Consider the following 288358-nt stretch of genomic DNA (forward strand, 5'->3'; position numbering starts at 1 on the left):
ATCCTTGGTGGACCACATGTTCATCAGGAACATAAGTTATTGACATCCTCATTGGTTAGGAGGAGAAGGTCAAAACCCATCTGTCTTGGGGTGTACCTAGCCCACACTGGCCCAGTGACCAGAGGCACTGCCTGATGGTGTGGATCGGAAGCTTCACAGCCTCTGGGAGGATAGAAGAGGTGGGTAGCAGGGGGCAGAGCACCTGCAGAAAGGTCTTGCCACCAAGCTACAAAGGAGCTGCCCTGAGGCAACAGGCAAGAGGGAACCAATTGCCCAGTAGGCATGAGAATCTGCAGCAATCCAGAGGAAGAGTGGAAGAAGCTCAGGGCACTGTGAATGACCATGACCTGCCTTGAGGGCCTTGTGCTAGAATCAGTGAAATGGGCAGGGTTCCTCTCAACCCCCTGATGGACGTGAAAGTGGAGAAAGGCTTTTCAGACTGCTGGGACCAGAAATAGGAGGACAGTCCTTCTGGGCTGTGTGAGCCCAAGGGCTACACCACATTTGGCTGAGGCAAGGGGTGTGCCCTCACACCAAGGTACTGCCTGTCATCCTCAAGGCAAAGATTCCTTTCCCAGGAAGGGGGTAGTAGACAGTCCTGAGCCAATTCCAACAAATAACCATGGATTCTGTTGATTCTATTCCACCTGGAAAGGCTGCATCTGCCTTCTTTTCCTCTTACACTATCCAAAAAGTTGGTGGGGCTTGCTGCTGCTCTGAGGCTACAATATGTCTCCTGGCTTGTACCAGAGGGATAGGCAGGTGTGATTAGTAGGGGCTAAAGCTGTACAGTTTGAAATCTGATTCTGAAGTTGTATGCTTGTAAAAACTGATATTTTATGATTGTCTGGATGCATGTGGAGCCACCATTACCTACAGGCCCTAAAGCAGGGACACCCAAGACAGAAACATAAGGCGAATTATTGTACTTTAGCTCTCAGAAAGGTTATGCTGAAAAGCCACCTTACATCTTGGAAATCCAGTTCAGCTGACCCCTTCAGGGAGAAGCAGCGGTGACCAGAAATGGCTTAAATAAAGAATCACTCAGGAACAGAGGAATCTGGCTAAGAAAGGAGAGCCTGGGCCAAGAAAAAGCAAGGTCACTGAGCTGGACAAGGGGATCCAGAGAGACCAAGCAGCATGCAGCAGTCTTTTGGAGCAGAGGGGCTCTGTCAGCTTTCCTGAGCACAGAGGGACCCAAGAACTCTGGACAAACAGAGTCAGTCCTCAGCCCAAAGAATGCATTGGAATAGTGAGGAACTGAGGCTGGGACATATGTTTAGTATTTATTGTTGTGTATGAACTGTATTCTCCTGTGTTTAGGTATAAAAGGCCATGAGTTGTGAGACTGTGTAAGGCTAGTGTGTATTAACTGCTTCACAACTAATGTGTGCCCTTCAGAGAATTAAACAGTGAGCCATAATCTTATAGACTAGTAGGACTGGAAAGGATCTCAAGAGGCCATCTAGTCCAGTCCCCTGCACTCATGGTGGGTCTATTATCTTCACACCTATTGTGTGGAGTTGTGGAAGAATGGTGTGTTTCAGTAACTGCAGTATGTCAGGAATCAGTCTTAGTTCTGGGGACTTTGGGTAGGTGGCTTAAGGAACCCCATTTCTGAGAAAGGATTCACAGGGTGAAAGTCTGACCAGACAAGTGCCAGAAAGGCTAAAGGAGGAACCATAAGTACAGCCTGATGAGGCTCCAGAAGCTGAATGCATCCCAACAGACCCAGAGCACAGTAGATTGGATTCCTTTTACAGCAGTCGTCCAGGAGATCAGAGTTTCTCCATAGAATTTGTGACAGTAAAATCCATGGAGGGTCAATAGTGAGAGCAAAAAAATTCAATTATGTGAGTATTATATTCCAGAAGATGCACTCCTGAGACAGTCCCTCCTCATCTCTTTGTCTTGCTGAAAAAAAGGTCAAGGTAACAGTACCAGAATAGAGGTGCTATGTTATGCACTGCTATATTCAGATGACACCTTAGGTCATGATTTGGCTCAAGACATAGTGTATTACAAATGCTTTAAATAAGCAACTAGCACCTATATTGTGGTAGAGTTTATTGCATCTGGAAAAATGAGGATTATACCAGAAAATACATAAAATACATTAGGGTTCTGGGAAGAACTGAGCACTCAAGATATGATTTATATAGAGAATACTAGGCCAGAGAAGCTGTGTAGAAGCTAGCCAGCAGTTGAATGAAGAAGAAAGGGATGGGGCATTAGGGCCCAGATACTGAAAGCTGTTTAGAAGCCTAGCTTCCATTTGGTATGAGTCTATGGGTGGCTCACCAACACCTGCATCCATTATGCACCATTGGCAGGGGTACCATGTCATCAGTCTTAGTACTGTAGCAGAGTAACCTGGTGGTTAGGCTATTTGTGGGGGATATAGACAACCTGGGTTCAAGTCTGTGCTCTAATTAATGCAGAGTAGGGATTTAATTATAGACTTTCTGACTATGTCTACACTTGAAGCATCTGTCTACAGAAGTTACTCATGGAAGAGATGTTCTGACAAAACTGCTGTTGACAGATCATGTCTACACATAAAAGTGGACTTATCTTTTGATCCACTCTGTCAACAAAAGGGCCCCTGGAGCACCTATACAGCTTTTTTGTCGACAGTTTCTATCATTTTGCTTGTAGATACTCCGTGAGTTTTGTTAACAAAACCCTCTAGTGTAGACGTATCCTCTGTGTCTCCAGGTGAGTGTCCTAACCTCTGGAGTTCAGTGACTATGGGACACTCTGAAAAAGCCTACTGGTTTTGCAGGGGCAATGCCTTGTCTGAGGATTGCACTAGTGTTTAGACATGACTGACACTTCTAAGCAGCACATGAACTGTCCAAACAAGCTGCTTTGTATGTGCCCACTGCCAAAAATGTAGGTGCCTGTGGGAACATAGATAGCAGCTGAGTGAGTTGTTTTGTGAATGTCACAGGCATCAAAATCTTTGTAAATCTTTGTAAATCTGCCTTGAGCATTTAAAAATGTAGTACAGAATTGTATATGACTGATAGTCTTCTAAACCTGATTTATGTTGATTCAGTCTAGAATAATACATGTTTTTTTTCTGTTTCCCTTCCCTTCTTAATCAGTGTATAGCTACTACTTCAGATTGCTACACAATGTATCTATTGACCTTAATTACTACAGTATTCCCCTTAAGTCAGCAGGGTTTATTGGAGTTCCTCGCATTGAAAATAAAATCTAATGTGAGAATTCTTTCTATGTAAAATAGATGAACATTTCAGGCTGCAGCATGTTTTGATTATTATGATATGGTCATAGATTATCATCAAAGCACAAAGAGTACTTGGCCAGTGTCATGACTGGTGTACTTTCACTGAAGGCAAGAGAGTTACAGGGATTAATCTAACCCCATGTATTTGTCATGTGTCACATTAAAGGACATTAACCTGTTTAGCTCAGTGAAAACAGGACAACATAACAATAGAGGCATACAATAGACAACTATAATTCTAAGACTAAATGGAAATCCTGTTAAAAAGTATAACAATTGTTACCTTTTGCAGAGAGGTTTATTAATTACTTATGTAAAGAAGACACTTCTTTAACTCTGGAAAATCATTTATTTGAGCTTTCTGATTATACAATGTTTTTGAAATAAAAGTTATTGATTTCAAATACAGAAAGTCCAAAGTAAGGAGAAAAAAATCCTTTCATGAAGAAATGTGGGAACCAGAAACTGTACTCAACTACCTTCTCCCCACACCCCACCAAATTCCTCCCTCTTGTATCTCTGCAGTGATACTGGGGCACATTTTCCCAGATCTGATAGTAACCAGTGCTCAGTTAATCACTCATAATTAATCAAAGTGAAACTTTAACATATCAATTTTAAGGAAAAAACAAAAACCCTAAAGCTACAGACTATTTCAGATTGTAAGGGCCTGATTTAGTGCAGTATTACTATTTATAGCCTAAAGTAATTAGATTGAAATCAGTGGAATACACGTGTAAAATTGCGGGGGATAGCATGAAGAATTCATCCCAAAGATATGCTATGGGACCCACCTTGTTCTCTCTGAAATCATTGGCGAAACTTTCAGCGATAGAGCTGATCAACATTTACCCATTTAAGAAAAGGGCTGTCAGTTAATCACATTTAACTCTCATGATTTTAATCGCAATGTTAAACAATAGAATACCATTTGAAATATACTGAATATTTGTTTTTTCTACATTTTCAAATACATTGATTTTTAATTACAACACAAAGTGCTCACTTTATATTATCATTTTAATTATTAATATTTGCACTGTAAAATAACAAACAAAAATAATTTCATACAAGATCTCTGGTGTATTCTTTATCATGAAAGTACAACTTAGAAATTTAAAATTTATTTTTAGTTAAATAACTGCACTCAGACAAAACCATATAAAACTTATCTGTAAGTTCATTCTACTTCTTGTTCAGCCAATCACTAAGACAAACAAGTGTGTTTACATTTTCAGGAGGTAATGCTTCCCACTTCGTATTTAAAATATCATCTGAAAGTGAGAACAGAAGTTTGCATGGCACCATTGTAGCTGGCATGGCAAGGTATTTACATGCAATATATGCTAAACGTTTGTATGCCCTTTATGCTTTTGCTGCCATTCCAGGGGGCATGCGTCCATGCTGATGATGCTCATTAAAGATTAATGCATAAATTCAATTTGCGACCAAACTCCTTAACAGAGAATTGTATGTCTGCTGCTTAGTTTTTACCTTCGTTCTGCCATATATTTCATATTATAATTGTCTCAGCACATATTGTTCTTTTTTAAGAACACTTTCATTGAAGATTTGACAAAATACAAAGGAAGTACCAATGTGAGATTTCTAAGTACTGTTGATACTAGGCCATTTCCACCTTGCTGAATATACCTTGTCAGCTCTGGCCCTCCCTGTTACTGGGACCCCACTCTTTAAATACCCCTCTGAAACCTCCCCCTCCCCCTTGCATCTGATGAACCGGGTCTTTGCACACGAAAGCTTATGCTCCAAAATATCTGTTAGTCTATAAGGTGCCACAAGACTTCTTGTTGTTCTTAAAGATAGCCATGTCACTTGACCCAAGCTTTAAGACTCCAAAGTCCCTTCCAAAATCTGAGAGGGACAAGATGTGGAGAATGCTTTCAGAAGTTGTAAAAGAACAACACTTTGATGTGGAAAATATGGAACCTGAACCACCAAAAAAGAAAATTAAGCTTTTGCTGCTGGCATCTGTCTCAAATGATGGAAATGAACATGTGTCAGTCTGCACTGCTTTGGATTGTTGTCAAGCATCAAGGACATGTGTCCTTCAGAATGATGGTTGAAGCATGAAGGGCCATATGAAATGTGAATATCTTGTGACACAGCTACAACAGTGCCATGTGTATGCCTGTTCTCACTTTCAGGTGAAACCATAAACAAGAAGTGGGAAACAGTATCTCCTGCAAACATAAACTAACTTTTTTGTCTGAGCAAGTAGCTGAACAAGGTTCAGGACTGAGTTGACTAATGGGCTTTAAAGTTTTATATGGTTTTCTTTTTGAATACAGACAATTTTTGCACAAAATTCTACATTTGTAAGTTCAACTTTAGGCTAGATTGCAGTATAGTACTTCTATTAGGTTATATAAGCTATTTATTTTGTTTTATGCAGCACAAATATTTATAATAAAAATGAATATAAAACGAGCACTCTATACTTTGTATTCTGCGTTGCAATTGAAATCCATACATTTGAAAATGTAGAAAACAGCCCATCAATTTTAAATAAATGGTGTTCTGTTATTGTGCAGCAGCGCTATTAATTAGTTGTGGGTTCTGGGTTGGTTGTTTTTGATTGTTTTTTATTCACAGTTTCTACTGTCTTACTATTTTTCAATCAGCTGTAGAGCTGGACAGATTTTTCTGTTTTATTATTTTGAATTTCAAAATGTCACTTAAGAAAAAAAACAAGATCATTTTTTCAGTTCTAATTTACCCATCCTCCCCTACTTTTAAGCATCTTAGTAAGTGTCATAGTTTGCTAAAGTAGTGGTGTTTATGCACTAATCAATTTCTATTCTCCTTCACTAAAAGTGAGGCATAAGAATGAGACATGAAGTTAAAGAGAGGCAGCAGGGCAGGCTGCTGTTTCATTTAGGATATATTGAATTTTCTTCCTTTCTAGATTGACCCCTAACAATTCTGACTTCAGAGACAGACTTCCAGAAAGCATTTGCCATGAACGAAAAATATTTAGTTCCTGGCAGTCTGCATTTGTAGCATAAACTCAAGCAAAAGTGCATAAATCATTTGCCTAACTGACTTTATTAAATTATTTTCAGTCTGTAAGGATGTAAAATTATCCTGTGCAGTTGAGGGAAGAAGTTCAGTAAATCTCATGTGTTTATTACCAGAGCTGTTTCCACATGGAAAAATGTTTGCTCTATAAGTGATTCACACTGAACAGCGAATATTCCATAACTTCTTATTTCTGCTGAATGAAAATTAATTTGGATTGCTGTACTTGCAGATGATCTAAACATAATGGGTAATGCATGTAAAGAATGCTACTGATCATTTTTAGTGTAATGCTTTGATAATTTTATGAACCGTAGAAAAGCAAAACAGAAGTTTAATGTATATACTTACTGTTAATCTTGTAATTATAACATTATGATCTATCATATCTTTGCCTAACTGCAATTCTGATCTATGGACATCCTTCTGGTTTAAAAACAAGCGTAGAAGAGAAAAGAAAATATGAAATGTTATTTTGCTAAGATTCTGGAATGCACCCATTTATTATCTAAATTGTTCACACCAGAGCTAGTCACTCTGTGCCTGAGATATTTTGAGTACAGCACTGCATAGTAGTCACTTATTGCAAAGTTCTTTTCCATTACATGTGAGGAAAAAAAAACTAAAAGCTTTCCAAGGTATTCCTTTGAAATTTAAATCAAGAAAAAGTAACTATCTAAGGAACTGACTTAAGATTTCTTCTGTAGAAGAAATCTGTTATTCCTTATGCTTTTTCTGCTGCTTTTAGAAGGGATATGTTAAATTAATTAAAATGTAAGAATACATGTGGATTTGATTGGTTGAACAAATGTAGACATAAGCCATGAATTTTTAAACAACAAACTATCTTGGTATGTTTTCACTTTGCTTCTGTTTTCCCCAAGGGGGTCTCAATTTTAAATGTAAAAACAGCCATACTGGGTCAGACCAAAGGTCCATCTAGCTCAGTATCTTGTCTTCTGATAGTGGCCATATATAGTTTCTTCTTTTAGACACATCTTCTATCAATTTTTTTCTTTGCAAATAATGGACTGGAAGGTAATTTGACAAACTGTGTAAAGGCAAAATCAGTTTAGAAAATCCATCATATTTAGAGGTATCTGCATTTTATTTCCTTTAAATATGAATTAGCCATTATTCAATCAAAACCAATGCGGTTTTCATAAAAGTGTCACAATCGGATGCTTTCCCAAATGGCACAGCGTGCGTTTGATGATACAAGGGGGTGTCCACCTTGCACAAGATTTGAGCAGGTTAACAAGGGTAAATTAACTGTACAAGCGGCCCCTAGAGGAGAGTCAGAGTCAGATACAGTCTAACTGATGAGGAAGGCTAGGGAGTCAGAGACGAGGCTTAGCTTATACAAAGCCAGCAAGGTGAGCACAGTAGGGGGCTGCAAGGAGGAGCTCTGTAGTCACTCCTTTAAGAGAAAATGACTTGGCTAAGGATAAGGAGGAGTTCTGGGGGGACGCTAAATCTTTAAATCCCATCCTTGCAGGAAGCTGAGAGGGGTGATGGAGCTAGTGGAGCAAAAGACTGATAAACTCGGGGATAGTGAGACAGGACACAGTCTGAGACTGAGTAGTTCCTCTGTGCACAAGGGCCCAAATTCCAAAGGGCTCTCTGAGTGTCAGCATGCAGGAGTGGGTTGTGCAGAAAATTATTGCTGATGTGGAACCAGCAGGGTAAGTACAGTAATCTCACACTGCACAAGTGTCAATACAGAAATGTAGGTATCCTTGTGCAGAGCTGATATACCAGAACTTTAACAGCCTGGATTGTAACTCGGAGCCTTTTGTCTTCTGCTTCTGCCTGAAAAATAATAAACGGACATGTGGAGCTGCGGTGCCCAAAAGGCAGCATCAGCAGATGCTCTCCCTTAGTTGCAATAGCATTTGCTTTAGGGCATAAATCAATCTCTGTTAGTGAATACAGGATTTTCTGCACCTTCCTCTCCTCTGAAGCATCTGGTACTGGTCATTGCTGAAGACAGGATACAGACTAGATTGACCTGAGGTCTGATCCCCTTGGGCAATTCCTATATTCCTACAAAAGTTCTGATTCTGCTACCTTAAAGCCACCAGTAATTACACTATTTTGATGAGTCTGTTTGCAGGACAAAGTACTGTTCATCGTGATTATGGTCTCTGAATTGAATGTTTTAAGGTGGTTGTTGTTATATTTTATCAAACATTTGTTCAACCCAAGAGCATGTCAGGCATTTTATGAAGTTGTTGATGAGGTCTTGCTCTGAAGAGCTTAGGATCTAACAGTAGACAAGTGTTGACAAATGCTTGGGCTTGCTTTTATAAGAGACTCCAGACTACAACCAGCACCTAAAAACTGGGACCCTCGCCGCACACAAACTGCCTGGCACCTTGTGCAGCATGTCCTTTTATTGGTTCGGGGTCAAGCAATGTGACTGTGTGGTGCCTCCTCGGGGAGGGAAGGGAGGTGATGTGGAGGTCAGGACAAAATGTAAGCAGCTGAAAAGAAGTTTCTCCCTCAAGCATGACCCCCACCCACAGACCCACTGCCACATGACGCAGGTGAGGGAAAGTTCCAGAACGCGTGATGCCTCTTGGAGAAGGAAGAGAGGGTTGCTACAATATTATGATTTCAATATTATGTCGATTTTAGTGCTCCATAAATTGAACTAATGGAATTTACAGTGAGGACAGGCACTTGTAAAAATTGGGCTATTTGACTTAAAATCGATACTATCTCATAGTGTAGACATAGCTAAGGAGGTGAGGGAAAAGAGTCAGAGTATTAGAGCTGGGGCTTGCACACCATGATAGATGCTAGAATACAAGACAATCAGTGGATGGCATAGTACAGACGTAGGCCCTTGTTTTTTGCTGTTGCTGCCAGTGGCTGTATAGCGGGGACCTCCTGAGGCTAGAAAGCTTTAAAAAGAACCACAAAAGCTCCTGCTTTGCCCTCTTCACAGAGCATGAGAATGATACGGGAATGGGAAGCTGGAGCCTGGTGCCATTGAAACTGGTTTCTAGTACGTGGGAAGCAGCAGAGGGGCTTACAGACCCAGCACTCACTCAGGGCCCCCTGGTTCTGCAGCTGGAAATGGCTGAAATTGGCTTTCTGAAGACAAGTGATGCATCAGACACATCAAATGCACAGCACGTCTTTCATGAACCCTTTCCTTGGAATGTCATGCTGCCGTTTCTGAAAGAGTAAAACATGTTAAAAAATACCAACTTCCACTTCAAGGCGATTTAGCACACTAATGAGATCAGCTCTCAGTAGAAATTAATACCACCAGAATCTTGAGGAAATAAATATTAAAACATATCTAACAGTAGTGGAAATTTGTCTTTCATTTTTTGATGAATACCTCCAGCCTGTCTTTTAAGTAATAGATGGATAATTTTCTTCTTCTGAGGGTATAACTAGCAGACAATCTTTTTCTTTAAAGGAGAAGTTACTGGACCTGATCAAGGTTTTTAAAAAGCTGCATTGAGTTTGAGACATTCCTATGGCTTGTCAAACTCTTTTATACTGAACTGTTGTTCAGATCACTTCCTTTGCATTATGAAAGGGGTTTGCTAATAACATGTGTATTGCAGTCTGAGATCTGATCATCCATGTGTTAGATAAAGTCAGGTCACATCCATTGTGACTTGCAGGCATTTCTTTTAATGCAAAATTGAAAAAAAATACTATTTAATTTTGGATATTGACTGTGAATATCCACAGTGTTTTGTTTTGTGTTATAAACCCAAATTCTAGAAAAATGATTGCAAAAAGGATTTTATTTTACAACTAATTAATGTAGGATATGGCTATACAAGTGTTGTTATGAAATAAACAATTCCAGAAGAGTTATTCTGAAATAGCTTATTTCGAAATACAGCTGCTGCATGCAACATTCATTTCAAAACAGCACTTAGTTATTTCAAAATTCAGCATCTATACACAACATAGCCTATTTCAAAATAGAGCATTTGGACACACTGGCTATGTCTACACTAGCACACTACGTTGAAGTAGCCTATTTCGAAGTAAGGACATTGAAATAGGCTACTTCAACGTGTATCGTCTACACGTCCTCCAGGGCTGGTGCCGTCGACATTCCACGTCGAAGTAGCAATGGGGAACATCGAAAAGACCTGCCCTGGAAGGAAACGTGGAGCATCCACACACACAAGCGCTTACCGTCGAAATAAGGGGCCAGCAAAACCCCAAGCCACTCCCTTAAAGGGCCCCTCCCAGACACACTTGCCCTGCATAGCATGAGATCCACAGAGCTGACAACCAGTTGCAGACCCTGTGCACGCAGCATGGACCCCCAGCTGCAGCAGCAGCAGCCAGAAGCCCTGGACTAAGGGCTGCTGCACGCGGTGACCATAGAGCCCCACAGGGGCTGGACAGAGCGTCTCTCAACCTCTCAGCTGATAGCCACCATGGGGGACCCTGCTATCTCAAAGTAGCAGGATGTGGATCATCTACACATGCCCTACTTCGATGTTGAACGTTGAAGTAGGGCACTATTCTCATCTTCGGATGGGAATAGCAATTTCAACATTTCACCGCCTAATGTTGAATAGCACACGGTGCATGTAGACATGATATGTGCTATTTCGACATTGTGCCAGCTACTTTGAAGTAGCTGGCTAGTGTAGATGCACCCACTATAGTTTATTTTGACATAGCCTTTATTCCCTGTCTGCAGAGCCGCTGTTTTGAAATAGAAGCTATGTTTCATAGAAAGATGTCTACCTATTTCGAAATAAGCCAACCGCTATTGGGTAGCTGCTCAGATAGTTATTTTGAAATAACAGCTGTTATTTTGCAATAAATTTGCTGGTCTGTTCTGCAGCTTTCAAGTATAGACAAAATAACTGTAAAAAACCCCATACAAAAACAAAACATGACAAAACAAAAATAGGACAGAAAAGACATTTTGTCTGACAGGTAGAATAACAAGTTTTAACAATAGTGGCACAGACTAAAGTACTTAATTGCATCACTGTAGAACAGGAGAAATTCAGATGAACTAATAGTAAGAAATAAGATCAATGGAGTTCCTCTGCACAGACACCAGCGTAACAAATGACCTCCAATAAGATCCCAATGGGCAGACCCACACATTTTCCGTGAAGTCTTCCTGCATAGAACCCATTGCAGGATGGGGCTCTAAAATTAGAATCTAGCCCAGTTAGCTTTCTAATGAAAGGTGTACTACACAGGATCATGCAGAATGTTGCCACAGTACAATAAATTTTATAACAATCAAAAACTTTTGTTGAGGGAGGATTTAAAAAAAATTAACCTCAGGTAAATATTGTTAATTGGCTGATTATGCACAGTTCCCGGGTTGACTCTACCAAGTTCATCCCTGTTTGCATCTCTGAAGCAGTATAACAAATCACCATACAAGTAAGCAATTTTTGTTAATTCTGTTCTTAGAAACCTGGGAGCCCTTTTTCTGGGTGCCCGCACGTCTGTGTGCATGCGCCTGTGTGTAGAGGGAGGATCTCTCTTTTTTTGCTGCTGCTTCAACATTGAATAATTAATTTCAAAATGAAAAATCCAGAGCACAGGGGAGAAGAGGAAAGTTGTTACCATGGTACCCAAATGCCAGGCTCAGTCTAACACTGCTTACACTTGCCTGCAGTACTAAGAATAATCATGATACAGAAGATGATAGTTAGATGAAGATTTTGGGGACAGCTCTTCAATCAGTTTACATCAGTTGATGACCTGGACCTTTTGTGGCACCTTTTTCTCTCTCCTGGTCTTCTCAGAGAGCACCCCTAAGGCTTTATCTACACTACAATTATCTGTTGACAGATGTTACTGTCGGAAGATATCTGCCGACAACACTTCTGTCAACAGATCATGGCCACACATGAAGCAGATAACTCTGTCGATCCTCTCTCTCAACAGAATGGCCAACCAGAAGCACAGCAGACAGGGATATCTGGTGACTGGAAGCCCTGTCTGTCAACAGAGGGCTCCCTTCCCCACCGCCGGGAGCATCTGCATGGCTTTTTTGTTGACGGATTCCTTTGAGAAAGACATTCTGCCTCACGGGGGAGAGGCAGAAGGCTGTCGACAAAAGTGCGTATTTTTATTGTGGATGCTCAGTGAGTTCTGTCGACAAAAATCTCTAGTGTAGACATAGCCAGAGTATTTTAGGCTCCCTAGACATCAACTCTCTTGCTGTGGAAACTTCACCTCTATCTACATTCAGACTTTAGGCTTACTTTTCCTTTTCACCTTGCTGCACGTTTCCAAGGGGTCTGACCAAGGTCCATAACCTGCAGTTAACTCTTTCTTCAGGGGTGGCAACAGTGTACAGCTGTTGCCAACCAGCCTTTATAAAGTAAACTGCATTTATTGTTAGACCAAAAGCATTACAGGGAAAAAAAACCCCATAAAATAACTAGTACGCATGCTGAAAGCTGACTAGGGGTCACTCCATTTCCACTTTAGGGCTCTGGTAGATGTCCGTCTTTTAAACTTCACAACTGGGCTTGCCACCTGGGTTGCAAATTCATGTGAGTTTTTAAATCTGGAGCCAAACCCCAACAGGATAATTCAGCTGATTCTTTATACAACCCGAGCCTCTGTTTTCCAGTCTCTGGAAATGGGTAATCACCAGTCAGTGGCTCTGTTCTCAAGGCACAGCTTCAGAATGATGGGTTTTTATATAAGAGAGGGTTGTATAAATTGTGTTAATCACTCTTCAAAGATCCCTCAGGAAGCTGACTTAACACTTATTGCTCCCAGCCAAAACCCATGCCTGTCCAATCACATTTCTATATAAGTCGTTTAAACTCCTTACACTTCCCAGGTCTCATGCCTAGTTGTGTTTTTCCTGCTAAATTAAAGAGCTCTCTGCTCTCAGAAATCTCTTCCCTGGGTCTTATGGACTGTGAATAAGTCACCTGTTAGTCTTCTCCCAGATAAACAGATTGAGTTCTTTGGTGTCTCACTATAAGACGTGAGTAACCAAATGGAGAAATCATTTTTGTACAATGTAATTATTCTGTTTTGAGATTATGAATTTAGTGTTCTTGTACCTCTTTATTTTAGGTAAAATTCAAAGAGTTGGCAGCATAAAGCTAACAATAAACGGTAATTAACATAAGTGCTATACTGCTAAAATGAAACCACCCTAGACAACTGGCTGGAGCCTGATCAGAGGAAGCAGGATGCCCAGATGCCTGTTAACTGAGCAACAGATCACTTGGTAGGGCATTCTGATCACTTAATAAGGCTGATTGGGGAGTACCTGACAGAAGGGGGCTGGAGGTTAGAAAAGAGTCCGTCTCAGCAGTCAGTGGAAGAAACAGATCTTGGAGTGCCCTAAGTCTAAAAAACTCTCAGCAAACAGCCACGAAAAGTGTGCATAGGTTTGTTTTATTATTTTGGTTTTGTCTGGGTATTTCTTGTGATAAAAGAGAAGTAGTTGTGTTTTGGAGCCTATGTTGCATCGCTATGGCCGCATCTACACTACCCCTCCCTTTTGGAAGGGGTACGTAAATACTGCAGAATGGAAATGCTAATAAGGTGCTGATGTGAATATTCTGTGCCTCATTTGCATAATGGTGGCCTCCTGGAGCGTCGAAAGTGCTGCTTTCAAATTAAAAACTAGCCGTGTAGACAGGGTTCCTTTGAAAGGAAACCCCAATTTTGAAAGCACCCTTCTTTCCAGTTTTTTTCTGGGGGGAAGAAGAGTGCTTTCGAAATTGGGGTTTTCTTGCAAAGGAACCCTGTCTATGCAGCTAGCTTTTAATTCGAAAGCAGCACTTCTGATGCTCTGGGTGGCTGCCGTTATGCAAATGAGGTTCTGAATATTCATATTAGTACCTCGTTAGCATTTCTGACTCACGGCATCTACATACCCCTTCCGAAAGGGAGCGGTAGTGTAGACACAGCTTTTGTGTGTTGTTTCACTATGGCATGATCCTGAAGAGTTAAGCTGTAGCCCAGAAGGGCTTGGATGTTGGTGGGATTCTGGGGAACTTGTGGGGAGGCTTGGGGCAGATGCTGGTTCAGCCAAAGAGTTCATAGGGCCCAAGGTGGCACTCTGACAGTGAGGCCTGGCCAGTGGGTGGAGCCCAAGGTGGCATGCTGCAGTGGAGCTCAGCTGGTGGGATAGCTGGGTCCTGAAGGCACAGGGCCCAAGACAACCAACCTTTTTCACCTTGCTCTGGGCCTGGGAAGCCGGCACTTGTTCCTGCAGCGAGGCTATTGAGCTGTGCAGTGCCCGCTGCTCAGAAATGGTGCCAGGTATGACGATTGCTCAAAGCCAGCAACAGTGCCTAACCATTGCCGTATAATCATCTAGCAGGGTGGTGAAACACATGCGTTCAGATGGGCTGGATTCCATTTCTGCTTTGGACTGTAAGCAGCTATACACAGTAAGGACTATTAAACAGTTAATTCCAGTTTTAGCGGTATTACAGATTCCAGCGGTGTTCCCACTGTTAGATATGGAAACATTGCTGGACTTGCTAATATCTTAAAAACTAGAATGCCCTTCTTGTGGTGCTCGCTGTATTACCCTTGAGCCACAGCAGGTCTCTTACTAATATCTATGGGAGGTTCGTCATCTTAGCATATGCCCAACATGCCTCTGGTGGCACGTGACCTGGATTCATCATCAAACTTGGTCCTATGGTTGGATCATTAACTCCCCTGGCCCAGGCCAGTTACTGATGGAGCTTGTGATGTGACCCATGCCACCCAGAGGTTTGTAAAATGAGGAGGGCTGACTCCTGCTGTCATTGAAGTCAGTGGGAGTTTTGCCACAAAATCTTGTAACATTTTGCAATATAAGGTCATTTATGGTTAGTTACCTATGGCCTTTGTCCTTCAACTTCAATTAATGTAGTTAAGCTATTGTCTTACATGTTTCAAATCTGTAGGCTTTTGTGTTACTCTCTTAATTTAGACCTCTTCCTTACCTACATGCCTATATCTCTGGCTACTCATAAAGGCTAGCAAGTTAATTTTATTCTTTAAAAAAGCAGAATACCTTATGTGGACCATATATACATTAAGTACTTCTATTTATCTTGCACACTGGCATCAAGATGACAAATTTGTTTTGCAGTATGTCACATATGAAATATATTTGCTAGTTGCAGATTGGCCACAAATGGCTGGTTTTATGCATCATAAAATTTTACACTGGCTCTGGCATAAAAACCATTCTGCAGCTTAGAACAACGTTTTGGTTGGAGGGCACTAGCTGGGATGCTTACTGCAGTTTGGGCAGTTTTAATTATTCTTCAGATTTTATGAATGGATAAACACAGTTATTGCTTTTGATCTTGGAGCATCCCTTCTCTGCACAGGGGAAAGCAGTATAAGGATGTCAAAAGTTTATGCTTTTCTAATGTTCGGCCAACCATGGGAAAAATTGAAATGCAAAGGTAAATGTGCAGTTAGAAATATATTGGCCACAAAATAGAAAAGCCAGGAAAACAATAGGCCTGATGTGCATTGTAATTTCTTACTAGTAAAACTGCTGTACCTCACAATCAAATATCTTACACATGTCAATATGATTCTAAAACATTTCTTTCATAATTTTCCTTGTGAGTTTCACGGCTTAAGTCATTTCACCTATACTCACTTCTCCAAGGTTCATGAAAGGCACGTACTTTAGGTTTTGGCTCCCAATCATCATTTTTCTTGGGTGGACACTTGCATCTTATTTAGGATTTTAAGGCTGCAGAGCTCCCTATCTACACTGATATCCCCATCAAGCCAGACTACCTTAATTCAGAGTCTGAGCTTTGCTTTTGTTCTGAAGGTTGTCTCCAGTGTATCCTTACCACACAGCTCCTTTTAAGCACATTTATTCTTAATGTGAAACATTACAGAGAAAATAATAAAAGAACCTACACCCATGCTAAAAATCTTACCAGAAGTCATGCCCAGCTCCAGCCGAGGACTCTGGGAAGATTCAGTACTTCAAAACCCCCCACCAGAGTGACGGACAGCCACCTCAGGTCCCAGAGCAAGGTAGGAGGGGCGCCTGGCTCTATGTTGCTGGAAAGGACAGGGTGTAGGGCAGTGAGCCCTTAGTGGTGCTCAGATTGTGATGCTACCCTCCCTCCACAAGCCTCACTGATTTGGTGGTCAATAATAGACTCCAGCCATGTCCATGGCATTACCTCTATTCAGCTTTATGTAGAAACTTTCAACTGGTCTGTGTCTGACCTCCTCGTGGACCTCAGAATAAATGTGTATATATTTAATGTATAATGTAATACCTGCTTCCTTTTTTCTCCTCTGCCTGTCCTTTGTGAATAAACTATGTTCTTTCATGTTGTAGTCAAGGTTTTTCCTCATTAAGTCTTTGCAATGCCATCATTTAGCTTATGTACTAATACTTCCAGTTCTCACTATTTAGACAAGAAGTCTGGGGACTAGAGATCTAAGATGTTGAGAAGGTTCCCTCGCCAACTTCACTGTTACTCCGATGTCCCTATTTTAATTTGCCATGTTGCTCCCAACATCTAGCTCTCTCTTCAAGTCCTATTCTTATGCTTACATGCATGCTTTTGATATATTTCCCCTCTGAACTTAGTTCATAGCTCTTCTCATTAAATTAGCGAGTTATTGGATGAAAAGGGTCACAGAGTTCATGGGACAGTCCTAGCCCAGAAGTCTACAAAGCCATGAGACGGCTCAACAACCTGATGTTTGTGAGCCTGGGTTGGCTGGCATGAGTCAGCTCTGGGTTTTTAATTTGCTGTGCAGTCATATCCATGAAGTTTGTCTTGATTTAAACTTGTGTAAAAGGGCATAAGCAAGCCCCACACACTAACTTGTAAGGAATTTTGAAATATGGGCATTACAGTTTTTTAATCATAAAGAAATCTTTGTTTTGCTCCTCTGGTTTCTTTTTTCAAGCACGTACACTCCAATGCACCTTAATGGCTTTTTCATGAGTTAGTCCCCATTTCAAGTCTAAAATGGCATGATGGCACATGTGTGAATGAATCTTCATTTAGGTACCAGTGGCATTATGAATTATACAGTAATATTTTATATAAAGTCTTTACACTGTTTTTTCCAGATGCTACAATGTGGTTTGCATCATTTAAAATCACTAAATAAAACAACCATTCTAAACACAGCAGACAAAGGAAGTGGTTTCCCTAGCAACAGGCATCACAGAATAGATCCTATACTCCTACTCAGGTTTTGAGGTTTAAACACAAACTCATGCAGCTAAAGCTGAATATAAGTCTCCAAAATACATGCACCTTCAGCTAGAAGCTAAAAGAACCTGGTGTTAAATTGGTGTTCCATTTAAGGAGTTGCTTCCTAATCTCTTCAATGCTTAAAGAATCACTATATGGGATGTGCTATTTTTGTTCTTAGTGCAAACCAACACTGACACTAGTCATACAGTACTGTTGTTTGGGAACTGGATATCTGAGCATTCAAGAGTCATCTCTGGCATCTATTTAGCCCCAATGCACTGAGCAAGCTGTGAAGATGTCTGTCTTGCAAACTGGAACAGAGAGCGAAGCATAATTCTACATAACATGCTTTTGAGAAACATTTTGATAACTAAGGAAAAACACTGACCCTGTCACCACAGCAGGTCTTCTTTCTTCAGCTCCATTTGCGTATTTCAGCCTAGTTTCTTCATCTCCCTTGTAGAATCTCCTTTATTTTTAACATGCACTTTCATTCTGTTCTTTCTTGTGTTTCAGCAGAAATTGTCCTGTAATTGTCTTTGTGTTTTGGTTTTGTTTGGGTGACAGCATATTATCTACAGTTGCCCACCTTCTAATTTTCTCTCTTTCCGACTGTCATTTTTGCTTTGGGGGCTGTGCAAGGGGGAAACTGTTATTTATATTAGAAAACAGTCTTCTTCATGATTTAAAAATGTAGAGATTTTTCTTTTAAAGCTAGTAACAGGGCATTGAGAGAAGAACTTCTGGATGGGGGAGAGTAGGGTAATGCCATTTGACCTGACAGGCATGTTCCTGTGTTACCTGCTCTAATTTCTTTATGCCTTCCACACTTCAGTAAGGCAATATGGGGGGGGAAGGGGAGCTCCTCCTGGCTGTACCATGCCCCAGGGAGCTGGCCTCCCGAGCCCCGGGGAAGTGGTGGCTGCGGGCGCTTCCCACCCGGAGCCCCAGGGAAATGGCAGCCACAGGCACTCCCCACCCAGAACCCTGGGGAAGCGGAGGCAGTGGGAGCTCCCCACCTACTGCCCTGAGAAAATGGCAGCCACCCCCAGCCTCAGCCCCTGAGGGCCTAAATGCAGAACAATTCATCCGTTTTAAAAAAATAAGTAGGGATGCCATTTTGGCACCCCAAATATGGGACTGTCCAGACCAATATGGGACGGTTGATCACCTTACACTTCAGGGACACACACACCTTTACCCGGTTCCTACAGCTCAAGGTGTGACCCCGTTTTTTAAACTCCCACCCTTACCCAGTTCCTAGGGCTCAGGGTGTAACTTGCTGCAGCTTTGCAGGATCCTTGCCATTGAAAAAGCCTTACGCAGTAATATTCTTATTATCTAGTTATTGACAGTTACCAAGACAGCAGCAGCACACATGCTAAGCACACAGCGTCTTGCTCACCCGTCCTAACAGAGGCAGGCAGATTTCCCCTGTTGGCCAGAAAAAGTCAGTCTCTCTGCATGCTGGTTGCAGCACGTCAGGGTCATTCAGAAGAGTCCTGGCAGCAGGCTATGTTTTGGAGATGAGTTCTTTTTTTCAGGTCTTTTCCCTGCTTCTTCTTTCCGCCTTTCTCCCTCCTTCCTGCTGTTTTTTCTTTCTTGAACCCCAGTTTAAGTAGTGAAACTTGAGTCCTGCTTAGCTATACCTTGACCATTTATTTTAGTACAATTTTACTAACCAATTTTACTGTAACAGAATTACCTAACCAATCATACCCCACCACCTTAATATGATTTACATCTAGCAAAATCAGTTGTACAGCAGACAGACACTATTACAAGCCAGCCAGCGATCATACGGAAAGCAATAGGAAAGTGAGGACAATCATCACAGAACGAGGATTCTACAATCCCAGCTATTGATAAGTAGTTTCGTGCCAGACAAAATGCCGTTAACTAAGTTTTCTTTACCCATCTTGCGATCTGCTTTATGTATGTGGTGACAGTGGGTGGCATTAAGATGTGGTCTCCTTCTTACCAGCCTGGTGTGACACTATGCTAATGAAATGTAGATGGAATGGGAATATGCGACTTCTAGCTTTACAGTTAATGGTGGTATGCTGCTCTTCATTCTGACAACTATCAGAGGGATAGCCCTGTTCTTCTGTATCTCCAAAAGCAACACAAAGTCCTGTGGCACTTTATAGACTAACAGATTTTTTTTTTTGGAGCATCAGCTTTTGTGGGCAAAGACCCACTTTGTCAGATGCATTCATTCTGGCTTCAGAGGAAGGCCTGAGGCCTTTCAATATGGTCATAGAAAAAACATACTTGTTATACTGTTACACCTTTGGATTTATTGAAGCAATATCTCAGCCCCTCTATGGAGAATACTGTTGGCTTATGGAGATAAAAACACTAATATTTCAATTCAGTTGTGGGTTAATGTTGTGGTGCATGACAAGGAACAATATAGAGCTGGAGTCCTTCAGGTAGAGGGTACAAGGGCGGGGTTTCTATAAGCCCTACATAAACACAAAGGGCCAGCTTGGCCTTGGAGGAGAAAGCAGGCTGTCTGGCCCTACCCACTCATTTCTCCGACCATCTCAGTGATACCTACACACTGCATCCTTTGTCTGCTAACATGCCTAAATGTCATGGCTTAGTAGGCCCTAGTTTTTAATACCTGTTTTTCACTGGGCCAGCTTGAGGTCCAGTTTACACAGCAGCTCCAAGTTGTAAGGGGGTTATCATGCTTCCTTATTCCCTTGTGCTGGCTACTCATACCATGACTTTCAGCATGAGGGGGGGAACTGGCTCATGGCCTCGCTATTTTCCTTCCCTTCCCCTATTCCTCCCCCGCCCCACATGATGGGGAAGGTGGTGGAGTGAAACCTTGGCGTCACCACTCACGCACAAAGCACTGGCTAGAGCCGTTATGGCAATGGATATGGGGCACGTATACTGTGCCTTTTATGGTAGTGATTCTCCTATACACAATTTGCTTCCTTGACTGCTCCAGAGGCAAGACAACAACCTGCTGCCCTTTCCTTGATATTTGTGGAAATGCCACAATTCGGGCTTTAATAAAGTCATTCATTTCTTAAATTAACATGAACAATTTGATTTGCGTACATTATCTGACAGTTTATACATTACCTATGTAGGAAATACTTCAACCCAATTTTCCTCTTTGTTGCTAATTAACCACCTGACAGAATGAACTCCATATGAGAACATAGTTCATCTGTATTGAACCTCCTCATAACACTGACTGCTTTTACTCAATTTTCTTGTGCCAACATTTTTTTTTAAAAAATGGATTAATCGTAACAAACACAACCTGTGAAAGCCTGGAATAATTGGAGGTTTCTAGTAGTGTAATTCCTCTAACATTACACCCTCCCTAGCATGAAATAATCCATTATCCTAAGTAAAGTCTAATCTATGTGTTTCATACAGTTTAGAGTCTCTTTAGAAATACTACCTGTAAGGGAGTGAGAGGAGGGCCTGGCAATGCAGGGGCTAAACAGAGCCTGTTTGCCCAATTAGCCCTGCCCCATTTCACCTGCAGCCAATGTCAGGCCTGGAGGCAGGGTAAAAGGAGGGAATCTAGCCCAGTTCAGGGCTGGTCAGCAAAGAGGCAGGTGTCGACTCTGGCACCCACAGGGCCTGAGCTAGAGCTGCTCCTGGGTCGGCCACCAGAAGACACAGCCTTCGAACCCTCCACCAGGCACAAAGGGGGAGAATCCCAGAGATACCCTCCCCTCCAAGGAGGGGAACACTAGACTGTCAGAGCCACGAACCAAACTGAAGCTACAGCCTTCAGTGAGTGGACAACATGGGCCACTAAGTTGTGTGCTGAAATAGCCACTAAGCCACCCTGCCCTAGTGGGACATGCTTACACTACCCTTCATATGTATACTATTCTTTGTTGCAACATCTCCTTTTAATATTGACCCAAAGTTTCACCCCTCAAACAGTAAGTTTATGTCTACACTAGAGAAGTGTATCAATAAAACTGGCATTTTGTCGACAAAACCTGCATAGCATCCATATTGCCAAGGCATTCTGTTGACAGTAAATCAACAGAACTCGGCTCTTTTGCTGGCAGCGGTGTTTAATTCCCAATGAGGCAGAAAACATCTGTCAACATCTCTGTTGAAAGACAGCCAGTCTGGACAATCCAGTGAGCCTTCTGTTGACAGAAAAGGCCTCCAGGGCACCCTGCAGCTGCCCCAGGGGATGCACTATCCACAGCAAGCAGAGTTCTGTGGTCCCTGCCTCTGGCCATTCTTAAAGCTTCAGGGAGCCCCGGAAACTCTGTGGCTGGAAGATGAGTGTTAGAAGAGCAGCGTGCTGCGAGGCTCCCTCCAATGTGCTCACAGCAAGACCAGCCAGCAGCATGACAAAGGCACAGGAGCCATGAGATCCCTGCCCTGGCCCATTGGGGGAACATCCAGAGGGATCCCAGGAGCCACCTCTGGGCACCAAGCAGTCTCCCCCCACCCCCAAACCAGGCCTGAGATCCAGGACTTGCTGGGCATGTGGGACACAGAAGAGACCCTCCTCGACCCCCTCAGCAAAGTGGAGGAATGCCCCTGCATACTCCTGACTGGCCGCCACCCATGGAGCAGGCATGGGCAAAAGTTAAAGCTATACCTGGGCCCATGACACCAGTTGAAGGTCGGGGGCAGGACCCATGACGTGCCCTTACGACGGGGAGCTGCAGCAGCTCTTGGGGTGGATGACACCTCCCCTCCAGCTGCCCCCATCAACACGGTGGAGGAGGCCTCCCTTGTAGCTGCAGTTGCCCCCAGCATCCAACCCCCTCTGGATCCAGAGGCAGATATGGGGGTCTGAGCCCTGTAGCAGGACCCTCATCATTGCCCTGGACTCAGGCCCCTCTAGCAAGGCCACCTCCAGGGCATGCCCAGAGCTGTTTGAGGGTCCCTGCAGTAAGTACCTCATGTGTCACTCATCCCATGGCATGGAAGGCGAGTGCAGATGGGGTGTGCTGTGAGCATTACCAGGCTGGCTCGAGCAGGACCTCGCACTGCAGTCCCAGCATGTGGAACGACATGCAAGGCACCATGTCCCACCGGGACCCAGAAGGCAGCCCCTGGCCCCGGTGCTGGAAGCAGGCTAGCCAAATGTGTGCTGGCCTGGCCCTAGGCACACTGAGGAGTGCAGCTCCTGGCACGTGGGCATGCCCCTTGCACCTCTGACCCTTCTCCCTGAGGGTCCCCATTGGGTGGGACACCCCTGTACAGGGCTCGCAGCCTAAGAGTGCCTTACCTTCACGAGGACAACCCCGAGGGTGGACTTCCCCATAACATACTGGATTCCAACAGAGTGGTAGCTTTCGGGGGTGATGAGCTTCCACAGGGATGGTGGGCTGCAGTCAGGTGTCCTGTCTCCGCGGGGTGGAGGGGAGAGACAGGCGTGGAGCTGCGGGAAGGTGTCCTTCCACATGCAGAAGTTCTGGAGCTACTGCTGGTCATCCGACTGTCACATGATGAGCCAGTCCCACCATTCAGATCTGGTACCGTGTCTCCAGAGCTGTCTGATCACCCAGTGGGGGTGAGCGCAGGTGGGCCGATGTGGCAGTAAGGGCATGCTCCTTGAAGGTGGTGCCAGGGTTGCCCTCCCTGGGGAGGAGGAGGACGATGGCTATGAGGATGTGCAGCACATGCTGCAAAACTTCTGGGTGGGCCCAGTGCAAGCCCAGGGGCTGCTTAGGCAGCATGTCTATCTGGACAGCACCGTCTCTCTCTCAGAAAATGTGTGAACCCTGCTGTAGCAGCTGTGCCGTTCCTTGTGGAGGTAGGCATGAGTCAGCATGGGCAGGGAATGGGCATTAAGGGGGCAGGTCCTTCAACGACACACCTCACTGGGACTCCTGAAAGGTATTGCCAGCCGTGTGACCCTCTCTGATGCGGTTCTGGAGGCTGTTCTGTCAAGAGAGCAGCTGGGCAGTCTGGCCACTCTCTGTCGACAGAGAGGATCAAAAGAGCAATCCACTTTGGCGTCTGGCCACGATCTGTCAACAGGAGTTTTTTTGGGAAATGTCTTCCAGCAAAAACTTCTGTTGACAAATCACTCTAGTCGAGACATAGCCTGTTTCTTGGTATATTGGATCCTTGTTCTCTCATGAAAATAATGCAGTCTAATCAACTGACCAGAGGCCTAGAAGATTGGAATGGCTGAACTTAAACCCCAGCTGGGCCAAAATATCAGATACCTTGAGCAAACGCTTTTACTTCACTGTCTCAGTTTTCCCAGCTGAATAATTAGGAATAATAATTACTCAAATTGTAAATGGTATTATAAGGATTAATTAACTAATGCTTATAAAGTGCTTTGAAGCCTAAGCACTAAGAATTATTTGAATGCATGCTCTGTATTTTGTTAACTGGACCCAAACTCCTGAATTTAATCATTTTGTCTGCTGGTCTTGTCCTAACATTTGTCCCATATTTGAGACATTTCTGCTCAACAAGTTTTTCCTCCCCTGTAGTCAATAATTTGTGACATGGAACCTTTCTGTCCAATTAGCTTTCCTGTTCTTTTCTCAGACAAGTATCTCTTACATTTACTGGTAATAGAGCCTTGAAGGCCTGATCTCTATCCACTTTTGCCACAGGAATGATTTTGAAAAATAGTTTATAGTGTCTATAAATCCTATTTCACTTACAGAACTATTATATTTTTATTTTTTCCCAGGGGGACAAATGACAGATTCCCTTGCTGCCCTGACCGCAGACTACATGTAAAGCAATTTACTCCATGCTTTACTACATGTAAAGCAATTTAATCAGCCACATTCTCTAATGACACAGAAAATGAATGTATACAACAGCCTGAACTATCAGAGAGGTATGGGTAGCAATTTTGTCAATGATACCACCGGTATGGTGTTCAGAACTTTGGCTGTCTGCACACAGAGTATTTGTGTCTCTGAAGGACAGAATGATGTAATAATTTTTAGATGCAGCAGGATTCAAGGAACTCAGCATAACTTTATTAAATTACAGTAGGGAGAAGTGTTGGACATCTGTCACAGCTTCAGTTGAGTGTCCCCTTTTGGCCATTCACTAGGCTTCATGGGGACTCCCTCCCTCATTTCCCCAGAATTTTTTAAGCTTCCCTAAGTCTTAGAAGGCTGCACCACACTTTGCTTCCCTGGCCTCTCTGGCCTGTCTCCTAAGCACACACTTCTAGTTTGTTACTGCTTCATGGAAATAGAACCCCTTGGCCCACTTATCTAGGCCGCCAGATCCAGTGCTGATACCCAAGATATCTCAGCCACTAAAACACACCCTTTTCCAGAATACAAGCAAAGGTGTGAACCATCTGTGCTACAGTTTCTCTCTTGGGGGCATGTAATAGCTGTAGCATGTGTCATACACAGGTACTTTCTCTGGAATTCCACAGTGTGGTTGCTCTTTACTGAGTCACATCAAAAAGTCTATAGGATGCCACAGGATTTTTTATTGTTTATGAAAAATACAGATCGAGCTACAGAAACCCTTCAGGCATTTGTATTCACTCTAGCTCACCCTTCCCTTGGGAGTCTTTTGGGGAACATCTGTGGTTGGCGACATACTCCCAGTTCATCTGAGACCTGCAGCAGTTTGCCTTTTATGCTGGTGAAAAATGTCCAAAGAGAGCAAATATAACCTTCCAATATTCCTTCCAAGTGACTCCAGGGTCATCCTCCCCAGGTGATCTCAAACCCTCACAAAATGAGTTTCTTACTGGTTGACCTCTCCCCAGGTAGATGAGTTCCTCTGCTTTGGAACTGGTGTTAACCTCAGGGCAGCATGGCAAGAAGCAGCATGGAGACCCCAGAATTTTTGTATGTTCTTTGATTTCACCAGTCTAATAACAAGTGTGAACTCCTACAGCACTGTAGCAGTCATACCGCAGTCGTCTTGAGCACATCGATCTCTCTTGCCACCCAAGCAAGATGGACCTGGTGATAGATGGTTGCTATATCCAAAAGATCACAAAGTATTGCAAGTATCGGAGGGGTAGCCGTGTTAGTCTGGATCTGTAACAGCAATGAAGGGTCCTGTGGCACCTTATAGACTAACAGAAAAGTTTTGAGCATGAGCTTTCGTGAGCACAGACTCACTTCATCAGATGCTGGTCATGGAGATCCCAGCATCTGATGAAGTGAGTCTGTGCGCACGAAAGCTCATGCTCAAAACTTTTCTGTTAGTCTATAAGGTGCCACAGGACCCTTCGTTGCTGTTAAAGTATTGCAAGCCATCTATGGATTTACTAACTCAGAACAGAAATGAGAATTACTACAAAGTAGGCAAACCTGCTTATATAAATAAGTTGCAAGCTATGGTTTCAAAGGTGACATTTTTCAGCTCTATACGTCTTTTAGAGCTAACCCAGGTAGACTGTTCTGTAGTTCCAATCTTGTGAGCATGGGTGCTGGAAGGAAGGGGAGAGGCCATCCCCCACTTTTCATTGGCCCTAAAAGTTAACAACAGGAGGGGAGAGCAGAGAGGAGCAAGTGTGTAGGGGTAGGGTCACAGAAGAGGTAGCATGGGAGTAGGGTGTTGGGGGTAATGGGCAGTGCAGGGGTGGGACCACAGTTCTGATTCCTCTGCTCCCCTCAATTTTAGTGTGTTTCCACTGTTCCCGCCTATGAAAGTCCAAACAGCAGAAGATGAAAAAAATTCTTGTCTGCTATTTTTATTTCCTTCTTCCAGAATTAAGTCTGAAAGGGCGGTCCCTTTTATACATCACATCTTCATGGGTTTAAAGGTGTAATTAACTAAGTCTTTCTACTGTGATATCCCACAATGGCCAAATTAGGTTTGATAGGCCTTCTTCAGAGGCAGGAGATGATTCCTCTGAATGGGTTCATGGTATCAGAGCAAACGTATTTTCTAGTTATATAGCAAAAGCTGAAATATTACCTTCTAGTAAGTGATAAAAGATATTATAAGTGAGATTAACGCAAACGGCAGTTTACAAGCATTTCATTGTCTAAACACTAAACCCATTGTTAAGTCAAATTCCCCTCTTAATCATACTACCACGCACGTGACATAGGCTGTTTTCCAGCAATGACTTGTCAGTGCTTGGGTGAGACATAGACCCTTGGCAAGATGTGGCACCTGCTCTGCCAGCCTTACATGGATATAACCCTCTACCTATTGGTACATTGTGGATGGTTACACTTATCTCACATTGGCAAAATGCCATTTTTATAATCAATTGTAATAACATCCCCTAATTTACATTAAATCTACCTTTTACCTATCTATATTCTGCTAAATATTCCCTACTTTCTCATATGAAGCATGAGGTTTAATTAACATCTGTGCAAACACCATACCAATAACTGTCAGTATAGATAGCATTTTCCAATGCATTCACATTTTATCTACAACACTAGTAAAAAACAGAACCAAACCATGTTTACAAAATCACCTGGAGTGATGCCCTAACTGGTCTCTTAATTGTCTCAATTCATTTTAGTCATATTTTACCAGACCTCACTTGACTTTTGCCAGACCTGTTGTGAGAGAATAAATTTTTGGGCTTGCTTCTGTTTGCATACATTTCTAGATAACATGAGTAAGTAATATCTCTATAGGCTACACATCATATAACCATAACTCATAGGAGACCCCAATCAGACCTAATCTCTGCTTGCTTCAGAATTTACTCTCCCTCCCATTCCTGAAGGAGCTCAAGGTACCAAGGTGGAGTTCATTTGTGAAGACTGGAGGTCTTCCCTTCTCCTTAACTTGCAAATCAAGGCCCTCTAGGGATACACTTTACATCTCAGAGTTGGTCCCCTTTTTTGCCTTAATATGCCCTGGATACCAGCTGCACGTTGAAGTAAAAATTTCTATATTATCCATTAATAATACTTCCCCCTGAAGCCCTGCAATATAATTGATCTTCCACCATGCTGCAATAAAGCCAAAAGAAAATGCCAGTTTTTTTGACTTAAGGGGAAAAAATTCCTTCCTGAGGCCCAAAAGAGAGTATCAGCCAAGACAATGGCATCCCGAAAGCACAGAACAATGACAGGAAGACTGGGAGGGCAGGGCAAAGATAAAAAAATTTCTGCAGGGCTGAAAAGGTTTTTAAGTTGAGGGAATGGGTGAATAATAGATAATTAGTTCCTTTATTCCCCCCTCCTTGTTTTCTGACCAAAGAGAGACCCAAACCAAACTAAAAAAACCTACTCCCATGGATATTCCTCAGATGTAGGAGGAGGGGGTCTTATTTGTTCCTTTCCCTCTCCCCTGTTCAGGAGTTGAAACATTCCTTTCAGTCCAGTCAAACATCCCCCCCACCCCCCGACGCCACCCCTCTGCTTGCTGATGCTGGGTGGAACATTCTTTCTTCTCCGATGATATTCAGACACTTTGAACCTTTAATTTTCATACTAAAGAGCATACCTAAATCCCAGTCCTGGGACAGTTTATGTGCATCCTTACTTTTGCACATGCAAACAGACCCACAGACTTAAGCATATACATTACCCTTTGTTGGGTTTTAGGGTTAGATTTTACCTTTTATAGGTGATCAGATTATTTTCAGATATAACACCATGATATAGATCTTAAGTAGCATCTCTGGCTGTCCAGCAGCGCAACTTTATTGGCAGTCTTGACAGGAGGTACTACTGTATAGGCAGACACCATGGGGTAAACGGTTGTTTAAATTACTGATGGTTTCTAAACTTTGTCAGGGTGTTTTTTCTTGGGTGTGTGTGTGGAGATATTTCTACATTCTCTTTCTCTGTAAAAAATATAGCTTTCTGAGCCTTCCTAGACTCCTGCATTCTGTTTCTTTTGAAAACCCAGGTGAGACAGGTGGTAATTTATACCATTCAAAATTTTAGCAGATTCAAATGCTTAAATTACACCCTGATGCAAAGGGCAGTTTTGTTGGGAAAGCTTGTGCACTGTTGAAATTTTCCACATTAAGGAAGTTGTGTGAATTCTAATATTCTAAATAATGATGTTTTATACCAGGCACTGTGTCTGCACTACGGTTCATATAATCATAGTTGAATCCTAGGGCTGGATGAGACCTCAGGAAGTCATAGAGTCCAGCCTTCTGTCCAAAGCAGGATCAACCATAACTAAATCATCCCAGCCAAGACTTTGTCAAGCTGGGACTTAAAAACCTCTTGGGATGGAGATTCCACCACTTCTCTAGGCAATGCGTTCCACCCTCCTGGTGAAATAGTTTTTCCTAATATCCAACGTACACCTCCCCCACTGTAACCTGAGACCATTTCTCCTTGTTCTTCTATCCATCATTACTGAGAACAACGTCCCTCCAGCCTCTTTAGAGCTTCAGGAGGTTGAAGGCTGCTATCAAATAGCCTCTCGCTCTCCTTTTCTGCAAAATAAATAAGCCCAAATCCCTCAGCTTCTCCTCATAGGCCATGTGCTCCAGCACGCTAATCATTTTCGTTGCCCTCCACTGGATCCTCTTCAATACATCCACATCCTTTCTATACTGAGGGGCCCAGAACGGATGCAGTACTCCAGATGTGGCTTCACCAGGGCCAAATAAAGGGGAATCATAATTTCTCTGTTACAGGGTTATATAATGATAAAAAGTATATGCTAAATCTTGAAGTTTTGAGTCAGGTGGAGTGTTTATAGTTGGCTTCTGAGGTGGAAGTATTTCCACTTGAAATGCAGGAACAGAACATAAAACTTGTATCTGTGTGCACCTATGTAACTCCCATTGACGTTACTGGGAGCTGCGTATGTAAGCGGAGGCAGAATTTTTAGGTAATGAGCATTTCTGGGGCGAATTAAGAATATGAGTGAACTGGTCTTTATTTTCCCATAAAAATGAAGTTTGTAAGACCGCCACTGTCCTCTTGATAACACCAAGTGCTCCTTCCGTATCCTCCCTCTGCTCTTTCCGATCACTGTGACGTCTAGTTTTGTATAAGGAATGATCATTGAAGAACTGGGATGAATCCCAAACACAGACACCGATTTCCCCACAGCCAGGGGGTGCTCAACTCCCTGTTCTGCCTCATGCCTTCCCCTCACTCCACCACTTCCCCCAAGCCCTGCCCCACCTTTTCACACCCCATCCCCACCCTGTCCCCAAGTGTCTGTCCTTGCTTAGCCTCCCACCATCATTTCTCCCTTTCCTTCAGCCCCTACCTGTTCCTGATCCTCCCTGCCTCCTCCCCCAAGTGCACACAGTTTCTGCTTCTCCTCGCCCACCCACTCCAGGAGCTTCCTGAATGCTGCAAATCAGCTGTTCCCTGCACTCCAAAAGCAGTGGGAGGGCAGTGGGAGGGATAAGTCCGCAGGGCCATGGGTGCATGAGAGATACGGCCCAGTGGGTGCTCTTCACCCATTAATTCCCCTACCCCCCATAACTATGGACTCTCCCTTCCTAGCTTGTATTACAACAAGCTGCAGTAGTTTATAGTTTTTGTTTGATTATGTAGTTGTGGTTCTGGATATGTTCCAGGAAAACTTAACTTATGTCTATTTTATAAGGTGCCCCAATTTAACCAAAATATATTTTAAAACTGATTTGCTTCACACCGAAGTTTGTGATACTTTGGCACCTTCATGTCAATTTATCCAGTCTTGCACAATCAAAAAGCAACTACTTCACTCAGACCTAAAACAGGTAAGCCTAAACCACTGCCATCAGTGCAAAGTGTGGTCGGTTAACTCTGTGCCATTCCAAATCTTCTGCTTTGGTCTGGAACACAGAAAATCTAACTTCTGGATCAGTATTGGCATACCTCATCCCATACCGCCTTCCCAACTGCCTTGCTTGTCACAGCCCCAGGTGAGGGAGAAGAAGTCTATAAGCCAGGTTGCCATTGTGTTGTCTTCCACGGTTAGGTAGGAAAAGTTTGAACTCTTTCTAGTGCTTCTCCCTGATTTGTGAGTCCAGAAACAAGACTAATGTGAGCACCCTGCTACTCTGTGAACCCTTGGATGTGCTAAGAAATTCAGAGAACAGCCAATTCTCACCATCACCTCTTGATGTTAATGAGACCAGGATTAAGTTCATATTGTACAGCATGTGATGCACTCTGTCCCCCTCTAGTGGCAACTAGACCAACTAGTGATTGATGAGCCTGATGCAACCTTGCCTTGTCCTTTAGCTCTTGCATAAGAAGCTTGTACATTAAGCTCCACAGGTTCCCTGGATGTGAGCCCAGCTGATCAAGACTGGGGTCTGTTGACATTACAACAGCACTTACAACAGGGCATTAAAATGAGCTGATCAACAGCAGAGAGAATTCTTGAAAATTCACTCCACTATAATAAAAAAAAAATCAAGCAGCTTGCCTGTACATGTGCACACCAAGGGCAGCTGTGGATTTTTTTTTCAATTCACAGGTTTGTTAGTGATCATAGGATGTTTTTGTCCCCTGCTCCTAAATATTTATCCCAAGTGATTCGCAAGGGTCCAGCTCATGAACATAAATTTATGTTCTATTTATTTCCTAAATCCTAACAGCAAGGCTTTAATTGCTGCTAGTGCTAATGAAACAGGCAGCTATGTCCATCTGCAATTCTGTTACTGGGAGTCTTCACATGCTAAGGCTTGTTGTGATCTCATTAGTTACTCTGTTTATGATACTTGGAAAATAATGTGCTGTATTTTTGAGATGATAATGGGCACCTTGTTGAAAACAAAGAAAGAGACAGCCCAGGCCACATCCCGCTTGTTCTTATCTATCACCATAGAAACAGATAAGATTGCACAAACAGTGCAATTTTATAAAAATAGGGTATAAAATGAGTCCGTTTTTATTTGTGTCCTTTTCACTTAAATCTTATAAGAGGGCTTAATCTAGGCTATAGCACAAAGAAAACTACAGATGCCACATCCATGCAAACAACTGTGTTGGAGACCAGGAATACACGTGTCCAGCCAGTTCATCCTCCTGACTTCCATTTAAAAATGGTAAATGTTGATCTGCAGCGCCAGTTTATTATGTTGTCCTCTGTTGGAAACAGAAGTGGAGAGAAGTAAAGCATCCAGCAGGCAGTTTTTAACATGGAAAATTAGGTGCTCCCACTTTCCCTGTAGCCAAAGATTGTAGTACAGCTGGACCCTGCCTTGATATCACTGCAGACCCAGAAAATGTATTTCTGCTTGTCTCCTCTCCGTGGGTGTTTTATAGAAGTACAGAAATCAATTTAATTTCAAATTTAAGGTCTCAGATAACTGGGTTTGAAAGCTCATGGCCTAGTAAAACTGTTAGTCTCTATGGTGCCACTGGGCAGGCTTATCTTCCTGCCCCACTTTCCTTTCTCCTGGCCTTTCTCCTGCTTGTTGTGTTTGAAGTTACAGACTAACATGGCTACCGCTCTGAGGCTAAAACAGGCATAGATACCATGAGCAGCAAAAAAAAGCTTTTCGCATCAGCTTGGATACCAACTTGGAAGTGTGCTGTGTGCTACAACAAATGTTATTTAAAATAGTATTTCATGACTACATACCCCATGTGATTAACGTCCCAGCCAAATGCCATATGCACACACAAAATCATTCTGGGAGATTATTGCCACACTTCACTAATTATGACAGATGCCCTTAGGTGCTGAAGATTGCATGCTGGGCATATAACCGGCTACTCTACTAGGGTGGTGAACAGCAACAACATTACCGATGATGATCGTCTGCTGATGACTGTAGCCACATGATGAGGGGCAGCTGTTTTAGCAAGCTACTGCTCTGAGTGGTTGTGGATTTGCCACTTCTCTTTTTAAAGGCCTGGGAAGGAATTCTGGCCTTACTAGCAGACGAGTTAGCTGTAGGGACGCTTGCAGTTGGAGCTAGTTTACAAAAAAAAAAAAAGGGGGGGGGGCGGGAGGGGCAAAAAAAAAGCTTAAAGCGAGAGTGAGCTTTGCATCTTTGCCTTAGGGAGCAGCTCTGGTTCTCTCTTTTCTTAGCTGTTGTGCATTAAGGTTCTGGATTTTCAGAAATCAAATAGTACATGGAAACCTTCTAGCAACTGCATTTCATGTTTTTATCTGATTTGTTGCCAGGAGCATATGGCCTCACAGCAACTCTCGAATTTGACCCAACCCCGTCACTCTGATCATGACAGAAGGCTGGCCGGCCCAAATTTAGTGACACTGAGACCCTGTATGCCAGGTCACAATGCCACTCAGTCAGATGTGGTGTGACCACCTGCCCTTCTGTGATGGTGGATGTGGAGTCAGGCTACACCTGTTTAATACTGCAACCCCATGCACTAGGTCACAATGCCCAAAACTGGGATCTTGGCTTAATGCTATGGGACAAGAGCTGCCACTGTGGAGAAAATGCAGGGCATGTTTATCTTCCAACCCCACCTTCCTTTCTCCTGGCCTCCCCACCACCGCAGACTGTGACCCATCTAGAACTTCCACAACCCACTAGTGGCTTGAAACCCACAGTGAGGGAATCACTCTTCTGTAGTGTCCATCACTATGGTATTTAGTGTCTGCATGTGTACATTAGATTTGCAGTCCTAGTCCACTTCAAAGTGTGTTCTGTTTGACCTAGGTGCACTTCTTTGTGATTCTTTATGCAAGAGTTTGCCTGAACAACACCAGCCAGCCATATTGCCTCTGCCAGTGGAAACATCCATTGAGACAGGGAGAGGTGAGAATGATGCTGCAAATGCAGTGGGTTTGACTCCTTATGGAATGGATAAGGAGCTCCACTACCAAAACATTCACACCTTCATAAGAAATGCATGGTTTTCTTACTGGGTTTTAAAATATGCAAAGAAATGGTAAAGAATAAGTAGCTAAGCATATTAACCATTACCAGGCAGTTGCACTACACTTTATCCAGTCAGCTTGCACAAAAAATGGAAACTGAATGTACCAACCAAGGAACACTCCAGCAGATCTACAGTATTGAAGACAAAATTGTTGGTGTGTATACCCCTCTCTCTGCACCCCCGAAATAGAGGGGGCATGACTGGTGTTTGCTCACCAACTGGTGGTGAGTTCTAGACTCACAGCTCCAACCTGCAGCAGTGCTGGGACAGAAACATGTAGAACCACCTTTCTGCTGTGTAAGCAAATTTCTGGAGAATCTTTCTTGACAGCTAAACAGGAAGTGTGGGTGTGGTGGGGGGGGTGGATTATACAGATGGTCTAGACAAAACCAGGCCACCATGGGCATTTTCACACATTCACCTAGTGTGGAACCAGTCAACATCAGTCCAGCAAGAGAGCCAAGGGAAGGGTCATTCAAATTTGTATCCATGTTCTAAATAATAATCCTGGACTTTATCAAATGCCTTCACGTGACAAATGAACAGTGCATCTCAGTATCAGCCATGGCTTTCTCTGACAATTAGGTGGCCATATAGCTAAAAAATAGAATCTTCAAACTGTGAGAGACAGGAAAATGTGCGATGGAGAAATATATTAAGCAGATTAAAGTTTAACCACCTGAAAATCATTCTGGTAATCAGTGAACAGAGCAGAGCAATTTCCTTTCCTATTTGTTTGCATCTGCTTAAGATTTAGTCCAGGTTAATTGTCCATTTTTTTCTCAATTCCAGTAGTTTTGGAAAGCATATAGAATAGTTTCTTCACACACTATGTTGGTGGCTAAAGTGGCAGCCTGCGCCCCTCTGCTGTGCCACACTGCCCTCCCAGCCTGTTGAGCTTCCCTTCTCTGCAGATGGCGGGACTTGTAGGCTGTTTCACTTCCTGTTGTTGCGGAGAAGCGAGGCCTACGGGGCTGGGAGGGAAGAGTGGCATGGCGCAGCAGGGCGGAGCAGGCCGCTTCTCCCATCGCCCCAGGGGTGAGTGCAGGAGGGAGGGGAGATGACCCCTGCTGCTTCTGCCGCCCAACCCTCAACACCGGTTAACCCCTCATCCTGTCTCTCCCATCCAAAAGCACGTGGCCTGGGGCAGCTGTCCCAGTTCATCCTGTGGATGGGAGGGCTCTGACTGAAGGGATAATAAATCATCATGATTAGAGGTGGGCTAAACCCGTTATTTTGTCCAGCTGCTCTGCCACACAAAGGAACCTCAGACAGGCTTTGAAAGGCTTGATTATGCACAGTGGCCAGCAGAGTAGTCTTTTACTAATCCCCATCCTGTGATTGCCCATGCCAGCACTAATGGGGGCCCTGCAGGCCAGACTGTTGCGTTAAATAAGCCTTGATTTAGTACTTTTAATGCTCAGGTAACTGCAGAGGCCTGAAAGTAGTAGATGAGTCTCATGCCAGGAGAATTTGTACACAGCCATTTCCACCCCTGTGTATTGTAGGTGGAGGGAAAATGTGGCCTGTAAGAGGACCATGCAGGTCATGATGTTCACAGCAGCACTGCAGGTAGCAGGAAAACAATTTCTTTCCTTAGGCCATGTCTGCATGAGAGAACTTAAAGCAGCACAGACATGTTGCACTACTGTAAAAATGGCCTGTGTAGCCAAGCTGACTGACTGGAGGGGGACCATGACCCAAGGGGGCAGGTGATTTAAAAGGGTGTGGGGCTCCTAGCCACTGATGCTGGCAGTGCAGCAGAGCTAAGGCAGCCCTGCTCCATGCCACTCTGAGAAGCAGCCAGCATGTTCCCACAGCCCCTGGGAGGAGGTGGGGATCTCTGTGCTGCCCTCTGCCCCAAGCACCGATTCTGTAGCTCCCATTGTCCAGGCACTGCAGCCATTGGGCAGGGGCAGGGGGTGATCCTCCTGGGTCCCCCCACCTAGGAGCCATTGCTGGGGTGGGCAACAACTTTCATCTGTTTTAATATATAGCAGGCATCCTTAACCATAGGAAGGGGTATCCTCCTGGCAGCATAGGAATTTTTAAAATAAAAAGCTACATGACTGTCGTTAGTCTGTCAATTATACAGGAGACAAGGCCATAGTGTCAAATTGCTTGTGAGTATGTGCAGGATTCAGAGTTTGAACTCTGATTTTCTGCCTGTTAGGTGCTAAGGGCAAGCAAGAGCTCTGTGAAATGGGGTTCGGCTTGTGAGATAGGTAGATCAGCTGTCTGAAGGCATCGTGTCTCCATTTTGTCTACCAGCCTGGTGTTTGTGGCATCATGGTTCTTTCAGATACCTGGCTGCTGCTCTTTCCCTGCTGTGTTCGTCCTACAGCTCTGTCTGGACTAGGAGGGTTGATCCTCTAAGTTAGCATCTAACTGCAGTCCCATAATAGACAATGGAAAACTCACTTGCATTCTAATGGGTACACAAGCTGCCTGTTATGTTGACAGTAATCATTAACTTCACTAGGTCTAGCCATAATAACTGAGAATGAGTGGGTTCCCCCAGTTTTGCAGCTTGGAGACTCTTCCCCACAGAACACCTGAGGAAAGCTATCTATAGACCTTGGAGGAATTGGTTTAGGACAATGCTTAGAGCTGGCATTGTTCCCCCAGGTTCATAAGTGACTATCCTGCTGCCAGAATCCAAAGATCTCTCTTCAGGTGTTCTCTCCAGCTCTTTAACAGGCTGGAGACAGAATTCACACTTATAATTTTTAAAAAATGCTTAATAAAGTAAATTTCTGATTCCTTTTTTCACTTCTTTTCGCTTTCCTTTGGAAGTTTTCACCTAGCTATAGCAGTGAATATCACAAGGAAGGAAAAGAGTTCTGAAAGCAACTTATGTTCCTGTTTCTGCCCAGCAGCACAAGCTTCATTCATGATATCGTATTGGCTGGCTCTAAATTCTAGGCTGAGTGATAAGCAATACAGGAATGACAAAAAATATACTACCCTGTGTTCCATGTAGAAAGGATAACACAGTTCTCACAACGCCTCCTAGCACAATATGAATAAAGCTGCTACGATGGGATCACTTTAGGTTCATTAGATGAAACCCAGAGTCCATGCCACATGTCTGGGAGAAACTTATTTGGCCTTCCTCTTCCACACAGTTTGAGGATGCAGGAGTTCACCCCAGAATGAACGCTGCGCTCTGCTATAAAACCCCACCTTTACCGCGGCAAAGACTCACACTCGATTCAAACACAGAATTGCAAAAGTCTGCCCCGCCCCTGCCCCCCCTTCAGCAATAGTGCAAGTCCTTAGACAGAAGATTTCTCTCTAACCTCATTAAAATTCCAAACACAGGGCTCAGACAAGTTAGCTTTTGTCACTTGCAGTGGTTGGTTGTGCATCTCAGTCCCTGCTGCATTGTCTAGTGTCCTTTACCTGCTGGTTATGACTCATCTGCTAGAGCTTGGTTATTCTTCAGGACAGAACCTCTTCATGGACCCATGTTTAGACTATCCTTAGATCTACTCCCCACTGCAGCAGCACTACTACCATTTATGTTCAAGCTTTACCTCTGTGTCCTCTTTCCAGCCCACTCCTCTGACAAGCAGGTAGCCTGCAGCAAAGCCTGTACCCATTGGGGCCGGGCTGAGCTCCTGCTCTGGAGTCATTGTCTCGTCCAGAGAGGAGCCAGCTGGCAGCAAAGAGGGATTGCCTTATTGTAATTTTATACCATATGTATTTGGTAATGGCTTATCCAAAAATAAACAGTTATTTTCTCAGACGCCTTTGCAAAGGTAAGTGAGTTAACCGTAGGCTGCTTAATGAAAGAAAATGGTGTATTTCACATAGGAACTATGAAGTCAGGGTAAATAGTAATCGCTTTTCTGCACACGAAGACCTGCCCTTCTCCCAGTAACACTTTTTTGTTACAAAGTCATGTATTGTCTGGATGTCATACCTCCCATCAACATCAGAGGCAAATAACACAGAAAATGAAGAAACAGCAAAGGAATTACAACGTAAGCCATTGAAAAGGCTGGTTATGCAAAGACCTGGCCTTTTGAAACTATGCGCTGAGAAGCTGGCTATTGTCTACCTGTTATAGGAGGTCAAGAGAGAGGCCCCTCTACTGTATAAAGGAAAATACTGACCTACTCAGGGTGGTTTTGGTTCTGAGACTGTTATGAACTGCAAAAAAACCTCAGTTGTGGGTTTTGAAGGACTGACGCCTACCAGTGCCGGAGGTTGGAATGTAAGTTTAGTAAGCTTTTTTTTGCCATGTGTGTAGATTCTTTTATTGTTTATAATAATAGCTTAACCTTCAGAATAAATGTGCTTACTTAGAGCTTTGTGGCAACTTATGTGCATGGGGCATTATGTGGGGTTCATAACCTTTGGCAGAGAAAGCAGAGCACCCATGCTGGGCTGTTTAGGCAGTGTGCATTGCTAGGAATATCAAAGTGCAGACTAGGAAGAGTGCATCCTGGAAAAATACTGATCAGGAGGGAGAAAGATACAGGTCCTCTACCTCAAAGTAGAGCTAGCCAGGGACTGGGGAAGCTAGAGGGGCTGTCTGTGGGGAGGTGAACAGGTTGATGTGAGTGCTAAAGGAGGTAATACAGGGTGCGTTGCCCTGAACTACAACTGCACTTGGAAACTGACTCTTTAAGAGAGATGATGCTAAATGAGTAACTCTACTGTACTCAGTGGGCTTTGGATCCAGGCCTAAGTTGGTAGCAATATTAAAGGAACGAAGCTGCATCTGCCCTATAGGACTCAGAGCCTGTGAATACTTAACAATATGCTTACCATTAAGCATCTATCAGTAGGCTTCCTTATGTCAAAGGGATTATCATAAATTTGTGCATGTGCATACATCTCAGCAAGACAATGGCCATATTTACAAAGAGTGTAAGGGCCATATACAGGTCAGTTTATGGGAGACACATTTATTGTGCATGCTTTTATTTTCTCTACCAAAATGCATCCCAAGTAAACGTATCAAATACAGTTGGAGAGAAGGCACCCTTGACATTGTGTCAAAGCCTGTTGTGTTGTAAAAAAGTGAGAGTATAAGAATTCTTTGACAGCTGTTTTCAGAATGAATGAGCAGCTCTTCATTTCTAAATATTTTAGCTAAGTGGTTAGTCTGCACAAGGAGTAGAGACATTTTATCTTTTTAATATTTAATTTCTACTGATGTTCATAATGGATACAATCCTAAGGAGCATCAGGTGAGATATTTCTGAATGTAAAAGTAACTCTGGTTTTGTAAGTAAAATATGGATTATATTTATCTCTTAACAAAGTTGTCATGACTTTTCTAATCAAATATTCATAGTAAGATGACTACTGAGGAAAATAACTGCAGAGTATTAATACGGGTCATATAAATCATTTAAATCCTTTCAAGCTTTGCAAAGGCAAGAAAGTAGTTGTTGAAAATGGCCAAGAAAAGATTTTTGCATGTATCCATGTCTCTGAATGCATTTTCATCTTTTAATTTGAGACATTGTTTCCTAACATTGGAGAATAGAAATTCTGTTGCTGGTTAGCTACATGTGTGTGTAAGAACGAGAAAAGCTTTGACTTAATTTTTCACTGCCTCAGTTTACACATATGTAAAATGAGCATAAATAATACTCTTGGACCCACAAGAGAAGAGAACTTTAGACTCAACACAAAAGGTGTCAGCTGCTTGCTCTGTTATATTGGAGATGCTTCACATCAAGCATTTGCATTGCTCTCAATCATAGCAGTATGGGCCAAGAAGAAAGGTAGGGTCCCAAATCAGGATTTTATAGATTAAAACCTGACTTGACCTCCCCTCAGAAGTGTGTAGCATTGCAACTTTCAAAGAATGGATGTTACATACTTTGCCTGTATGCTGCTGTCTTCCTTACCTTAAACTGCCAGGTGGTGGCAAATCACCGTCTTGTGCAGATACCCCAGCCAATGCTAGATGAGGGTGTGGTAAAGTCATGGATAAAATAATCCCAGGATCATGAAACTGAGTCACGCATACTAAAAGGCAAGTATCGTTCTCACCAGTGCTCCCTGAAATTTTCAGTTTTCTGAATACTAGCTAGTTTAAGGTGTTAATGCTAAAATGAACCACCGAAAGTTTAAAAGGAAATTAGAGAGCTCATTAAATGCAAATATGATATGCTAACGTAGAATTAGCTTTTTTCTGCATAGCATAGCTATCATCTGAAAGTTACATCTGCAAATACCTGTAAACTATGGAAATTACAATAAAAATAGGGGAAGAATCTGTAGGTTTGGTCAGGTGGGGGAACAAATACCAAGACCAATTTTCATAGAGAATATTTTAAACATGGAGAAACTAAGAGGCTTTGTGGAGTGTGTTTTGACTGTATAATGAAGATAGAAATTGCTAATGACATCTGTTGGTGAAATTCAAAAACTACCATCAGCTCTTGTTAAAGTTGACATAGGGTTTGTTGTTTCTCCTTTTTTAATATGTATTAGAAATATTACCATTTACAAAACACGAAAGAAAAAATATAAAAACTAATATGTGGGGTTAATCATTTCAAGTTAAGATGTTTGTATAAATGTGTTGCTCCTGCTATATACTCCAATAGGAACTGCACGGTAACAGAGAAGATTTAACTGTAAAAGACGTTTAAGCCTCAATTGGAAATTTTTATTTCTTTTCATTATTCTTAGTTCTCTTGGACATTAAAATTGTAGAATTGGGGCCAGTTGGATTAGTTTGTGCACTTGACAGTGTCCAGCACTAAAATCTTTGCCTGAGAATTGTTCTTAGAACCATAGAAGAGGGTTCATCATTGCAATGAGTGTTTTATGACAATTGTCTTATCTCGGAGATATTGGAATTTAAAAGCATTCTGGGGTCAGATGTAGACACTATTTTAAAGGATGAAGAGATTTCTTTCACCCTTGATGGAAAAAAAAAAGGAGATGCGACAAAAAATTCTGCTATTGAGAAAAGAAAATGGGCAGCAGATTCAATGAGAGAGGAAGCAGGGACATCAAAGGTTTTGAAAAATCTGAGGGGACATGAAGAATGAGGAATCTTGAGGATGGGTGGATGGTATTTACACTTCCAGGTACAATAAGACAAGGTCACTATATTTATACTTGAAGAGGTTTAGAGCTAAACACAATATTCCTCCCTTAAACTTTGTGCAACAACAATAACATGCATGAAATTACTCTGAGTGTAGAGGCAGGGCAGAATGTAGCACCAAGGTGTCAGTTAACTATAATTATCAAGATGAAAGAAGATAATATGAATAAAATTTCAAGCAGTGTTGAAGACAGCTGATATTTCAAAGCTGACTTGGCTAGGCAGAGAAAGGTTTAGATTGAAGTTGAATAGTTGATGCAAGCAGAAAATAGAAGATTTGAATGAAGGAATGTGATAAAGTTTTCAGAGTTTTAAACAGACTATTTTGCCATCTGTGACTGGTTAACTCTTTCATGGTTGAAGTCCAATTATTAGACAGAGACAAACAGCTAACCCAAATGAGTATAGATACATATTTTGACATCAAGGCAGTAAAGAAATGAAATTAAATGATCTTGTAATTGGCTCCCATATCGAAGCCAAATTGTATAAGGCTTGCATCGCTCATTAGAATAGTCTCACTTAGAGCTGTAGAGAAAACAGTTTTCCGTTTGTTCAAATATTATGCAAGTTTAACTCAGGACAAAAAATCAAAATTGTTCACAAACCATTTTTCTTCCAGTTTTGGTCAATCTTAACCTTACAAATCATTCAAAATATTTACTTTGATTTTAAAAGCTTTAAACAAAAGAGAAGGGTTCAAGTCTAATTAGCTTAAATTTTGAAATAAAATATTTCAACCATTTTAAATTGTTTCAGCATTATTTTTCAGTCAAGAGAGTCACTGAATGTGAACCTATTTCAGTTTGTTTCAAGATATTAGTTTTTTTCATAAAAAAGTTATTTTCTGAAAAATTCCCAAACCTCCCCAGTCCCGTGACTTCAACTGATTTTTCACTGACTTTACTGAGACTTTTTGCTTGAGTAAGGAGATGAGAAATTAGCCCTATATGATTGTGCTCAAGTTCAAACTTATGGATCTTCCCAGTTCTGAAATATTAACCTCTGAATAGTCTCAGAGGGTAGCTGTGTTAGTTTGTAGCGTCACCAAAAAAACCAAACAAGCAGCCCTGTAGCATCTTAAAGACTAAGAATTTTATGTAATAGGTAATGAGCTTTCATGGTTAAGACCTACTTCAGAATGTAAGTAAGCTGCTCCTATCACTGTGGAAGTCTGGCACTCACTGTGTAGGAGAAGAAAGCTACCAGTTAAAGATTTTGTATAAGTTTGAGTCCCTGACACACACTGGAAAAGAACAAACATGACTTTGGTCTTGGTTTGATATCATTGCAGCGCTCTAGTTAATTTTATGGAGTATCTCCTCAAGGAATATTTAAAGGGTAGATTTTTTTCAATAGTCTGCACTAAACACTAAGTAACTTCAACATTATTTTAAGCCACATTTTAGAAAATGTGTTCACAGTTGGGTAGCATAAATGGCACGTGTATCAACAAGTTTTTATAGCTGAACACTAGAATTTGCGGCACACTCTTAACTAATCAGAGCAATAATTTACACTTAGAAAGCTCTTTTGGTACTCAATTTCTCTTGTTTTGGACTGCACAAAATTTAAGCTCCATTACCGTCAATCTATTTTGAAGCTACAGAAGCTATCTGGGTCACGGTGTATAGTGGATCAGGCAGTACAGGATAAGGAGGGGTTTGCGCTAACAAACCCAAGTGGGCAGCTCTGTAGATGGGAGGAACACTTTGAAAAACTACAGAACAGCCCTGCCCATATGGAATCTCTGGAGTTATCACTTGCAAATATACTACCGCAAGTTAACAGCAGCAGACCTACAAAAGAAGGAATCAGAAAAAGCTATTGTCCATCTGAAAAGCTATTGCCCATCTCCTGCATCTGACGAAGTGGGTCTGCCCACAACAGCTTATGCTCATACATTTCTGTTAGTCTATAAGGTGCCACGGGACCCCTCGTTGATTTTGCAGATCCAGACTAACACGGCTACCCCTCTGATACAAGTCAGGTAGTGAGACATCAGTCAATATGATGTATAATCTATCTGGGACACTGAGGAGATTCCACAAGACTGGAAACATGGCTACCTTATCAAGCTTCTAAAGAAAGGCAACCTGAAGGAACGCAAGAACTGGAAGGCCATCAAGCTACTGTCTATTCCAGGAAAAGTGTTCAGTAGGATTCTCTTGGAGACAATGAAGACAGAAATTGATAGCCAGCTCAGAGAAGAATAGGCCGGCTGCTGAACCAAGAGATCTTGTACTGACCAAATAGTAACCCTGAGTGATCATAGAACAATTGCTTGAATGGAACACCTCCCCTGCACATAACCTTCATAAACTTCGAAAAAGCCTTTGATAGCATCGATAGAGACACTTTGTGGAAACTGATACAACACTGTGATGTCCCATCCAAAATTATTAACCTGATCCATTCAATGCATGAACCCTTGACGTGCCAAGTTGTTCATGATGGTGTCTTCACAGACTCCTTCAGCATACTCTCAGTAGTACGACAAGGGTGCCTATTGTCACCTTTCCTGTTCTTGATCACAATGGACTGGATTCAGAGCGGCACAACAGGTGGCCATCAACGAGGCCTTCAGTGGACACTTTTCAAACAACTAGCGAACATTGATTTTGCTGACATCACCATCCTTTCACATCAATATGAAAGAACAGAAGAAAAGGTTGCAACACTAGACAAAACTGCCTCAGTGACTGGACTGAGAATTAACAAGGGAAAGACCAACACAGTGAGGGTCAACCAGTCCAACAACACCACCATCATACTGGGAGGGGATGAACTGGAAGATGTGGAGCAGTTCACCTACTTGCGGAGTGTTGTGAGCAGAGATGGAGGAAAAGATAAGGATATCAGTGCCAGGATAGGAAAAAGAACTGCTGCATTCAAGACTCTTCATCCCGTATGGAGTTCAGATCTTCAACACAAATATGAAGCACGTGCTCTTGTACAGATGCAAGACCTGGTGTACTAAAAAGTCTTCTAATCACAAGGTACAGACATTCGTAAACAGATATGAGGTACATCCTTCACATCAAATGGCAAGACTTTGTCACAAAGGATGAGTTTTGGTTCAGAACCATTTGATGTTCAAGAGAAGAAAATGAAATGGCTAGGCCACACACCCAGAAGACCATCACCCAGCATATTCTGTCAAGTTCTCAGAGGGAACTTGCAAGGAAAACACAAAAGAGGAAGACCTCGGACAATGCGAACAAGATCTACTGAGATTGAAGGACAACAAGTGGGGCACTCCTGCAGTCAGCTAGAAGTGTTGTCCCAAGACAGGGTGAAGTGGAGGAAACTTGTAGATGATCTACCCTCTGCTCAGAGTACAAGTGTTTAAGCCAGGTAAGTCATCTTCAATCTATTTGAAACACATCAAAGGAGACTGAGTATAACCGAAAAAGAATATGTACATATGGAAAAAATCCCAGACCTGCTGAAGTTACAGGGAGATTTACCCAATCGTCATGCCAGGTTTGCTACTGTTTCCTCTGTAAAATACATTATTATATTTAAAGTCACTCTACTGCTTCCTCACTGTAGAGCCTGAGTTTTACAAGATGTCAGCTAGGATTTTCAAATTGCTTAGCATTAGCCTATCTCCACTCCTACTGAAGTCAAAGGCAAACTGACTCAATAGAAGTAGTTTATCTAGTAATCCATATCCATCATGTCTAAAATGTGGGTGGAAGAACTGTGTTCTGCTGAAATGGAAATGGTTAGGGTTAGCAATAACCATTTCACTTAGGAGACATATGCAAACAGAAAGGTCATAACACCAAGATCAGAGTATTTGACAGACAAAAACAAAGAAGCCAGGGCAAAATAACCAAACAAAAAAGACACAGACCTTCAAATTCACCATCAACTAAACTGATCAAGTGCTATTAGATGTTAAATACTGCGCCATTTTAAAATATTTATCAATGGAGTGTTACATGGAGAGATAACTACACTTCTAGTTATAACTCAGAGAAGCAGAAAGAAGTCCTCTGGCTTAAAAAAAATACCTAGACTAAATCCAGCATTACAAAGATATGGTAACTTCATGCAGCCAAACAGGAAATGTCTGAAAATTATATTCAGGGTCTGTCTCTCTCAGACACACACAGGCCTACACCCATTCCCACCCAAAGTCCATTTTTTCCCATGATGTCTCCAAGATGGCCAAGCTTGTTTCATCAATTTATCTTGAGAATGACCAGAGTGTTTTTCATTGAGGGAAAGGCTCAAGTATTGGAAGACATTGTACAGACAAAAAACTGTGAGTGAGTATGGGGAAGAAAATGAGGGTCTTGAACTGAATTGTGGGGGAAATGTGAAAAAAGATAAAGTTAATATTTACTTTAGGAACAAAAAGTGAAAGCCCTGCAGCTAACAGGGTACGTCTGTATCAACATTTTGATCGCCATGATTGTATGGAGCATTCATTTTCCTTTACCTTTTGGACAGTGGCTCCAGACCTAGGATGGCAGGACTTCAGCTGTCTGTGCCCTACAATGCCCTGCTTCAGTCAGTGGAAGCACTCCTGGTGAATATGCACACTGATGACAGAAGAAGCATAGTGTGAGCACAAAACACCACTTTAATTACTGTGGCAGCTGTTAGGTGAACAAACGTAAGTTGACTTTATAGTGTAGACAAGGCTTTTGCTGTTAAGCAAAGCTAGACCAGTTGTAGGGTTGCTTAGTACATTGCTAGCATGGAGTTTTAGAGAGAAATTTCATGGCCCATCTCAGTCTGCTATTACAGATTCTCATCATTTGAGCATTTTGAGAAGAAGTGAAAATATATTAATTGGAATGTTAATGGCTACCATAAGTGCCATTAACACAAACTAAGTGCCTTGCACAAATTTATTTTCACAACACCTCAGTGAGGTGAGGTAAAGGGAACACAGAGGGAACAATGACTTGTCCAGGGCCATTCAACGGCCTGCAGTAAGGCAAGGAACAGAAAGGTAGATCTACTGTGTCACAGGCACTACACTTGAACCACAATCTCAGTGAGACTTTGTGGCTTGCGAATCGCAAAGAGCATTTAAATGTGTACCTGCAATTAGTTGCATCACATATTAGAATCCTGTGTGATATAATTATTATTAACCAATCTTAGCCGTTAACTTATCAATCAGGATGCTTTTACTATAACAAATTAAGTTAATGTTCACCAAATTATTGACTTATTTGCTATGAGAATAATAGATAACTAATTATTTCCCACTGTTCTGTTTACATATGAATAGTAGTATAGTAAGTGAAATACTGAATGAACGTTTCCCAAAAGAACAATGCTAGTGTTGATATCGAATTTGTCTCATGAACCAATGAGGTTCAGTTATCACTGCACAAAATTATCTTTCCTTGGTCCATGTGTATTGGCAGCAGGCTGTGTACTCACAAAGCTAACTACAGTAAAAGCTGTGCTATTTAGCCTGTACCAAATGACAAGCTTTGCTCTTTATTGAAAGTCTGGTTGGTGCTGGTTTGGTGGGCTATCTACCTGTCTCTGCATTGTTCTGCAGAATCAGCATCATGTCCCTGCTACTCGTAGGAGAGGAATGGCCACAGGAGCTCTGTACACTATCAAGCTCATGCATACCATGGCCAACAGGAGCTGCAGGGTAGAGGCAGAGTGCAGAACTGTCTAGTCACACCTCTCCCTGGGAGCAGAAGGGACATGTTGCCATTTGTGGGTACCTGCCTGAAGTGAGAGCCAGCAAGATCTGGCACCCTGAAATCCCACCAGTCACAGCCTCCCTCCCACGTCCAAAATCCCTCCCCAAGCCCAAATCCTGCCTCCTTCCCATAGTCCAGACTCCTTGACCCCAGCCTGCACATTGAGTTCCTGACTTCTGGTCTGAGCCTGTAGCACTTACCCCCTCCAAGATCTTATCCCCTGCCTCAGGCCAGAGACCCTGCCCATATTCCTAGCTCTTAGTTAACCAGATTATTTGACTAACCATTCTCTCTTCTCCCCAGACATTAACAAAGCTTTTACTGTAACTGATCATTACAAATTACTGAAGTTTTCTTTTGGGGGGGAGGGCTAGCTCAGTCGTTTGAGCATGGCCTTGCTAAACTCAGAGTTGTGAGCTCAGCCCTCAAGGGGGCCATTTAGGAATCTAATGCAAATAGATGGTGCTTGGTCTTGCCAAGGAGACAGCAAACTGGACCTCCCAAGGTCCCTTCCAGTTCTATGAAGTATGTGTAGCTCCATATATATTTGGTCTTTCTTCCCAATCTTAGGATTGCTTTCAAAGTAAGCAGTATTGTGAGAGCTTCTATTAATCACCAGTTCTAGTGCTGAATTTACAATGACTGGGCTGCCTGGGGTGAGTGTACAAAAACTCCACACAGCCACTATAGCTTAAATGCTGGCCAAAGCTGTACAGAACAGATTAGCAAGGGCAAAGTCAGATCATCACCAGTGGGACTTCTGGACACTTCTGTGATACACCCAAGGAATATTTATATAAAGGAATAGATCATATCAGATGCAGCAGAATATATATTTAAATCTGTATGATTAACTGCTTTGTAGTGGGATTTGCATCTTTAATGAAGAAAGTGCAAAAAAGCTGGAAAGAATTTTTTTCTTATGTAATAATGCTTAGGCATTTATTTAAAAGATTTTATTTTCTTATGGGATGTTCAGTTCAAAAGGGCTGTTCAAAACACTTGAACAAAATTCATCCCTGATATGACACCAGCAACTACTGTGCCCCAGGAATAAAATTTCAGTGATTAGTATTATGGGAGCAGTGTCTCAAATGCTGCAAAGTTGGATGTTACTTTGTAGGTCACTGAAATAGATTCACCTAACTTGACTCCAACTGCTTTCATGACTGATGGCTATATATCAGTTTATATATAGCTGTATATTAATTAGATCTGACTTCCAATCACTTTATGTATGTATTACTGCTGTAGCAAACTGTTCTTCAGAATTGGCAATTGTAGTGAACCAACCTCTCAAATTCTTTGTGCTCTCTACTGCTTATGCAGCATTTTCCTCATACATCCAACTGTGTCCATTAGGCTTTTGAGAAATAAGAAACTTAACAAATGTCACTCTCCTTATCCATCAAAATTCAAATGCTGTGGTTAGAGGATTCACTGGTACTGTGAAATAGAAGTTAATCCACAGAACAAAATCACTGCCTGGGAATCTCATTCTCATTCTGTGTATTATTTTTAAAGCCCAAGTGCAGAATGGTGTGCATCACATGGAGGGAGAAAAGCACTTCAAAAATCAGTGGCTATTAGTAGCACAAAAGACAACTTGTGATTTCATGTTTTTAAAAGCATATGATTTTACCCACAATAGGCACCACTAGCAAAAAAAAAAAATCAGTATAGTCAGTGCTACATTATTATGACATTGTCCTCATGTGGTGCTTCTTAGTGTCCCACCTCCCTGATTTCCTACACAAAATCAAACTCAGCCCTTATTCAGAAGCTGTTGGCGTCTTTTCTTCTCTTTCTGCCTTACTCTCTGCAGCATTCCATCTCGATACCACATATGGGTGATTGTACAGGTCTATTAAAAAAAAAACTACTGGATCTTAGAGATATTTAAAAAATATATTTTAGTGTCAGCGGCCATAAAATGATGGTATTTTTTTCAGGGCTGTCCTTTATACAAACGTTAGATTGAAGATTAACCATCTTTTCTGGGATAGTTAAATGATTTTGATAATGATGGGGCTACTTCTGTTCCAACTGAAGTTAAGAGCAGGATTTGGCTTGTGATCTAGGTTTTGGCTTCCTATTTTACCAGATTCTGTGGTTCACTTTCACTTTACTTCAGTTTCCTTCACATTAACCTCCCAAGCTGTATATTTCTGAAATAAATATTTTTAACCCATCAGCATCCTCAGTTTTTATTTTAATATGAGTAAATAACACCAGTTTACTCGGTTATGTACATGGGTGAGGAAATAGATTCCAAAACATCTGAGGTTTTGTGCTACAAACAGCTGGCTATCATTCTGTAACATCACAATAAGACATCTGCCCATTTCAGCAACAGATTTTGCCCCTTGCCACTGTCTTAATATTATCACGCAATATGTTTTTCACTCAGTTCATAAAGTTATTTCTAAGATTATTTTCCAGTTCCACATGTTTTCATTAGAAGCCTCGGATCTCATATGAGACACTACAAAGAGCTCCACAACACACTGATCAGACTTTATCATGGTGACACAAATTAGCTTTAGTTGATTTTGTACTGGAAATAACACCAGTAAATAAAACAACAAAATGGGAACTTCCATTCCTGGTATTCTCCACTTCATAAAACTGATCTAGTCAAGAAGGCATAGATAGACACACCTTCACACAGGGCAAGATTTCACTCGAAGTTAACACAAATTCTGTCATTAGCTGTAACAGGCCCATGATTTCATCCCTCACACCTACTAAAGACAGAGATTCTTAAACTTGTTTTCATAACTAGTGTACTGTTACAGCTCTATGATTCTCTTGGAATTGACAGTGAGAACTTTGAGCATATCTTTTAAAACTTATAGTAAAACCATGACCTCCAATGTGTGTGTTGTGCACATACCTCATCTACATCTGCCAACCTCTGTTACCTGTTTGCTTGTCATACCCTCGTTGTCTCTTGTTTTATTGTGAGATCTTCAGGACTAAGATGGTTTCTTTCAACATGTTGGTACAGAGTCCAGTGCAGTAGAACTCCCATCTCCATCCTGCTCCTGACTGAGGCAGCTGAAAGAAAAATATTTTAGTCTTGTCTAGATAAATTTAAATAAAAGAATCTCTAAAATAGCACATTCTGTAAAACACAGGTTTCAGGGAGGTATGGGGAGAGGTGGATATCTCAATGGTTTGAGTATTGGCCAGCTAAACCCGGGGTTGTGCATTCAGTTCTTGAGGGGGCCATTTAGGGATCCAGGACAAATAGATTTAAAGCTCTTAGGGATGGTGATAGGGCCTTTGAAGTCTATGACCTTTGAAGGTCCATTTTCAGGTCTATGATATAGGTTTATTTCTCCTGGAGTCAATTCAATTTCAAAACACCACAAGCTCCTTGCAGCACATTAGACTCAGCTGTCAGAGGGTGCTCAGGCAGTGAATGTTGTTGGTATGCTGCCAAAAGCTATGGATTATAGGATTCCACAGGAAAGGCTTCAGGATTCTATTTTCAGTTCAAAATGGACTGACAATGGCGAAATATAATGGAAAGGAAGATTGCATATAAAACTGCATATATACATAAAATTTATATAAAAATCAAATCATGTACTCATCTATAAATGGAGAAACATTTTCTATACGCAAAAAAGATTAATTATCTTCAGATATCTGGATTTCTCAGGTCATTGAGCACTTGGTTGGATTGCATTGAAAGTGTAAAGGTAAATCATGACAGTTCATAGACTTACATCAGCTGATTAACAATGGGATGCCTGTAATAACACCAAATGCTATATAGTCACAATTTTTCTTAAAGTAAAGCTTTTCACTGTTATCTCAAATAACAGAAATCCAGAATCTTGAGCTCCACACTTGCCTGTTATATTTTTCTGTTTGAAAATCTTTTTTTAATATTTAAGTTCTGTTTATACCTAGCAATCAATTGAGATAGCCCAAAAACTCAGTTAACAATTCAGTATTCCCCAGTAATAACTATTAGGGTAAAATTCTTCTCTGAGTTAGGGTGAAGCTCTTCTCTGAGATAACCCTGCTGAAGTTATTGTTGGCTGTCAGTGTTTTCAACTAAGATGTTCATTATTGCTGCATGACTTGCATTACAATTAGATGGTCTGAAATTATCACATTTCTTCACCAAGATAAACTTTGCAACCTTACATCAGGATTATCATTTCAACCATGTGTGCACTATAGCTGTATCACATTTATGTAACAATTTTAATTGTACTGTGAATGCAGATACATTGTAGGGGTAAACAGTATAGTACAGAATCTGCTTTGCAATCAACCAATTCAAACATCTATTTAGATCATTAACTAAACTTTTAAAAAATATTTTGCATAAAAATTCCTCTAAGGACTGTCTTTATTAACAACGTTTCATTTATAGTATATTTGCAACTGGAAAGTGAAAATCCCACCACAAGCACCTGTTTGCATAATTCAGCATTTTAATACATTAAAAAACTACAATGAAATTGGACTGTTACCCTCAGATTATTCATTCAAACAAAAGTTCAGTTTCCTTCCAAAGAGTTCATGTTAACGGAAAAATGACCATGTGAAAGTCTCTTCTTTGTGCCTATAAATGTGACATGCACAATTTCTCACCCACTCCCTTTTTCTGTTACAAAATTATGTTTGCCCATAATTCCCAGGCCCATACACTCTGGACAAGGTTATACAAACATTATCTTACTTTCATGACAGTAAAGCCTCACAAGGCCAAAATGTCCGAGCAATAATTCTCCTCATTAAATAAACTTACCTGCGCCAGAAGTGCTGTTTCAGATTTCTCTCTTGCTCATGCAATTTCTAGCATTAAGGCAATGAAAACAAATGAAGTTAACATCAATGCTTGTTTCAAAGCATCCTGAACATAAATCCTAGATACAAATTGAATATTTTTTCATAATAAGATGAGGATGAAACAGCCTCTGTCTTAAATACAAACATTTAGGCATTTCCACAATGCATGTCAGTACAATTGTCCGTCCATGGCTTACAAATGCTCCCCTCCCCTGTAAAGGGAGAAAATTCAGATAAATTCTTCACAAAATATCCAGGCAGCACAGATATGACATGGAAAAGGTGCAGTGGGTCAGATGTAGCAGATGTAACTGTACAAAGTGGCAGATTCTACCCAACAGTGTTAATGACTTCACAGGAAATTTTTGCCTAATTCTTTTTCTTTTATGGACCAATAGCTGTATTGTTTGAGGACCCCACAAATTTCTCTGCTGGATGAAGTGTTATTAGTCCCATTGTAATAACTGGGACTTGATACCTACAGAGATTCAGGCCAACAAGTTGCCATTGATTTTTCAGCACCATGACACAAAAGCAGAACTTACCTATTTCACTGTGCACACTAGATGAATATTAATTTAAATAAATATAGCATCTACCATACTCCCTGCCCCCCCGCCATAGTATGAAATATAGCCGCATTTATAGCAGCTTGACATTTAAAGTCATAAAAGAAAACTTGTAGCTGCCAGATATTTAGACTAGCTCCAGCCTCTCTGAATGACATTTTATGATGGACTAGCCATGTTCAGAGAACTTTTTTTTTTTTTTAAAGTTAGGTTCCGCCTCTTATCCTTGTAAAAAGAGAGTTTGTGAACCACCACCTTAAAACATCTGGGAATGTTACCAACAGGATAGCTTGACCACTAGGGTGTGCTCACTCAGGCTATGGCTACACTAGGGCTATCGGTCAACAGAAGTTACTATATTTGAGAAAACTGCGAGCAACAGATTGCGGCCACACATGAACGTGGGGTGCTGTGTTGACCCACTCTGTCGCCAGAGAGCAGCCAGACTAACTGGCTGCCCTCTCAACGAAACAGCCAACCAGAAGCACAGCAAACAAGGCTGCCCAGTGTCCTGCAATCCCTGTCTGTTGACAGAAGCACGCCCCCTGGAACATCCAGACCACTTTTCTGTTGACAGATCTCTGTAGACAGAGGCATTCTGCTGACTGAAGGAGTGGCAGAATGTTTTCAACAAAAGTGCTGTGTTCTGTCGGTTTACTGTCAACAGACTGCCTTGGGAATGTGGATGCTCCATAACTTTTGGCGACAAAAATGTCTAGTGTAGACATAGCCTCAGAAAATTCTGTGTTTTAACTGAAAAAAAAATATGCTATTTTTTTAAAAGGCTCTCCATGCTATGATCATCTGCAGGTAAATAACATCAGAGGCTGCAGTAAGAAGCTTTATTTTTAGCTGGGGGTAAAATTAATTTTTTCTTTTGTGAAGCAGTAAATTTAGATGGCATGGGGAAAAAAAATCAAACCACAATATTATATCATAATATAGTTTAAAATAGAATGAGAGGGGTTTTGATTCATTAGGATTTTTTTTAATTATTCAAATTAAACAACTATTCTAGACACCAGTAAATCCAAGTCAGAAAATAAAATGAACTATGGAAATGTCTGCGTTAAACAATGCTTTGAAATAGACCTATATTAATCAAAACTGTCTGTGTTTACTTAGGAAGATACAGGAAATTATTTCAATTAACTTTATTGAGAAGGCCTGCATGTAAAAAAAAAAAAAAAAAAAATGCTATAAGAACACCTATCAGGAGTTGACTTTGAGTTTAAAAAAATGTTCATTATGCAACTTTGCAGAAAGGAGCCCTCCTCCCAGGAAAAAAACTAAAAAAAAGTACATCACATATGCGGGATGGGAAGCAGTTTTTAGTAATGAATGACACAATAGGGCTATCTGTGCCAAAGACAAGTGAGGTGACGGTATGCTTGCCATTGTAATTTAAAGACTTAATGCTGATCCTGACTCATATATGGTGTCACAGAGCCTGAAGGTGATAATATAAATTTTACAAGCAATAACTACTACCGAGCATAGTGTTTTCTGAGAAGTAACAACTGCCTGGAATTAAAACTGTCAGGGGTCATGAGTTGTTCTTCCCAGCAGCTACATATGAATATAATCCACGATCTACTCAATTTAGTCAAAGCCTTTTCTAAGAACAACCATACAAGATGAGACCAAAGGACCATCTAGCTCAGCATCCTGTCTTCTGACAGGGGCCAATGCCAGGTACCCTGGAGGGAATGACCAGAACAGGTAATCAATTTATTCCCAGCTTGTGGCAAACAGAGGCTAGGGACACCATCCCTGCCCAACCTGGACAGGGCCAGATTAACTTTTCGGGGCGGGGTGTAGGGCTATTAGATTTTGTGGGGCTCTGTAGGTGGGGCCCAAAAATAAGGGCTTTGAGTGTGGGAAGGGATTGAGGGTTGAAACATAGGGCTGGGTGTGAGTGGGGGTGAAGGCTCTGGTGGTGGGGGGAGAGGTGCAGCTGGTGATGAGGCATTTGTGGTACAGAACCTGATTCCAGAAAATGGGCCAAGGAGTTTGGCGTGTGGGAGGGTGGGGAAGATATGCCTGGGAATTAGGGAACTGGTGGGGCACAGGGCAAGAGTTGAGTTGGAAGTTCTGGATGGGTGTTACATGGCGGGGGGGGGCAGGACTGAGCGGTGTACATAGGTGGCTCAGGCTACAGGGACCTTCAGGGGATGGACCCTGCAGTTGAGGGCAGCATGTGGCTGGAGCTTCTGCCATTTGCAGCTCCAGAAGTGCATGGGAGTGTGCTAAGCAAAGTCCCTTCCCTAGCCCTCCCCGAACCAGACAGGGCTGGAATGCAGGCGCCTTAACGGCTGCAGCCCAGGTTCTTTGTCTTCCACTGCTGCTTTAATTTGTTGTTTAGCCATGGCGGCACATTTTTAGTTCTCTTTTTATGTTTTTAAATTTGGGAGTATATATTTAAGCTGAGCTATTTGGTGTCTTTAGAAAGTTTCATTTCTGTTTGCAGGGAGTGTACTTTTGGCACTGTATCGCTTCAGTTCAGTTCAACCGCCTCTCTTTTGTGTAGATCCCCTTTCTGAAATTAAAATGCTACAGTGATTGGCTGCTGTGGCATTTCTAACTGTCACAGGGGTGTTACATTTAATTATATTATGGTCACAATGATCCAGCAGTTCAGTTATATTTATTTTTTTAACCAGATCCTTTGCTTTACTTAGGACTAAATCAAGTCCACTTCCTGAAAGGGGGTGAAGGTGGTATCTAAAGAGGATGGAGAGAGGCTGTTGTCCGTAGTGACAGATGGCAGAACAAGGAGGAAAGGTCTCAAGTTACAGTGTGGGACGTGTAGGTTGGATATTAGAAAAACCTGTTTCACCAGGAGGGTGGTGAAGCACTGGAATGCGTTACCGAGAGAGGTGGTGCAATCTCCATCCCCATAAGTTTTTAAGTCCTGGCTTCACACAGTCCTGGCTGAGATGTCCTAGTTAAGGTTGATCATGCTTTGGGCAGGGGTCCCTTCCAGCCCTAGGATTCTATTATTCCAAGTCCTAATTCCACCAATTTCAATAGCAGATGGATCAGGCCCAAAGCCCCCCAGAGATGTCCTTTGTTGTGATCAGTGTTGCTTAAAAAATGTGTCACCTGAAGTCCTGTTCTTGTTTGTTAATTTGAAGTGACCAATCATTTTTGTAAATTATATGCCAAATCATAAGTCTAACGCATCAATTAAATTATTGTACAAAAATATAAACCCTGAATATTCATTTGTGAAAAATATACGTAGGGTACAGCTGATAAATGACAAGTACACTATGATATTTAAATGCAACGATTTTTGAAAGTTTAATATAGCTTTTGGAGAAAACTGAGCTTGCAGTATTAACGAATACAAGAGTTTGTAATTTTGTATAATCCAACTTAAATTGTACATTTATACAATTATGTATTGCATGCCAGAAAATGCAATTAGTTTATTTAATTTCAATATGTACAATTTACAATATAATTCAAGCATAAATTCAGCAGTAGAGAACACAGACCTGCTGTGCAGTCAAACAGAAAAACTTTTTTAGCATAAGCACTAGGGCTAGGCAAAAAGTAAAATGAGGAAATGAGAGAAGGGACTATGCAAACAGACATGAAATGTTAACCCAGAAAAACTTTGTAAAATTTTTTAAAGAACCTCTGACTAATTTATGATTCATATGAGTGTTTGCACGTATCAATATTTGAAACTTATTTTTAAATTATTTTTAATATTTTTTAATATTTAATTTTATCCTAGTATGTGCCACAGGACTCAGCACCCTTGTTCCCAGCAGGGAAGGGTGCACATTTTATATAAAAAATTAGGTATTTTGAATTAATCATAACCGAGCGCTTATCAAAGTATTTTGCACCATCAAGCATAATACCTTAACACACACCACTTACCAATTTCAAAATATGATTTCTTCAGATTGCTAAGGCCTGGTCTACACTACAAAGTAAGGTCAATGTAAGTCCACTTGTGTTGACCAAGTTGGGTTTAAACCAAAGTCTGTTTCCAACCAACATTAATGCCTGTTTCAGCAGTGCAATATCACCACCTCCCTGTGTGACACAGAGCTATGACTGACAGACTTAGGGTTGCCATAGTGCAAGTGTAAATAGTGAATTACCGCTGTTGACGTGAGCCATCCTCCAGCAGATGTCCCACAGTATGCATGTCCCTGCGACAGTGGCTGCTCCAGTCTCATATTTTGAACTTCACTGCCAAGGGTCAGAGGCTGGAAACCATCCCACTGCCCTATTAGCACTTCTCATGTGATTTTGAAATTATTCTGCCTGATTGCCTGTCTTGCAAGCACACCCACCAGCTCACCTCTGCTGTGTGCATCTGAGCATGGTGGCTGTACACACAGAGTTACTAAGATGTGCTGTGACCTGCGGCAACCAAGTAGTCTTCATCCCCTTGGCCTGTGTGGAGAACAGCAGCTATGGGACAATGGTGAAACCAAAGATATCCTTGAACAAATTGCAGAGGGGACCCTGAAACTGAAGCACAACAGAGATGACTAGCTGCGCTATGTCAAACTGAAATAACTTTGCTAGGGATACCAGTAAGATGAGGGAAGCAGCAAGGAATCAGAAGCCGCACTGCAAACCTGTTCCTTTTAGAATGACCTGCATGCTATACTCGGGAGTGACCCTGCCAGCATACTGCACTCCGTTGTGGACACTTTGCAGGAGCTTGACTTGCAGGCTTGTCCTGTGAATAGGAAACTGAAGGGGCCAAACCATGCCACGAGCCAGAAGCAGTCTGAATTTCCTCCAGACTCAAAGCAGTCTCACCCTAAGAGTGCAGATGAGCTGGCTGATGGGTAGAGCAATGTCATGAGTGTGTACTGGCATTAGACTTTAATATAGCCATTTCCAGCTTTTTCATCACCAGTAATTTCATCTCACACCCCGGTCTTATTATTCCCTCCCTGTTTAAAAAATAGTGCCCACCTCATCATCAAATTTAGACAACAAAAATTAGAGTAATCGTTTGGGGAAAAAAAGTTAGACAATACATTCAGAAAAAGTAATACGGCAGCTTGATCATAAAATTCAATCAGATTATTTCCCTGTGTTTCAGTAGAGGTAGAACAAAGAGAGGTAGAATTGGTGTCCACTTTTCTGTTCTTTGGTTTATTGGGCTGGGTGGGGGCCCATGAAGAGAACTTTGTTAATTTGGACCAGGAGGTCTGCCTTATTTTTTCCAGCCATCTCAGTGAAACTTCCTTGGAGAAACTCTGCACTCCTTTCCCAAACATTTCTAAGGATGACAGCCTGGTTTCTTTTCCAAGATATGCAACTTTCCCATCACACTCTGTGATGCATTGCAATAAATGGGATAGCAGTTTTCAGGGTGGACCCAGGCAGCTTTGGGATGCCACTTACAGCTGAGTCATCCATGCCTTAGGAGTGAAGTATCATGCAAAGTTAGCATTGCCTGTGAAAATGCTGCCAATGTTTACTGCACTGACTATATTCCCAACAAGGAGCACCCAGCATTTAAACCACCCACACAAAAGCACAATCCCACTCACCCTGGCTTGAGCTGCACCATGGTGCTATAACAAGATGCTCCAAAACTGAAGTAATAACTAGTATTTCTTATTACGGGAGACAATATAGGATGTATTGTTGAGTTATTCCCTTTCCCACTGTGATTAGGAATCAAATGCAAGATCAGTTTTAATCAGCAACATCTAGCCTGGAGGTCTTGAGAAGCGTTACCTGCAGGTATGTGTGATCCTGATCAAGAGGAGGAAGAACAGAATAGGTAGGAAGGAGTGATGGGTGGGAGGGCTATTAATTACCCTTTTCTAGATATCTAAACCACTCGGTTAACTAAATTACCTGTAAAACGTTAAACCCAGAGACAGCAGCTCCCTGAAAATCTCCAGGAAGTGTTGGCAGGGAGCCAAATAAGCCAATGGGAAGAGAGAGTCAGATTTCAAATGAGAAGCAGTAATCTTGGTGTTTCCCCCCGCCCCCCCCCACCCCCCGTGGCCAGAGGAGAGATGAAATGTGCCAGGAATCAGATATGGAAGTTTTCAGTAATATCCATGCCTAGAAAGGACCAAACCTTGGAACAAATATGTGAATAGAAAGGGGATGTTTAGTCAGATGCAATCAGATTTTTTTTTTCAAGTTTTGAGTTTGGTTTGTGTGACTTTGTCTGATTTGCCCTCTGCCCCTGTACTTGGTAACATTTAAACTGAATCCCAGGGAAGCAATTCTCTGTGCTTTAATCTACCTGTTTTCAGTTGCTCTGTAACAACTAACTAGGTATATTTACAAAGTATGTCTTATTTTGTTAATAAAAGCACCCTTTTAAGGCTATGCTCTGATGCCTGGATCCTAGAAGGCAGAAGTATGCCTGTGTCTATGACTGAAATGTCTGCTATTAACAAACTGCACTTGGTTTCGATCTCCCACGGGATGGTTAAAACCTTGGGACTACCCCACAGGGAGACATCCCGAATTGTTTTCCTTGGTTCTAAAAGGGTGGTATCACCCCCAGGTCAGCGAATCTGTGACTGTGGGGAGTTTGCATGTTGAATAGTAACAGAGAGGGAGCCGTGCTAGTCTATATACTATCAAAACAAAAAGCAGTCAAGTAGCACTTTAAAGACTAGCAAAATAATTAGGTGAGCTTTCGTGGGACAGACCCACTTCTTCAGACCATAGCCATACCAGAACAGACTCAATATTTAAGGCATGGAGAACCAAAAACAGTAATCAAGGAGGACAAATCAGAAAAAAAATCATCAAGGTGAGCAAATCAGAGAGTGTAGGGGTGGTGGGGGGAGGGTCAAGAATTAGATTAACCCAAGTATGCCGATGAGCCCCTATAGTGACTCAGAAAATTCCCATCTCGGTTCAAACCACATGTTAATATGCCGAATTTGAATATAAAAGACAGCTCAGCTGCTTCCCTTTGAACAGCGGTGTGAAATTTGTTTTCAGTAACACACATACTGTTAGGACATTAACAGAATGGCCCATTCCATTAAAATGTTGACTAACTGGTTTGTGGATCTGGAGTGTTTTGATGTCTGTTTTGTGCCCATTAACCCTTTGTCTAAGGGAGTTAGAGGTCTGTCCAGTATACAAAGCATCTGGGCATTGTTGGCACATGATGGCATATATGATGTTAGTAGAGGAGCATGAGAAAGTGCCCGTGATTCTGTGAATAACCTGGTTTGGTCCAGTGATGGTATTTCCAGAGAAGAGATGTGGACAAAGCTGGCAGCAGGCTTTGTTGCAAGGAAAGGTTCCAGGACTGGTATTCCTGGGGTATAGACTGTGGCTGTTGGTGAGGATCCTCATGAGGTTGGGAGGTTGTCTGTAGGAGAGAACAGGCATGTCACCTAAGGCTTTCTGGAGTGTGGCATCCTAATTAAGGATAGGTTCTAGGTCTCTAACAATTCGTTGCAGTGGTTTGAGTTGGGGGTTGTAGGTGATCACCAGTGGTGTTCTGTTCTTGGCTTTTTTGGGCTGATCTTGGAGTAGCTGGTCTCTGGGTATTTGTCTGGTCCTGTCGATTTATTTTTTGTTTCCGGGATGGGAATTTTCTGAGTCATAATAGGGGCTCGTCTGCAAACTTGGCTTAATCTACTTCTTGACCTTCCCCCCCACCCCTCCCTCTCTGATTTGCTCACCTTGATCATTTTTTTCTGATTTACGTTCCTTGATTACTGTTTTTGGTTCTCTGTGCCTTAAATATTGAGTCTGTTCTGGTCTGGCTATGGTCTGAAGAAGTGGGTCTGTCCCACGGAAGCTCACCTAATAAATTATTTTGCTAGTCTTTCAAGTGCTACTTGACTGCTTTTTGTTTTGTGGGGAGTTTGTTGTTGTTGTTTGCAGAAGCCTTCAGTGGCAGGGTACTTGAAGTGCCAGAGAGGGGCTCAGTGTTCACAGCAGGATACCTTCTGTGACATCTTCCACTTTTCGACACATTCAGACTATAAACATAGGGTTTGGAGAGGCCATATACCAATGACAACAGAGAAAGACTGAAAATGGAGAAAGTGACTGCTGCAAGAGCAGGAAAAGGACGAAAAAACATACTAGGTAATTCATGAGGACATCAAGGGTTTGCGCTGACAACAAATTCAGATGTTGCAGAGCATTATTGGTCTATATTCCCAGAGACATTAGACTCATTAGTTTTTCTATGAACACCACAGTCTGCTATCTACCCACCTCCATGTAAGAATTGGCATTCTGGTGTATACCTTTGCCCTTATGACTCCACACTGGGGGAAAACAAGGAGAACCTTAGCTACACATACACTGGCCTGTGAAAACCACAGACTCAGAAACACTTCAATGTAGTAAATGTTACATACATTAAACAATCACTGCTGCTTTGTCAGGCCCAAAAGCAGAGAATCACCATGTAAAACTGCTCTTTTTTTGTCCCCCACCCTGATACATCTATCTGCATCCAGTTATTGTGCTTGATCCTCTCTGCATCTTCTCTGCAACTTTGTCAAGTTCTGCCAATACAGTGGAACTGTTTATCTTGTATTAGCAATGCTCATGGTAATTGTCCTGAGCTGCAGGGTCCATGCTTCTGCTAGAGATAGAAAAGCAGTTTGCAGGATTGTGGGGGTTTTAAAAAAATGGTGAAAGTTGGGACAAGCACTGCAGGAAGAAGAAATTGGGAAAGCGACTCCAACTTCCCTGGGCAAATAACTGGTATATTAGAAAGCCCTGTAAAAATATCCCAAAAGGCACTTCACTAGATGGATGCATGAGCATATTAAGATTTCTATCTGTGACACACCACTTTTTACATTGATGTAACCATGTATGGTGAGTTTGCACAGCACGAACACATACACCCAAGTGGGTGCATGCCCATCCCAAGTGTATTCAAAAATCTCCAAATGAATGTCAACCAAACTTTTTCATGTAGACATGGCCAATGTAACTTGTGTTTCACTTGCACTTTATCAACAGTTCTGATTCTCATACCATTTATTTCACCAGCACACTTTCAACATTACTTTTTGGATGTACTTGATATTCTTGCACACATTTACTCCCAAATTTCCCAAAAGCAAATGCTAACATTAAAAAAAAAATCTTACCCAGAAATAGTAAAGTCCAACTTCCATGCTGCAGAAACGTACATAATGAGAAAAGAGCTGCCAAACATTGCTTTGACAGGACATTTTCAGACTTGCAAGGCACAGATGTCAAATGTATTTTGTAAGAGAGCCTGTCAAATTGTCAACAAGGGGACAATAATGCTCTCAGAATTCATCTTCTAACACAGAATTTTGCTTACCAGGCATTTACAGCACGGTACTTACTACACACACTGAATAAGGTGCAAAGAGCTGACAGTTTAGCCAAAGGTCTAACAAGCATGCAATGCAGATCACAAGTTATAAGCTCTGGAAAAACTCAGCAAGTAAACGTGAAAACTGTAAGTACACAATTAGCACATGGTGAATAGTGCTGAGTATCAATTGTTACATTTGAATCAACCCTTCTGGCAATGCAGACTCCCCATTTATCATTCCTTGCCACCTATTACAAGATTTTTTTTCAAAATTCCATATATTAGTAGATCTGCTAATATTAGTTCTTTATACAGCACTATAAATGTGCACGCCCTCATTTAAAACGGTCCAAAGCCCTTTGAGGCAGAACTGCCTATACATGATTGAAACCAGTTAATGATACATAGCTTGATCCATGTATGTTGTCAAAGTAAAAAGATTCTTGTTCACTGTGGTTACAAACTATTTTGGTTAAATACAAAAAAAATTACATCACACACTTTGAGATCAGGCTTATTAGTAATTAATTATTATGTCTGTTTTCTTATTTAATTACTCTGTTTCCAAATGTGCTCCAGCTACACACTTATGGTCAAATTCATCACACTGACCCTTTCTTGAACAGACTAGAGATGAGCCAACACAGAAGTACCCGCTACCTGAAGATACTCTGAAAGCCAGCCTTATTCTTGAAACTCCAAACGAGATGCAGGAAACATGCCAAAGTACCGCTTCTAGTAATGATATCATAGCATAAATTAATGAGCATGTGATACATGCTATATAGAAATTCAGCTTTTAGTGGAAGAACTGAGACATCTCTCAGTAGAGGCAGATGATAGGTGCCAAAATGTTATTGATGGTTGGCTGGAGGTACCTATACAATGCCTAAGGCCCTACCAAGTTCACTGCCATGAAAAATACATCACAAACCTTGAAATCTGGTCTTTTCTGTGCTTTTACCCTATACTACACAGATTTCACAGGGGACACCAGTATTTTTCATATTGGGGGGTCCTGACCCAAAATGCACCTGAAGGGGGCATTGCAAGGTTCTTTTAGGGGGTTTGTGGTATTGCCACCCTTCTGTGCTGTCTTCTGAACTGTATGGACAGAGGATGGCAGCGCTGAAGGGAGCACCCCATCACCGGCAGCACGGAGGTGAGGATTCTAGCTTTCTCCATTGCTGCTGCTGATGGTTCTGCCTTCAGAGATGGGCTCCAGCCAGCAGCCACCAACTTCCAGCTGCCCAGCTATGAGCGCTGTGCTGCCACCTGCAGCAGCTCAGAAGTAAGGGTAGCAGTACTGCAACCCTCCTTTCCTGCACACAATACTCTTGCCGCACACAACCCAAATCCCACTGAAACTAAATCAGTATTTTGCCTTTGATAGAATTGGGACAAGATTTCACAGAGAAATTAAGTATTTGATTTCACATTTTCCTAGTAGACTGATACTAAAGACATCAGAAAACCAAACAAATTTGCCCATTTTCAATGTTTAATAATCATGAAACAAAATGATCTCATTATTTTAAATGTTATACTCAAAAACAAAAACTCTGCTCCAGATATTTTGCCCAGCTCTAAACAGCACAATTTTTGCCAACGCCGTTTATGATGTACACTTTAAATTCTCCCAGCATTGTAATGACAGGGAAAAAACATGAAGAAAATGTTAAAGCAAATTATAAAATGGTAAATAATTTAAGGCTAAAAATTTGGTGTTTGAAATTGACTAATGCATATAGCCTTATTTTAAGAAAGGAAACATGCACCATTACTACTTTGTTTGAACAAAACATCACAATCTACAATCAGAAAAAAATACATTTTAAATTAAATTATAGCTTGCCCTGAAAGTTACCTACTCATGTTTTACTAACTACTTACCCTTAAGAAATATAGGAGAGAGTAACACTCCCCTTTACATATTTTCAGAATATACAATATAAATATATAGTAAGAATCATGCCAGAAAACTATATGCAAAAATTGCACACTATTATTGCATGCTTGTTGTGATACTACATGCCAATTAATATTAGCTCTCCTATGACCTCAGATGGGAGTTCAGGTCTTTTATCATATTATACTTAGAGTACATCATTATCTGGGAAGAACACGGCTGTCCCAGTTTGCATGTAGTGCTTAGGAATCTTCCATCTTTTAGCAATTATACTCTTTTCAGAGGAGTTGACTAGTAACTCAAACATGAAATAATATCTAAATGTCTATTCTTGTTATGTAAATCTATCAGAATTCATCTTCCTCAATTTGGGTGGAAGTTTTCCCTCCATTCTAGCTCCTCCTGACAATTTTTGTAGCTTTGGTGGCAAATCAGCCACAGACTGACTTATAGGATCTGACATCATCTTTGTAGTTTTAGCTACCAGTTTCTCTTCCGAGTTGCCAGGAACCGAGCTTATTCGCTGAAGTTTCATTGGTAAATCCCCAATGCTGTAGGCTTTTTCAGAGGTTGTAGAACTCATCCTCAGTAGTTTTTTGGGAAAGTCTTCCCTTCCAGTAATTTTCTGCAGTTTTGAGGGTATCTTTGTACTAATGTCATCTAGACCATCTAGACATTCCACAGAATTATTCCTTTCTTTACTGTTACTCACAGCTGGTCCTATTAAGGGGGAAGATATAAGAAGCATTTCTTCCTGTTCTTTCACACTGTAGGGTGGCGTAGGGACTTCAAATGTTGCATGGAACTGGGAATAGTCTACTTTAAAAAACCCTTCCTCTAAGGAAATCACAGGGAAAAAACGGTGACCCCAAAGGACTTCATCTTCGGTATATGAAGTTCGGGCTTGACATGTCATCCCTGCAACAAAAAAGAAAACAACAGCCTAAATAAATTAAGAAATAAAATTATATATGTCCAATTTAACTTGATTTTGGATATATAAAAATCTGGATTTCTGATATTTCACATGAACATGTTTTATGCATTTTACACATCAGTGCCCTTAAACTCTGAAATCAATGATCAACTGTGGCTGACGTGCCAAAATGACAGACTGATTAGACAGAGCTCTGAAACCTAGAATTGGTTTGAGTGCTCACAGAATAAGTATTTTTCTGTATAACAATGTGACAGTTGAGATATGCAACTTCTTAGTTTTAATTACATGCTCATTATGAAGACTTCCATCCCGTGAAAGGGTGTTGGCTGGGTATTCCAGCACAGTGAACTCTGGAATTAACATCCCACTGAGATGAATGGTATAGCTCACACCTATTACAGCTATAATTTTTGGCTGTCTGCAGATTCTTAATTTACTCTTCAGAATTTTTCTTTACAACCATGAGGGCTATCAAAAATTAGACTGTAAAATTCTATATCCTCACATGTCTCCTCAATGTTGGGCCAGAGACATGGGCCTACAGTGTCTAATCCACAATCTAGCTCTGTACTGACCCTGAATATCTGAGCTTTATATCAGTAAATTTGGTTATCAGGAATTAAACAGAACTGTAACAGGGTTACACAAACACACACACAGGCAGCAATTCCATAGCTCCTTTGGGAATGGGTATAGGAATGTGGAATCAATAGACACATGCTTCTCTTTCATCCAATAATATACTTAACCTTGGCAACCCAACTAGCAGTCAATTCAGGCGCTATTCACAAATCCATGTATTTTGTTTAGCATTTGACTGAGGGCTTGTCTACACAGCCACTTTACTGCGCTGTAACTTTCTTGCTCAAGCACTTGGAAAAAAACACAGCTCTCCCAAGCACAGCTAGTTACAGCCCTAGTTACAGTTAGTTACAGCCAGGGTAAACAGGCCCCCAGGGCTGGGAGCGGTGCTCCCTGTTCTGCTAGTTACTCCCTTTGTGGAAGTGGTCTACCTGGAGCACTCAGAGAGCTCTCTCCAGCACAAGTATTGTGACCACACTGCTGCATGAAAGTGCTGCCACAATTGCACTTTAAACTTAAAAGTGTAGACAAAACTTGAGGTGCAGTGGACACTAAACAAAAGAACAAACTGTATCAAACTTTGTCATTGTCCCACAAATACCAAGTACTGGAGGGGCAGGTAGCATTCTAAGTTTGTGTCAAGACTATTAATGAATACGTGAATTTCAAAGGACCAGAACATGTTAGCGGTGTCTACACAGGCATTCCTCCTTTGAAAGAGGAATCCAAATGAGGGAAATCAGAAATGCAAATGAGGTGCTGATTTACATATATTGTACTTCATTTGCATAATCTCTTTTCAGAAGAGATTCTTTCAAAAGAAAAAAATGTGTAAATGGGGCTCTTATGAAAAAAGAAAACCATCTTTGAAAGAAGCCTTCTTCCTATTTTGTTTCAAGAAGGGTTCTTCCAAAAATGTTATTTTGAATGAACTCCATCTACACTGCTTTTTTTCTTTCAAAAGACTCTCTTCTGAAAAGAGATTATGCAAATGAAGCAGGAGATATGTAAATTGGCACTTCATTTGAATTCTCCTTTTGAAAGGGGACTGTAGTGTAGACAGCTGCTGTGAGGAAAAAAAAATTATTCATACTAGCAATCATTCCTATATTATTGTTTTATACAGAGCTCAAAAGCAGCGGACTTCAGTTACAGTGATTGTTTGTCAAAACCAAAAGCAGTCAAGTAGCACTTTAAAGACTAGCAAAATAGTTTATTAGGTGAGCTTTCGTGGGACAGACCCACGTCTGTCCCACGAAAGCTCACCTAATAAACTATTTTGCTAGTCTTTAAAGTGCTACTTGACTGCTTTTTGTTTTGATAGTGTATAGACTAGCACGGCTTACTTAGTGAATGTTTATGTGGTGCCTGCTCTGTTTCCAAATTTGTAGATAACTGTAATGTAGTTTAATGACCAATTACTTCGAGTCCAAATTAGAAAGTGTCTAATATCACTACATGACTGGTCAGCCATGTATTCAAGGCTTAAATGACTAGTACTAAATCTTGAGGGCTTAACAGTTCTTGTTTATTCCTCTCTCGAGGTTCTGTTTATATTGGGAGCAGAGCATCTGCAATGCAGAACTAGAAACAGATTAGTCATCTTGCCATCAAAGGAACACTAACTTGATTTGGAGCCAAGAACTCCCAAGTTCTGTCCTCAGTTTTGCACAGACACAGAATGTGGCAGGTCATTTAACCACCTTTTGTATTAAAATCCCCACAGGTAACATGAAGATAATACATGACCTACAGATGCTTACATTAACTACTAATTGTGAGGATTAATTCATCGTTGTAAATACCTTGAAGATAGCATTTATTTAGTTATAACAATACTTATAATATGCTATTTTTTTCTGCAGCATTTCACAGGCCACATTTTTAACATCTCAGCCTTGTTCCCCTTTGTGTGTCACCAGTGAGAGTATATCAGCATGAGCACATGCCCACAAAGGTAATGAATTTTGCCACTTGTACAGTGATGATAAAAAATATTTTTCCTAAAAAAAGGTTTAAAGCAGTAATGTTTTAAAACATATTTTATCAGCAGGATATATAATAGTGTTAGATTCTGAAATTAATTAAGAGTAAAGTTAAACAACTCCCTTCCCCAAACTCCAAATTCTTACTCTTTTCCCACAGAATATATATTACTATACATACACTAGTGGGAACTTATAAAAATATCTGTGCACTTTTGAAATGCCTATTTTGCAAAATTTGCTTTAATATTGACTTAATTTTGAACACTGCTATCAGTGAATACTTGATGCACTTACCCTGATCATCCACTGCAAAAACCAAACAGCCCTCATTAACAGATTATTGGAGTGGTTCCCAATCTAGTGTCTGTGGACCCCTGGGGATTCACAAGGGTTTTGCAGGGAGATCAATGAAAAAAACAGAAAAATAAATATGATCATAGAAAATAAGTTTTAAATAAATTGCACTTACAATTATTATTTTAAAAATTAAATATCTTCCAAAAATGTTATTAACTGCTGTCCAGAAATCTAGGTTGTGGTTTCCTTTTTCATTTAATGAAGTGTACATAGCAGCTAGAATTGGCTTTGATGGTGGTCTGTGAAAGGTTTGGGGAGGTAATTGGGGGTTTGTGAACAGTTTGGTGGAATTATTGGGCCTACACTAGTGAAAAAGGTTGGAAACTACTGGGTTATTTTGTGTTTCAACTTCTCTACTTTACCGTGGTTCTGTCTAGAGTGCAGGCTTCTATTAGGACACCTCTGGTCTCCCAACCAAAGTCTACTGTGTTGGGAGCCTTCTGCTGACGTCCTGGGCTTCCATGTTCCACAAGGAAGAAGGACTGTCAGAAGCGGGGTTTGTCCTGACATTTGGCCCTGCGTGGACATGCCAAATGTCAGGAAAGCCTCTCCCGACAGAACTGTCGGCAGGAGATACACAAATGCATTGCACAATTTGCATATCTTTTGCCGACAATTCTCGGCAAATTTAGATATAGCCTGTGAGACAACATTTAACTCTCCATTATGCATTCCACTGTTTCTTCTGTGAGGCCACAGACAGAAGTTCAGGAGGTTGGACTAGATGACCACCTAACCTGCCTTCCAACCCTAATCTTCTGTGATTCTAACTGAGAAATAGTGAGGAACTAGCAGCACTAGCTATGTAGGGCAACAACAGAGATGGAGTCACACCTGGAAATGGTTTATCACTGTCCAGTCTGTAGCTCAAATTATACCCATACTTGGAGTCTGTGAATGCTCAGAGCCACAGAATTTTAGCATGAATTTGTTTCACTCCATCTGATTCTGTGCGGAAGTAGAGAAGTATTAGCAGAATTTCAAAGCAAAGGCCACATATGAGCTAAAAGAGTTCCCAGGCATTGAAAACCAGTTACAGAAAGTAGAAGAAGCACAGAATGAGTTATGGCAAAAACTACAAGATGCAAAATTGACTGAAGGCTGCTTTTATCTATTCATGGAAGAAAACTAGCCACAATTCAGTCACCCCATACATATTAAATATTTATTTGTACCTATGACATACAGTACCTCGAAATAGCACCCTGTAACTGCAATACTTGTGTATGGTTATATTTTGTACAAAGGATACTCTGTAAGGTATAAAATGCCATGATTTGCTGAAACTCACTGTTCTGTGAAAATAGTCAGATTATCATTATATAAAGAGTTATGAGGTTTCATCATATGGTTATTATGGAAATATGTTGAGAGTCTAGAAGATGCCAGATGGCTGTTAAACAACCATGATCTACCTCTGACCAACAGCGGAACTGTAAATGAGAGATTTACAATTCAATAAGAGACAGTTATGCAAGTACCACACAATGGGGATTGTTCAATTATGTGACTCAGAAAAACTCACCGGGAAATGCCTGTGCCACTATTTTTCCACTTAAAATCTTTATGCAGTCAGTAAACTTATTTTAATGTTCTTTCTTTACTAGTGAGTTTGTCTAAAATGTTTGGGAAATTTGCTCAGATTACTATAAAGCAGAAAACTAACTAATGAGCTTGCACTGTTCAAAACAAGGTCTTAAACAGCATAAGAGGGGTTCATTTCTGTGGTGTGTGGATGGAACCTGCGTGAGAGGACTTTACTAGCTTCTCTCTTTGTACATTCATGAGTGACTTAGAAAGCATTCACGCAATTTAACTGGCTGTGTCTCTGTATGCTGGGGGCTGTGTGATTACAACACCCAGCGGAGTTTGCTGTTTGTGACTGGCAACGCATTGACAGAGAGAGAGAGAGCGAGCGAGCCCAGGCTGGAGAGTTAAGGGGGCACAGTGGTCCCACAGTTCCAGGTTGTATGCAAGGAGAATGGGCACAGTAAATAAGGCAAAGAATTTTCTGGGATCCAGGAAGTTGGGGGAAATAATTTTCTGTTCACAATGGCTAAATTTTGCTTTGTAATATTCACTTTTATGCACTGTACAGTACTACATGGTAATTCAGTTGTATGTATGATCTTTTGCTAACCTCAAAACATTTGAATTGGAATGGTTATACATTATAGTCAAGTACAGTCTTCCTCTCTGTTGTTTTGTGTTTGTTTTTGTTTTTATTGCTAATATCAACCCAATCCCAATTTCATCTCAATTCAATGCTTATTGCAAATTTACACTATTTATTATTACAAACACTAGGGATGACTATTCGGTTTTTTGGAAGATACATACACATGAGCATGCATCCTTGCTTTAGACACCAACAAAAGGACAACACTCAAAAATCAGAAACAAAGTTAAATGAAGCCTTTGAAAGGTAAAACAAAACAAAAAACTACTGTCAGAGTATAACCTTTGACGAAGGCTTATGGAACCCACTGTTTTGCTGATTAATCATCTCTCCTGGATATACACATCTTTAATATTCAAAATAATTAATTATAATAACACAAACAGATTTGCTTTAGTCCACCATGCTAATCATATTCAGCTAGTTTTTAGGTTTTTTTCATAGTAATTCCATCTTATTATTAAAATGGCAAGAAAAGAAAGCATAATAAGGAAAAGTACTATTGCACAAAAAATTTCAACCACAGGCATATTCCACTCAGGTAAAACATATTATTTATACGTTGGTGAATTTCTTTTCAATTAGGTCTCAGGCATATAAATTAGATTGGTGACCTGTTTTCTTTATGTCTCAGGGCATTTCAATTTTGTTATAAAATTATGTGGGAAAGAATCGCATCACACAACAGGTCATCACAAAACGATTTTTAGAAGAGTGTTAATTATGTTGAGTACTTGGGCCCATCTGTGTCCTTTATTCTGCAGTTGTTCATTTTCTTTAGCATCACTGCCAAAGAACAATCCTGACAACATGGCCTTCAGCTTCTTTTTATTTCATGTTAGCTAGGGAACTCATTAATAGATGAGTGTTTGTAAGGAATATATATAAAATGAATACAACAGCATTGGAAATTAGAGCTATGATTACTGTAAACAACAAGGCTATTTTGCTCTGTTGACCTTTATTTAGTGTAGTTAAATTAAATTCAATACAAAGATCCATACATAAAAGATAATTGATAACACACCCAAACTGCCATCGGTCTTTGATGACTGACTACAAAAAAAGGCAGCTTAGTGATATGCCAAGTTGTAACAGTTCAAGGGTTACTGTCTAGTGTACACTGATGACCAGAAAACAGCACAAATATTACAGCATTAATTATTGTTGTAAGATGATTTGCACAGAGCAATTGAGAGTCATCAACTCCTAAATTACAAACATGTTTTTAAACTTCACGACAAAATGTGTAATCAGAAACGACAGTGTCATCTACCCAAGTCTAACAAAGGCTTGGCCTACATTTGCCATTATGTCATTACTACTAAATCCACACCACTGAATGATGTAGTTATACCCCTAAGTCCTGGGGTAGACAGCATTGTGTTGATGGAGTGCTACTTCCATGGACATAGCAACTGCCTGTCAGCAAGATGGCGTACCTATCCCAGTGACAACAGACCTCCCATCTATGTAAGTAGCATCTCCTCTGAAGCACTAATGTGGTACAGCTGCATTGTGAAGCTGTAGCTCTGCAGCCTTCAAAGTCTAGACAAGCCCTATGTGACATGCTGGAGTAAGGGAAATAAATGCATCTGTCTCTAAAACTACTAACTAGACAGGTGCTGTCATGGGCCACATCTGGGCCTCTCTGATGTAGTGCATACTTACTAAACAAGAAGGGAAGGTAAACAGCAAGATATAGGAGGGATGTTTGGTTGGGTGTACAGTAGAACCTCAGTTATTAACAAACTGACCAATCAACCACACACCTCATTTAGAAATGGATGTACACAATCAGGCAGCAGATGAGGCAACCTCCCCCTCCCCGCCCAACCAATCAAGCAAAAAGCAAAATAGAACACAGTACCATTGCAAACTGACTAAAGGTTGAACCTCTCCCTTCCAGGACCCCAGGACCTGACTGGTGCCGAATGACAGAATTTGCCAAACCACAGGTCAATACTGTCTAGCAGCATTACCAACACTTCTACTGCTTACTGGGCTCTTAGAAGATATCCAGGGGTAAATTACAGATAAATAACAGCACAGAACCCTGAGATCCAGGACTGGTGACTGTAAACAAACTTTATGGGAGCCCCAGGAAACTTGGCCACACCCATGGTAAGTGGTCTGGCTAGCAAAATCATGCTGGATTGCAGATGAGAGTGTGCCAGATTAGGGAAGTTCAACATATACTAAAAACAAATGAAAGTAAAGTAGTATTTTTCTTCTTTATAGTAAAGCTCCAAAGTTGTATTAAGTTAGCGCTCAGCTGTAAACTGCTGAAAGACCAATCAGTGTTTTGTTCAGAGGTATGAACATTTCAGAGTTACTACCAATCTCCATTCCTGAGGTGTTTGTAACTGAGGTTCTACTGTACTATTATTCAGCCCTGGGTGCTGTGTTAAGAATGGGTCCTTTTGGGGTTCAGACTGTATTCATTAGCAATTGCTCCTGAGAGGTCAGAGCTACTCAGGCTAGATGCATGAGGGCTGGGGGTGAGTGTGCGTTATTTCTTGGTCCTGCTCAACATGTAGGACACAGCAGGGGATTGCATGGCCATTGTTTAGTGAGAGAAACATGTCCCCCACGATATACCAACAGTGGCCTCTTGAAAGTTAAAGCAATGCATTTAAAGTTGAGGGGAGTTTTTTGCTTAGTGAGAGCATTCATTATAGAGCAAATGCCATAAGCACTGCCCTAGCACCATTTACTTAAACATCCCAGACTATTTATAAAAACAACATCAAACTTACATAAACCTAAGAGTCAGGTTCTTCTTTTAAAATGATGTTGCAAACATGGTTCCACAGAAAAGTTTGGTTGCTATAACAGAGAATTATAACAAGTGGCTTTAACTTACAAGTACAAAGGTTTTTTTCCCCCTAACTCTCATTCCTGCAAACTCAAGCTGAACTCTATAAATTAAGCAGTATCTTTTCTATCTAATATATTATCACCAAGTATAATGATTCTATAGGCTCTCAGTTACACCTGTATAAGTCCACTGCCATCAAGACACACAAATGGGGCATGGGGTCAGACTGTGAGATGGAATGGTACAAAGAGCCATACTTTTTTACGTAGCCCACATTAGGACCATTCACAACTGCAGTCCTGACCCTATCACTCTTCACACTCTCCCAGGGTGCACCATGCCAAGCAGGTGAGGAAAAGGTAGGACAACCCTCCTTCCAGGCATTGTGAGGAATATATTGAACCCTATTACCCTGGTTTAAGCATATGCAGGCAGTTTCACTCCAGTTGAACATAACTGCATGAACACCAGTGGAAGAGCAGAAAAATCCTGAACAACATGTTATTAAACCTTTTTTTTTTTAACTAGAAATACTAAAAACAAAATTAGAGGACAGAATGTGAGAGACACTGAAGCAAGCTTTAAAATACAGAGCGGTTTTGTGCAGACAGTTTTAAATATTAAGAGAGAGAAAAAAATCAACTGATATTTGTGGCTCTGAATTTGTTATGCATTGGCTAATTTAATTTTTTTTTTTGTTTTTAATCCACTTAATAATGATGGAGTTCTACCTTCTCAAGAGACAGTTCACAGGGTGGCAGACTGAGCTGCAGATAAGTAGAGAGCTAAAAGACTACATGCAGCATTCACTAATTTGTATTGGCAGGAAGACGATGATAAAAAAATCCATAAGACTGTCATCTGATGGGTGTTTTGGCAAGCATGCATTTAATTTAATCACTTAACATAATCTGTTTTGCTACCCTCAGAAAAAAAGGCATTTAAGTCATTGCTTTAGGCTACAATTAACAAATGTTTATTGCCTATGACGAAGGAAAAAGTTTTCTCAACTTGATTGGACTATAGCGACTGATGGATACAGAAGAATTATGGGCTAAGAATTCATTAATGAATTTCCCCCTTAAGTATCTGCAGCTGCAGTCATGCCAGACTATTACTGAGTAACTAAACAGAACATTTTAACTGAAATATTTAAGTGACCCAAACATAATCAAATGCATTGTTTTTCAGAATTTCCTGGAGCTAGTGAGATGGCATTAAAACTGTGGTGCAAGGCCATAAAATATTTTTCTTAGTGGTACCTTTTGTGCCGTTAGATAATTACGTTACTGCACACACTGTTCAGTTGCTTACATGATGTGAAAGTCTTGTACTGTTAAATAAGGTGGCCAGATGTAATTTAGATAAATGCAGTATAATTCCAGTTATCCCAATTCTTTTTATCAGAACATCCTTGTGATCGGAATCCAGCAATACATACCCCATGTAGCTCTACCTTAGTTAATCAGTACTGTGCACTGGCATGTTCCCAGGCAATGTGGCTAAATGGGAGCTTACGGTCAGGATTTTGTTGTCCTAGGGAATACTGACTAAGGAAAGTAATTATCACATGTAACAGCAAATCTAAAGCATTCAGCAGTCAAGTGTGAAGAGATGGTTGAATAAATGTAGTAAACTTGCTTTAACAGCCATCTTCCTCGTAAGGTATTACAAAATGTTTGAAACTGTTCCCTTATGGAAAGCGTTAGCAATGTCACCAATGTCCAAAAATCATGGCCAAAGAAATCATGTCATTGGGTTCCTGTAAATGTAGGGGGGATCTGTATGTGATAACAGATCTCTAGACCTGAAGTTGTCTGCTAATGAGAGGGTGAAAATCACCCCTGTCTGAGAGGCAGTACATGTCCTATGTATCCTGTATCAGCCTTATGGAGGATGGATTAGGGATGCTTAATCCTGTTTAATTAGCTAGTGGTTAAACACTTAATTTAACTGGTTAACCAATTAAACAGTTTGGGGAGTGGCTGGGGAGGCCACTAGTGGCCCCTTGTTGCAGACAGGGGCTCCTCTGACTGGGATGAAGCGCTCCCACTCACAGTGCACCAGGGACCGGGACTACTCTGGCCCAAATGAAGTGTCCCTGCCTGTGGTGCTGCTGTGAGTGGAGGACGCTCCAGTGCAGCTGGAGCAGCACCCATACGCATCGAACTGGCCCGGGAATGCGGCAGGTGCAGCACTGGGTGAGCTGCGGAGAGTAGTGCTCCAGCTGGGCTGAAGTAGCTCCAGTCCCTGGTGCTCTGTGGGTGGAAGCTCTCCAGCCCAGCCAAAGCAGCCTCTGTCTGCAGCAGGGTGGCCACTCCACTCCAACCCCGCCTCCCAGCAATGCTTCTCCTGCTGACCACTGCATGTGGTGGTGGTGGTGGGCTACTCCAGTCCAGCTGGAGTGCGACCACCAGCAGCAGCCTCGCAGGGCTGGAGCAACCCTCTGCTTGCAGTAGGCAGGGGGTGGGGGCTGCTCCAGCACCTGCTTGTTAACTGTAATCAGTAAGACTCATTGGTTTAGGGTGAGGTTTACCAGTTAACCGCTTAAATGTTAACATTCCTACCACTAATGTTTTTGCAGTAGGTTTCGTGCTGGCCTACTTCACAGAGGTGAATTTCATTTATAACACTGCAGACAACAAAATGCAAGAGGAATACAACATCCTGAGATGTTCTGTGGCTCACAGCTTTAAAGAGTATAGTTACCTTGAACGTTAAACATATTTGTCTTGCATTTGTACCCAAAAAGGAAGATCAAAAAAAGTCTTAAATAGTTTTACATCAGCAATATTTGATTATCTTACCACATTGTGAGTATTTATTGCCACTGATTCTCCATCATATACAGCTCTATCTTTACATATCCCACAATGACAAAAGCCCAGCTAAGCCACTTACCGAAATTCAGTTTTGTTGCTTTCTAAGCTAGGATAAAATTTGATTTATACCTACTACCACGAAAAGTGCACTAATAAAAACAACAGGAGGACAGACAATAACATCAGAGAAATATCTGTTTATAAAAATTTAGCCACAACTAATACAAAACGTGTTAAGTGCTCTTGGTTTGATCATGTTTGAGGTCATTTTTAGAGTTATAGACTAGTCAAGATATTTAATTGTTGCCCAAGGGAATAGATAAATGCAATTTTTTTCCCAGTGTAACAAAATTGGTTCAATTTACTTTATTCATTACATTATAAAAGATTTCCAAAATACCCATCAAAATCCAATATCACAAAATCATTCTCCCTTTTCCCCTCCCCGAGACAGATAAATTAGAGAACACTTCCTGAAGGTTTCGCTTGTCAGGATATTACAGCCATTTAAATGATGAGCACCCAGAAACATATTCACAGTCATATCTTTCATCTTTCTGCATTCCATTGCCACATACACATAGCTTTGATTCAGGTTAATTACACAGCTAGGCATTGTCCTGTTCCCACTGAAATCAACAAGAGAGGAATCAGCCACTAAGAATATGGAGACACAGAAGTGCTATCTCTCATTCTGGGAGGGTTAACCGTTCTCTGAACCACGAGTACAAATCCTTTTGAATTTCATGGTAGTAGCATAGACTTTAGAATTTATACGGAAAATTTTACCTAAAAAGTTATATGTCCATTGTTAATGTTTGCTGCAATATGCCCTTTAGATAGTCTTCTTGCAATTAGTAGTCCATCTTGCAAAAAATTACCCTGGAATGCATTGTTTAAAAATGTATCAACATATAACAAATAGACAACTACAATTTGCATATATATGTGTGATCTTTATTGTTCCCTCCAAATAATAGTAACAACAAATGCCTCAGTACACTGGACAAACTTTTCAGTGTAAAACAGACACCTCACATTATTTAATCTTTGAAACCTTCCATCACGACCTACAGTAGAACTGTGATGATTGTCTGGCCTCATTCCCTCAATAGCCCAGTGAATTCTGTCATCTACAGATGTTAAACTTTTATTCAACATATTTTGTTTCAAAATATAGAGGGAGTTGTTTGCAAAATTTGTATTTTAAAAATAGTCAAAGAACCCTACCCAAAGTCATGGCAAAATGAAGATGCAAAAATTAATTTCAGGTCAAATGAAAAACAATTTTGCAATGTTTCTGTTTGTTTCAATGGTTTGCTCAGTTCTCAAACAAGGTCCCGTGGTGCTTCACACTGTATAAACACAAAACAAAACTGTCTTTTACTCCCAAGACAGTCTCAGCCAAAACACAATATATATAGAGAGGCAAGACAGAGCATAAAGAAACAATTAGGGGTGTGTACAACAGGCAGTGGTCTCGGTACACCAAGGCTACATCTACACTAGCGGGTTTTGTTGACAAAACCCGCATTTTGTCGACAAAACCCATGGTGCGGCCACACTAAAAATGTATTCTGTTGACAGCCTTCTGCCTCTCACCCATGAGGCATAATGCCTTTCTCAACAGAATCTGTCGACAAAAAAGCCGTGTGAATGCTCCGGGGCTGGGGTGGGGTGGGGTGCTCTGTCAACAGACAGGACTTCTGGGATGCCAGGCAGCCCTGTCTGCTGTGCTTCTGGTTATCTGTTCTGTCAAGAAAGCAGCTGGGCAGTCCAGCTACTCTCTGTTGACAGAGCAATCCACTTTTCTGTGTGGCTGCAATCAGTCAACAGACGTTTTGTCAGCCGAGATCTTCCAACCATAACTTCTGTTGACAGATCACAGTAGTGTAGATATAGCCCAACTGCCTAACCACTCAATATTTTTGGAGACATAGCATCAAAGGAGGGCTCTGATGAGGGTTTTGAAGGTGAATAATGCGGTAGACTTGTGAATGTTTATGGTGATATTTTTGTTTATGCTTCCAAGCATGAGGAATAGCATGGGAGAGAGCAGAAAGATGCTTGTTTGAAAATTAAACAAGTAGATAACTGAAGATGCTGATCAGTGTCCACAGTCAACATCTCTATAGTAAACAAGAGATGGAATGTGACCCAGAGGCACTAAGCCCACTAGGGAGAATGAAATGTGCTCTATGGCTTTAGCTAAAGGTCAGCTGGCTTTTAGCTCAGGAGGTAGAGACTCATGGCTTTAGCAACTAAGGGTCCTGGGTTCAACCCCACTTGCTGCTGACCTAGGTGTCTTGGTGTCACATAGCGATAAACTGTTAAGGGCCTTGAAAGTAGTAACAGCAGCCCAAGTGGCAAAACAGCATATGCTGTAATTGAAGACCTACAAAGAAGTTCGGTTTTATTCAGAACAGTTGGTTACTTTTGCATGTTTGCAAATAAGACAAATTAAAGACCCTGATCCTGCATTTTTTTTAATACTTAGTTTTTTCGGTTTCTCAGGTGCTAAGGTACTGTATGTTCATGAGGCAATACCAGTATTGCCAAACATCGAAAGACTTTCTAGCTTGGCTCCTTGGTACGTTTGAACTCCCCTGCCCATCCTCCGTATGCCAGTGCGTAACAATATTGTCCACTCTCCCAGATGTATTGACTCAGCTAATTGTGGGCTGTTGTGAAAGAGCTCTTAGCCCCCACAATTGCCTATTTCCTGCCCAGCAATTAATTCAGGCCCATCAGTTCCCCCCTACCCTGAGTCCTTCCCTTCAGCTTAGTCTCAAGTTAGCCTCACCTGTGGTCCTCATTGGGTTTCCTTCACCTCCCTCTCAAACACTGGGGCACAAGCTGCAGTAGGGTCCTATTCCCCCTTTCCAGAGTTGTGGGGGAAAGCACAAGGCACGTCCACCCTCTTCCCAGTCCAGGTGCTGCTACAAGAATAGAAGGAAAAGAGCAGTAGTGTTGTTCTGCCCTCCCGCCCCCCGCTCATAGAAGGGGTGCTCCTTTTCAGCTCCCAATAGCCCCTCCATACTTGTGAGAATGACTTTTGATTGCTCCAGGAAGAGGCAGGAGAGAGAGTTCTCTCTGATTGGCTTTCCACTCTTATGAAGCAGATCAATCAATCAGAGGGCTCAATTTTGCTAAAGGGATGGAGCTTTTTGAGTCATCAGTCCAGCCACAGACAAAAGGTACATCAGTGGAGAAGAAATCACAAGAGTAATGGCAATTTTTCCATCACCATCAAAGCTTCCTTCTAGCCTCCTCCACTGGTGGAAATTCATATTCTTTCTATACCTCTACAGATTCAAACATTAAATAACATTTGCAACTCAGCAGCTGTTTAGCATAGCCCTTTTCCTGTCTATCATCACAGAGAGCAAGCATGCTATTTCAGTGTTGTTAAGATGCAAAGAAACCTTATCAGGCAATGTTCTGCACTGCTTCAGAATTTCTCTTTGCTCTCCACAGGAAACAACCACCTGTCAAATAGAGAATGTTCTGTGGTTTGATATTTTATTTACTTAAAATATGCCTGCTATGCTGGAACAAAGACTATACAGCCCATGTTAAAGCCAATGGGTGTGACAGGGACACCCAAACTCAGTTGAAAGAGCAGTGAATGAAATCCCTTCAGCTAAATAGCTTCAGACAGTGGAAGATACTACCTGAGGCACCAAATTATATGGCTTGAGGCGGCTAACCTAGGCTGATTAGATTAATTTTGGCTAGGATACTAGTTGTACACAAAATGCCAAGAGAAGTAATTGTGAGCATAACTCTTCAAGGCAGCAGAGAGACAGAACTTCTCAGGCACAGAGTTCACTGGAATGGCAGACTTAAGGGTATCTGAGCAAAGAAATACAGTAAACTCTTTTATACCTGGCAGCCCTGGGACCGGTTGCTGGATATTTAAATATTCTGGATAATAGAGAGGTATACCTAGCAACGCCTAACACTAAAGAAAAACAAGATTAGATAGTAAGAAACAAAACAAAAACATATGCAGAGTACTTTATTTACCAACAGTAGTATTGCACACTGTACATTTCTACTCTATTTGTTGTATTTATTCATATTTACTCTAACTATACTGTACTTATAGAAAGCATAACCAAAATTTACTTATAGTTAAAATGCTGGTTATTTGAGAGTTCCAAGTGATAAAATCCTGGATATGAAAGAGTTTACTATAGCTGATGTTTATATTTTTCTTCTGCATTCAGGGAAACAGGACTTCATAAGCATTTTTGTATACAATTAAAGTAACATCAGCAATTAACATGATTTCTTTCCTCCAGTATTTCATTCTGACAGAAATAGCTCTGCAAAGTTGCCAGTACTGATTAATTGCTAAGGTCAAATACGCAAGATTGCTGATCATAGAATATGTATAAAGATGAACAAAATTAATGAATTCTAATCAATGTCCATATCCAAAACAGTCCCAAACTCAAACAGTCAAAGTCTTCCACAGCCTCGCCCCTTCTTTATGTTTAATATTGCAAAAACAATACCAATATTTCTGTGCTATCAAAGGAGACCTTGGTTTTGACATCAAAGCATGACTAGCCTTCAACCTAAATCCAAAACCTTAGACAAAGCCGAGCCACATGAAAATTGTCCTCCATCTCTGGTTTAAAAAAGATGTTAAAATAAAATGCTTGATTGAGAATGTAACAAGGCTGCTTCTTCCTGAGCGCTCCGTACCATTTGGGCATAGCTCTGAAGTATGTGTGCCCCAGGGTTGTCTGTCTGCCTCAAGGATTCCCATGGCTCAGTCCTCTGGCTGACACTCTCTCTGACGTCAATCAACTTTTGCAGTATTCAAGTCCAATTGTAACTGCTCAGGACCTAAGATGGCTTCTCACAAATGGCCTCTTAAGATTCCCCTTGCCTTCATTCTCCTTAGTTCCACTCTGGGCAGCAGCAAGATCTTTTCAGGCTGCGCAGAATTTCAAAACAGAAATCCTCTTTGGCCTTCTTACCCCCATGAGCTTTTCTTTAACCACACTCTTCTTGGCAGAGTAGCTGGTCCCTGGGCTACTCCCTGGAATCTCTTAGTAGAGCTCAAAACTGCAAACAAGTCAGACACTACAGAAACCACTCTGAGCCTGAGTCTTCTGTCTCAGGATCTTCCTCATTTCTCTATTCTGTTTCAGGTTGCTTCCCTGAGCCTGAGCCTTCTGCCAGGACTCTCTAAAGGTGCTAGGTTCACTTGTATAGCTGTTCCCCACAGGGCTTCCCCAGGTCTCTCTTACTGACAATCAGAGACCTTTTAGCATCACTCATTACTACTCGTTCTCCTCACCTGGAGAGAGAAAGTAAGTTTCTTGGAGGTGGACTGAGGCCCATCTCCCTTTAAAAGGGTCAACTACCCTGTGACCAAAACAGTGACTTTCCCCAAAACAATAGTTTAAGCCTGATTTTCAAGATCAGTTAGTTGTTATGGTCTGTATCTGGGACCTCAGACGAACAGAAAAGTATCAGTAGTATTTTCTGAGGTTCAGCCTGTTTTGGCATCCCACTTAGAGTTCCAATTTGCTTTCAGTCCCAAGAAATAAATAAAACATTTTTTCATTCTAGATAGGAGGAAGCTGTAGTTCTTTAAGCACACAAGTCTACTACAACTAACAGTTTGCCTTTCTCCACTGTGGCAACCCACAAGTATAGGATTATTACTACCTCTCTAGTGGATGGGAAAAAAAGTTGATATACACATCTCATAGAGCTGGAAGGGACTTGAGAGGCCATTGAGTGCAGTCCCCTGCAATCACAGGAGAACCTAGCACATCCCTGACTCTTTTTTTTTTTTAAATAAAACAGCATAACCTGTCCCATAGCCCTCAAACACCCCCTCAAGGACTGAGCTCACAACCCTGGGTTTATAAGGCCAATACTCTAACCACTGCCCTGTTCCTCCTCCTGCCAACCTTGTGACATAACCACATGCCCAAAAGGACAATCAACCAAACTATGATGCGAAGTCCAAGTTAGGAAGCAGACCAAGAGAAAAACAACTTTCTCTGAAGCTGAAAGCACAAGCAATATGGTAACTGTAATAATCTTGGGGTTAATTAAATACAAATCAGTGGTTGAGAAAGGACTACAATTTTTGGTAAAGAAACCAATTTAAATTTGAGTAATTTATAGTTTAAGTGCTTTCTATCAATCAGCTGGTAGCTTAGATATTTAAACGCAACTATCCAAAACCCTCAGGCTTTGAAATCAATCTTCAGTAAGAGCTGAACACTGGAACTTTTCTTCTGTTTTAAATTACTTGGTTCTTTCTACATAGTGTCTGAATGCTATCAAATTATCAATTAAAGTAATGTTACTTTGTCCTCAGCAGATGGATGAATAGCTGAGTACTTACAGAACACATATTTATAAGGACAATAGCAAATAAAAGACTAGTACAGAGCACTGGGGAACTCTTCACCTAACAGAAACAACCAATAATGTTGCCTGACTCATTAAACTAATTCTTATTTTCCAAACAAGGCAAATTAATCCAAGTAAGACTTTCAAAAACCAAAGACATCCAGCATCTGATGAAGTGAGTCTGTGCTCATGAAAGCTCATGCTCAAAACTTTTCTGTTAGTCTATAAGGTGCCACAGGACCCTTTGTTGCTGTTACAGATCCAGACTAACATGGCTACCCCTCCGATACTTAAAAACCAGAGAGTTCCCTTTAACCAATCATTTCAAACTATCAATAGCAGCAAAAGCCACAAAAAGTTAATAATACTGGTAGCATGTGTATGACTAATGGTAGTGTATTAAGTCTTCCATTACTCAAGAGAGTGAAGATATGGAATGTATTGGTAGAAATTGCTTGAACAGAAATGAAATTAAAATATTGGTGCAATATTTCATTAGTGGATAATATGTTTTTCAGTCACACCTTCCCCTGTAAAATAAACGCATAAAACAAGGAGTTTAAGATGAATACATTTCCTTTTGTGAACGTTAATTACATCTCTCTTGTTAGCAAGAGTGACTTTCTGTATTGTAGCAAAGTAAATACTTCTTTAAACCCTTGCAAAATACCATATAGTATTAACTTGCATCCAGTTGGTTATGAAGGTAGTTATATCCAAAAATACTTTGCCAGCTAAAACGGGGAGGAGTTGTGAGTTCAGTCCTTGAAGAGGTCATTTAGGGGTCCGGGGCAAATAAATTAAAAAAAAAAAAAATCTGTCAGGGAACATGCTTGGTCCTGCCAAGAGGGCAGGGGGGCTGGACTCAATGACTTCTCAAGGTCTCTTCCAGCTCTGTGAATCTCCATATGTTGTGTTTCACATCTAAAAGTAGAAAGTTCAGCCTAGCAAGCATCTGTTTATATTGCACTTTGCATACATGGAGGGGAAATCCTGATCTCTGTAAGAAAGTTACCATCTTATGCCTAGATTTTTACAGCATTAGCCACAAATTCAGACCTTTATGTCCCTGCAGAGGCCCATGAACATGACTGGGACATTGTGAAGATGTCACACCCTGTGCTCCTGAACCCCACAGAAGGGTCAGGGCTTCATTCTATAGACAACAAAACCACCATAGCTAGAAGATGCTAAACTTTCTTTTAAAAAAGTTGATTACACATTTCAATCATAGAGGGTTTTCTCACAGTTGCTTTGTGTTCAAACTGGCACTGTCCCATTATTTTCTTCAGTCATTACTTCTATATATGATGCTGCCAAAGCTAGTCAATAAGTAAACTGTGTTTATGAAACACTAACACTGAGCAGAGTGTTTATAAAGCCTGCATTAGTGAATAATGAGATTACAGATTACCAATGACATTGCAGTCTCAGCACTGACTGCTCATGCTTTTGTTATCAAGAATCAGACTTACTGTTACCTTAATATATTTTCCTTTTCCAGTTCCTTTTGATTTTACAGGAGTGTTTTTTAAATGCTTCATGAACAATGAGGGGGGCCAACAGTGTGTGATAGCTTTGTTAACATTTAACTGTAACACTGAACTGAAAAATTACTGCTGTAACTTCACGCTATCATACAGACCAAATTTTAACTGGTCACAGAAATATTTGCATTATATGTACCTGAATACACCACAAAAGCAGCATTTACAAGTTTTAAAAGAAAATGAGGCTAGCTTGATACAGAACCACTGCTATCAAGGTGTCATAGTAGGTTATCTTGCCTTTGTATACAGTACTGTGGAGGATGGACAGTTCTGGATATTTGAGAAGTGCTTTGTCTATATAACCTTTGGATAGCTCCAGACATGGTGTTTCTTCAACTGAAGTCAGTAGACAGTTCTTTATTAAAAACAACACTCTTGAAGCTCAGAAATCAATAAACAGTAAATGCTCATCACTTCTTGAGATCAGGGCTGCAATATCTCTGTTTTCCTTCATGCCATCGGAAAGTGTGGTTACTTCTACTGGCACTACTTTGAACAGTTTCTTCCACCTTTGATGTTGACACATTTCAGATATTTACAGGCTGTTATGCCACATTTTAATCTGTTTATTTGCAAACTATACATATTTACTTTCCTTAATCATTCCTAGCATGTCAGCTCCCAGAAATCCTTTATCATGTACTAAATAATATGGAGAAGTCATGTTCACTTAAAAGCAAACCCAACTACCAAAACTAGGTAGGTCATTTGCAAAAAGCCTCATACACTTCCTTCTGGTTCAGTGGTCTGTAGCAAACTCCTACCAATATATAACCCTTGTGTTTTTTTACCCCTTTTTCCTTACTCAGAGACTTGCAACAAATATCTTTCCTATTTCCATTTGAACCTCAATCCAAGAGTATACATTTTTGATATACAAGGCAACAGCTCCCCCATTTTTCTCTGCCTGTATTTCCTAAGAAAGTTGTACTCTTCTGTAGCAATATTCCAGTAATGTATATTATCCCACCAATTCCCTGTGATATAATTATTCAGTGCTTAATTTGTGCCCAAGCTGAGCCCCAGCTTTTGGTAATTCTTAGCCCTGCCTCCTTAGGTTTTGCCACATGAGTTGTGAAAGTTTAAAGAAAAACAAAAAGCATGAGCTGGGCATACTTGTCATCCCTTTTATTACAAAGCACTGGAACCATGTCATAGTTGTTTACTAACTAGAACTTCTAGCAGCTTATTTCCCATACTTCTCACATTTGCATATAGCCTTCTAAGATATGGAGTGGTTTCCCTCCTATGTTGTCTCTCATCTCTCCCTGATCCCTGCTATAAATGGCCCATGCTCCCCTCAGATGTACCTTTGTCTTCTTCCCCCATCAAATCTAGTTGAAAGCCCTCACTAGGGTAGCAAGTCTGTCTTGAAATATGTTCTTCTGCTCCTTCCTTGACAAGTGGACCCCATCTCTGCTTAGCAGCTCTTCTTCTCAGGACAACACCCTGTTGTCAAGGAAGCTCTTTTAGTGACACCAGACTCGCAGCCAGGCATTCACCTCCAGGATTCCTCCGTGTCTGCATGGACCTTGATCAGAATAATCACAGTCCTCACACTGGAACCCCTAACTCCAAGAACTCTGTTGTCACTTCTGATCTGCTCCTGTTCATACCTCATAGTATCATTAGTGCCCACATGGATGAGCAGGAGTGGCTGCAGCAATCCTCGCAGCTTTGGGAGTAACATAGCTTCTCCTTCTCTTCCATTGGGGAGAGGGCAATTCCTCATTGCCATGGTTCTTCATCTCTCTGGTGAGCAGACTGGAAGTGTGCATGGCTTACTGCAGAAGTAACCAGCAGCCAGTGTCCTCCCTGTGAGAGAGCTGTATCATCCTCCCAGGGATGCAAAAGCAGCCCTCTCTAGGCAAATAGTTTTCTAAGCCTTGGACATCTCCGTATGAATACTCAGTGAATTCCTGACATGCAAAAATGCTTCCCAGCCTAGCCACCTCCCTCTCCTGCAGCTCTGCACTTGCATCCTGAGAGATTCCACCAGTAGGCATCTTTCACAGTGAACAGTTCCCCACAACCTGGTTTTCTGAGAGTTGGAAATGTAGGTGAACAGTCTCTGTAAATCCATACCAGAATCTAGATAGAGTCATCTATGGTCATCTTTTCTGTTTGGATAGAAAGGCAGGTGGAAGTGATAGGAGCAGCACTGACACTGGTGATACGGCAGTTCCCAGCCAGTATGTGTATCCTTCCTGTTTCTATAACAACAGGGAGTAAGCCGTGCTAGTCTATACACTATCAAAACAAAAAGCAGTCAAGTAGCACTTTAAAGACTAGCAAAATGGTTTATTAGGTGAGCTTTTGTGGGACAGACCCACGTCAGCTCACCTAATAAACCATTTTGCTAGTCTTTAAAGTGCTACTTGACTGCTTTTTCCTGTTTCTGTTATCCTTATGTGACAGGAGGGAATAGGGATCTGATTCTGAAAATCTTGACTTAATTTTATCACTCGAGTAACTATTTAATTAAAAGTAAATTCATCATGGATTAATTTAGTTCCTTGTGCCCAATCATATTGATCTTCTGTATAAGTAACACAGTAGTTAGTAACAGGGAGAACGTGCAGGAGAAAATATCATTAATACTGAACAGAATTTCCATTCACTATTTTAAATTTAAGAAAATAAAACAATTCTGAAACACCAGTGTGGGGTTTAGCCTAGCTCTTTTCCTTCATAAATGGTTGTTATTAAACTTTCCAGTAACATTTATGTTTTTGTATTATGTGCTTTATTTGCAAGAAATAGTTTAATTACTGAAAAATGCATATATTTGCCAAATTATCAATGATTAAGTACAGTACAAATTATACATCTTAATGAGGTAGAACTTTTTGGCTTCAGAACAGAAGATCTGAGAGTCTAGTCATGACTGAAAAACTGGATGTAATTACTTCAACCTCAGCCAGGCAGAAGAGTGTCTACGCTTTTATCTTCTTGTGTAGCTAGTTAAGATTTCATGACATTTTGGCCCCTGTAAGATGCATTATCTTATTTCCCAGGGGCACCAATGAGCAGAAAACAAGTTGGATTATGCAAATATCCCACCACAACATATTAGAATTAGATTTCACATGACATCTAGCTCAAATAATTAAATGAAAATAAAAGAGGTAAGCTTTGACCAAGTTCTTTAAAGTGTATCTATCCCAACAGCTATCTAGAAGATGAGCAAAATGCCTAATAGGGAAACAAGAGTTTCCATATTGTTTGGAAATATAATCATTTGGCTTTAAAACCACTAGTAAAAATGACTGCAATAAAAATAAAGTGAAAGTCATTACATTTATAGGAGTTACCATAAGCAAAAATCATTATTTTTACAAGACAAACTGCAAAGTTTTAAATTATCTGTAAGTGGATCTAACTTCATGGACTCCAAGGAGTGGTATCCACTTACCTGAGGTCTGATTTTGGGCTCTGTAATTTGTGGTACCCCTAGTTAGTCCAATAAGAAGTCTTGTGGCACCTTATAGACTAACAGATTTTGGAGCATAAGCTTTCGTGGGCAAAGACCCGCTTCATCAGATGCATGCATCAGATGCTTCATCTGATGAAGCGGGTCTTTGCCCACGAAAGCTTATGCTCCAAAATATCTGTTAGTCTATAAGGTGCCACAAGACTTGTTGTTCTTGAAGCTACAGACTAACACGGCTACCTCTCTGATACTAGTTAGTCCAGTTACATTTTAACTGGTTTTAGGTGAGTTCCTTACAATGATGAGTAACTTCATTTGAAATGATTAGATGTGATTGAAACATCCAGAAAGAAGTACTAAAATCCTAACCTAACCTAAAGGTGCTTAAAAAATCTTTGTGCTTTCCCCTGGAAAGTTCTGCATTTTTTAAGAGGAAACATTTCTGCAAAATATCACAGTGTAATTCTCTGAGATCTCATTCAGCAAATACCATTTTCAGATTCAGTACTTCCTTGCAGTGGCAAAAGAATTAAAAAAGCTACATCCCAATAGCTTGAATGGAATTGCAGACAATTTTATCATTGATTTAGAGGGTGGGGTGGGAGAGTGAGATTATGCCAAAATTGTACATAAATCAAAATGTTTGTCTGACTTTGAGCTTCAAAACACTCTTGAATTCTCTGAAGCATCTATATGGAGCAGAATCCATTCTGACAGCTGTAAAAGTTATAATACATTATTATAAAGGAGGGGATAGGTATAATCCCATTTCTACTGAATTTGGCCAAGATAATATCTTCCATAAACTGCCATTTTGTTTTCAATAAAACAGACTAACTTTCTGAGTATCTCAAAAGACTTTACTAAGTATACCTTACAGACAAAAAAAAAATACTCCTCATGTGGTAGGCATGGCTATTTCACAGAGGACTATGCTTACGCTCAATGATAATAAAGAGATTTGAGCAAGGCAAAATGTTGTATTAGTAGTGAAATCTGAGATGGAAACCAGAAATTCCAATACCAACCCTTTGTACACTTTGCTCCCATAATATACTCCCCCTCACCCCCATAGCCAACTGCCACTTCCAGCAATGCCCATTTTGCTTTGTTTCATTTGTTAACCACTGCCTCAGTTCCTCAGAATAGATTCAGACTCAGCAGTTGCTTTGTTTCAGCCAAGTAATGGCAATCACCCTTCCCCCAACTGCCTGGTTCCCTTAGCTGCACGTTTGATGCAGGCCAGGGAGTTTCACTGGGCAGTTGAGCCTTCAGTGGCACTCACCTTCCCCTCAACCGCCCGTTTTGATTTGTGTCTGTCCCCCCAGTTTCTTCAGGACAAGAAATCACACTGAGCTCAAATAAATGATTTTATTTTGGGGTTAGCAGATGTTTAAGTGGCCGGGAAAAGAAGCCTTCTCAAGGGCACTTGAATAGCCTTTTGCAATGGCTCTTGAGGCTGGAGAGGCAGGGTAGCCTTGCATTCCCTCCCTGCATGCAGGGACTCTGATGATGGGGGGGAGTGGGTGATCTCCCTTCAGCGGACTCTGGCCAGAGGGTATCTGGCCAGCAGGTATCAGCTGATGCCCTGCTGGTTTGGGAGTCCCTCTGCAACTCAAACAGCAAGTGCAGGATCTCCGTCTGCTGAGTAATGGCTGTTACAAGCTGTGCCGCAACCTCATTCATTTTGGACAATCGCTGCTGCTGCAGTCAAGCATTCTCTTGTTGAATTTTACTTGACTCTGATGCCACTGAGCAGTGCTGTGACGCCACTGAGCAGTGTCCTTTGTCAAGTTCTTACACGCTGCATGAGTGTCTTGCATGTGCTGCATGATAATATCTTGTTTTGCTTTCCGTCATCTCCTCGTTTTTTACTGCAACACTGGGCACTGGGTCTGGAAAAATGAAGGTCAAAATTAAGCTACAATGAATGGGTCTTTCTGGGTACTGTCACTGGAAATGGTGGGTGACATGGGTGATTAAGACATGGTGATTAAGACATGGGTGATTAAGAATGGGACCGTAAGTGTGCATTTCACAATACCTCACTTGCCATCACTTCTCCAGCACATTGCTTTGTGGACATGGTAAGTTATAAGCAATTGTCCTATTTTGGTGGGAATAAGAAGGTCTGCAAAGAAGGGGCAGCCACCAGGTGTCCTGGCCAGGTGTCTTGTGGCAGTGACAAAAAGACAGCTGCATGTGGGGCTTTGATGCACAATAAAAATAATGCAAAGAAAAAAAACATCCAAAGAAAGGCTGGATGTAAAGGGACATGGGAGAGGAAATGCCCAACAGAGTCTGGCAGCCACATGGCACCTGGGAGTCATGAAAAATCCAAATAAATGCTGGAGGAAGGGAGGTTGGGAGGGGATATACCCAGAACAGCCCGGCAGCAATATGGCACGGGGGCGGGGCATGAAACTGAAAAGAAATGCTGGTTGAAAAGAGACATTCAGGGACCCCGCCCCCCACAAAGCCTGCAAACCATGTTGTGGGTTGGGGAATGGAGAGCCTGTTGGCTGCTGCAGGCCAGCGTAAAGGGGCAGGAAGCATGTTTAAAAAAAAAAGAGAGAATTCCCATACTTCCTGAGGTTGTCAAAGAAGACATCACCCTCCTAAAAGTAACAGACTGGAGAAGGATATATGGTCCTACTGTGTGACCGAAATTTGCTAAAATGCTGTGTGGTGCCAGGACACCAGATCACTATCTGGGCTGTCTGATGTGGCAAGGCGTGCTACCATGGAAGCCACAACAAATTAGGCCTGCCCAAGAATCTTGTAAAAAAAATACAAGAGCGCCTGGATGAGGCCTTTGAGGAGATCTCCAAAAAGGGGGATGTGCTCCATCCCAAGAAACATTAACATGCTGTTCTGAGGGGTATAACAGCACAGCTAGCAAACCTGTACCTATACACAACCCTATAGCTATACCCACCCCCAACCCGCTTCTAGTGTGCAGAATAAAGACTCACACAACCCACTTGCTCCAGAGGGCTCAGGGACCAGCGTGGAGGTGATCATCATGGAGGGGCCTGCTGTGGATGGGACTGGTTCCAGGTCTATGGTGAAGAGCTCAGGCCCTTCCGGAACAACTTCCTCTGTTCCTTGCTCATTGCTCCCTTCCTCCTCTCTGGTGCCCTCTTCTACTGGTCCACACTGCATCTCTGTGCTCAACCCAGAATCCATACCAGAGCCTTCACAAGTATCCATGGTGTGGTCATTCCCCATAAGCATGTGGAGCTGTTGAAAATAGCGGCAGGTCTGTGGAGCCACCCCGACCACTGACAGGCCTGCCAGAGTGCTTTCACCTTCACCTGGCACTGCACAGAGTCCTGGGAGGAACCTTGGCCTGCCATGTGATCATAGATGGGCGTGTTTTCTTGGCTACCCAAAGGCTCTTTGCCATCGATTGTTCTCCCCAAATAGCAATGAGATCCAGAATCTCCTGGTAGGTCCAAGCTGGGGCTCTCTTGTGAGCCTGAGACGTGCTAGTCAGATCACTACCCTGAGTGCTCATGATTGCAGTACAGGGCTACCAATCATTGCTACCTATGCGGTGCGATGGCTACTGATGCAGTGCAATGCGAAAGGCAAAGGGATTTTTCTTGCATGATGGACGTGCTTTTTGTTTGCAGGGCTGGGCTGCTAAATTCCAATCCTAAGTTTCATTCAAATTCAAATTCAATCCAAACTTTGCAGTCTTACTTTGACCTTCTTCCTGTACACATGACAGCAGTGCAGGATGAAGCGGCCATACATGGAGAGTCACTGCGTAGCTTTACGGGATACGTATGGAACACTTCTGGAGGCCAACAAATTCAAATTAAGGGCATGGTGCTTCCACACTAGCCTTGACTCGAGATTTTTAAATTTGTGATAGATACTATATCCATCCCATAATATTGATATTCTGTAAACAGCATTACGTCTCAATAAATTGAATTAACAGTAATACATGTGACATTTTAATATTGAGTTAAAGCTTTGCAATTCAAATTTAATCTCATAGTGTAGACACAGCCTCAGGTGCTAGTCAGGAAGTATCCAAACTGTAAAAAGTTTTCCATTTATTTTGATGAAGTTTTGCTATTTCTAGCAGTAATACTTTATCATGATATCTTATCAGAACATGCTGTGTATTAGCTTGAAAATAATCAGAGTCAGCCCTGTGAAGTACCTTGGGTTAAATTGAGGCTGCCCACCCTCAGCATGCTACACTTTGTTAAATGTATCAGCTTGCTGTGCTTTCATTTTTGTAACTTGATTCTGTCTGGTAGAAATCAGATATGTAGTTTCCCCCGATCCATCCCACTACACTGCCTGCCTGCCTTATGCACTGAGCGTATGAAGCTATCCATCTGTTGATTACTACCTGTTTCACCTCAAATCTGGTACTCTCTTGTCCAGCAAGATCATAGATGGTCTAGAACAAAAAAGAGTACCTGGCTAGGGCCGTGGCCAGTGCAGGAGCCCTGCCTGCCCCCCGGCAGCATGGGGCTGGGAACATGAACCTCCAGCCTGTACGCATCAGGCCCCCCTGCCTCCTCTGTGGAGTCAGAATCCCCTGGCTGCCCCATGGCAGCTGGGGAACAGAGGCTGGAGCCCTGTGGCAGAACTGGGGAGCTTGGATTGGGGCTGGAGTCCCAGGGGAGAGACTGGTGGCTGGGGCCGCTGCAGCCCTGGGAGTGGAGGGCTGTTTGTGGGCTGAAACCTTGGAGTTCCCCTTGTTACAACAAACTTTTATAAATTGGGAAGATTTAAGAAGTTTACTGAAATGTAAGAGACAAAAATCATTTTAAAGATAACAGACCTAGTTATGAGAGAGAATCTTTTCTGGTATGTTCTTCTCACTGGGTAGAGATGGAGAATAAATACTCAGTGCAGTGCTTTTACACAAGAAACTCACCAAATCGTTTTATATCTATCTGCAATCCCCCGATTACACTTGCCTAAGGAAACATCTGCATGCACTTACGCACTAGATTTTTTATTTGAGATACTTTTTACTGGATTTTTTTCACCACGGCTGGATAGATGAACCCAATCCCTTTTCTGTTTAGAGTAGGCCCCCGAGTTATGAGAGGGTTGCGTTCCCATGTATCCTCGCATAATTTGAATGTTGTGCAAGTCGGGGAGTGGCTTTTTCCCCTGGCAGAACGCACATTCTGCAGCTGGGGAAGCAGCAGGAACACCTGGAGCTACTTTTGGAAGGTAAGTCCTGGGGCTGGCATGGAGGGGGCAGCTGGGGAGGGTTAAGCCTGGGGGTCAGTTGAGGCTGTGGGAAGGGACAGAGGGGTTAAGCCCGGGGTGGGTTAGGGCTGCAGGGAGGGCAGGAGGGCGTGGAGCTGACCTGGAGCCATGCTCAGGTGGTGAGCCAGGCCACAGAGCGGGTTGAACTGGGGCTGCGGGGGGATTGCAATGGGGCGGGAGCATTGAGCTTGAGCCAGGCTGGGGTGGTGAGCCAGGCTGGGGTAGGGTTGAACAGAGTCCAGGCAAGGGGTGAGCGAGGGCCAGTAGCATGGGGGGTGAGCTGGAGCCACGCGTGGGGGCGGGGGGTTGAACCCAGGCTGCATGGGGCCGGGGGGAGTGGGATTTTGCGTTGCGCTTAACTCGCATTCATGTGATTTAAGCGCAACTTGAAATTGCGCATTTTGAGGGTTTAGTGTACTATAAAACAAAACCGCAGGTAAGCAATTCACGTTAACCCGGATATTCTGCTTTCCTTGGAGGCTACATCCATGTCTGAGCTTCATAAACCAGCCCGCATGTTTTGCGCTTACTAGATTAATTAAGGCAAAGTATTAATTTCTCAGTTATATAAGGAGCATGTTAGCTGCATTCACTACTATGCTGCAGTCTGTTGCTGCTACTAAACATAATTTATATCATGCAATATGCACAGTTGTTCTAAGCCTCATATAGCTTCAGATGTGCTCATAACATTTAAAAATGAAGACGAAAACAGTGCAGGAGCTCCCTTTTCATTCACCTTGTTTCCATCTACTATTATGTTTGCTAAAATCATTGTCAGCAATTTGCTATGCATAACAAAAGCGAGGAATTATGTATTGTGATACTCAGTCTATAAGCAGGAAAACAATATACAGCCTTTTTATGTTGTCTTACTTCAAAGGGGTGTGCATTTCATAATATTTTTAAAATTATACAAGGAGTTTTATATGTAATCTTCCTGCATACTCAGTCCCTGTACCATTCTCAAGGAAAGAGACAAAATAAAAGGAATTACTATGAAGAATAAGACAACAGGAGTAATTCATAAAGAACAAAGATTTAAGTGGAAGGTCTAAAAACTTGAAACAACCCCCTCCTTTGCGACTAGCTGATGTTTTACGCACAGTTAAAGGGGCAGTGGTAATGGAAAGGCTCACAAAATGTGCAAGACTACCCACAGATTAAACATAAAAGATCTGTCTACTCCACAGAAGAGCACCAATTACAAAATAAATGCTCCATCATGCTATGCAAAGTTCCAACACATAATCAGGTTTCCTGCATTGAAGATCATAGTGGTTAATCTGAAGAAAGATTACACAACATGCAAGTGTAACAAATGGTAAGAGAGGAAGCACTGAGGGAAAGGAGGACAATGGTAACGAGAAGATGCTATTTCACAACTTGATAGATCTAAATAATTTCAATGGCCTGTCCCAGACTTGAATGAATAAGTCAGCTATCCCCATTGTCACTCAACTTAGACATCACTGGTTGGCTGATTTCTTACAAAAGCAGAAGTAAATCTTTGGAAGAGCAGAGCTGAAGGACTGAGAAAGTGGTCCTATGTGCCAGAAACCTTGTACCCAAGGTGGGCATTATGAATGTAAAAGGCATCAAAGGTAAAAACACCAAGTCATTTTACGAGAAGCTGAGAAACACGTGAACAAGTCTGGCATCTGTGGTAGACTGGTGGCATAAAGGCAACTCACTAAGGCTATGTCTAGATTACAGCCATTTGTTGACAGAACTTTTGATTGGAAGATATCTTCCAACAAAACTTCTGTTTACAGACCGTGGCCAAATTGCCAAGTGGATCGCAACAGTGATCCACTTTGTCGACAGAGAGTGGTCAGGCAGTCCAGCCACTCCCTCAACAAAACAGCCAACTGGAAGCACAGCAGACAGGGCTGTTAAATTGAGGCTGCCCACCTTCAGCCTGGTACACTTTGTTAAATGTATCAGCTTGCTGTGCTTTCATTTTCGTTGAGTGTCCTGGAAGCCCTTTCTGTTGACAGATGTGTTATGCCTCATGGGGAGCAGCATAAGACTGTCAACAAAAGTGCTATGTTCTGTCAATTTACTGTCGACAGAACCCCTTGGGAATCTGTCGACAAAACCCTTTGGTGTAGACACAGACAAAGAGACAAGAGTAGGTAAGAGAGAAGTAGAAGTAGAGATGGAGAGGAGAGCTGAGGGCATCAAGCTTTATAAAAATTCTATAATTTAAAACAAACCATCAAGGATTCAGAGGCTGCGTTGATACGGTTAGGGTGATAGAAATTCTTGACAGTGTTTCTGCATGGAGTAAATTGCAGATATCTGGGAATCAGAACAGCAATTAATTAATTAGTACAGGAATTAAGATAGAAGGGGCATGTCTAGATAAGAATATTCGTGATCTACGTTTTTGCACCATACTTACTTAAGCATATTTGAGCACTTTACAGAAGCACCCACTGAAACAGTTGTAGAGTGGACAAATCTCCTCCCTATTCCACCCTCTTTTTTCTGTCCATCAGCCTCTCTCCTCTCACCACTGTTCACTCACCTTTCTTCTAAGTTCTTCATTGCTGCTTTCATTGTTCTACGCAATACTTGGGGTAAAGTGCAGCTCATCAGTGGCCCATGGACTACAATGTCCGAACTAAAGAATTAAGAAAAATGGGATGAACTTAAAGGGATATTTTGGATGAATATCCAATCTATGAGACTGTCAAACATTTTTCAAAGGAAGCAGTATGTAAAACTGCTGGTGACACTTAAAACTTAATGGTGAAAGCACTGAACTGTATTGCAAATCATCCCAGATAGTACACAGATAAACCTAATGCATAGCTCATTTTGCTCTCTAATTGGTTTGACAAGTCCTCTTCACAATAGGAGTAAATAAATGTGCTACGTGCTTTGTGGGTAGGAGTGGGGAGGTGCAGGTCTCTTTCATAGATCACCAAGCTTCCATCACAGGGACATGTGAAGCTACAAGTAGATCCACTGGCCCTGGCCATACCCCAAATTTCTCTCAAATAGGGTGCAGAGAGGTGCTACAAAGCTTTGTTCTGCTACACAAACATAGGGGCCATATACTGTATACTCACCACACTGCCTGCAGCTGAACCACACTGGTTCCATTGCATTACAGATCTTCTGGGACCTGTTTGGGATGGAACATTTGGGCCTCATAATCAGGAATCCTTCTGTCTAGGATGACTGTCCTTCATGTGTTGTCCATTTTAGTTATTAGTGGGGCCTCTGATGTCTGACCATGCTTATCGAGAGCTGCAGACTATACCACAATACAGATGTGTGTTTGAGAAGGGTGGGTGAGTGTGGGGTTTTGCTTCAAGTCATATTATTTTCTGTCACTTCTGTTTTTACGTTATATGTAGCAGCATCTGATTCTCAAAACACTGAGTTCCCCACCTCAAAAGTTCCTCCAGTGCTGTTGGTCCGGTGTTACACATTTGCACAAGTTAATGTCAATGTTGCACTTCCTCATAGTGGTTTTGGGGGCATCCCTGGAATGTTTTTCTATCCTCGTGTGGCATATTTGAGAATGGGAGACTTGTTTTTCGCAATCTGGAACCGGGCATCTGGTACATGGCCTGCCCAATGCCTCAACACTTCTAAGAGGACACTGATGTTAGTGCATAGTAACAAAGAGGAAGCCATGCTAGTCTATACACTATCAAAACAAAAAGCAGTCAAGTAGCACTTTAAAGACTAGCAAAATGGTTTATTAGGTGAGCTTTTGTGGGACAGACCCACTTCTTCAGACCATAGCCAGACCAGAACAGACTCAATATTTAAGGCACAGAGAACCACAAACAGTAAGCAAGGAGGACAAATCAGAAAAAGATAATCAAGGTGAGCAAATCAGCGAGTGGAGGGGTGGGAATATTGAGTCTGTTCTGGTCTGGCTATGGTCTGAAGAAGTGGGTCTGTACCGCGAAAGCTCACCTAATAAACCATTTTGCTAGTCTTTAAAGTGCTACTTGATTGCTTTTTGTTTTGATATTAGTGCATGTATCATTCAATTCAGACAATGTTAGATATACAATATTGATGATACTTCTCCAGCATCCTAAGACATTGTCTGCATGTTGTTCCAATTTCAGCCCTATACAGCAGGGTAAGAATCACAACAGCTATATAGAGCATGAGCTTGGTTTTGATTCTGCTGTTATAATCTTCAAACTCTCTCTTTCTCACACAGCAAAATTTTGGCTTGCATATTTCAGCCAGTACTGGAGTTCTTCATTATTACCAGCTCTCTGTGAGAGAAGGCTTCTATTATAGGGAACATTCTCTACTAGTTATTGTGGATCTGTATAGCTTGTTGGTACTGGGAACTGTGTATCAGGAACTTGCTGATAGAGAAACTTTGCCTTTTTGATGTTTAACTGTCAGTCCCATTTTCTGATATGCTTCAACAAAGACCCTGAGGACCACCTGAAGTTTACTGCTGAGTGAGTACAAACTACAGCACGATCAGAATATTGAAGCTGGATGACTCAGGTCAGCAACGTTTCGATTCTGAATCAGAAGTGGCCAACGTTGAACAGCTTGCCTCCCATTCATTAAATCAGTGCACTCCTACCAGGATCTTGTCAGGGATCAAACAGAGCATCCCAGCAGAGGTGCCTGGGACATGACAGCCCTGCTTGAGGCCTGTTTGACCCTTAAAAGGAACTGCAGTACATCTATTACAGAGGATCAGCACTTGTGTGTCATCAAGAAAAAGATGAAAAATCATGACACATTTCAGTGGACATCCATACTTCAGAAGGATTTTCCACAACACTTTCCTGTTAATGGAGCCAAAGGTTAAATGTGTTGTTCTCTACAGTTCTCCTGCAGCTGAGAAGCAGTGAAGGTCATTAGTGCCTCTGTATATCCTAATCCCACAATCAGATTCAGAAAAATGTCTTTGGCAAGAAGGCGGCAATGCTTCAGGAGCAGTCTTGCAAGGATCTTTCCTGCATTTGCTCTATAATTGCCACAAGATTTGGGCCTATGCCATAGTTGTAAAAAGGGTGTTTGTTTGTGTGCTGGTACCATGGGATTAGCTGGGGGGTGGTGAAGGGAAGCTGAACGAGTAGAAGCTCAGTTGAAAGATTTTAAATTCATTATTTATTGCAAGTTAATATAGAACAACACTGAACTTGCAGGCTTGCTCTTCATTATTCAATGTCCGTAAGATCTCTGTGTCAATGAGATTCTCCACTTTCTCCTGAAATCCTCTAAAAATCCAATTGCTGCAATATTGTTTGTCTAGAATTCATATTTGACCCACAGAAGCACCACTGATCTTGAAATATTTTCTGCACTGAATTAAATCTAAATTTAATGCTATGGTGACTAATTACGACTTTGGGGGACTGAATGCCTTATGAAACTTTAGGATGAAGCACAAACAACAGCTAAACATGGCAAACTATAGCAGTTTCCAGATTATCAGAAAAAAATTGATTTTAACTGCAGTGATTGGATCATATTTTAATTCTGCTTCTTCCCATGAATCAGTTTATCATGTCTGCTGCTTATGTGGCACAATGCCTCACGGGGCTTTCTGTCTGAGAGAGAAAACCTTATAAATTCCCTTTGGAATTTAAATGTTCAGCATGCTGCTCATAGACAGCCTTAGCCTAATCACGGTTTATTAATGTATTAATGAAATATACAAAATGCTCCAATAATTTAGTTTTCTGCCATCTTTTAAGTGTATAAAGTGTAAAAAAGAGAGAGAGACAGCTCATTAAGAAATAAAATCCATAATTCAGATTACTAACATTGAAACATCACAATCTGCTGCTATACATTTTTATTTCCCATGATGCTGCATACCAACCTGATCCTTTCATTTTGCTGCTCAATTCAGATGCTTTATTTGTGATCTAATACTATGAATACATCCCTAGCTAATTCAAACTGCAGTGTTTTCTCAGGAACCTTCACTTCTTAAAAGAACAAAATAAAACACAGAAATGACAGCCAAAATACTTTTATTAAGTACATTACTATCCTTTTAGGACTATTTTTAAACACTCACTAAATATAGCTTTTATTCTGTGGGATCTTGAAGATTGATGGTTATGATCCTTACTAGGGAAGTAACTATTGCTGTTTAATAGTAACAATTACTATTTAGTAAGTTTTTAATAGATGCACAGAATGTTTGTTAGTATTAGTCAAAAAGTCCCAGTGAAGACTTTAATACTGTCCCTATGAAAGACAAACCCAGGACTGGTTACTACCATCAGTGTTACCCTCACTTGCCACATAATCATCAATTGTAAAAGACTTCTGTTTTCAGGACTGGCACTTTTCAGCAGCAGGTTCCTCACTTCTAACAACACAGGGCCATTGTGATGGGGTTCTGGGGTCCCCCAATCTCTGCACCCTGTCCGCAGGCAGGAGAGTCTTTTACTCAGCAGGAAAACAGCAGGTTTATTAGCCGACAGGACACAGCATTGTACAGAGGAGTCAGTACAGCAGGCAGAGACAGCCAGTCCCATCCATGTTGGCCAGAGCTGGGGCCTTGCCCCCTTTTTTGTCTCTCTCTCTCTCTCTCCCCAGCCCAGACTAACTGCTTTTAACTCCCAGTTCCAATTTAAACCCCTTAGGCTCCACCTCCTCCTTTGTCTGCAGTACAAAGGTGTTACCTGGTCGTCAGGGTTACCCTCAGCAGGAGCCCCACACCCTCTGTGACACACACACACACACACACACACACACACACACACACACACAGGTATTCCCCACTCCATCACAGCCATACTCTCATAACTGGTGTAAACTGGAATAGCTTCTTTGGCATCAATGGAGCTACACCAGTTTATGCTACCTGAGGACATGTCCCATCATTCCTCCTCTATACAATGTATTAAGAAAAACATTTTGTTTTGAGGGTCATTTATTGACTCTTCTGATTCACCCCTCACCTTCTGTGTGTACAGTTAAGTGGAGGTTGAAGGTCAAGACTACTTCAAGCCTATATATGATCAGACATATCTTCAGGCCCATTTGTCGCATTACAGGTTTTTCATTATTTCCCTCTGTCATGGGGTTGATATATCATGCTACCTTCAGGGGAGAGAGGCATGTGGCACTCTAAACCCTGTACCTGGGCTCAACACCATGGGCATCAGCACTCAAGTGTTCTAACCACTGTAGCATGGTCTAGTGACCTAAGTCAACAGCAAAGCCCTCTTATCAAGGCAGCACAGCCTGGTGGCCAGAGTCACTAGCAACATGTGTGGGGTGTTGATGGCCAGGATCTGGGGGATCAAACCCATTCTCTCTACCAGGTCCAAACCCAGAGGCCTGTTGATGGCAGGGCTGCCTCCCACCAGCTCGGTGGGGTTCCAATGAAAACATGCTGACTTTGCCTCTGGCATGACAACCTTTCCATGCAAAACTCCCCTGGGTTACTTCCTATCTGGTTCTCTGGAGTCCTCAGTCTCTCCCTCTCAGTAGCATCCTGAGCTAGTGTCAATGGTAGCCTACAACTGGATGGCACTGGCAACCTGATGTGCAGGCAATCCTCTTTCAGGAGCTAGCACAGCACCTCCTTGCCCATCAGCAGCCAGCCCAGGTGAGCTATTCTGCAACCCTTTATACCTGGCATGTGCAGCAGGGTGTTGGGGGAAGAGTGGCGCCTCCTCAGGTAGACGTGAAGGAGTTATCTTTTCTATTCCGCTGTGGGGTTGACAGCCTTGTCTCATCATCCTATCAGTATGTTTCTCCAATGAGTGGCAACACCAGTGTGAAAAGTAGTTAATGGATAGAACAAGAGGCAATGGACTTAAACTGCAGTAAGGGAGGTTTAGGTTGGATATGGGGAAAAAGTTTGTAACTGTCAGGGTGGCCAAACAGTGGAATAAATTGCCAAGGGAGGTTGTGGAATCTCCATCGCTGGAGATATTTAAGAACAGGTTAAATAGATACCTAGCAGGGATAGTTAAACAGTACTTAGTCCTGTCATTGGGCCAGGGGGGGTAGACTCGATGGCCTCTCAAGGGCCCTTCCAGTCCTATGATTCTGATCCAAAAAGATTCGTATCATGGATCTCTCAGGGAGAGGGACCTTAGTTTTTTCCTGCTATTACCAACAGACACTCTGTGCAAAAATAAAACAGCAGACAACTACAATAAACCCTTTATGTTACAGAACCCGATTTAGGAGACTTCAGGAACAACAGATGTCTGCCAGCCCTCCTGTTGTTCCCAAAGCCTGCTTAATCATGCCCTGTAAAAGCCCAAACCCCTCCTTTACCCCCTCCACACAAAATAAGGGACTTACAAGTGCACCACAGCTGAACCCTCCATGGAGGCCTGGACTGCCACAGGAGAAGCCACATGTTCCTCCCACCAGGGGTGGGACGCATACATGGGCAGATGGCACTCACGTGTGCCCCACCCCGATGGGAGGAACGTGTGGCAGCTCCAGCAGTGGCGGCGGCTCTTCCAACTGCATGCAGCAGGAAAACTCCAGCCGTGTGCCAGTGGGCTCCCAGTGCCAGTGGGAAAGCTCTGTACATGGCAGGGGTTGCCAAGCCATGCACCAGCAGGGTCCCAGCTGCAGTGGCAGGGTTGGCATCTCTGGCTGCTGTGGCGGAGTTGGCAACTCTAGCTGCGGCTCATCCAGCAGCAGCACCTCCTTTAGTGAGTCTCAGACATTGGGGAAGCCTGCCAGGGTGGTGGGGTGGGGGTAGTAAATCCTCAATTTAATGGCCTTTTGGCTTTAACGGACACCTCCCCCCACAATAAGTCTGTTAATAGAGGGTTTACTGTAATTCAGAAGCTAATAGAGCGGATGAGAGAAAAAAAGGAACATGGAGTGAAAAAAGAACAGCGAGAAGATCTATCTATATGCTCAAGATCTGGAAGGAGGCACTATCCATTATACCCATATGCCGGCTTAAAAGGCAGGAGTGATAAGCAATGCTTTCTTACACAATTTTTATTTTAACTAATAACCATTGAGGAGACTCTGAAATTGCTGTCCTATGATATGGAGAGCTTTATTTTTCATATACCATTTCACATACCACTCTGAAAAAAAAAATCTCTGAAATATCTATTCTCTTACTTTCCCTATATTTTAAAATCATGGTATTTTAAATGCTAATGACATATAGCTGGCACTGTCCAAATAATAATTGTCTGACACATCCCTGGCACTGGCATGATGTGGTGTGTGAGATGCACATTTCAAATCCCTTCTTTTGACTGACAAACACATGCTATTAAAAAAAAATCTCACAAAGCTGCAACATATGGCTACTTTGGAGAGCTCAGACATTAGTGAATAAATTCAGCTTCCTGACAGATTTACCAGCAGCATTTATCCCTTTGTTATTTTCCAATCATTTAATGGAGGTATCATTAAGAGTAATTATATGGAGACTAAGAGAAGTTATAAATTATTTCTCTCTATAATTCAATGGTATTACATAGCATAATATTTTCTCTCAAGGAAGAGTCACTTAGCCCTTCTCTTACTTGCCATCCAGCCAATTTGTTCTTATTTATAATAGAACTAGAACTTCCAAAGAATCGTCACATGTACAGAACAGAATTAATGATACAGTATCTTTTGCCACTTCTACATACACATAATACAGGTGGACCATCTCTAGTCCATCATTGGGACTGCTAAACCTGCAAATTTCCTGAACCACAGGAGGGCAATATTGTCTACCACTTACTAACACTTCCACTGCTTACTGGTCTCTTAGAAGACAAATTACAGCTAAATAACAGCACTGAACCTGAGAGCCAGGACTGGTGGCTATAAACACATTTTATGGCTGTGTCTACACTGAGTCCTAGTGTGGACAGTTTGATGCCATAAGCAGTCTCAAAAATGCAAAATGATGGTTCATTTGCATAGTCACATGCCTAAGTGCATATTCATGAGATGAATTTCCATAATCACCGCATAAATCAAATAGCATAGACCTGGTCTACACTGCTTGCTTTCCTGCTGTGAAAAATGCAAATAAGCCTCATGACTTTGTGCCCTAACCATGTGAATATGCAAATAAGCTGCCATTTCGCATTTTTGAGCATGCTTATTTGCATTAAACTGTCCACACTAGGGCTCAGTGTAGACACAGTCTATGAGACCTGAGCAAACTTGGCTACCCCCATGATAAGCAGTCAACTGGCTAACTAAAATCATGCTGAATCATGGACATTGCTGGACCAGAGAGTGCTAGACCAGAGGGATTCAACCTGTATGAAGCTTACTCTCTTTAAGCTATGTCATATTCAATCACAAAAGAAATCCCAAGGAAAAAAAGGAATTAAAAAAAAAAATCATGTTTCACACCTGGGCAGATTGTGTTCACTTACTTCACTTAGAAATGTACTTATAAGGAGAACTCAACAACAGCAAGGCATTAAGCTTGTATTATGTGTGTTGCACTGTTTTTGCTGCAGTAAGGATTCATGTATTAGCTATTTATTTTAATACATGACACCTATGACTCAAGGGTTTGCACCAATACTAATGCCAAAATAAAGCCAAACACAATTATGAAAGTCAATTAAGGGAAAATAAAATATTTGATTCTCTGACCTGTACCTCTTGTCAATGGCAATGATTCTGTGGCTGCACAGTTATTTATAGCACGTACTATGGCCAAAGTGTGATCAGAAGGGATACATAAACTCCAATCTTTCTCCTTCCACTAAAAAAAAAAAAATCACAGGCCTTTCAATGTGTAAAAAAAGACGACTTTCCATTAACTGCAGTGGTCGTAGTTTGTACAGTTATACAGGGCCTGGCCCATACAAAAGATACTGAAACAACTGAGAGTGTTGCTGTCTCATACTTTATTGCCTTGTTAACACAGTATCTTGGCATTTATTGTATGTAGCCTCAAAAAATGCAATCCTGTGAGATGAGAAGGAAAAGGGAGAACATGGAGTTGAGAGATTAGGAGGAAGACACATCATCTATTTATCCATTTTGCAGATGAAAAACTGACACTCATTGGCCATGCCTACACTAGCCCAAAACTTTGAAATGGCCATGCCAAATGGCCATTTCTAAGTTTACTAATGAAGTGCTGAAATACATATTCAGCACCTCGGTAGCATGCCAGCAGCCGTGGCACTTCAAAATTGCCATGGCTCGCCGCCACGCGGCTCATCCAGACAGTGCTCCTTTTTGAAAGGATCCCGTCAACTTCGAAATCCCCTTATTCCTAACAGCAGATAGGAATAAGGGGATTTTGAAGTTGCTGGGGTCCTTTTGAAAAGGAGCCCCGTCTGGACAAACCATGGCAATTTCGAAGTGCTGTGGCTGCCAATGTGCTAATGAGTCGCTGAACATGTATTTCAGCGCTTCATTAGTAAACTTTGAAATGGCCATTTCGAAGTTTTGGGCTAGTGTAGATGTAGCTATTGAGAGTTAGGGCATGCACAACACTGGATTTAAAAACCCACAACTGGCCTATCTTACCTACAGGGCTGAAAAATTGCCTTGAGAACATCTGGGCTTGGGCTGGACCCTGAACACTGAGGGACTCTACCTTGGAAGGTTCCAGAACTCAGACTACAATCTGAGCACCTACACAACAATTTTTCAGCCCTGGAACCTGAGCCCCATGAGCTGAGTCAGTCATGGCTGTGCCACAGGGCTTTTAGCCCTGGTGTACATGTCACCTAAGCGATTTTTTCTAATTCACACAGGAAGTTCATAGCAGAGCAGAGAACAAGGCCTGGGTTATATGGGAGGTCAGACTAGATGATCACATGGGTAATTTTGACCTATGAATCTATTAAAATCCCATGCTACAGTAAACTTTCATATCCTGCAGCCCTGGGACTGGGAGGTTGCCTGATAGTCAAATATTCTGGAGAATAGAGAAGTGTACCTAGCAATGCATAACACTAAAGAAAAACAAGATTAGATAGGAAGAAACTAAGAAAATGTATTGAGAGTACCTTCTCAACAGCAGTATTGTACACTGTAAACTTACACTGTATCTGCTGTATTTATTTGTATTTAATTTCACTATATGGTAATTATGGAAAACAAAACTGAAATTTACTTATGGTTAAAATGCTGATTAGTTGAGAGTTCTGGATGTTAGAATACTGGACATGAAAGAGTTTATGGTACTACTGCAACCTCCAGACCAGACCTCACATTCTATTTGAGTAATGAACAGACAACTAATGAATATCCTACATAATGCAGGACTGTTATCTAATAATAAAGCTGGCAAAGGATTGGCCACCGAATTCTGAAATAAATGCTAGAGTTTTAAAAGACAAATTTGCTTGAGAAATTTTAGGAGTGTGAACATCTTTAAAATATGAAATTTTCTTTGGGGTTGGTTCCAAGGAAATGAATGGGGTTTACACTGTGTAGTTACAGGAGGGCTTTAATCCATTGCTGTAGCTATTACACTCTTCCAAGGGTCAGTAACTCTTTCATCAACCTAGTGGTGTCTACACCTGGAGCTAGGGCAGCTTAACTACATCACCCATGAGTGTGACATCTCCACACCTCAGTGGTGTGGCTAGGCTGACTTCAGTTTTAAGCACAGACTGGGCTTGAATATTACAGTGTCAAATTTGGAGAACTGAAGTCAAACCCAGGACTAGGTGAAAAGTAATTTAAATGTAAGTTTGACTATTTTAATCTAGCTTGTATATAAACACCACCACCAAGTGTCAATGGTTTATCATTACTGGGTAGTCTTTACTCAAAAGTGGCACCAGATAAGAATGGGCAGGGAATGAATGCTACAAACCAAGACTGTGGAACACTGGTAAGACAATAGCTTCTCGATTCCTTTCTCCCTTGCTACCCCACATGTGATTGATCTTCAGTACACCCTAGTCTTAGTGGATCTACTTATTGGCTTTGGTGTTTTGAAATGGGTATTTGCTGTTTGATAGCAACTGCTGTACCCAGGGTACTTCTAAGATATATTTTCACTTTTTCAGATGGCATCAAAGGTGCAGTCAAGTCTTATGCCAAATCAAAACAAATTGCAAAAGACACCAATGTGTTAGGCAGCCCAGCTTACCCATGTGACCTTGGGTCACTGCTTCTTGCTGCTTCCATTGTTTCATGAATCATGGAGAATGAGAGATGCAATTGTCAGATACCTGCAGAGGTGCAGGTAAATATGGAAGTAAGGGCCTGCCAAGAATTAACCCTGATGGATTGGATCCCACTCACTGGCTGGTATTGACTAACCCTTGTACTTCACTGACAGCTTCAAAGATAGTGGTGGGGGGAGAGCATTTCCTATATATGCACCCCTTCTTGCACTGTCACCAAACACACATTCACTGTAAAGAAGGATGGTCTCCAGGAGTTCACCTTCTTTATATCCACTAGCAATGTTACTCAGCTGTCTCAATCTGCACCCAGTCAGAAACACAAACAGCTCCACAGAGAAGCATTCAGCAGTTCCAGCACACAAATCAGCCCAGCAAAACAGCTCATGTCACCGTATCCTCCTTTTCCCAGAGAGACATAGACAGTGTCCCCAGTCAACGAATTATTTCCCATGGCCCAGTTCTCTCTCTCTGATCCCTCTCCACACACACATCTAATGAAAGATGTGTGATTCTGCAAGGGTGATAAACTTCCTTGTACAGTATTATGGTGAGGAGAGTGCTCTTGACCCGACCTGTCTTCCTCCTACATCACCCCCACAAAAAGAGTTTGTTTTGTATAGCCAGTATTGTTTCAAACCTCCTTGAGAAGAACAAGGAGAGACAGAGACCCAGCTGATTCAAATGCACTAAAGGGAAGAAAAGATGAAGCAGTGTTTCACCATTCTTCCTTCACAGACACTGACGCAGCAACTCAGGCTCACTCAGTATGATCCTCCCTTTGAGGGAGGTGTCAGTATTGATTCTGGATTTGCTCCTTTGCAGCTCCTTGTCACTAGTGTGTCTTGTTCTGAAACAAGCCCCGCTAATCTGAAAAAAACATCTGATGTGAATAAGGATAATTGAAGAAAAATACCACAAAATGTATGCCATTATACCATTCCTATAGGTGAAAATAAAATATAAAAAGCAACACGATGTATCCCAAGCATATAAATAGCACTAACAGTTCCACTTTCATCATAGAAGAGACAAAAATCTTTTTGATATGGACAAATCATTTTTGTCTCTTTACTTTAAAAGTAATTTCCTCTGTTCTTAGTCTTTTCAGAGAAGAGGAAAAAGAGATACTATTATATTCAATGCTTATTTTTGCTGAGAAGACCCCAGAAGCTTCACTTTTTTCAAAGACAGGATTTCTCTGTAGATTGTACCCCATCATAGTCACTATGGAAACTCCTCCCTTTCAACCTAAGAAACTCTTGGGGGAATGAATACAAATCTTCAAAGAAAACTTACTGGAAAGAAAAAAAAGATATTGCTCAGGGAAGGCATAAGAAAAATATACATTAGTTTGCTATAAGGACTGGATACATTCTTTGCAATAAAGTTTGAAATAATATTACGTTTGATACTGAAGCTTTCACTCTCATTGTGCAAAATAATGATTTGAATACTTTCAGAGCACCTACCCGCTGGATTTCAAGTCTTCAGTAAGGCCTGCTCCATTGCCTTGCTAAACCCAGGTTTGTACTACTACTTTTTACACCATTCTGAAAGGACTAACATGCACAGCTTACTTGGTTATGAAAAGCCTATGTAGTGAAACTCGCTGGACAAGGCTCTGTCTGAACAATGGGACTAGTTATAGTAATGAGCATAGCTGAATCCTAGTTGAATTCCACAAGTATTTTCCATCTGTTGCCAGACTAATGAGAAGGTGTTATAATACGGGGCATACATCCTTGTGATCGCAAAATACTGCTCTTTTTTAAAACATCTGCAGCTGCTCTTGAATTGTGCACAGTCTGCATTGGCTATGAAAGGCCATTACTATACCAGCAGCAAGCTTTGATTTAGCGTGAGCAGTTTTGAATTACCCTTGATCAATATCAGAATCTCTGGAGGGAATAGCTTAAATCACCATCTTAATTTGATATTGCAAGTGAACTCCCTTTTAACTTGAAGCCTCATACATCACTTGTTTTCTTAGACATCCCACAGGGAAGCTGGAGGAGAGTGCAGCTCTGTGCTTCATGTCCTTGTACTCTGTAACCACAGTTTTTATTCAGGACATTTATTTCGCCAAATTGTGCTCTGCAGATAATAGAGTTACTCTGGATTTACACGACTGAAGCTGAGAACAGAATAGGCCCCTTTACAGACTAGCAATGCAGCCAAAAATTCAGTACTATTCTGTGCTTTTCCAGATTTTTCCATCTGGAACATTTTTGACTGGAAAATATTGCTTCTGGTCAGTTAATTTATCAACAACTTTGAGCCAGATAAACACTTAATAGGGATTCTGCAATTATACATTCAGAAGGGGAAAACATTAATGTTTTTTTTAAAACTATGCACCAAAGAAATGGAACACTTTAATTCTGAGACAAGGAAAACAAAAATGAAAAACAGCACATTATATGTGAATAAATGGATTGTTTAGTAGTGTTATCTAACCACTCACTGGACCATTTGTTTCTGGGACAATTAAGTACATTTACTTTAATATGCAGCTCTTTGGTGGATTTAAAAAAATGCTAACGTGAAGAAGTATTTCACAGTGGGGATCACATTTCTGGAAATGACAAACCTTCTCCACTGATATATTGAAAACTGTGATTTGCTAGTACCATATAGTACTGTCAGGTTAGTGAAATTATAAATTTGCTTCTTAGTTGCTTTGTTCCAGAGTATGTTTTAAATGCAGGAATAAGGAAAATATGAACTCTTTTACTGGTACAGACACTGATTCTTTGTGAGGTTGAACAAGTTTGGATAAAGGGCAAAGAGAAGCTACTTGCAAAAGAGAGGCATAATAGTACTTCCTCAACGGACTGTTGTAGGGATTTAATTAGACAATGGTTTTAAAAAAACCAGAACATGAAAATCACTATCAAAGTGAGATTATTTTCTAGTAATATATAGTATTACTAGGTACACTAAACACTTTCATATCTGGCAGCCTTGGGACAGGGAGGTTCAAATACTCTGGCTAATAGAGAGGTATACCTAGCAATGCATACCACTAAAGGAAAACAATTTGAGATATTAAGAAACAAATCAAAATGTATACAGAATACTTTATTTACCAACAGTAGTACTGCACATTGTACTTATACTGTATTTATTTGTATTTACTTTCACTATACTGTACCTATGGAAAACGTAACTTAAATGTACTTATGGTTAAAATGCCATTTATTTGAGGCTTCTGGATGACACAATTCCAGATATGAAAGTGTCTGTACCTCTCTAATCCATAACCTTCTTGTCTGACAACATCCATAGTCTGACATGCTTTTAGTTAGATGGATTACCATTTATCATGGACGTGGCCAAGTTTCCTGTGGTAAGGAGGACACCAGTGACCCACTCCTCTCTGAAGTGGTGGGAACTGAAATTATTATTTATACCAACAAAGCCTCAAAAGTGGGCTAGTTGTCTCAGACTACAGCGAAGGAGTGGCCAATGTTTCTAGGTATTTACAAATTAATTTAAAACATAACAGATAACAAAACAGTAAGTAGATGCACAAGAGGAAGGAGAATCAACTTAAACTTGGCAAAGACTAAGTAAAAGCGTAACAAAAAATAAATGAGATATTCAAATTGGCAAGTGTTGGGTGGGCATGTGCGAAGGCAAGTTAACAGCTCTGAGGAGCATCTTAGAAAAGGTGATTCCTGGGGAAGCAGACACATGCAAGAATTGGAAGAAAAGAACAAACCGTGTACTGTGGTTAGCATTATTCTGATGGACTGAGCGGTCAGGGGTGGGAAGAATACTGTAGTGGAATTCACCCCTAGGCAGAGGATCTGCATGTATTCACCCCAGCAAATAATCCAAAAGATTGTTCCATTGTGATTTCCCCTTAAATTGTCAGATACTGCAAATACGAATTGGGTTACGTCCAACCTGCAGAAGGTATGTATTTTACAAAAAGTTTATCGAACTGAGGTTCAGGGAAGCAGATTACAAGGCTGACCAAGAATAAGATTGGACGACGAAATTTTGACTGCTGTAAGAACCCTGTATCAGTGTCTCTAAACCAGGGGTGTCTAACCTTTTTCTCTTCAGGAGCCACACAGTAATTTTTTTACATGTTCCGGGGGGGCCAAACACAAAATAACCCCAAACCACCACCGCCACCACCCGCTGTCCCCAGGCTAAAAACCCTCGCAGCCCCAAACCCCCTCAGCCCCCAGACTTAAACCCTTTGCAGCCCCAAACTGACCTCCCAACCCAGGATTAACTTACCCAGGAGCTCCATGTGCTGCCACCCACCACCCTGCTGCTCCTTCGCTGGGCCGTCTCCTCTTCACCACAGTTATGCGGCTCCACCCAGCCCTCCTACTTTGCCTATGAACATTGCAGCAGGGGCAGCTCCCAGCACCCTGCTGCGCTGAAAGAACAGGACTCAATTTAATCGGTTTAATGGCCAGATCCCTCCTGCCAGTTGTCAAACCAATTAAATTGATTTGTACGCCACCGTTTCTTAACCTTTTTCTTTTAATAAAGCACCTCTTTTTCAAAGAAAAAAGAGTAAGTACCCCTAATAACCACAAATTTCAGACAAGCAAAATCCCCAACACTCAGCCCCCTCCTCCACAGTCAGGCAGCCCCAGTCCTCCACTTTAACCCAATCCCTGCCCTCCTCTCCTCCAGAGCCAGGCACCCTAAGCTCCCCGCTTTAACCCAATCCTCCCTCCTCCAGAGCCCGCCCACCCCGGCTATAATCCAGTGCTGGTGACTAACTGGAACTGCCACCACCATTGCCACTACCATGTGTTTCTCCCTCCAAGTGCTAGGGAGAGATGTGTGTGAAGAGTGGCTCCAGCACACATACCCCCCGCTGCACTGTAGAGGAGCCAGAGGAGGAGTCAGGCAACAGAGGCAGGAGCTGCAAATGACACCTTAAGGAGCCATAAGCACCTCAGTACCACCCAGCCACCTTTTGAAAATGGAACAGACGCCAGCTCCAAGGGCTGGATAAAAAGTCTCCCTGGGCTGGATTCTGGCTGCTGGGCTGTGTGTTGGACACCCCTGCTCTAAACCTTTCCAGATTACTGTACACCTTTTAGAAGTCTACCTGGTCTTGCCTACTCTCATGTTTCACCTCATATAAAAGAACCCCTACTTTCTAACAGAATTAGACACAAAGAATATGAAAGTGTCCCAGCACGTTACTTCTCAAAAATTGCTTACTTTCTTATTTTTCCCCATATAACTATAGAATAGGTCAACTGTGAGATAAATATTGCTCTGCCTCCCCAATCAGGGAAAAGCTTCCAGCAGAATGTGTCACTGTGGTGCTGTTCCCCCAGTGGAGCGGGGGGGGGGAGCAGTAGTATGCCGAGCTACTTCCTTCTCCCCTTGCCAGGGTCCATATCAAAGGTGTTTCTAGATAAGGGACACCTGGACTATGGAGGTTACAGTGTATATAGAGCATTGTACTGATTTTGCTAGTGTTTTGTAGGTGGCGTGATATATAATTAGGCACATATCTAGATGAACTAATGTAGCCCCTAGAAGACTCCTGTGTACCCCAGGTGTACGCTCATCCCTGATTGAAAATCCCAGCCTAAATCATCCCATTCCAACTCTTGCTGAAGGAAGATGATGTTGTAAAACACCATTCAAGATGGAAGTCTAAAGACTAAGTCAAAGCCATGAGAATTGGCTGCTACTATTGGCACAGATGTGTACAAGTAGTATGTGTAACAAAGGAAGTGTATACGTTTAGGTGGGAGGGTGACACAATTGAGCTATGAAAGGGGGCTACAGCATGATAATATTTCTGTGGTTTCTGACAATAAATAACAATTTCAAAGACTTAATATACGCTGAGTCATTTTCAGCCTGCATTCCAAAATAATATGACAAGAATGTGTCTCTGCTGATGACAGGTGCAATTCGCTATTTACCATAACAACAGACCTAAGAGACATTTTAGAATCATACATTTACATGACTAGTAGACCAAAAACCTTCATAGTCATGTCAGAGTGAGCTCTTTTCCATTTTTACAATAGCTTTAAAATAGGAGACAAAAGGGGGAAAAAAAGCCAGATGGATTTCTCAGATATAGCACTAAGAAAGAAAACTTACATACCGTTCATTATTTGCATGTTTTGGCAGCAACTTTTCTATAAAACAAAACCTCCACCAACTTTGATTTATGTTTTATTCTTTTCCCCTACAGGATTTGTCTCCTTCTATATCTGCCATACCCACCCTCCCTGCATACAGGGAAAATAGGGCATAGCTAAGACCCCTGCAAAAACTGGCAAAATCGGCACACAGATTGCGTGAAGTACATGGGAGTCTGCAGCCTACAAATGGGACTTTTTACTGAGGGTGGTCCTGGATATCAGGGGACATCTCAGTCAGCATGGGTACGGCACACGCTGGGGCAAGGCACACAGAGGAAGCCATCCCTCAGGAAGGAACATACTGTTAACTGAAAAGAAGGGAAATGGCTTCCTTGGATGGGCGCAGTCCACGAGTAGAGCCAAACCCCAGGAAGGCATAAAAAAGGGGGTTTTAAATGCCTTCCCCAACTCACACTGGATAACAAAGCCAGGTGTAACAGCTTACTTAAGACCAGCTTTGCATGTGGTAGGCCATCTGACTAGACCTGCGTTTGAAGCAAAGGAGTAAGGGTTTCCTTTATTGCACATTGGCTGGTAGGGGAAGCGCAGCAAAACAAAATGCAGAAAGTCTTACCCAGCCAACTGCACGCCAGGCCCACTTATCTAGAGATAAATCAGAGAAAGGCTAGTATCTCTATTACCTGTTAGTAAACTGGCAGGATCAAGGGAGAGGATGGGTAGCTAGGAGAACTGAAGCATCCAAGATTACTGTGCATAAATTAAATGTTTGATCATTTCAATTTCACATATGTGGCAGCTACCTGCCTCCTAGTCATGGCCAAACCCAATTACATAAGGGAAAAATTAAGAGATGGAGGCTTTGATTGTTGGACAACGATTCCATGGAATAAGTTTTTCCTGTAGGTAGGAAGAGGTGCCAGACTGAAAATCAAGCAGCATTCACTGGATCTGTGATGAGACAGCAACATAAACCAATGGGAGCTACTTCCTGCCTCATTGATGGGGACTACCCACAAGAGTGGAGCCGGGGAAAGGGATACAAGTCAGGCAGGGGTACACATTGGTAATGAACAGGTCTTTAAGTCACTCAGATGGGTGGAATTTGAGAGTTGGTGCAAAGAACCCCACGAGGTACAGAAAGGTCTCCAGAAGCCAGATTCTTTATCAGCCAGTTTTGCCTTAATGCAAAATACCTAGTACATGGAACATTCACTTGTACAGAGGGGAACGACCAGGATGGATGTTAGTAGTGCACCGAACAACAAGGCTGCCCTTCCTGGCCGAAAAGCAGAGGCTCCCGTCCCACTGCAGGCATTACACCCTAGTACACCGGATTCCAGAACCATTCAAAGCTGACCCAACTGCCCCTCCTGCATGATGATCGTGGTGGATGGACGGCCAGGCCCCATTTGAGCATGTGGTATTGCAACATTGCTTAGCACTGTGCCTCTATGCACAATCTGTGCATGTGGCACAATCCTCAGAGTGAGGACACAGGACCAGCCATGCAAGACAGGAGTTGCTGCTGGGGGATGGTGTCATTCTCCAGGACTCTGTGGAAGGTGCCTCTTGTATACTGGGAAAGGGGGGAGACTGATCCCCTTATCAGTTCTACCATTAGCTCTCCTAGATATTTTAAGTAAATAAAACTTCATTTAAACTATATCCATTGTCTCCTGTCTTTCTTTTGGTGTGGCCAGTCAGTGTTTTCTCATACCATACTGATACGATCCCCAGTCAGCCCAAAGAGACTCTGCACCACATACTAGGGCTAAAATTGCCCCTCCCCATCTTCTCCACCAGCTGCACAGAACATGAAATCCACCATACTATAAGACCCACCTCCCACTCCTGCGAGAATCCAGAAAATAGAGGAATGGTAGCTCTTCTAGGCCTTGTCCACATGACAGAGATCGATTGATGCTGAAGCAATCAATCCACCAATCACTGATTTATTGCATCTGATGTAGAGACAATAAATTGATCTCTGTGCTCACTCCCATCAATTCTGGTACTCCATCTACACAAGAAGAGTAGCTGGCTTCAACAGGAGAACAGCTGCCCCAGCACCCCCATCAACCTTACCGCAAGCAAGATGCTGCGTAAGAGCAGTGGAAATATGTCAATTCATTTAATTTCTAGTGTCTATGCACTAGAAAAATGTATGTGTTAGGAGTCTATCAAACTAAATATGAAATTGAAGATCTGTAAGTATCGGCCTTCTGAGTTTGCATTTATTTCCAAGAGAGTTGGGGGGAAAGTCTTTGAAACTCTTAAGCAATTTCTCTGAAGTTAATAATAGAAGAGAAAATTACTTTTTGTTTCCATGCCCACCCAACCCTCACAAATCTGACTGAATTACAGGTTGCAGAGCTGACACCCTAACAAAGATGATCACGACTTAACTTCATCTAACGCAAACCGTCGCTTATACTGAAATGTAGACCCAACTATAGACTCATTTTGGACAATACCAATTATTACTGAAATATTTTACAAATTTCATCTACCTTTAGTCAATCCATGACATCCTACACGGACGAGCCCATAGAAAACCAGAAAGAACAGCAACGTACATTTTATTACATCATGACTTCAGATACAGATGAAAAGAAAATACTCTTCCACTAGTGCACCCTGTTTTAAATAAAGCATAACTTGCAAGAAAACACTGAAATCTGTCAAAAATGTGTAGAATTTTTATCATCACCTTTTCAAGCACATGTAATGGCATAGGGTAAGAGTTGCATTACTCGCCCGTCTGCTGTTCCTATTATATCTATTTTACTTATTTTAAACACAGATGGGCATCTTAAAAAGTAAATATTATAGTTCAGGAAGCCCTTCAGACACAATTTTTCCCACCTGAGGCATTCTTTTGACTGCTACATGCCACATCTCCTCAGTCACATAAGTGCATACCAGAACTTTACATATTTAATATAAAATGAAGATATCATAAAACTAAAAAACACATAGGCTATGTCTACACTAGCCAAAAACTTCAAAATGGCCATGCAAATGGCCATTTCAAAGTTTACTAATGAAGCACTGAAATATATATTCAGCACCTCATTAGCAGGCGGGTGGCAGCGGCACTTCGAAATTGACGCGGCTCACCGCTGCACGGCTCGTCCAGACTGGGCTCCTTTTTGAAAGGACCCCGCCTACTTCGAAGTCCCCTGATTCCTATGAGCGGATGGGAATAAGGGGACTTCAAAGTAGGTGGGGTCCTTTCAAAAAGGAGCCCCGTCTGGACGAGCCACATCAATTTCGAAGTGCCACGGCCACCCGCATGCTAATGAGGTGCTGAATATGTATTTCAGCACTTCATTAGTAAACTTTGAAATGGCCATTTGCATGGCCATTTCGAAGTTTTTGGCTAGTGTAGACACGGCCATAGACAGTTAAGTGTACTCAGAATAGAGCCTTTTTTTCATGTAGCTTTTGCTAGTGCAATTTTGAGTCACTTGGCATGAAAAAACTCCACTTCTTCAAATATGTTAAACCCCCCCCTCCACAAATGCTATCAAAATAGCTGATACTGATGTTCAGGATTCAAAGATGTAACAAGGATTCAAATATTTGATTTCCAGTTTACTTACAAGAAGAGAGTTCTGATTATTATGACTGCATTATCATAGTTATTTTAAACTGACATATCTTTAATTAAACAGCATTGAGTGAGAAATGATAGAGGACTTGAATAAAGCAAAGGGAAATTACGTGATAAACAATTTCCTCCATCAGTTATGCTATTTTAGAGATTAAGAAAAAATACTTCTGTAGCAAACTGAAGATTACTCTTTTTAAATGTGAACCTTACTCATTATTTGATCCTTTCCATGTAAAGTTGTGAAAATGATTTACTTTTCTAGTTATAACAGAAATATTTACCCAATTAATATTTAGGGATATGCAATACACACTTTCCACACACAAGGTCGGTTATAATCAATGAAACTGAAAAATTTGAAATTTCAGTAGAGATCTTGAATTGCAACAGATGATGGATAGCAACAGTTTATGTATTGCACAGTTTTGATTATATATGCTCAAGTATATGTTCAACGGGAATGTAACATCTTGGTTGTGGCCACGCTAGCCCCTTCTTTCGTCGGGGCGATGGTAATGTGGCACTTTGGAATATGATCATCAGTTGCTGCCATGAATATGCAGCACCTTATTAGCATAAAGGCAGGCACGCATGCTTCGAAACTGCAATTTCAAAACGCACACTGCCCGTGTAAACAGGGGAGGGAGACCTTTCGAAAGGACACCCTGATTTTGAAAGCCCCTTCTTCCCAAAACCAGATAGGAAGAAACGGCTTCAAAATCAGGGGGTCATTTTGAAAGGCCCCCAGCTACACAGGTCACCGTTATGCTAACGAGGCGCTGCATATTCATGGAAGCCCTTCATTAGTTTATTCAAAAGTGCCACATTACCATAGCCCCTCCAAAAGGAGGGGCTAGTGTGGCCACAGCCCTTGTGTTGAAATTCTCTTTACTCTGAAACGTACCCTGTGAAAGTATATATAAATAGAGCCTTAGCAAATTCATGGCCAAATGTGTCACAGTCTCCTAGTCTTTTGTGTGCTTCAATCCTATACTATACAGACTTCACGGGGAGAACGTCATTTCTCAGATTAGGGTCCTGTGTTGCAGGTATGTCACAAACTTACTTTAGAGGGTCACAGTATTGCCACACTTATTTTTATGCTGCCTTTAGAACTGGGAAGCTGGAGAGCAGTGGCTGTTGGCCAGGCAGTCAGGTCTGAAGGCCATATTGCAGGAGCAGTGAATAAGTAAGGGTGGTAATACCTTGCCATCCTCACCTATGCCATCAGAGCTGAGCAGCTGGAGAGTTACGGCTGCTGACTGAGGCCCCAGATCTGCATGCAGCAGCACAAAAGTAAGGGTGAGAAACCAATAACATTCCATACTAAACTGCAGCTGCCAGCAACAGCACAGTTCTTCCTCCAGAGATGGACAGCCAGAAACCACCACTTTCTAGCTGCCCAGCTCTGTGGGCAGCACCTCCACTACCAGTAGCAACACAGAAATAAATGCAGCAGTACTGCAATTCCCCCTACACATAGCCTTGTGACCTCCTTCCTCCTAGTTCCTTTTTGGGTCAGGACCCTTGCAAATGTAACACTAAAAAATTCAGGCTTAAATAGCTGAAATAATGACATTTATTATTTTTAAAATCCCATGACTGTGAAATTGAGAAAAATGGACCCTGAATTTGCTAGGGTCCTTTATATTGTCAAGACAGTGTATAACTGGTTGAATACTTCTCAACAAGGTTACTGTTTAACAGCTATTGACATCAATGGACATCAACTTCAGATGAATTTGATTAAAAATCATTAAAATTATATGGAACAAGAAAGCAGTAAAACAGGCACTTATGATAACTGTATTTTTCTTTGAACTTTTCCTTCATAACAGAAATATACAGACTATGTTTTTCCAGGAATACCCAAATGTTACCAGCAAGCTTGTTTATAGTGGTTTTAAAATATTTATTAGCTTTATCAGCCAATAATTGGTTCTGAAAATTCATAATTTATTCCCATGCAAAATAATGCCTGTATAATAGAAACAGGTAATCATAACTAACTTGTGACACTATTATTTTGACACTGTGCCACATCATTAAATATTAATATGCATACTACTTTCACTAGAACACATTAGTATGAACTGTGCAAATCAATCTTCTAATTGCACCATTGAATGGAAAAGTAAAACATGCTATTTTATCATTTTACAGTATTATTTTTCTATGAAATTCTGAGCTGAATAAAGCTTTAAACACTGATTATTATCATATACAATTAGAACATTCAGAGGGTCAGAAATCCAGATTGCATAAGTCACAATAACAGGGTAGACTGATTTAAATCTAGGCATTTTAAAATCACAGATTGAAATCATGATTTAAATCACCAAAACAAAAGTATTGATTTAAATCAAGTTACCAAAAATGTGAAGACTGATTGTGCTTAGAGTGCATTTAATTTTGAAGTAAGCTCCATTCACCTCACTGGCACTTCAATTTTTTTGAGAAAACAATTATAGAATGGAGTTTCCTTGGAAAAGCTGAGTTCTGCTGAAATAAAAAAGGGAATAGACTTATGGCAGCGCCATTGTGATCTGTGTGGCCTGGCTCCCCTCCGCTGGTTGGAGCCAGGAAACTGATGAAGGGTATTGCCCTGCTCAGTTTCCCAGCTCTGCAAGGGGAGAGGAGCTGGGAGCCAGGCTGCTGCTCATGGCTGATCAGTTTCCTGGGTCCTGCAGTGTGAGCTGGTCAGCTTCCTGGGTCCTGCAAGCAGCGGGGAGCTGGGAATCAGGCTGCTGCTTTGTTCCTGTCTCCCTACCGCTTGCTGGACCCAGGAAACTAACCAGCACATGGCTGGTAAGTTTCCCAGGTCCCACAAGTGGCAGAGAGATGGGAAACAGGCAACCCCCTGATTCCCAGCTCTCCACCACTCAGGGAGCCATGAAACTGAGCATCTGTAGCCTGGTTCCTATCTCCCCCTGATTTGCATAAAAATTTGAGTTACACAGGGGTTGCTGAGTAATTCGAGGGTTTACTGTAATTTCTTCAAAATATTCCTGGTTAGGGTCTCATGCCCAGAACCCATGACGGTTTTTCTGTGGCAAAAACATGGGGTAATACAGACAGCTGTGTGTGTGCTGAATAACATCCCCCCTTGTTCTTTCCAGTACACTCTACTGTTCCTTTCTATCCTGCCTCTGTCTCATCCTGTACATCATCTCTTTTTTTAAAAAAGACAATGTCTTAACTAAGTGTTCGGCTTGGCCAAGGTTCACCACCATATTAGCATAAATCAAAAACAATCCTATCAAACTTGTGTCTGTCTTTGCACATGTTATTTTTTAGTCTGCCAAGAGAGAAACTGAAAGCCCAGAACTTTCAAAAAACAGGACCTGGGCAGTTAGGCTGGATAGACTAGAGTTATTAACTCATTTTTTATGAGACTGTACGTATATGTGTAGCATGACTGTGATGAGATGTGTTTGTAACTGTTACTTTTAGATGAGAAATGTAGTACAGGTTGAACCTCTCTTATCAGGCACCTTTGGGACCTGGCTGGTGCCAGATGAGAGAATTTGCCGGACCATGGGAGATAATGTCTAAGCACATTACCAAAGCTTTTGTTGCTTCCTGGGCATTTAGAAGACATTTAGGGGTAAATTAGAGATAACTGACAGCATAGAACACTGAGAGCCAGGACTGGTATTTGTAAACAAACTTTATGGACCACAGGAAACTGGGCCACAACCACGATAAGTGTTTGTCTGGCTAACTAAAATCGTGCCAGATTATGGATGTTGCTGGTCAAGAGAGTTACAGATTAGAGAGGTTCACCCTTTATTTTACTGAGGATTTTAAAGAATAAAAAAAATCTGATTTTTTCAATTATTTTTATCCACCCCACACACTAATCACCACCAGAGATGTTTGTGCAAAAAAGAGAATAGCTCATCACAATTTACTGTACTTTGTGAATCTGAGTAAAAAAATAAAAATCATCAAAAATCTTAATCCAAAATGCGTAATTATCATTTTCAGAATTTTATTTTAAGGAATAAAATTAAATGTTTTAAAGAAGTTTATGAACTCAATCACACACTATAATCACAAACCAAGGGAAATTATAATACGTCCTTTAATGCATGTAACATTTAATTATTTAAACAAAAGTTCATAAGATTGTGCTTCTATTTTGTATATTTTTGTATTGCTTCAAATGCTGGTATAGAACTACAAGTATTTAGTATAAGGCAACCTTTTGGCTCTCTAAGAAACCAGTGTTCAGAATCTGATATCCTGAACTAGAAATGTAGAACTTGAATACCATGGAACAATCTCATTTTATTTAAGAACCATAAGACTAGTTTGATGACTTGAAGGCTGTAGATCCCTGTCCAATATCTCTGGATTCATAGTATCTGATGGCTGAATTTGGAGCTGCATGTTTTCCCTCCTTCCTTAAGATGCTAAACATTACTTGAAATAATAGCATTCATGCAAAACCTTTAGGAATATCAAGTTCACCTATGGACTAGAACTTAATCTAAGGTTCCCAAAATAGTAATTTACATCTTGAAGGGAATAGTCTATTATCTCCTGCTACAAGAGACAAATCATGTCTGATCCTGCATTTCCACTAGCTTTTCATCTGCAACTATGTCATATGCATCTACCATATGCTAGGATACTCTTTTTCTACTTAAATGGCAGTCTTAAAAACCAGTTCTATCACAGTATGAATCTCCCAATATAGTATAGCTTGTGTCCTGTTTTAGACTGCATAAGCAGTATTTCACAAGGGACCCTTTGAACTGAACACAGACTTGCTGCATGGTAGTCAGTTCTCTGATATTAATTGACAAAACTTCTTGAAAATACTGTCAGGTGCACAATATTTTCTAAGAAACTAAAGCTCATAATGACTAAATTGGCTCAAGTTCTGCCAATTCTGGTCATGCTGGATATCAGAAAATAAAACACCTCTAGGTTGTAAGACATTTGGGGAAGCAATCATGCCCTCCTTTATAGATGTACAGTGCCTTTTTATATGTACATTATGGGCATTGCCAGAAAAAAAGGGCTTCCAGACAAAATGGAAGTGTATCTCATTCACGCAGGGGAACTAATTTGGTTAGTTAAGATTTCATAAAACTGAAGGATACAAACTGTTAGATATAAAGTAGTACAATTACTAGTAGTTATTTACAGCAGTCTATCTAATTTATACTGAATTGTTGCGCCATGTTTCTCACACACAAAAGCCAATTCCTGGGCTGGTGACTTACACTTTTTGATTGCCATAACCTCTACTACTTTAATGAAAAGTCTCTGTGTTAGTTTTGCTGTCTTAGTTACTGAAATGTAAGTGAAAAGTAAATACTAACCTCTCTGACAGAAGGACACACTTAATATGAGGGGAATTAATACACTGCACATTAGGATCTACTTGTTTCTTTTCAGTGGGATGTCCTGGAAGAGAAGGTGGTTGTCACTAAAATAATAGGTTTGATGATATGCCCTATTACTAACATTTTTGAGAGGTTACTTACATGAGCAATCCCACTGCTTACTTGTGTAGATGCTCTCTGTTGGGAGTTTGGGAGTGGGCGAGGTCACAATCTGGCTCAGATATTGCTCATGGGAAACTTGCATAAATTTAAATCCATTATATATTGTTTGCTAATGCTGAAATGTATATTAAACTATACCAAATACACACTACTGTTGTTTTTGGTTCAGATTTTTAAAAGCCTTCAGTTCCATATGGCTATTCTTTGGACACCTATGTAAGTAACCAGATTTGCCAAAGAGGACAGCTTCCATTTTTGACACCTACATGAATGCAATACATTTTCAAAAGCCATCCATTCCCACTGTGATATGTAGGGGAACAATTAAAAGCAGAAACAAGGTACCATTAAAATTATTTTCACTTATAATAATACTAAAGCGTTCAAGCCATAAATCAGTTGGCCACACCTCATCGTGTTAAAGTCAACATATCATCCTTTCAGTTTGTAGTTATTCATTCTGGGCGTGTCTATACTATAGAGTTTTGTAGACGAAAGCGGGGGTTTGAAGGCAAAACTTGCACAGTATCTACACACAAAATGCATTTTGTTGACAGAGTGGATCAAGAGATTGATCTGCTTTTATGTGTAGAGAGAATCTGTTGACAGATGTTTGTTAGAACCTCTCTTCTGACAGTAACTTCTGTAGACAGACGCTTCTAGCGTAGACATAGCCTCTGTGTTGCATCCCTTTATTTGTTGTGCCATTTTTGGATCGGTATATGATTGGGCCTCAACTGCAATACTATATCCAGTGCTGAGCACTACACCTCAGGAAAATGTGCACAAATTGAAGGAAGTCTAGAGAAGACCAACAGAATGATTAAAGGTTTAGAAAACATGATCTGTGGGAGAAGATGGGAAAAATGGTATTGTTTAGTATGGAAAAGAGAAGACTGAGTGGAACATGATAATGATTTTCAAGTGCAAAAAAGGTTGTTACATAGCAAAGGGAGAGAAAAATTGCTCTAACTTCAGGACCAAGAAGCAATGGTCTTAAATTGCAGGAACAATGGTTTAGACATTACTGTCAGAGTAGTTAAGCATTGGACTAAATTGCCTAAGGATGTTGTAGAATCTCCATCACTGGAGATTTAAGAGCAAATTAGACAAATACCTGTCAGGAATGGTCTAGATAATACATGAGAACATGGGACTGGACTGGATGACCTCTCAAGATCCCTTCCAGTCCTATGATTTTATGATTCTATTATGTTATTATATTATAATGCACTAAAGCACACTTAATTTCCAAAATAAGAGACAGCTATTTACCACAAAATTGTTATCTCTAATATTTCTAAAATGAAACTAACAGTCAATTTGATTTTACTAATAGGAGACCTTGAACAGAATTTTCTTCAAATCAATATTTTTTTTGTGTTTAATTTCCATAGCATGGATGGCTGCACCAAGCAGAGAAAAAGCCATCTAAATAATTGTAATTCATGATGATAGTGAACATTTCCTTATGGTGGCCTGACTCACATGCTGTACCATATACTTAGTATAACTTGAGATGAATGCGCTTTGCTCCACTTTGATCATAGCATTACATTATCTTTTTTTACAAAACCATGCTAGATTACTGTAAAGCCAAGATGTGAGATGGAGTTTGGATTCTTGTGTATCCTATTTGAAAAGGCGCATGCATAAAAATCACACTGAAAATGCTAAAGCTGAAATATGTACCAAAAATCCCCAAAACTTGAGCAAACCAAATGCCACCACTCTCAGAAAAACATCTCTCCCTTTTAGGGAAGCAGGTTGCAAAGACTGCCACTTCTGGTAGCAAGTTAATCAGGGCTGTGCATAGAGAGGGGGGGCTGCAGGCTGCAAAGGCACGGTCCATCAAGGAATTTATATTCCTGCTGCCTCTTCAGGTATTACTTGCATTCTTAAAATTACCACTAAACTGACTGTATGCCTTATGTTTCACCAATAGGCAGTGCAAGGCTGCTGAAGCCGTGGTGCCCCCAGTATGGGATTCTCAAACAAGGCTTATCTTGCCAGCCTGGCCTGACCCTCCAGGAGTGGTCTGCACACACAAGAGACTTGTCACAAATGACAACCAGGACAAGCAGGTCAAGAACTATGTTTGCATGAGGCCAAGTTCAAATCCCTGCTCTGCCAGATTTGGAGCCAGGACTCTAAATGCCCTAACCATGAGGCAATTGGCTATAAGCGGGAGGGGAGAAGTCTTGATTTTTTTCACAAGAAAGTTCTGGTTTCCGCTGCTAAAGCACAGACTAGTCTAAGAAGCCAGTGCAGCTGCTCTCATGTCTGATGCCAACACATGGTTCATAGCAGAGTCCTAACTGGAGGGAAGTGGCTATCTTGGGCCTGCCTATCAGGTGCCTAAAGTCCAGATCAGAGGGTGATTGGCATCTACTGGTTTTGAGGATCCGAACCCAAACCCACTTCTTTCCTCTGCATCCCATTCCTGACTAGCTTAGATGGATCCTTGCTAAGACCTGCCCCATTCTTCTGCATTTGCCTCTTGGATAGTGCAGAAGGCTTCTTACACGGCTTCCTAGTTTCTGAAGTTCCCTACCATAGCCATTTAACTCATCCCAGGGAGCCTTGCACAAAACTCAGGGCTGAGGATTTCTGTAGTCAGGCAGGGCACCTAGGGGTTAGATCAGGGTGGGCAATAAGTTTTGAAATGGGGCCTGCTACAAGATTTTTTTAAAGTCATCAAGGGGCGCACTTTTTTACTGAACGGGTGTGGAGCCTGCACTGGAGATTGGGTGCAGAAGGGAGCTTGGGTTAGGAGCCTGGGGTTTAGGAAAAAGTGTGGGGTCTGAGAGGAAGTTTGGGTTAAGGAGGGGGTTGTGAACTGGGGCCGTGGCTTGGGGGCAGGAGCTGGGAGGGGATATGGGGGCAAGAGAGGATTCTGGCCTGAGGAAAGACTGCAGGAGGGGGTGCAGGGGCCTGGGAGGGAGTTGTGACCAAGGACTGGTGGGTGGGAGGAGGTGGGTGCAAAGAGTTTCGGTGGTGATCTAGAGTAGGAGATAGGGATCTAGGGTTCAGGAGGGGGTATGGGAGCAGGAGAGGATTCTGGCTTTAGGAAGGGGTGCAGCAGCAGGTGCAGGGTCTAGTACGAAGTTAGGGTGCAGTGACAGGCAGGCTGTTGCTGGGAGATGCTCAGTAAGCAGCTCCTTACCAACAGCACTCTGAAGTAGGCTGCTCTGCTCATCAGCAGCCCCAGGCCACTCACTGTTCCACATGGCTCCATTTTCTGACAACAGGTATACATGAATTTGAGTCCAACAACAACCACGCGTGCTGTTTGAACTGAATTATCTATTTTTTCAGGGTAGATTTAAGAGAAATGTAAGTAAAATATTTACTTAAGCATAAAATGAAGTTAAGATTTTTCAGGATACCTGTTAGTATTTGCTAAGAGAAGTCTAATTGCTGTAACTCTTCTAAGAGCCACAGTTGAAACCTAGCAACCCAGTGGAACAGAGTTAGTAGTAGCTCTTGGCAGATTTGGCTATAAAAGGTAGCATAAAAAATTGCCCACTATTATCTGTTGTCAACCTCAGAACACGGAGATCATTTCTCAGGATAAAATTCCAGTCCCTACCTAAGAGAAGTAGTAAACAGGCCTATTATACAAGAAAACAAAATTAGAATATTTTCTGCTGACTTTAAAAAAATTGACAGTTTTGGTTAAAAGATTTAATATACACACATTTCCTTGAACAACAAGCAGAAAGCTAAATTTAAGAAAATATAATCATCTAAAACCAATCTCCAATTAGTACTTAGCTTTTCAGAAGATAAAAAGTGTTGCATGAATTGAATAGTACGTAGACAGACAGATGCTGTGTTAGAATTTCTACTACATAATGGGAAGAGGGATAAGACGACAACCAATAGATAATTTTTGACTGTATAATACTCCAACCTCTCATTACTCTCTTCTCTTTCTCCCTCCAATATTGAGCATTCACTTTTAAGATAAGACTACATTTTACTAAATATTATAAAGGAGAATTTATGTGGTATAGAGTTTGGTAGGACTTTGAAGAGGGTAAACTTCACCTGTAATATGGCTTTGAGCTTGCCAGACCTCTTACCTAAGTAAACTAAATTTTGATCTATACTATATCAAGATAGAGAACCTTGAGGGCAGGTAGTATGGAGTGGGTGACATTGCTGTTTCAGCAGGTGCCATCTTTCATTTGAATTCATAATCGAATTGCCTTCATGATTCTAAGTACTGTGTTACAGTTTGTGCTGTGATATATTTTCAAAACAGGTATAAAATCAAAGTCTTGATCACTTGTAGTCATTAAAGATACTTTGGATTTTAAATATCCTAATATTGCAAAAAATGACAGCTGCAACTAAATTCTATTTTGGGCATGTTTCCCCTTGAATTTGATCTCCTACTGCCAAATGACATACAAAAACATGAACCCACAAAGAGGGTAAATACAAATCTTACTCTCGTGCTTCTGCTTCTGACACACTAATGAGGTTCTCACTCATTTCAATTATAGTCTCAGGGCCAAACTTGCAAACAGACTTCTGTATTTGCTTTCATACACTTACTTTAAAAGCAGGTAAGATATATATGCTTAAATACCGGATTGCTATAATTATGGGGCTTACGCATACACATAGCCAGGGTCAGATTAACTCTTCTGGGAATCCCAGGGTTATTAGATTTTGGGTAAGGGTGGAGCCAAAAACTGTGAGTTTAGAATGCAGCAGGGGGCCGCAGGTTGGGTGTGGAAGGAGAAGAGGGCTCCAAGGGGCTCTGGGGTGGAGCTGTGGATGAGATTGTTCATAGAGAGTAGTTATTAATGGTTCCCAGTCATACTAAAACAACAAGTGGGATTACACAGAGGTCAGGTTTGGGGCCAGTTCTGTTCTATACCTTCATTAATTATTTAGATCACGGATCAGCAACCCCGGGCATGCATGCCAAGAATGGCACACGAGCTATTTTCATTGGCACATGAGGTGGGAGCTCAGCCCCTCTGCCACTCCCCCATGCAGATGGGAGCTTACTCAAAGCCATGACACCTGTGGATTAACAAAAGACCAGCTAACGTTACCAACAGCCACCTAAACAGTAAGGCTGGGTCTACACGGAATGGGTCTCCCGGCAGCTCCACGCTAATGAGCAGCCTCACAATTGCATGGCCCCACGGCTGATTAGCATAGCTGTGTGAGATCTCACTTTCGGCATAGGGGGGTGCCAGCAGTAAAAAGGCTGTGTGGACGTGCCCCAGCCAGCAAAAAGCCCCTCTGTTGACAGCCCCTTATGTACATACCCTCTTTACTGCCAGCACGCCTCCGTACCTCTCCCGCCCCGCAGAGAGTGAGATCTCACACGGCTATGCTAATCAGCCATGGGACCATGCTAATGAGCAGCCATTTGCAATTGCAAGGCTGCTCATTAGCATAGAGCTGCCAGGAGAGCCATTCCATGTAGACCCAGCCTAAAGGTCTGCATCTTTCTTTTTAATACAGCTATTGTAAGTAGGACTATTAGTGACTTTAAAAAGTATCATAGAAAGACAGTACATAGAGGTCCAAATGTCAGATTTTGGCACTATGCCTCAGAAAGATTTCTTGCTCCTGATCTAGATAATGACATAGAGACTATGCTTATCAAGTTTGCAGATGATACCAAGCTGGGAAAGGTTGCAAGTGCTTTTGAGGTTAGGGTCAGAATCCAAAATACTCTGGACAGACTGGAGAAATAGCCTAAGGCAAATAGGATGAAGTTCAATATGGACAAACATAAGGTACTCCATTTAGGTAGGAACAATCAATTTCACACATACCAAACTGGAAGTGGCTACCTAGGATGGAGTAATGCAGACAGCAATCTAGGGGTCATAGTGGACACTGTTGCAATAAAAGCAAACGTGATTCTGGGATGCATTAATAGAAGTACTGTGAGAAAGATACAAAAAATAATTCTTCCACTCTAGTCCATGCAGATTAGGCCTCAATTGGAATACTATGTCCAGTTCTGGGCACTACATTTTAGAAAAGATGTGAAGAAACTGGAGAGGGACCAGAGAAGAGCTGATTAATGAATTACAATGATTGATGGGCTACAAAAATATGACCTATGAGAGTAGAAGATTGAATGAAATGGGTTTGTTTAATTTGGAAAAGAGAAGGCTGAGATGGAACATGATATCAGCTTTCAAGTATCTAAAAAGGTGTCACAAGGAGGAGGAAGAAAAATTATTCTCCTTAGCGTCAGATGACAGGACAAGAAGCAATGGGCTTAAATTGCAGCAAGGGAGGTTTAGGTGAGCCATTAAGAAAAATGTCCTAACTGTCCGGGGGTTAAGTATTGGAACAAATTGCCTACGGTGGTTGTAGAATATCAATCATTGGAAACATTTAAGAACAGGCTGGACAAATATCTTACAGGGACGATATAGATGGTGCTTGGTTCTGCGGTGAGGACAGGTGACTGGACGTGATGACCTCGAGGTCCCTTCCAGTTCTAGTATTCTATCATTCTCTGAGGATGGTGGGGTGCAGAAGGTGGCTCCAGGCTGAGCATGAGGAGCTTGGAGTGCAGGAGAGAACTTGGAACATGAAGTTGGAGCTGGCATGCAGGGTCTGAGCAGAATTTAAGTTGCTGGAGTGGTTGCAGGGTTGTGGCAGGAGTTTGGGGCACTTAGCTACACATTCAAAATTCATGCAGTCATGGAATAGTTAACCCCCAAGTTTTTAATGCACCCTATAGCTATTATTAATTTCTTCAATACTCTGTCACCAAATATTTCTCACATTGTGAAATCTGGGTTTTCCTATGCAAAGCTCATCAGGGAAGAGCTGAGTCATAGGCTCTTTGAAACTCTTTTCTTCAAATGACTTCCTTCCCATTTATCAGGCGGAAGATTACTCTCCTTAACCTCTAAGGTAGGACAAGAAGCAATGGGCTTAAATTGCAGCAAGGGAGGTTAGATTAGGAAAAACTTCTTCCTAACTGCCAGGGGGGCTAAGCACTGAATAAATTGCATAGGGTGGCTGTAGAATCTCCATCACTGGAGATATTTAACAGCAGGTTAAACAGACATCTGTCAGGGACGATCTAGATGGTGCTTGGTCCTGCCGAGAGGGCAGGGGACTGGACTTGATGACCTCTCAAGGAACCTTTCAGGTCTAGTATTCTACAATTAATTCATGCAAAAGGAGAATAGAAAATACTTTACTACAGTGCATGGTGGGGCAAAACCATTATAAGAACCTGCAAGAGACCCAAGACGTTTGTATTTCTAGTATTAACCATAGCCATACTGTTGCAATGTATTAGAACTCTCTAAAACAAAGTGGCTAAACGGGAATGGACTGCATATTTACTATCTGTATTTGTATACAAACATACAGTTTGCAACTCTGATCCATAAAAGAAACAAGAAATGTGTGTGACCTACGTATTCACATTTCTGTGATGCTAAAGACAAGCTGCACCGTGATGTGATATGGTACTTAATGTTTTACAGTGCCCAAAGGTGTACTAGATGAAGAATGACACAAGCACATTGCACCAAAAGAGCTGCCAATTGAATCTACGTGGGCAATGTACAACAAATAGGAGGAAGAAAGTGGTGCAAGACAGGATGAGAATTACAGCAATCTCATTACAGATTAAGATACGCACATATGTTGGATAAAGTACATTTTTCCTCTTATATTACACAGAAAGAAGATAAAAGTGATGTTCTTGACGCACAGTTGGCAGCATGGAGGAAATCTACATTCGGAAGGGATTTAAATGAGGAAAGTGTGATAGATTTTCAGTCCAGAGTCCACAGGGTTCTTTAAGAACACTTAGAATTGGGTATGTATGTTAGTCATACCAGAATAAGGACGACTCATAATGTACGGAGGTTCCATGCTCCTTTTCAGAGGAAAGAGGCAACTTTTACTAAATATCTTCTCCAGGCATGCATGGAACAACCCAGGAACCACCTCCCACATAGTTGTTAGGCCACCTAGTTTGTTGAGAAAATGCCAGTGAGATAAATGGGTTGATGACAGTGTGCTAATTATATCCTGCTTTTCATAAGAAAGTAAGTAACAAATGACTGCTGGCAAACAGGAGTAGCAAGCAAGGGAGTTTGTGAGGGAGTTCTCCAGTTGAAGGAGAGACTACACAATGAATGTGGTGGGTCTGTCTGTTTGTTGTGTGCTTGCTTTATTACAGATCCTAGTGCTCTGTTTGGACTGTATGCTCAGCCAATCAACCGGCTAGACTAGGCTCAGAATTTACTAATTTGAGGATCTAGCCTGCTATCCCTCGATCCCTAAGTCAGGGAGAACACAGGCTTAAAGAAAAGCAATTCCTAAGCAATCACAGGAGGTAACAAACCCTTTTGCCAGGGAGCGAAAGAGACACATCCTTAACAGACATACTCCACTTAGGCCAATACTGCCCCTGCAAAACAAAACCAAAACAAAACCAAAGGAGTATCCCACAAGCCAGCAGTAATAACAATAATAATGCAGACAGGGTAAGTCTATCGAACTGAGTGCATCCTGTACAATTAACTGCCATGTGGGCAAATGGTGTTCTGTGTGCATGCAGTGCAAGCAATTCATTTCTCTTAAAAACACAGTACCAGCTCTTGAGACCAGAGGGTTGAACAGGAGGGAGAAAAAGGAGTAGATAAGAAAGATTTTGAAGAACAGCCTCTTAACCCCTCCTTAACAGCAAAGGCCCAGCAAAAGAGAACATTAACCTGCAGTGGAGGGAAAACAACCCCACAGTTGGGACCCTCCTTCCAGATGATATTATGCTATCTTCTTGCAGTAAGGATACCCCTCCTGGAGAAGAAGCCTCAGTTTCTAGAGAGAACCAGAATAACGTAATTATAAATGTACATAGCTGGATTTGTGATGATGGACAATCTATGGTGATGAAGGTAAATTGCCTTCAAATATTGAGGTTCTCAGGAGACATCTAGCCAAACCAACTCTGATGATGTAAGAAATGATAGGAGAGAGGTTCTAGAAGGCCTAATTTAGGCTGTGAGGTGAAAGATTAAAGACTAGAACCTCCATGGTGTCATTCTCTGAAACGTTTCCAGTTCCTCATGCAGGGCCAGTTAGACAGACAGAACTGTAGGGTCTCAATATTTGGATAAGACTATGGTGTAAGGAGTAGAGAGTTAAGGTTTATTAGGAACTGGAGAACCTTTTGGGAATGGAGGTGCCTATATAGAAAAGATGTGCTCCACTTAAACCAAACCAGAACCAAATTTCTGCCATTATCAAAACTGAGAAAGGGTTCTAAAAGTCTTTTTAAACAAAGAGCTGTGAAAAAGCTCACAGGTGCAGAGAAACACATGATTCCAGTCAAGACCTCCTTTAGGGATTAATTTAATTAAGGGGGAACTCTTTATTAGAATACAGAGATTAGGAAAAAATTGGTAAAGTATAGGTAAGAGCTAGTGAGGCACAGTCAGTCATGTGTAACAGAGTCCCATTTAAACATAGCACTTGAAGGTAAGCCGCTGAATACTGACAAAGTGTACACATGCTTGTACACAAATGCCAGAATTTTAGACACTAAAATAGATGAACTAAAGCACATGGTATTAAATGGGGATACTGATCAAACAGGCATCACAAAAACTTGGTGGAATGAAAATAAATTAACATGATACAATAACATCAGGGTACAAAATATATAGCAATGACAGAGTGGGCCATGCTGACGAGGGAGTGGCAGTATGTGTGGCAGCAAGCATATAGACAAATAAAGTAAACATTTTAAATGAATCAGGCTGTATTAGAGAACCTCTACAAATAGAAATTCTATTCTTGAACAATAAGAGCATAACAGCAGGAATAACCTACCAACCACCTCACCAGGATGACGACAGTGTTTGTGAAATGCTATGGAAGATTAGGGAGATTACAAAAACAAAAACCCACAACAACAATGGGGGGATTTCAATTACCCTCATTTTGACTAAATGGCTCCTGGGAAAGGATGCAGAGATAAAATTTCTAGACACCATAAGTAGTTGCATCTGAGAGCAGCTTGTCCTGACACTCACAAGGGGAAATCCAATTCTTGATTTAGTCATACGTGAAACATAGGATTTGGTCCAAAAGATAAATATAGCCATACAGCTCAGTAATAGTGACCATAATGTAATTAAGTTTAACTTCCTTGTAGGCAGAAAAATGCCAAGGAAACCAATCTTATTATCTCTTAAATTCAAAAGAAGAACTACACAACAATTAGGGAGCTAGTTCAACAGAATTTGAAAAGCAACACTTACCAGAATGAAATGCCTTCAAATTGCATGGAGACACTAAAAATACTCTAATAGAGAATCAAATTAAAAAAAAATTCATAGAATGAAAATTATAACCTGTTTGAACAGCAGAGTAAAATATGTAGTTAGAAACTAAAAAGTATCCTTTAAAAATTGGAACTCAAATCCTATTGAGAAAAAAATAAAGAGCGGCATAAACTATAGCAGGTCAAATGCAAAGTATAATACAGTAGGCCAAGAAGGAATTCCAAGATCAACTAGCTAATGACATAAAATCCCCCACAAGCTGTGGTTGCTTTTTAAGTACATCAGAAGCAGGAAGCCTTGTCTGTCAGTGGAGCCATGGATAACTAAAAAGGCCCCCGAGGAAGACAAGGCCATTATGGACAAGCTAAATACATTATTCACATAGGTCTTCACTTCAGAGGATATGGTAGAGATCCCAGCGCCTGAGCCAATTTGAAGAACTGACCCAAACTAAGGTGTTAATAGAGGTGGTTTTGGAATTAACTGATAAATTAAACTGTAACATATCCACTCAAATCTCTGAAGGAACTCATCTATGAAAATGCAGAACTTTGTAACCTAATGTGTAAATTAGCCTCTATATCAAATGACTAGAAGGCCCATTAAAAAAAAACAAAAACATGTCTCTAGACATGATCCAGACAATTACAGGCCAATACACCTATCTTCAGTATCAGGCAAGACTGACTGAAACTATAGTAAAGAACAAAGCTTTCAAACACAGATAAATAAAATAGGTTGGGGAAAGAGACAATATAGCGTTCAAAAGGGAAATCACACCTCACCAATCTCATAGGAATTTCAGAAAAACTTTGACAAAGTGCTTCAAAGCCTCATAAGCCAAATAAGCAATCTTGAAATAAGAAAAAAGGTCTTCTCATGAATCAGTAACTGGTTGAAAGGCAGGAAACAAAGGGTAAGAATAAATGCTTAGTTTTTCACAATGAAGATTGGTAGCTAACAGGATACCCTGAGGATCTGTACTGGGATCAGTACTATTCAATATATTCACACGTGATCTGGAAAAGGGAATGAATACAGGTGACACATATGCAGATAATACAAACTACTTACAATAGGTATGTCCAAAACTGACTATGAAAAGTTACAAAGGGATCTCACTAAATTAGGTGATCAAGCAACAAAATGGCAGATGCAATTCAATGTTGATAAGTGTAAAGTAATGTATACTGGAAAAAGTAACCTTAACTATAAATATAAAAATGGGGGCTAAATTAGATGTTACAAGTTAACAAAGATTTTTAAGTGTCATCATGGATAGCTCCCTGAAAACATGTGTTGAACATGCAGTGGCAATCAAAAAAAAGCTAACTGAGTATTTGGAACCATTGTGAAAGGGGCGCGGATAAGACCAAAAAAATAGCATTAACACCACAAAATACATCTGTAGTAGGCACACACCTTGCATACTGCACATACTTCTGGGCACCTCATTTCAAAAAGAGATACAAGGATTGGGAAAGCTGCTGAGAAGGGCAATGAAAATGAATAGGGATATGGAACAGCTTCCATATGGAGAAAGATTAAAAAAGACTGGGACTATTCAGATTAAAAGAGAGATGACTAAGGGGACTAGGTTACAGGTGTATTAAATCATGACAGGTATGGAGAAAGTGAATAAGGAAGTGTTATTTACCCTTTCACACAACACAAGAACTAGAGCAGGGGTGGCCAATATGTGGCTAGAGGGCCAGAACCCAAGCCACAGAGTCAGCAGCAGTGCCATTTTGAAAGCTGGCTGGGGGATGTGGGGTCAGCAACCTGAAGCTCCCAAGCCACATGTGGCTCTTAAAGGAGACATGTTCAGGTCTGGACACTGCCACCTGCCACCTCTTCCAGCTCCCTGTCCTGTCACGCTGAAATAATGGGATTCAATTTAATTCACTTAACAGTCAGCAGGAGGAATCTGGCCATTAAACCAATTAAATTTAGTTCCATTATTTTCATGTGGCAGGGCAGGGAGCAGCCCACACTGCACATGGGTGAAGTGGAGCAGGAGAGGGGCAGGCGTGCAGCCCCGACGAAAAGGAGGGAGAGGAGGGGGGAAGCCTCCTGGGAGCTGAATGCAGCTTAGCTCCCTGAAGGGCCAGCGCCTCCTCCTGGGCAGCATGGCACCCGCTCAGCTCCTCCTTGCTCTGCAGCTGTGGCCCCTCCCACATGTTTCCACTGGCAGCTGCTGGAGCCTGGAGCTGCATCCCGTGGTGAAATCTCGGCTGCCACAGGATCTGGCCCAGCTCGCCGCCTGGTCCCAGGACCCAGTGAGTCTGGCGTTGGCACTGTTGGGTGTGGAGCTAATGGAAAAGTTGCAGGCACTTTGTGGCCTGAGAAGCTGGGGGAAGGAGGGCGGGAAGACCCAGAGCAGTGGGTGGGCAACTGAGGTGGGAGGGCTAGCTGAGTGATTTGAGCATTGGCCTGCTAAACCCAGGGTTGTGAGCTCAGTCCTTGAGGGGGCTATTTAGGAGTCTGGGGCAAAGAGATTAAAAAAAATTCTGTCAGGGATGGTGCTTGGTCCTGCTAAGAGGGCAGGGGACTGGACTTGATGACCTCCCAAGGTCCCTTCCAGCTCTGTCAGATGTGTAGCTCCATATGCTATTATCTCAGTTCAGTGGACAGGCTGGGGCAGGTTAATCCTGGGGATGGGCAGGGGGCATGTTTTCGGCTCAGAGAGATTAAAACTGTGGATGGGGAAGATGGGTTTGAGGCTAGTTCGTCTTCAGCCCCCGAAACATATAAAAAATTGCCATGTGGCCCCCAATGAAGAAAGGTTGGCCACGCTTGAACTAGAGGCTACCTAATGAAATTTCCAAGCAGCAGATTTAAAACATAAGGAAGTACTTCTTCAAACAACTCAGTCAGCCTGGATAGTCATAGTCATTGGATGCTGAGAAGGGCAGAAGTACCTCTTGATTCGAAACAGAATTATCTAAGTTCATTGAGGATATGCTATCAGCAAACATGCTTCAGGATGCAAACACATGCTATGGGTTCCCCAAAACCATGAACTACCAGAAACTGGGAGTGGGTAACAGGGGTTAGATCACTAAAAACTGCACTATTCTGTTTGTTTCCTCTGAAGCATCTGGCACCGGCCACTGTCAGAAGACAAGATATTGGGCTACATGGACCAGTGGTGTGATCCAAGATGATCAATCTTATTGGTTCATGTTTCCAGTGATAATAATACTCACTCTATTAGTATATCCCATGCTACTACTCAAAACTCATTTACAGCTGTGTGTGTCGCAATGTCTTAACACTGATTTTTATTTATTACGTATTTTATGTTGTCTTAGTCTTGCTTCTTAGTATAATTCAAACTTAGTCTAAATGTATTTGCAAATATATTGTACTTTATAATCCTTAAAGCTACTTGAATAAAGAAACACAGTTCAAGCACGAAATCTGCGTCATTTTATAAGGTTCCCAGCAAATCATTTCTGTAGGTACTTGTTTTCAGCCGACAGGCAAAACACATCAATAGAGATATACTAGCAGCAAGTTGTGTTACAAATTATTGCACATTCTGAACTTCAGAGCATAAGATTTTTCAGTCTATACTCTGTACATTGATCAAGGTCTGTTACAGCCATGAAGACAACATTACAGTAACTTTTACTTCATATTAACAAATTTTAGTAGAAAATCTGTGATATCTTCCAGATCATTCTTGTCGGAAAAATATCTGTACGTTTGTGTGTGTAACCCATTTTGTATTAAAGAAATGCAATGCATAAAAGGTTTTATAGTAAATCTACTCTGTTGGACATATTGGTGCCTTCCTGAAGTCTTTTAAGCAATATTACAATAATTTTAGTTATTGGCTTGATGATTTCAAGTCAGCCATAATTTCTATTGCTGCTGTGTGTTTTCATCACCAGCCTAGCATTTAAAAATAATGGACTACGATAGCTCTGTTTGGTAAGGAAATAATTGCTAGAAGCAGACAGATACTGTACTTTTCAAATTAGGACAAATGCTGGTTTAATTTAAAGCCAAGTCCATGACTCACTCCCACTCCAAAGCAACACTGAGTTATTTCTTATTACACAACGCCACGCTAAGACAGGTATGTTCAACATTGGACTGATGCTACTTCTAGTGACATGAAGAGGGGAAAAATCCCATTGATTTCAGTGAGGATTGAATCAGGCCCTTTGTCAACAGGCCTTATTCCCTTTTCCTGAACATAACTCACTATTTGAAAGAATACTTGCTTCTGGCACAAATCAGAAGTGCTGATTTCTGCTTCACAAAAATTTCCTGTTGAACGTCACACAATATTTTATTTTCAATTCTGCAAATTTGTCAGTGACAATTTATAACACCTGAAACTAAGGTCAACCCTGCACTACGGTGCTGTAATGGGGCAGCACCACTACTACATGCCTGGTGAAGATGTGCTGTGCCAATAGAAGAGAACTCTCCTGCCTGTGTTATTACTCCATCTTAGTGAGAAGCGGCACTTGTGTCAGTGGGAGAGAGTTTCAGTGTGGACAGCACCAAGTTTACATCTGGTAGGGGGGTGGGGGGCTTATGTGTGACACACATTAGATCAGCTTAAGTGGTAGTGTAAACATGCCCTAAGAAATTCCTGTAAAAAAACATGGGAAGAAAATCACAAGGATAACAAACTAAAGTACCCGAGCAAGCAGACTAGCAAAACATCAGTGACTATTCACCACACAGATTTTGCATGGCTGTGAATCCATTTAAACACTAGCAAGAAAAGTTTCACGTGACCTAAAGCTAAACCCCCTTGGGCTATGGGCACATTAGATCTCACAAGTTAAACAGAGTTGGGCCAGGTCTATACTTGGTTTACTGAACTCCAGGGAAAACCTGTATCATTTTTCAAATGAAATCCCCAAACCAAGGTCTAGTCAATTGAAAAACAGAAAATGACATTTTCTAAGTGATTTCTACCTCTGCATTGCACCAGACTTTGTGTAAAAACCTGTTTTTGTATACCGAAATCATAGACACTGACTACAAGCGGAACCTCTCTAACCTGGAACTCTCTTGTCCAGCAGCATCCATAATCTGGCATGGTTCTAGTTAGCCAGACAATCACCTATCATAGGTGCAGCCAAGCTTCTTGGGATCTCGAAGTTTGTTTACAGCCACCAGTCCTGTCTCTGAGGCTGGGTCTACATCTCCCCCAACTTTGAAGGGGGGCACGTTAATCAGGGCAATGTGAGATTACTAATGAAGTGCTGCAGAGGATACATAGCATTTCATTAGGCTAATTCTCCCCCACGGCAACTTTAAAGAGTCAAACTTCGAAGTGCCGGCATACGTGTAGCCACTGGCACTTCAGGTGCCCGCCCTACTTCGAAGTGCCTTTACTCCTACATGCATGCCATCACCTCCGAGTTTGACACTTAGAACTTGCTGCAAGGGAGAATTAGCCTAATGAAGTGCTGCATAGTCACCACAGCACTTAATTAGTAATCTCCCATCACCCTGATTAACATGCCCCCCTTTGAAGTTGGGGGCAAGTGTAGACAAGCCCTCAGTGTTCTATGCTGGTATTTAGCTCTAATTTACACCCAAATGTCTAGTAAGAACCCAGTAAGCACTGGAAATGTTGGCAATGCTGCTAGACAATATTGACCTCCTGTGGGCTGGCAAACTTGTTCAGCACCAGCCAGATCCTGAGGCTGCTGGATTAGAGAGGTTCAACTTGTAATTTACGTACCCCTAATGTAGGTACAAATATATGGACAGAAAGTTTTAAGCCTGCTTGGAAAGTTTGCTTTATAGATTCTGTGCCAATTTTTGAAATGGTTACCGTTGTGGCCAAATTCCAAATCAAGTGATTGTTTTCTACTTAAATTTTTCTCCAATTCTTTGTTTCTAATTCCAAAATTTTACATACTACTGCTAAACATCAGCTTTGTTACACTGAAGGGTGAAGTGATATTAAGTAGCCTATGTTTTTCTCACAGATGTTAGGAGGCTTAATTAGTGGTTGTGAAGTGTCTTCAGATGCTTAGGTAAAAAGCACTACAGAAATGCAAAATATTTATTACTTGTTAACTCATATTCAAAAATAAGTGACACTCTGCATGGTTATGTACTTAAATTAAAATTAACACACCTTTACTTAACTACTTCAAGATACGAGGTTCAACAAACTAAGATTAAGTATCACTCTTGATCTAAATCCACAGTGTGCAGTTGAGTCAAATCAATTAATAACGTTTACATTGATAAATGAAACTTACCTGGCATTTACACTGCCACCATTTATCACACCCAAGAATGCACACTCCTCTGCATTTTAAAGTCCTAGACACTTGTGTGGGCATGACAGACGATCTGCAGCTGGAGTGGAGACAGAATCGTCCTTGGAAGACTGAAGATGCCCCCAGCAAATACCAGCAGCTCTGGTCCTGGTTTGCTGGGCAGATCTCTCTGCTTCTCTTCAGACTCAAATTCAGTCTCTCTTGTGTGCACCTTCCAATGGATCACTTTCCAAGCAACAGCCACAGCTACTCAGATGTCCTTCCCTGCAGGCTCTTCTCAGTCAGCTCCAGGCACAACAAGAATATCTCCCATTTGGGGAAGACCACCACCCACCTCTGAAGTTCCTTGATGGATCAAAGCCCCAGCAGGATTTCAGCAGCAGGTTCTAGCTTCCCAGCTGCAGATCCTAGTCCAAATAGCTCCAGACCAGCAACCAAGCTCTTCTCTCCAAAATAGAGCCCACAGTCACTCCCTACTCAGGGTACTCCTGGAAGAGAACCATTTCCCTCTTTTTCCCAAGGTATAATGGCTAAGGCTAGATTGTAGCACACAGGACCCTCTCATAGTAAAGGGGCTTAAGGTTATGTATGAATAATCCCATGCTATACTCCACATATTGCAGAATTTGCTTGATAAGACTGCTAATGTTTCAATCCTTGCACTCTCTCTCCTGCCTATGCATTATTGGGCCGGCCTATTTCACATATTCCTCTGGCTTGAGATTTATACCAGAGTAAGATGAGAATCAGGTTTATTGGTTCTAATGATCAGGAAAATGCGTTTTATGAGTGTCAGTTGGTCTGTTCATTTAGGCTATTCATTACAGTGCAATTTCAAAAGGCGCCCTTTCGAAAGTTACCTTTTGAAAGATTGCCTTTCGATATCATGCATCCATACACACAGCGCAGTCGAGGTCACAATCCACTATTTCTAAAGATCTGACAAACATTTCAAAAGGGAGCGTCTATATGGCCATGGCCGCTCTTTCAAAATGACGGGCCAGGAAATGCAGCGGATGGGGTCCCATGGCTGCCCAGCCCTTCCGGGGGCTGCAGCCAGCCGCTCCTTTGAAAGGCTCCTCCCAACACCCTCACCCTGCTGGTGCTGAGAGCTGTGCAGGGATGTGACCTCTAGAAGAGGCACTATGGCTCCCCAGCAGCTCCCCAAACGGTAGTTCCTCCAGGCCATCATCAGCCTGCTGGCCACACTGTTTGCGGCTGTCCTCCAGCAGCACTAGAAGGCCAAATGTACAGGCGCCATCCTGGAGGCCATCTGGCAGAGGCTACATCCACGCCCACTCACCCTGGCGGTCTGGAGATGGTGGGGCTATTCCACCAGCACCGAGTGGAGGGACTGCCTCATGCTGGAGGACTCAGATGATGCCCACTGGATCCAAAATTTCTGGATGACAAAGCAAACCTTTCAGGAGTTGTACCACTGGCTTGCCTCAGCATTCCAGCACCGGGATGTGGCCCAAGCTCCCTCTGCAGAAGAAGGCTGCGATTGCAATCTGGAAGCTGGCCAGTCCCGGACAGCCACCAGTCAGTCAGCCATTAGTTCGGGGTGGGCAAGGCTACCATCAGGGCCATCATCCTGGAGGTAAGCCAGGCTTGGGCCATACACCCAACATGGGAAGGGAGTCGGGGCTACTGGCTGGGGGAGGGGCCTACAATGTACCACTCTCTTTTTCTCTTGTAGATAGTTAAGCAGAGAGTTATCCACTGTCGAGCAGGAAATTATTGGAGAATTTTTATACTAGTTCAGGTACTGTATCTGTGTTATAGAGAGGGGGTGACTTTGGGAAGTATGACTTTTTATAAGTAAACACGCAATATTATTTTGTCATTAATTACTAATGTATCATAAGAATCTATAAAATTAAACTTTCAAAACATATACAATACTGAGTGATTTTGCTTCCTATCTCTTCCACATCTTTGCTATTCATTCACTTTATTTCCTGAAAATTATCTTAAATTACTAATTTCTGAACAAAGAAAAAGACTAAAACCAAAACAATAAATGGAGTCATTACATCCAATGACGAAGTCATGAATGCACGTCAGTTCATTGGTGTATTGTTAAGGTAAAAATCTCCAGTGCAAAAATCATGACGATCCACTGAGAAAACCAGCATTTTTCAAAAACGCATCTTTAATGTGCAAAGAAACAGACAAGGAATTACAGGGAATTATCCTAGAGGAAGGACCTGCCTCTTCTGTGTGTTATTTGACATTAGCATATTTTACAGGCTAGTACCCTCTATCCCACAATGACTGCAGCCATTTCTCTATCACCTTCCCATCCTATTAAAACACACTGAAGTAAAACATATCACCAAAAGTAATGAAGGCACAGAATTGTATTCATCTCTCCAGTACTAAGGTGTAGTGTCACTCACTGATCTCCATGGAGTGCCTGATGCTTTCCAATGGTGAAAGTAAGAAGGAAAAACAAAGCCATGCTACATATATATAACATCCAAAGGAAAGTAACAAACATGGATCTGGGCAGCTTTGTGCCAACAGAGAATTTGGCCCAAGATAATTATTTTTGAATGTCTATAACATCTTAACTCAAGTATTTCAAAGTTTTTTTATACCTTTGAAATATTTTAACTAAATTTTACAAAGCTGCCGTAAAAACTTGCCTGTGCCAAATCAGTTTCTGTGAAGCTTGGGTTTACTTGTGAGATCAGTCACTCTACAGTATGTTACCTCATGTAAAGCAGTGAATTTAGACAAAATAATTATTAGAATATAGATTAGACAAGATACGCATGTTAAAACTGAGCAGAGAAAAAAAGAAACCTATGAACAGTAGTGGGCCAAAGTCACAAGGGAGTGGGAGGGGAATTTAATCTCTGTCTGTTAGACATACCTTGCAAGAAAGAAAAGACAACAATGGACAGAAAAATAGAGTTTAAATGCTTACTTTGTTCCCCGCTGGATTTGATTCACTGGCAACCGTCTACTTCCGGAGCCACACAGCAGATTTACACAACTCACACCTGCCTACAAAATACAACGGTCCTACTGAACCTGATCCTTTATCAGAGGCCACTTCTTTAAAAATTGCCAAAAAACAAAGATTTTTTTTCAAACATTCAGCCTTGTCCATTAGTATGTTTAATTTTTCCAGTGAGGCTATAGCTGCAGTAGAACTAGAACTTCTGACGTTTCTGTCAAAAGAGATTTTCTGATAAAATGTCTGTTGGCAGAGTGCAGCCATACACTAAAACAGATCAAAAGAGTGATCCTCTCTGCTGCCACAGCGGCTAGAATGCCTAGCCAATCTCTTGCCAGAACAGCCAATCAGAAGCGCAGAAAACAGGGCTGCCCAGCATCCCGGAAGCCCTGTTTGTCGACAGAAGGCCCCCCACCAGAACATCCACATGGCTTTTTTTGTTAACAGATTCTGTCGACAAAGGTGCTCTTCCTTATCTGGGAGAGGCAGAAGACTGTCAGCAGAAGTGCCGAGTTTTCTCACAGACTGTCAACAAAACACATTTTGTATGTGGATACGTGGTGAGTTTTGAAATTCTGGTTTTGTCAAAAAAAACTCTCACTAGTGTGACTGTAGCCTGACCGTTTGATTTAAAAACACTCAGTTCACAAAACTAGCTCTGTGAGGCTCCTGCATGAAATAATTTTTTTGGGTGCGTACTTAGGAGCAATGGGAAATTATATTGACTGTACCAAACTGCATTGTTCTGAATTGCTGTATATGTTAAAAGTGCCTAAGGGACAGATTCTCTACAATACTTAGATGTTAAAGATACAGACAGGTGCTTCTGAAAATCCCACTAGTTACCTATGTAGCTTAGACCTTAACTAAAATAACTGGACTGAATCTGCATTGTTAAATGCCTACAGATATACTAAAAAATTGGTGACTCAGGAGCCTAAATCCCATTTTTTTAGAAATAATTTAGGTGCCCAGGTATGCAAAATCTTCAAGTGCTACTATGATTTATGTTACAAAGATTTTGTCAGTACTAAAAGAGACTCCCTGTCCTTCCAGCCACGTTGTCAACTGCAAAAACTATTGGAGCACTTTAGATAATATTTTTGCCTATGTGTTTGCATGTTCCAGACTGTACAAAAAACAGTATCTATATACATCATGGTATTGTATCATTACTATTTGAATTTTCATGCCCTAATTTTTATATTACCTTTTGTTTCACTAATTCTATTTTTTTTCTTGCCATTGATTTATCGGGAGACTCAGTTGTGTCAGAATACAAACACTACAAGTCTGTATGCATCATGATACTTTGCTGGATATAAGTTAAAACATGTTTATGAATGGGATATATTGTTTCCAGCGTCTGAACTAAACTGATTGGTTCAGACAGAGCCATCTACCACTGAGTGTAGTTTTAACACTGCACAATTTAATTTTTGAAAACCAGAACCTCCCTTGAAATACTACACAAAAGGAAATCATACAGCTCCACATCCCTCCGCTTCTTTTCTGTCCTAACACTTCTTCATAGGGTATTGTCAGGTGAGCTAAGAGCCTCAACAGGCTTCATATTACAGTTATTACTCTGGTGCACTCTGTCCTCTGACACTTTCTCCTCTCAAGAAGTTTTCTGCATGTTTCTGATGCTGTCTGTTCACGAGACAGAATAAAGTCTGTTGTACACAGTAAACATATTAAGACATTTACATTGAGCATATTACTTATGTACCAAGGTCTAATGATAACAATAGGCATCACAGCATGGGTACAGACCAGAACAAGAGGAGTGTAATTGCTAATTAACTGTTACACAAAACAAAAAAGCAATCATGTAGCACTTTGAAGACTAACAAAACAATTTATTAAGTGATGAGCTTTCATGGGGCAGACTCACTTCTTCATATCTGGAAATAGTGCTGAAAATGAATTGGCGTGACAAATATATAACAGAGATAGAAAACAAACAAACCAAAAATGAAATGAAAACTATTTCCAGAACTGAAGAAGTGGGTCTGCCCCATGAAAGCTCATCACCTAATAAATTATTTTATCAGTCTTTGAAGTGCTACAGGATTTTTTTTGTTTTGTTTTGTGACAATACAGACTAACAAGGCCACCTCTCTGTGACTAATAACTGCTATAATGGTACTTCACTAGAGAAAAAAAAAAGTAGGTCAAGGAAGCAATACAGCCCCTCACCACTAATTTAATTATATTAAGTTTACAAAGTGGTGGGACCCAACTGTGGCTTGTCTGGTTACTACAAATAAGCTCAGTCTGGGACATGACAAATATCAAAGAAATTCCAAAACTGTTGTATTATATACAGTGTATGATTCAACAAAGGATAAATTCCCATAAGCCAAACTCATTACCACTGGAAAAAGTATGTTAGGACACTGAGTTTTTGCAACTTCTTATATGTTCTAAGTCTTGGATAAATTTGCTATTAAAAAGGCTATAGTCACTGATGGCCTAAAACCAAAAATATTAAACATGTCTGAGAATAAAACTGAAATCCTTCACTGCCAACAGAAAAGCAGAATTTAAGAGCGTATGCATGAAATTCTTGCCTTTCACATACTGAAATGCTTCAATAAAACGTGTCAGTGTTCTTAAATTTCCACAGATTCTTTATATAATGGGTCACATTACTAATGAAGTACTCCTTTTAAGAACAAAAAATTAAGGCTATTGTTAATGTACAAAGGAGGAACTTAATACTGAAACAAATAATGTATTATTGTGAATGTTCTTTTTAAAATTTTCCAGTATTTCTTATCTCAAGTTCGTACTGAGTCTTATTCACTGACCTTTAATTACTGTATCTGTTTGTGGCGCTGCATGCTTTTTTTTAAGATGCATCAGTAGACACCGGATGACAAGCAAAAAGCAAACAAGATACTATAAAGTCTATCACTGTGCCAATTTGTCTGCTCTTTCTTTTGCAGTTGACGTCTAGTGCTTGAGGGAAATGTAAAGTGTCTGTCACCTCCTTCACTTATATTGCATTCCAAGCACTAGGTCAGTGGTTAGGTCTTTGCATCAGTGTTCCCTGTAAGCTGAGCACTTGGATGGCTGCCTATGAGAGATTCAGGTGCTGCCCAGCAGATGAGCTGAGCTCCTACAGCCACTCAGAGTGGGCAGCATGTTCTCCGGGGGGCGGGGGGGTGAACATCGGCAAACGCTGTGCTCCACACAGAATTTATTCCACCCATGGACAGAAAAAAAAGAGGGAACTCTGCCTTCCAAAAATACAGGAGAGAAAAAGCCCATTTTCACTGCATCAGAGAGAAATCATAGAACACTAGGACTGGAAGGGACCTTGTGAGGCCATCGAGTCCAGCCCCCAGCCCCAATGGCAGGACCAAGTACTATGTAAACCATCCCTGATAGATGTCTATCTAACCTGTTCTTAAATATCTCCAGAGATGGAGATGCCACAACCTCCCCTGCCAATTTATTCCTCTTTTTGACCGCCCTGACAGTTAGGAACTTTTTCCTAATGTCCAACATAAACCTCCCTTGCTGCAGTTTAAGCCCGTTGCCTCTTGTTCTATCCTCAGAGGCCAAGAAGAACAAGTTTTCTCCTTCCTCCTTATGACTCCCTTTTAGATACCTGAAAACAGCTATCATGTCTCCCCTCAATCTTCCCTTTTCCAAACTAAACAAGCCCAATTCTTTCAACCTTTTTTCCATCGGTCACATTCTCTAGACCTTTAATCATTCTTGTCGCTCTTTTCTGGACCCTCTCTAGTTTCTCCACGTCTTTTTTGAAGTGCGGTGCCCAGAACTGGACACAATACTCCAGCTGAGGCCTAACCATAATATAAATCATAATATAAAGGTAGCAACACACTGTCAATACTGTTTGGGCCTGGAGTTTTGAAGAGGAAATCCTTTCTGGAAAGTGCAAAATATGGAATCAGATTTTAAATTAGATCAAACTCTTATCAGACAAGAACTTGAGACCAATTTGCTGGCAAAGCTCCTGCTTGGACACCTAGACACGTCTTTGCAGAAAAGAGAATTTTGTTAAAGAAAAAAAAAAAAGACCACTACACTTAGTTGGTGGCAACAGAAACCCAGTGCCTCAAATCTACTTCAGTTCAGTAGGGTGTCGAACAGCAAGAACTGCATACACTAAGTTTAAAGGTCAACTGTAAGTAGCCATAGCTCTGCCAGAACAGGTCCTGGGAAAGTCCCAGGACAGCCGGAAGTTTGCCAGCTGCTACCATTGGCAGACTTCCTGATAGGGCAGTGAAAGGATTATGAAACATATCTGCTAATATTCACATAATTGGAGGACTGTATTTATGGTGATCATGTGGAGAAGGAGGAAACGATTTAAAAAAAAAAATCAGTCTGACTAGGAGGGTGTTTATTTTCAGATTTCCCTAGTTTTTATTGATAAAAGACAATGAATACTTCTCTTAGGGGAAAAAAAAATCCTAAAGATAGACAAATCACTGGCTAACTTAAGGAAGGCTTAAACAACAGATTCTCAGCAAACACCAAGCACTTCTCTGAGATGACTCTATTCACAATCTTGGATTCAGGTCCACAGGTTTACTCAAGATAAAGGGTTAGGTATTCTTTGGGATTTGCTTTAAACTGGAATTTTCCCTCCTTATTTTATTTCAGACCCCCTGTTTAATGTCAGAGTGGAGATCTGTTTCTTTATCTTCTACGTGAGCTCTCTTTGCTGTGGTACATAGGCTATGTCTACACTTAGAAAAAACTTTGAAATGGCCACGCTGATGGCCAAACTGAAGCATATTAATGAGGCACTGAAATGAATATTCAGTGCCTCATTAGCATGCCAACAGCCATGACATTTCGAAAGCGCCACGTTTTGCTCACGCACAGCTCCTCTACATGGGAGTCCTTTTCAAAAGGACCCTGTAAACATCAAAATCCCCTGATCCCCTGAAATCAGCTGATAAGAACAAGGGGATTTCGATGTTTACAGGGTCGTTTCAAAAAGGACCCCTGTGCGGACAAGGTGTGCGCGAGCGAAACATGGCACGTTCGAAGTGCCGCAGCTGGAGGCATGCTAATGAGGCACTGAATATTCATTTCAGCACCTCATTAGTATTCTTTGATTTGGCCATTAGCATGGCCATTTTGAAGTCTTTTTCCAAAGTGTAGGACACGGCCATATTGGAGAGCACAGAAAATCTGAATGGCCGTGTCTACACGTGCCCCAAACTTCGAAATGGCCACGCAAATGGCCATTTCGAAGTTTACTAATGAAGCGCTGAACTAATTTCGAAGTTTACTAATTCAGCGCTTCATTAGCATGTGGGCGGCGCTTCGAAATTGACGTCTCGTCCAGATGGCACTCCTTTTCGAAAGGACCCCGCCTACTTCGAATTCCCCTGAAATGTCACTCCAGTCACTATACCTAATGCTGCAGAAATGCTAGAACTGCTAAAAGCACTTCATGCAACAAAGGAGGGATAGATAAGCCTTAGTTGGAAGTACAGCCGACCAATTTTATTTGTATTTGATTACCTAAGAGTGAGAAAATCTTACCTTCTCCTGAATCATGCAGCTGCAGGATTCCTTTCTTCTGAAATGAAAGTGTCTTTTTTCCTACAAAATCAAAAAGAGTGAAGGGAACCTCCCTCAAGCAAGCAAACAAACTAAAACTACACATCACTGACAAGGAGACTACCTCATTCTTACAGGATCTTGTTCCACTGCTATGCCTCTGTGTCAAGATACTCCAGGCAACCTCTTCCTGACTAACCTCAAGAATTGACATGTCATGACGGTTTGGGCATCGTGTTACACATTAGAGGCAAGAAATTCCCTATTGAAAGCATTCTGAGCTACCCATCTGAGATACCCATTTTCTAGATATACAAGAAAATGCTGCATTACACAGGCAATGCAAAAAGACCCACCAAGTTTTAAAACTGGGGCCACCATTTCTGACAGCCATAGTGACTATAGTTTCTTTTCCCTCTGCTAGCTGTGCAGCTGCTATTCTCCATTCCCAGGGTTGTATTCTGATCAATTCATGACACTGAATTGTCAAAAAAACAGAAATGTTTTGGCAGGAGAAAGTGTTATGTAACAACAGTTCTGTTTATTAAAAAAGATAGCATCAGTTTCAGCTGTATGTGACACACAAGAAAAACCGTGAGAGATGTGAAGTAAAAAAGGATAGGATTATTAATGGAAGGTGGTATTTCTGAGCTTTACAGACAATAACTAAGGAAAACAATAACAAAATCTATATACTATCACTTGATACTGTCCCTTTTTGCAGGGCCCGTAAGAAACAACCATTCAGCTGCTTTTGCTGGCTCTTAAACAGTGGTTATTGAACCAGCACTATTCCAAACACTGCACTGGTTTCAAAGATGCCGATTCACACCCACAAGAAAAATACCAGTTTAATTACAGTGCCATTTGCATGCATTCTGCTTTGCAGGTAAAACTAACCTTACGGTGTAGTGGAGGGTAACTCAATCATTTCTCACATTGTAGAACGTCACGTGGTCCCATAAAATGACAGACTGTTACTGTAAATATTGGATAACTATGATGCGTTGAATGATGCATAATCAACCATGAGCAGGTTTGCTGGATTGCTCTTACAAAGTCAGTTGACTGGGTTAAGATGAGAATAAACTTGCCACAGTTGACCTTGTCACCCAGCAGGGAAAAAGAGCTGGAGTCTGAAGTGTAAAGCCTCGGTAACTGGAAACAAATCTTCTCAAATTAACCAGTCTTCAAGATCAGAATAAATATACAGGCTTCCTTTCCTTAAATAAGCAGCTATCGCTGACAGCCATTTTGTGAACCTTCTTAATACCTCTTCCTTTGGTTTCTCTTTATATGGACATGGCTCATTCTGGTCGCTTAGCTGAGCTGTGCTTGATGTCTGTCTCATGACCCCTGTCCTGGAGTCATGGTGCTGAACCCTACCTAGAATGCATTTTTAGCAGCAAGAGTCAAAGTAATTTGTAAATGTTTAAGTAACGTATCACAAAAAACCCCCACAGATCTGGATTATTTCTGTAAGGAATTATGGAATAAAATGCCCACAATACTGGAAGAAAGGAAAAAACAGCAGCTGACTAAACAAAGAATGTTTTATCCACTCACATTAAAATAAAGTGTTTCTCCTTCAGTTCACGGCAGACAAGCATTTTGCACATTATTATGGAAAAATCCCACCATGAAACAAGCCTCCACTGAATAGAGCATGGGCTAGATTGGTTTTATGGGCACTCTTACTACTACATACTTTTGATAAGTTTCATACTTGCTAAAACCAGGCAGTAAGTATTACAAGGCTCCTTGAAATGTAGCTATGGTAAGCAGTTTACATTAAGGAAAAAAAAATACAATAAAGAGGTCTGCAGTGAGTATGTGCACTATTCCTTTAGTGATGATGGGAGTGATACTGATATACTGAAAGAAGACTAAATCCGTAATACCCTGAAGGATGGGCAACAGTTTTATACATTCCAGCTCAAATGTAAACAGCAAAAAATACATAGCTGAAAATAAGGGTAAGTGCACAGCAACAAGTCCCTGGCATACTCATTGTCAAGTGTTCTGGGCTAAAAAGTGGGGGTGAGTAAGTAGCAGGGAAAGAAGATACTTGAAGGAGAAGAAAGTACATGCCTAGCCAAAATGGTACTTAGGTACATGCTCTCCTTATAAGGATTATCACTGGACAAAGAAAGAATAAATAGGCAGCACTGCTATCATTACTGCAGGATCAAGTTCTCTGATACTCCCTATATGGCTAATCACTGTTTATTTTGTGCTCATAGCCACAATATCCTGTGCCTGAGTATCTGGCTCAAACAGAATTTACTTCACCTCAAGATGAAGACACAGTTGTTTCAGATCAGAAACACAGAACAATTGTTTGTCTGGTGCCTTCTCTTTAAGAAATGCAGGTTGTTTTTCCCATTTGTATTTGGATGGATTTCTCAAGACAAACAACAAACAAGCTTTAATTTCCCTTTGCACCCCTTCCCAGATGTGTCTGGGAAGTCTGGCAATTTGTTTCAGCACCAACACTCCAGGATAGTTCTCATAAGACAGAGATCAAGCACAGTTCAGCTAAGCAACCAGAATCATCCATCTCTGTGTAAGAAAGAAACCAAAAGCAAGAGGTATAAAAAGTTTTAACCTAGCCTCCCCTTTTTGCAGAGGAATGACGTCTCAGAGGGGTACCTATACTAGTCTCACTTCAAAAACAAAAAAGCACCTTAGAAGCTAACATTTATTAGGTCAGCATGAAAGCTCATGACCAGTATTCCCTGTGAGCTGAGAACTTGAGTCACCACCCAGGAGAAATTCACGTGCAGCCCAGTTGATAGGCAGAGCACCCACCCTCATTCTCAGCCAGGCAGCCTATGTCTCTGTAGTGGTGTGCATGCTTTCGTGCACATAAAATTTATTCCATCCATGGATAGAAAAAATAAGAGGGAACACTGCTCATGATCTAATACAGTTGTTATTCTCTAAGGTGCCACAAGACTGCTTTTGTGTCTGCAAAGGGAATTATTTATGTAAGTTCCCACCACCATCACCACCAAAAATACCCTAAACAATTCCCAGTTGTTCTGGGAAGTCACATGTCATAAAAGTTCAAAATGAATGATCCTTGTGTGACAGGGTACTGCTAACCAGGTTCTGCAACATTTTTGCATAACCATGAGAAAGCAAAGGAGTTTAAAACATCAACTCATTAAGTCATTCATTTCATTTAAATATTCATCTCAGAAGTCCAAGAGTCTTTTAGAATAGTTACTTTTGACTCCCAGGCACAACCACAGGTTTCAGAGCTGCTGAGTCTGATCAGTGGGTCAAATAAAGCAGAAGTAAAGAGATCTTTTGTTTGAAATGGAAAATTAAAGGCAAATTAAAAATAAACTGTTCAGCTAAGTAGTTAATATGTTTTCCTTGCAGGGTTAGTAAAATCAATTAAGCTAAAGCAGATCAAGCTCTCAAATGGGACCCGCGAGGAAAATGCAGAAGAGGAAGACTGCACACAATGTGAAGAATATCTACTGAGACTGAAAGACAACAACTGGGATACTTCTGGGGTCAGTTAGAAGTTTTGTCCCAAGACAGAGTGAAGTGGATGACTTGTAGATCAGCTATGCTCCACCCGGAGTACAAGGGTTTAATTTAAGTCAAGTCAATACTATGTAACTGGCACCTAAAACAAATGTGCAACCTGAGGCTTTATATTGTACCGGTGTACTGTGCTTCCCAACTCTTGCAAGATTTGGTGTTTTCTTGAAGCCCCACCTCCCTATCAGAACCTCAACTTTCAGTTTTTAAAATTGAGTTTCTAACACTCATGGTTGTATAGAAAAGCTTGGGAATATTAACTTCAAGTATCAAAACCAGAAGGTAAATAAAAATCCAAAAGTTTATTATTTTAAAGACAGACAATCTCATAATTATTTGGGACCTGACTATAAGTTTGGAGCATATGAAGATGACAATATAGACTTAAAATACAATCTACTATAAAATATTCGCATATCAGGGAAGATTTCTCAATTAACCCCCTCCCCTCAATTTTACTTCCTATGTGCAGCCCCATAAAATAATAGGCAAAGTCTAACTGATGTTATTCCATTCCCCTTAATGGAGTTACAAAAAGGAACAGCAGGGTATTCACAGAGCTCCTGTCTGCTGGTTTCATATAATACAGTAACCAAGCAACTGGCACTGAAATGCTCTCTACTGCTTTAGCAGATGAGGACCTTTGGACAGCAGGGGACTAAATGAAGTCCAAACACATGCATGACAAAAAAGGGGGGGCTTCCTCCTCTTTGTTTTGCTGCTTAGCCACTGGCTGGGTAAAGGAACATGCAATGCTCTCTTCACCTATTTAAACTAAACCCAGTCTTTCCACATGCCTTTTACTCTCTGGTTTGCAGCCTCATTCTCCCTCCTCCTCGCTGTACATTAGAAGCTGTGACACTTCAGATACAGTAGATCTGAATGATTGCTTGTGTTAAAGGGTCAAAAGAGAATTTTCCCCATTGTGCCAAATCAGCATGTAGCCTAGTGAGTTTCTTCCTCCCTTCCTTGCAGCCTCTTGTTAGCACAGTTGACTTAGAAACAATAGGATCTAAGGTTGAGATAATGCAGTTACTGCTGACTTACTGCAACTTGCAGCAGGAAGGGTAAAGGCTAAAAAGGCCAGCAAGGGGGAGAAACTAGTTTAAACAGTTAGACGTTGCAGGCTTGCATTCACAAGTGGGGGTGGAGCTTAAGATCTTAGGACTACTCTATAGTTACCAGACGATTGACCATGGTGCAGTCTATCTTCTGGAGCTCGATTTTGCCATGTGTGTTAAGATGTGGCAAAATCAATCTCTCTGGGCTCGGCCATCAATGCTGGTGTTCCATGCTATTGCACGAAATAAGGGACATCGGCGTGAGCCTGAAGAGCCCCAATCTACACGAAGTAAAAAAAGTCGATTCTGATACATGAATTCCAGCTACGCTTGTGACATATCTAGAATAGCATATCGGAAATCTACTGAGAACCCCAGTGTGGATCAGGTTTCAGTGGTTTGAGATTTTCCTACCCAATCTGGTGGCCTTTTATTTCACCACCATGATGTGGGGATGGAGGAATGAGGTTTCAGAATTAAACTGAGTCCAGGGGATAGATCCCTGGGGGATCCAAACCATGTTACACTGTAGCTCACGGTGAGAGACCTGTAAATAGCTAAATGAAATGTAACTAGCTACAGGATAGCTAGGGCTGGCAATATAGCGTTACTCCCCAGCATATAATTGGTGTTGCAATCTGATGTTTAGACCCAGTCTACACATCTGTCAGTCATTTTCCTCCTTGTACTGGTTAAGTCTACACCATTCACCACTAGCAGCACTGAATGATATCCAGCCTCCCTGACTTATCCCCTGGTTTGTCACATAGAATATGTTGGTTCATAAAAAAAATGTTATTTTTCTGAAAATTTCTGTTCTGGAGCACACATACACCAGAGAGATGGGTACAAGAAAGTAGAGAACTGTGTGTAATTCTTACTTTTCAGACTGTTGCATCCTATTAAAAAATATGTGTAGAATACCATAAATGAAAGAGCACATTGGTGACATTTAATTAAAAACATAAAGATCCAATCCAAACCTAAATCCAGATCTCTCCTGTGTATGGCAGGTTCTTATTAAAGGTTCTGATTTCAGTCAATATGCAGCAGTGAGTTTCAGCAACGTTCTGGTGGGTGAGTGTAATAAACAGTATTTTGTTTGAAAGGTGATACTTGACTTCAGAACAGTGATATCCCTCCACAACTGTCAGGAAGAAAAGTCAGCACCTCACCAGGTTTCACTTAAAGTCATTTTGGGCTTCAAATTGGTTAACTTTACCTGCTATAGCTGGAAAACTCAAGACCATTCAAGAGTGACTTCTGTATTTTCAGCTGTGCAAACACTGGTAGTTACCTTGGTTTCGACATGGGGATGTGGTTAAAATGAAAAAATCTGTCAATGCTGGACTAGAATCTGTATCAACCTGTTCATAGACATATTGTTTATGGAATTTAAATCGGTGTCTATGGTACTTGTACAGCTCATACCCATCAACACACACAGGGTGTAGTAGGATCTGCCAATAGATGCTGCTTTTATGACCATGGCAGGGTGCCAATATCCATTTCCTTATTGGATATGCACTAAATCACCTTGACTCACAGAACAAAACATGTGGTGGTGCACTGTAACTATAAATCAATTTGTAATTTTACCTCTGATGGGTTTGTTTGCTGCAGATGTGTAGGTGTGATGCTCTAGGTGATAAGGCAGGTCAGGTTCAATTGTTCATTAATAAAACTGGCCTGAGGATGAGAAGCAGTAAGTAGGTAAATTGCAATGTTCAGAGACAGGCTTTTGTTTACTATTTTGAGATAGCTTTCCAGCTAGTTAATTTTATATGAATAATGGACAATGGGGGCTATTTGTAATACTGCCAATTTTTCTTAGACAAAACTCAAAGCTTACTCCTTTGCTATGCCCTAGCATTGCTTTGAGCATAATAACAACCATGTTACTCTAGTCTTTCTCAGAGAATCATCTGAAGTATTGTGGTCTAGGTATTCCCGGTTTTTCAAAACCAGTTAATCACATGTGTACCATGTGCTAATGAATGATATTACACACACAGCAAAATCACTCGTTCTGTGATGCACACGTCTCGTTTTGAGACAGAGATTCAACCAATGGCTGCAGCTTGGTTTGGTAAAGTGACTTTTCTTTTAGGAAGCTGTCTCGAGGCATGTATGTCTAGACATGATCTCTCTGAAGATACACAATTATCTTCTAGATAATGGGTAACCAGTAGGTGGTGAGACTCTCTTTATTAGTGCCCCAATGGTGCATTCTTGCCTAGCTGAGGGGATTTAATCAAAAACAACACAAGAATATATATTTTAAGAGTCCCTCATTAACATTCTGGCAGCACATCTTTGGCTAATCGCAATATGCTCAGTCTCTTGAGTTGAGCAGAATGTTGATGCTAACACTTGTGCAGTGATTCAGCAGAGCGCTAAAGACTAAAATTGAGAATTTTGTACATAAAAATAAATTAGATAAAGTTTCTGCATTGTTCCCTTAATCTTATAACACAAATCTAGAAGTATAGGTGCAAGATTCTAACCCAAGTTACGTCAGTGCCTCCATGCTGAGTTTCATGTGGAGGAAAAGGATGAGTGCAGAATTTGGATAGGTTAATTCATGTAAAGGATTAGAAAATACATGCATGTTATCAAAGCACCTGTAACAATGCTCCCTTTTCATACATCAGAGTGGATAAAAATCAACTATTTAATTTTTTTTAAAAGTGGACTTTGAATTTAAATAAGATATTTTTATGTTTTAAATCAGTAAATATAAAAATTTAAAATTTTTAAAATAAAAAAATATAAAATTTCACATTTAAAAATAAGAATTACACAGAACCACCATCATGTCTTCTGGGCATAAAAGAGAACCTTACAAGGAATATTTTGAAGAAATTTATTCACTGGGTAAAAAACAAAAATGTGTGTAGTGGAAAGCAGTGCAAGAAAAAGATACAGGGTCTAGAGCAAGAATGAAACATCTTACGGAAAACTGCTCATTAGGAGAAAATGATGTGGATAAAGATGGATATTTCACTTTGCAATGCATCATTCTTCAAGACTCTATGACTAAAGTGTAAGCGTGATTTCATAAGTAAATTCCGAAGCTCCTTACTGTATTGGATGATGCTAGGGAAAAAAAGGCTTAGATTAGCTAATTCTTATGTCTTATTTAGTTAGTTAAGTAACTTTAGAATCTATCACTCAAGTACAGAGTACAGAAAAAGCAGTGAGAAAAATATAGAGCTGACAGTTGCCACTGAGTGTCATTTTCTTATTTTATATTACATAATACATGTCCTTTATTTTGGAACATCATGGCCACAGACCATAATGGTGATTCCATAAATCTACTCCCTATTTTACTTCAGCATAACTCAGCTTTCCTGAAGGAACCCCATTCTATACTTTTCTCCCTAAAAAACAAAAGTGCCTGGGAGTTAAATGAGGCTTACTCCAAAATCAAGTGCACTCTAAGCACAGTCAGACTTAGCTTTTTTAATAACTGATTCAAATCAATCTTTATTTTTTTTTTTGGTGATTCAAATTGCCTTGATTTAAATCAATCCATCCTGGTTGTAAATTTCAAATAGGAGTTTGCATCAAAATTTTAGCTTGCAGTAATTCAAAATGCTATATTAGTTTTTATTAAAATTAAATTGAACTGTTGGCATCTTAACTTATTAAAAAGACAGCATTCAATATACTCTGTCAGCATAAGAAAATGCAGTAAGAACTGAAGCTTACATAATAGATAAAATCTACTCTTCCAATTTAAGTTTAATTTTTAATTTTATCTTGCTCCATCTTTTCTCAAATGCTTCATCAGTTAAACTCTCAGAATGACTACATCTTGCTGTGTTTTCTGTTAATGTGCAGCACAAAGTAGGTATTTGTATTCAGTCACAGTGATGCAACATTTATTCTTGTGCAGTTGAAAGGATTTAAATGAGGTGCTTGCGATTGCTCAATTTCATTAGATCAGGACATTGCTTCAGATAACACAAATTTGGATTTGTAACTCCTGAAATGATTTTTCTGGTATCAGATCAGAATTCTTTTAATTTGCAACATTCCCGGAAACTGTGAAGCTTGTTCCCTTATGCCATGCATGGTAATCCAGTATTTTCTTGTGAATTGTGCATGTATTTTGTTGTGGTCGACATCCGAAAAATCTGATGATATTTTTTCGACATAACCCACTTAAGTGTGTCCTGATCGTACAAACACAAGTATCTCAGCAGTTCCACTGAGTTCAACGGGTAGTCGTATGAGTAAAAATACTTGTAGGCTTAAATCTTTGCAGAATTAGGGCCCAAATTTTTATCAGTGGAATATTAGAGAAAAGAATGCAGCATCTTTCCATTTCAATATACTGGAAATTATTTCTACTCATATAATGTGCTCGGTATTGTGTGATGCTTGGGAAATGGGAGACCACTGTATAGAGAGACAGAATTAAGACTGCAAAGAGAACCCTACCAATTTTATTTTGTGCAATTAAATTTAAATATTTGCATAATTGTGTAATTTTGCCTTTTTCTATTTACTTTTCTGGTCTATTAAGCAGTATAAAAAATAACCTTAATTATGACTAATGAGATTAAGATTTTTGGCACTTTTTAGTAAAAATCATGAACAGGTCACAGGCAATAAACAAAAGGGCATAGACGCTGTGACCCATCTGCAGCACATTTACTAAAAATAACGAGTCAGAAGAGAAATGACAGCTGGAGCCCCATGGAGGATGGACTGACAATTCAAACCCCACCACAAAGGGGAGAGGATGGAGGTGAGCCTGAACCAAAGCTATTTGTGAGCGTGCACAGACCTGGCTCCAACCCCTGTCGAAGTTGCAGAGCTGCATGTGTGTGTGCATGCATGTACTCCTGGCTATAGCCCTGGCCACAGAGGCTGAAAGCTGAAGCAGTCATGGGGTGCTGGTAAATCATGGAATCAGTGACTTAGTCTTAATGTTCCTGTTTATCTGAATGCGTGATCTTTATGAGCAGCTAAGTGAATTTTCTACCAACCCTGGTTAAAAAGAAGAAAAAAAAAGGGATTCCTTTGGGTTCAGAAGAAGCATGAGAACTTTCAGAGTAGAAGTAACTGTACTGAAAGTAGAAAAATCACCGAACAAGGGAGATTAGAATTCAAGTGCAATTTCATCCAGATCTACTGTAAAGAAAATCAGGTAAGGAGCAAATATTCTGGGAAGAAGACTGCAGCTTGCAAAGCCTGATGTAGAAAAGTGCTGAACACAAGAGTCACCAAGGACATCATCAAAAGCAGTTGGGTGACCTGAGCTCAGTAGGTATTACTTTTCCCTCTGAAGCCACGTCTACACTACCCAGAAGACCAAATTGCTCAGGGTTGATTTTCCAGGGTATGCTTTTGCATGCCTGGTAGGGATGTGCAAAATTAACCTATCAGGGATTGACAGCGGAAACTGTCCTGTCAACCTTCCTTAGCGAAGACAGCCAGATAAGCCAATTGCAGATAAGTCAATTCTAGCTACACAATTGCTACAGCTAGAATTGAATATCTGCATTAGACTTACCTTCCTAGTGTAGACCAAGCCTTAGTATTAATTCTTTTTGGAGACCTGAAACCAAGAGTCTGGAGTACCAAGGGACATAAGTGCTCCCAGATGCCTTTGCATATGGAGAGCTCCTAACAAAGCATTAATTGGGCCAAGAGCATAGGAAATCATATTCAGAACACTACAGCAACACTCAATCTCTCAGCTTTTAGCTCTTCAAACAGTAACTCTATGAATCCCATAGTTGTACTTGTGCACCTGAGTTTGTTATTCCACAGGCTTTAGTATGTATTGAACTACCTCATAGATAAATGAATATCTGTGGAGAGTTAACAGTTTATGAAAAAGGTGAGGAATAACACCCACCACAAGCAGAACCAGGTGTCTGTTGAAATCAGAACTCAGTCCCACTATAGGGAAACACATATCGCATAATTTCACATGACCAAGCAAGTCACAACTTAAAGAACAAAGCACGATGGGAGTGGTGTCAGCCCAGTAAGTCGCAAATTTTTAGCCATTTAGTCCCAATATAAGAGTGGCACGTAAGGAATGGGTCAGATCAAAAGCTTTAAGTTTTACCCACTGCAAGTTTTTTTCTTAAAAAAACACACACACACACACACACACAGAGCCAGTGCTGCAGCTCCTGCCACTACATAATCACTCATCTCCCTCTTCCAGCTCTTGCTTCCCCTCCATGCTCCACCTCAGCCATTTCACATAGCTGATATGCAGCTGCAACTCCTCCCCTAGGACCGTCTATACAGATACAGCAATCACATATGGAAATATCACTCATTTTTTGGGATACCCTTTATCACCCAGCATCTGAGGCTTCCCACTAACTGCCAGCCTCACCATCCTACACTGACACTCAAGCCTTATGGTCCCGATATCATGTATCTCCAAAACAGAATATTTCCATCCATACTGGGCATAACTCTCCTTACAGCCAAAAATCACTATTAGAAGACTGATATAATTTAGCACATACACTACTTTCTTATGATGATAGCATCATGTAACATCTGTGCAATTCCCCACAAGTAATAAAGTAACAACATTACCAGGCAGCTCTCATGGGAGTGTTTAGAAACTATTCTAAACAATGCATTTATTGTTAACAGATTAGCATTCTGTCATGGACAAGATCCATGCTAGTGACAATACACAAGAAAGGAAGTACACTGGAGTGCAAGAACTATAGAACAGTTGCCCTAATGAGTCATCTAGGCAAGGTGCTGATGATGATACTGACTGAGAGACTAAGATTGCAGATAGAAGAACATATAGCAGATGAGCAAGCAGGGTTCCGAAAAGATAGAAGTACCATACAGCAGATATTGGCACTAAGACTGATAGCGGAGAAAACTTGAAGAAGGAACAAGAACATATACACTTGCTTCATCAATTTTCAAAAGCCATTTGACAGTATAGATCAGAAAGTCACTTGAGCAGTGTTGGAGTCATATGGAGTGGATAGCAGACTGATACGGTTGTTGAAGAATATAAATGACAATGCGGAGGCAGCGGTGAGAACATGTGGGGAGTTGGGCAGTTGGTTTAAAACAAGTAGAGGTACGAGAGGAGATCCAATATTGCCAAGTATCTTTATCGCACACCTGGAGAGAGTGATGGACAAGATCAAGGAAGAGGTAGAAGGGATATCTGTGCACAGGATAAGAATTACCAACTTGAGGTTCGTGGATGATATAGTTATCATTAGGAAGATGAGGAGAAGCTAGTGAAAATGGTGCAGGTGCTAAACCAAAAAGGGAAGCAGTACGGACTGATTATGAACATCGATAAAACAAAAACAATGGTATTTGGAGACAAGGAAATAGAGGGAAGATCAGTGTTGATGGTATTGAACTAGAAAATGGAGAGAAGTTCACATATCTGGGGAGCAACATAACGTATGATCTAGACTGTAAGAAGGAAATAGCAACCAGAATCGTGAAAGCAAGAGCAAATTTGAAGGTGACGGACAAAATCTGGAAAAGCAAAGCGATTAGCTTAGGAACAAAGCTGAGCGTCTTGCAACCGTGTGTATTCAGCAGCAGGTTGTACGGATGTGAGACATGGGCAATAACAAAAGATTCAAAAAGAAGAATATTGGTGTTAGAATGGAGCTATTATAGAAAGATTCTGAGAATAGGATGGATGCAGAAGGTCATCAATGAGGAATTATACAAGAAGATACAGCCGAAAGTGAAGCTGCTGCAGAAGGTTATAAAACAGAAGCTACAACTATTTGAGCATATTTGCAGAATGAACAACAAACAAAAAATCAAGACCCTGGTATTCGGCATAATGGATGATTTGAATAGGAGAGGCAGACCCCACAGAGAATGGATAAATGACATAGTAGATTGGTGCGGAGCTAGTCTACAAAAACTAAGCCACGCCGCACTGCACAGGGAAAGATGGAAGGAAATAGTGAGAGGCATCAGACACCAGACAAGTTATTTGTTAGCAGCAGTTGTTATCCATAATTTAGTATAACAACTGCTGCTAACAAAACTTGTCTACTTGCTCCCAGAGGCTCGTAAATAACCAAGTTATTTTTAAACTCAACTAGTTTGTAGAGTGTTTTTTTTAAAACATACAGGGCGATTTAAAACATGCAGCAAACCACCTGCTTTATTCCTGATCTATTTTAGCTAAAAGCTACTGAGAAGCCTAGTCAGGACCATCATGTTAAAATTGCTATTGGTGGGAGATGTATTCAGTCACAACCAATATATGTGAGATCTGTGTGGTTGTTACAGTACACTAGCAGCATTTTTCATCATTTATTTTTATTGCTTACACTTCAAATATGTAATGTAAGTATGAATAATACATGCAACAACAACAACAACAACAACAACAACAAGTGAAAGTTATGCAGCTTGTACTGTAATTTACTGCCTTACCTTCTCTGGACTTGTATAATAGCAATGCCACTACAATTAAATTTTCTGCATCCATCTGGAATTTGTTGAGAAGGCTTTCAACACAAATATTTTCCCCTACATAACGTTATATTTAAAATGATTTAGCCTCCATAGTTTCTCCAGAAGAAATTGTAACAATTAAGATTTTGTTAATTTTGCTGTTGCCAAACAATTTAATTACACAATTAGCTGCTGTGTTTGGGCTCTGATGCTACATTGCCTTTGAAAGATTTGAGGGCTAGATCGTACAAACTCCTGAGGGTCCTCCATACCTTCTGATTTCAAACAAGATTAGAGAGCTCCACACCTTGTAAAAGATGCTCAACACTATGCAGATCAAACCCTTACTGGAGATTTTTCATTTAGGGCTTGATTCACTTTCCAGTGACATGAAGGGGTGTCTCGGTGCTTTTAATTGGATTAAGACCAGGTCCTCAATGCATCTTCTCTATAATAGTCTTGGTTAAGCCATGGGTAATGTTTACATTATTAGAAGTCTTTACAAAGAATTTTCTTCAATAATTAAATGACATGAATTTTCATTATTTATTTTGTTCTTTGTATTAGTGAATCCCTATGAGAAAAGGAAATCTCCTGAAATCTCTCCTCCTTCCCTCACACAGCCAAGCAAAGGTCAAAATGCAGAGGAAATATTTTCGCTGTGTGGGGAACATCCTCACCTATACAGTCATTTATAGTGCCACATACGCTACCCATGGGCAGTTCTGTGCCACTCATCACAAAGGAATGGCAGTGGAATCAGACAAAACTGTATTCAGGAAGTAGCAGCGGTAGATGACTCCATGCACACTGCTGATACGATCTGCAAAGTAAGGTTACTTGAGGGGAAGTCCGTGAGCACCAGACATTTCTTCTCTTCATACCCAGTAGCAGATGACAAGTTTGAGACGAAAAAAGAAGTGACTTGTGGCTGCACATGGGAATTAAGGGGATGACCAAGTCACACTTCCCATATGGAATGTCTGTATCCCATATGGATCTGTATGTCATAAGGAAATAGCTATCACTGTGGGTGTGTCCACACAGGCACAAATCTTTGAAATAGCCACGCTAATGGCCATTTCAAAGATTACTAATGAGGTGCTGAATTGAATATTCAAAATATTCAAAAGCCCCTTATTCCGATCAGTGAGCGGGATATGGGGATTTTGAAAGGAGCGGGGCTTTTTGGAGAGGACTCCCGTGTAGCCATGCAGAGCCACGCACTTTCGAAAGTGGTGCGTGGCCGGCAGCGTCCTAATGCTAATGAGGCGCTGAATATTCAATGTAGCGCCTCATTAGTAATCTTCAAAATATGGCCATTTCGAAGATATGTGCCCACGTAGACACAGTCTATGAGAAGTATCCTCTTCTCTGGTGTGTCCAAAGAGCTTTGAGAAACAAGACGTCTGTCCCATTTTAGAAGAGAGACATGCACTTAACTAGAGGAAATAATCTGTGTGCACCAAAATGCACCTATTCCTGCTCTTACACAGTTGAGTATGTGCCTATAAAGAAGTCTGAATTCCTTCCATGCATTCACAAATACAAAGGTGACCTTACCATTAAATGGAGCAATGGTTTCATTAACTAGAACAGATATGGGCAATATGTGGACTGCATGAAGTTTGCCAGGGTTAGTCCCTGACAGGCTACCACAGGATTTATTTACCTGTCCCCCCACAGGTATTGCCTCTCTCAGTTCCTCTTGGCCAAGGATCATGATTCCTGGCCAATGGGAGCTGCAGGAAGTGGTATCCTGGTCCGTGCCACCTCCCTGGGCTCTCATTGTCTGGGACCAGTGATCCATGGGCAATGGGAAGTGCGAGCAGCTATATCTGTGCATGCATAGGTAAATAAAGCATCTGGCAGCCCACCAGGGGCTAACCCTTACAAACCATGTCCCATCTATAAGTCATTTATTACCCACTCCTGAAATAGGATATTTCAATGACTTAGCACGAGGGTGGAAGCTGAAATAACAACTCTTCTCCATGACCAACCTGCCCCTACAGAAAGGCTCATAAAATATCCCTGAATATTCAAAAACCTACAAGTCAGGGTGTTGATCCAAACCAATCCATGATCAGGTGTGGATTCGTACCTCATCCTGAAGTCACTGATCCATTAATACAGGAGTGGTGCTAACATTTAGTATATTTGAACCAAGCTGCCAGGACTGCTACAACAATGGCAACATCTGAGCTGACTCCAAAACAAAACAAACCAGAAGGAACTACAGGAGGAATTCTTGATCCTTCTCCCAGAAAAGGGAGTTTGTCAGAAACACTGGATTTTATTTGACCCTGAAGTAAAGCTGATGACAAAGGGTGCTGTGCTTAATAAGTAAGTGTCGTCCAGATTATACAATACATTATAATGTAAATGCATTTTCACAATACATAATGCCAGACTGAGCCCTAAGACAGACATTTGTATGATTCCAATGTTTTGCTCCTTCAATAATGGAATAACTAGGAGGGCATACATATGAAACCACTCGCCCATTCATACCCTTGGTATCTTTCATGAGGGCAGTGGAGGAGCAACTGGCACCAGCTGACACTGCTCACTAAGAAAGTTCCACAGACTACTATCAGCGGCATCAGATCCCATAAATTGGAATATATAGACTCCACTTGAAGAAGCCTGTTTAACTCCACCGACCAGGTGGTCTCACAACAGGTGGAAACTGAGAACTGTCTTCTTTTACTATTTTAACCCTTGAAGAAGGTGAGGGGTGGGGGAGAGAACATATGTGTGCGTCCATCATTGTCCCTGTGATAAATTGCCAAAGGTAAAGATAAAAGGGAGAGTGATTATAGCAATTCTTTCCCACACCTGAAAAGAAGTCTATATTGGGAATGAGCAAAATGATTAGCTCTATAAACCACAATACCGCACACAGAAACAACAATGTCCTTAATGCCTTATCCACCCACAACCTAAATAAACACTTCGGTATGTTCAACCACAAAGACTGTAGTTAAATGCATTTGGGTTTTTTGGATTCCAAAGTAACAGTGTGGTAATCTGCATTTGAAATTTAATAAAACTCCAATTTTTCATACATCTTGGATACGGAGGGATTTTACCCCCAAGGATCAATTATTTCCAAATCATCTTAATAAAGTTAAGAGATGAAAAATTCATTCCATTCTCATTTTGACATTACCTTTACCTAAGACATAGCTTAGCCAAATATGTCAAACTTTCGCATTTAAGTAACAGTCATTTGGCGAAAATTACATTTCTACTATTTCTTCCTAGAAAGGCAAACCAGTGGTTGAAGTATGGAACTATATACCCAAACTAAATCTCATATAAATATTTATATCAACATATAGGAAAAACTCACTGTCATCTTCTGTATATTCAAGCAAGTTTGATGCAAGAGAATAGATTAATCATATGTGTGCCAATTATGTTGCAACTAGTAAAATCTGGTAGTGCCATACAGTAAATCCATTCTTTCAGAAGAGACACTTGAAAAAAAATGGTTTTAGATTTTTCTTCCAAAAGAAAACAGCCTCGCTATGAACCCTTCAGAATACAAGGCATACATGTTCCATGTGAAAATCCCTAAAGCTGTGCTGCTTAGAAGTGGATTTTTTTCAATATTTGCATTTTAGTGAGGTTGTTTTAGTGATTTCAGTTTCATAAAATTAACAAGCAAGGTAAGACTGAGCAGAGCTCTAACCGAGGTCAGCAACCTTCAGCACACAGCCCACGAGGGTAAACCCTGGCAGGCCACAAGATATTTTGTTTACATTGACAATCTAGAGGCACAGCTCCTCCTAGCCACAGTTCATGGTTCCTGACCAGTAGGACTGGCAGGAAGTTGTGCAGGACACTACGATGTGCAAGCCACCATTTTCATAGCTACTATTGGCTTGGAGTGGGGAACCATGGCCACTGGGAGATGCCGGGGGCCCAGACCTGTGGATGGCCAATGTCAGCAAAACATCTTGTAGCATGCCCACAGTGCTAACCCCTTCTCTAATGCCTGATGGAATTTTCCACATTTATTTTAAGCTTTAACTTGCAATTATCCATCTTGCTGGGTTAGTTATGTCATTAGTACCAAGTTTTTTTGTTTTTTTTTTGTCCTTATCTTAATCTGTATACTTGAAGAAATAAGCAAACCTCTTGAAACTGATGAAATTGACACCTGGACCCTGCAAACAGCATGGCAATTGGGAAAATAAAGAGTAATTGGTATAATTGGTTCAAAATGTATATATGGTAATTTCTCCTTATTCTAACAAGTGTTAAAGTTATATGAAATAGAGGCTGTTTCCCTATACTGCTGTTACATTTAAAAAACACTGCTTCAAGGTCTCTTCCTAATAAGCAGCAGTTAGAATTATTATACTTTACGGCTTCTATGTACTTCATTCCAAGAGGTTACTTTCGATTTGAATTCCTAATCACTGAAACTACAGATGTGGTACCTCTCAGTGAAAGCAGTGGAGCATATTGTCAAGGTTTCACGTGGCACACCTCAGAGAACTTACAAAAAAAGGAAGAAAGCATTGTCTAAAACATCTTTCTATTCGCCCAAATCTGAAGCTACTGGCATCTCTAAATTACATATATATTCTCTATTGGCCAAGGATTAGCTGGCCCACGTGCATTCTGATCCTGCTCTCTCCCCACATTTCTCCACTTTGCCAGAAGTGGAAAGGGTAGTATAAAGGTGGTATGCCATGTTTGTAACACCAAAAACTTCTATTTCCTGAATTTTCAGAGCACAGTTTCAACCTCTATAGTCCAGGATCCTTGGGACTGAACAAGAGAATTTGCTAAACCATGGTAGTTCAATATTGCCTAGCACATTACCAACATTTCCACTGCTTACAGGGCTCTTAGAGGACATTTAGTTGTAAATTACACATAAATAACAGCACAGAACTCTGAGAGCCACACTGATGGCTATAAACAAACTTTATGGGACTGCAGGAAACTTGGCCACACCCAGGATAAATGAACATCGGGCTAACTAAAATCAAGATGGATCATGTTTCCAGACCAGAGAGTGTCAGACTAGAGAGGTTCAACCTACATATAATTCTTTATTTGCATGCACATGCAGCCATATGATATGTTCCATATAAATACGTGAATTTAAAATACAGCTTCCCAACCCCCATTTTTCAAACATTCACATTTTTCTTCTTTCAGTTTTTAAAACCAACACACGTTACCAACTCTCACTTTTGATTCATAACTCCCATTAATGTAAACTAGAGAAGAATAACTGAAGCTCAATGAGTTGAGCTAAGAATATACCTTCCAACAAAGTGGCAGTGAATCATTCAGACCTCAGAAACTATTAAACTGCTTCATCAACAGAAATAGTTGAAATGTATTGAGATTAAATGAGGGAATTAATCTATTATATCAAAGAGTTTCTCTCTAGCTAAGTCACTGCCCTTCACGCGTGTACTTGAGTTTTAAAGTGCCACGTCTCCCTGAGGCAACTAACGGCTGCATTAGCAGGACATCACACAAGGCTCTCCTCATATACGTGACCTTGGAGAAGCACACTGGTCTATCACAGTCATTGATTTTAATGCACCAGTTAAGTTTCCCTAGCTACAATATACAACAGCTGCCCAGTCTCAAAGGTAGGGACAAATTCTGTTGGCCATCCACAGAGTAAGGATTTAAAACCCCTGAAGCAGCAGAACCACCACATACCAGCAATGCAGAGAGCAGCCTTCAAAGAACAGGCATAACAAAATGTAGTGCTGAGAGTTCATACTCTTAACCACGGAAACAAATAATGCATGATCCAATACCAATTGAGCTGAACTCTGCTTTGCAGGGGCCCAGTGGGGCCAACAGACACCGGGGCCCCAGGGCAAGGTGAGAGAGGAGGTGCTGCATGTCCCCTAGAAGGGGTGGGGTCTTCAGTGGAAGGGGCAGGACTGGGGGCAGCCAGCCTTCAGCACCACCCAGACTGCAACTCTGAGACTCCGCCCCAGCCCTCAGAGCTCCACAAAGAGCCCGGCACTGTGCTCCAGCAGCAGTTCAAACAGGGCCAGGGCTCTGGCTGCCATCACTGCTGCAGCAGCAGTTGTGACAGCTAGGAGCCCCAGGCCCCTTAGAATCACCAGGCCCAAGGACAACTGCCCTCTTTGTTTCCCACCACCCCTCCTGTTCGCATGCCTGCAGGGGCTTGTCCTGTGGAAGCCCAGAGTAGTGTTCAAAGGAGGCCAGACGAGAGAGAGAGTTTGGATACCAATAAAAACAACTAAATATCAAAGCTCTAAAACTGAGACACACATCAAAATGCGTTCACGGAAAAACTTCTAATGATGTTTTTGTCATTATGCACAAAGAAAACTGAACTTTGAAAGAAAATCCTCTGTTTAAGAAAGACACAAGCTGTTGATATTGAAGAATTATTGCATGTTCTCCAAACTCCCCTCTCCCAGGAAGTTAAGAGGATACATATACTAACTTATAACACGAAAATATAAAAATGCAGGATTGCTAAATGGCAAAATTAAAAGCTTTGTTATTTAAATTTTAATTACTTGTAATGGTACATAGTGCATGAGTACAGATCAGGTAACACTTGCGCCACATCTTGTTGTCATAAATGCTACATTGCCTAGGAATGGGGTTGCTCTCTCTCATAAGCACCTCTTTTTGGGTGAAGAGTTGGGTCTACTTTTCCTGGCTCCAGGACCAGATGGTGTCCGAGAAGCACCTTCCTCAGGTTTGCCTATGATCAGGCTTCATTCTCCCCTCCAGTAGCTATTGTGGGGCTGGACGGAATCCAGGCCCACCCACTACTTGGGTTGCCAGTCCAGTGACACTGTAAATAAGTGATCTACGAAGCGCCAAACCTTGAGACTTCATTGGGTCTTATGAGCTCATATCATCCTTGCCTTCACCTCTGAGCTTTGTCTAAAAGCACAAGCAGCACATTATCTATGGTTATGCAAGTCTCCCTCCCAGCCACACTCCAGTCTTCAGTAGCTGACCTCAAGCTTCAGTCTGACCTGCAAAATGCTCTGCACGTGGAGCTGTCCCAGGTACTGTTGCTTTCTCAGCCAGTTTACATAGCTTGAGCTCCGAAGAGGAATTGCCTGGCTCTGACCCAGCAGCTTTTTACCAGCTTGATGGGCCCTGATTGCCTGCTTCCATTGCTGCCACTCTAGTCTGCCTGCAAGACTTCTCTTCTGATTTACCTGGGGTTTGGTATGGCAAGGCCACAAGCTTCCAGTGGACGGCTTCCGGGGCCTACCCCACCCTCTCATATGTCTATTTACACAGACTTGCTGAGTGGCTTAAAATGAAGTTATTGCCAACAGAACACAAGTAACATTGCACTGGAGGTTTTGAAGTAAAGCCACACAAACCTGTAACAAAAAGACCTATCAAGAGAAGACCAAGGTTAGGGTGACATAACCCAGAAGCTGAAAAACCAGAATGAAAAATATAATAGTTGGATAACTGAAGGCTGGCACATGCACAGCCAACATAAGCACCTTATAGACTAACAGATTTTTTGGAGCATAAGCTTTCGCGGTCAAAGACCTGCTATGTCAGATTTTTACACAAACACTATTTAAACCGAATCAGAGATCCATAAAATAGGAACATATTAGAACCATTCTCTATGCTCTACCTAATGTATTAAAAGATGCTAAACGCTTTAAAAATTAGAATAATCTAATGACCCAATTTCTTTAACTCCTAGTATTTGACTAGCTCGGTATAATGCTGGAAAGGTATAATGCTATATGATTCTGCACATAAGCCACTGACATAGCTCTTCCTGTAGCTTAATGGGGCAAGGAGGCTCAGGATCAGGACCATAGTGCATATTTTGATTTAATATGGTTTCACGTTTTTCTTTTTTTTTAAGAATAAGGTGTGGTAAACCCGGTGGTAGACCCTCACCTGGAAGCTTCCAGAGCCTTCTAGAAGGACAGTATACTGGGTGGTGGGCCAATGCATTTCTGTTCCCTGTCTAGGCCCAGACCTTCACTGGTCAGATAGGCCCTGTGCTCCCTATAAAAGGCTCCCCATCTAGTAGCAGGGGGAAAGGTTTTGGGAGGCGCACCAGAGGAGCAGGAGCAGAGCGAAAAGGTACCACGGGGAAGTGGTGGGCGAAGTGGCCCAGGGTGAGGCTACTACTTTGGGGCAGGGGTAAAAGGTCCTGCCGGTTGCCTCTTGTTCTCATAGGGACCCTGGGTCAGAGTCCAGGGTAGAGGGTGGGTCTGGACTCCCCCCACCCTTCCCCCGAGGGATCACTTTACTGGAGCAGGCGCGGGCCTGCAAGGGGACTGGTATTATTCTCCCTATACTGGTCCTGCCTATGATGAGGATGGCTCGCTAAGCGGAGACCCCTGCCTTTGGAAGGGCCTGGACAAAAGGGGGCCTCCGTGAGTCTCTGAGGCAGCACAGATCCGCCAGAAAGCGCAGGGACCCACAGAGGCTGACAAGGGACTTTGTCACAAACGCTAAACTATAAAGGTCTTGTTACTAGTTACTGAAAAGTCATCATGTTTTATGTGGTATCTGCTTTTCGCCTAAGTGTTGGGGACATCAAACACGAATGGGACTTGCACGTACATCAAAAAACACATTCCTATCTGCTGTTAGGAATAAGGGGATTTCGAAGTTGCCGGGGTCCTTTCGAAAAGGAGCCCCCATCTGGACGACCCGTGCGACAGCGAGCTATGTCAATTTTAAAGTGCCGCGGCTGCCGGCATTCTAATGAGGCACTGAATATGTATTTCAGCGCTTCATTAGTAAACTCGAAGTTTGGGCTAGTGCAGACACGGCCTGAATGTCAAACAAAACCATTACAGCTAAGTGGCAATAATGCTCATGCTTTTAAACAGGCATGATTTTGGTACAGATAACTCCTATGTTTTCTAAGATTTTAGTATGATCTCAAAACACGGTAGCACTAAAAACCAACAAGAGGCTAATCATTTCAGAAGACACACAACAAATTTCAAATACTTCAATTTCACGTTAAAAGAACAATGTCTCACTCTGGAGCATTCAGTGTGCCAGAATATGAATGCTGACCTGAACTGGGAGCCTGTATCAAAACCAACATTCAAGCACACCCCTTTCTGCAATGCTGCCTCAGTTTTCCCCTCTGACCACAGAAGCAACCTGAATCACCAACCAGACAACTTTACGGAGTTCAGCCCTTTCAAGGGCCACAGAGGTGTTTGTTTTATTTTGTTTTAAATGAAGTCCAACAGAAACATACAATCAAACCTTCAGCCTAGCTAGGCTCTGCTTGCTGCCACCCCATTACAGCATGGCTCCGCTGCCACAGGCTGTCCTCTTGTCTACGCACAAGCATGTGTGTCTTGATCTATACCATGGTGCAGAATCTGATATTGTCTTCCCCTTATTTTGAGGTGTAGGCAGGCTCTAGCTCATCAGGGCCCTGTCCACTCAGGCTTCCAGCTTTTCCCCGATGGCAAACGCTTGTCTCCTCTTCTCCCCCTTCCAAAGCTGCTTCACTCCCCTCTCTTTTAAGTCCTTCTCCCAGACCTACCAGGCAATAGAGGTGCACATGGGGAGGAGTTAACTGAGCCTCTGACTGCAAGATAACCCCTTCCATACCAGGAGGAGATTTATATAGCCTATTACAGGACCTTAATAATTTACATGTATTATAATTTATGTGATAACTCAGGGGGCACAAACCTCTGGCACATATGCCAACAGTGACATGGGAGCCGATTTTCATCATCATATGGTGTGGGAACTCAGCCCTGCAGCCGGGAGCTTACTTCTGGATTAACAAAAGATCAGCTAATGCTACCAACCACCACCTCAACAGTAAAGCTCTGCATATTTCTAAAGTAACGAAACTGTTGTAAGGAGGACTATTAGTGACATTAAAAAGCATCACCAGCACTCATACATGTACAGAGGTCAAAAGGTCAATTTTTGGCACTCGGCTGCAGAAAGGTTGCTGTCCCCGTAATAGCTTATGTCTAAGAATCAGTCCCACAAATGCTCATGCCTGAGGAATTCTATGCAGGTGATAAACACACAATAACAACTCTGTACACGGCCAGCTTTCAGGGTTGCCAACCCTCCTGAACCAGATGCCATTGGCACAAATGGCATTCAGTTCATATGGTGAGGACAGCTGGCAACCCTAGTAGCTTTCTGGAGTAGGGCCTAAGAGTTAATGTACAGTAACTTCCTGGCAACTATCATAAAAAGCTTTTTTAGTCTGCTATCAGATTATGTTTCATGATGAATTGGTCTAAGTATATAAAAAAGTCACAGGCAGATCATCAGTGAGTGTAAATAGTCATCACTCCACTCAAGTCAACATGGGACACTTTACACCAGCTGAGGACCTCCTGCCTCATTTCTACCTCACCTTTTTTTTTTTTTAAGGTAAGTGTTTGGCTTTGCACTAAGTACAGAAAGTCTAACATATCGTCAGTAAGAGTGCTTGTCTATGTTGAATGGATTACATAAATATTTATCACGATAAATAAAACATTAACAGCAGCCAAATTTTTACTTCATTCATCTAAGAAAATTAATTTACTAAAAATAATTCTGCTAAAAAGGATCAGAGAAGTGAATAATGCTTGCTGTGGAAGTTCTTAGACATTACTGCATAGTAATTTCTAAATTATTGCATCAGGTAAGCTAAAAGTCAAATACTTTCCAGAACATTCACTCAAATTTTAAACAGTTTGGATGAGGCAGCAGTTTAGGTATGTACCAAAGAGTGTGGTTATGAAAAAAAAAAAGTTAATTAAAAAAACTGGGTCTTAGAAGCTCTGCTTTCATGCTAAACAGTTACATTTAAAAGGCCATAAGAAGTCTAGCCTTTGAATCAGAAAATTACAGCCCAGTGTTCACAAATGAGCTAGTAGTTAAATGTGGTTTTAACCTTTAACAGATACTACTTTTCTTCAAAAGCCAGATGTCAAAAGGACAGATGTAATCAATGAATGAGCTCTCAACGCTGCAAGTTTACTTGGCTGGAAGCCTATCTTCCCAAGACAGCATTTTAAAAACAAACAATTGCTGATGCTGTTGTAACACTACAGTGTCTCAGGAGTGGAAAAAATATAGCCCACAGGCTGGATGTGGCTCACCAAATACTTCCCTTCAGTCCACCATGACCGACTGGGCCACTAAATGTCCCTGCACAGCAAGGTGCTCAGGCACTCTGCCTGCCTGCTGCGACCCCAGCCATGCTGCTCCTGGAGGTGGCTAGCCGGAGCTAGCAAGTATGTCTCTGTGATCCCCTTGGGTGGGAAGGAGGCAGTGGGTCCCCACCCCATTCTCACAGCTCGCATGTACTGGAAAGAAGCCAATCGGAAATGCAATGGCAGTGTTTACGGACATAAGTAACATGCAGCAACCCCCTCCTCTTGTCTCCCCAAGAGGAATACAGAGACAGTTATATCAGCAACAGCTGATTACTTTGAGTGGTACGGGGCCACCATGGCATGGAGGCAGCCTGACTCCCAAGTGTCCCACTTCACCGTCAACCAGGAGCTGCCTGGTAAGCAACCATGGTTAGTATTTCCCAGCCAGGGCCAGAGCCTGCACCTTACACCCCCTCCCATGTGACAATCCCTGTCCAGGGCAGAACCCTGTCCTGTACCCAGACACCTTCCTGCACCTCATTCCTTGAGAAAAGCTCCCTCCTGCATCCAAACTCCACCCCAGAACTCACTCCACCCCCGTTAATATATTAGAAACACGGCCCATGACAATCTACCAAAATTCTTGGAATAGTCCCCCTGTGACAAGCAGTAAATCCTCTGCACCCCTAGAGGTAGGACAGCTGGCTGCTGCCTCTGGGCCCCTCATCTTGAATGCTACTGAACAGGTAGCCTTCGAACTGGGTCCCCTGGGTCTGGTGGTATGCTCAAGGGGTCAAAATGGTCACTGTGGTGGTCCCTGACGTGGTAGGAGTGACCTTGGGAAGATCCAGAAGACATGCACCTACGCTACGAGCACCAAGGCAATGGAAAGTCATGCTGTGTATCTGGAGAGCAGCAACACGACCTGAAATGGTACCACAGCCTGGAGCAGAGTGAGCTCAGCATGAGGAAATGGAACAGTGCCAAGATGAACAGTGCTGGCACCGGGACCTGTTGCATGATGGAGACCAGCTCTACGAACAGGAGCACTAGAAGGACCTGGAGTGGTGGTACAAGACAGACAAGTGTCAAGAGGATGGCCATCATCATAAACATGGGATTCAGCAAATTTAGCTAGAACCCTACAACTTTGTGGCTGCCACATCTGTAGATATCAATGGGGATATCACAGATCATTTTTATGGATACAGATGCTCATACAAATTTTGTATCTCTGCAGGGCTCTACAGATCCTTCACTTGTCTGCCTGGTGTATCTCTCCCAGATACTTTAGACAAGAATCATGGGTGTCCCCATTGGCATGGCTGACAGCATTTGAACCTCTGGAAGTCAGGCATACCTTGAGTTCCCCAGGTAGCTCAGGCAGGTTGGAGGGGAACCCCCTCACACAGTCCCAACAATAAATGGTAATCACTACGCTAGCTATTAACTAAACCAACCATGGAAGAAAAAAAACCCACAAGTATATTGAAGCTAGGGAAATGCGAGGAACCTGCTGAGCAAGACACCACAGCTCCAGCAACTGTCACTGACATTAAAAAAGAACTGAGAATGCACTGGGTCAGCAGGGTCATCTGTAGAGTGCTATAGAGACACCATTCCAGGGGGCTGCACAGCTCACCCAACGGGTATGGCTAGGGAAAAAGGTTTCTAACAAATAAGCACATAACTAACTGGAATCAATATGAGCAATCACATGAAGAATACCACATTTTCTTAGCCACAGAGCTTTACAGCTCAGTATGAACCTTTTAAAATTTTCCTTTGAAATCCTTGGTTGCATGCCACGCACCCGCATCACTACAGCGTGGGGGGAGAAAATTAGGGAAACAAAGGTGAAAGTCTCACTAGCAAGACAGGGACACACCTGCCAAGGGACAACAGGTAACACCTCCCACTGGGAATAGGGTGACTAGCCATCCCAAATGGGGTGGGACAGTCTCAAAATGCAGAGCTTAAGTCCAGGGCCCAAGCTGAATAACTCTAGGACAGAATTTGTCCCAGATATCTTGGACTGACATTCTGTGCCTGCCCAAGATTTCTTTTTTTTTTTTTTCGGGGTGGCGGGGTGGTGCTACCCTGGCTCCCTGTTCAGGACAAGTAGAAGGTCTTGGTTTTCCTGTGCAGTTCTTATGACAGCCTGGCTCTGGCTTCTGGCCTGACCAGAGGATAGGGCCTCATGGAGAAGAGGGGCAGGGTCCACAGAGGGGGTCTGGGCTCCTTATGAGTCCTGCTTTTGTCTTTTGAAAAGGTAGTCATGCTACCTGGGAGTCTCCGGCACCCATTGGCTAGCCAGAGGAGATGGACGCTGATTAGCCAGCATTCCTCAGCTCCCAGGATTTAGTCTAGTGCTGAAGTCCTGACCTGTGCAACCTCTTTTGACTCCATTCCAAAAGTCCATCCTACCCACTTGAACCAGGAATCAATTATGGTATGTACAATACTGCTAACAGGTTAGGCAACAAGATACATGTAATCAAGTGACTCACCAAAGCCTGGAGTAGGACCGTGATATTTAGTCAGACATCCTTCACCATTCCTAAAGTGCCATACCTTTCTACATTCTCTTGCAGTTAGCTGAATGTAACACAGTTGGAGCAGTCATAAGATAGATCAATGGTTCAGCCTCACACAACCTAAGAAACTGCCTTGCCTTTCTTATTTCATGGTGATTTAGCTGACTACTTTTTCTCACAGGAAAGAAGCTATTATAAAAGACACAGATCCTCCAATACTTGAACTTGAAAATAACATTAACAGGGGCTGTTCAGTACACTCAGAGAACACTGCAATGAGAGGTCACTTAATTAGCAGATGCTCCCAATTAAAGATGACATAAAAGACAGGATAGCTTGATGAGAACATACTTACTCTGGAACAGTTATATAAATAAAATAGTTCTAAGAAAATTCTTCAAACTCTTACAAAATACAAGGATGAAATTAAATAGCTGATCAAACTGAAGAAGAATGTAGATAAATAAAAGATCAAAAAAGAAAATAAAGAGGCTGACTTTTGGTTTGTAAGCTAAAAAGGTTTTTCAAGAAAATATAATGCCCCAAATAAAGATATCCAGAGGAAGATTAAAATTTATGATAGGACATTAGTTATGGGCCTCTAACTCATATATAAAACCAGGTAAAGCTTCTGCTTCAACTAGCCTGCTGAATTTCACAAAACTTTTCAAAAAATGTTACTAGGCCCACTGACAGACATGTAAATATAATAACCAGGTAGAAGACTGCAGCATTAGTGAGCATAATTTTTAAAATAATTTTTGCAACAGTAAAATGTTACTATATAGCCTCCCTATTAACCTACCATGTAACAAAAATGGCCAAAGTTTCGGTTAATACAGTAAATAAAATACTAGTTTGGTTAAGGAGGACTATCAATACTAAGAAATACATAAATCACCCATAAACTCATCTTCCTTGGACAAAGACAAAAGAACACAGTCTGCGGTCAATATTCAAGGACTATAACCAAAATACTCCAAAACGTACATGAAAAAATTAACTTTACAGTTCCTAACAGCAGAAAGTATCTTACTAATTCAGGTATTGCAGAAGTACCATAAAAATACTTTATTGTAATTGTATAATCTTTATTTCTAATGTCTTACAAATTAAGAAACATTTTGTTTTTAAATGGGAGATCAGAATCAAATTCTCTCCTTGAATATCTGCAAAGCTCTACTGACATCAGTGGGGCGCATGTATATGCATTTAGACACAGAACGTGGATGCAGTATAAGCAGGCATATAAATTGAGGAACATGTAAACACCATTAGTACATATATTTCTTCTACTATGGGAATTAAAAATGTAAAGCAGTTTGTAGAAAAGACAAATAAATGCATAAAGTTAATACTACTGATGGGTTCTAATCTCCGTCAAGCAAAATTCTGCATTTAGATTAGGCTGTGAACACTTCTGTTGAAAGTAAAAGTTCATCCATATTCATCTGTATGCCTAAAGGTGCAAATATGTTATATATATGTCCTACATATTAAAAGAACTCAGACACTGCAACGTTAAAAGTGATACTATATTAGATGAGAAATTGTTCTGGGCACAGCAGTTCAAAAAAGATGTGGAGAATCTAGAGAGAGTCCAGAAAAGAGCGACAAGAATGATTAAAAGTCTAGAGAATGTGACCTATGAAAAAAGGTTGAAAGAATTGGGCTTGTTTAGTTTGGAAAAGAGAAGATTGAGGGGAGACATGATAGCGGTTTTCAGATATCTAAAAGGGAGTCATAAGGAGGAAGGAGAAAACTTGTTCTTCTTGGCCTCTGAGGACAGAACAAGAGGCAACGGGCTTAAACTGCAGCAAGGGAGGTTTAGGTTGGACATTAGGAAAAAGTTCCTAACTGTCAGGGCGGTCAAACAGTGGAATAAATTGCCACGGGAGGTTGTGGAATCTCCATCTCTGGAGATATTTAAGAACAGGTTAGATAGATGTCTATCAGGGATGGTTTAGATAGTACTTGGTCCTGCCATTGGGGCAGGGGGCTGGACTTGATGGCCTCTCGAGGTCCCTTCCAGTCCTCGTGTTCTATGATTCAGAGTCTTTACAGAACATCTTTAACTCTTTCTAGCCTGAAGAAATTCTTGGTTTCTCTTGAGTGAAATTTTAAACTAAGTTTTAAAAAGTTAAATGAAGGGTGAATAGAGCTAAAGTTTAATAAAGCACTTAAGCAAACAAAACCTTAAAATGATAGAGTCATAACAGTGAAGTCATTGGGGGGATTACACACAGTTCTTCAAGAAAGGATGGAAGTTCAGAGACAAAGCCACCAGCCCCCCACCCCCACCCCGGCAGTACTTTTTAAGAAGACCTGCCTAATAACTTATACTGGAAACCAACACTAAGCAGCAATCTGAGATTCTCAACAGCAGCAGCACTCTACTGCACTTACATCATTACTTCTCTTTTGAGTAATATTCGGACACAGACTTGCTAACCTGGTGAGGAGGGCTTTAAACTAGGTTTGCCGGGGACAGGGGAGCAAAGCCCGCAAGTAAGTGGAGAACATGGAAACCTGGGAGATGGGTCGGAAGTAGGAGGGAGCATGGGCAACAATGTCAGAGGATAATGTCCCTTTGAAAAACTGCTAACTCTCCTCAGCTGTTTTTCCCCTCAGTTTTGCTTCCCATGGGACCTTACCTACCAGCTCTCTCAGTTTATCAAAATCTGCCCTCCTGAAATCCATTATCTCTATTTTAGTGTTTTCTGTTCTACCCTTCCTTAGGATTGTGAACGCTATGATTTCATGATCACTTTCACCCAAGCTGCCTTCCACCTTCAAGTTCTCCACCAATTCCTCCCTATTTGTTAAAATCAAATCTAAAACAGCTTCCGCCGGTAGCTTTTTCAACCTTTTGGAATAAAAAATTGTCTCCAATACAAACCAAGATCTTCCTGGCTAGTCTGTGCCCTGCTGTATTAGTTTCCCAACATATATCTGGATAGTTGAAGTCCCCCATCACCACCAAATCTGGGGCCCTGCATGACTTTGTTAGTTGTTTAAAAAAAGCCTCATCCACCTCTTCCACCTGGCTAGGTGGCCTGTAGTAGAGGCCTATCAGGACATCACCCTGTTTTTTACCCCTCTTAGTTTTTACCCCTCTTAGAATGTGGCGCTCCTTTTGAAAGTGCTTTTCCACTCCCGTTTCAGGAAAAGCTCCTTCTTTCAAAAGAAAATGTGTGTAGACGCTCCACAGGGCCCTTCTTGCAAAAGAGCAGTCCTCATCAGGCCCCCTGTTTTAATCCCTGGCCTATTCTTTTGAAAGAGTAGGGTCTGTGTGGATGGTCTCTTCTGAAAGAGTAGATCACTCTTTGATTCAGTTTTTTGCATGTGGATGCACAGTTTTGAAAGAAATTTTTTCAGAAAAGATCTTCCAAAAGGGCTTCTTCCAAAAGATGCGTAGCCTATGGGTATAATGCCGACAGAAGGAATTGAATCTGCGACCATAGGGACAAAAGCCCTGTACACTACCACATGAGCTGCCAGCTGGCTCTCAGCAAAGGCTGTAGAGCAGAGACTTCACTCTTCTTAGTGTGTGGTCTCAGTGCCTCTGGGATTACATGATCTTAGAGCATAATGAAAAGTTAAAATGTTACTAGCAGCAAACTTTATTTCTGCTATGGTTTAGGGGGAGCAGGTTGTTTTAAAAAAATCAGTAGACAATTTAGTTTCAGTAAAGTTTCAGTTTAAAGGGGGATTCCTGATTTTTTGTTGTTATTAGTTTATTATTTTAATGCTTTGTATGCAGCACACAGTATATTTTAGGGGGATTTTTTAATGCCATCACTCCCAGTATGAGTCAATTGAAGAAGAAGAGTTGTCCCATCAAGTCTCACTCCAGGATTTGAAGTACTTGCCGTACATCTGGCAAAATATTAAATCGAGGTTCCTTCTGCCTGTTTCGTGTGCTGTCCAGATAAAAGATGAGCCAGTTGCAGGACAGGAGCTGAACGTATTCCTTAAACTTTGCTCCAGCAACTAACCGTTAGTCTGACTAGGTTTCCTGGACCCCTGTGAAATCTAGCTTCCCTGTGTTACACCTAGTCTTTGCAGGGGAGTTTGCCGACATCAGTTCTTCTAGGGATGACTCACCAGTGGAAGGCTTTTTATGCCTCTTCAGGAGAGGCCAACAGCAGCTCATTTTCTTGCCTTACAACAAGATAGAGATAATGTTAGCAGCAGCTTCTCTCTTGTCACTTCAAGAAGAGGAAAACTAAGCAGGAGACCTCAGGTTACATGTTTTCCTTTAATTCATCCCATTTAGCAGCTTACCATGGGGATGTGACTTTTGCAATTGATGCTTGCAGCAGCCATCCTGTAACTGTCTTTCAGCTTGTATGATCCACTAAACTTTGGGTACTTGTGTCATCACTATAACTCCATTTACATCAGAAGTGAGCAGGCTCAGCCTGTTTTAACAGCAGAACTCCTGTCCGTGGATTATAACACAGTAAGAAAAATACGCAAATTTGGATTATTTTGGACACTGATACCCTGGGTTGCTTCAGTTTGTAATAAAGACATTGCACTGTAGTAAAGTTGCTAAGATCAAAAATCTTTAAATTTATAGAAGGACAGTTTGCAAATACTAAGTAAACAAAAATAATAGTATCAAACATACAGCTTTCTTCAGTGCCAAAATATACATAGACCACTAATCCTGTGCATTCAAAACACGCACCACTGATTTGGCATTAATGCCCTCATGCTATTCTGATCTGAACAAGCAGGAAGGACTTGGTTGTTTGAACGGGTTGGTAGCCTCCCCCCTGTGTTTCTCTTCTTCCCGCAGTTAAAAAGCAGACATTTCTTGCCAGATTCAGAGGATTTTACAGAGTAAAGGAACAAAGCAGACGGGAAACAATAAAGGCACTGCATAGGTGTCAGATGGCTACCTGGCCCTTACTGAAGACCTCCCCACAGCAAGAAGCTATGAGATGGGGGAGGGGTAAACTTCACTGAAGGAGAAGGAACATAATGAGCAGAGATCTTTTGTCCAGGCTTCTCTCCATCACAGTCACAAAACCTTTCCTTGCTGAGGTTATGTTAGGAGTTCCCCAAACCTCACATTATTATTGCTTCTGCCTGACCTCACTCTTCCAAAGAGTGTTCAGGAAAACTGGTATTTTAGCAAACAATCTCTCTCCTATTGAAACAGCGTACTGTCAAATGTGTATGTGCTATTGCAAACTCATGGCCTCTCTGTTTGACTACATATATCTGTACTTCCATAATTTGTAAGTCATTGCTTTATATAGAACTTAGAGAAACTGAGTGCCAGAGCACTACATAAAACTAAATTCTGTTCTGTGATTGAATTCTGTTGCTGACTGCAGTAAACATCAACTTTGTCAAAAAGGATTTTAGAGAAGAAAAATGTGCGTAACATAGCCTTAAAACTTTTCTGGAGTTTGGCCAGAGATGCAGGTCAAACAGGATTACTCTGGCAGCTCATGTGGTAGTGTACAGGGCTTTTGTCCCTATGGTCGCAGATTCAATTCCTTCTGTCGGCATTATACCCATAGGCTACGCATCTTTTGGAAGAAGCCCTTTTGGAAGATCTTTTCTGAAAAAATTTCTTTCAAAACTGTGCATCCACATGCAAAAAACTGAATCAAAGAGTGATCTACTCTTTCAGAAGAGACCATCCACACAGACCCTACTCTTTCAAAAGAATAGGCCAGGGATTAAAACAGGGGGCCTGATGAGGACTGCTCTTTTGCAAGAAGGGCCCTGTGGAGCGTCTACACACATTTTCTTTTGAAAGAAGGAGCTTTTCCTGAAACGGGAGTGGAAAAGCACTTTCAAAAGGAGCGCCACATTCTAAGAGGGGTAAAAACTAAGAGGGGTAAAAAACAGGGTGATGTCCTGATAGGCCTCTACTACAGGCCACCTAGCCAGGTGGAAGAGGTGGATGAGGCTTTTTTTAAACAACTAACAAAGTCATGCAGGGCCCCAGATTTGGTGGTGATGGGGGACTTCAACTATCCAGATATATGTTGGGAAACTAATACAGCAGGGCACAGACTAGCCAGGAAGATCTTGGTTTGTATTGGAGACAATTTTTTATTCCAAAAGGTTGAAAAAGCTACCGGCGGAAGCTGTTTTAGATTTGATTTTAACAAATAGGGAGGAATTGGTGGAGAACTTGAAGGTGGAAGGCAGCTTGGGTGAAAGTGATCATGAAATCATAGCGTTCACAATCCTAAGGAAGGGTAGAACAGAAAACACTAAAATAGAGATAATGGATTTCAGGAGGGCAGATTTTGATAAACTGAGAGAGCTGGTAGGTAAGGTCCCATGGGAAGCAAAACTGAGGGGAAAAACAGCCGAGGAGAGTTAGCAGTTTTTCAAAGGGACATTATTAAGGGCCCAAAAGCAAGCTATCCCGATGTGTAGGAAAAATAGAAAATATGGAAAAAGACCACCTTGGCTTAACCAGGAGATCTTCCATGATCTCAAAATAAAAAAGGAATTGTATAAAAAATGGAAACAAGGAAAAATTACAAAGGATGAATATAAGCAAACAACACAAAAATGCAGGAGAAAGGTGAGAAAGGCTAAGACAGAAAATGAGCTCAAACTAGCTACACGCATAAAGGGAAACAAGAAGGCTTTTTATAAATATATTAGAAACAAGAGGAAGACCAGGGACAGGATAGGGCCATTGCTCAGTGAGGAGGGAGAAACAGTAACAGGGAATTTGGAAATGGCAGAGATGCTTGATGACTTCTTTGTTTCGGTCTTCACTGAGAAGTCTGATGAAGGAATGCCCAACATAGTGAATGCTAGTGGGAAAGGGGTAGGGTTAGAAGTTGAAATAAAAAAAGAACAAGTTAAAAATCACTTAGGAAAATTAGATGTCTGCAAGTCACCAGGGCCTGATGAAATGCACCCTAGAATACTCAAGGAGCTGATAGAGGAGGTATCTGAGTCTTTATCATCTTTGGAAAATCATGGGAGACAGGAGAGATTCCAGAAGACTGGAAAAGGCCAAATATAGTGCCCATCTATCAAAAGGGAAATAAGAATAACCCAGGAAACTACAGGCCAGTCAGCTTAACTTCAGTGCCAGGAAAGATAATGGAGCAGGTAATTAAAGAAATCATCTGCAAGCACTTGGAAGGTGGTAAGGTAATAGGAAACAGCCAGCATGGGTTTGTAAAGAATAAATCTTGTCAAACTAATCTGATAGCTTTCTCTGATAGGATAACGAGCCCTGTGGATAGGGGAGAAGTGGCAGATGTGGTATACCTAGACTTTACTAAAGCATTTGATACGGTCTCTCATGATATTCTTATCAAAAAACTAGGCACATACAATTTAGATGAGGTTACTATAAGGTGGGTGGATAACTGGCTGGATAACTGTACCCAGAGAGTAGTTCTTAATGGTTCTCAATCCTGCTGGAAAAGTATAACAAGTGGGGTTCCGCAGGGGTCTGTGTTAGGACCGGTTCTGTTCAATATCTTCATCGATGATTTAGATATTGGCATAGAAAGTACGCTTATTAAGTTTGCAGATGATACCAAGTTGGGAGGGGTTGCAACTGCTTTGGAGGATAGGGTCATAATTCAAAATGATCTGGATAAATTGGAGAAATGATCTGAGGTAAACAGGATGAAGTTTAATAAGGACAAATGCAAAGTGCTCCACTTGGGAAGGAATAATCAGTTTTACACATACAGAATGGGGAGAGAGTGTCTAGGAACAACTACAGCAGAAAGGGATCTAGGGATTATAATGGACCACACACTAAATATGAGTCAACAGTGTGATGCTGTTGCAAAACAAGCAAACATGATTCTGGGATGCATTAAACAGGTGTGTTGTGAACAAGACATGAGAAGTCATTCTTCTGCTCTACTCTGCGCTGGTTAGGCCTCAGCTGGAGTATTGTGTCCAGTTCTGGGCACCACAGTTCAAAAAAGATGTGGAGAAACTAGAGAGGGTCCAGAGAAGAGCGACAAGAATGATTACAGGTCTAGAGAATGAGACCGATGGAAAAAAGGTTGAAAGAATTGGGCTTGTTTAGTTTGGAAAAGAGAAGATTGAGGGGAGACAAGATAGCAGTTTTCAGGTATCTAAAAGGGAGTCATAAGGAGGAAGGAGAAAACTTGTTCTTCTTGGCCTCTGACGATAGAACAAGAGGCAATGGGCTTAAACTGCAGCAAGGGAGGTTTAGGTTGGACATCAGGAAAAAGTTCCTAACTGTCAGGGCAGTCAAACAGTGGAATAAATTGCCAAGGGAGGTTGTGGAATCTCCATCGTTGGAGATATTTAAGAACAGGTTAGATAGATGTCTGTCAGGGATGGTTTAGATAGTACTTGGTCCTGCCATTGGGGCAGGGGACTGGACTTGATGGCCTCTCAAGGTCCCTTCCAGTCCTAGTGTTCTATGATTCTATGATTCTTTTGATTTACTTTTGAAAGAATGCTTTTGTGCGTAGATGTTCTGTGGTATCTTTCGAAAGAACTCGCCAGTGTAGATGCAGCCATGAAGTTTGGCTTGGTAATACAGCAACCGTTTAAAAATGTATTTTTCTCCCAAAGAGCAACCTATAGAGGTACCTACTGACTGATAATTTGTGAACGTAAGACAGAACTTATAAAAAGTTACTATGCTGTTTAAAATATGCAATGTTTAAAATATGTTTACATGTTTGCAGTTACAAACTTGCTAGTGCTCAGGTTAATATTTATAAATGTAAACCTTGGACCCTTAGAACAGGGCTCAATTTTGGAGTCAAACTGGTACTTGAAATGATCTATGTAGGGACATCAAATAGCAGATCTGCTACCAAATTCTGGTACTTAATATTGCAGTTAATGCTGTGTATGTTTGATGGTGGAGCTCTAAGATTCCAGATCCATAATTCTAACAGATCAGAGTATTTTATTATAAGTAAAGGACTTATTTGAAGTTATACGTACACACTTTGCCTTACACTCATCATGACATGCAGGAAAATGAAGACAGATAGAGGGATGTATTCAAGTGCCAGCAACTTATTAACTTAATGCTAGAAAGAAGTACTACATGCCAAAATCCTCCCACGTCTTATGCACCAGGCCTTTTTAACCAGTAACTTGGAACAACCTATAGAGGTACCTACAGACTGATAATTTGGGAACATAAGACAGAACTTATAAAAAGTTACCATTCTGTGCCATGTTTAAAACATGTTTACATGCTTGCAGTCACAAATCTGGGACACAAATGGGACACAGCTTACGTTTGATGCGAAAGAGATACCTCGACCTCCAGAGACTGCAGGTCTGCCTTTCATTCATTCCTTCTCTATTCATTTGTCCACTGACCATAATGAACCACCTCAGAAAAAGGTATGTTGTCATCAAGGTGAAAATAAATCATATTAAAAAATCCTCTTACGCTAGGGATAAGTCCAGTCCTGGAAGAGTTGTTAATCCATCTGTTTTGCAGAAAGGGCTCACCTTTTACAGAAATTCAGGGCTATATTTTCATTTACACTAAAGTCTCTTCATACTGCTCTTTGTCCTGCCCAAGGTTTCTTCCATGGTCAACTGAATTCCACTGAATAACACTGTGGCCCTAATTTTCATTTGCTCAGAGACTAACATTCCTTTCTCATGCCAGACCACCATAAGAGAACCTGAGTATGTGAAAAATTCAGGCCCTTGATGTTTCCTAATAATATTCACACTGCCAAGTACGAAACCACTGGAAGACAAAGAGAGTTTTGAAGTTACAGGATTTTGTACAAAGACTATAAATTCTTTGGAACAAGGTCCTAGTCGTCCTACTTGCCTATGAAGCACCAATTAAGCTAGGCAGCATTAAACTGTATTCCACTTTTTAATAAAACCTAAAAAACGTGGATTTGAGGGGCAAACTCAAGTCTTAAGCATGATGGCATACACAGCTATTGAGAAAAATAAGATGCCAACTGGATATGACCTCAAAATTTAAGAGAGTCCTTTAAGTTTAAATGTTCATATTCAAGTTTATTGTTCTCCAGGAGACCAAGAAAGCACAGATGTGCTTAAAAACAGCAGTACTTCACAATATCCTGCCTTTGCTTAAATTGTAGGTGAAATAACTCAAAACATTAGAATAATCTTAAGATTTTTGACATAAAATGTCCAAAATAAGAGAACCACAGAATATTCTCAGATTCAGCTGCATTAATGTATCTGAGGTGCTGAATGTTTCCGGGTACTCAGCAGGACATTTTGTACTGGATTTAATCAAAATATCAGGAACTAAGCTTCAAAAATGCACTTAGGTATCAGACTGTTTCATCCCTTAACTCTTTAGCCTTTTTAAGAAACAGAAAACTAAGTTTTCTCCTCCATTGTTGAGGTGTGAAGTTTTAGGGGCTGTCCAAAATCCATATTCCCCAATCCAACAAGTTCTTACCCTATGCATGGCCCCGAACCACATTTCAAGTACAGCCTGATGTGATGATACAGAAGAGAGAGCCAATTCTCCATCCAGATACAGCATTGCTGCACCTCACAGCTTGGATGTTGGCTAGTTAGCAGTATTCATGGACAGGACCTTTTTCATATATGTCCAGAACATTCTTGTTTATAGGGGAAAAGATTCCACTATGTTGACTAACTCATTGAAATGGAAGTTCTCTATACGGATAACACATAAGCAATAATTCCCATTAGAAACCCCAATATCAGACCTTCTGTATTACTTACTAGACTTAGGCTACACCTACACTAGAGAGTTTTGTTGACAAAAAAAACGGCGTGTCCACACAAAATGTGTTTTGTCAACAGTTTGTTGACAAAACTTGGCACATCCGCAGACAGCACTCTGCCTCTCAGTGATGAGGAATGACATCTTTGTTGACAGTTTCTGTAGAGAAAAAAAGTAATGTAGATGCTACCAGGGACCCTCTGTTGACAGACAGGGCCTACAGTTCACCAGGCAGCCCTGTTTGCCGAGCTTCTAGTCAGCTGTTCTGTTGACAGCGGCCAGACACTGCGGCCACTCTCTGTCAACCAAGAGGACTGGTCTTTCTATCTGCTTGTATGTGTAGACGTGATCTGTCGACAGAAGTTTTGCTGGAAAATCTCTTGCAACAGTAACTCCTGTTGACAGATCGCTGTAGTGTACACGTAGCTTTAGTATTCAGCATTCTCCATCGGTTTCATAAGAATCTGCCTGGCAGCCATTTCTGTTCCTCCTCCTATGAAGGTCATACAGCTTCACATGTCCCACAGTTGCTAGATTCCTAAAGAACTTGCTCCGGTAAATCAGTAGGCAAACCATGTCCTATGCTACAGACTAATACTGGACACTCAATGTCCTGGCGAATCTGACCTGGGGAAAGAAAAGTTACTCACCGTAGTAATGGTGGTTCTTCGAGATGTGTCCCCGTGGGTGCTCCACAATAGGTGTCGGGCTTGCCGGGCGCCACAGATCGGATCTTCCAAGCAGTTTCTGCCGGACCGCGCATGCGCCGGCGCGCGCCGCTCCCTTGCGCGCTCCTGGCCATGTGCGCGATCCGGTCCCCGCCAGTTCCTCGACCAACCGCCTCGGGTGCCCCTGCAAAACACTAACAGAGATCCGAAGCGGGGAGGATGGGCGGGTAGTGGAGCACTCACAGAGACACATCTCGAAGAACCACCGTTACTACGGTGAGTAACTTTTCTTTCTTCTTCGAGTGTCCCCGTGGGTGCTCCACAATAGGTGACTACCCAGCAGTAACCCAAGATAGGAGATGGGTAATCGGATTATGTGCAGCTTGTCCCCGAGAGGACCGCTGCAGAGAGACGGGTATCCTCTTGGAATACCCTGTGAAGGGCGTAATGTTTGGTGAAGGTGTCGTAGGATGACCAGGTCGCCGCTCTGCAAATGTCTTTTAACGCAACGCCCTTGAAAAAGGTTGTTGATGCCGCCACCGCCCTAGTGGAATGAGCCCTGGGAGTGGCCGATAAAGGAGTCTTTTTGAGCTCGTAGCACATTTTTATGCAGGATACAATGTGCTGTGAGATTCTCTGCGTGGAGAGACCTTCTCCTTTCGATTTGGGAGTGAGAGAGACTAGGAGTCTATCCGTTTTCCGGAAGGACTTGGTCCTGTCTACGTAGAAGGCTAGCGCCCTCCTCACGTCCAGGAGGTGTAGGCGCGCCTCTTCGTTGGAGTTATGAGGCTTTGGATAAAACGAGGGTAGAACAATAGGTTCGTTAATGTGAAACTCGGAAGAAACTTTGGGAACAAAGGCTGGATGCAGCCGTATGGTTACCGCCTCCTTGGAAAAAACAGTGCAGGGTGGCGTTGCCATGACTGCCGCGAGCTCGCTCACCCTACGAGCTGACGTAATTGCAAGAAGAAAGGTCGTCTTTACTGTAAGGAGGCGGAGGGGAACCGTGGCCAAGGGCTCGAACGGTGGTCCCATTAGCGTGGTAAGCACCAGGTCCAAGTTCCACGAAGGTGGAATCGGTTTCCGAGGGGGGTATAGGTTTACCAACCCTTTGAGGAACCTGGTAACCATAGGGTGGGCGAACACCGTGTGCCCTTCCTCCTCATGTCTGAACGCCGAGATGGCGGCAAGGTGGACCTTCAACGAGGATAGCGAGAGTCCTCCTCTCTTGAGGTCCAGTAAATACTCTAGTATTGTAGGTATAGGCACCAAAAGCGGGGGCCAGCTGTTTGGTAGAACACCAAGCCGTGAAGCGAGTCCATTTTTGCTTGTAGGTCTTCCTGGTGGAAGTCCTCCTGCTACTTTCTAGGACTTGCTGTACTTCCACTGTGCATGTGCTCTCTAGGGAGCTGAGCCATGGATTAACCACGCTTGCAGTCACAGGCTTTGGGGGTGCGGGTGCACTATGGACCCCTGGGCTTGCGTGAGCAGATCCGGCGCCACCGGAAGAGGCATCGGTGGACGGTCCGACATGCGCAGGAGTAGGGGGAACCATTGTTGTCGATCCCACGTTGGGACTATCAGGATCATCCGGGCCCTTTCCCTCCTGGCTTTCTGCAAGACTTTGTGGATCAGCACTGTGGGAGGAAACGCATAAAGCAGGGGGCCCCTCTACAGGATCGCGAACGCGTCCCCCAGGGACCCCCATCCCAGTCCTGCCCTGGAGCAGAATCGTGGCACTTCTTGTTGTGCTGAGTGGCAAACAGGTCTATTTGGGGAAAACCCCATGCGTGGAAAATTGGCCGTAGCAGATCGGGACGGATCTGCCACTCGTGTGTGAGTGCAAAACGCCTGCTCAGCTGGTCTGCCTTCACATTGTGCGCACCCGGCAAGTATGAGGCTTTCAAGATTATATTGTTGGCGATGCACCAGTTCCATAAGCGGATTGCTTCCGCGCATAAGGCACGGGATCGAGCTCCTCCTTGCCTGTTTATATAAAACATGGTGGAGGTATTGTCTGTACTGATCCCGACGACTTTGCCTTGTATGTGGTCTGGAAAGTGTCTGCAGGCGTTGAACACTGCTCTGAGCTCCAGTATATTTATGTGTAGTGACTGTTCCGTGGGTGACCACCGTCCTTGAGTCACCTCTTCGCCCATGTGCGCTCCCCACCCTATGAGGGAGGCATCTGTAGTGAGAAAAACCGGTATTTGCGGCTGGTGGAAGGGTACCCCTGTTAGCAGGTTCCTGGGGTTTACCCACCATTGTAGGGATTTGCGCACCCCGGCTGTGGGCAACACCACCCTGTGAACGGTGTGTACTGCCGGTTTGTATACACTCGCCAGCCAGTGCTGCATGCTGCGCATGTGTAACCTGGCGTTCTGTACTATGAACGTCGCCGCTGCCATGTGGCCCAGCAGCTGCAAGCACGTCAAGACCGGCACCATAGGGCTGAAGGTGATGACCTGCACGAGGGAACCGATGGCCCGAAAGCGAGCCTCTGGTAGATATACTCTCGCTGTAACCGAGTTTATGCGAGCCCCTATGAACTCTATGTCCTGTGTGGGGTCTATTTTCGATTTTGCCAGATTGATAACCAGGCCGAGTGAAGAGAACGTGTTTGCTGTGACGCGTATCATGCGCAGAACCTCCCCCTTTGAGGCCCCTTTGAGCAGGCAGTCATCCAGATACGGGAAAATAAATACCCCCTGTCTGTGCAGGTAGGCTGACACCACTGCCAAGGTCTTGGTGAAGACTCTGGGGGCCGAGGAGAGGCCAAACGGTAGGACCTTGTATTGGAAGTGTTCGTTGCCTACCATGAACCGGAGGAATCGCCGGTGAGCCGGAGGGATAGTTATGTGGAAGTACGCGTCTTGTAAATCGAGGGCTGCGAACCAGTCTCCATCGTCCAGTGCTGTAAGGATGGAGGCGATTGTGGTCATCCGAAAACGTTGCTTGCGCAGGTACCTGTTGAGGCCGCGAAGGTCTAAGATAGGCCTCCAGCCTCCTGTCTTTTTCTCCGTGAGGAAGTACCTGGAGTAGAACCCTTTCCCTTGCAGTTGCTCCGGCACTCTTTCCACTGCCCCTATGAGCATGAGATGGTCCACCTCCTGCCTGAGCCTCGCTACATGGGAGGCCACCTGGAGGTGGGGCTTGGGTGGAGGTCGTGACGGTGGGAGCGACTGGAAGGGGATGGCGTACCCCGTGGCTATGATCTCCAGCACCCATTTGTCTGTGGTGATCCTTTGCCACTGGTCGTAGAATGGTCGGAGGCGATGGTGGAATAGTCGCTTCGGATGACCTTGTGCGATGGTAGTGATGGCGCAGCCCTGGCTCTGTATGTCAAACTTGTGGCCTTTGGCCCCACCCCGAGGACGCACGGCTCTGTTGTGAACGTCACCTGGGAGTTCTGTACTGCTGGTGCTGTTGATGTCGCCCTTGCTCGTAACCCCTGTGGTACTGGGGGCGCTGTTGCTGGTACTGGTACCGGTACCGTCTTTGTTGAGGTTAGTACCTTTTCTTTGTGTATGGAGGGGCGTTGCTGTGGAACGTGCTGCTGTGTCCGCAACGTCCAGGGCGATCTGAACTCCCGTCCTCGAGGCCGCGTAGCCTCCTTGCACTATGGCCTTGAGCACCGGCTTTTTGTCCTCTGGAAGCGAGTCCATGAGGGAGGTTAACCTGAAATAGTTGTCGAAATTATGGTTCGCTAAGTGCGCTGCGTAATTTGCCATTCGCAACGTTAAAGTGGAGGAGGAGTAGACCTTTCTGCCGAACAGCTCTAGCTTCTTGGCATCTTTGTCTGTTCCCCCTGTCCTGAATTGAGATGTCTTTGATCTTTGTTGCGACGACTCCACCACCAAGGAATTTGGCTGTGGGTGGCTGAACAGGAACTCCATGCCCTTCGCCGGCACGAAGTATTTCTTATCCGCTCTCTTTTGGACAGGCGGAATAGTCGCAGGGGTCTGCCATATCGTAGTGGCGGACTCTAAGATCGCTTCATCAAGCAGTATTGCTACTCTGGAGGAGGCCGGAGGTCTCAAATTTTTGAGGAGCTTATGGTGTTTCTCTTGCACCTCTGCTGTCTGGATGCCTTGCGTGAAGGCCACCCTCTTAAACAGCTCTTAAAACTGTTTGAGATCGTCCGGAGGATGGATGTCCCCCAGGGCCGTAGCCTCGTCTGGGGAGGAGAGCGAGGAACCGCTGGGGTACATCTCTCTGGACCCTTCCGGTTCCTGCTGGTGATGGTACACCCTCTCGCTAGAGGTTTGTGAGGGAAAATCTCGGGGTTCCATAACCAGTCCCCCCTGAGATGCTTGAGTCTCTGTCCCTGGTCGCAATTGCCCTCAGGGGTACGAGATCGTCTGTGGGGATCTTTCCCTAGTAGATTGCCGATGGTGTCTATGCCCCGCGTGGTAGGGGCGACCATGGCAGTATAGGCACTGTTCTTGAGAAGGTGACCTAGACCACTCCCTTGGTGCATACCCTCTGCGTCTGGGGGAGGGAGATCGTCGAGACACTTGAGAGAGCGATTTTGCATAATAGTCCAGCGGTTCAAACCCCAGGAAGGGTGAGGCTGGTTGCAAAAATGGAGAAGGGGGCTCCGGGTAGGCTAGGGGGGACCCCTGCCTTCTGGTTGGAGTCTGCAACATAAGCGGAGGGCTGTGAGAAAGCAACTCCACAGCCCTGTCCGGAGAGGGGCTGCAATGCCTCCTCTTGTGTGCAGCCTTCCCCATCCCTGGAGGAGGTAACTCCGCCCCCTGATGCACAGGGAATCCCGGCCCCGTCCGCACCATGCTCGGCACGCTCGAAGGCAGTGCCACACGTGCGGTGTCCTTCGGTGCCTGCAGGCTACATGCCTGCGCGCTCTGCACCGCCGGTTCCCAGGGGGTCGGTGCCGCTGCCTGCGGTGCCGCCGGCACCGGCGCTTGTTTAGCCGCCGCCCTGCCTGCGGTGCGGGGCGGCTGGCTGATTATCGGAGGCTGAGCCGCTTCCACGTGGCTCTCCGTGCCGCCGCCGATCAGCTGTTGCTGCGGCTGGGGGCTGCTCGCTCCTCCCGTCCCGCTCACTGTTGCTGCCGGCAGGGATCGGGCTGGGGAGGCTTTCCTCCGTTTCTGCGCTGATGGGGTGAGGGAGGCAGCTTTCCTTTTATGGGCCCCGGAGGGTCCCTCCTGCTGCGGCCGCTCCGGCACGTCTGGCTGGAGGGCCTTATCGAAAAGCAGCATTTTAAGCCGCATCTCCCTGTCTCTCCTTGCTCTGGCTGTTAATTTAGCACAGAAGGAGCATTTCTGTGCAACATGGGACTCCCCAAGGCACCTTATGCATAGACTGTGCCCATCGGACGCTGGCATCGCCTCTCGGCAGGACTCACATTTTTTAAATCCTGAAGAGGACATTGTTGGTGAGTCTTTCAGTTGTTAAACGGGTACTTAGCACCTTCTCTGTGCTGTTTTCCCCTTCCGATGGCCTGCCGCAGCAGGAGGGCTGATGGCCCTATGCTCCTGGCCTCCGGCGCTTGTTACTGGGACTGGATTGAAGCTGTCCCGCTTGTAGTTTGTTTGTTGCTTTTGTTGTTTTTTTTTTTTTGTGCAAAAATAACAACCGGCTAACTTGCAGTAGCCTAAGTACTTGAAAAACTTCAAAGAAAAACAGTTAAAGTAATTGAATACGCTACTTGGCCTTAGCCTAGTTTGGATTCCGTCTGCAGCCGACGGCGGTTAAGAGGAACTGGCAGGGACCGGATCGCGCACATGGCCAGGAGTGCGCAAGGGAGCGGCGCGCGCCGGCGCATGCGCGGTCCGGCAGAAACTGCTTGGAAGATCCAATCTGCGGCGCCGGGCAAGCCCGACACCTATTGTGGAGCACCCACGGGGACACTCGAAGAAGAAAAACTCCTTCCAGATCCAATATATAGTAAGCAGTATGCACCTTAAGTGTGTGAGCAAGACCTTCCAGACAGGTATCCAGAAAAAAGGTTCTTTCATGTGTACGGTAATCAGTGCAGCAATATATAGAAAGCGCAATAAATTCTTAGACTGGAACATGTAATTTTATGATGTTTTCTTAATCCTATTGAATTTTATTTCTTATCTCTTCAACAAAGTCCATGTTGTAAATGTGAAACCACTATAAATGTTAATAGATCTCTGCTCCATCTTATGTCCTGAAAGTCAACTTGTATTAATATTTTGTAAGAATCATACAGGATCATTGATATTCAGTACCAATAAGCTAACTTCACTTCACACACATTCCCAGATAAGAAAATTGAGTAAAGGACCAGACAATTATGAATATATTCTAAAAACTGGAGCAAATCTGTACTAAAGATTTTTTTTTGAAAGGCTCTGACGGGGTGACAGCATTAAAGGCAACAATGGGCACTGACTAATTCTGTAAATCATCAACACAGCTTCAGCAAGCTGACTTGGCAGATTTATTATAAATGGTTTCAAATCAGTCGTAAAAAGGCCTATTGCTGAATTTGTTCTTGGAGGATTTCATTTTCATTATCATTTATGTTATTTCACATAAAGGCAGAAAACTTTCACACAGTCTGCTATATCCGTACTGTATTGTTTGTGCATGTGTATGCAAATTTTGTTGTGTCATAGTATCTTGTTAATTTTAATTTCTGTATTTCGATTTGGGAAGGCTCATTTTCCTGGCATTTATATAGCTGTATTTGCTTCCTAGCATTTTCCACATTAAAAACCATGCGTGAGTTCAGCTTCTCTAGAAATGCACAAAACAGAAACAACTTATGGAGTACATAGTAGGAAAAATGCTGCATCCCTTACAGAGTGTATCAGCGGGGCTAGGGAACTCTGCACTGTTCCCAATATAGAGAAGTGTCTATAATATGGAATATGAAAAATTAGAGTAACATCTTTGATGTTCAATGAATGAAATTAGAAGAGGGAAAACTTGGCAGGTTTTGTTATCTTTAGCCTTTCACTGGCAACTCTGCCTGAGGCTGCTATAGTCTGTGAAACAACTCATGTACAAAATATAGAATGTACAATTTTCTGAAACAAAAGCAAAACACACAGAAAATTCATCCTATCCTTTCAATACAACCATTCTTCAATCCTTATAAATAAGGGTCCATTTTCTGTCACAAATTCACAGTCCATTTTGGTGAATTTCACAGTCATAGGATTTTTAAAATAGTAAATTTCATGATTTCAGACATTTAAATCTGAAATATCGTAGTGTTCCCATGGTAGGGGTCCTGAACCAAAAAAAAAGGGGGGCGGGGTGGAGTCACAGGTTGCGGGTTGTGGGGCAGGGAGGCTGCAGAACTGCAATCCCTTCTTTCTGGGTGCTGCGGATTGCAGTGCTGCCATCAGAGCTGAGGTTGGGGGAGGGGGAGGCTGCAGTACTTCTATCCCTTATTTCTGAGTGCTGCTGATGGCAGCACTGGCTTCAGAGCTGAGCAGCTGGACAGTCTCATCTGTTGGCCAGCAGCCCAGCTCTGAAGGCAGAGCTACCACCAGCATCACCACAAAAGGATGGCACAGTATGGTATTGCCACCCTTACTTCTGTAGGCAGGGCACAGAAAGCAACAGCCACCACTCTCTGGCAGCCCAGCACTGAAGGCAGAGAAGACACAAGGGTGGCAACACTGTGGCAGCCAACCCCCAACATGACCCTGCAACTTCCTAAATGGTCAGTGTTCCCAGTTTGAGAAACACTAGTCTCTCCCGCATGAAATCTGTAATTTGTGTGAAAACACACAAAGGATTGACCAGAAGACCAGATTTCAAGATGTGTGATGTGCTTTTCCCAGCCATGAGTTTGGTAGGGCCCTACCCACAAACCTAATTTTTCTAATTTCAACTGGGGACAGTTGCTCTTGTAGGAGTTCTTGTGAGATGAATCAACTTACATGCATCAAAAGTTTAATGGCATCCGTTTATATACTGTAGCAAATAAATCATTCTAATAATTTTAAGAAATGGATTCAAAGCACAACATTTATAGTTAAAACTGAAACTTCCTTCTTTGCTTGACCAGCTGTCCGGATATTAAAGAAACTTCAAAACAGTGAGTAAATTAACGTATACTATTGCTCCCTCAAAATGAGCTATCAGGAGACATATTTTGTGTGCTTCAGAAAGACAACTACAGGTAGTTTATTATGAAGGTAGTAGGATGCAAAACTAACGGGAAAGGTGTAATTTTACATCAGATCCTCCATATTTATATAAATATAAAAGAGCCACACGTATTTGCATATTCGCAGAAATAATATTTGTTTTTGTGAAAGAGAACATGTGCAGAGCAATACCAAAAAGAAATAAGATAAGAAATGAAGACAAACAACACAAGCCCAAATGCACGTTTAATATAAATCAGCTTTACCTTTTCATTAAGATTCACCTCTATTTCTTCCTTTCAAATACAGTAAAGTCTTTCAGTTATTTCACAAAAGGTTTCTAGAAATGAGAGCAAAACCCTACTCATTGTCGCGGGGAATTATTAACCTCTTACAGCCCGCTCTGAGCTGCCCGGTTAGCACGACTGGATTGCGAGGCTCCCCACTCTAGTTGTCCAGATCCTCGAGGACCTAAGGTGTTTAGGAGGGATGGCGGAGGCCCAGCGATGTTAGGCCGCCCCACCTCTCTGCAGACCGCCCTACCCCCCACCGACAAGAGGACCAGGGGTTATGCACGTGCCCTCCCGCTGTAAAATGGAACCCCTCTGGCAGGCAGTGGCTAGCTTCAGGGACGAAAATGGAACGAGGAGGAGGCTTAAGGATGAAACTATTGTTCTATTTATTTAACAAAGCCAACAACAGGCAAATAAACAACAGAACATGTAAAATAAACACATAAAACAATTCATAATATTATTACTCTATAGAAGTCTAAACACTTACAAGAAGTACTAACAGTTCCATTGAAGCAACCTGTGTAATAATCTTTATTCAACCGGAAGGCAAAAAGGGTTAATTAGGATAGACTCTTGAGGTAAGAGGGAAAAAGGTAGTTTTCCTTTTCTGTTTAGCTCCGAGCGGGGGAAAGGCGCTACTCCTTCCCCAGTACGCTCGAGCCGGGTCACTACTCTGGCCTACTGGGGGCCTTAAGGCTCTACCTCTGAGGCCCCTCTTCTGACTGGGTGTTTGCCATGGCCCCACCCAGCCAGTGTTTGGAGATTTTGGATAGGTATAGGTTGCAGGATTTGTTTTGGGACCGGGAGACGATGCCTTCACCGTAGAAACCCTCCTGCCAGGTAAATATGCCAAATTGACTTATTAACCAATCTATTAACTACCCCTATAACTAAGCTATTTAACCTAAACTATAAACTATTAATTCAAGTGTACAGCGTAAATAAATATATATTTTAAATTTGGGTGATCAAGCCCGGCCCTAAGGTCGGGCCCCGGGTGCAGCCCTTCCCTGGCCCTGGAAAGGGCACAGCAGAGGTGCGACCCCCACCCCCGTCAGGGGACCCAGTACCCAAAGTGCCATACTAAGTGAGGTGTCTCGTATTAAGTAAAGTGTCTCGTTTGGTAAGAGTCCCGGGCTGTGCCACGGGTCGGTAAGTAGTTTATGTGTTCGGTGATAGAGGTCCTGTCCAGGTAAGTGAGTCACGTTCGGTAAATGAAGGTCCAGTTGAGCACAGCAGGTGCAGACGCTGGGGAGCGCTCGTGGTATTGTTGGTGGGTCCCTGGTTGCATCAGCGGGTACACAGTACCCCACCGGAGTGGGGGCCAGTTCGCCACCCGGTGACTTGGCCAAAAGACCCGCTTGCTGCTCCCCGACACAATGCACTGCTTGTGGGCGCTGAGGCGCACTGGGGTGCTGGCGCTGCTTCTGTGCTGGTGGGCACCTGAGGTGAGCCGGTGTTTCCCGCTCTCCGGCTGGCACCGCCTGAAGGCAGGTGCCGCAGTAATTTCAGCTCTCAGGCCTGGCCTCGGAGTCCAGCGGACGCCACTGGGTGGCCATGCTACTCCGTATGAGGTAACAGCATCCATGCCTGATTCCCTCAGGGCCGCTGAATGGGCTGCGGCTCCTGGATTTATAGAGGAATCTCATGAATATTCATCACATGATTAGCATACTCAGGGTTCTATGCAGGTGCTTTCAAACAGGTCCTCTTCTTGGCCAAAGGTGCTAGAAGTTTTCACCTGGGGCCAATCAGAGGGTTCCATTTTGAACCTGCAGCCATGAATAATTCATGAGTTCAGGTTACCGGGGAAACCAACTGACTCAGAGTGACCATTGCAGGGGCTGCTAAATGGCAGCCTGTGTGACTTTAGATTTTTCCTGTACCTGTATTGATGTTTAATGGCCAAAGGCTTGTTTCCCCTGGCCCACGGGGACGATAATGCCCAAGGGATAAAAATCCCTGACACTCATACTTAAAAATGTATAAAAACTGTGATGCCAAATAAAACGTGTTTTTCTGACAAGTACAAACTACCTTTCTCTTCAGAAGTCTCATTTTAAAAAAGCTCCTTATTTAAGAATGTAAGGAGTAGAATAAATAGGTTTATATCAAAGAAATAGAAAATGCATCTTCCTCGTCCTTCAAATTGTGTAACTCACAGAGAAAATACTTTCTTCTACTGTGAGCGTTAAACCACAAAACTATGGCTTCTCTCATTAACATGAGCTATCACCGAACAACATGAAGGGTACAGATTGTATTGCTTACTTGTAGATCCTACTTGTCAAAAATGTATTGATTTATGGGTTTTTTTTGCACTTGAATTCTTGTGTAGTTCCTGGTGCACATTTCACTTATTATAAAACAAAATATAGCAAGAGGCCACAGCCATGTGGAAAGTGAACAGATGCTTTAAACAATAGAGCTTTAAAAATAAAAAGCATTAATTGCATTAAAATTGGGGCAATATTAATACCATACTTATCACACCTAAAACTCAGAATGCAAACCTCAGAGAATCTGTCCTATTGGTTTAGGTTGATACTCCCTTGTTTATGTATGCAGCATACACTCGTCCCTCATTAAACAAGTACTTTACTTATGAGCACTTGGTAAAACAAGACACAGATACCTACCTTTGTAAACTGGACGAGTGAACTACCCCTGCCAATATGAGCCTTACCCCATTCCCTGCAGACCCAACACACCTCAGCCTGAAACCCCCACCCTCCCTGCGAACCCAACCTGCTGCAGCCTGACCCCCCTGCCAGCCCCGCAGACTCAACCTGCAAGCAGCAGCCTGAACCCCCTGCCGGCCTCACGACCACAAACTGCCTCAGCCTAAATCCCCTGCCAGGTCCACAGCCCCAAGCCACTGCAGCCTGAACCCTCCTCCACCTGCCCCACGGCCCCTACCCACCCTCACGGACCAAACCGGCAGCACCCTAACATCCCCCCTCTGCCTCACGGACACAGCCTTCGGAAGCCTGAAACCCCCCGCCCTCCCTTTGGACACAACCTCCCCCCCCTGCCCACCCCATGGATCCAACCCGCTACCAGGTTTTAATCTTCCTTTCCACTCATGGCCCCAAACTGCCTCCAGCCTTTAACCCTCGCCAAAGCCCCCCAAACCCAAGGTTCACTTACGTTTCAAAAGCCATGCCACATGCTGCCACTCTGCTAAGTTACGAGTACTTGGAATTAATCAGAGACTTTTACATGTATTTTAATGGGAATTTAGTGTCCCTCTTACAAGTTTTCACCTGTCAGCAAAAATTTGGGAACCAATTGTGCTTATCTAGAGAGGGATCAGTGTATTACATTTTGTACAGGGTCACCAACGTGCATTGTTTACTGTTTGTTCCATCATTTACAAACATTAGACCACTAGTTTTGAACGGGAATAGTAGTGGAGAGACCTCAATACTGAAGCAAAAATAAAAATTTCATTTAAGAACTTATTCTCATAATATTAGGTCATCAAACCTGCCTGTGACATTACTATATTTTAGGATATACTTCCTGTCACATATGACATCTATAACATGCCTAGTGTTTTGGTGATTAGTTAAATAAGGGGCAGGTAACAGATTGTCTGGCTGCACTGGGGGGAAAGACAGAAGGCAATGGATGTGGTTTAAATTAGGCTACACATTTTATCACTTAAAATATCCAGGTGAACACAGCTTTGATGCTGCTCTTACCACATCTGTAGGCATCAGATAAACAATGATAAACGTGGCTTGGAACAACACTAGGTCACCTAAATGTTACTAATGTTCAAGATAGGCATTAGACTTGTAAGGATGTGTTTAGAGACTGCAAATGCTTGTGAGTTGCTGCAGGCATTAATCTTACTTGTAATGTCTATATTCCACACTAGAAGATAAAATATGTTTTATAACTTTAAAAATACCTGCTCTAGACTTGAGAGATCAAATAGGAAGAATAGCTCCCTCTGCCAATTTAGGAGGACTACCGAAATTAAGTGAGCCACTGTAAGACAAAAGCTTTCTTGATTGCGTCAACCACTCAAATGGAAAATTACAAGCAGAAGCTCTTGATCCTCAGGCCTGGTCTACTCTATGGAACAAAGTCAATCCCACATATGCAATTCTAGCCATGACAATTGCAAAGCTAGAATCAATGTATCAAAATTGATTTTCTGCTCTAGAGTAGACTGGAGTCTTCAGGCTCATGCTAACGTCTCTTACTCCACGCTATCGTGTAGAGTGCCAGGGTCAACAGCCAAGCCCAGAGAGATAGATTTAGCCATGTCTTCACATGCATGGCAAAAATCAAACTCCAGAAGATTGATCATGGCATGTTGAACGCCTGGTAAGTATAGTCATACCCTCAAGTTTGAATGGTGAAAAAAGGAAACAAAGATAATTGCCTAGATTGGTCATCTCTTTGGTGCCTGGATTCTTTCAAGAACAGGAGCCAAGATACAAAAAGCACAGATCCCTAGGTTGACCTCAGTTAAACCCTTAAAATGTTGCATGCCGACAGATTACAATGTGTGTCACCTTTTGGAACCACAGACTGAACTCATTTGTGTATATATGTTGCCTACTTTAACCTCTAAATAACTCATTTCTTCTCCCTAGTTAATAAGTCCTTGGTTTATTATAGGAGTGCCTACCAGTGTTTGCTTTGGTGTGAGATCTGAAATTACAAACTGATTTGAGATAAGTAACTGGTCCCTCAGAACTGAGAGCAACTTGGGTATTCTGTGATTTTTGGTGTATGTGAGCATTTATCACCAAGACCAGCTTGTCAGGATGTTAACACAGACTGAGCAACCTATGGGGGCAGTCTGACTCCATGGTAGGATTATGGCATTGATCCAGGAGCCCACCTTTGTTACAGTTTTAGAGAAATGTAATTATAGAACATGCCACCAATTTGAGGTGTCTGGCCTGCCTTTGACAGTCTGCCCTGAAGTTGGCACTTACAATTGTGAGCCACTCCAGACATGATACAGCAACAAACTGCACAGTGAAAGTCATCCTCTTATCCTTAAATATTTTCTTATAAACTCCAGCCAAGTCCTAGCTACTTGGTGTGTGAACTACAGGTGCTGCCGTAACTCCTGGCTTGAAGTGGTTTCCATCATTTACAGGTCTTACAGTTTGGTTCAGTGTCTCTCAGCACTCCCAGCATACATATTGTTCCAGCGCCCTTCCCATGTGTGAAATGAAAAGTTGACTCCCTGCTACTCCAGACATATGAACCCTCAACTCCTGTTATTCTGGTCCCTTATGGGCTGTTCTCCAAGAAATCCTTTTCTAATCCATTTTAGCCAGTATCCATATTTCTTTCATATGACCACCGCCACTGGATATCTGCCACAAGGGTTTATATGCAAAATTGCAACAGTAGAACCTAATTCCTCTACTTCTACCATCTGGGTCCCAGAACTGCTATTAGGAAATGAACCCCCACTTCACTCCCCTCCCCCCAATCTGCCAGCAAGGGGAGTATTCCTTCCCAGCTCTATGTGGAAAAGAGTGAAAGAGCAACAAACTATGTTTGCAGTGGGTGAAGGAGGAATCAGATCCTCCTCCCAAGTTGGACACTGGATGGCTGCTGCCAAGCCCATCACAGTAAAAAAAAGGGTCTGACCCAGATTTCAGGGAATATTATTAACATCCTCCTCCACCCCCCGCACCCCTACCCCACTCTTCTGGCCAGTGGGAAGCACGATGCAGTACCTTCTTACCTGGCCCTAACTGCTTCTTGCGCTGCCTGTGGATCCCTATAAACCTTCCCCCTTCTCCCATCTGTTGTAAGAGAACCCCTAAAAGGGGCAGTCCCCCTTTTCTTCCAGCTAGCTAGACAATGACCCCTTTGCATGAGGGTCACACTACACAGGCAACATATACATTCTGGGAGTCTGACATTAACCTAAAACAAATCACACAAATGAGGCTAGTAAAGTGTAGCAAAAATGCTTATTGCCATTCTGCCCTCTTCTGTCTAATACAACTTGATGTCTAAAGACTACAAAATGGGTTGATATTGCTTCAACAATATTCTATTTGGCAAGGAGGGGAGAGTCATGGAGGTTCTTCATTAATTTCATCCCCTCTGTACTCCCATAACAGACATACACACGCACACCCTGTCCCCCACAGCTTCCTAAAACCCTGCATCAGGATGTAGAATCTCTCCACATACATCCTGTCACTATCACTCTTAAAATCAGGTGATATTCCAAAAGAACTATTATGTTCATGAAAGTCAGAGCTTCACCCACCCCTAGACCAAGAGTAATTCTTTCAGACCAATTTCAATGACTAGTTAATGCACATTACCAGCACAGCTCTGAAAAGGACTCCCTAGGAACTTCAAAGCCCTCAAGTCTTCAAGCACCTGGCAAGTGATCATTCATTACACCAATGGTAAACAATTGTGTGAATTTGGTTACTTCAGTATAGACATTAAAACATTTTCAGAAAAATTCTCTCTAAAAAAACCCAACAGAATATTCTAAAACTTTTTAATAAACTAAAAATTCCAAGTCATGTTTATTGAAAATGGTAATCAGCAACTAAATACATTGATACTTTTTCCCATATGGGAAACCAATTGGAAGCTGAAAAAAAGCAGGTTTGCCTCTTCCAATCTATGAATGAAAAAGTGTGAAATGATGGGAATCTTCTAATTCTAGAACTCAGAATTAGCACAATGAAAAGAAGCGAACAGTTCAGTGCACAAACTACTTCCTTTGGTTAAATCAACCAGTTAGTTTTAAATGCAAAACATGTTTGATAAATTAGGTAAACTTTTCCTTCCTTACTTTTCTAGCTCCTTTAAGTAACATTATTAAAAATAAAAAATTAAAATTCTTTTCTGGGGCATTTTAGTTGAATTTCTATCCAAACAGTGATAGGCACACATCACAAGTACAAAATCAGTAATCTACTAAATATGAAATGTATCATTTGCTATTTTTCCTAACAAAACAATGGATATAAAAATAAAGAGTCTGAACAGGTAAATTAAAATATATTATATTTTAAGGAATTATGTTTAGATGTGATGTACCCTTCTTTTTTTCAAGAGCACCAGAAAATTTCATACGAAACCTAGTGTTATTTGCAAATGAACATGAGATGCAACATTTAAAAAAATAAACTAACACGTATGAATGCAAAGCAAGATTTAAATCAATTGCTTAAATCCAGGTTTTCCACTTGCTTATTTAAAGCATGAACAAGATCCACTACTTTTGTCGCTGATTTAAAGCAGTCCACCTGGGGATGGGCTGAAGCACATGCTTAAGATTAAGCTCATGCATAAGTACTGTGCAGAATAAAGGCTTGTAACCTGTACTTGAAGACAGCTGCTTCACTTGATCTATATCTCTACAGATTACACTTCATAAATCAAGACTCACACACTGAATTGCAATAAGCAGATAGTGAATTAATGTAGACAAGGAAAAATTAAATACTTAATGACCTGTTCATTACACTAACTTAGAGTCTCTTCTAAAGACAGATTCATGTCAGCTAGCAGGATACTTCCACCTGCCTCTTGGAGCAATGTCAGAGAAAAATCTGCTTGTGTGTATTAATCAAATTTTCATAGATTTAAATAAACAGCTGAAACCATGGTAAAGATCTGATGTGGCCTCAGATTTTCAAAGTAAAGAATGACATTTAAGGCTTTGATTTAAAAATATTATTTAAACCTGATGGCAAGGAAAATGAACATCTAAAGGATAAATGAAATCATCAACACCAGTTTATTCATTTTACAATGCCTCCAGCAATTTGGGAACCAACGAAAACTTTCCAACTGAATTCTACCTGCATGCAATACTGTAGCCATGTCAGTCCCAGAATATTAGAGACACAAGATGGATAACGTATTATCTTTTACTGGACCAAATTCCACTGGTGAGAGAGAGAGAAGCTTTCAAGCTACACAGAACTAGCTTCTCTCTCTCACCAATAGAAGTTGGTCTGATGATAGATATTACAGTCGAAGAACTTCAAAGATACAGACACCAGAGCTATGGACTGACCTGTCAACCGGATCCCACATGGAACTAGAAATAATCAATCAGGCAACAGCTGAGACAGACAAAAAAGTCCAAATAATGTACTGCAGAAATTCTCAACCTTTTCTCTATGAGACCCGCCCAACATGCATCATACTAGAAAAATTCCCAGGACTCGAGGGAGAGGTAGCTCCAGACTTCAGCCACATAGGGTTGGAGATGAAGGGCACAGGGAGAACTGGGGCTCAGGGCTTTGGACCTGGGGGCCAGCAGTGGGGTTCCAGGCTTCAGCCCCAGAGCTTTGTTCTAAGGTTCAGCCCTTGGGGGTCACCAAGGCCCAGGGCTCATAATTTTAGCTACAGGGATAGATTCCAGGGCTCCTGCAGGTCTGCTCCTGATTTCAGCCCCAGCATGTTCCTCCCACACTGAAACCAGGAACAGAGCCACAGGGAACCCCAAGCCTCCCCCGCCTCCTCCCCCACTCCCCAGACACTCCTTCTGCATCTAAATCCCCCACTTATGCCCAGAGCCCTGATCCTTCCATCTGCTGTGACTGCAACCTCAGTCCTCTCCTTCCTCCCCGCTCCACTCCTTGGCTGAAGCCTGCAACATCTTGTTCAGTGACATGAACATTTCAACATTATGAACAATCCCCATTCCTGTTGTGTCCATAATTCTGAGGTTCTACTGTACCATACCCACTTTCTCACTCTAGATATTTACCCAGGGATTTTTGACATATAAAGGCCTGAAGCTGGTTGGGCTCAGGCTCTGGTGCTGTTTAATTGCTGTGCAGACTTTTGGCTCAGGGATCTTTCCATCCTTCCATCTCCCAGAGCCCAGGTGCCAGCCCAAGCCCTGAACCCAGAATACTACAAAGCAACAGCCTTGCAACCCAAGCCCCACAAGCCCAAGTCAGGCGGCACTAGCCAGCCGGGGTTTTTTCTCTTCTGTATAGCCATAACCATCCAGGCCTTCACGGGGATCAGTCCTTCACATGCAGTGTAAAACTGCCACGTTCAATTTTTCTCTTCAGTGTTATACAACCTTTTGCCAATACACCAAACTTATTGATTCCAAGTGTCAGGGTCAGCACTAGAATATCTCTTCATCTAATATGGCTCTTATATTTTAAAGTAATTTTTACAAAAGGTAATTCAGAGGAGTATATTGATTTTGGCAATTAAATATACTGACGTACTTCCATAATATTCTAACCATGCTTATATCAAAACAGTACATTTAATGGTGTGTTGTTACCACTGCAGTGTATTAGTCTTAAAGTGGAAGATTCTAAATTTGCCTGCAACAGCTTTCATGATGTCTTTCACAAAACCATAGGAAGAAAAGAATCTATCATACTTAAACTTACACTTACGTGAACTGTCATGAAACTACGGAATATGGCCTTATAGGTTGTCATTGAAGCACATGTAACAACTTCTTCTTAGTACAGAGGGAAGGGCTGATCCACAAAAGGTCTATTTCAACCCAAATGAATTTATGGTTATATTATGACTCATACAGTGAAAGAGTTACAGTAAGGCAGATTTTGATTCTACTGTTCTCTTCCTTGTTATAAGCCAGTTATTGCAAAATGAAAAAAGATGACATTTTGAAGAAAGGTGACAGGGAAATTATAAAACTTGAATGCTTCCCCAAAAATTTTCAGTGAAGGGGGCCCTAATAAAAGACATGCTGAACATATGGTAATTGACTCTTCATCTTACCGTATATCAGCTAAATCAGAAATGGTGGAAATCTGGGCCCAGTGCATCCAAAGAAGCCAGGAAATTTCCCTGGCAGAAATACTTCATTAACTGGTGTTAAGGGCACTACACGTAACAGTGACTTAAAGATTAAAAACAACAACAGTAATATGATTACCAAGACAAATAATACAAGCCCAGGAATTTCAGTTAAGATTGAAAAGAAGTCCTGTGACACCTTATAGACTAACAGATATTTTGGAGTATAAGCTTTCGTGGGCAAAGACCCGCTTCTTCAGATTAACACTTAAAAGAAATCCAAACACGGTAATATAGGGAATTGCAGAGATAAGGACTCATAACAGACATAACTTTGCCAACAGTTGACTCCATGAAGGTGCTGGTGATGGTGGTAGTAAGGTGGAGGAAAATTAACATTAAAAATATCCATTAAATCTGGAAATGGGAAAAAAAACACTAAAATTCCTTAATGAAGGAATGGCTATTGCATGGCAGAACTCTCTGTCCCCGATACTGATGATGCTGAAAGTTTGCATGTGCTCCAGATCCAGAGGTTTCCACTGGGGAGGGGGATAAATAGAGCAATTATCTGCCAATTTCCTACATTATTCCAGTTTACTTGAATCATCTAAAATCAGAACTCCCCCAACAAAACCCCTACTTTGATATCTGCACCCCCACCCAATGCCCTGACCCTCCCAGACACACTGAACGAGGTATCCTCAACACACCAACCCCATCCCTTCCACTGACCCTGACTCAGTGACTGGACTCCCATCTCAACCTTTGGTAAATTTCATCAAGAATCTATTACCTCACTGTTAAAAAAATGTGCTATAGTTCCAGTTTCAATTTGTTTAGTTTCAGCTTTCAGCCATTGTCTTGTGTTATACTTTATGATTATCAAGTATTTCTTCCCATACAGACACCTTACGCAAGTTCTTCTTTGAAATGTTTCTCTTTACCAAGCACTTTACTATGGTGCAAAATTCTGTACACTGTGTCATACGTGAATAAAGGAAACAGAAATATTTCCATAGGGGTGGGAAGGCAATGTAAAGTGTTAATTGACTTCATATTCACAGCAAAATATTACTGTTCTGTCACGACAGATATGAAAATACTGCTGTGCTATTACTCAAGAATACATAAGCAAATCTCTTTTGGCACTTTATCATGCACAACCCAGCCAGTAAAACCTGACTTTTGAAGTTTCCAGCAACAGCCCATGGGATCTGGTTTCACCATTCCTGTTAAAGAGAGACTGAAGGTTGACAATTCTTCAAACAGTTTTTCCTTGGCACAGCATTGTCAGTTTTCGAGGTATTGCTTTTGTTTGATAGATGACTGATACCAGAGACTTTACTGAAAGCATGGACTCTTTATGAGCACTTACTGAAAATTTTTTTGCCAAGTTATAGATCCATATGCAATAAAAGATTTACCATGATTTGCTGTCACATAACTCAAGTGTGTTAGTGATAACCTGGCATGGTCTGGAACATATTGAATATGAGTATCTGTTCTAACCAAAGATGAATCAATGGACACAACTAATTGTGCTACCATCTAAAGAGGAACATCACTACAGAATTCAATCTGGCTGGTTTATGCAAAAGGTCATAAAGTTGTCTCTATAGCGTCTCACATCTACCTTATTAATGTGGCTGATTTTTGTTAAGAGATGAACAACATTATTAAGCATTCTAATTACTACCACTACCAGGAAAAAGACGAGTGGTGAGAACAAGACAGATTCTGTGCAGAAAAGAGAGGCTAATGTAATAAAGCACAAATTCCTCAAATCATCTATCAAAATAATTTTTCCTACTTCTTTGCCAGGATGTGGGAGGCAAAGAAAATGACATAAATTGTAGTTACTACAGTTTTATTTTCTATATATCTCAAAGTTCCCTGAAAATTTAAAAATTGAAAGGAGAATACTGATTCACTGGCCATACCCCATTACAAAAAGTGAATAAGAATTCTGTTCCCGGTACCATTCACTGTTTTGAAAGAACGTTAGTGGCCAGCAGCTAACTCAATGGAAAGACAAAGTACATCTACATAGAGTTGGAAAGTATAAATTTCCAGCTCAAGAAGACATACCTGAGCTGTCTGTGACTGAGCTTGTGTTCTAAAAAATGGAAGTACAGTGATCGGAGGAGCTAACTTTCCTAAGTATGTACCTAGCGTTTGAATGGGATCATACTGAAGAGCTTAGACCCTCCCACCACTTGCACTACCATGGCTACCCTACCAGTTACTAGGATATGTCTCCCTCAGCTGTCAAATACACCTTCCACTCCGATGTAGACATACCCACTGATTTGTTATACCTTTTCCTTGTGAAATCTGTAACTCAAGTCATTGGGAAACCAAAGACTAATTAGGAGAAAGTGATCAAGCTTTTAAGTTGACAAGCTGGTATCCCACCTCAAAGATTCTACATCCATACTACTTTATTGAAAGAAACATAACTCAATATGGATTTTAAAATCCAAAATAGAAGACACAAAGCTACTGTTAATAATATTAAACAAAACTAAAGTATTAGTATTAGAGCTACCAGATCCATTCAAAAAAGCAATGAAGTTAGTTTCAATAGGGGACTGGCATTAAATCATCAAATACCAAATGAAAAAATCAATATTTATAGATTCTAAGAACACTAAAAAAGATGGCTAGTCATTTGATTATAAATGCCAACTAAAGAATTTTACCAACAAGTCAATATAAATGAGAATCTGATGGGTTAAGCACACGAATATGGAAAACAAATTAGAAGTTGAACCTCTCTAGTCTGGCACCCTTGGGACCTGACTGGAGACAAACAAGAGTATTTGCAAACTGCCAGAGGTCAATATTGTCTAGCAGCATTACCAACACTATCACTGCTTACTGCGGTCTCAAAAGACATTTAACAGCAAATCAGAGCTCAATAACAGCAAAGAACACGGACAGCCAGCACTTGTGGCTGTAAACAAACATTATGGGACTGTAGGGAACTTGGCCGCACTCATGATGTTGCCGGACCAGAGAGTGCTAGACTGGAGAAGTTCAACCTGTACTGTATAATGGCTTGACCATAATCTCATAGCCAATAAACCTACTTGTTAGAGCCAATTCCAACACAGTGGCTAACCCCTTTCCACTTGGACTCAAAGCCATGACACAGCACAACCTTTAAGAGAATACTTCTGATAAACAGAAATTAACATCTCTTGTTTACTGGAAGTTAATGGTGACAGCTGAAACGGAACCATAACTCCTTTAGTGACACTGATGGATGATTTCCTCCATTCAGCAGATAGAAGCTATCCTCCTGGGCATCTTGCTGGAAATTTGCATTTTCACCTGTAGACCCCACCCAGCTGTTGAGTGAGCACATGGGGCCAGTAACAGGGAGGCTCCAGACACACACAAGATGCAGGATACTAGATCTCAGTGGATGAAAATGCTCACTTATTACTACTGGTGCATTTTTTGTCAATTTCCATATATCAAATAAAATGGACATTTACTGACCACTAACAATTTAAATTGAATCTTTCCAAGCCTATATAGACATCTATTAGGGTTTTCAATGGATTTGCAATGGGGTTACATTTTAGCTAAAATACTCTTTCCATACTTTTTACCAGAAGAATCTACAGTTTGCTCTTGTGAACGGCAGCAAGAAACACAGTATACAAGAAGAGTAAGATAATGACTTGACTTCAGGCTGCTCCAATTTATACTCTCCCATCAAGGACAGGATGATAGAAGCAAATCTCCACAGGGATCTCTTGGCGGAGTATTCCTTTCCCTTCAAGGGAACAATTCAATACTATGCTCATAAAGTAGAAATTACACCATCAAAACTCCTCCGAATGTTATAATAAAAATGCATCCCACGCAGAATGTAACATGAGTGTTGCAGCACAGAAGAGGTAACTAGCCACTAACGCACCAGTATCACTGTGTGTGGAAATGGAAGTATTGTCCCCTCTATACAAACGTCTAAACAATATTCATGGATTTTGCAGGCTGCAGTAAATCAGTGCCTGCCATAGTTGTGTTTTCATTTTACCACAGTTACTTAAAGGTTAACTTGCACTCACTCCTTCCAAGCTTTGTTTACGATACAATATATTTAAAATAAAATACAAATGCTTCCCTTTGCACGTGGGACATAAATCACATGTGCTTAGGGAGCTTTGAATTAATATTTCCCCTGTTAGATATGTTCTGCTTGCTCCAAACATTGTTCAGATTTAGAATACAATCATAGATCACAGTTTAGCGCACCTAAATTTTCTGGATCACTGCACAAGTCAGTCCTGCAGTGATTAGTAACTCATGCTTATCACTTCAATATTTATTTGTGAACAGACTGAAATGAGTGCATATACAGCTTGTATGGTCAATTTTATGCCTCTGAATCAGTACATGAAGGCCGGTCCCAGAGGGTTACATATCACTGGATTAAAGACTGCACAAGATGTTTTAAAATGACATAACCTGAATGCCTGGAAACTGGTCATGTAAGGTAAAAAGAAAGCTCCAAAAGACTAACTCATAATATTAAAACGTCTATGCTATCATTTCTCACTGCTGTCTCACCAAGATTGTTGTGACTGTTCCCTACCCAGAAAAAAAAACCCCACCACATCAGTCTTTTCTGGCAGGGGGGAAAAAAAGGGTGGACTTAATTATTTAATAACTATTAAGTGAAACAAAAATGTTATATAATTCATCTTGTTAGTACATTTATGCCTGAAACATTGAAATGCAAACATTGTCCATAGTGAAAAGCTTGCAATTCTGCAAACAAAAACAAGAGAACAATAAAGTCCCCAGTCTGCTAACTAGATACCACTGTTTTTGTTTCTGCCTCTGAATAACACCATACTTTCATCAAATTATTTGTTTTTTCAGCACCTACCCCATTATGCATTTTAGAGCAAAACAATGGAGTGTGGAAAGCACACACTTAATTGATGCTGAGCTGGTGTCACTAATAAAAATCTCAAAATTCTGAATTCAAATGGCCTGTCTCCCATGATTTTACTCTAACATTTTCAACTATTTTAATGCAACACCCTGTGACACACTCTTTTTCACAAACACAGTTGAGTTAGAAATCTGAAGCTTCACGAGAACATTCTAAACCAGGAGATAAGGAACTAGACCAGCATTAGATTTTTAGCTGTCTGACACATTTCAGCCTTACTCTCTTGGTTTGAGTTCTACATTTGGCCTTTGTGTTTGAGATGAGTCATGTTGGCTAAGTAGAAGAATGTCCAAAACATTTATTATTTTATTATTTTAATCCTGGTTGACTGTTGCTTAAAACTAGTTATCCACAGAGAATTAAATGAGTGTTTTCAGCCTTTGTCATATCCTCCTAAAAATCTTAAATTGTTTTGGAAGTTTAGTATCTCATTGGAGAATCCTTCTGATTGTGTAAAATATTTTAAATACATGTGAAGTTTTAAATATACATATCGTAGCTGAATGCAAACACAATATTCTTGAGTTCCTTCAGACAACCACAAGGCTGATGATTGCAATTTTTGAATCTGAACACGTTTTAGGACTGTGTTAGGTGTACTTCTTTCAAAATGTTATAAACCCATGCATCAGGTGTTTATGACTGACTGACTGAGGAGTTTTTACTTACCTTTATTATATATAGTCTGAGCTCAATTACCTCTTTTTTTTTTTCTTTGTATTCTTGGCTGCAATTTCAGAAACTCACACTCTTATATGGCTTTCTTTTCAGATTTAGAAACAATAGCATTAATTACGATATTTTTCTCTTTTAAGAATGTTTGTAGCCATTACTGAACCATTTCTCATGACCCAACCATCTGCATTAAAATGGCAGTACTGCTTCATAACATTTTTCCTTTAATTCTCCTATACAATCTCATTGAGATCACCAAGTATTAGATTTTTAAGTATAACTCATCCTGATAGCTTATATGTAAATTTCATTAATCATTTCCTTAAAATACTCATTCTTTGTCTTTAAAGTTTAAACGATCTTAGTATTACTTGCCAAGGTCATGGCTTCCGCCTTTCTGTGTTTTTAAGCAATAATTACTAATTGCCCTTGCCAGTGTTTGAGTGCCAAAAGTAGAGAAATTACACATGAACACTGAAGAACTGTTTGAAAGCCTGGAACAGAGACCTAAATTATCCACAAGGCCACAAGTGACCAGTGTGATTGTCTAGTCTAACCTCCTGTACCACAGAGCATAGAACTGCCCCAAAATATTTCTTACAGCATAAAATGTAGGAGAACATCCAATCTTAATTTAAAATTTGTCAGTGATGGAGATTATACCAGACTGGAGTTCCACCTTGCAGACATGGACAGAAAGAAGGAACTCAGTAGCAGCTGAGGCCACTCCAACCTTTATGCCAACAGTTCAAAGGGGCAAGAAGGTACCCAGGGTAGGGGCACAGCCACAAGGGACACTACTAGAAAGTCCAGTCTTGTGTATGTGGCAGAATCCATGCAGAAACACTCAAAGAAATGTGTGTTTATTTCACCCAAAACATATTACATAAATACACAGGCGATCAGCCAGCCCTTCATACTTCAGGGGCTTAGGCATCTTTCTAAATCTCTCTTGACTTGGTGACGAGATTTTGGATTTACCTGTGAACTGAGCAGAAGAGAGAGTATCCTTGTCTATGGGCTTCTATGACACAAATGGAAGACACTTGACTTCAAATATAACAATACTCCCTATTAAAAGACAAGTGCTCAAGTATCTTCTATTAGGTGCACATCAAGCTGGAAGCCATGAACCTGCTAGGATGAATTAGCGAGTAGTGTGAGCAGTTAGCTCATGCTAAATGAAGAGTAGTCTATGGATCTTGGATATGATTTCTAGTAATAAATGCAAGCATCAGATCTTTGCCACAATACGAAAGTGCTGTTCCTACTCCACTGTATTGGGTATGGAAATTCTGATATTCCTCTCTGACTATATAAGGTTCTAGAGATGGCTGAGGCAGAATGTGTGCCAGTTAAGAACATAAAAATGGCCATATCAGGTCAGACCAATAGTCCACCTAGCTCAGGATCATGTCTCCCAACAATGGCCAGTGTCAGATGTTTCACGGAAAATGAAAAGAACAGGGTGTTTTCAAGTTATGTGTCCTATTGTCCAATCCCAGCAACTAGTAGTCACAAGTTTAGGGACTCCCAGGCCATAGGGTTGCATCCTGTACTGTCCTAGCTAATAGTTGTTGATGGACCTATCAATTATGTACTTATCTAAATTCTTTTTTTTAACCCCTGCCTTTAAGTAATTTTGTATTATCTGCAAACTTTGCCATCTTATTATTTACTCTTGTTCCAGATCATTTATAAATATGTTGAACAGCACTGAGCCCAGTACAGATCCTTGGCCAACCCCGCTATTTACTTCTCTCCATTTTGAAAATGATTATTTGTCCCTCTTATACAATGACTGCTTAGTTTACTTGAGAGCCTTTGGGCAAGCACTTCGTCCTAGGCTCTCTGAAGCTGCAAATACAGGCCCACTAAAAGAAGGTATGCAAGTACTGCAGTCCCATTATTCAATGAAAAGATGTACAGCTGTGCATCTTCAGGCTTATAATACGACAGATCAAACCACTTCACCATATTCACAACAGCCTCACATAACACTGAGTAAGACAAGTGACAGTAGGAACTCAGAAGAACCCATACAGTAAATCTGATGTAGCAGGAAACATCACTGATTTCAGCACTGGTTTTGATATGCAGGATGAAAATCACCAAAGTGATCCTATCCACCCCATAACAGTCCTCATTCAAGTCAGAGTGGTATAATGAAAAAGTATATTGAGTGATTGGCTTTGAGACCATTAACTACAAAAAACAGGGCAATCTCTGTCCAACACACAAAGCCTGAATCCCTACTGATAACAATCACTGACATTCAAGATGTCCAAATTATGTCACAGCTGGTTCCTTGCAATATTCTCCATAACCTGATCCCCAAAAAGGATAGGCTAGGGACAAGACAGTGGCATTACCACCATCCAAACCTCCTTCTAAACATCAGCCTGCAGAGAACAGCAGCTTTGAGGTTTTCCTGGGGCTAAGGGAAAATGCTGACTCAACACATCTCTCAATGGGCCTAGTGTGAACGTCTCCTAAGCCAGTTCTGCCAACTTTTGAAACTGCCCTAGCCAGCTGTAGTTTCTTTGGTCAAGTAAGGTTGCAGGTGTCTTGGACTGCCTACTTTGCTCAAACTTCTTGCAATTTTCTACCACTAGAACAACAGATAAATAATATAACTGCAATCACATCCTAATGAGGAGCAGTTTGGCTTAGTGGATTGCATACTAGGCTAAGACTCAGGATGCCTGAGTTAAATTTTATCCTCGGCTCTGCTAATGGTCTGGTGGGTGACCTTTGGTAAGTCAATCCTTTGTGGTGCCTCACTTTTCTCAATGTTTAAAAGGGGAATCATGATCATTAACTCCTTTATAAAGTTTTATGAGAAATACCAATGTAAAATATTTGTGGATGCATATGTATGTATTTTAGTGCCTATTAGAAACTAGAGGGAAAAGGTGGAATTTATCTAGTCTTCAAGAGAGCTCGTAGCATAATCTTCATTATACTAGTTAGGTTTTCCATGGCCACCCTTTTTACTTAGCTCCCAAGCTAACAATGTATTCATCACTTGCATCTCTTGAGAAGTGCTCAGTACACTGTTAGTTTGGGAGCTAAATAAAGCTCAGACTATACTTAAGATTTATGAAGTTGTTTACAGCATGTGTCTCTTTGCAATGAAATCAACATAAATATTTATTTTCTATGAATCTCCAAGCGCTTTACAAATTCACCTTCTGCACAAACATGCCTTAGCCTGTGCTGGAGACGACAATTTGTATCATAAACAGAAACATCAGGAAATACAATTCATGTTTTTATTTTCTTGTCACCAGTTTTAAGCTCATCCTAAGTAACATGAATAGCATAACCTTGAGCACAAAACCTAGTGCCTAAAATATTTTAAAACCAGTCTGGTACTTACAAATGTGAAAGTTTCATGTAATTTATGTATTACATTCCATTGGTCAGTTAAGCACAAAAAAATGTTTTCAATGTTATATTCCAACTTCTGTGGTTAATATGTGACAGATAGTTTGATTTCTGTGTTCGGAGAATACATTTTCAAAATAGCATTTAATAAGCTATAAGAATGAATTCATGAACCAATTTCCTATTAGGTGCTTACAAGTTCCAGATTCTGATTAACTGCTCACTTTGAAACAGTTTCAGAAGCTTATCAGTAAGTTGCAGGATAATACTGCAATTTATAAAGGATATGGGCTTCTATGTAGCAATTTAGGCCACTGATGGAAATCCAGTATAACACACAAACATTATTTCCATACAGTAACAATTTTTGGAGAGTCACTATTCCTATATTAACAGCAGATACCTTTTAAAAAAATCTTTACTCCAACAATGATTCACAAAAATGAACAGTACTTCAGTCAATTGAAAATAAATACTTTGGAGGCACTTCAAAAACTTTTACATGATAATCTATCAGGGTCTCTGAATAATTTGAAGACTGGATACATACCAAATGATTTTCCGGTCCTTAATTATTAGAAATGAGAGTCATGGCCACTTTTCAGCACCTTAGCTGTTGGGTTTTTTTTTTGGTTTTTTTTTTTTAATTTTTTGCACAATTTTTGACTTACAAGGTAATGCTAACCTGCCCTTTAAAAAAAATTGATAATCTGAAAGCAGAATTAGTTACATCAATGCAAATCTAGAGTAATTCTAGAACTTCAATGAAGCTACTGCAGATTTATACATGAGTAATATCAAAATGTGGCCCCAAATGCCACAGAGGTAGACATCTGAGAAAAAGTTGAAGAATATGGCAGAGCCACACGGAATTGCTTTGCAGATTTTTTTGGCTAGTCAAATAATGTTGCAACCTACTTTTGCATGTTGCCAAAGCATTTCCTAAGCATAAACTTGTATCCACTGTTTAAGCATGTACTGTAACCACATGTGAGGTAAAGAAAAGAATTGGGAGACACATAAAAATTAAATAAAAGCATTTCCAGGACATAAAGGAGTAAATCCTCTGCAGTATGAGTGTCACATCCTGGGACCACTAAATAGTCCTTTTAGTAAAGGCACTCAATCACAGTTCAGCACTTTCCAAATGTATTAACATTAGACAGAGGGTCAACAGAAACAGACCCTCTTAAAAAGTGACAGACTAGGATTCAGTAGGGGGAATAAAGAAATGGAAGAACTGCCTATTTTATTTTGCTTCTGCCTCACAAATGTGTGGGTAGGTAGAAAAGTACCTGAGAATGGGTTATATTTCTCTGCATGACAAAGGAATTACAGTGAATTCATAATTCAGCTATTAGCTGAAGAGTGTGGTAGATTTACAGAGCTGTCACAAATACACCACCAACTTGGATTTTCTCCTGGAAATTTGTAACAAACGTTGCAGATGGGAGAAACATAAATAAGGTTGGTAAGTCCATTCCCCTGTGCATATTCCATTGTTTTATCCATTGTGTTTACCACCTTTAGAAGAGAAAAGGTAAACTGATACTTAATGGTCTGCATAGGGATACATATACATATCATTCATATATTCATTCTTAGCACTTCCTCTCCATACTCTTCCCACAATAACTGGAGTCCTGCCTTCCTTCCCAAAGCAGAACAGAATTTCTAATTTTTCTATCCCTCCTTATTTAATTGGTTCAACTTTCTCACCTGTTCCCATCACCCTCCTCAAACACAAGTCTAGCTGAGCCTTCTGTATCACAACTGCTCTTTCCACAATGCCCATGGCATTATCTGTTCAGGAAGTCCTCTAGATGTTTGTATTCTCCACTTCGTGGATCATAAAGTTGTTCTTGATGTATGTGTTTGGCTACCGTTACTACCACTTATATGTTTAAGTATATAACAATATCCCTTAATTTAAAGCTTCTCTCTTACATGCAATATCTGGTCTTGTAAAGAACAATGGCTTTTAAGGTGAACCATACTGAGAACTCCTAGAACACTCCCCCCACCATACTTTTAAAGGGATAATATTTTAAATTCTTATGAAAAGTAAGGAAATTTTAAAAGTACACTAAATGTTACAGCCCTTAGTTTGTTCAGATAACTAAATGGCAATAAAATCTTAATGTACGCTTCCAGAGGTTTGCAAAGTTCGGGTAAGTTGTGGAAGAACTAGATGGTTACTTACTTTAATTCAATTTTGAAGCAAAAGTTCTCATACATTTCCCATTAAAGTTCAGTGACAAAAACAAAAAGAAAAAGAATGAAAGTTGTGCAGCAACTTGATAAACACCAGTAGCTCTAAATAGTTTCATGGTCACTGACAGGATGTAGCTTCTGGGTCTCCTTAACAGGTGCCATTTGTAATATACAAAGGCCTAAGCTAGGGTAAGGAATGTAGGGTACATTCTGACACTTATTCGTAATGCAGTTACACCCAGATCAAGGTGCCATTATGCTAGATACTATGCAAAAAATTCTCCCTGCTTCAATGAGCATACAATCTATTCTACTATTAACATCCAGGAAAAGCCCAGAGAACATACTCTTGCAGTGCTATGAAGGACAATGAAGGACTTATGTTCCTCAGGTGAAAAGACAGGCCTTAGGGCCCAGAAATAACTGTCTGGTTGTCCCTTGCTCCTGATCCTTCAAAGGACTGAGAACCCACAGTTCCTACTCCCTCCTCTGTAACGTCCATGTCAACAAGCAACACATAGAAGACTTTTCTCCACTTTTCTCAGTGGTATAATCCTAAGGAAGATTAAAACTACTTGAGAAGAATACAAGTAAGTTAGGTGCTATCCTGAAGACAACACACTAAGATCTCACAGATTACTACCCAGGCTAACAATTCAATAGCCTGCAAAGCATAGGCACAATAGCAATACTTGTACTTGGTATCTGTAACAACAAAAATAAAATAGCTACAATTTTTGTGACACAAATGCTTCTCACCATCTCATATTAGGAAAGAGGTTAATATTCTAGAGAACATGACAGAGAGTAAAAGAAGTGCAAGTGGCCAATGCTCGAGAACTTCAATAGCTCGTGGGTGTGCAATAATAAATTAATCATAAATTGATAAAATGCATTCATTCCTCTTACTTCCCAAGCAGACCCATTCCCAATAACCTAATCATGATATTACCAGTTCTCTTGCAGCAGAAACATTCAGAAGACAACCAAATGTGCCTCTATAATTTAATTTCACATTAAAATTGCTTACTTCCAACTACTTTTAAGCCTGTGCATTAAAGGAAAACTTTTCATTCTGAACATTCTTTTTAAATAAGTGTCTTTAAGAATTACAAAAGGAAAAATTCTTAAAATATAAAACACAAGGTCAAAAGGGAATGCTACATTGTGCTCCACTGATACTTTTCTCATACAAATCTCATTTTTTTCTTCCTATAATTGGAATGCTGTATTTTCCTCTACACAGTTTGTTTCATTTTCTAAAAGCTGTAGGAAATTAACCTCCAATACTAGATTTCATATAATGTAAAATCTGCCGTTATCAGTGCCAATGAGATGATAGAGAATCCTGAAAACATATTTGAAAGGAAGATTCTTCAAATGGTCACTAGAATTCTGGACTTTAAAAATAGCACAATTGCTGTAGTAATTTACACACTCTCTCTCTCTCTCAACAAAGGGGTTCTCTTAAATTCGTTTAGTAATTATTAAAATTGGATGAGTTAAAACAGGTAGAAGTCTTCCGTGGGCCTGATGCTGTAAATCACCTATTGATAGAATTCAATATTATTTCTTTGAGCAGGGACACTACAGAATTGGACTCTATGTTCACAGTACCTTTCAAGAGCATATTGAGAATAATTTACCATAAAAAAAAGCAAAAATGGTATGTAGGCGGATATTTCTTGAATGTCCATTTACACTTAAGATATAGAAACAATAAGCACCAAACAAATCCTCTTCTGTTTATTCTGTCACACTAGGATTAACAAATGCGCTGGACTAAGAGTCTAACATAAGCCACGGAGGATCAGTTTGCAAGTTCTAAACAATAGAAGAGGAAAACATCTGCCCCATGCGGTATTTTTATTATTTCTAAAGTAATCTCTTCACCATGGTAATAACTGTCTGCAAGTCAATTTTATAAAAAAAAGAAAGCAGCTCCTGAAACCTGACTGCTTTACAGGGCCGCTTAATGTTTTTGGGTTCAGCTATGTTATGTGATCATCCATGCTGACACATAAAATCAGATTGAAAATAAAAAGGTAGATGCAAAACAGAAGAAAGACTGTATACAATTCTAACTAGAAATACTTTGTGGAAGAAATGCACCCCATGCTGATCCTCTTCCGAGAGTGAGGTTCATCCCTACTGAATTAAGACATCTGCAGTAAAAATAAAGTGTTCTGATATTTAGAGTCAGATTTTAAATTTTAACAAAAGCCGTTCTCTAGGCAAATAATCATTTATTTAATGGCTAGAGGAATCTTTGTTGTCTACTAGGAGAAACAGAAAAATAATAAAACAACATTATGTAACATGCGAATAGGTGCATAAACACATTGGCAACTATGCCTTAAATGATTTTTGGATATAATGCCTTAGTAAAAAGGAACCAACCATATGCTGGATAGACGTGGCAACAAATTCAACACATTATCATTATACTATAGAAACGTATGGTAATTTGAATACTAAAAATTAAATTTCAAATCAGATTTAATAAAAGAAGTTAAAATATTTCAACATATGGTTTTGCCATTACAGCAAAAAGCTACTGAATGATCCCTACTGTTCCATCGGCTATCAGACATGGTGTGGTTTAGACAGAGACAGATAGGAGAGAGTTTGGACCCTGTGCTTAAGGAATGGTTACCCAAACCGTGGGGCGCGTGAAGAAATTCGGGGGGGGGGAGGGAGGCACCCCAGCCCCCCATCATTCCCCCCACCCCAAAGAAAAGAGCCAGCCCTTGCTTCCAGCTCTCGAATCTTGCCATGTTATGCAGGTGACCTGGCACAGATGCTGTAAAAAGCAGGCAGCTGTGTTGTGGGGCAGGAGAAGGATGAGGTTAGACATGGGGCTGGGCATGCCTGGCTCAGGTGATGGGGATGAGGTAAGAGCAGAGGGCTGGTGGAGCCTGGCTTTGTGGGAGAGGAGGGGGTCGGGCAGCCAGCTTGAGAGACTCTCAGGGCTTGGGCAGCTGGCTCCAGGAGCGTAGGGCTCAGGTGGCATAGGCTGGCATGTAACTGGAGGGTTTACTGTAATACTTTTTGCTACTCAATTCAATGGGGCCAGTATTGGGACTACTGGGAATATATCACTGAATCATTTGCTTCTCACGTGTTTACTTACCATAGCAAACATATTCCATCCTTCTTTACACTTAAAATGAAACAAACTAGTAACGTTCACCCCATGCTTATCGTTACCGAAGAACAGTCAGAGAACAACCAACATCAAAGATAAAGGTCTTGAACTTTACACTAAATGCAGACTTGGAGTGAAACTTTCTTGATGCTACCCAATTAAAATCAGCAATCAATCATAAAAGTATATTTTTAAAAAATCTCTGTATTCTTTTTAATAAAAAACCTGGCATACTGAATTATTTCCACCTTTCTTTACTGGATAATCCAACTCTTTATCCAACCAAATGAGGACTTCTCTGAAAGCAGAGGTGAAATATTAAGCATAAATAACTACTCTTCAAAAACTTGATGCACCAGATCTTGGAAACCAGAAGTTTCATCTTCATTGAAGAGGATTTGTTGAGAGGAGGCATTTGTAACAATTAGGCTGTATTTGGCTTAAGCAGCAGCACACATTTTTGGCAAAAATAAATAAGTAGTAAGCACAAAAATTAGCTAAACTCAGCCACAGATTAAGTAAAACCAAAAAAAGCCTTTCTGGATTAGTGCTCAGTGAGAGATTCAATTAAAATGCTCCCAAACAGAGCACAATTTGGTTACAATTTTGCTTTCATTTACAAAAAGCACTGAGGGTCACCTGAACTTTATCAAAATACTTTGCAGTTTTTCCCCCATTTTAGGCACTCACAAGCATTGCGGTTGTTCTGTGCTATATGTACATTCTTACCAGGATTAATTAGGAGAGGTCACATTAGGCATATCCCAAGCTAATTTTCAGTATTTCCATTAGTCCTATCTGCAGTGACCCACAAACCAAGCTCATTCTAACATAAAACTTTTCAAAGTTAAATGACCCGATATTTGTTTGGGGGGGGGGGCAGAAAAGAAGCTTTACTTTGCATATAATAGAAAATGAAACTTTAGTTATAGACAACTGCAACTCTTTCAGCTGTTTAATATTCCATTGACCTTATGTTCTTTTCAGCACATTTCCCTGAAAACAACCTGCAGGGAGGGTTGCAAAATATGATAAAATCTTGCAGAAATCTGCCTTTCTACTTTGAAAGACCTGCTGGCACTTAGAAGCAATTTCTAGCAATAGCTGACAGTATTTGCAATAAAGTACAGCTTGAACCTCTCTAGTCGGGCACTCTCCTGTCTGGCAACATCTGTAATCTGGCATGATTTTAGTTAGCTAGATGACCATTTATCATGGATCTGGCCAAGTTTCCCATGGTGCCATAAAGTTTGTTTACATCCACCAGTCCTGACTGTCAGTATTCTGTGCTGTTATTTAGCTGTACGTTACTCCTAAATGTCTTCTACGAGCCCAAAAAGCAGTAGAAGTGATGGTGATGCTGCTAAACAATACTGACCTCCCATAGTACAACAATTTCTCTCATTCAGCATCAGTCAGGTTCCAAGGGTGCTGGACTAGAGAGGTTCAACCTGTATATGTTTAAAAGCCAGTAACTGCCTGATACATATTTTTATCACATCTGTGTAAAACAAGTTATTTATACTATACTGTTTCCACAAAGACAAGTAAAATGCATCTAATATTTACTATTCAAAGTGAAAATGTGTGTTTCAAAGAGACTTGCATGGCATGGTTTTCACACCACTTTAATTTAGTATGTCTGACCTAAATGTTCACTCCTGCTGAAGCTTGTTAGATTTAATTCCTTGGGAAACAATTTATATAAAACTTTCTCTCTCTCAATATCTCTCTCATACTCCTGAGATAATCAACGCACTCTGTATGAAATTATTCAGATTTTTCCCTAATAGTAAAAGTACATATTTATAACGCCATCCTAGAGACAGAGCTCCAATCAGCTATTTAGTCTTGTTAGTCAAGGGTCATGTAAGGTAATGATAATGGACTCTCAAGAGAACTCTGAAGTGTGAGGCAGGCCAAAGGGTGAATATACTATGCAAAAGCTATTTTTTCCCCACAAAAGAGGATTCATTTGTTAAAACACTGAATTCTTTCTAACATTACAAGTCCTCCAACAATGGAAAAAATATTTCTAAATGTTATAATTGTGCAAATGAGCACGAAACAGTCAGCAATGTTGTCTTCTTTTCTAAAAGAGATACTGACAAACCCACAATCTACAGCTCTAATCCTAGAGGAGGTTCATCATTAGATTACTTGTACAACCTACCAATAGGCAGCTCAAGAAATCTGGTGAGTTTTAAATGGAGGGAAGGTTCTAAACGTTTGAGAGTTGTTCCAATGAACCTGTGTTTTGGGAACCTGAATGTCACTGACAGAATTTCATGGAAGGAGGAGTGAAGCCCATGCATACTGGTTCTACAGAAGGCACCAAGAACAGGATTGTTTAAACAGATATAAGGGGGATTGTCTGAGACATTCCAATATATCTGCTTACACTAGCACTGCTTACCTTCCTACACTTCCTTAAGGCCATCATTGCTCAGCAAGGCACAAAATGTCAGCTTGCTGTAGGTGAGTATATTAGGCTGAGGTTTAGAGATCAGTTCACCCAAGAGAGTTTTCTGTGGAATACCATTGCTTGCCTGAAGGCATTGCTTCTCCGCTACATGAAGGAAGAAGTAATTAGCATAAAACCACAGATGATACATCGCTGCAAAGGAAAGCTGCCCAAAATCCACAGAAGAAAAAGCTCTATCCAGGCTAATTCCTGTGAAGAAAAATGGCAGGCTGTTCCTTCACAGCCCCCACCTGCTTTCAGGTCAGTCCTCCTGCATTACTAGTGGGTTTATAAACACTAATGCTGTTGGCAGTGTAGCTGCTGCCTTTCATCCATCTCTGCATTTTGCTATTACCTTACATTCAGCAAAATTTAGCACATGTGAATAAATGGGAATGGTATTCCCCCAAGGCCACCTCATCTATTCACTGCTACATGTGTAAAACCTGCCTGTACAGAAGTATACTGTCCTCTTCCTACCATAGGACCATTACAAACAAGGTGGGCAGTGAATAAAAGAAATTGCTATTTTCCTTTGGTGTCCAACTTCCACTTCGGCTATGTGTACACTACAGCGATCCGTTGACAGAACTTACTGTCAGAAGAGATCTTCCAACAAAACTTCTGTCAACAGATTGCTGCCAGACAGCAAAGCGGATCAAAAAAGTGACCCACTCTGTCAACAGAGAGCAGCCGGACTGCCCAGCTATGCTCTCAACAGAACAGCAAGCCAGAAGGATGGCAGAGGGGGTTAGGTTAGTGATCTGGAAGCCCTGCCTGTCAACAGAGGGCTCCCTGCTGCCAAAGCATCCACACTTGCTTTCTGTCAACGGAGGCATTTTGCCTCCTGGGGCATGGCAAAACGCTGTTGATGTAAGTGCCACGTTCTGTCGATTTAGTCAACAGAACAGATTTGTAATGTGGACGTTCCGTGAGTTTTGTCAATTAAATGCCAGTAATTTTGAAAGTAAAAATCTCTAATGTAGACATAGCTGGAGGCTCCCTGTGCTACAGGTACACATACAAGCTGGGTGAATAATGTGAACACTGACTTGAGAGGTGGCCTCTGTGGATATGTATGTTAATAACTGGGTGGCATTTTGTTTCCACTGTTACTTAGAATATTGTTTACTATAGGAAAGTTTGTAATATACAGTGATGATGTTTCTGGTTCCAGGGGTGGTTTGACAGGAAGACTTAAATCCTTCTAGGTATAGGTTATGGTACCTCTCCTCTTCAGTATGGACTGATCCAGGCAGATATTATATAGCTCCAATCCCCTTTGCTAAGCAATTCTCAAGATCAGAATGATCAGGAGGGTTGAATGGAACCGCTAAAGGAAGCGCTTAAGCAACTGCAAAAAGTAAAGGAGCATGCAGAAACTTGGCTGTAACAGTAAGGAATGCCTCAGAGCTGAAATCCTGCCTTATTGAAGTCAATTGGACTTATTGCATTGATTTCAGTGAGGCCAGGAGTTTTAATACTTGTTTGACTAACAGATTAGCGCATCACTTCTAAGGTAGGTAGAAGGAGTATTTTATACGGTTGAAATGGAAGGGGGCAGTTGGTTTGGTTTTGTCCACTTGTTTCTCTATTGAACTTTAAAATGAAACAGTACTTTTTATACAACCCTTACCTGGTTCTTCAAGGAGGTATCCCAACCTCTCACAATAATGGAAAGTGGACAGCAGGGCACTTAGGAACCATAGTCACAATCATTTGCATCATATTAGCCAGAAAATGGCACTGGGATAATGGAAATACTCTTCAATTTAAGATACACTCTTTATGATAAACACATATCAAGATGCACCTGCTGCCCAAATCCGGAGGAAAACTTCTGCTTTAAACCCTATCTTCTGTGAAGCCTCATGAAAGCACATGTTGTTAGTACTGACAGAGAACTCTGTCCATTTTTGTCCAAACCCATTTTGTTTCCCTAGAACTAATCTACTTTCCCCAAATCAAAGCAAAAAAAGGAAAGTTCCTTATTAGTCTTCATTTATCGTAAGATGATATAGGGTGTGGCCAAATCTAGTCCTCCTTAGTGAAAATATTACAGCAGTAACTTGCTTAGAGCAAGGAAGAGTTCACACTGGTCAAAAATGATACAAAGAGCACAGTTAAACTTAGAATGTACACATCATTAGAAAAGTCTATTTAATGGATCCAATAAAAAGAGAAGTTAGCGTGCAGTATATGAGGCTGTGTTTTGTGGAAGTATTCCCAAATGGTGCACAGAAGCCCCTCAAGAGACTAAATGATATTTCCTCATCTCAGAAACTGCAGAAACTTCTCTATGTAAAAATCATGTGATTGAGTTTCCACAGATACAGATGGTGATGACCTATACACAGCATCCTCAGTCCAGAAACCCATGCAAACAAATACTGTATCAGTTAGTGTTATATGTAGCACCCTCCACTGTGAAAACTGACCTTCTTCCAACCAAAGATTCAGCAGCAAAGATGACCTAATTCTGTTGTTACTGACTTCAGAAGAACCTGAACTGAATTTATTCAAGGACTCTGAGCGTGGTCCTTTGGCTCCTATCCTGCCATGACCTCTGTGCATACAGATTCTTGTTCACATGGTCATAGACCTATACTATTAAATATTCCATCCTCAAAAATCTTGTACTTCTTGTAACCAGAGAATGAATATTTGAATTCCATTATTGCTTACAATCCTTGGAATTAGAACAGTCTGTTTCAATTAAAATACATAATGCATCATAAATTCTTCATAAAATATACTCCCTTGTTTACGCCCAGTATATTTTTCTCCCTTACAGGAAACTAATTTCAAAGTTTCTCTTTATTTTAAATTACACCCTCCCTCAACCATTACATGTGGGTAGTATGGACATATTTAAAAACAAAAACATGAGCTGAAAAATAGAAGATTTTCCTAAATCTTTTTTCTACATATTCTTTCATTGGGCTCATGCTTATTAGTATGCACAGAAACCTGTTGATGATTCTGTCCACTAGTAATTCCAACACAATCATGCATGTACCTTGCAACAAACAAAATACATTCATCTTCAGTAAAGACTGCAATGAGAACAGACCAGCATGCATCTTTCATTTATTTTCTACTTTCCAGAAGGCCTAATGCAGGTACATTTAAGAAGCTGAAACAATTTCTACGGATATTTACTGGGTGTGGGTTTTTTTTCCCTTGGGGGGGGGGGGGGAGTGGGCACCATAATTATAAAATATGTTTTAGTTTTGAAAACCATCACTCTAATAATAAGTAGTTCATATGAAAATAAGCACACAGTTACCTTGTATTGATTAACGACATTCTACAACAACAGAATAAAAGACACTGTAAAAATCTATTTCACTTTTGGAAAAAGCAACAAAGTTATAAACCACACACACACACACACACACACACACGTTTTCCTGGATTGTCTGTGGTTTTTACTCACCAGTTGTTTCCACAATGCCCTCTAGGATGACGACAATCTCAAACTGTTCAGTTTGCATGCTTCGCTGAGAGAGGTCATAGAAGGGGCTTTTGGCATCAATCACATGGCAGATTGTAAGTGGGGAAACAAGAAAAAGTTGATCTGCTCCTGTGCTAAAACCTACATCCAGTTCAAGTTGATCGAGAGGGAGGAACTCGCCCTCAGGTGTCTGCCGAGACTAGACAAGCATGCAGGAAAAAAAGAGAGAAGAAATCACCGCTAGTACAGCAATATTCAAGACAGCTTGACAGCACTTCACATCATTGCCAACACTTTGCACTATCAATTATTTGAGACAAAATCCAAACAAACCATTATGCAGCTATGTTATAGAAAAACGGGCAGAAACCCAACGTTGATCATACGGAACATGCATGAATTATTTATGATGTCTTACAATTGTAACATGTCTTACAATTGTAGCTCACTCACACATGAGCCTTGGAAAAATGCCTGTTAACGCAAATTACAAAAGTGGGTGTACATCATTGGTGATTCTGCCACCAGGACACCAGGGGCACTGCCATGCTGAAAAGTTAGGAAATAAAATCAAAGAAAAATAAATGCATCTCTAATCCAGTCTGCAGCTCATTCACAGCACGAGATTTACAGAACAGCTCAGTCAAACGAAGGAGCCATACAATGGCAGCTCCTCCCTGAGCCTACTAAAGCTGCACGTTTGGCTAGGGGCTCCAGAGAAAAGCCAGCAAGAGTTCTCTGAAAAGCCACACAAAAAACGCAGAGAGGAAATTTCAAAAGTGCCCCTAATTGCAGCCCTCCTATGTGACAAGTGATTGCAATCAAGTTCATGGGACTGTTTCTTATGCAAGGTACCACTCCCTGAGAATAAGGGTGGCAGATTCCGGCCATTAATAAGCATCTGTGCACTCAGAGAGTGTAATGCTGCCCCTTCTGTAAGTTAAACTTGGTGTTTTAGTTTGTGAAAACGAGGAGCTAATGCTCAGCTGGCTCCCCACCTGCCCTCCCTATCCAATCCCACGGCTAGGGCTGCCAAGGTGCAGTTACTACCAGCAAGTACCACCAAAAAAGGAGGAACTGGTTAAACTTATTGCCACTGGAGTATACATGTTCACATCTAATATGAAAATCATTGCATGACACAGAATGCATTCAGAAGACCAAAGAGTGAAACGGTCACATATAGGCCTTTTATTATACTACACTTATTACATAAATCAACCACATTTAAATGTATTACTGGATTACTCAACAAAATATGAGCGTATCAAATCAATGATTAATGGCAATATAAATGTGGGTAGAGAACATATTTTAAAATATTCCCTTAAAAGTTTTTTACTCTATAATAAATATTTAAGCAGTGTGCACAACTGCACAGCATACAGAATAGTATTTGTTGCTGTAGTTAATGGCTGTCAAGTGCCTTTCCATAATCTATCTTTGAAGAACCTCACAACGAATTTGTAAAAATAGTCTCAGACTTCTATTTTGAAGTTGAAGGCTTCAGCGCAAGTGAACGCTGTTTAAAAAAACTGCACATTTAATTTAAATGTGGCAGGTCATTACTATTCCACCCCTTGAACTACCATCTGTGTCATCTGAAACATGCTAGCAATGCCTGACACCAAAATGCCACACCCATGCCGGCCTTTGCACCACAGTCACAGAACCCATCCCTATTACATGCAAGGAGTGTGAAGTCCTCTTTTCTTGCCAGTCATGCAGCAGAACCATGGCAGTTCTACAGCACTGGAAACTTGTGTCTCTTTCACAAAAATGGGTAAATTTCACCATAGCAATCTCTACATTGGCAATTGTAAGTTGTAAATAAAGGCTGCGAGTTTTATTATTATCTTATGCATAGATTCTCAGGGCACTTCTACTCTGCCCTGCAGTTCAGACCACAGTGGCCTGAATAACAGCAGCAGCAGCAAGCCCAATGGCACCTTAAAATCTAACAACTCACAAAAGCTTATGCCATAATAAAATGGTTAGTCTCTGAGTTCCCTGTTGCTTTTGCCAAAACAAATACAGCTACCACTTAAAAATGCATAGCAGTGAATACCAATGTGCTGCATGCACACTCCCTCATGCGGATGTCAGATGTGAATTAAAAGGTTCATAATCCACATTAACGTAACTTTGTTTGAAGAGGATTACATAAATACAAACTTTCAGCTGGTCCCAGTATCATCCACACAGGGGAGTCACAGTCCAGTACTTTGGTTCACACTGCTAACCACAGCCCCATTACTGAAACTACAGGCTAATGCAGACAAGCCCTTCAATTGTTTCCTATGATTTGTTTTATATTTAAAATACAATCACAAGACTATCAAAAGCAGCTAAAACTCCCTTTTATCAAAAACAGGTCATGTTTCCTCCATGTTGTTCTTTTTTGTGATTCCATTTGTTATTGAACAAGGGAAAACAGGATGCAAGCTTTCTAGGTTTAATGCCAAGTCATCATGAATTCTATTTAGTAGGCAGCAGAAATGGAATATCAAAGGCAGTTCGGCAAATCACGATGCACATAGACTCTACTCTTAAACATTTTGGAAAATGCACAGATTTGAAAATCTTTATGACAATTGACACTTTCTTCTATCTTTGATCACCCTCATCTTCTTCAATAAGGCAGCATCATTAGTTAAAAAATGTATAACTTCTGTGTTCTGTACTTTAATAGGTCATATTTATGCCCATACCCATAAAGATAAGAAATACCATCCCACTGTTGACACTTTTTAATCTGATTTAATTTAAACTTTTGCTTTATAGACTACATGTTGTGTTGATTATTCAAGATGTACATATTTCAAAGTGTACAGGAGATTGTTAATCTTTTTTTTAAAGCACACTTCAGTCTGCAGTATTTTAACCAGTGATTGCTACAACACCTAAGCTTGCTGTAAATCATGGGGAAATGTCATAGTTCCAGGTTGTTTTACTTTGTCCATTTGAGACCAATTTGCATAGAGTTAGGTTTTATTGTTTCACATGTAGGGTCAAGCCCCAATCCTGAAGTGGACACAGCAGTCTTCTCATGAAAAGGCAAATGCAGGTTGGGATCCTTAGCATCTCATTTTTCTGTTTGTGAGAACTGTTCACTCTGCAACAGAGGATGGGAGGGAAAAGGTTTGATTTGGGGGTTTGTTTGTTTGTTAAATAGGAAAATGTGATAGTTAAAGAAAATAAAAATGAAAAAAAATGATAGAATTCAAGAGCAGGGACAGAACCAGAAACTACTTTTACCACATTTTTTAAAAATTGGATTAGATTTCAAATTTCCAGTACTGATGAAGCTTGCTTTGCAAAAACCTTTTTCCCACATGGTGAGTCCCTACTCACACAACTCACTCCTCAGATGTTAGTGGCCTTACTTGAATGAGTAAGAACTACTCACCTGAGCAAGTGACTACTCAGATGTATAAAGTTTAAATTTAAGCAAGACCAGGACATTTTCAGCTTTGAAATCCTGTACACAATTTTAACAAACAATTGGTACAACTTATCAAAGGCAGTGTTACATTTTTTTTTCAATCGCTGGACATTTGAAAATAAAGATTTCTTTTAGAAGACACACTCTAGTTTAAACAGGTATAATTTGGAAAAGTCCCAATGCCGGTGTCATACAAGAGAGGTCAGACTAAATGATCAAAATGGTCCCTTCTGGCTTTATAACATATGGCGAAATCTTCCATTTTATTTCTAATTAATTTTAACCTCATAAATGAACAGGTTATAAAGGGACAATTCTCCGGTCTTCAGGAAATAAATATAACAATTTCATGTCCTATATTCCATCATGTGGGTCAGGCAGTAAACTAAGTGAAATGATTTGTTAATGCAGGCATGATCTTGAGCAAAAATTACAACTTTCTATAAATTAGTAATCTGAAAATTTACACACAATGTATATTAACAAAGGATGCTTCGCAATTCTGTTACCATATCTCTCTCTTCTTTTCCTCTTCCTATTGAGTCAATACACCTCCTTTCCTGCTGCTCTGCCATATTTCTCCCTTCTTCTCTCCCACCTCCTGCTGTTGCTCTGATTCCTTATATCCCTTTCTTAGTTGTGCTCTATGCCGACTAGTACAGATCACTGTAGACTTGCTGGCAATCAATTTTACTGACAACTTTACCTTCTAAAAATAGAGAAATTAGTTCACTTTTATTAAGACAAAATAAGTCAAAAACTGACACATCTGCCAATAAGAATTTTTTGACATATGTGATCAACAGGAAGTGCCTATTTTAAGGCAGTATTTGTAATACTTTTAAAAACTATTCAATATTGATGTAGGCCTGATCCTGCATGCAACTGTACTCCCATGGACAGTCTTCTTTAAATTAAAGGCTATGTCTACCCTAGAGTGATCTGTCAACAGAAGTTACTGTCAGACGATATCTTCTGACAAACCTTGTCAACAGATTACAGCAAGCTCCAAAAGCAGACCGAAAGAGCGATCCACTGTCAACGGAGAGCGGCCAGTCTCTCAATAGAACGGCCATCTGGAACACTGTAGACAGAGTCGCAAGGCTGGCGAGCCCTTCCAGGAGCCCCAGCGAGGTGCACTCTTGAAGGTCTCCTCCCGATGCCTGTTCCCTCCCCATGATGAGGCTTACCTACCTTGTTGAGGGACACCACAGCTGCTAAAACAGGGCTCACACACTTTCTAGCTAGCTATGTTGCCAGAGCAGCCCCCTCAGAAGTGCTTCAGCTTCTGCTGAACTGCCCCACAGCCATCCTCCTCCTGCTCCCCAGGGAGGACGACCCAGACACCAAGATCGAGGAGCATGCCCTTGCTGCTGTATGGGCTCATCTGTGCTTGACCCCTGGGTGAGCGGGCCAAGTGACCAGGCAGGTCTGGTGGTACAGCACCAGTGCTGACTGATAGGACCGGCTGGTCATGGGGCAGTGGGACAACCAGCAGTAGTTCCAGAACTCCCAAATGCAGAAGGCCACCTTCCTGGAGCTCTGCATCTGGCTCGAACCCACCCTCTGGAGACAGAACACCAAGCTGTGGCCCCGCCATCCTCCTGGAGAAGCAGGTTGCCATCATCCTCTAGGAGCTCGCTAACCCCAACAGCTACCCCTCTGCTGGGAACCAGTTTGGCATGGGGAAGTCCACCTCTGGGGCCATACTCATACAGGTAAGGCACTCTCAGGCTGCAGGCCCTGCACAGGGAGGTGTCCTGCCCAAGAGGGCCCCTTAGGGAGTGGGGTCAGGGGATTTGAGGGGTTGGATGGGAGAGAAGCCCAATCCCCATGGGATCATGCTGTCCCACCCTCACACAGCCTTGCTGCTGGGGGGGCGGGGGGTTGGCCTCACACAGGCGGTTCCTGAAGACCTTGGTGGAGAGTGAATGAGAGGAGGCAGGGGAGCCCCCTCAGTCCCCGACATGTGTTCAGTCTCCCCCCCTCGTAGGTCATGACAGCCATCAACACCATCCTGCTGTGGAGGGTCGGCCGTCTGGAAGACATGGACAGAGTCATGGCTGGATTCACCACCCTGGTTCCCCCACTGTTTTGGGGTGATTGACAAGTACCACCTTCTCATCCATGCCCCAGTCCCCAGCACAACCAGGTTCATCAATTGAAAAGGATATTACTACATCATGGTGCAGGTCCTGGTTGAGCACTGGGGATAGTCCCTTGACATTATATCAGGTGGTCAGGCCAGGCACACAACATGCAGGCATTCTGCAAATCCAGCCTCTGTCAGAGGATGGAGGTAGGTACCTTTGTCCCCCACCAGGAGCTGGCAGTCGGGGATGTGAACATGCTACTATGCCACCTACCCCTACATGCCCTGGCTCATGAAGCCCTACACTGGCCAGCTGGACCGGAGCCAGGAACTGTGTAATGCCCAGCTCAACCAGGCATAGCAGCAGGCCAGGTCTGCCTTCGGCCACCTGTAGGCACGCCTCTGGTTCCTCCTCTCCTGGCTGGATATGAAGCAGCACAACATGCCCCAAGTTGTGGCAGTGTTCTGTGCCCTCCACAACATTGTGGAGGAGGAGAGGGAGGCCTGCCAATAAACCTGCTTAACCTGGGTTGGCACATGCAGCACACTGAGACTGTCTGAAAAAAAAGGAGGAGGGGAAACCAAGTCATGCCTTAGGGTTTGTCAGCATTCTGCTAGTTATCGGTGTGTTCTGGTTGATCAAACACCAGGTAAACGAAAGTTTATTGTACAGTGGGGAGGGGGTGCTTGGGACAGGGGGTGAGGGAACATCAGTCCAAGGAGGGCATGGGTGGTCACAACCCCATGGGGGAGCAGAACCTAAAGTGGCATCAGCTTCAGGATTCCCTCCCGCTGCGGGTTCAGGGTCCCCATCGGGCCAGGGCTGGGACCAGGAACATGAGGAGCTATGGAGGCAGCGGAGTTGTGGCGGGGCTTGGGGAGAAGGAAGGGTGGCCCTGGCCATCTCCCACTGGAGCTGATCCAGGACAGTCTGCAGGATGGCTGGCAGGGGCAGGGCAACAGAGGGTCTGGGGACAGGAGCTGCAGGTCACCGGGCCAAGAGGTCCCACAAGACACCAGTGGTGGTGTCAAAGCAGGACATCAGTTGGTTCTAGGCCCACCGCTCCTGGTCATCCTGCAGCCACCACTCCAGGGAGGTTCTTTAGCCTCCAGAATGGAGAAGTGGGGGCCCTCTGGAGGTCCTTGTTTGGCCAGCAACATTCCCTCCGTATGTGGGCCCACCCTCACGGTGGTGGGGTGCTGACTGGGCCTAGTGCTTGTTCTGGACTGCCCTGCTCCAGTGTCAGGATGGGCTGGCCTTGGTAGTGAAGTGGGGCTGGCCCAGCTCTTGGATGGTGCAGGAGCAGCTGTAAGGAAGACAAGGAGGAGAGATGGTGAGCCATTCACACAATGCAGTCCCTGAGGCCCTGCCCCCCCACCATGAGCATCAACCACCACCACCATGCCCCCGCCCCTCCAGGGCCAAAGGATGGGGATGTCCTGGGAGCACAGCCATGTGTGGCCTGCATGGCAAGCCCTGACACACAGGGAGTCCGTGGTGCCACTGGGACTGGGCTGACCACTGCGGACCAGCCCCCCTCTGACCACCACTCAATGGGCTAATGGCCAAGGTCGGGTATCTGGCCACAGAGGGGCCCCCGCATGGGGGGGTGAGGAGCTGCCCTCCTCGGTGTGTCTGGGGTCAGGCCGGTGCCCATATGGCTAGCCCATTTCCAGCTGTGGCAGGGGCTGGTGCCCCTTCCCTGACCCCCAGGCCTGGGGTTTATCCAGGCTCCTCTGAGGCTGACAGCAGGCTGGCACCCGTGCCCAGGTGCTGCCTGCTAGGTCAGAGTGGGACATGCTGCCTTGCACACGGTTCCACGTGCCAGACCCACAGCGTGAGGTCCAGCCCGAGATGGCCTGGAGAGGCTTGTGGCATGCGAAACACGGGGTACTTACTGGAGGGACCCTCAAAGAGCTCCAGCGATGCCCTGGAGGTGGCCTGGCTGGAAGGGCCCAATGCCCAGGTGATGATCTGGGTGCCGCCCCAGCCTCGGATCCTCTGTCTGGCTCTGGCGGGACTGGGCGGGGGCTGAGTCCCAGGGTGCTCCTCCATCTCCTGAGGCACCATCTGCAGCGGGACGGACTCTCCTCTGCAGTGTCCACAGGGATGGTCAGAGGGGAGGTGTCATCACCCCCCAGGAGCTGGCAGAGCTGTAGTAAGGGCAGGTGGCAGGTCTTGCCCCTGACATCCAGCTGGCATCCTGGGCTCACATGTACCCCTGCCTTACCTCCTTGACTTTGGCCCATGCCTGCTCCAGGGTACAGGCTGGATGGCTCTGTGCCACCAGGGTGGTGGACAGCCGGGCAGAGGCGGGTGCATTGTGCCTCTTTGCTGAGGGGTCCAGGAAGGTCTCCTCGTCAGCCCGCAGGCTAATTAAGTTCTGGACCTCGGGCCCAGTCCAGGACAGGCCCGGCATTTTGTCCCCCACAGGGCTCCTGGGACCACCTCAAGCTGCTCCCTACAGGGCCCTGGGGCATCATGTGCTGGCTGGATCGCTGCCACGTAGCTGGGATCAGTTGAAAGGAGTAGCTCTGGGGCACGGAGCAGACAAAGTGCTGCTGGGCTGCTTCCCTGCTCTCAGCTTCCTGCCACGGGCTTCCAGGGCTCCCTGCACCTTTAAGAATGGCCGGTCACAGGAAGCACAGAGCTGGGATTGCTGTGGACTGGGCATCCCACCCCTCCCCACGGCAGCTGGCCAGCAATCATGGAGTACTTTTCTATCAATAGAAGGTCCCCTGAAAGGTCCACATTGGCTTTCTGTCAACAGAATCCTTTGAGAGGGGCATTCTGCCTCATGGGGCAAATGGCAGAACACTGTGGAGAGAAGCGCCACACACTGTTGATTTGTCGTTGACAGAACATTTTTGTAATGTGGATGCTCCCCAGGATCTGTTGACAAAACTCTCTAGTGTAGACATACCCAAAGGGGTTACACACACTAGTGAAATTACATTCTGTAATGTTGGCAGGATCCAGCTTCTATTATTTCCTTTAATTATGTCTTTTGTTGTTATAATTCAGAAGCATTAGTAATTATACTAGGACCGTAAACATTTATAAACATAAAACTGTATCTGCATATATTTAAAGTGTTTGTATATGTACACCTGTCCTTGGATTGCAGCGTTAAACATATTACAGGCAGCATAGCAGTGAATTACAAAATCCAACCAGAGAAAGTCATACTGGTTGGCCTGAAAGATCCAGCTATATATTAAAAGCTTCTGAAACTGAAAGACCCCTTCACTCAGCATTGGGACAAAGGCCAGAAAAGGGAAGGAAAGAAAGACACACAAATGAGGACTCTTCTATGAGATGTCAGGGTAAACCAAACCAGAACAGTACATGAATAAGAACCCTGGAGCACTCCAGCTCTTTGATGCATCTGATTTAATTGTTAAATTATAGCGTTATAATTCCATTTTGAGACTGGAGCAACATAATAGTTTAAATAAAATAGCTGGTAATGTCATCAGAACCCCTCAGTAATATATTTGTTCTACGATGCAACTGCCTGTTACTTATTTTTATGGTCCCATCCCAGGAGATGGTCCTTTGCATTTTAAAGCTACATTGAAAATCCTAAAGCCAGTATCTCAAAAAAATCATATTTCTGATTGACAGTATAATCACAGGGTATACTTATTAGCCCTGAAGTTTTAGCTCTGAAATATGGGGGTGGTGTGAGAAAAGCCTTTGATATACTATAATATTTTTACAAAAATAATGAATTCATATCTATCAGATAGGAGTGACTGAATTGCCTCTGATATCACATCTTACTACAAAACAATGAACTTTATGTACATATATCAAATTAAACACCTAAAACACACCCACATAAATATCCTTGTCTGTGCTTCTGAAAGAAACACTATTTTTTGCCAAAATCAAATAGCTGGGCCACCAGATATGTTTGGAAGGAAACTGCTTTTGTTTTCTTTTGTGGTCACTTCAGTAATACAAAAACACAAAGCAATTGAATATGGTCTTGTACTTAACGACTGACATGACAATAATTTGCATACAACCATAAACTTCAGTTTAAAGGCAACACAGCCTGCCTTAAGCACTGGTGAAGGTGGAGAATGGAGCTACATAAAACTCAAATTGGTTGTGGAGGCTTCAGAAAGTGGTGCAGGGCTCAGAAAAATGTTGACGTTATTAAGGTAGCTAAAAGGGGTGCTGAAGGTGGACAACTGGTTACTGCATGGAAGCTGAGCTTTACTCCCCCTTCCTGAACTTCTGCCCCTGCAACCACTGCCTAATCCCTCCCAGCAGCCTCCTCGCCAGGGAAAACCAGGAAGACAGTAGGTATATAGAGGTTTTCTGGCTTTGGCAGCCAGCAGCAGCAATTGCTGTAACCCTGTTGGACACAGATCTCAACTTTGCACCACTGTCCGTTTCGTTGTGACTAGTGATTCAGGAATGCTCACTTACCAGTCTCAGGAAATCATAATGAAAGATGGACAGACAGCTTATTACTTTTTATAAATACTCAGAATGCTGCTGGGGGAAGAGGAGTGCAGAGAGAAGGGAGGTTGAAGAGGGTGCAGAAAACCATGATGGGGTAGAAGATGATGGTCTCAAAAGGCACCTCCCTCAGGCTTGTCGTAGCAGTGGGAAAGGGGAAGGCAGTGTTGCTTGGGATCCAGGCATAGAACTCCCAGGAAGCATAAAGGCAAGGTATGGGGAGAGCTGGGGAAGCAGTACTGCTGTGTGTCCAGGGAAAAGATAAGCACTTGGGAGCATCAAGGCAGAGAGGAGTCAATACATAATTGGAAAATGTATAAAGCTGTCACAGCTTAGGGGTGACGAGATCATAATTAAAGTCTCCCTCTGAGTAGCCGAGAAAGATGCATGTATTTTTGTGTGCTTTAAAGGGTGACTTTTCAACCTGAAATTATCTCACATTCACATCCAGAAGACTTGAAGGGAACTTTAAAAATAAAATAAAAACACGTGCTTCACTGAGGTTTCCAAAAGTCTCATGATTTATGGAGGCAATCTCATGAGGCTTTGAACTCTGATTTTACCTCAACAGAGTTCAAGTCATGACTTTTGATTTATTGAGATGGACAACACTGACCATATCATGGAAGATTCATGATACTTCATAGACTTGCAAAACTTCTGATGCCTGACTGCATTATATGTACATCACAAATAAGGAGAAGTGCTACACCACCAACCCACGAATAAAGCCAGAAGCATTCTGGTTGTGTTGGAAGTGGGAAGCAGTTTGTTGCACCCTTTCAACAGACAGTATGCTCACTACTCCCACACAGACAGTTCAGCATGCTGGTACATGAAGAAGCCCCAGCTTCATACACTCCCTGCCCCTCTCCAGCTACTAGTCCTAACGCAGGTATGAGCAAACTTTTCATGTCAGGCCCTACCTTTCATCCCTGCAGGGCAGGTGTGTTTTGGATGTATTGAAAGTTGAGGTGAAGAGGTTGGGAGGGAGGGGAAATGAGAGCTAGAGCAAACAGCCAGTCAGCATATAGCAGAAAAGTCTAGTCAAAACCGCATAATGTTCTTTGGGTGTCCAAATCACGTTATGGAATCATTCTATCCCGCATATGATGGCCATCGCTTACTCTCCCTGGTACCCTAAACTAGGGTCAGAATACCCCTAAAGTTACACTAGAGAAGGGTAGAATCTTTACTGAACTGCATGCTTCACTTTAAATGTGTTATCTGTGTCTTGTGTATCAAAAAAAAAGTCACATGGTCAGCTACAGGGAGGAAAAAAGCACGTAACATTTCACAGCTGTGATATAATCAGGTATTACATTATTTTGGAAGAGATCCTATCTAACCTGAGCAAGACTATAAGAGTACTCCCATACATTTGCAAGTGATCTCAAATGAACTTGGTATAGTTAACCTGAGCAATCTGGGAAATATATATTTCAGACAGGGAAAAGGGGAAAAGAGAGAAAGGAATCAACAAAAATGACTGATTTCACTTTTTGTCAAAATTCTTCAACAGGTTTGGGGGTTTGTCAAAAAATTCAAACCCCTCAAAACTAAGTTTTCCAGAACTTACATTTTGTGACAAATTGTAATTAAAAAAAAAAAATCATCAAATAAGCATCCTCACAGAAATTAAAAAAACAGGTCATGAGGTAACTGAGATTCCCATCAGATGACTTAGTCTAGGGATAAACCAATTACTCATGTCAAAGGTTAATGAAACTCATGTCTTCCTGTGTTCCTCAAAGAAAAACGTAAAAGAGGTCAGACAGATCAAAGGAAAATGTTTTCCATGTTGAAATACTGGCATATCATTCCAGAACTATACTGAAATGGGAAAGATTTTTAAAAGATTATTTACACATTTCAGTACTCTGTTGAAGATTTCCTTTCCCTAGGAGATAAAATTCTGCAGTGAGAGTTGTCACATAATTTTGTCCAGGAGCCAAGCTTTGTCCAACATGCTCTAGGCTTAGCTCCCACAACCTGTGCATGTTGGAAGATCCAAAATGCAGAGAGATTCACTAACTTTTCAGAATATACCCTGCAGAGCTCTTTGACATCTGCATTTTATAGCCTCTCATTTTCCCTTCTCCTTTAGCTCACTCCACACACATCTCCATCCTTGCAGAGAGCACTCTACAAGGTCTCTCTAAAAGTGAGGCACCTCACCTGCCCACAATCAGGGGTGATGGGCATGGAGTTCATGTAATCTCAAACACATGATCCAGTCCAAAAATTACCATAATACACAAACGCTTCATACTGTTACTGTTTGTGTAGCACGGTATGTATGAACATTCTACAGTACAATTTTTATTATGCGTTTAACTACAGCATGTGATTTTCTTTTAATATACTATGATGCATTTACTGACTTTTTGTTACATTGATACTAAGACAAGTTTATATCCACAAAGTTTTCACAATAAATATTGCTCATAGACTGGCCAACTCTTCCAAACCAAGCATAAAAGGTAGCTCATCCGTAATATTTGCTAAATTTTGTGGAATCACGGCAAGTTCTAAAAGCAGTTTTTGTGGAATCATGGCAAGTTGTATAATCCTTTTAAGAGGCATGCCAAAATTACACAAAGGGATACCTTTTTAATTCACCAGGGAGAATTGTTATTGAAGAGTACCTTATGTCTGAATTCCTTAAGATAATTAATTTGAAACAAGATTGTGTTAAAATCAGTAGTCTGCTCTGGCCTCCAATTGGATAGTGCATTCTAATAATGTAAAGCAGTTCTATGGTTTATTTTGGTGCCCTCTAAAGACTAGATGAAGACTAACAGTGTATTTCACAAGTAATTTATTTTAGTAATTTAAACTGTTAATAGAAAACAATCCCTTTAATCAGATATTGAAAATACACAACTAAAATCTGATTTCATTACCAAGATTATCTGAAATAGCTGCCATGAGGAAAAACTAGGGCACCTCCTCAAAGTAGTTCAGTTTTGATCTATGGAAACCACCCTGGCAAAGTAAAAAAGAAACAACCGAATCTCCATCATTTCTTTGAAGTTGAGGACAATGTGTGGGCTAACACTGAATTTGGAGGTTAGGCTTTACCACGAATTAGTATATAACTATGGACCTGGTTCTCCAACTATGACAGAAAATAGAGAATAATTTCATTAGGAAATGATTGTTGAGACCCAAATGCCACAATCCTGCCACTGAATCCATGCAGGGATACACTTGCACTGGTGCCCATCTAGCCAGGCAGAGTGCATCATTGATGGGTCCAGGAGCAACCGGGACACCCCACAACTGGGGGAGAAAGGGAGAGAGACATGGCAAGAGCAGGTAGGCCACAGCTCCTGCACTTCCCCAGATGCTCCCTCCCCCACAGCATGTCTGCAAAGGAGATGGGGAAGATGATGCTGCTTTCTTACTTCCTATCCCCACTCCCTGTTCCCTGGGGTCAGGGAGGGAACCTGTCGAGTCCACTGCTGCTGCTACTGGACATGGAGGGTGGGAATGTGTCAGCTGATTCCCAGTCCCCTATGCAGCAAAGTGGGGGGATATCTGCTTGGGAGCAGCCATATTGGGCTCTTTTCAGGCCCAACTTTATTTAGCAAGCCAGGTCTCTTATGTTGCCAAGAAAAACACTGATGGATTGCTAAGTTTTCTTTGGGCTCTGGAAGGGATTTTTTCCCATATAACAAACTTGCAAACTTGTGTGAGGTTTTTCGCCTTCCAAACAGAATCCTAAGCGTTCACCTTTTGGTTTTAAATATCATTGGTCACAACTTTAACAGGTTCCAGTACGGCTGCTGGGCTAAAAAGAGTCCAAGATTAGATCCACATAACCCAATGGACCTCAGGCAGAGGACTGCACAATAAGCGGGTACATTCCCAAGTCCCTCACACCAGGAATTCCACTTATTTCATAACGTTTACCACCTGGATGGAGGAGGGAGAACACACTGTGACTCTGGTTTCCAGTCAGGGCTGTGGGGCAGCCCTGAGTGAACACTGTCTCATGTCTGCCAAAAGAATCACTGCCTCCCCCTCAACACACACACACACACACACACACACACACACACACACAATTTAACCATACTATGGCATATATGCCTCGTTGTTTGGAAACTAATGGGACTCTACCAATACTTTTCAAATTGCAGGATTGGGGCCTTAACTAAAACCATGGAACTGCTGTGATTTTACACTGGTGTAATTAATGAAAGAATTTGGTTTGATGGGTAGAGGGAGAGAATATCTTAACCTTTGTGTCGAATAACCCTTGAGAATATTAAAATAAAAGTTGTTTCTCAATATTTTATTGGAATGAAAATCTATTTTCTAGTCCATGACTACGTATAATCATCATCTAGTCAATTTCATTTTTCGGATTGCTATGGCCTAGAAACTTTGAAAGTTATGGAGTCTGTCCAAGGACTTTGATGTGTTTTAGATGAGGAGCTAAAAAAAAATACTAAAATGCAAGTTTTTCTTGTACAACACCACAGAAATTTTTAAATTGTTTTTAGGTTTTGGACCAACTTTGACGTGCATCTAAGTTTATGATAGTTACAATTTAACATCTTTACATGACATTTAAAATGTCAGTCAAATAGTCAGTTTTCTTTACAAGGTGTACAAATCATCAATACAATTTTCAAATCCACCATTCTGAGAACAGGCCTCCTGTGAAGATAAACTATCTGCACAAATAAGCGTCTCTGTGACTGGCCCTCAAGAGTATTCAAAAGAGAGACTCCAGAAAACTGACAAAACCAAAAGCTAAACCTATAACCAGAAAGTCTGAATAGATACTGCTTTCTTTAAAAACAGATCTTGCTTAGTTAGCGGCTCAAAATGTAGGTTTCAATATTAAGGACAGGAACCTATTTTATTCACCTATAAAACACACACACATATTAGGGTGCTGAACAGACATAGTATCCAAACTGTAAATGTGCTGATAAATTAGTGTAAAGTGTTCAGACACCAAATATTAAAGGCCAACTGTAGCAAATACTTTTGTAAGATACCTCAAAGACTGATATATGAAGAAGCAAACAAAGAAAAATGTTGGTTTAAAACACTGAGCTGGATGAAGGGGAGTTTAAAAATTAATTCTGACTTGGGAATTTAATGCTTGGGAAATGAAGATGAATGACTGAAGATAAATTTCAGACAGGGTGGGAACAAGAGGGCTCTGAAGACAGAGGAGGAAGGCACACATTGGAGTGCTCAGAATTAAGGTGATGAAACCAAGAGTACTGTAGAAAAGAAAAAGGAGAAAGGAAGGAGAAATGGGTGCTCTTTGGGGAGGAGCAGAAAAAAAGACAATGGACACATGAATGCTGCGGAGAGATGAGGAGGAAGGTACTGAAGTCAGAAGTGGTAAGATGAAGAAAGCATCCTGAATGCTCTCTGGAAAAGGTGGGAAAGCTGAAGAGGAACTGAGAGTGCTTTTGGGGAGAAGGGTGCTGGTGAAAAGAAAAGACAGTGTGAGTGCTGCGTGGGAACAGGCAAAGATGCAAGAAGAGGTCAGAGAATTCTGGGGAGTGAGTGCAAGGTGAAGAGTGAAATGTTAGTGCTCTGTGGAGGAAAAGGCAGCATGAGGAATACAGGAAACGGGCACATCTTAAAGAGAAGGAGGAGGAGGAAGAGATGTGTGAAGGTTCTGGGGAGAAAGGAAAAGTGAAGGAGAAGCTGGATGTGCTCTGTGAAGGAGACAGCAGAACAAAAGCTGTGGGGAGACATGAATGGTTCAGAATGATGTGAGAGCACCAAGGAGAGAGCAAGAACAGGGCAATGCACTTACTTTAAGTAGCTTGCAGCGGATCTGCGCAGAGACCATGTGGCTGTTGCGAAGGTTGCCTACCCTGAACATTAGGGTAAGCTTGCCATCCCGCATGGAGATGACAGCATGTTCACTGAACATCAGCGTCTCTGCCCGCTTCTTAGGCTGGGACATCTTGATAAACATGCAGCCAATGAGGAAGGCATCCACGATAGAGCCGAGGATGGACTGGAAGAGGAAGAGGATGATGCCCTCAGGGCATTTGTCAGTGATGTAGCGGTAGCCATAGCCAATGGTTGCCTCAGTTTCAATAAAGAACAGGAAGGCGGAAGGGAAATTGTAGACATTGGCCACGCAGGGAGTGTAGTTATCATCGTGGGCTTTGTTCAGATCACCCCGCATGTAGGCAATGAGCCACCACATGGAGGCCATGAAGAGCCAGGCCACAGTGTAAGTGAGGATGAAGATGAAGAGGTTCCAGCGCCACTTGAGGTCCACCAGAGTGGTGAACAGGTCTGACAGGTAGCGGCTGGTCTCGCTACCCAAGTTGCCATGCTGCACATTGCACCGACCATTCTTGTCCACAAATCGCTGCCTCTTTCTCCTCGGGGCTGCTGCTGCTGCCTGCTGCTGGTGGAAGCCTGAGCCACTGGAAGAGGTGGTCACTACCTGGTAATCGTCCCCAAATTTCCTTCGAAGTGCAGACATAATACGGAGGGACTAGCCAGACTCGCCAGAGAGGGGGCACGGCGGCGCCTGCACAGCACCGGGGGGGAGGATCTGCCTCTCCCCCCGCTCTCTACTTTTCTACTCTTCTCCCTGCCTCCTTCCTGCCCTGTTTCTCGGCCCTCCTGCACTTTGCCAGCGCCCTGTCTCTTTCCTATTGTCTCCCCGCGTCGCCGCTTCTCTCGCCTCACTCCCCTCCTTTTTCTCAGCCGCTGCCAGTTCCTCCCGCTCGGCTCGCAAGCCCCCCACTTTCCTCTCTCCCCCCGCCCCTCCCCGCCCCTAAAACCGGGAGCCGCACAAACACTTGCAGCCCCGCTTTACCTTCGCGCAGCTCGCGGGCTCGCTCTGCATCGCCCCTACTCCGCTTCCCGCGGCTGCACCTGCCTCTCAGGGGGAGGAGGAGGGAGGACGTATGCCGAGCAAACTAGCCGCACAGCCTGCAGAGGGAAGGGCGAGCACGCGCCCCTCTCCTCTATGGGCGGTGGGTGACTCTCGGGCAGGGGGGGAGCCGCCCCGGCCCCGCCCCTTCCTCCGCAGGCCCCGCCCCCCATGGGAGCCGAGCCGCCTCCCCCTCTCACACACACATACACACACACTCAGAGGCCGGCCGGCAGCCGCCCACGTGAGCCACCCCGGTCCCGGAGCACCGGGAGGGCGCGCGACCACAGCCTCCTGCCCTGCAGCTCAGGCGTGGCGCGCTGCCCCAGCGTCCCCAGCTCCGCCCGGGAGCCGCGCTGCAACAGCGGGCGGGGCCGGGCTGGCAGAGCCTCCCCTGCCTCGTACCCCCGCCGCCCACGCCTGGGGAGTGGGGGCAGCGCGGCGCTGAAGCGCGGGCCGGGGGGAAGCAGCGCCTGGCAGTGGGGAGCTGCCGGCGCGGGCGGGCTGAGCCGTCGTTTGCCGCCCCCACAGGAAGTCCCTAGCCCCCGGCTTGACGGACTCCGCGGCGCTTCGCTGTCGCCGCAACCCCCGCTGCTCTCTCTCGCCCTCTGCTGGTGGAGCTGCGCCCTGCGAGGAAGTCGCTCGCCTGGAGCAGCGGCCGCCGATTGCGCGGCCCCAGCTGCCAGAAGGGAGCTGTAGCTGAAGCGGCCATCAGCCTCCCCGAAGTCTCGAGCATGGGGGTGCTACCAGCAGAGCTTATCCCTTACTGCATCTTTTCCTGCCCCTTGTGTGTAGTGTCTCAGTCTCTGGCACAGGGGTGCGCAAAGCGGGGGGGGGCGACATTTTTGTAAGAGGCAGAGCCTGCTCAGTTGCTGGGTCTCACGCTTATTCACCCGTCGAAATGTTACTGGTTTTGTGTGTGTACGTTCACAGTTGTACAGGGAGTCATAAAGCTTTTAGGTTCTACCTACTGACACCTGCGAAAAGGGTTTTTCCTCCCCCCCCCCCCCCAACATAAACTGACGCTTCCAGCAGTGTTGATGACATTAGACAGGCTGGGGGTGGGACCTGCTGCTAATTGCACGGGCAGAAAGGAGGGTCTGCTCTAAAAAGTTTGCTGACGCCCTGCAGTAGAGCACAGCAGCCGGCTTAGCTGTAAGCTCTTTGGGACATGCTTCATCTTTTTAGCCTGACTTTGCACAACATCTAACAGGCTACTGTCTTAGGCCCTCAGGGCTGGGGGGTGTTGTTGCTACCATTACAAACAGCAGTAGCTGGCAGTAGAAAAATCCCACCTTCTCCTCCCCTAGCCCCTGTAGAGAGACCTCCATGGAGTAAGAGGGGGACCTTTTTTAAATATTGCAACATAAGTAAATCCAATTTTGGTTTCTAGGTATTCAAATTATTATACATTAGAGATATGAAAGGGAACAAAACTATCACTATGAGTACTCCTCAAGCTAAATGTGTTAGGGTGCAGGATAAAACTATTCTATAGTGAAGACCATCAGGACAACCAAAACTCTTAGTAACATCATAGACAAAAACCATGAAAGATCCATGTAGTTCAAACTTGGGCAACTCACAGCTATCTGCTAACTGAGTCTCAGTCGTTCTAAAATATATGTTTTAGTTCAGTCAAATGGTTGGACTAGTACTGAGTAATATTCAAAGATATATCATGGAGGAAGTCAGACTAGATTATCACAATGGTCTGTCTAGCCTTAAAAATCTGTGAATCACCGCACTCAGATTATTTTGATCAAGAGTTTTCTATGTGAGTACCTTTCACAAACTCATTAGTAATGTAGATAAATGCAATACAAAAACTGGAGCCTCAGATCCGTAGGCAGCTCCATGCAGGCAAATTCCCATTGATTTCAGTGACTTCTACATGGATATAAAGGCTCAGTATTTGGGGCCTGGTTGAAAGCAGACCGAGGTCAATCAGTCTTTCCATTTACTCCAAAAGGTATGGATTAGGTGCCTTAGCAGGAACACATGATACCACCACAGTATGACACACACAAGCTCACAATATTTTGAGAGACTAATTTATAAAATTAGTGGCAAAGTACAATTGTATAATGCAAAAGGTCTTCCAAATATATTTGTGAAATTGTACAACTTAACTGTGTGATTATCAACATTTTGTTTTGGCTTGGGCTCTAAACCATGTTTTTCACTGAATGGCTTGTGTTTATGTGCAAGAATCTCAGAGATCCTATTCTTAATGAAGTCAGTCGCAAAACTCCCACTGACCTCAGCATAACAAGAGTGTCACCCCCTAGATTCAAATACAAGAGAAAACACTGAATGTTAGTATTGAAAAATGTACTGTGAATATGAGTCATCATGGCAAATCCCAAAGATGGAATGCCACCAAGATAAAGCATAAGTTGTATAAAACTAGGCACATACAATTTAGATGAGGCTACTATAAGGTGGGTGCATAACTGGCTGGATAACTGTACCCAGAGAGTAGTTCTTAAAGGTTTTCAATCCTGCTGGAAAAGTATAACAAGTGGGGTTCCCCAGGGGTCTGTTTAATATCTTCATCAACAATTTCGATATTGGCATAGAAAGTACACTTATTACGTTTGCAGATGATACCAAGCTTGGAGGGGTTACAACTGCTTTGGAGGATAGGGTCAATTCAAAATGATCTGGATAAATTGGAGAAATGGTCTGAGGTAAACAGGATGACGTTAAATAAGGACAAATGCAAAGCGCTCCACTTAGGAAGGAACAATCAGTGTCACACATACAGAATGGGGAGAGACTGTCTAGGAACGACTACAGCAGAAAGGGATCTAGGGGTTACAGTGGACCACAAGCTAAATATGAGTCAGTGTGATGCTGTTGCAAAAAAAAGCAAACATTCTGGGATTCATTAACAGTCATGTTGTGACCACAACACGAGAAGTCATTCTTCTGCTCTACTCTGCGCTGGTTAGGGTTCAGCTGGAGTAGAGTGTCCAGTTCTGGGCACTGCAGTTCAAGAAAATATGGAGAAATTCGAGAGGGTCCAGAAAAGAGTGACAAGAATAAATTAAAGGTCTAGAAAATGTGACCTATGAAGAAAGGCTGAAAGAATTGGGCTTGTTTAGTTTGGAAGAGAGAAGATTGAGGGGTGACATGATAGCGGTTTTCAGGCATCTAAAAGGGTGTCATAAGGAGGAGGGAGAAAAAACTTGTTCTTTTTGGCCTCTGAGGATAGAGCAAGAGGCAACGGGCTTAAACTGCGGCAAGGGAGGTTTAGGTTGGACATTAGGAAGAAGTTCTTAACTGTCAGGGTGGTCAGACAGTGGAATAAATTGCCAAGGGAGGTTGTGGAATCTCTATTGCTGGAGATATTTAAGAATAGGTTAGACAGACATCTACCAGGGTTGGTTTAGACAGTACTTGGTCCTGCCCTTGGGGCAGTAGGCTGGACTTGATAGCTTCTTGAGGTGCCTTCCAAACCTAGTTTTCCCATGATTCTATGGCATTAAAGAACAACCTGAAATAGCATTTTGAGATGCCTTTCAGGACTTTGCCAAATGTAAATAGCACATGCAAACCATTACCTTAAACTTCATGAATACATTTCCAAGTAGTCTCTTAAAAAAAGACAGACATTACTTTGCATATCATTTCTTCTGGGTTAAATGGAAAGCCATGACAAATGTGTTAGTAACACTATCACTGAAATTTAATTTTTTGTTCATTTTACCCAGAACAAGAGCTAAAAATCTCATTTAGCACCTAAAATGAGGCAAACAGCTATTGCACTGATAAAAGATTTGTTTATATGCAGTGCATACAAATAAAATGGCACAGCTAATGGTGCTAAGAATCTTAAGTTTCCTCACCTTTCAAAAAAGTAAGAACTTAACATTATTTCAGAAATAAAATATAGCTTTTTCATTTAGTTAGCTTTTAAAAAGTAGTATAATTTAATAGTGTTCTAACAAAGGCATTGAGGCAGAAGTCTTACAATGTAATCTTAATCCTCTACAAATCTCCAGAGGCATAATTCTAACCCTTAGGATACATGTACACCACAGCTGGTGGTGTAATTTCCATCTTGAGTAAATGCACGTGTAGCTGCCAGCAAACAGAACCAAACCTGGAACCAAATCTAGTGCATAAGCATCTACCACTTGAAGTAAAAGCCAGCTGTGAACCACACCCAGCAGATGTGTGGGTTACATATGCACTAATTTTGATCCAGATAGCTTTCTAAAAACAACAATATAGCCATAGTGATGCAGCAGGTGGCCTAAGTGCCAGAGCACCTCGAGTCTTGGATTGGGCTAGCCCCTAAATACAATCTCACCCCATCCATCACCTACTGTGGGAATTAGACCTACAGTAGAGACACTTCTTAATTTGTTATACACTGCTGTAAATTAGGAATAACTTCACTGAAGTCTGCAGAATTTACCAGTCCTTCTCACTAATATAGTTATCCATCACGAATAAGTGATAAGAGAATCAGGCTTTATGATAAACAAATGCTAATAGCCAAATACCCTTGCACTACTATTCTAAGCAAAGGTCAATATAACAAATTCCAGCAAAACTCAGCAGGTTCCAGGGTGACCTATAGTCATCAGTTCCAGTCTCTGATTCCAGCATATTTTGTCCACTTTCTAAGTGGCATAGAAGCAAGGCAGCACATAGTTCATGCCTCTGACACAAGGGCTATGCACTTTAAGTCTTCTGGTTTGTTTTACAGCTCCAATCTTCCTTTTGTACAGGGAGAAGGTAAGAGCTGTAGGATGAATGGAGAGACAAGACAGCTGGGATCATTAGGTAATACTTACTTAGGACACAAAGAATTAACAAAACAACTTCCCATTTAAGGATTGCTTTGTTCAAGAGCAGAACTAGTAAACTGGTTTCCCTATGGAGGAGTCTTAGAGATGCATCATTTGCACTGCACTGTAGTCGAAATGACTGCAGCAGTTGTATTCCTGAAAGTTCTCTCACACACATACTGCTAAGGTAGCAGCTTGCTTTGGTTTTCTGGGTTCTGCTGCACAGATATATTGAATCAATTGACAGGTTCATAATCAGCAACAACTGTAGACTAAGAGATATGACAATATTGAAAGAGGAGCTCATTCCAGCTAAAGCAAGCAAAGAGGCAGAAAAACAACATTAAGCTGCATTTGATTTTTTAATGCTAAGTTTAATAAAAGTCTAGCTTTATCAGAAGTATAACATTGGATGAGCACAGATTTGAAAGGCTACATTGCAATGATCCGACCTCTCTGAAAGAAAAGCTTACCTGAAACTACTGTAGACTGTTCCAGGAAAACATGCCAGGAGGAAAAAAATAAAGTAATTATTTGAAAACATTATGGCTGGGAAGGAGAGGACCTGCACATGGAACTAGGAGAACTTCATATCCATTAGTGGATGAGTATTTAAGAGAAGACTGTTGCTCTGTGGGTGCTTTTAGTGCAAGTTGCAAACAAATTGCAAGCTCCCCCACCAAAAGAACTTGCTATAATTGAACCTTTAAGAAGACAAGAAAAAATGGAAGATCAAACAATTCAGAAACAATAGGCTGAAAAATTAGGATTACTTGAGAGACAGTTTTTCAGTAAAGCATAGAAGCAATTAAAAGCCAGACCCCTGTGGAAAATCCATCACCATCACCCCAGAAAACAATACTAATGTTGAAGAAAGACTTAAGTCACATGGAGACCCCATCTAAGCAACTTTGTGTATCTGATTGAAAGTGGCATTCAAAAGGTATACACTGTGAGGCAAAGACCGTGGAGCTATGATCAGGGCAGTTCACCAAAGCCTGCGATTCAGGGGCTAATTGGAAGTGTGAATTTCTTTAGATATTACTCACCCAGCTCCCCATTCTCCTCCTCAGCCAATCCCACGGCTGGGGCTGCTGATGTGCCCATACTCGGTACCGGCACAAAACTTAGGAGCCTGCCAAAACTGAGGTGCATCTTAAGGTCCTTATACAAGGAAAAAGGTGCATCTCAACTTTTCCTGCAGCTTGCACAAGATGACTTGGGCTTTCCTAGCCTGAGAACTTGATTTGTGGCAGAAAGTATTGTTTGCATCATAAGAAGCTGACTCTGACCCAAAATCTGACCCTGTCCTTGCAAATAATTTGTTCATCTAGTCAAGCCTGCAGAATGACAACATCCAGACTGTGATATGACCTTATTTAAAAAGATAATTAGGTTGCAGATGGGACTTCGTTTGAGAAACTGCATGCTGCTGTAGGTGATGAGGCAGAGAAACAACAGAAGTTGGAGGTATTGATCATGGTTTTTAAGGCAGTAACTTGTGGTTCTGTGTCATCACCCTACCCAGATCATGGAGTAAAGCAGCACTCTGCAAGGGAAAAGGAGTCTCCAAAGGTGATTCTTCTCATGAATGAGATATGGGCACTAAAGACGAGAGCCGATTAGAATAATGGTATGAAAGCCTAAATTAATATCTGAGCAAGCTATCCAGGGGCATGACAAAAGAACTGGTAGTGGTACAAACAGATGTGCAGGCAGGTTCACTCCAAAGAAGAGGATGTGTTAGTTGCAGGCAACTTGGCAAAGCCATTACCTGTACCCGCTATTTCAGATATGGCAGAAAAGCCCACTCCCATGCAGAATATCATTCAGGAAAATCACAAGAAAGCAGAGGCCAAATTGATATTGCATCTGCTTTACCAGGTGTGGCCTTCTTTTGCCATCTAATAACCAGGAAGCCAAAGTAACTAATTTAGTTGGACAATGATATATGGCAAGCATGGTGCCTCAAACTGAAACTAAACACAAATTATTCCTGCCTTGGGCAAAATCTGTTCATAGGCAGGGAACCAAACAATAGGGGAGTTGCCAGGGACCAAGATGCCCTCTGCTCACCAACCAGTTGACTGCTGGGAACATCTAAGACTGATCAGGGGAAGGACTGGGCCCAAGGCAGTGAAAGATTGTAAAAGATTATTAGACTGTTAGGGTAAGAAATTGCATGTAACAAGTTTCTTAGAGTATTAAGTTTAGCTGGCATTTTTATTTAGCTGAGTAACTTACTTTGATCTGTTAGTCACCTGTAACCAATTAAATCCTAATTTTTATATTTAATAAAGTCACCTGTTATATGGGGAGTGGGGGATGCAGCTGTAAATATCTGTCATTGATAAAGGGAGTAAACAGTTAATGAGCTTGCTCTGTGCAGAAACATTTTATAGAGACTGATGTTTCTGGTCCTTTTGGGACTGTGCACCTATGTGTTGTCTTGAGTCCCTGTAATTGAGCCTTCCCAGAGCTGCATTGCTCTCAGTGTCTGTATTGCTCTGCTGTGGGCTGTGACTTGAACTCTTTGCCTTAGCTGGGCAGAGAACAGAGCTGCTTGCTCAGAAAATCGGAGCATTGGGCACCCCAGAGGGCAGGTAGGCTGGCTCAGTGGTATGATCAGCCCATAGTGACAATCTCTCACAGAGCTCTGTAACTGAACCTTTCACAAGACCAGGCAACTCTGCAAGATGTTAGGCCTCCTCCCCTACTATGAAAGGCACACTCCAGCCTCTTCTCTAGTAAAGCCACTGTGTGGCTTGTTGGTTGTTCCATTAGAATTTGACACACAACACTGTAACAGGTGGACTCCTACTGTCCTGTTAGTTGATTTTCTTGCTATTTCTAGTAACGGTGGTATACCATAATCACTTTGGGCACAAGACGTTTGAAATATATTCTCTTCATTCAGGAACAGAGTTCCATTTGCCTTATATAGAAATTGGGCCTTTCTATAACAAAGTCTACGAGGGTTAATCCACTTAATGGTGCAGTGGCCAATACCATAGTCATGCATTCTCTCTCACTGAATACTAAATACGGGCAAATTATGATGTTGGCCATTCAGCTACCTGTTTTCTTGTTTCTGATCAATGTACTCCCACCATAATATTCTACAGTCTAATTTACCCCATTTTTGACATTGTCAAAAGACTTTCCTGGGAGCTGCTCTTACTTATTCCAGTCTACACGTGGGTGAGTTGGATTTTTTTTTTTGAGTGACCTTATGGGAAGAGACTAGAAAAATTTATAGTGATCATGAGAACAATGGTGCCTAAATGCATCCACCAGGATTAAATCAGTAGCACTGATATCCTAGTGAAGATGTCCCCTCTACCCAAATATACGTCTCTTTTCTGGGTGCAATTTATCCTTGGAGATGAATGCCAATCACAGGCTAACCACAACGTATAAATCCTGCGGTAGCAGCAGCAAGCAGTGTCTGTCTACTGTGTGACACAGGTGGGCTGCACCCCTCGTGCATGGTCTGCCCTTATTAGGCTCCTTCATGTTATTGTATAAGCCTGGGGAGAGGTACAGATTGATTGACATGGTTCCGGTACTCTATGCATCTGGCAGAGAGGGGCTGCAGCTACTATTCAAGTCTACAGTAATTGCATTTTTGCAGGATCGGATGAGATTTAACTGAAGCGTCATCACCTTTGACTTAGCTTGTGAATTTTACCTTTGACCTAGATTGTAAACTTCTCCCTCCTACCTTAGACTTTAAGCAGATGGAGTGACTTTTTTTGCCCCCTCTCTAGAGGGATGTATCAATTTAATCAAGTCTTCCAAAAAAGAATATGGGCACATTCCCTACATGATGTAACATAAATTGCCACCTCCTGGCATAGCAAGTACTACTATGCAGCTCATTCAACAAGTCCATCAGGATTTAATGGTGGTGATGGACATCATGAATTCAGCAATGTGTTATAAAGGCTAAGCCAATTTGCAAAGAGCGATTTGACATATCTGATATTTTTTATTCATTCCTTGCCCCCCCATGATGCCTGCAATTCTCCTCTGTGCCGCTCATCTGTACTCATGAAAATTGCACAGAAGTATGCTGTGGAGGATAGAGGAAAATATGATTTCGTTCCTACAATTAGTTAAGGGCTAGCCAAATTGTGGGGACGTCTAAAGAGCCCACTCTGTCTATTCCCTGATTCTGGAGCAGTGGAATTAAGGCATTTACCAAGGGTTTCTCTATAGACAATTAAAGCAGTAGTAATGAAACCCCACAATTTCTTTAACTTTATCATCATTATAGCTTTGTGGCTCTTTATAGGAAAGAACACTGAGCATATTGGAGCACTCTCTTACAATAAGAATTCCATTTAGTAACCCTGATGTGAGGCACAAAACTTATTATGGTCCTTAAAAAAATAAAGAATAGCAACAAATGTTTTCACCGTTACCTTACTACCCTAAGTAAGAGATGCATCGCCCCATTTGGAAGTCCATTCCTTATACTTGCCCCTCTCCTTAGTGCTCTGTTGTGTGTGTGTGTGTGTTTTTAACTTTTGCTCAACATTGTGTTTGTTTTCTACTGGAGTCTGCCATAGCCTTATAATCCCTGATTACTCTCTGCTGGAGATTGAACTAGATGAGACAGCATTTGTAACAATCTGGAGGTCTGAAACCAGAGCCAATATCGGGCTTTCTTCCATTGTGACACAAACCCTATTTTTAAAGGAGGTAAAGCATCAAACAAAAACACAAATTAAGCACACTTATTACCATCATACATTTAACGATTACTGTAATACAAAAAGTTGTTTGTATTCAGTTAGCTCTTAACTGTTAGTGCATCAGTTACAGTTTACTTCCACAGCAAAAGTCTGCAAAAAATCTGAGTAGTAGCTTGTACGCCTACTGTACTATCTTACATATATTTAATATGCATTTACAAGTATATAGCCCCCTACCTCCAATCTCCCTTTTTGATAAGGGATGCAAGAACATATTTTGAGAACCAAAGGGGTGCAGGCTGCAGTAAAGGTTAAGAATCATGGCCTGAGAGCATACACAACTCTGCTCTTGCAGCCAAATCCATCCCATGTCACTTCCACTCAGCCAACAATCCTTAAAGCGACAGGGCACAATATACCCAACATTTCTTTATGAATGCTACAAATGCATCTGGTTCAACGGATCTCTTCTCTCCAAAACTACTCTTAGCTATTTTAACACTGCACATTTAAGTTAAACTTCATCAGCAAAATTAATGGACTGTATTTTCAAGACCTCCAGTGCTTTTTCACACTGTTTCATCAGCAGTTATTTCCCCAGAGGTCACCAGCACCGTTGCATCCATTTTTGATAAGTTAGAGGTCAGACTGAAGTGCAGTATCACACTGAACCAGTCTTATCCAATTTTTTTTGACAAGTGATGATTTATTTCAACCACAGCACATTCAGTTCATTATCCAACAACTGATTACCAGCCTGTCTCATGATTTAGAAAGTCTGATGTATGGTAAGGAGTGCAGCACTTACTGTACATAGAAATAAGTTTAATAAATGAGCTAGCTTCGAAAAAGACACTGAACAAAACAAAAGCAAAGGGTATTCAGGGGAGAAAGAAGGCCCCATCTCATTATGTTCTGTGTTTATTTCCAAATAGCTGGTGTTTATATGACAGCTAAACAAGGCAATCTTCTCCTTTTCAACTGTTTCATCCCATTTAGATTAATGCATCCCCCCATACACACCCTTTCTCCCTGACCTCTGAATTTTTGCCCAGTCAAGGTGTTGGATATTCTTACTATTTATTGCTCATTGCATAGAAATATTCTTGAACAAATATACTTCCTGTTTATAAGCTAAATCAGTCCATATTCAGAGTGGGAAATCCTTGTACATAGTATTGTTGCACAACAGACAGAACTTATGCTAAAGAAAAATGCTGAATTTTTTAATTGAATACAATATTTTCAGACAGTGTTGATCCAGCCTTGATGGACAACTGCCTATTATCTGTCTATATTATCCATTTGTGTGTTGTTCATTGTGATGGACAGATGTTAGTTTTTCCTTCAGTCAGATGATTGCCTATATTGAAATCAAATGGGCTTTTGTGGAACATTTTTATTCTTATGGAAGTATGACCATATGCTTTAAATTATGAAGGGCAAATGAATAACCATCTGTATGACCCCATGCCCCTCCCTTTTCGATGACTTATAGACCAAATTCAGTCATATGTCAGTGCTACATTTTCCTTATGCTAAATTTTGTTGCAGACAAAACCAGAATAAGTTTGATACGGGGGAAGAAACAAGCACTAAATCATTACATTGCTCCTCAGACCATAAAATAATGGCTTCCGAGATAACATGGTAATACACTGCTACTGGCTGGAGAGAGAGAGAGAGAGTGGGACAATCTTTCCCTTAACAGCTTGTGTAATCACATGGAACTCAATATGATGGAATTACAAAGGATGTTAGTAAAAGCAGAAATTGGCTGTAGAAATGAAGGCCCTTCGTTGTTTGTCAGTTCTAAGCCTCTATCATACTTTTATTATGCCTTCATTTTATGGTATTGTATAATTTCTCTTAAATATTGTGGTTTGCTATGCTAGGGAAGTTGGTTTCTGGGATATGGGCAATCTTTTATGCAACAGAAGGCCCATTTTGGCTGAAGTAAAAGCCGTCAGCTGTGCCATAGGAAATAAAAAATGAAATACTGATCAGCTGCTTACAAACATCAATGAACTGAGCTATTTTGAACATGGATGTGTCCTGAGGATTATTTAATGCTGGTTAGTAGCAGAAGACAGGAAAAATGATGCCCAAGAACATCAATCCTTCTTGGAGACATCACAAAATATCCATTCAGTTTTCTATGCTATAGACAGTATTTTATGTACAATCTCTTCAGTTTTGCCTGTTTACAGGTATAGAGCATCACACATTGATTAGTACCAGACTGCGATTGTAGTTACATCCATATAAAACTGGAATAACTCCACAGACGTCATTGAGGATACTCTGGATTTACATTATTTTGCTAGATCTTGATCTCCGTTAAAGTCAGGCAACTAGTAGGTCTTTTCTTTGGTTGCTGCCAACACTTGTAGACTTTGCTGAGCATAAGCTCATTCCACTAGGTTGCTTTGTGTAACTGCACAGAACATAATGCTGATTAACAACGAGGACAGAAAAAAACAAAAAAAAAAAAACAAAAAAAAACACACCACACATTACAAAAGGGCAGCTTTTGAAGAGAATGGCAGAGTGCACGGGACTGTCTCCCATGATAGGGTAGTTTTGCTAAATGTGCTTGCATGCCTAGAATTTGCAAGGTGTATCACTGGAACTATAGCAGCACTTCAACTGGCTGCAAAAGGAGTGCAATGCTCTCATGATGTTTTGTACAATCAGCATTCACCTCACATGCCCTGGCTTTAAAGGGCATGTCACTTTTGTTGTACCAGTAGGCAAAAAAGATCACACGGACCAAAAAAAGTGGAATCTGGCAACCCTGCACACGGCCAATAGTAAACCAAACATGTTATGGGCCACACACAGAACCTCAATGAGCCCCATAGGGCCCTCAGGCCACAGGTTGCCCACTACTGGTTTAAGGCATCTGTCCTCCTACTAAGTACACTGTGAATGCACAGAGGTAGAATCTGTCCCCAGATCTCTGATGCTTAAAGAGAAGAGAGCGCAGATGTTGGAACATGTCATACTTTGACATGAGCTAGATTTCCTTGGTGACTGACAAATTAATTTTGTCATATAAATGCATATCATGCTTAGTGATATAGCCCATCTTGTTACAACCCAAGTTATGCCTGATTGGTCAGATGCTCACAGCCAAGAGCAGTTTAGTGGATTTATCTAGCAAATCTGGAAAGATTACATTTTCTTTCAAACAAAAGTATTAAATAGTCATTGAATTGCCACAACTTTCCTTGTAAAACCTGCATCACTGGCACTAAAGTGATGAAAGAGAATGATTGTCACTCAGAATACTAAACCCCATACTAACATTTGCACAGAGAGAGAGAGAGACAGAGAAAAGACTATAAACATCAATACTTGAAGTATTCTCTTTTAAAATGCAAGCCTCAATAAGATGCAATTTATCCTATAGATATGCAGGATGATACAATTAACCATTGTTACCTAAGAATTTATTTGTTTAATTCCTAAAACGCAACGATTTCTATGGTGATGAAAAGTAAACAACAATGCAAAGCCACCTTTCCACCTGTAGTCAAACAGTTTCCTTCCAATCTCAGATGCAGGTAGGTTCTGTTATGCATAGTTCCAAATTCTGAGTTCTTTTTACTTATGCAGCACAGTATATAATTCTACAAAGACTAAAAAAAAAAAAATATATATATAAGTGTTTTACAGAGAAAAACCAAGGTGTCTCACTTTTGGGAGCTTATGGACAAAGCTGTAGAAAGGAAATAGACATGACAAAGCATTATTAAAAAAATCCACTGGTGAGGTGCTAAAGACAGCAAAGTAGGAGTATAAATAAAGCATGTTTGAGTTAGGCATATTCATATCCATAAGAATGGCCAGACTGAGTCAGACCAAAGGTCCACCTATCCCAATATCCTGTCTGCCAACAGTGGCCAATAACAGGTGCCCCAGAGGGTGTGAATTGAACAGGTAACACTCTCTCTCCTACCATCCACCTCCAGCTTCTGAGAAACAGAGGCTAGGGAAACCATTCTTTACCCATCCTTGTTAAATAGCCATTAATGGACATATATTCATGGAGGTTATCTAGCTCTTTTTAAACACAGTTATAAAAATCCACTGGTGAGGTGTTAAAGGACAGCACAAAGTTGGAGACTCAGAGAGGGGAGGAAAAAAAAAAGTTGAGGGCAAAGAGGCTCAAGGACAAGAATATGGAAGTAGGAGGATATCCATGAGCTTAGAGTTTTGGTGAACTGGTGAGGGCAGAAGCCATACTGAAGAAGATCTAATAAAATATTTTAAGAAACTGCTTTTGCTATCCAAAAGTGAAGGCAAAAATCATGGCAAGTTACAATCTGTGCAAAGATTGGTTATATCCTCAGGGCTAGCTGAAATCAGCTAGGTGCAAGACCCAAAGCATGGTGGTGATAAGGTTGTTAGCTGCCTTTATAGCCTCCCGATAAGGAGGCAGACCCCGGCAGGCTCAGTGCTGTCAATTAGAGACAAAGTTTGACCTCACCAGCATTACGCTAGAATTTTGGATAAAATGGGGGATGAGTAAAAAGTTTAGCGTCTAGAGAAAAAAAAAACCACCACAAAGAAAACTGGAGCATAACTCTCCTCCCAGAAAGGTGAAATCAAGCCTGCCAACAAGAGGAGGGCAGAAGGGACAGTTTACCTGGGCCCAGTGATTCAAAGGGCCTGGGGCTCCCAGCCACTGGTATTGCAACAGGGGCAGCTAGAGCCCTAGGCCCTTTAAACTGTCCCCAGAGTACCATGCAGCATGCTCTGTGCTGCTCCGAGGCATGGGTGAGGTAGGACAGGGGCCAACAGGATGTGCTTTGGGTGGCATTTAGGGCTGGCTGCCCCAGCACTGTCCCTTCCTCCCAATGCGTTCCTTCCAGGAGTGCAGAGCTACCACTCCCAGCTTGCCCAGGCCCCCCAGGTGAAACAAGATTCTAACTTGTTTTTGCTACAGCTTATATGACCCAGCTGTAGTGTTAATATCAGTTAAAAGACAATTTAGTATCGACTTTTTATGAAAATTCTGCTACCATGAGAGTCGAGAGTAAACATGAGTACATTATCTGAAGAGATTAAATGTATTTCTCTACTACAATCCTGTTTCAAAACAATAATTCATATTGCTTCATAAGCATTGGTTTAAAAAAAACATGTTCCAGACAACCTGATTCACAGATTACATTTATGTTTAGAATTTTTAAACCTGCATAGAAGGGATGGGGCAGGGGCCAGAGAATCAATAAATAGGAGGATAAGTCTTTTGTTAAAAAACAAATAGTTTAGGAGTACGTACAAACATGGTCAGGCCAATTAGACCCATCGAGAAATTGGAGGTCAGTTCATCATGTTCACTGAGGTTCCACCTGCTTCCATTTCACTTAATTTATAAAGACATTACAGACATTTGGGTGGGGGGGGAGGGAAGGCTGAGCTCAGGAACCCACTTCTATTATTCTCTCTCTCTCAGCCTGAGTAAGGGTTAAAGACATGATTTTGCAATTAAGAACATAAGAATGGCCATACTGGGTCAGACCAAAGGTCCATCCAGCCCAGCATCCCATCTGCCGACGGTGGCCAATGCCAGGTGCTCCAGAGAAGGAGAACAGAAGACAATGATCAAGTGATTTATCTCCTGCCATCCAGCTCCTGCCCTTGTTCTGAAGGCTAGTGCACCATACTTTATCCCTGGCTAATAGCCATTTATGGACCTAACCTGCACAAATTTATCAAGCTCTTTTTTAAACCCTAATAGAGTCCTGGCCTTCACAGCCTCCTCAGGCAAGGAGTTCCACAGGTTGACTGTGCGCTGTGTGAAGAAAAATTTCCTTTTATTAGTTTTGAACCTGCTACCCATCAATTTCATTTGGTGTCCCCTAGTTCTTGTATTATGGGAAAAGGTAAATATTTTTTCTATATTCACTTTCTCCACACCATTCATGATTTTCTATACCTCTATCATATCGCCCCTCAATCGCCTCTTTTCCAAACTGAAAAGTCCCAGTCTCTCTAGCCTCTCCCCATATGGGACCCGTTCCAAGCCCCTAATCATCTTAGTCGCTCTTTTCTGAACCTTTTCTAATGCCAATATATCTTTTTTGAGGTGAGGAGACCACCTCTGCACGCAGTACTCAAGATGTGGGCGTACCATAGTTTTATATAGAGGAAGTATGATATCTTTTGTCTTATTATCGATCCCTTTTTTAATAATTCCTAACATCCTATTTGCCTTACTAACTGCCGCTGCACACTGCGTGGATGTCTTCAGAGAACTATCCACTATAACTCCAAGATCCCTTTCCTGATCTGTCGTAGCTAAATTTGACCCCATCATGTAGTACGTGTAATTTGGGTTATTTTTTCCAACATGCATTACCTTACACTTACCCACATTAAATTTCATTTGCCATTTTGCTGCCCAATCACTCAGTTTGCTGAGATCTTTTTGTAGTTCTTCACAATCCCTTTTGGTTTTGACTGTCCTGAACAACTTGGCGTCATCTGCAAACTTGGCCACCTCACTGCTTACCTCATTTTCTAGATCATTGATGAACAAGTTGAACAGGATCGGTCCCAGGACTGACCCCTGGGGAACACCACTAGTTACCCTCCTCCATTGTGAAAATTTACCATTTATTCCCACCCTTTGTTTTCTGTCTTTTAACCAATTCCCGATCCATGAAAGGATCTTTCCTCCTATCCCATGACCACCTAATTTACATAAAAGCCTTTGGTGTGGGACCATGTCAAAGGCTTTCTGGAAATCTAGGTATATTATGTCCACTGGGTGCCCCTTGTCTGCATGTTTATTAACCCCTTCAAAGAATCCTAATAGATTAGTTAGACACGACTTCCCTCTGCAGAAACCATGCTGACTTAGATTTAGGACTAAATTGACAGCATATGAACTGTCTGCACTGTTGTGCTACTTCTGGAGCAGCTTGGGCTGGAAGACTAGGCTACCTCTACAATTACCGAGAATGTTGACATCTGCTGCTAATTGCATACCTAAAATCAATTTTGCACACCTCAGCGTTAGCCCCCCATCTGCACTGCAGAATGTCTACAGGACCACTCCTCCTGCTATTTCTTAATCCTTGTGGCTTGCAAGCTGTTCCGGGGATGACATTGAACCCAAAATGCACCGTTTAGACCTAGCCTATGGCTCAGGAAGTTACAATCTCTTTTGTTACCTCCCAGTAGGTCTGGGCTATGAGCGAACTGCACTGAGTCTGAGATAGCTATGGTAAGGAAGAGGAGCTCAGCTCTTCAGAAACTGCTGCAAATAGCATGACAGCACAAGTACAAGGGAGTAAAGACACACATAGCACCCAGCTCTATCCCCTTGCACCAGCATATAGGAATGCCCAACATCTGGCTGTACTGAGTTGAAGTAGGAACAGAATGAGCAGCGTAACTTGGAATTTTCTTGGTTCTGCAAGCTGGTTTTTTTGGAAAGGGATTTTAGTCTGGCTGCATAATAATCATCTTTAACACCTATTCAGAATTTAAATAATGCTTGTGTTTTTTTCTACTAGCCATATTTGAGTTGTTAGATCCACTCTGCCTATCATTTCTGTTAGGTCTTGTGGGACACAGGGTTACCTAGCACATGGGCTGGAAAAAAAACCACCCCATGACACATTTACTGTAAACCCAACCATACAGCAAAAAAGCCTTTTAATCCCTCCCCCCATTGATTTATTTAAATGTTCTTTAGTTTTCAGTTCAGCTGCACTCGTTACTCTTCTACATAAAACTGAAGAGTTCAGAGCATCAGCCTGTGCCCTTTACATGTTACACTTCTAGCAGTGAACAAAGGACAAGTTTCACAGTTCCAATTCTCATTCTTCTGAGCTCCTGCCAAGTGTGCCAGCTTTATAAATGAAAAACTACAGGGGGAAAAAAATCACTTTTCCTAAATAAGACTATAGGGAGGGATAGCTCAGTGGTTTGAGCATTAGCCTGTTAAACCCAGGGTTATGAGCTCAATCCTTGAGGTGGCTGGTTGGGGCATACAGATGACAGGTATGGTGCTTGGCCCTGCCAAGAGGGCAGGGGGATTGGAATAGGTGACCTCCTGAGGTCCCTTCCAGTTCTAGATGTATATCTCCATTATGTTATTAGTCAATTAATCTGCAAATAAACTTCAGTAGCATTTGATCCAAGTTTACTAGATGAAAACAATGTCCTTTGTAAGGGCAAGAAAGATTTTTTTACTCGAAGGCAATGGAGTTAAACTAGCAAAGACCCCGTTTACTAAAATTTTGCTATTGTTAGTTATTCCTACTCACTGAATAAATGAGAGAACAAATGACACGACAGATGTGTGTAGTCATGTTGCTGAACACATAACCGGAAGACAATGAGATACTGCAGTAATGAGTAGTGCAAAAACCTCTACAGAGCACAACAGAATAGAAGAAATAAGGTCAAAACAAAGTGAATAATTATAATTAGCATATCAGCTGATGTTAATGGTTTAATATCTGTCAATTTCAAAGTTGATTATGATAAAATTCAGCTTGAAAGATGATAGCTGATGCAAAGATTTAATTTGATATAAAAGGCATAGATAATAGTCATTAAAAGTTTACATTTCTAATCCTTCCAAAAACATATCCTACAACTTCAGGCTTCTCATAGTTGTTCCTAAGGATCAGTGAAGTACAAACGAGGCTTTTAACTTCACAAGCTGCATTGAATATTTGTCCCACAGTTTGATCCAAAACACCATTCTAAATAAAGTCATGGTGCTTTAAAAATTAGCTTCACAAGCTAATTTTGGAGTATTTTTGTAACTATATACATCTCTTGAAATGGAAGAGCTTGCAATATTCATTTTGGGGTGAAATTAGTCTACTGGTTGTCATAATGGTAGTCCATCGATCTGATGATGACAAATCTGTGCAGATCTCTTATTGGTCTTATGGTGTGCCCTCTGGTGACTGTATAAGCCAATTCTAGAAGTGCACATTTTGCCTCACATGGTGCATGGGAAGTTTGCAATCTGTTGGCTGTGCACTGCTGGTGCTCTGTGACGTCGTTTGCGTGCCTCTTGTAGATGCTGGCAGCAGTCTTCCTCAAAGGCAATGCAGGTATTTCCGACTGTTGCACACCACTGTGTTCTGTCACTGGCGGCGTCCTCAAGGTCCCTAGGTTTGATACTGCTGTACTGCAGATTGGCTTTGATGATATCCTTGTAGCGTTTCCGTGGATGACCTATACGCCGGATGCCCTGGGAGAGTTCACCATACAGAAGCTGGTGAGGGATTCTGTTGGCATCCATGTGGCTGACATGACTGGTCCAACGTAGTTGTGACTTCATAATCATCATTTCGATGCTTGTCATCTGGGCTCTCTCGAGGACCTCAAGATTGGGCATTTTGTCTTGCCAGCAGATCTTTATGATGTTACGGAGGCAGCGCACGTGGAATGCTTTGAGCTGCTTGATGTGATGCCTATAGTGTCCATATTTCGCACACATACGAAAGAGATGAGAGAACAACAGCTCTGTACACAAGCAGTTTTGTTGACATCCAGATGTTATGGTGGTTTAGAACTTTGACACTCAGACAGCCAAGTGCCTGGCTCGCTTTGGATATTCGTGCATTGATCTCATTATCCAGTGATCCGTCACTGGATATGACACTACCCAGGTGTTTAAAGTTCTCCACTACTTTAAGCTGAGTGCTGTCAATGGAGATACTCAGGACAGGAGCATTTGATACAGGTGCAGGTTGATGGAGAACTGTCTTTCCAAGGCTGATAGACAGTCCAAAAAGTTGCAAGGACTCAGCAAACTTGTTAACAATGTGCTGAAGATCGTTTTCAGTGAGAGCCATAAGGGCACAGTTGTTGGCAAAGAGTGCCTCAGAAAGGAGTTTCTGCACTGTCTTGGTCTTTGCGTTCAGGCGACCGAGGTCAAAAAGTGAACCATCATGCCGGTATTTCAAGTATATACCTCAGTCCAGGTCTTTCATTGCATGGTTAAGGACTCATGCAAAGAACAGGTTAAAGACAGGAACGAGAACACATCCTTGTTTCACGCCATTGGTGATGTTGAAGGGGGCTGATGTGGCTCCAGACAACAGTACTTCGCCTGTCATGTCGTCATGGAAAAGGCGTATAATCTGGACAAATTTTCTTGGGCAGCCAAGTCGTATTAGAATGGTCCAAAGGGCTTCCCTGTTGATGGTATCAAACACCTTTGTCAGATCTATGAAGACAGCATACAGGTGCATGTTCTCTTCAATGCACTTTTCTTGTATTTGTCCGACAGCAAATACCATATTGGCTGTGCTCCGGCCAGGTTGAAAACCGCATTGACTTTCAGGTAGATTTGCCTCGGAAATACTGGTTATTAGACGGTTCAAGATGATGTGGGCGATGATCTTCCTTCCAACGGAGAGGAGGGATATGCCTCTGTAGTTTCCACATTCTGCTTTGCTGCCTTTATTCTTGAAAAGGGAGACAATAATAGCATCGCGGGGGTCCTGTGGTATGTTTTCATCCTCTCAGATGCTGATGATCACGCTATGGAATGCTGCTAAACTTGCTGCTTTCTCTCTCTCTGCTGGTATCCCATCTTTTCCAGGAGCTTTTCCTGATCTCATCTGGCTAACAGCTTTCTTAATCTCATCTATAGTGGGTGGAAAGTCAAGATCTGTCAGGACAGGTTGTTGTGGAATTTCATTGAGGACATTGTTATTCACGGCCGATGGTCTGTTAAGGAGGTTGCTAAAGTGTTCTGGCCATCTTTCGTTGATGCCCTCTTTGTCTTTGACCAGCGTTGTCTTTGTGTTGTCTGATGAGAGCAGTGGGGTAGTCTTCGGTTTAGAAGGTCCATAGACAGTCTTAATAGCACTGAAGAACATCTTTGAGTTGTGGGTCTCAGCATAGTGCTCAATTTCTTTGGCTTTGCTCTCCCACCAGCTGTCTTCTATCTGACGGAGGTCCTTCTGTGTTTTGCTCTGAAGGTGCTTGAAATGGTCCTGTTTGGAGGCTGAGGAGGAGTCATTCTGCCATTCAATAAAGGCTTTTCTCTTTACTTCCAGTGCTGAACATATTTCTTCTTAGTTCTCATCGAACCAATCCTGATGTATTCTTTTCTTTGGTCCAAGTGATGTTATTGCTGTGTCATTTGCTATCTGCTTGAACTGATCCCACTTTTTGGTTACAGGACTGACCAGTTGATGGTGGGATGTTAATTTGTCATCAAGATTTTCAGAAGAGTCTCGATGACTGGTTGTCATAGAACAATGCTATTTACAATGGATTTTTTTCCTGACCCAATGGGCTTTCAGTATAAAGGTAGAAAGCACTATATTACTTCTATATACATTTTAATAATTAAAAAGCATTTAAGCTACTTTCTGAAAGTTGCAACTTAAAGAGTTAAGTAAAATCCAGTTAAGAGACCAGCAGACTGGGAGTCCAAAAAAAGACTATCACTATGGTGCAAGTCAGTCTCTGTTATTAGATTGATGTATGATCATTGGTTTCTTTGCTTCTCTATTTCTTCCTCTATAAAATGAGAGCAACAATGCTTGAACACATCTATAAAGTGCTTTGTTATTTGGAGGTGAAAATCATTACATAAAATGCTAAATATTTTTGTATTATTAAAGCGCCTTTTAAAAGACAGCATAGGGAATTCATGTAATACTATTACTCAAGAGGGAAAAGAATCACTTTAAGCAAATAGAGTCTAAATAATAATAGCACAAATCAATGTTTCCATTAGAAAGCACTCTAACAACTAACGATAATCATGACCCAAAATCCTAGCTCCCAGCCTGTCAGAAAATATCCAATCTAGAAATAAATTTTGCATTGTGACTTAATCTGTGCAGTAACTTAAACTAGATCAAGGGATGCTAATTCCTGATCTAAACTCTGTAATTCAGAGTTTCTTAATTGCCACATATCCTATGCACTTCAATGCACAGTGCAACACAGCATATAGTCTTCCAAGTGCTGCAACATCTTGAGAGTCTGGAAATAGCAACAGATAATTAAGAAAGACCTTTGTTATTGCATTCAGCTGCTAAACAGAGTTACTTTACATTCTCAAAAATGAAGACCTTGGAAAACATGATGACAATATCTACTTGTAATATTTATTAACTTGTAATTGTTGATCATATTTAAAGCCCTGGCCCATTTCTGAAAATTTTGACAGTCTATATGGTAAGTCACCAATCTGGTTACACTGTAATATAGTCATAAAGCTGACAAGATTAGTATAGAAATAGATATATATGGAACCAGATTCATAGGTATTGGAACTATAGGTGCAGAGGCGCCACAGCATCCCCGGTCTTGAAGTGGCTTTCATTATATACAGGGTTTCGAGTCAGGCTCAACAGCTCTCAGCACCCCCACTCTAAAAATTGTGCTAGCACTCCAGGCTGGATTCTGGTCTCACCAGAATACAAAATAATAAACATATCATGAGTAAGTGTTGTTTTCAGAGTTGCTGAATACTTGCAATAAGCATTTAAATCAGTGGTTTTGTGGCTATGGTTTCTTTGCCACTGCTGAACATCAGCTCACTTATTTAGACACCTAAATATGGATGTGGGTTGTCCAACTCTAGGCACACATTTCAAAATTTTGACCTACTGTGACAAGGTCAGTATCACTCCTGAGCTCCAGGCCTCTGTTGATTCTACAGTCCCAAGAGACAGGGACCACTTGCCCTTGCCAGGGTTTGACCTTCAGTTCCTGGGCTTGAAGGGCAGCGCATAGGAGCCCCTAGTCCAAATGAGCTGAGTAACCAGACCTTCCAGCCTTCAGTTGAGCCCTGAACTTACCAGGGGTGGGAAGCCCCCAGATACTCACCTTCCCTGCTTTCTCTGTTGTTGTTGTCCTTCACCACTCTCTTTATAGTTGCTTTAATCTCCTCACACCTCTCCACCTACCTACTGGGGGAAGGCTTTTAAAAGGCCCTTGGCAGTCTCAGGTGGAGCTAGCTGGCCCTAATTGATTCAAAGCAGCTTCTACCCCCCATGCTTCCACTCTGTTTGTGATAATACCTGATTGCCTGGGCTGTTGCTGCTTTTTAGAGCTGTCTCTTTCCCCTTGTTACTTAGTCTTTTGGCCTGACCCTGTCGCACTACATATTTGACAGATATTCTGGGAGCATCAAAAGTCTTTGGCCATTGTGTTAGGCACTGCACAAACACAACACAGAGACTGTGCCTGATACAAAGAATTTATGATCTAAGGTTGACTTCCTGTCTTCCTCTCTAAATCTGCAGGATGGTTATAGCAGAAACAACACTTTAAAACTTCTCCATAATTCTCCTCCAGTGTTTCTCAATCATCACTTTAATAGTGAGTAACCTTCTCCACTCTCTCTTATCTATGTACAGTGTAGAGAAGACCTTATTTCCACATACCAAATGGACTTAATTTATGTGTACATATAAAATATATGCCCCTTTGAGTTTAAAGCATAGTGAAGTACCTCCAGTCAAAAAAATTCTTTCATTCAGTATAATTTGGTTATATGTGCACAACAGATTCCATTTACTTGTTCATAGCATAGTTTATGACCCAGAAAACAGTGCATTTACAGCACAGCAGCCCTGTCACCTATCATTTCTTGTAGCAGCTTAAGATGGAATAAAAAGATTGTTTTAGGGCCTTCAGGTTGTCATCTGTTTCTCTCTTGGTTATTGGGCTAGTCCTTAGCATGCTGAGTCCTCTCTTTAGATGCTCCCTCTGTATTTAAAAAAAAAACTCTAAACCTAAACTTGGCATGTAGCTAGCCCTGTGTTTCTCTCTCCTAGTCCTTAACTCCATGTGGAAATCATTCCTCTAATTCAAGACCTGGCTTTATAAGTAGAATTTTTTTTCCTTGTAACCTCAGTTCCTTCGTATATGTCCTTCAGTTTCCTATGGAATGGGGCCATGGGCTTTGGATGATTTCCCCAGTAAGCAAAACACAGGCTTTGGGCCAGCTATTCTGCTATGGCACAGCTTTAGTAATTGCACCTGTGGTGAGAAAGATCAAAAGTGGCTTCACATCATCTTCATACTCCTTGAGACTACAAACCATCAAAATGGGCCCTAGTCAGTGCTTAGAGGATTATTCAGTTGTGCTAACTTGAATGACTTCTAGGCCATTCACAGAAACAAGCAGTCCCATAGCACCTTAGGAACAATTTTATTTTTTGGGTAATACGTTTTACAGGTAAGATCCCCTTCAGATCTGGAGCAAAAATAAAAATCCAGGGTGTGGGTGTGTGTGTAAGTATATATATATCCTAATCTGTGGATAACTAACATGCTAAAGAGTTTCCACATTTCATCAGAAATGGTTGGGTTGGTTTTGCATCAAAATCATGTTAAAAATTTCTGAAAATAAAACTCTTTAAAAATCTTTATTTTTGGGATGTCTAAACATCTTCCTCCTCACACAGATACTCCTCCATCTCCCTCTCCATAGTAACACATGCAATTTCACTTCTGCATGTTGTCTTGGGGCCAAGTGCCCTCAAATATACAAGAGCACGCATTTCGGTGTGCACTCAGAGTACAGGTATATGTCCTTACAAACTGTAGAGCAATTAGCTTTGGGAGGAAATGGCATGTTTGAGTGATTTTCATGGCTAATTTGCTCCACAAATACTCCAAAACTGTGATTGCGCCTTGTACAGGGTTTATGCATCGTGCACTCTGGGGCACTGCTGATAGTAAAGTCTTGTAATGGAGCTGCAGAAGCAATATTAGCTGCAGGCCAAGAGCCCATAAACAAAGAGGAGGGAAGTGTTCCTTTCAAAGTAAGTGCAAATGTCCATACTAGTTCTTATATTTTAGGTGAACAATCTTGGCCATTCTTTAATGTAAAGTCTATGCACCAGGGCAAACATGATGACTCCATCTAATTATTTCTTGATGTAAGTAAGTCTGTGTATTTGAGCCATAGCAGTAACTATGAATCAATTTTCTTTTTGCAGTGAGGATTTCAGTGTAAGTTATGACCACTGTTGTCTTATTGTCAGAAATTTCAGTAATTTTATGTCTGACAATAACAAAGAATTAGGACCAAAGTTTTCAAAAGATTTACTGTAATTTGGGTATCTTATATAATGTTCAGTAAAGTGATTTTTTTCATATTATTTTTATTTCACATTAGGAAGTGTTATTCTGTTTTTATCCATTTCTTTCTCTTCCTATGTCATTTTTCACCATACTATTTGTTCATACTGTTCTCAAGTGGGTCGCTTGACATGTTCCAGAAGAAATTTAATATTTCTCATTCAAACCAGCTTGAGATGTTGTGACATGTTTTGCTTTGTTGGTTCCTTTAAAAATTAATTTAAAATAAGCCTTAAGTTACAAAGCAAAGTTATTTTCATAGCTCACGTCAGAAAGCAATCCACACAATGTCACATGAAACAAAACTTTATAATATGAATATTACCAAAACAGCAATCAGGGTCACCTTATGTTGTCAGATTTTGTAGTCTTCACAAACCCCCTCAAAAATACACTATTCAGAAGGTAATTGTGTCATAAAAATGTTTCATTGTCCCCACAACTGCCATGGTATAGTAAGTAGAAATAAATTCTACACTTATGTAGCCAGATTTTGACTAGTGCATCTAACAGGTAACAGCTAGACTCCTCGAGCTTTCCACAGCATGGGAGTACCTTTGGGTGGTGCAGTACCTGCTTGAGTAGCTTGATAGTAGCTCTGTTGCATAGCAGGTATTTCAAGGGAAAGGTGTTGAGGAAAATGAGCGTGGCCAGGGAACTGCAACCTCCAGCTGCAGCCCTGTAGCTAAAACAGAGGTTAAAGTCAGTATGGGAATATCTAATATGCAGTCACCTGAGGCTGGCCCATGTCAGCTGAGTACAGCTCAGACTGTGGGGCAGTCTAATTGCTGAGTAGGCTTCTAGGCATCTCAGAGTCATTCCTTTCCAGGGTCCCAAGCCCAACTAGTTACACTGCAATAAATAGCCCTTTAGCCCAAGCCCTAATCAGCTGAAATGGGCCAGCTGTGGGTGTTTAATTGCAGTGTAGACATACCCATAGATATAAAACAATAACCTAAGATATAACAAAGCAGCTCTGGGACTGCATTAGGAGTTATATCTACCATAATTTCTGCTCTTAATCAAGACAATGATTTCTTTTGTCTCCCTTCCCACATCTGTAATAAGAGGACAATAGCAGTCTCCTACTTCAATGTGGTGTTGTGAGGCTTACTTCACTAAATATGGGTAGAATGTACTAAGAAGCACTATGAAGATCAAAGTATTAAATGGTCATCAGTATCAATAATATGAGAGCTCAGTATAAAACGGGAAAGCCTGCACCCTCTCGTACCTTATTATCTATACTCTTTACCAGAGTGGCAAAATGCAATTTATCTTTTTTTACAGACTTTTTCTCAGCTTATACTAAGGACAATATGGAACCAAGTCCCAGTTCAGATTTCCAAAGACACTGAAGAATTCTAGGAATAACAAGGTGGTTTTCCATAGGTCTGTGACTATATTCCAGTCTGACATATTTCTCCAGAAATAAGGAGGTCGGGTAAGTGGGTGTGTTTAACACTTGACAATCACAGTGCAATAAAGTGTGAAGCCAAATCCCCACTGGTATAAACTGGCTGAGTTCCACAGTGGTCAGTGCAGGGCACCCAGCTGAGGAGCTGGCCCATAGTTTCTACAAGAGAAATAATAGCAAGCAATTTTACTTCCTAGCTACCATAAGCAGAGCGCAAGCCAATGTAATCATTTCAGGGGGCACATTTATTTTTCTATGCCAAAGTAAGATTGTTTTTCCTCCGGTCTGACTTCAGTTCAAAGCTATTTTCATATGGCTTTGCTTATTGTGTATTGGCCCAGTTGAGAGGTGCTGAGTGCTTCCTCTGAGATGTGAATTGACACCAACAGGACATGGGAATACTCAGAAACTTGCAGGAGCTCAGCATCTTCCGGGATCAGACCATGAGTGAGCTAGGGCCTAATTCTAGGCCCAGTAAAATCAGTGGGAGTTTTGAAACAGATCCCATGTCAACCCCATTCAGAAGACTATTTATTTTGATTTTTACATTCAGAAAAAATAATTTTTATTCTTGGTGTTCCTTGAGTGATCTAAACAATACATTTATAACACCCAGACTACTCCCATTGTCCAGCTTTTCACCAGGAGTTAACACATATCAGAAAATATACACATGATCTTTCATGGTCCCTCATAAATGGTCCTGGAAGAACCTACTGAAGGCTGACAAACTATCACTGTTTCAGACTCAGAGCACAAGTTCCAAATCTGACAGGGCTTTATGGAGGTCACCCAGCCAGCTTCTCCCTCTCTCTAATTTTGGTGGATCTGGCTGGAGTGCCTCTGCTAATTATAAAGATGTCAGTCTTGTACAGGGCAGAGAAGTAGCTTTTCCAATACAGAACTCTCAGGCTATTTAAGGTTTTATATATAGGACTAAAGTAGTATCTATGTATGTGTCTATCCAGATGTTATATGGTTCCCTGTGAACATAGTGTCCAAAGTGTTATAATTTGGCAGGGCTTCAAAAACATGATAAATGTGGAATATAAAAGCCAGTGGTGATTATCTCTTCTCATTAACATAGTGATAGATAAAGACACACAAGGCATGTTACAAAACACCCTTACAAAACTAAATGTGTGCCAACCAACATTGCTGCAGATGAACTGGTGAAAGTACAATGTCACAAGTCTACATTTTCCTACTGTAAACAGAGGCAGAGAACCGATGCTATATATGTTGCCTCGATTTACTGGGTACGTACCTAGAGCTAGCTTCTGCTTTCAATTATTCAGGCTCAGAGGTATTCAATATTTACCCTTTTTAACTGAGAACAGAATTTGCCTCTTAATATTCAATAGTCCTCAACGTGTTTTCATCCATACCTGCGAATGGATGATCTGTCATTGCAGAGTCTGATCGCAACATAAAACACATAGGCACATTTAGGCCATGATTCAACAAAGCGCTGAAACACCTGTTTACTAGGCCTAACCCTTTATTCTTTTTTCAAACTGATCTTTTGTGATGCTATTGTTATATTTCTGTAAAAACTCAGGTTCAGAGAAATATTTAAATATTTAAAATTAAAAGGAGCAAAAATACAAATGCTAGTTTAGAGCCTAGTCATGCGGGCATGTCTCCACTACAGAATTATTCTGAAATAAGCTGTTTCAGAATAACATATCCACACTACAGGGAAGCCCCAGAATAAGTATGTCTGCCCACAATAGAGCCTATTTTGGGTTAGAGCCCCAAAAACACTCTGCGGAGGGCACCAGAGCGGCTACTTCCTATGGCTGCTTGGTCAGGGAAGCTGCTCTGAACAGCCATCTCACAGGTCACTCAACCACTGCCTCCCTGCTCCTGGGACATAAAGGGGACACACTGGGCATATACAGCTGGTCCTTCTGCTTGTGGTCTGCTCCTTTAAGGCTCTGCAGGGGGGATGAGCAGTAGAGTTGGCCAGAGGTGTGCCTAGTATGTTCAGGTCTGCAGCTGTGCCAGACTCCTCTAGAGACCAAATATTTTGAAACAAAAGCCTCTGCCTGTGCACACTAGTGCTATTTTGAAATAACTACTTCAAAATAGGTGCATACTCTTCTCGAAGCCAGGACTATATTATTTTAAAATAACCCCTCTAGTGTAGACCAAGCTCAATGATTGCATTTTCCCCTTCTGAAATAAAATAAAGCTGTCATAGCTTGTCTATTCCTTGTCTTTGTTGAACAAGTAAGACAAGGAACCATTTGTTCTACCTGGGTTATCCTAAAATTTAGCATAATTATATACTTTATATTGCCAAAACAATTTTCTGGTTTCAGTCCCTGTCGTTCTTTGTGCCACTGTCTAGCTAAGCCATTCCTTTTCATTTAATTTTGTTCCTGTTTATCTGGACTAGCCAGAAGAAACAGTTACAGTTGTGTGTTTGTGCCAGAAGGATTCAGTCACTGCTGTTCAACCTCCTCCGCAGGCTTCATAAGGTATCTTGCTTTCAATTTATATTTTCCCAGTTAAGAGCTGAAAAGCTGCTTGGATTTCTGGTTACTAGGTCACTCAGCACAGCGTCATCACTGCTGTAATATTAATGAAAACAGGTTAGCTGGGACAACACATGCAAGTGCATTAGAAATTTCTGGCTCTCTTTCAAAAGAACAGGAGGAGCAGCTACACACAAAAGGCATTCTTTCAAAAGGAAATTGAAGGAATGTGGTGCAGAACTCAAAATCCCTACCCCCATCCTGTATTAGGAAGATTGTCCCCTTTCAAAAGAGGACATGTGAAGATGCTCCACGGCCTGCTCTTTCGAAAGAGGAGTCCTCCATGGCGCCACCCAGCTGGAGCATGGACATGCCGTAGCCCACAGCAGTGCGGCTCTGTGATCTCTGTGTCTGACCACCCTTAAAGCTGCACAGAACCAGAAACCCCACGTCAGGAAGCTGAAAGTGTGCTAACAGCACACCCATGAGCTTTCGCATCCACCTCCCCAAAATTAAAAAATCCATGATGGCCAGCAGCACCCCCCCCACCCCCCGAACCCTTGCGAGGTTCGCAGGATCCAGTGCCTGAAAAAAAAGGGCCCCTCTCCTGGACTGAACTGGAGCTGAGTGACCTCCTAGGACTGTGGAAGGAGGAAGAGGTGCTCCAGAAAATGAGGGTAAAGCAGCCTGGCCCGGGGCCTCTCCACCCAGGGACATCCCAAGAGAACTCCAGGCCAAGTCCAGAGCAAGGTTAAGGAGCTCCAGTAGGGCTACACCACAGCCTGGGATGAAGCTGGCCACTCAGGGGAAGGTCCCACAATCTGCCCCACTACAGGGAGCTCTGGGCCATCCTTGGACCTGGGACAGCTCCCTGCCACCCATTGTCCTCAACACCTCAGCAGAACAACCAGAGGCAGAGGCCCAGGAGGACCTGGGACCAGGGAGCCAGGGCCAGGAATTGCATCCCTACACAGAGTGGTCCAGCAACAAGGGGGACCTTGCCACTGATGTGTCCTCCTAGTCATCCAGCTGGGCCACCAGGAGCCAGGTGTCCCTGGAACTCTGCAAGGGACCGTCCAATAACTACGCAGCAGGGCATGTACCCCGGCCTGTGGGGTGGGGGCAATACGGCTGCCAGAGGGCCACACACATGCCATGGTCCCAACCTGGACATATGCTGGCTGGCTATGGTCCACAGCATGCCATGACAGCCACAGGTGACACTCAGCAGCCATTCCCATGGACAGCACCATGAGCTGCATGCACAGCAAGAGGTAGGTGAGGCCAGATCACTCCCAGTGGACTGCCCCACATGGGCAGGAGACCTCTCCATGCTTATAATACTCCATGGCTGCCAGACCTTTGGACGGGAGATGGTGCCTCAGGGAGGATGGTGCCATGTGGTGAGGGGGGTGGTGCCCTGAGGGGCATGGCCCTAGGGCTATGCTAAGGGACTGATATATCATCTGTCTCTCCATGCAGTTGCACCATCCAAGGGCAGGGAGAGTCTTGTGCCCTCCGTCATCCCGAACAGCCCCCCAGAGGTGGTAAGAGGGCCCAGACACCCCACCACCCAGCAGCACCACAGTGGCCTTGTGGCCAGAAACCTTGACGGTGGTCAAGGGACAACACCGCCAAGCACCCACAGGCTGAGGTGGTTGAGCAATGCCTTCAGCTGGAGGAGGCTACCTGGCAGAGCTCAGCCAGGGACAGACTCCTGGACCACCTGGAGGGCATAACTGGCATCCGCCGGGAGCACACAGCGAATGTGGCCAGCCTCCTCACCCCCTGCCACTCCTCCTACTGCGCCCCTCCCACCGAGCCCAACCCCACCAAAGCCCTCCCACTGCCCTACCTGCCTGGGCAGCCCACTGCAGCTCAGCTCCACTGTGGACCTCAAACTTAGGGTGGGAGGGGATCCTGGGGCCAATGGCACTCGTGGCCTTCCACCCCGCCCTTCCATGATCCTACCATCCCCCCTTCTGGTTCAGGTTCAGGTCCCTCCCAGCCCCCCAATGTACATAGTGCACCCTCCCTCGCCACAGTACATATTTTTTGAGTTTGAAAAGAGTTGCTTAGTAATAGTTTCTACTAAATCTTTTATTTTCCAAAGGTCTCTGTCTCCTGTGTTCTTTGTGGAGGGATGGTGGGGGGTAGTTGTGGGTGGGTGGGGGGTCAAAGGGGCCTGTGAGTGAAGCTCCCATGGAAAGCCTCCCTGAAAAAGATCTCATCCTGGTTGGCCTGGTGACTGGGGGCTGTGGCCAGCTGCTCATACCTGGGGAAGATTTAGCTGCCCACCCCTGCACAAAGGTGCCCCTTCCTTGCCCTCTTCAATGTGGAGGGCACAGCAGCTGACCTTCACCTGCGGGATGTTCTGCACCCTGACCTCTAGGTGTGAGAGGAGGCACCACCACTGCCCCTTCAGCTGCCCAAAGGCTGCCTCTGCCATGGTGCAGACCTGGTTCAGCTGGGTATTGTACAGCTCCTGGGTGGGGTCAAGGTGGCTGATATATGGCCACATTAACCACGGCTGCAGGGGGTAGGCGGCATCTGCCACCATGCAAAGTGGCATGGTGATGTCCCTGAGTGGGAGTTCCCAATGGGAGATGAAGGTCCCAAATTCTGGAACACATGTGTTCAGCCCACATAGATGTCCATGAACTGGCCTTTGGGATCCACAAGGGCCTGGAGGACCACCAAGTGGTAGCCCTTTCTGTTGCTGTAGTGACCGGCACTGTGAGTGAGGGCATGGATGGAAATGTATGTCCCATCCAGGGTGCCAAAGCAGTTTGGGAAGCCAAGTGCAACGAATTCCACAAGAGCTGCCTTCAGATCCCCCATGTGGACAACTCTGTGGAGCAGCATCACAGTGATGGCCCAGACAATCTGCACGGGATGAAGGATGTGCGGTCTCATGATGGCATGGTGCGGAGTTCCTGGCCCCTGCCCCCCACTGCTCCCTTCTGGCACCAGCCTCCTCCCAGCCCCCTACTGCCAAGTGTCCCTCCCTCTTGCCCAGGAGCCCCCTCCCCCTTCCCATGGTGGGCATGTGTCCAAGCATGGCTTACCTCCATGAGGAGAGCCCTGATGGTGGTCTTGCCACTCTGAACTGGTGCTCCATGGAGTAGTAGCTGTCCGGGGTGGCCAGCTTCCATATGGTTATGGTGACCCTCTTTTTGAGGGAGGGCAGGGGCATGGAAGTGTCCTAGAGTCTGAGTGAGGGAGTGAGCCAGTGGCACAGCTCCCGGAAGGTCTGCCTGCTCATCTGCAAATTCTGCAGCCATATGGCATCATTCCCACTCCCCCAACACCAGTGGTTTCCACAAGTCAGAGCTGCTGGGGTGGTTCCAGAGGTGCCAGGACACCCAGGTGCAGCACCGGAGGGATCCAGGGTAGGGAGAACTCCATGGCCCCAGGGGGGCAGTTCAGCCACCCGAGGAGGTGGGAGGCGACTATAACAACAGCAAGACTAGCACAGTGTCAAGGATAACAGCATCCAATGCTAGGAGTAGCTGCTGGGGTTCCACTGGGCTGTGCGCTAGCCCTCTGGTTCACTGCACGGGCTCTGCTTGGTTTGTGGCAATTTGGCAGACCTCAGCATCTGCAGCGCTAGGGTGTTGGAGAGGGAGCCTTTAAAGAAGCTGCTGGTTGCAGCCCCCCAGAAGGGCTTTGCGGCCATGTGACCCTGTCCACATGGTCTCCTGCTTCATTCTTTCAAAAGAGTGCCTAGGGCTGTGTGGACGCTCCCTTTTGAAAGAGCAGGTCCTGGATTCAATCTGCTTTTTGCATGTAGCCGTGCTCTTTCGAAATATGAAACTTTGAATGTTATCAATCGAATTTTACCTTTTCGAAAGAGTGCTGTCATGTAGACACAGCTGTATTGTATCTTTATATGCACACACATATAGCTACCTAGACAGATAGTGAGGAAGCACATTGGTAGACATACACACATATTTCTTTCAATGCTGATATATCTTGATTGAATAGTTCAATAACTTTTCTGTGTAATTCTGCACCACTTTACTTATAGTTCGTTTCTAGCTATGACTCTCTGCAGAACAATATTAGACAAGTTGTTGCACTACAGTTAACTGAACAACTGGACAGTGATGCTCACAGATGGTAAATCCAGTTTTACAACCAGCCTGGAAGCCAGTTCCCACAACTGCGCCATATGACACAAACAAAATCTGGATTTGGTAAAACAGACAGGACTTGGCATAAGAAGGTTGGTTACCCAAGCCACCTAATTTCCAGCTAATCTACAAAAATATCGATTTTTGAGCCCATGAACATTTGTACACACAAACTTCAGGGTATAATTTTCAAAACTGGCATTGAAAATGTACTAGTCATCAAACCTGTATAAACTGGAAATGTAGTATAAACAATATATAAAATATCTATTTTTACACAGTTAAGCCACATTTGTACAATAAAACATTACCAGTAGTATTTCATACTGGGTTATCTCGTCATATTATGAAAGGACTGCATATGCAAACAGCAACAGGCTTACAAAACCATAGCAACCTTACCTCTGAATTTACTTTATAAATCGTAGCTCTGCTAGTCCATTATAATAGCTGTTTCCAGTGAACTAGAGATATATACAGATCATCTTAGTTTATAATGGAAAGGCTAATACCAACTGCAGAGGATCACAGAAAAGTAATTCCTTGTGGAAAGTTCACATCTCATGCATTATCTAGGGGTTGGTGGGAGGACGGGGAATTAGTAAAATTGAAAAATGTTGGTTTGGATATTTTGGAGTTAAAAGGCCAAAATGTGAGTAATTAGAGATGAAAAGCCTGATTCTGTTGCCAGTTGCTCTGGTGTAAGTCAGGAGTAGCTCCATTCAATTCAGTTGCGCTGTTCCGTTAAAGAACCCATTTAAGTGACCTCAAACCCAGAGGGGTCGCTAGAGAATGAAAGTTTAAAAGAAATTTAGTCAATCCCACACTCCAGTTTAGGACACTATTCCTTTACAGTATGTAATATCATACCCATTTTTGAGCCATTAAGAACAACTGCTTTCATCCTGGAAAGTATCCAGCAAGAGCTGGCAACATTGTTCTTTAAATCCTTTCATCTATCACTGAGCATACATACACTTTTGCAGGTAGCAATTGCTGCCCATGTTGCCATACATTTGATATATAAAGGAGATCTTGGGAATGCAAAAGAACAACTCTAGGACTATGTCTAGACTAGGCTGATTTGCTGACAGATGTTTTTGTTGGAAGATATTTTGTGACAAAACCTCCATTGACAGATCACGTCCAGGCTGCCAAAATGGACTGAAAGAGAGCTCTGCTCTGTCGACAAGAGAGTGGCCAGCCAGGCCAGCCACTGTATTGCCAAAATGGTCAACTGGAAGAACAACAGACCAGGTTGCTCAGCGTCCTGGAAGCCCCCTTCTGTTGACAGAAGGGCCCTCGGAATGTTCAGACTGGCTCTTTTTTTGACAGATCTCTGTCAACAGAGTCATTCTTCCTCGTGGTGAGCAGGTACAGATGTGGACAGAAGTGCTGCATTCAGTCGACAGAACGCCCTTGGGAATCTTGATGCTCTGTGGATTTTGTCAACCAAATGGCCCTTTTGTCAACAAAACCCTCTTGAGACAGCCTAGGATAAAAGGGCTGAATAACAGAGTTAATTGAATGTCTTTCCTTTCATGAGTTTCATTTAGAACTTTAGCATCAGACTGTTTTCTGCCTTTAAAACCAAAGGGCAGTTATAGTTGGGTTACATGAAAGATACATGAGCTGTAATTACAATTACATCTTGATTTGCTCTGTAATTGGAGGCTCATGAACATTTTTTCCTCTACATTTTAAAATAATAACCATGGCTACTGCTACACTGTATCTGTAACTTGAAATAACAAGCAATTTGCATAACGCAAATTTGAGTTACCTTATTTCAAACTCAGACAAGTTCAAATAAGTTTGGTCAGTTTTCTGACTCCAGCCAGCAGGGAAACAGGAACCAGGCTGCTGCCTGGTTCCCAGCTCCCCACCACTCTGGGAGCCAGGCACACCTTTTCCCTGGCTTCTCCCAACTGGGGGAAGCCATGGAGAAGTAGCAGCAGCACGTCTGTCTTTCTCCCCAGCTTCCCCCGGCTGAGAGAAGCCACACTGGGCAGATAGCTGTGGTGTGGCTTCTCCCAGCTGGGGGAAGCTGGGGAGAAGCCATGCCACCGCAGCTCCCCACCCGGCTTCCCCTGTCTGGTGGCATGGCTGTCTGTCCACCCTGCTTCCTCCAGCTGGGAAGTCGCACATTTCAGGGATTTACTGTACTTCTGCTGTTGACTCCAGTTGAGCAGTTAAAGCTGAAATGTAGTGAAGAACTTTACCACAGAAAAGTGGAGTGGAAAGGCTATTAGCTGCACTCAGACACTCAAATACTCTCTAATTTTCACATCAGGTATATTAGTAAACCAGCATTCCCAATTTACCCTGAGATAAGTGCACACACAGACAGATCATCTTATCACAAGAGAATGCTGTTGGCTAAAGGAAAATTGTTACTGAGGCTGAAAAATAGTATCTATTTTCTTTCAGTGACAGTAATAGGATCCTCGCAGGTCATGTACAGTGCAAAGCAACATCATTTCATAGCACTGTTGCCATTGCTTTACCAATGATGCCTGAGTAGAATACTACCTTTTGAAACCAGTTAACAAGAGTGACTGTTGCCTGAAATGAAGCTGAGACTAGCTTCCTATCTGGTAGCCTCATGTTTAGAGTCTATAGATATTCCTGAAAACTCAAATTCCATTGCTAGAAGCTTAGCACAAACAAAGACATTTCCCATAAAAAGCAGCACAGTAAAGACAAAAAGAATAACAACTTTTTTCTTTCTGAATTTTGGGTGCAAGATCTTCTAAATTGACTAAGTAGCCTGTGGCCTCTAGCAATTTATGTAACTCATCGGCTATGTCTACACTTGCCCCTTCTTGAGGAGTAAAGGCACTTCGAAGCAGTACAGGTACTTTGAAGTGCCCGTGGCTATGTGGCATGCCAGCACTTCGAAGTCTGACATGTCGAAGTTGCCGCAGGGGAGAATTTTCCTAATGAAGTGCTGCATATGCATCACAGTACTTCATTAGTAATCTCCCATCACCCTGATTATCATGCCCCCTTTGAAGAAGGGGGCAAGTGTAGACTTAGCCATCTTGTTTTATATTAACAATAATAATCTTTGTAATAAATGGATCTATTTATCTGAAAGAAATTTTCTAATCTTTAAGAAAAATCCACAGTGTGCAGCTACTATAATAGTTGCCATTAAAAAGTCACCAGCATTTACCACCCATTACCAAAACAGTCTGGTTATTCAAGTCTGAGAAACATTAGTAGTTTAAAAAATCCCTACATATAAATATACATTGGTTGGACAGGTACAGCTATGGGTACATTATGTATACATTACACCTGCCCATTGGCATTTTCACTGACTCTTGTTATGTGGGCTAGTTCACAATGCACTTGAAGATGAATTCTCAAAACCAGATTTATTGTATTCTGTCTTTCATACATTTGGTCTCTGTCTGTAATTCCCTAGATGTGAGCCTTCTCTGTGCTTGTTTGTTGAATTTGTTACCTATGACAGTTGATTTTTGAGGAAAATATTATCACCATTATCACTAGACTTTTCCTTTCATTGAAAGAAGTTAGAAGTTTAACACAGTCTCTGATATGGCCACATTCCACTTTTAGTTGCACTCATGGTAAATCTGAAATAATTCCACTGAGTCTGATTCCTTTTTTACTTAAATCAGTTTTACATTGCAAGAGTTATTACTGAATAGGAATAACTGAATTATTTCTGCACTGGCAGACAAAGGCCTGATATGTAATGGCAGCCAAACTAATATTTAAGGTCCCCATGAAATGTAAAAATACTTATAAGAAACATATTTTAGAATTACCTCCCTGCCCCTTAAAGTAGATCAGTTCATTTGTTCTCACAAAACTGAGGTATTAGCATTAGTTTGAGCCAAATATAGTGGGGAGAAAACACCTATGAAATATCCTCCTCCTCCCAAAACTATGTAGTATTTAAACCGCAGGTAAAACCTCCTTTCTCCTTCATTTCTGTATAAATGCTCTAGATCTTGACTCCAAAAAGAGTTCTATCTTTCTTTAGCAGAATAGGTAGTTTTACAGACCTTGGGAAAAAATATGCACAGATATCAGGAGTTAACTTGCTTTTCTTCCTCATGTAAAATGGAACCTAGGATTAAATTTCTATATTGTTATTTTGTTTTCTTATAGAATAGTTACAACTTCCTGAGGTACAGCTACAATAGTTTATATCTAAGTATTCCCTTCTCTTTTTTATGGAAGTGTAAAGTTTCTGATAAAAAACAGAAGTAGAAAGTATATAGATGGTTATATGCCTGCAGGTAGTCACATACATTTCTTCCAGAATAAGAAAAAAGAGTAGTGTGTGAGTGATGTTTTGTACCATCTAATCTAGGGATGCATGGGGACATACTACCCTACAATTTTTTAAAAATTAAGCTCTTGTATTATGAACCTTAAGGGTTCATTTTAAAGCAGGCTACTTCATGAACTAGGACAAGAGCAGTTGCTTTTTTTCCCCTTATATGTTTATAGAAAATTGGTCTGCACCATTTCTTTTCTATTCTTCTCGTCTTCTTTTCTTTGTTCATTGAACACTGATCTCTTGTCTTCATTATCCATGCAGCTCTGGTTACAAAGATGTTACTTATTTTTGTTTCCTTCTCCCTTTCACTTGTTTCTCCTGTGTTGTTGTTCTTAACGTTCTTCATATTTTTCTCTACGCATCTTTTTTTTTTTAAAAAATGTCCCAGATAAGTTTTTCCATTTGCCTTTAAATTCTGTCTATCACTTAGCAATATTAAAATATTAACTCTTGTTATTTATAAACCCAAACAACTAAATTTTCACATATCCAAGTAAGTACACATGCAAGGTATTCAGTTCACTGGGGCTATGTCTACACAGTGTTCTGCTGCTGGCAGGATCATGCAAATGAGAGAATTCAACAATGCAAATGAGGCACTTATCATGTGCCTCATTTGCATACTCTTGTGTGATGGCTGTCCTGGCAGAGGCTTCTGTTGCCACAAAACAAGCCATGTAGATGGGGTTCTGTTGGTGAATACCCCCTTTACTGACAAACCCTCATCCCTGAAAAAATGAGGAATAAGGGGCTGTCGACAAAAGTGGGGGGTTGTTCGCTGACAGAACCCCATCCACCCGGCTTGTTTTGTAGTGACAGCAGCCTCTGCTGGGACAGCAATCGTGAGAGTATGCAAAGGAGGCACACAATTTGTAAATGAATGCCTTATTTGCGTTGTTGAGTGTCTTCATTTGCATGACTGTGCCAGCAGCAGCATGCCATGTAGACATAATAGCCTGTATGTTTGGGACATCTGCATATGTGTATGTGCACAAATATATGACCCACATGACCTTAGGCCACTCCATATGCTCTCTCTCCACTTGAATCATTCTATATATACCATTACACTTGTATTTTCAATATACTGAAAATAATTCCCATCTGTTTGAACACACTGTACTAGGATTTTGTCCAAATCAAATGACAAAATGCCTTACATTTAAAAAAGAAATGTAATGTTACGGCAAGAATCTCCAAATGGCCCATTATGCGTGACTGTCCACATTCCTTTTTCATAGAGTGTAAGCAAATGTTCAGTTTTGGGAAGATCTCCTATATGTTGCAATATGTTATTTTATGCTGTTTTGTTAAGGATCTTCATAGAAGGAGCAGTTTGAGAGGCAAGAGAGTTTGCTTTCTGTCTGGACACTGCTGTTGGGTTCAGCTACCTGAAGAAATGGATTGCTCTGTATGTTGTTTTTGAGCAACTCTGTTCTACAAATAGCATGTAAGTATAAATAAAAAACCAAGGTATTTTTATAATACACCCTGATTCTGATTTCTGCTCTATGGGGAAACATGCCTGCATGGCCCCAGACATCTATTATCACTTGGTAGAGGTATAACAGTAAATTATAGAATGACTATAAGTGTTCAAAGGCCTCTGTTGTTCAAAGACCAAAAGCGTCTGGGGTGGCCACAGTGCAGGCTTTCCCATGCTGCCCCACCAGTACATTTCAGCTATGATCAGCAGAGAACGCCCTTTGATGCGAGTAGTAGTTCACTCCCATGGCCTTGCAGGTCTTCACTTCTGTGTCAAGAGTGTTTCCCTAGGTTCTTCTGTGACACTCCTTGCCATAATACAGCTCTTCCTCCAAGAGGTGACAAAAGCCCTTTCTGTCTGAAGTAGCTTCTCCACTCTCCTGACATGGGCTGAGTCTTGGACTCTTTTCCCTGTCACTTGGTGCCTTCGCTAGAAGTGTCTCCTCACTCTGCCAGATACGCAGGAGTTCTGTGTCACAACCCACAATTACAAATCTGGGTTCTCAGGGTTCCCAATCAACTGACACCTCCCTGTTTTCACCGAGCAACTTCCTAGCAGGTGGAGAGACCTTGAAATCTGAAGCTACATTTGGAGGCTTCCCTTCGATTGGAGGAACATCATGTGGTTTTATTGTTCAGGGTGACCTGCTTAAATCCAAAGAATGGCACTGGAAGTTGTCTGCACAATGGAGCAATATGGGGCTCCTGATCAGACCTCTTGCCTGGTACTACAGATTCTGACCTGCCTGATTCCTAGTTTCCTGACTGGAGCCTTACTTTTCATGCCCGAAAGAACTGCCTGACCCACTGCCTACTTTCCACTATATGAACATTACATGACTCTTCTGTACTATGTCATGAACAACTTAGCCAACCTGCTACATGCGACATCCAACACAACACTTGATTGTCAAACACACAAGTAATCCCCTTGACAACAAAGCCAATAATTCTGCATACTTGCCAGTGCAAAGACTGCCAATTCCATATGTGTGAGTGGCATTACAGTTATGTGACTACAAGAACTGGCATATTTGATCAGATTACATGTCTATCTGGCCCACTATCCTGTCTCTGGCAGCAGCCAGCACCGGATGCTTCAGAGGCAGGTGCAAGCAACTTGACAGAAGGCAGTAAACCCTGAGCCACGAGGTTGACCTCATTACAAGGAACCAAAACTAAGACCACCAAACTCACTGTGCACAGGCCATTAAAAGCCATCAGAATGAAAGTCAGCTTTAAAAAAAAGTGGTTAGCTGGACTCTCTCACTCCTATCAGTTCCATAGATCATGTCAACAATTCGCATACAGCTGGGAAAATTTTATTGTGGACTGCACTGGAGATAATTCATTTGAAGAAAATGAGAATTTCAGAGTTTCAGGAGTGATGCTGATACTATATATCATACCTTTGCGAGGCTGTCACAGTTGCCATGCTGAAAGACCTTTCTCCTCAGCGTTTATACTATGAGGTGGCTGTAATACTTTGCATTAGGACCAACCTGGGATCTAAGATTTCCATAAATAATGATTTTGATGGTGGAAAGAGGATTGTATTTGGGGCTTATCAGCATTGCTTTAGCCAATTACAATGTTTCACTTCAAAAAAAGGTACCAGCATCCCAGGAGTACCCTTGAAATGTCAGGCTGGAATTTTCAAATGAGCTGTAAGTCTGTTGGGATTTGACTGAGACTTGGACATCTAACTCCTTCAGACTCCTTTGGAAATCTTATGCTAAACCATTAATAAAACACTCTGGCTGCACTCCCTGGCCACTTTACAAGATGAATAAGAAGTGTAAGTAGGATGGATACCTAAGACTGTGTCATAAAAATGAAATCTGTTTAACAGCAGCCTGCATTTATTTGGTCCTGCATCAGCAGAGGGGTAGGACTGGGTGACTTCTCAAGGACCCTTTGCATCTTTACTTTTCTATGACTGGACAGCTGACACTATAAACTTAGCTGTTCTCAGAGCTTCTGATAGACTATTAATCTATATGGTTCTTTCAGTTTTCCAAGATCTGTGATTTCTCTTTCCATATCTTGTGCACTGTGTGTTTGTTGTACTTATATTTCAGTTTGGTTTGGTTCATTATTTTTTTTTCATTTGTACTGTATTGCATTTTGTTTTCATACTTCTTTTTGATTTCTATATATTTAATTTTATTGTTCTTTTGTCCTGGATTTTTTAATATGGAGTGTGATTTTTCTTCTTGCTCTCAAGAAGGAAATGGAAATGGAATCTGAATGCATGGATGAAACAGTTCTTCTGTATGTCTCATTGCAGTTTTAAAGGACTCTGAAATTAGGAAACAGCATTATTAAACTATGAAAACAATTAAGCTACGTCTACACTACAGAGATATTTTGAAAGAAGTCCTTCCAGAACACCTCTTCTGAAAGAACTTCTTTTGAAAGAGTGCATCCACACACAAAAAAGCAGATCAAAAGAGTGATCTGTGCTTTCAGAAGACAGCGTCCATACATCCCCTGCTCTTTCAGAAGAGCGGGCCAGGGATTGAAAAATCAAGTGCCATGAGGACTGCTCTTTCGAAATAAAGGGCATGCAGAGCACCTACATACAAATTCTTTCTAAAGAAGCTTTCAAAAGAAGGCGCTGTTCTCGAAACTGGAGTGGAAGAGTGCTTTCAGAAGGAGCACTGCGTTCTTTCAAAATGAATTTTGAAAAATGTTTTTTCTGTGTAAACGCTCCTCTGTATATTTTGAAAGAGCTCCTTTTAAAAAAAAATATCTTGAAAGAATTTGCTAGTGTCAATGCAGCCTTATTGAGAAGAACAAAACAATATTTAGTTCCATTAATTTGTGATCAACTAATGGAATGAGGTCAAAGTATTCTCCCACACCATGAGAAAGAAGAATATCTCAGGATTTTACATTATCACAACTTTTGTGTGGTTTACAGGGAAAATATATAAAAATAATAAATAATCCTGACTGGCTAGTGTACGGTGATGAGTCACTCTCATGCTGGGCTCCAGGCAATCTGCCATCCAGTTACTGGTCTGGTGACTCCCAAAGCATGCCTAAAAGCTTCATAGGAGGAACAGCAGCTCAGATTAGTGAATTGCCATGCCAGGGCTTGGAACTCTGTTTTGCATGATGGTGACAACAGACTCCACAAGCCTTAGGCTGTTTCATCCCTGCTTTTGCTCCAGTCTGGTGCCTGATTGTAACTCCAGCCAGTAGGCCCAACTGCCATGGCTCCAACCACTAAATCGGACTCTCTCCATTATGGTTTCTGACAGATATGATGCTGGCCCATTTGACAGAAGCAAGAAAGTTGTGTGGTACATAGGAAGAATGAGAAGAACATGAATAGAAGTGGGGAAGCATGGATATTCATATGCATACAGATTAAAACTATAAAGAATTTGAGAAGGTGGCAATAAGAATCCTAATTTCCAGTTGGCCATCCAGCTTGTATGAACAAAATATGGCCTGCTTATAACTAACATTATTCTCATCTTCCTGCAGCAGAACAAAGGATACAGTGTAAATTAAAGGAGGTAACACCTTCTTCTATTATAGGTTCTTCCTCTATCACTGTTTAATCCCCTTTGCTATGAGGCATATTTAAAATCTGCATAGTTAGAAGACAACAAGAAGTCCTGTGGTCTTTGCCCATGAAAGCTTATGCTCCAAAATATCTGTTGGTCTATAAAGTGCCACAGGACTTCTTGTTGTTCTTGAAGACCCGGACTAACACAGCTACCTGTCTGATACATAGTTAGAAGGAAGGCTGTAGCCAAGGTCAAATAGTAGTAGTATGAATACAGTGACAGTAAATTTATTTTAACATGAAGCAGGAGGACTCATTACCTCTGTTTCCCTCTGTCTCTCCCCTAGTAAATAGTCTTTAATTAGACAAATCTAAATCTGCTGCTGCCAATTTTATACTGAATTCATACTTTTAAGTAGCATCAAGAACTGCCTCTCCTAGTTTGTGCCACTCAGCCTTGTCCTGTTTCCTTCCTCAGGGCCTGTAACTGAAGATATCAATTAAATCAGCACACTTCAGTGAAGGCAAGCGAGATGGAGAAATTAACTAATTCTGAAAATATTGCATTAAATGATCCCATACTCAGTTATGTGAAAGGGAAAAATCATCACAAAAATAGTCAAGACTTGGGAATTGTAGAACTGCCTCCCTCTGAAGTATGCAGGGGCTAGAAGACCTGCCTTATGGCCAAGTGCAGCAGCAGGTAATTCAGTCCCCATCTGCATGGCCCATGAGCCATATATGGAAGGCTGTGCTCCGTATGTGGAATAATCACAGCCATAGAAGATTCCCTGTCCCCACCTGATCAACCTGATTAAGTGGAGTAAAAAGCTGCACAGCAGCCAGTAATGCCGAACTATGTCACCCACCACAGGAAAATTTGTGTCCTTGGAGGTCTGCAACAGGCCTGCTCAGAGAGGCATTCCCACCTTCCTCGCACTGCCGGTAACTAGCCATTTAACTGTGCAGTGTTAAAAAGGAGGGGGATCCACAGGTTTAGGTGGAAGAAGGCCCCACTCTTTCATTATGTATGGACCATTTGCCATACCATTATTAGCATTACTTGCACATATAAAATTGGAGTGGGGGATCTGGCCAATTAATTCTTAATTTCTTTTATCTAATCCAATATTGTTATGCCTGGTATTGAAGTGTAAGTATTATAGTTCCAGTGTACCTTATATCCAAGTCTCCTCAGAGGGGATTTTTGTAACTCAGTCTTATTTTTTATTCTTATATTCACAAAAATCAGAACATCCTCTATAGACCTGAATGATCTGCATGAATTTGACTTGAACAAAAATTTTTGTTTTTAACAAAGGCTCAAGATATTTTACTGTTTGAGGTTAAAATTATGATAATGTTCAAATAAATAAGGAATTGTACTTACCACAAACAATAAATATGGGATCATACACTGTGAAGTGAATATACTGTAATAACATGGTCCCTTTCCCTTACTTAATTGCATGGTAGTGATACATTGAGGTCAGTGTTCTCCTTGAATTACTCTTAAAAACCAGCTCTGCTGCAGAAGATTGCGATAAAAATAAACACTATTGATAAGTGCAGAAAATTCATATTTGAATAGTGATATACTAGTACATGACATCCCCTAAATAAGATACATAATGAGTCTCCAGTGGCACAGTTTGCCAAAAAATATACAGGAGGTATTTGATATAATTCTGCAAAAGAAAAAAACTATTCAATATTTGAATAATTTTATAAATACATAGTAACAAAGTTATATGAAGCAAATACAGTAACCAATACTGTATATATGAAAAGATTTTGCATTCTATTAAAAAAAACAGGAAAAGACCAACTTGCATGAAATGAAAATTCACAAATGCAATTTTTTTTATCATAGTATGCTTAATACCTGTCGTCTTCAGATGGTTTACAAGCATTCATTAATCCCCCCCAACAACATGGGAAGTCATGGCTGATGAAATAGCCAGCACTATTTACCCCTCATTTTATATTTCACGTTTGCAAAGTGGTCAATGCAATGTCCATATTTAAAATTCTAGCTACACATTCTGCAATTAACATCAATGAGCATGTCCCCATGAAGCTGTGTGGAACCCCACTGATGTAAAATTGTTTACACTGGGACAGAGAGCTGCCTGCACAAACCTCATTGTAAGATTGTGGGCCCTAGTTCTTAACTCATCACTACAAATCACCAATTTGATTGTTTTAAGCACCATTTCGACTCTGTGACTGAGCAAAAAGGGGTACAACAGGTATGCTAAGTTCCCCGTGTAAACTAATGTATATATTTATTAAATAAATACATACTTGCCATAGTGCAATTATCACAGTTTTGAGAAATATTGATTTGCTGCAAGAAGTAATTTTGCTGTCCATTGTTTTTCACTAGAAGCCTGAGAAAAATCTTATTGTTACCACCTCTGGTGGAATAGAAACAACTGAACACACCATTTCCCCCCATGTAATATCAGATTACACTTCTTTGCAACACTGCTGCTGAAGAACAAAGATTTAACTTGTTACTAATAGCAACTGTATATGCCTGTGCCAGAGCTTGGAAACTACCAGTGTTACGTTAAAAGATATTTACAGTATGACTATACAGCAAAAGCATATGCAAGGCTCAGAGCCTGGGTCTCCGGAGACTTTTAGCATTCTGGTACTAAAATAACCATGTAAATGTTAGTGCTTGATCTGGAATTTCAAGGGTTTATTATTAATGTTATTTTAAATGTGGACATGAGAATTCCATGCAACCTCCCAATATTGTTGTCACCAACACCATATAGAGAGGAAAAATCACCCCCCCGGTCCTACTCCCATTTATACATCTGCATATTTAATTAGCTATTTTGCCATTTCACTGCACTAAAATCACCCACAGAATTGCTCATCCACTGTAATCCCTAAATCCTTTCAAGAATCTCTGCTTTCCAGGATACAGTCTCCTTCTCTGTAAGTCTAGTAGGGTCCTTGGAGGGAGGGGTCTTGGCTAATGGTAAGGATCCACTCAGCTATAGGGTAGCAGTAGGGGAACCCAGGACCAGCCACTCCACCAGGCCTTCATTTTATGTCCTGGGAGGTCAGTGCCATTCATAGAATCATCAAATCCTAGGGCTGGAAGGGACCCCAGGAAGTCGTCTAGTCCAGCCCCCTGTCTAAACCAGGACCAACCCCAACTAAATTATCCCAGCCAGGACTTTGTCAAGCCGGGATTTAAAAACCTCTAGGGACAGAGAATCATGGCCAGTGGAGGGGGACTCTGAGTTATAAGAAAAAGGGGAAATGAAACTAAGCCATAGCCCCAACCAGGCTCCCCATAAAGTCTTGGTACTTCCTAGGGCTGGTCTGTACTCCTCAGCCACCAACCTTTCACCTTTATCACCCCTGTCTCCAAGTGGAGCATGCTTTGCAGGGTTGGAGAGGCAGGGTTATCTGGGCCAGCACTGTCCATTCACACCTTCCATCCCAGTGTGGGCTTCGTAGCCCCATCACAGTAGGTATGGCCTGCATTACGTGTTCCTGGATGTGTAACGTTTTATTTGGCTCTGTTAAAATGTATTTTGTCGTCAAGGGTCTGTTTTCCTGAGTGATCCCATGTGCCCAGTCTGACGGCTTAGACAACCACGTCAGGCAGCATCTCAACATAGGAGGCTGGAATAGAGACTTCTGGAGATCCCTGCCATCCCTACATAAGGTCATTGTCTAAAGATGAACTTGTGTAGTAAAGAAAAAGAAACACTCAACAAGACCAAGGCTTTGAGATACTTGGCATTCAATCATTGCTAAACGGGAAAACTTTGCAGCTTGATATAACACGGGTAAGCACTTTGCTACAGTTTGCTTGCTTCACGCATTATTTGAGCACTGGCTAAGTATTGTTAAAAAATAGTGTTTGAATGTTAAACAATGTCGTGATTCAAAATATTATATCTGTATTATTAATATGTATACTCAGCACGTAGATGGAGGTGTTGGCCATGGGCTAAATTGCACAGTCAAGCAATTAATTTCTTTATTATGATCTTTGAGCCACTTACATGAGTTGGTAGATACTGATACAGATACACACCATCAGGCTGGTCTTGTTTTTCAAAAGTTCAAATAGGATTAGGGTGACTGTATTTCCCTATGCCAAATATGGGACAGGGGTGGGGGGCAGCTTCCCTGCTGTGGCTTCCAAGCGAATGCAGCTCCCTGGCTCCTTCATGCCATAGGGTGTGGAAACGGGGCTGCTGTCCCAGAGGGGTGCTCCCCAGTTGCAGGAGAGTTTGCCCTGTGGAGGAGGATGTGGGGGGGTTGTTGGCTGCCTCATGCCCCAGGAATGCTGCAGGGATGCTTCCTGGCTCCAATGGTGGTTGACCTGTGGGGGTTTCTGCCCTGTGTTTCGGGGGGGGGGTGAGTGCTCCCTGGCTGCAGAGAGCAGCTGTGGGAGTGGGGTGGTCTCTGGCTGCAGGGAACAGCTGTCGCTTCCAGCTGCCCCGTGCCTCCAGCACCAAGAGTGGGGCTGGCACTCTGCCGGGGACCTCCCTAGTTGCTCCATGCCTCCAGGCACTGGGAATTGGGCTGCAGCCTTGAAGGCACCCTCCCCAGCTGCCCCACCTCTGGGTGCTGGCAATGGTACTGCCGCCCTATGGGAGAGCTCCCTGGCTGCAGGGGCTCCCTAACTGTGGAGGTGGCTGCCCAGCAAAAAGGGGCAGCTACATGGGAGGCTGTCCTGCAGTGGGGATTGTGCTACCTCCCTGCAGTTGACTCCCCAGGTGCAGGGGCAGCTCCCGCACAGAGGGGCTGCCCAGCACTGCTGGGGCACCAGGCCCCGCCTTGAAATCTTAGAGGGGGAACAAAATACACTACCCTACCCCTCAACATACCCTGCCTCACCTCTATGGCAGGGCCCCTGGTGCCCTCTCCTGCTGCTGACTGTACTGGCTGGTCAGTATGTGCTGCATGAGCTGTCCGGCCAGCTCCTAACTGATTTCACCTGCAGCTGCACTGGCTTGAGGAAAGGGTAGCTCAGTGGGGAGAGTGAATGCAGAGGACAATTAGCTTTTGGCTAAAAAAAAAAAGTGAGACACCTGCCTAAAATACAGGACTGTCCCAGTGAAAACAGGACAGATGGTCACTTTCAACATGGTAACCCTAATCACCATCGGCACCTGACTGAGACCTGTCCAGCCATGGAGCCAGTGCTGAGTGCTGCAGCAGAAGGTGCAAGTGGACCTGCAGGAGGTAGTTATGGCAAGGGATCTCACTCAGGGTGGTTGGCAGGAGAGTGCTGCCTAGTGGTTGGGGTACAGGCCTGTGATATGCAGGGGGCTTTCTGGTAGAGGATCTCATCCCTCCCATACCACTGGGTTCTGACTCAGGGCCTTTGAGGACTCTCGGTGTACTCACAACCAGGGCTATTTAAGGCTGCCTTCCCTGGGCCAGTTCCTATCACACAACTGTCCCCAAAATCACCATCTGTGCAAATAAATACCTGCTCACCAGTAGGCATCACCTAGCACCCTTGTGCAGCCAGGTCACTCTCTTTTCTCTCTCAGGCACCAGCTCTTGCAGTATGGCCCTTCTTGGCCATCTCTGGCCTAGGGCTTTCCCCCACTGAGGTAGGCCAAACAAAAATAAGAGAGAGTAACCAAGTCCAGAATTTGTATTGGAGGGACAAAGATGCATCCCTCTCAGGTTCTCTCTGTAGCAGGCCCCCACTTCCCTCAGGGAGGGACTTTTGGGCAATTGATTAGGGATAGATTCTGTCTTCCCTCAGCTTATTGCTCCAAATGCTGCATGTCTGCTCTCTTCTCTGTTCTGCTATCAAATGAGCTGCTCTCCTGGTGTATAACTCCTCTTCCAACTGGTGCAGCTGCTACAAGTGTGGCGACCTGGGACTGGCTAGACCCAGAGTAGTTCCTTCATCCCTTTCTGCCCCATATGCAGTTTCTACACCCCATCCCAAGCAACTCTGCATGTATGGAAGTTTATCCAGGTCACTAATTTTTCTTGTTGCCAGCCTCTGAGCCACCTGTGTTTGGCTACGTCTATACTATGAGATGAATTCAAATTTAAGGCAGTTAGCTTGATATTACCATGTGACTGTCTTCAAAGTAAACACAATTAGCTCAATTTAGAGAGCACTAATATCAATATCATAATATTGTTGAAAGTAGCTGTGTGTAGTGTCAAGTTCAAATTTAAAAGTTTGATTAAAGGGCAGTGTGGAAGTGCCAAGTCTTAAAATTGAATTTATTATCCTCCAGAGGTGTCCTGTATGTAACCCACAATGACCCTCAGTGCGCTGCTCTGGCCGCTGCTCCGTAGGTGCACAGGAATTAGGTAACAGGAAGACCATTTCACATTAGGACCAGGAAGCCTGTGGCTGTGGGCTCACGTTTTTATGAGAGCCTGAGAAATGTCTGTTTTTCTTTGCTATTAGCACTGTGAGTGCATCTACCCATTACAAATAGCCTCTGCACAGAGTTCATGGTTCTGTCTCTACACCTGGTATTTTTTTCTGCACTGCCTGGCACCAGCCACTGTCCTGCCACACCACATGAGAACAAGGCTATTGTGGGGGTCATGCTTGCATAACAGGTCGAGAAACTTCTTCTCAGTGGTTTACATTTGTGTGAAACGCGCCCCCCCCCACAGGCACCACGCAGTTGGGGTATTTCCCACACTCAACCACATCACCTGGCCAGCCCCCCGACCCAATAAAAGGACATGCCTGCTGTTCAGTGCTGACCATGCTGCCAGGCAGTACCATGCCCTGGCTTGTGCGTGGTTAGAGTTCCAAGGGCAGGAAAGTATTTTGGGGGCTTGCAGCTCTTTGGGGCCTTTCTGCTGCATGGCGGGGACTACTTCAACTGCCTCTCCACTGAAATTCCCCATGCCCTCCTACCCCAAAAAGGACCTTGGGGGCTAGCTTCTGCCAGGAGGAGGTCACCCTGGTGGCTAAGATTTTTGGAGTATTGCTGCCATCCCCTGTGTTGGCAATTTCTGTATAGTGAAGAGGGAAGACAAAAGTCTTTTTTCCTTACCTTTTCTATCCTCTTTCTTCTAACTTTGCAACTCTTCTTGCAGGGGAGAGTGGGTTCAGGGCCAGTTGAGAATACAGACTGTGCACAGAAATCCATATAATGAACTGGAAAGCCTAATACCCCGCCCCTCAGAAACTCTCTTTTTTTCAAAAGCTTTACTATCAGCTTTTTCTTCATGCTTTTTCATTGTCCCTGTGTTATTTGCAGGGATCACCTGCAATCGGGAAGGAAGGACAGTCAGTGGATGGCCAATTGAGAACACAAACTGCACAGAAGCTGTATAGTGACTGGGAACCCAAAAACCCTTTCCTCAGCAGATCCCTTTTTTCCCACTTCTTTACTATTTACTCTCTCTTCCTGCATTTCATTGTCCCCGTATTGTTTTCAGGGATCAGGTGCAATCACGGGAGAGGGGGACAGTCAGTGGATGGCCAATTGAGAAGATACACACTTGCTGATTTTTATAAAATCCTTGATAATTCATTTAGAGGAGAAAGACTTTTCTGTTAACTTTGCCATTTTTGTCAATGCCCTACTTTCCCTTCCTTCCAACAGGAAAAATGGATGTTTGTTTACTACGGGAGGGAAAGGAGGGCAATGCAATGTGGGATGATCATGTCAAATACCAGCAAACATACCCAGAATGTTATGGGGATGAGGGAACTGTGGGATAGGTTCCCATAATGCACTGCTGCAACACTCAGTGTTTGCTGATTGAGTGTGGCAACAAGTGGACTTTGTGAGGAACACGTGGGGAGGTGAGAATATTCAAATTCAAATTAATAAAATTCAGCATTACAAAATCGATATTAATGAGTTCTAATATATCTCATAGTGTAGACCTAGCCTATGAGCTGTATAATTTTCTTGTGATAGGAAGGTAAGATCTGAAAACAATAATCCAGATAAAGACAGAGCATATTAAGATAAAATGATGTCATAGTATTTTCAGTATTATTTTTCCATCCTATTTATTAATGCTTTGCAACATTTGTTTTTCTTGCTGCTGTACAATACAGAGTTTTCTGTGCCACCTTTAAAAATGTTACATCATTAATTCTAAATTCTGTAAGCAAACTGCTTGCGTTTAGGTGATTAATACTAAAGCTACATACATACTAGAAAGAAAGAGTATATTTTCTAACTTGCAAAGCAAGCAAGTACATTTTGGGTTGTCGCAAAGCCTCCACAAGCTTAATTTTTGAAGCTTCAATTCTGTGTCAGATGAACTTAAGACTCTGAAAAAAGATGTGTAGCTTCCTTTCTTCTGGAATGCAGGCTGACAAATATATATCCAATTATGTGCATCTTCAAGTGTCAGCTTACCTGGGCCTGGACATTATTCCTTCCTTGTTCTGCCTTTTCTTTTCAAATAACCTACCATGGTTGTCAGGTAGAATTTGTTTTATTTGTTCAGGTAACCTAGAAGGGGAATTGATTGAAGATCTTGTCACAGATTTGGTGGTGTTTGAAAAGTATTTGGGAAGAAAGGACAACTCCTTTTTATGTCGAATACGGATGAAAAGGGAAGTTAATGT

The 288358-nt window shown here is 41.9% G+C and overlaps 1 protein-coding gene across 9 annotated transcripts; it reads right to left on the reverse strand.

The window, feature by feature from the left end:
• Window positions 1-59125: 59125 nt before the first annotated feature.
• Window positions 59126-237880, reverse strand: KCNJ3 (potassium inwardly rectifying channel subfamily J member 3). 9 transcript variants are annotated; one of them, XR_012646390.1, is made up of 5 exons: window positions 236723-237649; window positions 220894-221110; window positions 93423-93518; window positions 88612-88879; window positions 87430-87531 (listed from the first exon to the last, which is right to left on the reverse strand). XR_012646390.1 is itself a non-coding variant. In XM_075001066.1 (4 exons), exons 1-4 carry the CDS (start codon window positions 237407-237409, stop codon window positions 138764-138766), a joined length of 1008 nt encoding a protein of 335 aa, XP_074857167.1. In that variant the 5' UTR covers window positions 237410-237649; the 3' UTR covers window positions 138728-138763. The 9 variants fall into 9 exon arrangements, 5 of the variants coding, with proteins under 5 accessions (XP_074857169.1, XP_074857166.1, XP_074857168.1 ...); XR_012646389.1 differs by lacking the exons at window positions 87430-87531; window positions 88612-88879 and adding an exon at window positions 63362-63492; XR_012646391.1 differs by lacking the exon at window positions 88612-88879 and having other exon boundaries at window positions 87438-87531.
• Window positions 237881-288358: the final 50478 nt, after the last annotated feature.

This window comes from Carettochelys insculpta, chromosome 8 (assembly GCF_033958435.1).
Source record: "Carettochelys insculpta isolate YL-2023 chromosome 8, ASM3395843v1, whole genome shotgun sequence".
NCBI classification, from domain to species: Eukaryota; Metazoa; Chordata; order Testudines; family Carettochelyidae; genus Carettochelys; species Carettochelys insculpta.

What these genes read in the sequence shown, in the direction of transcription:
- KCNJ3 (XM_075001065.1), bottom strand. Translation starts at nt 237,409, where the DNA reads ATGTCTGCACTTCGAAGGAAATTTGGGGACGATTACCAGGTAGTGACC. An exon ending in TCCGCTGCAAGCTACTTAAA is followed by an intron (nt 221,111 to 236,722) that starts GTAAGTGCATTG and finishes ATGCTTGTCTAG; the next exon opens with TCTCGGCAGACACCTGAGGG. An exon ending in GGGCATTGTGGAAACAACTG is followed by an intron (nt 63,493 to 220,893) that starts GTGAGTAAAAAC and finishes TTTTTGTTGCAG; the next exon opens with GGATGACATGTCAAGCCCGA.